General features: G+C 40.0%; 8 protein-coding genes across 11 annotated transcripts; 4 read left to right on the top strand and 4 right to left on the bottom strand.

The window, feature by feature from the left end:
• Window positions 1–27817: 27817 nt before the first annotated feature.
• On the bottom strand, window positions 27818–60962 carry lin28b (lin-28 homolog B (C. elegans)). The gene is made up of 4 exons (XM_042504024.1): window positions 60941–60962; window positions 50876–51066; window positions 33514–33701; window positions 27818–28205 (listed from the first exon to the last, which is right to left on the bottom strand). Exons 1-4 carry the CDS (start codon window positions 60960–60962, stop codon window positions 27893–27895), a joined length of 714 nt encoding a protein of 237 aa, XP_042359958.1. The 3' UTR covers window positions 27818–27892.
• A 6579-nt stretch (window positions 60963–67541) lies between these two features.
• Window positions 67542–78632, bottom strand: LOC121955722 (prolyl endopeptidase). 3 transcript variants are annotated; one of them, XM_042503784.1, is made up of 15 exons: window positions 78400–78631; window positions 77974–78048; window positions 76172–76305; window positions 75323–75453; window positions 74376–74585; window positions 73923–74044; window positions 73717–73822; window positions 73258–73449; window positions 72953–73150; window positions 72425–72528; window positions 70886–71117; window positions 70180–70311; window positions 69887–70043; window positions 68312–68618; window positions 67542–67817 (listed from the first exon to the last, which is right to left on the bottom strand). In XM_042503784.1, exons 1-14 carry the CDS (start codon window positions 78535–78537, stop codon window positions 68324–68326), a joined length of 2226 nt encoding a protein of 741 aa, XP_042359718.1. In that variant the 5' UTR covers window positions 78538–78631; the 3' UTR covers window positions 67542–67817; window positions 68312–68323. The 3 variants fall into 3 exon arrangements, with proteins under 3 accessions (XP_042359718.1, XP_042359717.1, XP_042359720.1); XM_042503783.1 differs by having other exon boundaries at window positions 67542–68618; XM_042503786.1 differs by lacking the exon at window positions 67542–67817 and having other exon boundaries at window positions 68456–68686; window positions 78400–78632.
• Window positions 78633–97368: 18736 nt separating this feature from the next.
• Window positions 97369–109149, top strand: prdm1c (PR domain containing 1c, with ZNF domain). Its single transcript, XM_042504061.1, has 7 exons — window positions 97369–97579; window positions 99134–99391; window positions 101224–101343; window positions 102661–102913; window positions 105512–106521; window positions 106677–106805; window positions 108283–109149. Exons 1-7 carry the CDS (start codon window positions 97553–97555, stop codon window positions 108838–108840), a joined length of 2355 nt encoding a protein of 784 aa, XP_042359995.1. The 5' UTR covers window positions 97369–97552; the 3' UTR covers window positions 108841–109149.
• Window positions 109150–111181: 2032 nt separating this feature from the next.
• Window positions 111182–120213, top strand: xkr5a (XK related 5a). Its single transcript, XM_042502958.1, has 7 exons — window positions 111182–111331; window positions 112309–112492; window positions 112674–112858; window positions 113373–113585; window positions 113899–114068; window positions 114301–114412; window positions 115941–120213. Exons 1-7 carry the CDS (start codon window positions 111199–111201, stop codon window positions 116885–116887), a joined length of 1944 nt encoding a protein of 647 aa, XP_042358892.1. The 5' UTR covers window positions 111182–111198; the 3' UTR covers window positions 116888–120213.
• Window positions 120214–121724: 1511 nt separating this feature from the next.
• tram2 (translocation associated membrane protein 2) lies at window positions 121725–133549 on the top strand. The gene is made up of 11 exons (XM_042503517.1): window positions 121725–121922; window positions 125164–125227; window positions 125478–125587; window positions 127029–127145; window positions 127341–127399; window positions 128425–128509; window positions 128714–128784; window positions 129297–129401; window positions 129698–129841; window positions 130962–131119; window positions 132728–133549. The coding sequence occupies exons 1-11, from the start codon at window positions 121803–121805 to the stop codon at window positions 132802–132804; spliced, it is 1110 nt and encodes a 369-aa protein (XP_042359451.1). The 5' UTR covers window positions 121725–121802; the 3' UTR covers window positions 132805–133549.
• On the bottom strand, window positions 126264–139985 carry efhc1 (EF-hand domain (C-terminal) containing 1). Of its 2 annotated transcripts, XM_042503515.1 has the most exons (11): window positions 139830–139985; window positions 138914–139135; window positions 138523–138810; window positions 138253–138402; window positions 136688–136880; window positions 136214–136440; window positions 135939–136079; window positions 135576–135789; window positions 134845–134997; window positions 134647–134724; window positions 126264–126448 (listed from the first exon to the last, which is right to left on the bottom strand). In XM_042503515.1, the coding sequence occupies exons 1-10, from the start codon at window positions 139893–139895 to the stop codon at window positions 134696–134698; spliced, it is 1683 nt and encodes a 560-aa protein (XP_042359449.1). In that variant the 5' UTR covers window positions 139896–139985; the 3' UTR covers window positions 126264–126448; window positions 134647–134695. The 2 variants fall into 2 exon arrangements, with proteins under 2 accessions (XP_042359449.1, XP_042359448.1); XM_042503514.1 differs by lacking the exon at window positions 126264–126448 and having other exon boundaries at window positions 134376–134724.
• A 1528-nt stretch (window positions 139986–141513) lies between these two features.
• On the bottom strand, window positions 141514–232901 carry LOC121955740 (protein eva-1 homolog C). Its single transcript, XM_042503809.1, has 8 exons — window positions 232595–232901; window positions 207415–207638; window positions 205153–205276; window positions 202403–202555; window positions 190460–190603; window positions 149631–149765; window positions 146793–146969; window positions 141514–143483 (listed from the first exon to the last, which is right to left on the bottom strand). The coding sequence occupies exons 1-8, from the start codon at window positions 232701–232703 to the stop codon at window positions 143104–143106; spliced, it is 1446 nt and encodes a 481-aa protein (XP_042359743.1). The 5' UTR covers window positions 232704–232901; the 3' UTR covers window positions 141514–143103.
• A 1083-nt stretch (window positions 232902–233984) lies between these two features.
• Window positions 233985–237243, top strand: mrpl19 (mitochondrial ribosomal protein L19). Its single transcript, XM_042503810.1, has 6 exons — window positions 233985–234078; window positions 234282–234390; window positions 234505–234623; window positions 235654–235788; window positions 236102–236283; window positions 236736–237243. Exons 1-6 carry the CDS (start codon window positions 234000–234002, stop codon window positions 236955–236957), a joined length of 846 nt encoding a protein of 281 aa, XP_042359744.1. The 5' UTR covers window positions 233985–233999; the 3' UTR covers window positions 236958–237243.
• The last annotated feature ends 24855 nt before the right edge of the window (window positions 237244–262098 follow it).

The raw sequence follows: 262098 nt of genomic DNA, 5'->3' as shown, positions 1-262098 counted from the left end.
CATTGTCATGCAGCCAAGCATACTCAGGTTAAGGTGCTGTAACATGTATTTTATAACATCAAAATACAAAAAAGGTGGAAAGGCTGATGCTTGTGCCAGAATTTTTTTTCCAAGTTTTCCACTGGTGGCAGACTTGTGAACACAAACCCTATATTTCAACCACCTTCTTATGAAGAACCAAATGATATCCAAGTCTTTCATAATGTTTAAAAGTAGATGTGTTTAATCTTCAGACTAGAAATGTTGGCTTTTCTTTTGGGTATGCATCTCTAGCACAGCTAGCACAGCTTGTGCACAGTTTGCGCACAACATATCCATCACAACACACAGAGCTGACCATAACTAGGCAAGAGGTCGTATGTTGCAAACTGCAGTAAAAACCAGTTGAGATGCATATTTTAAAGGCATCATATACATGTCCAAATATTGCTCCTAAAACCAGAATAATACCTGCATATCCCACATGTCTTAACTGGAAAAAGCTACATTCAGACTATCTGAACCATGTAAATTTCAGAGCATTGTCATATTCAGAACAACGTATACACTGTCAACTTTTCGAGCTGACATGGATGACAACTCCTTAAACTTTAACTTCATTAATTATGAAAAAGTAAATATCAACCATTGTCACCGGACAACTCTTATCTGCTGAGGAAGATCATATCATATGATCGAAAGCTCCAGAACAGCTATAAGTGGTGAGATTGTTTTCTTAACTTTGCAGGACTGACTTGTGAACCTCAGTGATGGGCGACCTGTGAATGTATGTAACAGTGCAATTGCAGTAAATGTGATCTGAGAATAATCAGCAGTTTTGAGGCACTTCCTGTATGTTACCAGAGTAAATGTCTCACCTTGGCTCGTTGCTTGACTCATGTTGGCTCAAGGGGGACTTTAGCAACCCAGGGGCGTGTTGTGGATGATAACCTGTGGGCGGGTCAGATCATTTGTCCACTCATTGTCTCCAGTTTAATGTCACCAAGTGACACAATCACATTTGGCCCCACGACACTTCTTGTCTGTTAATTCTGTCCCATGTTGTGAAATGACAAGCATACGTGGTAGGTTAATTCTTCACTGCCCCTGTCTTCTTACACTACTCAGTTAATTAAGGGATTTCAAAGGAAAAAAAAATACACAAGGGCCAATGCTAGTCATGACATCTCTGCTGTACATGAATGGATTTAGTCAATGACTTATTTAAGACAACTACTTATACACAATATGAGAATTGACTGGGAGGACATAATCCTGAAACTCGTTAGCGTTCTACCAGTGTTGCTTGTCATTTTCCACGCAGCTAATTCTAGTGCGAGCTGAAGTGATTGAATACCTGGAAACATGGATTAAAATGACTCCAAAGGCTTTGCTATCCTGTCAAACAAATACAAGCTCATGGAATTTGACACTGATGCAAGGTTTTACAAATAATGTCATTAAAAATGTCATAATTGTAGTCTTGCCTTTTGTCATTTAAACTTTTTCAAGTTCTTTTGGTAACAAATGAACTGCAGACAGGACATGTTTTGGTAACTCATTTTAATGATGCCATCAGGCATAATGATGAGCATTATGACTTGCAATATTCTGAAATGTCAGGCTCTTCTAATTGATGAAAAGAATACATTAGGTAATTGCTAAATTGTTAATCAAATCAAGATTGCAAGCATGTTGAGCAGCTATTCTTTTGCCTGGCTCACTGTACCATCTATCCACCTGGCCATCTGCCACGCTATGTATCACTCTCTGGCCACAGAGTTTTTGAAATACCCCTCTGAGATCCCAGAAATCCAGATGACCGTAAGAATATAGAATTCACAATGATGCACGGGAGACCGCACAGCCTGACAAAAAGGTCCTGAAAATGTTCCACTGTCACATCTATGTCTGCGGGGAAGGCAACGTACCGATAAAACACTGGATTCTCAAAACAATGGGAAGGATGGCGAGGACACAGATGTCCCAGGTTAGGGGGATTTATTCTCTCAAAATCAAAAAGAGCTTCAATTTACAGGAGCGTTCCCTTGTTTGTCTGTAATAGAGAACATAAAACACTAAATACCAGCATTTTACTAACACAAATGAGCTCATAATAAAATAAACAATAATTTCCAAGTCAAAACAAACAATGGATGTCAATCATGACTGGGAAAAAAAAAAAAAACATTGGCGTTAGGAGGGTGCAAGTGAGATGCACATGGAGTAGTGGTGTCTCTCAGAGCTCCATGTGGAAGTTGATATTCATAAATCTGCCATCTAGTCCAGAAGCGATCAAATTTATCAGCAGCGTTTAGTCCATAGTACATATTATAGTAGACTTTTTCTATGAGTAGCTGCCACATATGCTTGGATACCGCCAAACTTTGTAAACAGCAACATGCCTGATAAGCGTCAGACACACGCCAAACAATCCGACAGAGATGTTGTTCATAGGCCCAATGCAGAGGAGGAAGTGCAGAATACGTGGGAAAAGATTTCAGAAAGGATTTTGGAGTCCATCAATAAGCGATTCAACCTTTCAGACTCCAAATTTGAAAGTCTTATGAACACTCGGTTCTGTCTGAAAGAATCATCGCTGCAGAGGAGCAAGAGGTGTACGACCACGAGCGGCGTGTTCAAGCGCCGGAGCTGGTCTGGAAGACCTGAAAAAGTCACATGGAAAGCTCCAAACAAAGATCGATGACTTGGAGGGGTGTTCGAGGCGCCATAATATCAAGGTTGTGGGATTTTGAAGAGAAAGGCAGACCCACATAGTTCATCGCAGGATTAATACCGAAGTTACTTGCAACTTTCCGAAGCTCGTAATGGTGGATCGGGCGCACCGTATACCTGTTCCAAAACCCACGGATCTTAAGAGACCACGGAGCATCATCACCAGAATTCACTTCTTTAAAGAGAAAAGGACTGATTCTTCGGCTGAGTCGTCAACAACAGCGGTCATCGGGTCTACGTTTTTTTCCTGATTATACTGCAGACGGGATGGAAGAAAGATGGGGATTCCACAAGGTTGACCCAAGCGCTCAGAGAGAGAGGTAAAATACACCTTGCGCTCTCCAGCTAAGCTGCATGTTCATCACAACAATCAGATACAAGTTTTTACCTCCCCAGGCGACGTTGAGTCTGACATAGAGTGTGAAAATGTAAATACTCCTGAATGAAGACTTGAATTGTGGATGTTGAGATCATAAGTTTTGTTGTGATCGCCTAATCTGTACCCCCCAGGTCAAAAATGGCAAGACTGCGGACTCCTTTTTTATATTTTTTCCCAATGGGTTTTAACAGATATTCTACTGTTAAAATAATTTTTTTTTCCCCTTAGAGACACTCTGGGCTGCCAGCCATTTGCCTGCGTTTTCCCATTGACCATGGGGTGTTTTCTTTTTCTTGTTTTTTTTTTTTTTTTTGTATGTGGGTGTGGGTATGTCTGAGTGTGCACGAGTTGTTGTTCATGGAGATAGTTTCTTATCTCAGCTCAGAAATGTATTGATTTGCTTACCCAGTTATGACTTTGTTGCATTTCATGTTAAATGTGTTAAATGTTTCCGGACATTGGTTTACCTACTACTTGACCTTTTTGTTTAAATTTACTCCACAGATGTAAATGACAAAATTAAATTCACCTCATGGAATGTTAGGGGTCTTGGAAATAACATAAAATTTGGAAAGGTTTTTTCCCATTTAGATTCACTGAAAGCTGATATATTATTTTTGCAAGAGACTCACTGTTAAAGCTACAGAACACAAACTAAAGCCAACTGGGTTGTACGGGTTTACCACGCACCCTTTACAGCTAGAGCAAGGGGTGTAGCAATTTTGCTTCGTAATACTGTTCCTTTTTACTTAAGTCAAAGAATATTGATCCAAGTGGGAGTTTTATTCTAATTTCTGGCCTTATTAATTTATTTCCGGTCACTTTGCTAAACATATATGGTCCAAATTCCGCTGACTCCACATTTTTCCATAAAACCATTCAATTACTCCCAGAGGATGGATCCGCATTGGTGGTGACCTAAATTGTTACCTTGATCAGCATCTAGATAACCATCGTCTACATCTCCTCCAACAACCAACTCTGTGCAAATATTAAATAATTTGATTAAATCCAGAAACATGGTCAACATATGGAGAATACAACACCCTGATAAAAAAGGAATATTCATTTTATTCACATGTGCACAAGTCATATACCAGAATGGACTATTTCATAGTGGAAGCCAATTTAATTTCCCGTATTAGCAATACGCAATATCATAACATACTAATCTCAGAACACAGTCCTGCGACGTTACAGTTAGAGTGATTCCTTTCCTTTCCCAAGTATAATTGATTAGATTTAACCCTTTACTACTATTGTCCCCTGGTTTCAAGGAATACATGACTAAAAATCTCAGAGAATTTTTAGAGATTAATGTCAATGGAAAAGTATTGGACTCCACTCTCTGGGAAACACTTAAAGTCACCATGAGAGGATTTATTATTTCCTTTGAGGCCTCCAAGAAAAAAGCTAAACTCAATAAAATAAAACAAATATATAAAACATCCCTAATACAATCTGATTATCACAAAATTCTGAAGTTAAAATCTGAATATAATTACATACTTGGAGGGGAGATCAGAAGCCTGTTATTAAAGACAAGAAAAAAAACATTTGGAACTAAATGACAAACCCCAAAAAATACTCTCAACACAGCTTAAAAGGAGAGCAGGAAAAACTGTCATCCATAAAATACACTAACAACAATAACAGGGTAAATATTTACGAACCACCATGACATTTATAATTACTTTAAAGAATTTTACTGTGACCTTAATGCTTCTACATCAACTGCAACAAAGACCGATTATTTTCTGTTTTTCAGCTCTGTTACCCCACCACTTCTCATTGAGAGTAGTAGGAGTTCTTTGGAAAGTGTGTTTACTGTTATCGAATTTGTAGAAGCAATTAAACCATTTCCCTGAGGTAAATTCCTTGGACCAGATGGGTTTGGAGCTGAATTTTATCAAACATTCCATGAAATTTTGGCACCTCTCTTACTGATGATGATAAATGACTCCATTGTGAGCAAAACACTCCCAAATTCTCTTAATGATGCTACTATATGTTTGTTGCTGAAAAAAGGGAAAGATCCCATGCATCCTGCCAATTATAGGCCAATTTCCTTGCTTAATGTTACTAAACTCTGCCCCCCTCTGGCTTCAATTGGAACTTGGTTCTTAAATGAAACCATTTGTTTCACTTTCTTCTTTACTTTTTACAAATGTTGCACCTAAAACCAAAAAGTAAGTCATAGTTTTGTTGTCAGAAATTCACTTAAAATTCTCACTCAAATTAAACACTTCTGCAAAGTCCCCAACATTTCAATATACACACCAGTTTGCCATAATTATGCCTTTACCCCACCATTATCCAGTGGCACTTTTGTCACACAGCACACAAAAGGGTTGACACATATTAAGAATTTCTATTTGGACATAAATTTGCTTTTTTTAATCAACTTAGTGTACAGTACAATTTACCTCACTCTAATTTCTTCCGTTACATGCAGATTAGGGACTTTGTGAGGGAGTATTTCATGTTTTGAGACCACTTGTGAGAATTTTTTTTTTTTGGAATTGCTGTCTCTTACACCAGAGAGCAGGAAATGAATCACAAAATTTGTTAGATTGTTCACTTTGGACTCTGCACCAGCCAGCTGTATCAAGAGAGCTTGGGGAAAATAAACTATTGCTGTGTTGTCTGACAAATTTTGAAGGTGTGCACTTTCCTGCATCCATGGATGTTCAATCAACAGCAGACACAGGTTAATTCAGTTTGAAGTGATTCATAGCTTCCATTATTCCAAGGTTATTTTACATAAATTTCATCCTGCTGTATCCTCACTCTGTGATGAATGTAAATCTGACAATTGTACATTATTGCATTTGTTTTGGGACTGTCCTCAGATTTATCCTTTCTGGTCAAGAATATTTTGAAGTTTTTCAGAAGTTTATCATATGATTCTTATTCTCATTTTGCTCTCTTTGGTTGCCCTGAGGAGTCTTTAGCACTCCTTTTACACATCCAGAGAGCCCTGATGATGGGCCTGGTGATAGCAAAGAAACTCATCCTCCAAGATTGGAAGAGACCAACATCACCATGCTTTAGAAATTAACTACATGAATTTACTAATTTCAGTTATCCACATGGAAAAGCTGCGATTCCATGATTCAAAATGTCAAGACAAATGGGAAAAATCCTGGGGTCCCTTTTTGCAATATTTGGACTCGATCTGATCCCACCTCTATGGATATATGGACCAAGACCTCCCTCTCTGTATTTAATCCTTATGTTAAGACACATAGTTATTGTGAATTGTTGAGTTTTTGGTAACTCTCTCCCTGGATGGGCGCGTATGTTTTGGTCTGTGTGTGAGTGTGTGTAATTTTACTTTTTAGTGTTTCTGTTTTGATTTATGTGTGTAGTTTTTCTTTAATATGTAAATAAAAATAATATTTTGAAATAATTAATAACAATTGGCGTTACATCCCCTTGACTCCTTTCAGCAGAGCAGAGTGGATCTGAGGGACTATGTCAAACCAAACTTAGTTGGGGTTCTTCCCCTTGTTAAAACAATTGACTTTAACATGTGACCTTTGACTGAATGCTGTTCATTATTGTCCATTTTTAACACAATAAAAGTGAGTTTTCACTTGGTTCTTTCCTCTTTAGTACAGATGTGAACCATCAGTATCTCCCACCTGACTCCTCCTTGGCGCAGGTGTGGGCAATCAGTCTCTGAAGTATTTAGCCAAAGTCTGGCACACTGCTTCTTTGGAAGTCAGAGGGTGAGTGTTGAACTGAACAGGGAGATCAAATGTGATGAGAGGGCGGATACTGGGTGTGCACCCCCCATTGTTATTTGTTTGATCCTTTGTTCAGTTTTCAGTGACCATGTGGGCCCTCATGGTCACATCCATGCCTCCTGACTCTGATTTTTCATTGTTTATTGTTATTTCCCTCCCACAAGCTGTGGCCAGCAGGCAGGCAGTCAGACAGCTCTGGGTTTCTGACAAGGTTTTTCTGGGAGTAATGATGAAAACTCTTTCTGCAGCCCAAGCTCTGCCGCCACAACACAAATGGCCACCCTGTCTGCCCTCCAGATTGACAGGGAAGGTCAGAGCATGCGTCAGTGCATTCAGTAGGGACCGTTTAGTCTGTCACACTTATTTCCATCATATTAAGTCCTCTTCCTCCTTTTCCTAAGTGGTCATTGGAAAGGTATCCTTGGATAACATCTTGTTCATTAGGCAATTAATGGCTGAGATTGCGTTGTGGACTGAAAATTGCTTTCTGAATGTGACTTTGGTTTGTCATACAGATATTGTAGGCTAATAGCACCTGCCAAGGGAGGTTTTGTGGAGGAGGAGATGTACTCCTCTGCTCATTCCCCAGCTCTTTTAATAATTCAGGATTCCAGATTAAGAATCATGTAAATCAACTTTTTTCCCTTTAAACAAGTAGCAGTACATGCACTTGTGAGGTCATTACATACAATAGGTGTGGGTGATGTAAAATGATGCAATGTAAAATATGTAAAAATAGTAAAATATGTCGTCCAAAACTCCTCAAAATTATCATAGTATTGTCATCCAAAAATGATCAAAAATGTCAGAGTAGAATTTCATCCAAATACCCATCAAAAAAAGCTCATAGTACAGTATGCTGAGCGAAAATCAACATGAATGTCTAAGTATTGCATGTATAGTCTGTTACCCAAAAATCATGAAAAACTCCAGTGTCGTACATTTCTCAACATGTAATTTTTTGTAGTTTTCAGCAGTTTGTTGGACATGTCATATTTTGATATTTTTTGACATACAATACTATGATGTTTTTCGTTTATTTTTTCAACATGCTATGTTATGTTTTTGGTAGCTTTTCGACATGCTATACTATGATGTGGTCTATATGCTATAACGTGGTTTTCAGCTATTTTTGTGACATCTCATATTTTGAAATTTTTCGACCAATGATGTTTTTGGCTATTTTTTGTACATTCTATACTATGACTTGTCTCGACATCCTATTTTATGAGGTTTTCCGCCTTTTTTTGGGACATGTCATATTTTGTCAGTTTTGCCATACTATAGCCTTGCCTTTGTCATCCTTTTTTCAACATGCATTATTTTGGTATTTATGTCCATTTCAGCAATACTCTACGTTTAGTGTGTCTCATCATGCTATTTCATGTTTATAGGTGTTTTCAGCTGTTTCAGGGACATATCATATGTTAACATTTTTGCCATACTAAAGCTTAATTTTTTCAACTTGCATCATTATGGTGTTTTTGTCCGTTTTTGCAAAATTCTATGCTATGGCGTGTCTCTGCACACTTATTTATCCTGTTTGAGGTGTTTTCAGCTTTTTTTGGGACATATATTATTTGAAATTTTTACCATACTATAACCTTGCCTTTCTTGTCATTTTTTCAACAGACATTATTTTGTTGTTTTTATCAGTTTCTGCAACATTCTATGCTATGGCGTGTCGTGGCACGCTATTTCATGCTTTTGTGAGGTGTTTTAGACTGTATTTGGGACAGGTCATATTTTGACATTTTTGGGATGCTATAGCCTTGCCTTTTTGATAATTTTTTCAGTTCGCATCATTATGGTGTTTAAGTCAGTTTCTGCAACATTCTATGCTATGGCGTGTTTCAGGGTGCTATTTTATGCTGTTTTGAGGTGTTTTAGACTGTTTTTGGGATACATCATGTTTGAATTTTTTGCCATACTATAGCCTTGCCTTTTTCGTCAGTTTTTCAATATGCATTATTTTGGTGTTTTTGTCCATTTTTGCAAAATTGTATGCTATGGCGTTACGAAACATACTATTTTATTCTGTGTTGAGGTGTTTTCAGCTGTTTTTGGGACATGTGATATTGTTACATTGTTGCCTTACTATAGCCTTGCCTTTTTCGTCAATTTTTCAACACGCATTATTTTGGTGTTTTTGTCCGTTACTGCAACATTCTATGCTATAGCGTGTCTCAGCGCGCTACTTTAGGCTGTTTTGAGGTGTTTTAGACTGTTTTTGGGACATGTCATATTTTGACATTTTTGCCTTGCCTTTTTCGTCATTTTTTCAACATGCATTATTTTGGTGTTTTTGTCCGTTTCTGCCACAATTTATGCTATGACTTTTCTCAGCATGCTATTTTATACTGTTTTGAGGTTTTTTAGACTGTTTTTGGGACAGGGCATATTTTGATATTTTTACAACCGACAGATGTTAAGTCTAGGGACATGGGAAGCAACACAGCGCCGTGGTAATAAACAAGGTGGGAAAAGCCTTTATTGTTCAGCACAAGTAGGAATGACTGATCTGGTCCAGTATCAAACGGACAGCACACACACAAACAAACGAACAAAGGGAGGGAGCGGCGGGTCTCGGTAAATCAATAAATCACAAAAAACCCTTTAAGCTTACCAAACCCACCCCGCAGATTTCTACAACTTCGCCTGTTGCCCAACATACAAATAGCACAACCACCCCAAAGGCCTAGTGTGCTAGACAAATAGTTACCTGTGTGTGGTGCGACGACAACATGTGCTCAACATGAAATACAATGAAATCTAATATAGAGCCCAGCTCCCTCGTGCAGAAGTTAACATGAAATACAGAGTTAACAATCACAAGTTCACATCAATCACACCAGCACAATACCGAGGAGAACTGCTCATGGGTAAGAACAGCCGACCCCTGGCAGAGGTACGGTGGACTTAAATGGACAACAGAAAACACATGATTGGAGGAAGCGCTCATCGAAAGGGAGGAAGGCGGGAACACTGGCACCGCCCGAATGATTGGCAGGAAGGCGTGCAGCAGGAAGAGAAGAAATGAGCCACAGGCAGAGGAACACCCCAGGATATGGTGGGAAGGAATCCCTGATGAAGTGGCGAGCCTCCGATGAAGTGATCAGTCACGCTGCCTGAATAATGAGACTGGCACTACCCCCATACACAAAATACCAAAAACTACGCTAGTGCATGGAACAATCTTATTTCTACATTTTTAGCCATACTATACCCTTGCCTTTCGGCTTTTTTTTATATCATGGTGTTTTTTTTGTCCATTTCTGCAACATTCTATGCTATGGCGTGTATCTGCATGCTTTGTTATGCTGTTTTGAGGTGTTTTAGACTGTTTTTGGGACATGTCATATTTTGACATTTTTGAAAATGCCTGAAGACATATTATAACTTGTAGAGGCACGTCATAGTATACAAAGTGGAAAAAAGGACCAAAAATGTCATAATTTAGCATTTTTTTAAAAATCACAAAAAACACACCATAGTATAGTATGCCCAAAAATTTTTTCAAGTCCAAAAAAATGCCTGAAAACAACATATCATAACTTGTAGAGCCACTTCATAGTATACAAGGTGGGGAAAAAGGCCAAAAATCTCAGAATTTAGCATGTCGAAAAATCACCAAAAACGCCAAAAAAAAAAAAAAAAAAAAAAAGTCAAATTTTGATACCAAAATTGGGATGGGACCAGAAAATGACTGAAAACAACATATTATAACATGTAGAGACGTGTAATAGTATACAAAGACGGGGGGGGGAAGGCCAGAAACTTCATTATTTAGCATAATTTAGCATATTGATAAAAATCACAGAAAACACTACAGTATAGTTTGTCAAAGGTCAAATTTTGACAGGTCCAAAAAATGACTAAAAACGACATATTATAACTTGTAGAGGCGTGTCATAGACAGGGAGAAGACGGGGAAAAGGCCAAAAACGTCATAATTTAGCATGTCGGGGAAAAAAAATCACCAAAACCCGCGCCTTACTATAGTATGTTGAAAAATGTTACATTTTAATATGTGGTTTTCAGCTGTTTTTTGGACATGTTATATGTTGACATATTTCGAACATATTCGACCTGCTTATTTAGGGATTTGGCCTTGACAAGGGCAACCCTTTTTGGATTAGGCCTCAGGCAAGGCCTCTATTAGAAATAAATAATGATTATTAATTATAATTAATAATTTAGTTAAATAATGTGGCTTAATTTACATTCAATTGTGGGGGACCATTCTCGAAAAGGGGAATTGATAGCTGACTGATAAAATCAGTCTCAAAATACACTGAATTAACAATTTGGAACTTTGATCAATAATTCAATTTATAATAATTACAAAAATAACCATATTGATAGTAAAGAGTGAAGGATTTTTTTTGGGGGGGGGGGGGGTCAACACAAAAAAAATCATTCAATAGCATAACATCAATACATGGTATGCACTTTATGATGAAAGATAAAGTAAACGGTCTTGCTAAACCTATACTTATGTCCTAATGCTATTCCCAGATGTTACCTGCCAATCCAGGAGTCGGAGCAGAGTTCTTTGGGTTGCTGGCTGAAGAAAGGGGGCACCGGTTAAGTCCTTGTTGCGCAGTTCCAAAGATCCGGGAGCAGGTTGGCCAGTCCTGGTGTCCTTACAGAGACAGCAGTGCAGTGCTGTCGGATCTATCCTCCCTCTTTTTTCGACATTTATGACGTGTATTTTTTTGACATGATATATTATGTGTTTTTTTTAGACATGTCATATTTTGGCATTTTTCGACATACTATACTATGACGTTTTTGGTCATTTTTTCAACATGCTATAATAAGATGTTTTTGGCTGTTTTTTCGACATTCTGTACTATTACATGTCTCGACATGCTATTTTATGTGGTTTTCAGCTGTTTTGTTAGACATGTCATATTTTGCCATTTTTCGCCATACTATACTATGACATTTTTAGTCACTTTTCAACATGCTATATTCTAACATTTTTGACTGTTTTTTCCACATTCTATACTATGACGTGTCTCGACATGCTATTTTATTCAGTTTTCAGCTGTTTTTTGGAAATCTCAAAAATCTTTGACATTTTTCAACATACAATACTTTGACGTTTTTAGTCACTTTTTAACATGCTATATTATGATGCTTTTGGCCATTTTTTCTACATGCTATACTATGACGTGTCTCGACATGATGTTTTATGTGGTTTTCAGCTGGTTTTTTTTTTTTTTGGACAAATCATATTTTGACATTTTTTGACATGGTATACTATGATGTGTCTCCACATGCTATTTTATGTTTTTCAGCTGTTTTTTTGGACATGTCATATTTTGCCATTTATCGACATACTATACTATGATGTTTTCTGGCATTTTTTCAATATACTTTATTATAACATTTTTGACTGTTTTTTCGAAATTCTATACTACGATGTGTCGATGTGGATATGTCATGTTTTGACATTTTTCGACATACTATACTATGGCATTTTTAGTCATTTTCCCAACATGCTATATTATGATGTTTTTGGCCATTTTTTCGACATTCTATACTATGACATGTCTCAACATGGTATTTTTCAGCTGTTTTTTTGGACGTCATATTTTTTACATTTTTTGCCATAATATACCATGCTGTTTTTGTCATTTTTTCAACATGCTATATTATGATGTTTTGGGGCAGTTTTTTGACATTCTGTACTATGACGTGTCTCGACATGCTATTTTATCTGGTTTTCAGCTTTTTTTTCGACATGTCATGTTTTGACATTTTTTAACATTCTATACTATGACATTTTCTGTCATTTTTTTGACATGCTATTATATTATATATTATATTTTGACATGCTAGAATGTCATCCAAAAATAATCAAAAACATGATAGATCTGTATGTCTTCCAAAAATCATCAAAAATGTCATGGTATAATAGGTCATATGAAAATCATCAAAACGTCATACCATAGAATGTGTCCAAAAATCATCAGAAACGTTGTAGTATAGTATGTCGTCGGAAAATCATTAAAAATGTCATAGTATAGTATGACATCCGAAAATCATCAAAAACGTCATAGCATATAATGTCACTGCAAAATTATCAAAAACGTCATACAATGGTATGGCATCCAAAATTCATCAAAAACATGCTACTATAGTATGATGTCCAAAAATCATCAAAAAAAGTCATAGTATATATGTCGAAAATCATCAAAAACATCATAGTGTAGCATGTCGTCAAAAAATCACAGAAATGTCATAGTATAGTATGTCATCTGAAAATCATCAAAAAACGTCATAGTAAAAGTATATTGTCCAAAAAACCTAAAGCAAATCATTGATTCCTGGCATGCTCTGTGTGAATACTTTAATTATTTGCTACCATGTGGCTCATCTCAACCGAGCTAGTAGCAATTTTTAGTGCAATATTCAGCCTGTGGTAGATTGGTCCCCTTCTATAGACATTTCAGCTCTAGAAATGAGCTTTGACTCCTTTCTGTGGAGTTCAGCATGTATAATATAAAATCCTGGGGAAATGCAATAAAGGGGGAGTAGCAGTAACTGGCTGAGCTGGGCAGACGCTGGTTGAAAAGTGATGATTTGGTACGCATTAGGATCTTGCCCAGCAGTGGCATGTGTCTGCCCAGAGATATCATAGGTGGGAGTATTGGAAGAACCATTGGCCCCTCACAAAGAAATCTAATGGTCTTACTGGAACTGAATGCATTATCTGTGTGTGAGCATGTGTGTGAGCGCGTGTGTTAGGATACACAGCCTCCACCATTTGCCACCTGTATGTGGGTTTCTACAGTCACACACTCATGTCCAGGGGGACAAACCCCGACTGCAAATGAATTTCAATTTGAAAAAGTGATCTTTTGTGTCATGAAGCAATTTGTTTGGATGTGGTTTTCTATCTGAATGTTTTTTTTCCCTCCCAGTGGCAGATGTGTTGTGGTGGGTGGCAGCTGCAGAATGGAGGCACACAGCTTGCTAAGTGATTCACCCTGCTCCTGGCGTCTCCGTTACCCCATGAGTCTTTTCACTGACAATGTTTTCATTTCTGTTTGCTTTATGTGTAACTAGGATGGTGAGCTTGGATGCTTTGACAGCTCTGTCAGAAAAATGACAGCGCTGGTTGTCTCTCAGAGCAGAGGTGAGAGAAACTAATGGGACGTTTGCAGGCTATTTCATTTTCATGACCTATTCTGCACTGTCCTGTGAAAAACAAGGTTGTGGCTGAATATGACACCGAATCACATTTCGCGATAGACATCTTGATGGTGCTTAGCCTGATAAAAATCCCCAGACTGATACTGCAAATGAGCTTGCTATCTGATGACATCTGCTGCCGTTTTTTTTTTTTTTTTTTTTATGCACACACCGGAAATAACGGTGTTGAGTGTTGAACCAGTCACTCTCCTGACAGGGGAATCACTGTTTTGTTCACTGCTGTCAAATAGCACTCTCTTTCCTCACCAAAATCCCCCATTAGGTTCTCTCAAACAAATGTTCTCTCTCTCCCCTCTCTCTCTGCCTTTGAGTCATTCATACTGTTGATTCCACCTCTGGAGGAATACATCAGGCATAACGCCCTTTTCTTTCATCAAGGCAGCAGCTTTAAAGTAATTTTCCTTCTCTCATAGGGAGCCAAATGGAGACGAGAAGATGTCGATTCTCTCATCTCTTTGTCTGTCCCCTTTGATCTCTTTCAACATGAATTCCCAATGCACAGAAAGTAAATGGGATTTTTTTTCTCTCTGTCTTTCTCTGGAGCATGGTTGATCATACAAAATTGACCACAAATGACTCCTAATGACCCCTGTGTTTTACTCAAAAAAAAAAAGAAAAAACCCCAAAACACACTCCTGGCTATTATTACTCATAGTGCATTTTAATGAAGAATGAATAATTCAGGGCACACTTGTAGAAGTAATAGCTCAGTGATGCTGATGCTGTGAACATCCTGATGGAGGCATGTGTGTGTGTCTGTGTGAGTTACTGTGTGTGTATTGTCCTTTTGTGAAAAAGGACAAAGGTTTCAATGGTGCCTGCATGCCAGTGTGTGTTTTTGTCAGTCGCATTAACAGACAGCAGTTGTGATTTATCTTGTATTCCCAGTGCAGGGGCCCCCTCTATCTCACTGGAAAGGTTAAAGCATACAGCCTGGAGGCGGTACTACAAAGGTCAACACGCAGTTTAGGAATGAGGAATAGGACGATAGAGAGAAAGACAAGGAAGAAATGTACTCTTCTCTCCTCTCCTCGGCCTGAATCTGACATCCTGAAAACATACACTGCACTGTTTGCAACCAAGGCAATTGTTTATCCTTTAGCTCTCTTTATCCTTCCTCCCCTGTCTTCTCCTTATCACCACTTCCCTGTGATACCTTTAATATCACATGCCATAAAAATAGCTGACCTTGACGGAGTCATCTCCAGAGATTGTATAAGAAAAAGGGAGCTGTACAGGAAAATGATGGTGGGTAACAAAGGGAAACTGTAAACAAAGAGCGGTCATTTAATGGACCCCTTCAAGCCTGGATGTGCTTAGCAGAGAGACTGTGAGAGAGACAGCTGGTTATAAAAAGCAAGGCACTGGGCCATTAAAGAGGAGCAGAATAGAGAGAGGGCTGTGAAGAAACACCAGCTTCTTTGGTGAGTCAGATGTATTGAGGTGATTAATCTGCTTTGGCTGTGTCCTTCACAGGCCTGAGGGGGGAGCAATTATACAGTGGCACTATGTTGCCCCCGGGTGGAGAAGAAGAGGAACTGATGGAGCAAAGAAATCCATTCTTCAATTTGAACTCTGTCATCACTTACTTTGAGTGTCAGTGACAGGCTTGTGTTTTGATCGATGTGTCTTACTGTTTCTGGTGTCAGATGGCGGAACGTCATTAAAGAAGTGACTTTAATCAAGGTCAAGATATACAAAGAGGTTGAGAGCTGAATGAGTTGAACTACCTTTAAAAAAAAAAAGCTCTTCTGGGAAATACAAGCAGTACAACAGCTCTCTTCAGCTCAAGTTTTTTAAGGCTAAATAGAGCTGTTATCGTCTTGGCAACCACTTTAAGCGCTTTGATAACACAAGTACCATTTACACATACATTAATACAATTATGGCCGAGGCTATCATACAAGGTGCCACCTGCTCATCAGATGGACATTTACGGACACACATACACACACAGAGACCACGGCCTAGATAGTAATTTAAGTAAAAGTATGGCATAAAAATGTAATGTAAGCCATACTTTAGTGTTTCTATAAAAAAAAAAAAGAAATCTTTTTACTATTACGCAACTTTAAGATCTGTAATTTGTCTGTTATGTGACAATGTCACAGTGTCTAAACTGTATGAATCTACCGCCAAATGATATTTTACGGCATAAATAAAATAAAATGGAATACCTCAAATGAGATTTGAACCGGCATCCTCTCACACTCCAATCAAGAAAGAAAACCACCAGGCCAAACCCCTTAACTACATGTGTGTCTCCTATACTTTATTTATACAGTGACATCCAAGGAAAACTTGGTTAATAAATTTGTTAGGTCAATAATCCACCTTTTTTTTTTCTCTCTGCAAAATTCAGTATCGGCAGTGACATCTGTCGAAAGTCGACTGATGAATCCTTGATTTCGACAGACGCATCTGCCGATACTGCTTTTACCTGTTTCGGGACCACTTCACCTCATTTATGGGCCAAAACAACATATTACGCAACTTTAAGTGCTGTAATTTGTCTGCAATGTCACAATCAGTGCCTTAACTGTATAATTCTACCACCAAATGATATTTTACGGCATAAATAAAATAATGTACTTCCGAGGAGGCTGGAACCGCAGTCCTCTCATACCCCAACAAAATAAACAAACCATGAAGCTAAACCCCTTGATGAAGCACACATTTCCTACAGTTTATTTGTAGGCAGTAATGTCCAAGGAAAACTTTGCTGATAGATTTGTCAGGCTGATAATCAACCAAAATTTTTCTTGGCAAATTCAATATCAGCAGTGACGTCTGTCAAAAGTCGACTGATATATGAGTCCGGCCGATATTTCGTGATTTCAACAGACGCACCTGCCGATACTGCTTTTACCTGTTTCGGGACCACTTCGCCTCATTTATGGGCCAAAACGACATATTACGCAACTTTAAGTGCTGTAATTTGTCTGCAATGTCACAATCAGTGTCTAAACTGTATAATTCTCCTGCCAAATGATATTTTACGGCATAAATAGAATAAAGTATTTCCAGTGAGGCTCGAACCGGCGTCCTCTCGCACCCTAACCAAATAGGTAGACCACTGGACTAAGTCCATTGATGAAATCAATATTTCCTACAGCTTGTTTGTAGGCAGTGATGTCCGAGGATAGATTTGTCAGGCTGATAATCAACCAAAATTTGGGGGGGTCAAAACAACATATTACGCATCTTTAAGTGCTGTAATTTGTCTGCAATATCACAATCAGTGTCTACATTGTATGAATCTACAGTTAAATTATATTTTATAGCATAAATTTAAAAAAATGTTCCAAACAAGATTTGAACCAGCAATCACATGATCACCAACCACCAACATAACCTACTGAGCCAAACACTCACACACTCTTACCTTATAATCAACATCTAATTTATCTTATCAATGGGAGTGACATCTGTCAAAAATTTGACTGATATATGGGTTACGCCAATAATAAACTACATTCTTGGCAGGGAAAATTCAGTACCCAGAATGTGAAAACTCAGGACACAACCTTGTGTCTTTTTAAATGGTTTGAGTGTTCGTTGCAAGGTACATCATAGATTACTTCGACAAGCAAAGCAGACATATATATCAGCCCATATTTTATTTTATCTTTGCTATAAAAATTGACTATTGCGTGGAACAGCTAAGATTCGATCTCACGTCCACTGACCCACTAACCCAAACCACCAAACATTACTTCATTTGTTGACATTCGCTGTAGAACAGCATCCACAGTGACATTTGTTAAAAATTTCGCTGACATATGAGTCAGGCCAATAATCAACTAAGTTCTTGGCAGGGAAAATTATTAGTATTCAGTATGTGAAGAATTCAGGACACAAGGAGACAATTGTCTGAGACCTCCAAGAATGAGATTCATTTGGCAGAAAAATATGATTCCTTGCATTCAGAGAGGGTCCTCGAACAGGCCCAAGAAATGGCAAACACTTGAGGCAATTACATCATACCTCTGTAGGTTTCTTTGACAATATAACACTGAAGAGAATTATATTAAATCTCACATATTAGTCTTGCTTTTGACATCAGAGGTCAGAGCCATGTGCAGGTAATCAAGGCCCAGGCTCTGAAGTTGTATATTGCAACTTAAATATGGATTAAGGTTCATAAATACTAGAACACTTATAACCTATAATTCAAGTGCAACTCAACGGCTGTGCAAATGTGAATCTGAATTAAATATCTGATAAATATATAGATATATTTATCAGATAAATAATATATATCAATAAACCACTTCAGTGTCTAGTAGGAAATTATACATACTTTAATGCCAATATAATAGGTTTATTTTCCAATCAAGTAAAACATTTAAGACATATTTAAAAATCCAATCCAAGATTCACAGAAATAAAAAAGGCAGTACACGTACATTGGGGCTAAAATAATGAGTGATATGCACATTGAAGAAAATTTTTCCCCACTCAAAAGCAATCAGTGCTTGGCTCTAGGCATACTCCAGAGGAGAGCACGGCAGTCTCCCTCTGGCCACGATGTAAAGAGTAAAAACATAAACAAATATGAGAAATGTGAGGTTATTAGTTATTACAAGGAGGTATCTGCACTTTAAACTGCCTTGGTTGGATTTATAGGTCCTTTCGAGGTCCGATGTTCCAGTATAATTTCATGTACATAAACACAATATGAATCCAACATGATACAGTTCAGTTAAAAAAATAAACATCATAAATGAGCATTCCCTAGAATACATTGTTTGTCCAGTCAAGGCAAAGCACAGAGCAGCTGACAAAAAGGCAGCAGTTGAGGTATGTGAGCTTCAGTCCATCTGCAGTTATCTTCTAAACAACCACATGAGGGAGCAATGAGACTGGCTGCTGAGGTTTCCCTGTGTGGGATCATGGCATAGTACATCCTGTCTGTCTGTCTCCAGAGGCTTTTGAAACATTGTTAAAGATAATTCAGGTTTTTGGTCTTTGTTATATAGGCCTATTGTCCATATAATTTGGGGGTTTTGGAGTAGTCTTTGGACCAGGTTTTAGCCATTTGCAGATACAGCTAACACAATTTTTACTACCTTAAAATATTTGATATTATTCTGATTCAAGTTTAGTTGCTGTCCAATGAAACCTCTAATTTAGGGATTCTGAAATTTTTAAATAAGCTACTGTTTAAATGTTCTTTCAAGGTTTGAGAAAAGGCTACTGAAAGCCTTTAAACGTCATCTGGTTCATCTTGCAAATACAGTGCCATGGAGATTCAAGCTAGATTTTTCTCTATATATTTAACGTAGAGAAGTGAGACTGGTCTCCTGATCTTACTTTCTGTACAAAAGTAGTTAGTATTAATCAGGGGAAAAGGGTGTTTGGGGGAATACCTAAATGAGGACTTCCTATATATTATTTCAATTGCCTGGGAAGTTAAATCGATTTTGTGAACATTTTGTTGTTGTTGTTGTTGTTGCTGTTGTTTGGTGTTTGTTTGTTGTTTTTTTCTTGCTGTATGTGTTGTTGGTTTGTGGTTGTGATGGACTCTGTTATCATTGTTGCTGTTACATTTTATATATTGTGTCATCATTTACGAAAATAAAAATATATATTATTAAAAATGGAGCTGCTCCATAGACAATGAATGGGAGTCTGACTGTGGTCCCACAGAATTATTTGTTTTTTATTGAATTATTTTTTATTATACCCAAATAAGCTTTATTTTATTGTTGTGTTCTCAGCTCTGAAACAGAAAATGTACCCATATACTCAGAACAATCCCCTGGGTGCTCTCAGTGTTATCTAAAACATATTTCAATATTCATTGTCTATGAAGCAGCTTCAGACTTTATACCCTATGACATTACAAGTTTCAGTTTTAGTTCTCTCGTTTTTGGATTTGGGAGAGAGTTGTACATGTTAACTATTTTTTGCACTGTTGTAGACCACAGGAAAAACTTATGAATTCTGAAAACGAGCATAGCTCCCCTTTAACATTTGGAGATACATGGTTTTCACTGGACAGCAACAAAACCAGCCCAATTTAATATACTGTACTTGTATTTCCACAGAGCTAAACCTCACTATCAGTGTCAAGTTTTTCTTTTAGAGAGCCGAAGCAAGACCAAAACTTCCGGGCTCTGTTCCACAAGTAAGAAAACCGCATTCAAGATCCCGATGGCAGTGTAACAGAGCCATTTTCAACACCAGGCTATGTCTTTTATCTCGCTTCATATGTTTAGATAAGGACGGTAGTTTTTGAAACACAATCTAATGTAGTTGTTTATTTAATAAATGTGTAAATGTTTAAGCTGCCTATGACTAACACAAGTTCCCATAAGCCCGTGAGGGTGGCGGACTGAACGTCACAAGGTGGTCGCAGCTATCTCAGATAGATCTATAATACCAGCAGCAGTCTCAAGACTGTAGAGGTTTTCAGCAGCAGAAATTACAACTGAAAGTTTGAAAAATAATTCAAGAAGAGAGTTGGAGACTTTTTAGAAATGGACGAAATCAAGTTGCGATGGCGTTACTACCCATGCTGCCATGAGTGTAGTTTTTCATGGGCGCTGTACGTTTTTTTAGCTCTCAGGGTATTCACAATTTTATTTTCTAAAATCACAAAGATTTCCATATTTATAAGCAGCTGCTAGAGTGGATGCCAATTTGTCTTGGAATTTAGATAACGAAACACCCCAATTATTATTATTTTTTTTTCCGGAGACTGATAAAAGAAACTCCGAGTGAGAGACTGCAGTGAGTTACAGAGGCGAGTGGAACAGAGTTTAGCCCGAATGTGATGTCCTGACTTCGACTCTATCGTGAGAAAAAAGAAACACGTGACCACAAAGCCTGAATTATCCTTTCAACTCGACACAAATCCATCTAATGAAATAAAATATCAAAACAAAGACTTTTTATACAGTTAATGTGATTTATCCCAGTTTCTCAATAAATATCACACTCTTTGTTAACACGGCGTCATGTTGAGTGATATAATCTCTAAAATGCTTTTGAACGCTGCATAACGCCACCTAGCATCTGACATTTCATTTCTTCATTAACCCCACTGCGGGGCACAAATGCACCAGCATTGACGCTCAGGTCGGTGTCAATTCCAAATGAAGCCACAGTGTAGTAATTTGGATTGGGGTCAAAAAAAATTATGACTGCATGGATGAGACTCTTTGCTCCTGCGGTCTCATTTTTGCATGATTTGAAATTTAAAGGAAAACATCAGTATTTTTCAAACTTGAACCCATTTTCCCATGTTCTTGTATCTAAGTGACTAACTGGAACAACAATTTTTAAAATTTGCCCAGTGTTGCAGACCAGCAGAGATCTGAAGCTGTCAGCAGTAAAACGGCAATGCGCTGGCCTGGCAGGCATACTACAGCGTTTTTGGTTGTTTTTGCAGATCCATGTACACGGGTATCGTTTTCACTGTGTTATCATATGAACTCAGTTTTTTTGTTTGTTTGTTTTTTTTAAATGCAAAGGAAATACTTCTCCATTTTTAGAAGGTTCGTCCTCCTCTAAATGTGGACTAAATCTTCAAAGGATTATAACAACAATCAGAGCAAGTCAGTGGCAAAATCAAGCATTTCAGAGGATGTCAACGGACATAGCACTAATGCCCTGAGTGGTTACATACTGTTTAGCCACTGTGGCTGCAGCCCTGTCACCGGACCAAATTAAAAAAGAATTGATCCCGTTTATAACTTACACACAAAAACATGGGGGAAAATTGGGTCCAGGTTGAAAAATACAGATGCTACCCTTTATGACAAGTGGGGAAATATTAATAACATGATTCTACCAATTTGTTATTCTACTTAAAGCCTTGATGAAACCTCTATGATAACCACTTCCTTATTACTACCTTAAGGAGATTATTCTCCTGTATGAGAGGGTTTCTTGGCTGAGTCGAATACTGAACAGGACAATAAAGAAGAGATCAATCAGTAGTTACATTGATTGGAAGAAAATATAAAGCTACTAACAACAATAATATCACTATATTTTAACGCTGTTGTGTATTTTGTTCATAACTGGCAAGCGTTCAGTTCAAAATGCAGGCCCACTGCAATGTAGTGATTCTCTCAGTGAACTGTAATACTGCGGCCATACGCAAAATCAATCTTTGATCTCATGAGTTAGTTTTTAAAAAGTACTTTAACAATATTCATCTTCATAAACATTTTTTTTTAGAATGACGTCTATGCAATGTCACCATTAGTACAAAATCTACTGATTTCATGTTAACTGTTAACAATGCCATTCTAAACTACAAATGTAGTTTGCAACAAGAAGGGGCATCATCTCCAAAACACACAACTTCTGATTATCTGAGGCTGTAAAAATGGCAGACAAAGGCCATTACCATGGAGCCCAAAAAAGAGGAAATATCTATTTGGTAATAGGGCCAGACAAACAAAACATAGAGATAGGCACTCCTTGTGCGAAGTACAATCCTATTCTTCTCCAACGTAAGCCCATCACATGAAGTGGTTACAAAAACGGTTATGATAAAATACTTACAAACTAAAAACAACAGTCCATGTCTTTTCAAAAATGTTTTCACACGGAAATGTTAAATATTTCATATTCAACATGTCTATAGCTAGCCCAATGAACTGAGGTAAACTCACTGGCTGTCTGCAGCTAAGTGATGAGTGTATACTGACGGTATAACACAGAGCTGGCAGAAAAACTTCACCCTGGATGTGTGAGGCAAACACGCCCATTCTGAAAAACGTGTGTGAAACCTTTAAGAAGGGCTTTTGATTGTAAGATATATTTGGAGTCACAAGTGACAAGCCATTTCAGGGCTGATTCGTTGAAAATCCTGCGTGACTCTAGTGCGACAAGTGGCAATTCAATTAACAAACAACTGCATGGAGGAGGTGGAAGGGGGTCTGGGAGGAGGTAAGGAGTTTGTGGAGGAACAGCGCATATGAGGTAGGCTTTTGCTGTAAACAAAAAAAAAGTTTTGCAGTAATAGGAAAAAAAAATAACTCATCAAATCTGGGAAGGAAGACCAGGGAGTCTGTGGCAACACTAGGGAACTTCTCACACAAAACCTCAGTACAATAGAGACCTACAGTTAATCATACAAGCTCATCAAAAAATATACAAAACAAAAAGAAATGCACAACTATGTATAACTCAAGAGGTAGTTGCTAATATCAGTACATGAATCGGTTACATACGTCTCTTCGCCATTGCTTAACAGAGTTTGTTGAGTCAGTCAGTGGATGATTCCCAAAAGAATAAAATACACTTTTTTGGTTAATTCCCTGAGAACAGTTCATCATCCTGAGAGGAATTGTGTGTAAAAATGTACAAATACATCATACAAAAAGATGTTGTTTCCATAAGATTTAAGCATGTGCTCCTTATGTGGTTTGGTCATTCACTTATTTTTTCCTGTCATGCTGCATTGTTGAGATTTGATTTTTTTTTTTTTTTTAACGCACGCACACATTCAAAAAAAAAGCTGTACATTAAAAAAAAAAGAAGAAATAACCGCAGTGTTGCGCTTTCAGCAATAAGTCCCTCTTATTGTGAAAGGACGAGGATAGCAAGCACTTCAGCAAACTTTAAATGCCTTCAAAAAAATAAAGCCAAACTCTTTGGTATAGAAATATACCAAAAGAAAGTTGGTTGTCTACTTAGAGCTTTTTTTTAAAAACACACAAGCTAGTTTGATATCATCATACAAAGTTATTTGATTTGTCAGAACATTAAGATACAACTCCGCAGCGACCCCGACGAGAACTTTGTGAGGAGTCGGCTTCGGATAAGCTCTTTTCACATTCAATATGGTCAGAGAAGAGTTGTTAGGTCACAAATAAGTGCCACTAAAGCCATGCTTGGGATTCAAGTTATACCAAAAGCAGCACTGTTTCTCTTTCTCTCTCTCTCTCTCTCTCTCCCTCTCTATCTCTCTCGCTCTTCAGTGAGTCTGAAGCAGCAGTGACAGCCTCTCATCCTAAAGAGGAGTGAGCATTGCCCGGCTGGTGCTAACTAACAACTGGTAGGCACAGATGGAAGAGGAACAGGTGGTTCGATCTCACTGCAACACAGCTGGGAGAGCAGAACAGCTTGGCGTTCTTTGACATTCGTTCTCCAAAGAGGAAGAATAGGTGAGGTATTAAGTAAGTAGAGCAGCTGTGATGACACTATAATGGTCCGCACCTATAATCAAACAAGGTGAGTCTTTGTGCTGGGTTGGAGGTGATTGCTGACTATAGACCGAATCACGGTGTTTGGTTACAATAACTTCCGGAAAGAAAACTCCTGCCTTACATACATGAAATGAAAAAGCGCTGAGCGAATGCTGCCTAAATTCTTTACACTGTAAAATCTGATATGTTGCTCTTACTTACAAAAAATCTTGGAAATAGACTGCCATGTGAAGTTGCTGCAACTCAAAAGTGACAATTACACTGTGTTAGCAACTTCCGTAAACCAAGTTAGTCTGACTTAACAAAGTCATGACGAAGAGGATTTTGCTAGTGATGGAGTTGGAGGAGATCTGCAACTTCTGATTTCTTAACATGTTTAAGAACAGATGAATATGGGGCGAGTGTGCGCCCAATATGCTGAGGCCTTTGCAGCAGCCCGGGTTTGATCGACTAGTTTGCAACCAGCATCATACAGAAAAACAGCACAGTAAACTTGGTTAACTGACTTGCCTAAATATAGATAGATCAATTTATCTCAGTCTATCATTTTTAAGATTAATAGTTATATTTACTAACATTTTTCAAGGCAATCAGTTTCCTCGTTATTGTTTGTTTGTTTTTTTAGTAAAGTTAACCTGTCAGATTTTACAGTGGCCAGTGGCTAAAACAGTCAGTATCAATTAAGTGTTCGCTATATTTAGAATATTTCACCTCTTCAACATAAAAAGGCTTTGCCATTGCGGACTAAGCCATTATCTCAAAGTCACCAGACTCCACTGACAAGAACAGTTATTTTAAAACTAGGGGGTTGCTGGTCTACTGCTGCCTTGATCAGTCAAGGTGTGTGAGGTAAAGTGAAGAAAATATTCCAAATATAGTGTACACTTAAGCTGATATTGATTTTTTTTTTTTTTTTTTGGTGGCTACATTTTGCTGCAGGCCCTGTCCACAGCAGTACATTGCTTAGGTTCCATACCACTATTGTCTCCGATAGGCAAATTTGCATTTCTAGGATTGCAAAGGCATGACCTGCCCTTCTCTCCCTCTGATTGGCTAGTACTCATTGGTTGGATTGGTAAGATTTAAGCAAGAGAGACTTGTCCTGTTTAATTCCATTCATTGTAACCACAGAGAGGTATAAAATATTTGCTCCCGCTGGCAAAACAAATTTGCATCTTTGCATTTTGAAGAGTTCAACTTTGGTGAACTTTGACCGGCAAAGTCACAGCGTCAACCAATGGCAAAGAAGTATAACAGAGATGGAGGAAACAGAGGCCCTTTTTACACAGAGATCACACTATCAGGCCGCTACAAAGTCCCCTCTGTATGCCGTCTTTGCATTTTTACACCGAACAAAACAACAGCTGCATCATTCTGCTCTAGTGTGTCAGTTTAGATAGCATGCCGGCATCGCGGAATCAAAGGAGCAGTGACGTTTAACACAACAATGTCTGCCTCAAGTGTGACATATAACATACATGTCAGCAGCGCTTAATAAAAAATAACAATAGCACTAACATGGCAATAACATAATTTGCCATCACTATTGTATGGCGGCGGATCTCGTCCTCTACTTGGGAGGGTAAGGAGCTCCCAAATCTCAAAATCTTTCCCAATTTGCAGACATCACTGCTGCTGTTTTTTGGAGTAAGCCACTAACTGCTATTAGCTTCTTTTTAAATCTCCCACTGTGGGTCCCACACATAACACGTCATCAAAAAATGACACCCATCAACTCGGTGCCATTACTTCCTCCATTACTGGCTCAAAGGTGAAACAAATGTCTTCTACAATCTCACCTTTTAGAACAGAACATAGCATAACAGCATCATATTCCCGCTTTGGACAGGCTATGTAAAAAGGCTCTAGTGATTGTTGCCATGTCTAACCAGCTGATATTGTATGATATTGGGCATGAAAATTACAAACTTCCCCACATGAGAGATGCAGAACTGGGAGGCAGGCATGGAACATGAGAAAATGGAAAATGTACCAATAACATCACGGCAGTAATTATTAGCACCTATTTCTCAGTGTCCTTAACATCAGGCACTGCCCACATTCAGCACAAATATTGCCTCAGCAGGTGATGGTCACTCACGTGCATTAATCTTATGTGTGGCGTACCCTTGGGGTACAAATGTCAGGGCAAGCCGATCATTGGCAGAGTAAGAAAAAGTAAAGTGGGTCATGCCTGTGACATTCTAGAAAATGCAAATTCGCATCTGGGATATTTGGTTTATAAAAGATGCTGGCAAAGCAAGAAAGCCGAAAAGTCAGAAAGGTCCAACCACCGTGCTTACAGCCAAGACTGACAAGTTTGAACACGCTTGCAGATTTCACATATTTCAAAAAAACTGGCAGTTGTTAACCCGGAAGTGTTTGCACGAGGTCACAGTGATTCGGTCTATATGAACTAATGAGGAAGAAGGCGTGGAGTAAATTTTTAAAGAAGTCAGTTCGATTTGTCATGAATGAAAACAGTTAAATAGAGAGAGAGCTACAAGTTTTCACACAACATGTCCCATGCAATATACAGGGCTATTCACCTATGTCAGAGCTAATTCCTTATATATGCATTACTTAAAGTTAATAGAATTTTAATTATATCTTGTGACTTTACATATATATTAATGACGTATACTATGATTTATAAACTGTAATGTTATTTTCAACTAATTATGCAACAACCAAAATGGAAGTCTAATGATTGAGTCATTACCTTGAATCTAAAACTAGGATCTAGCTGGATTATATGACATCTTATCTAAGCTGGTCTATCTCTAATAATAGGAAACGTTAATAGTGTTGACTTGCGCCTGGAGAAGAGGCCAGTCTGACAGTTTCTTTCTGAGCATGCCCAACACGCATACAAACACACACGTTCCCTCTCTCAGTCTTGCACGTGCATGCACAGACACACACTCTGTGACAATCAGTTGGTCCAGTCTATTTCAGGTAAAGGAGAGGTTTGTAGCAAGTGTTACGAGGTTATAGAGAATGTGTTTTAGCAGCTCGCCATCTTTTTAAAAATTCCCTCTGGAATCCATAAAGTTTCCCTACAGATCTTTATAAGCTGAGCTAACAATCCTACGGGTCTGGATTATCGCTTAGAGGGTCTCAAGCTTTTAAGAGTCTAATCCTTCTTACAAATGAGCTACCGTGTGTGCCATAAGGATGCAACATGATTTTTCGGAATGATTAGGCCTATCGGATAGACATTTGTGGCTTTTAAATCGACAACATCTGTGAGGAAAAAAACATTTGAAATGGCCAACACTTAGGTCCAAGGAATAAAAAAAAAAAAAAAAAAACACATACCACGTTGTTTCACTCTTGAGCTGCACTGATTGAAACAAGAAAAACAGTCATTCCCTGCAGTCACCATTCCAGCGGTGGTTGCCATAGCTGCACAAGATGACTGCAAGTCAGTCACACACATTCACGCACGTCCGTACCCCGTTGATCGTTGCCATAGCTGCGCTGGTTAGAGAAATAAAAATAAAACAAAAGTAAAGAAATCAAGACCTCCCATTTTTTCACAGGTGTGAGGTAGATGAGGGTGGGGGGGTTTCAGGTATCCTTGATTGAGGGGAGACATGAGGATCAGGGGTTAGCGGTGACACGTTCACCTTTATGGGCTTTCTTCAGGATTTCCTCCACCTCTGGGTCCGGGGGCCGCGGTGTGTGTGGGGCTCCTCGGGGGAGGAGGAGGAGCCCTCCAGGGGAGACGAGCCGGAGCGCTCCTCTTCCTCCGGGAGGCAGAGGTAGGGCCCGGTCCCTGGGCTGAAGGCCGAGGTAGACGCTTGTTGGTCCTGAGAGCCTGTGGCGGGCGCCAGCGCCTTGTGGGGACACTGAGCCACCATGTGCGTGATGCTCTGGCAGTAGTGGCATTTCTTTGGCTGGGGGGGCAGGCCACACTCCTTGGCATGGTGATCCAGACCTCCACAGTTATAACAGCTACAGAGAATAACGAAGTTAAGGAGAAAACACAACACAAACCCTCATAACATTATGACACATATAGCAGTTTTTAGTTTGAGGGGAGACACTATGGGTGTTTTTTTATACACTGGTCCAGAGTCAACACTGGATGGGACACATCTGAATCAGGTGGTTTGGGGTCCCCCCCCTGGGAAAAGTGACAGTAAATCATTAACTTCCTAAATTCTTCTTTTTTTTTGTGCATTTTTTTCTGAATCAATTTATGGAGTACATGTCTTTACTTTCATTAAAATAAAACTTAGAGGAGGGACAAATGCATATGCTCTAAGTATTAATGAGGGACCTGTCCCAAGTGCCCACACTGCCAAAATCTACACATATGCACTGTTCATTTTGGAGCATTTGCTTCAGTCCACAATACACATTAGAAATGTAATGATTCATTTGCGGATTTTAACATAACATTTTAGAATACTTGTAATACATTAAATAATTTTCTTTTTTTTTTTCAATATTCTTAGCCAAAAAAAATGTCATTTCAGTAGCACGTACATATACCAAAATTTTCCTATCTTATTCCGATCTATACTGTAAAGGTTTTTACAAAGGGGTTTGTACATATATCAATCATAGCCTGATTTATAGCACATTTCATTCCTAAAACATGGCAAAAATTGATTGTTTTAATGGTTGTTGACAATTTTTTTTGATTTACGGACAGGAAAAAAAAACATCCGATTTCCCTATGTAAAACCTTTGACATATTTTTGTCCAGGAGAACATTTTATCATATTATGTAACATTTGCATATTTACACATTCAATTTTAACTTGTAATACAAATATAATTGTCTTTCTGTAAGCAGCGTAAGTTTCACGGTGGTATTCATTAGTAAAAAATGTTACCCTATTCAGCTGTAATAGTCCTCTGTCCCTCTGTAAAATATTTGAGTCTTAATATGAAAGCAAAATAAAACAAGAACCTGAACCTGGCTTTATCCAGTGTCCTTTTATGGAAATGTATACAGAAAGAGGATAAATATATTTAGATAATACCCCATTTGCATATTTTAACCTAAATTAAAAAACAAAAAAAACAAATGGAACACAAAAAATAATTGTCTTAATATAAGTATTTAAATGTGGAAGTTTCATGGTGATACTTATTTGTTAAAAACTTTTCAACTGTATTCATCATATTTCCCTTAATGCTGAAAGGAGTTTGTAGCTGACACTGTAATATTTTGTTGCTGTTTTTGTAACTTAATTAATAAATGACTACTCAAAAAAAAAGAAAAAAGAAAAGAAAAAACAAAAATCATATCCTCTTCATACATCAACACTGTGCTATTATAACACCAGCTCCGACCACGACTCAGCACTAGATGGCAGTATGACACCAGCTATAGCTCTCGCTCAAACGTGAGGAGCACTCTGCAGCATACCAAACTACACTGTGTTATTAAATTTGACAAGAAGCAATTGGGTGCTGAAAGAGAAAGAGTAAGAAGAAAAAGAGAGAGCAACGGTGGCCAAGATTTCAGCCCGTCAGGATGCCACCAACTGTTTTGACACCATGTCAAATCGAATGGACAATTTTTGCTCTTTTGTAGACGATAGATGCTCTTATTTCAGGCTTGATGCCTCTTTTCAGGGCTCAGTGTCGTCTTATATTGCTGTGCAAAGCTCAACGCGCCTCAGGCCTCAGAGTCTAGAACAGATGACACCTCCACAGTGTTTTTAAAATGTTCTAGTGTAACACATCACTGTACTTCATGGTGATTTTAACTGAAGGATAAGGCTGAACAACACCTTTAGGTAGAGGCTAAAAGCATTATTAGTAAATAATCATGAAACAATGATTTACCGTCAAGGTTTTAAAATGCATTCAGTTTGAAGGCTGATTAACAAAACAAGCAAGGACACGGAAAACCAGCACGTTTGCAAAATACTGACACTTGATGAGAAAAGAAATCCTGCCAGGTTCTTCTAATGAAGGCTGAAGTCTGTTTAAGTCTTCACTGCTCTAATTCCCGACAGCATTTAACATCCATCCTTGGATCCATGGATAAATGGATATTTTCTTTTTGTTTTGTTTTTTGTAATGCCACTTAATTAAAGTAAAACCTTGGGAACATATCATAAATAAGTCCCCTTTTAAGATGCTCACAACCTGAATTCATAAAACTACAACTAGATTAATATACTACAAAATAGTTTCAAAAGCACAATTTAAATGAACAGCCATAAAATAGTAATACTTTGAATCCAATGATATTAACAATTATGTATTACTTTGTTATTAAGTTTAAAAAAAACTTTAAAAATCTTCCTTTCGCGTGTCAAATTATTCAGTGGCTAATAATAAAACAAACAACTTTTCTCAGCTAAATTGTTTAAAAGGATTTAAAATACATGTGCAGAAAATAAAGTAGTATAACAAATATAGTTACAATTTTCTTAGCAAACAGATGTGTGCAAGCATAAGTCCCTATTAAAGCTTCTTTTTTAAAACCAATAAGATTTAACATTTTATTCTGTAGATTTAACAGGTCTGTTACATCATTGAGAGGTCTGTGATATTTTGTTTAAGAATGCGCAGATCTCCTATTTTTAGACTCATTGTACACATTTTAAGTGACAACAATTACCATACATCGTTGGCAATTTTGCAGCCATTTAACAGATGTATTTATTTCTTATTTACCAGAAAGACTCAGCGTATAACTCCAGTTTTCAGATCACTACATTGGCAACCAGCTTTTTACAGAATCAACTTCAAAATTCTACGTTTCTGTTCAAAAATCGCTAAACATTTTAGATCCAAAATACTCAGATCTCCTGACTCAGTTTGAAACGTACACACCTCTTAGATTGCCTGGTTTTGTATTATTGGTTATTCACAGAGTGAAAACTCAACATATTAAAGCTGCTTTCAGATTCAAAGCTGCACAAATGCAGAACAAATTGCCAGACGAGCTCAGACTTTCAAATAAAGGCCTATCTTTTCACATTTGCTCTTAATGAAATCTCTTTTTTTATTTGTTAGTTTTATAGTTTTTCATTCTATGTGCTTATTTTTGTTTAGTTTTTTTTTTTTGATCGTTTCACTCTGCCTTTGTTTCTACTCCACGTGGTTTTGATCACTTTTTAATTTTGTTCTTATCATTTGTTTCTTGTGCATTTACCTGTGTAATCTGTAAAGCACTTTTAAACATTAAATGTGATTTTAAATAAATTTGCATTGACTTACTATTTTTGTGTAGTTTGTCTTGATTTTGTCAGTATTATTAACTTGTTTATATTATGTGTAGGACCCCTTCAAAAAAGAGGTGTCCCATTTCAACGGGCCTATCCTTGCTGAAAAATGTTCACAGACTTATTGTCTTAAATACTTTGTATTTTTTGTAATCAGAAATCACTTGACCTATTAACTGAAGAAAAAGGAAACAATCTCTGATGCCACTGTAATGAACAAGCTGAAAACGTTTGTGGAATAACACAGGGTGTACCAGAGAACGACATTTCCCTCAGGAGGCAGTGTTTTTGTTTTTGAACTACTTTTACGATTAATGTCTTCAGATATTATTTCCACAAAAAACAAATATTTCAACACAATTTTTACATGCGACACCTCAAGGGAAAAGGTGCAGGATATGGAAGTGGAAAGTGGAAAATGGAAAAACGGGTACTGCGATTGCAATATTAGAAGTGTTTTTGAAGGAAATGATCATTTCATTTTTACTGAAATAAGTATCAAAATGACGATGATAGGATTTTTGCTGGGGTCTGTAGCATACAAGCATGTTCCCTTACATCTGGAATATGATTTTTTTCAGCCGGGGCATCTCTGTAGCATTTGTTTCATTTATAATAGTTTGCACAGACCCTTTGCACGTATTAGCGCTATAGTGTAGTTTTGCACATCCTGCACAAAACTGTATATCTTCACAGCTACATTTAACATTTTTATGTCATAGTACTTTTTAAAAGGATCTTTTTATTGTAAATTTCTCTATTCTATATTGAAGTTCTTGAGTGTTGCAGTACTTTATTTTTATTCCTCTTAATATGATTACTGCATGTTTAATGTAACATAAAAAAAAGCAAATTCCTTGCAAGTGAAAACCTACGATGCAACAAATATTCCTTTAATTCTGACTGTGCTGCGACACATTTTACGTTCCATCAAAAAAAATCACAGCTTCTACAATATATTGCACTTAGCAACACTGTGATTTTGATTAATTGTGCAGCCCTACATCACACACCACAGGAGATCTGATAACTACAGAGCAGCAGTGTGAAGAAAGGACTACACAATAGTTGGTTGCATAACAGAGTGACCAGCAGGGGTCAGAGCAACTGTAACTGCCATGGGAGCCCAGCAGCTCACAAAAGACACAGATGACATCACAGACATCTACCTGCCATCTCTAAATCCAATACCGCCTCGCCGCCACCTCAGGAGAAGGTAGAGACACTTGACCTAACACTGGATCAATTATCCCAAATAAACTGAATTATTCAGCTGTGTAAAACAACCAGGGAGCCTTCTCTCCCAGATACGGTTTCCTCCTTTAATACAACAGCTCTTCTTTTCACACCTTAAAAAACGGACAACACGCGGCTGTTCCACTGAAGCAGCTTTGATGCAGCAACATAAAGAGCGGCAGAGCTGGACTTTCTGATGTAAATGCCTTGTGGTCATGTGATGCCTCCCTACAGCAGAAACATGCTCGGCTCTGCCTGGCGGGGCTTGCTATACGTCGTTCTCCGTCAACACGAGGAAAACAGCCTCCTCTGCTTAAACCGCCAGGCGTTTTTCAAGGAGCTCCATATGGCTCCCTCTGACAGATTTTAGCAAAGCACCCTTCAGGATTTTAGTGAGGACAAAACAATTGATTGAGCTACTGCCGCATTGAGATGCATATAAGCCCAATCCATCCCTGCGCTAATGCCGTCTCTAATGTAAAAGCTGGCAAATTGATTTAAAATAGCGGCAAAGGCAGGCAAAGTGCCCTATTCAATTCCTTATTATGGTGCACAATAACCATAGCAACAGGCATGTACTCGGGCAGATTGAATAGATTTAATCTATAATCTCAGCCCACTCAGAAATGGCTCTCTGCACTGAGATGTACATATAACATATGTCTCCCTCTACTATAGGCAGCCCTGCTGTCTGAATGCCAGATACTCACTTATAGCTTTTGTTAGATGAAGGCTGCTGAGGTGTGCACACATGCATATGAATCATTACATTCCTGCGTTGGCAGAAACCATTAAAAATCATTTTCATTTAATACTTTTATCCCACTCACCGGTCTCCCTTTGGTTTGCGTTTCTGGAGTGGGACCTTCCCTTTGGGTCTCCTCTCGCTGCCTGCGCAGGGTCCCCCACCAGGTCCGGTCACCCGCAGGGACTCCAGGCCCTTAGAGGACTTCTTATAGGTGAACTCCACCTGCTCACCCTCCTTTAAGCTGCGGAAGCCCTCCATCACCAGTTTGCTCTGTTGGGAGAAAGAAAGCCATTAACCATTTAAAAGTGGCAGCCGCTTATAGCTCAATAAATGATTATTTTTATAAAATGGTAACGCCTCAAATACACAAGGCTACAGAAGTCGAAAGGGTTGTTGCATAAAATAGCTACGATTTCAAAATCAAAGCACAAAGTGAAACTAAAGGTGGCTGTGCCTTTGCCATAAGGACCCCTCGGCTTTGGAACGATTTGCCTGAGGTGATGAGGCTCGCAGAATCAGTGACTTCTTTTAAATCACTTCTTCACACCCACTTTTATAGACCTGCATTTCTGTGATGTCATCTTTTTAATTATTTTTTTATTTTACCTATTTTATTCATGTTTTATTTATTTTATTTCCTTTTACTTTTGGTTTCACTGCTTTTATTGCTTTGTTTGTATTATTTTATGTTGACATTTTGCGCCCTGCATCTTGCATTATTTGTTTAATTGTTTCCTAATTTCGTCTCGCTTGTGTTCAACAGGACTGTTTGGCTTTCTACTGTTGTGTCGCCTTCAAAAGTATCCCATTTCAAGCTTTTGCTTTGTTTGTCAAAACACTTTGTAAACTCTGTTTAAAGGTTAAAATATGCAAAATGGGGTTTTAACAAAGTTATTATTATCATTTATAACTTTATAGTCGATAGACCTGTTTCTGTGGGCTTGATTAGCAAATAAGATATGTCATAACAATAATGCTGATGGGGGATTTTTGTGTGACTTTTGTAAGAGCACATTTCAATGCAACACAGCAAGAAAATGTATATCTGACTCACTCAAACCCACATGGCCTTGAATGATGAATCGTTTGGGAGCTCTTTAAAGGCAATTCAGACCTCTCCAATACTACACTTTAAAGGCTTCATCTATACAGTGGTATCAAGATGTGCTTTACCTTGGCTGGTTCTATTAGTGTATTTTAACCTCAAATGATACATTAACTTGACAAAGAGCTTATGCTTTACACATAAATTGTCTTCAATATATAAGTGAGAGGTTATGTGAGCCAAAAAAGGTCATTTTTCAATGAAAAGACACAATTTAATGTCTTGGTTTTCAATCATTAGCATACAGTGGCGCTCAGCATTGATGTTATGCAAGTCCACACATCATCAGAGCTAATGCAGCTCTTTAATATTGTCGCCTGGGAGCATTATCAGCTCCCCAATCAACATTTCTCTTAATAATTGTCACAGAGGACTGTGGAGTTTACTGTGGGGGCTCGTACACGCAGCTGCATGCGGCAGACATTCACACAATGCACACAGAAAGACATCGTTCAAACATGGTGGATTGACTGTATGTGGTTTGCACCAACTGTCTGCGCACAAAGAGAATTATCTCGCACACTGTGTCCTTGCTTCACTCCCTTTATCTACTTTTCACAGAGGCACCACTTCCTATTCCTTCTGCAAGGGGAGAAAAAGAACGTGGCGCCCATGCAATCATTTTCTCTCAGCACATCCACCATCCATCTTATCTACATGATCGGCATTATTGATTTAGTTACTACATAACCAGCGGACAATGATTTATGTGTTGTTGATGACACAGAACGGACGGCTGATAGGCACTGTATCCGTGACCTTCATGAATCGCAACTAGTCCCGCAGATCTCGGCATAGGTAAACACACACCCACATGAGCACACAGTGCGCAGAACAGACCTACTACCTACTATACATCGAGGCCTATAAATAACACACCGCCTATCTGTAAATTCACGAATGTGTAGGAGAAAAGAGGAGGAGAAAAGACCAAACGATCGGAGGGAAGCAAATGTGAAAACTATACAGGAAGGAGAGAAAATGTGCTCGGCAGCATTTTTTTCTATAATGTCTGTGTAAACGACTGCAGTTACAGGAAGCTGAAGGTGCTCTGTTGGTGGATAAATGAATATGCAGGAGAGTGAAAAGGTGGAGATGTAGAAAGCAGTGAGAAGAGATAATAGATGTGTGAATTAATTACAAACTAAGAATAGTGTCTGAGCTCACTGCGCTCTAATGGATATCCATCTGACTGTTCAATGACATAAAGATAAAAGTGAAAGATTGAGATGAAGTGAGAATTGCAAAATCATACGCTTCTAAAAAAAAAAAAAAAAACAGGTTTGTTGGGAGTACACCTAAAAAGAACTGTTAAATTGTTTAAACTATTTGATTAAGCCTTTTTTTAAAAAAGAATTTAGAATAAAAAACAATAGAACTCAGAAAGTAATAAAGTAGAAACTGAATAAAAGAATTATGTTTGCATGAAGAAGCAAAGATTTCCAATTTCAGAATACAGACAGTTTAACTGAATGTGGAAAAGGCCAGACTTAATGCACAAAAAGCTTTTCAGGATCTAAAAATGTTAAATCATGAGTTTATAATAACTTAGTCAGTTATCTTAAAGGAATTTTTCATCCAATTACATTTCAAAAACACAATTTTTGATCATTTAGACCAGTGGTTCACATTTTTCTTCCCATAAAGGACCACTTTTATAACACTGAATTAAGGGACATATTTTATGGATATTTATGGGGTGACACATAGGTTCGTCTTGATTTTAAGGGGTAAAAGAAAACTTAAAACACACACAAACATACACACAGAAATACAGTAGACTTTTATCTCAGCATTGCATTCATATATGTGGAGAAACTAACTGAGTGTCATCATTGAAGTTCAGATAATTATTCATTCAATTATTTATTTGTTAAAAAAACATCTCAAAGGATAAGACCACAGTGAAGACCTAAACACAAGCAATATTCACAAAGCCTTCACTCTGCTAAACAGCCTTGTTGAAATATACACAGTTAAACAACCAAAGCGCAAATAGAGCGACAGCGACAAAGTGTCATGACACAGTTAACACTGAATTGGTGAAAAAAAGAAGCTTATAGAGTACTTATGATTGTTAAAAGGAAACAAAAATAAAAAACATAATTTAGACATAGAATTTTATAAAAAGTTCCTAAAATATAAGGAAAACTTTCTGATGTAGAATTCACAAGGAATAATCTGCTTAAAACACAAACTGCATTCACTTTTGGGGTTTAATTGTACAGATTCAGCCATTCTGTGTACTCATGTATTCACAGAATGACTAAAACTGTACTGTTTGGAAAACTGTAAAAGTTATCCAAACAGTGAATGCATTTCATGTAAAACAGGCGATTTGAAAGAATTTTGAGCAGATTCATGATTTCCCTATGTATTATTATAGTATTCCTGATATTTTTATGAACATTTTGTACAATTCTCTTTTTGTACTATATATATTTTAAACAATCATGCATACTAAAAAAATAGTTTGTTGTTTTGGGTTGGGTTTTTTTTTAAACTGTTGTTTTCTTCTACCTACTCTTGGCAATTTTATTTTTTGTATTAGGTCTTTGGTTGTTTTCTAATGCAGGGTAACGCTTGATTCGGGTTTTCACTTCTCCTGTGAGATTTTGTCATGTTGATATCTTTTATAATAACCTAAACTTAAATAATAGAATTCATTTAGTTTTTGTTATAGAAATGAATAAAATGCTGAGATAAAGGCCAATTTTAAAAGTTTTAGCTTTAGTGGACAATAAGAGGGTCTGGACCGACTGATTTAGACAACTTAAACAAGTTAGTTCATATTTTGCATTAGCTTTTTACCTAACTGTAACTTTATACTGAAATAAATAGGCAACAGGCAAGACAAAATTCCTAAAGTAAAAGAGTTTTAAAAACACTCGATTAAAAAGAAAATAAACACCATTTTCCTCTCATTGCTACTGTGAGATTTTACGACTAAACTCTATACAAAGTGAAATGAAATGTAAAGTATGCACAGATAGAATTTAAAAAATCCTTATGTTATTTCATATGATGTCAAATTTAAAAGGCACTCAACAAATATCACATAGAATCAAGCACAAGGAGTAAATAATGGATCCTAAGAGAAAATTTAAAGCATACATATCAAAAAAAGGGTGTAATCCCCACAAGAATACACACAGATCAACTGTGCCTTGTGCTATGAACTTCTTTTAAGCAATTCTTCTGCCTTATGTACACACTTCTTACATTCCCACAATTTATAAGAAAAGAAAATTGCTGGTGCTCGATACAAATAATAGGTGAAAAATTAATTATTTCTTTCCCTCTCAGATGTCCCTTCACAGGGTTTCAGCCAGGGCCGCACCACTTTTAGTCAATTTCTAATGGAGGGCTCGTCTATTTTAGGGGCATTCAGGTATTGGATTTGCCTTTGAGGAAACGACAAGAATCAGGGAATGGAAATGAGATTTTTCACAACAGATGTAAGAGGTGGAGTAAAACAGAGGGGACGACGAGGGGGGTTACAAGCTGAGCTTATGGCTTTATGCGATAAAGATCAATGTCGAGGTGCTGCAAAAACAATAAATTCGGAGATTTGACATTAATAATGTGTTAATGTATCAGCCAAAACTGCAACGAACACCAAAGCAGCTTTTTTCATAAACAACCTGAAGCAGTCAGAAACGCGTTCATTCGACTTAAAACCCAAATTGATTTTATGATTGCCATCATTAGACCATCCGAATGACTGAGAGGCATTCCTGCAGCAGAAATCAGTAGAAAGTGAATAAATAATTGCACCCATCCCCCACAAAACACAACGGATTGTGAATAATGATGAATAACCATCGACTCGTCTCTGAGACCGTGCCGCACATGAGCCCTTCCTGTTCCTCTCCTGTCTTCAGTCCACAGGCAGCTTGTCTCTCCAGGTCAAAGTTGAGTGGTTTGTCTCAGCACCCTACCCCCTCTTCAACCCCGTCAATGCCCACAATGCACCAGTGAGGAAACCACACAACCCCTTTTGTTCTGTAGAAATGCAGGAAAACACACACACACACACACTCACACACACACACACACACCACACATACACACGTCCTCCATATGAAACGTGGTATCACACTCACGCCTTCATGTCTCAGATGAGTTACATTTCTGAAGCACGGGCTTGCAGCAGCTCCACAATTACGTAATAAAACGCAGCATGTGGATTTACGTGTGTGTGTGTGTGTGTGTGTGTGTGTGAGAGAGAGAGAGAGAGAGAGAGAGAGAGAGAGAGAGAGAGAGCTTGCGTGTTGGTGTGTGTCAATGTGTGTGAAAAAAAAAAAACTTCACAAATCAGAACCTGTAACCCGAGTCTCCTCCTCTCGAGTGACCTGGCGGGTGTCCTGACCCGTTTCAGTTTACGCACAGAGGTCAGGAAAGGGCACGGCCGCGGAGAGGGAACGAGAGAACATGAGAGAGAGAGAGAGAGAAAAAAAGAGAGAGGGGTGAACACAAAATGGAGGAGTGGCCTGGAGCAGGGGGGTGGTGGATGAGGGAGGGAGGTGGAGGAGGAGGAGGAGGAGGAGGAGGGGGGGGGGGGTTCATGGAAATGCCTCCAGCGCATTCTGTTCAGCTCCAATGGAGGAGCAACTCCTGATCAGTGGCTGGACCTGGGGGGAGCCCAGGAACAAAACCCCCATTTGATCAGGAGCCCCACAGGTCAGCAGCAGAAATCCGGGGGTCAGTGGTATAACCATCGCAGCACCACCCCCTGCCCGAGTGGCGGACCACACCAGCTCTCAGCGCTTTAGAGCCGCCGCTGTCATCCGAAAAAGTGAAGAAACTGAGCCAACAAAAATGGATACCGAGTCTGAGATGGCTTGATTATGCTTACGCGCTTCCTTATATGTAATAAATATCTTCCTATGGCTGTTTGTGTGTGTGTGTGTGTGTGTGTGTGTGTGTGTGTGTGTGTAGTGTGTGTGTGTAGGAAGGAGCCAGCGATCAATACGGACTCCAACATCCTGGATAGAAATAGCCCTCCTTTTCATCAGCCAGGCCCTCGTCATCACCAGGCCCAGCAATCAATACAGGAAGCTGTAACGTGAGGGGATGGGGAAGCGGAGAGAGGACACCCACACCATTCTCCAACCAGCCCTCTCTCACCGTGGCGACCACCAGCTATGGAATGGCTAATTATGGGATGCTTTAAATCAGAGGTGGCCCACGCAGAGCCGCACGCTGGATCGTGCTCGCATTGAGAGGAAAAAGGGGGTGTGTAGGGGGTGAGGGAGATGGCGGTCACCATGTGGCGTGGTGCCATTAAGTAGCTTTTTACACACAGGAAATGCTAAGTGGACAAAGCTGGGCCAGATCAGCTCAGATGGACATAACCCAACAGGACGCATATAAACCAAAAGAAGAAAGACGAGAGAGAAAAAGGAGCGAGAAAACTGGATGAAGGAGGAGGAGGATGGGGGAGAAAAAAAAAAACGCACACACAAACACTCCGAGAACCGTCAACAGAGCCGCTCTTATGACGCTGACACCCCGGCTCTCCTCAACACTTTGTCATTAGTGGCCCTGACCCCTGAACCCCCGCCCAACCCCCATCAAACGCTAAAAAGACTTCATGTTTCCCCTGCCTCAAATTAACAACATCCAACACCCCGATTATGACGGGGGCAAATATTTGATCTGAGGGAGGAAGCACTAGATCATCTTGCTACGTTTATCAGCACGAGAGCGGAAATGAACCTCGCCGAGGTGACTGGTGATAAAACACACACAGCCGGCTAATAACTGGAGCCGTTCAAAACACAAGCACACACAAATCTGGTTTTACACAAATGGTTGTGCTCTCTTGAAAATTCAATATTAAGTTTTTGATGAAGTGACAGCTACTCATGGGAAATGATGGGTTTGTGAGCACGTTTTTGTATTTATGGGTTAGAATAAAGAGGAGTAAGACAAGACAAGCTGTTTGCTTCTTCCTACTTACTTTTGGCCGTGAATTGTAAATTTATGTTGCTTGCTTGATAAAAAAAAAATCTGATATATCTGATCAATACAATAGTTTTTTATTTACATATTATTTTATTTTATTTCATATATATATATATATATATATATATATATATATATATATATATACACATTTTATGATACTAAACCTTTACCATAGCATTAACACAGACTGGCATTTCAAATATCAACTGCATTCAGGGGCATAATAGTGGAGGCAAAAGTGGGACTGACTGACCCAGGCAGGCCTTGAAAAGCCTGGAATAAGTTTCAAAAATAAATTCAAATTGGCTAAATAAATCCGTTGAAAAGACTGTGTATAAAAAAGTGGTGGAGGCTCTCTTAGGTCCCCATCACCCCTTAAAGGTGCAAAATGGTTTAGTACCCAACTGCACTCGGACTCGTCTCTAAACAAAGCTGAAGCCGAGTGAGTGGCTGCTTATGCTGCTGGAGCACAAATGAACACTGTCGTGTCTTTCAACTAGAAAAGGGAAATCGGGGTGCCAAAAAAGAAAAAGGAAAAAGTAAGGAAGGAAAGGAAAAGAAAAATAAATGAAAAAATAAAAATAAATCAAAGGTGCTTGAGAAACATAGATCATGAGAGGAATCGCAGGGGGGCCCACAGGAACTGCTTATGCACAGGACCAAGAATCTGTTGCTATGCCCCTGACAGCATAAACCTCAGTTTGGATTTTGTTTGAAATCCTTATTTCTGACTAATTAGTGCCATAACTAAATTAAATAACTATCATGTCTTGCAACAAGAACGGGAGATCAGGGTCCAAGAAAAGAAATGAAAAAGAAATAAAAGAAAGAAAGAAAGAAAGACAGAAAAATGAAAAGAAAAAAAAATCAATGGGTGCTTGACAAACATGGACCATGAGAGGAAGGGCAGGGGGCCCACATATGCTTATGCATAGGACCAAGAGTTTGTTGCTACACCCCCACTACATCCACCTTCATTTTAATTTTGTTTGCAATCTTTTCTCTAAGTAATTGGTGCCTAAATAAATTAAAACTGGCTGAATAAATCAGTTGAAAGACTTTTTTTAAAAAAAAAGTAGCGATGGCTCTCTGAGGCCAATCTCACCCCTTAAAGGCGCTAAATGGTTCAGTCCACCCCTGCACTACGATCTGTCTATAAGCGCAGCTAGAGCAGATTGATTGACTGCTTTCGCTACTGCTGTGTTTCCCTAATAAGAGTGAATATGGTTCCAAATCAGAAAAGAAAGAAAGGGAAGGGAAAGAGAGAAATATGACTTTGTTAAAAAAATAAATAAAACTTCAAAAGGTGCATGAGAGAGACATGGATCATAAGAGGAAGGGCGGGGGGCCCATGGAGACTGCTTTTCCTTCGGCCCAGAATTTGTTGCTACACCTCTGACTGCATTTGCCTTAGTTTAATTAATTATGTTATTTGAAACAGGAGAATGTACATTTATCAATATTCACACAACTGTAAAGACACCGAGGCTGCAACAATGGGAGATTGTCATGTATGATAACTGAAAATATCACAATAGTATCATAGTTATTATCATCATTATTTGCAATGGCCCTTAAAAGTAATGAAAAAATACATTTTGGGGGGTTGAAAAAAACGTTTCATTATGATTTAAATTTTAAAACTTTATTTAGGGCAGACGATGCACAGGTGAAATTTTCCATCATGCTGCATTTTTTTTCAATACCGTGGACAGGCTGATGTACACGGTACCATAGCAGATCATTTTTACAATTCGGTGCACCACTGCAACCCCACAATGCACCAAAGTTAGCTGAAAGGCTTATTTTCATCTGCAGTCCCTTGTTGAAGCTGTATGAGCAGTATTATTATTGCACAGGTTTAAAGTTAAATCATTACCTAATTTATTTTTTTGCAGCTGAAGACAAAAACCAGCAGCTGATCTTTCTTCTGTATACTTTGGGACAGAATTTAACCTACATGCATTAGCACGATGCATGTCAAACATCACTGAAGTGGGATGATGCTTAACAGCTGATTTGCTTGCTTCTGGCATTGATGTTAAGAGATTAGTATGATCAAAGAAGGTCTTCATTACAAAATGTGGCAGATCTCATTTTTGCACATTATCTTCTCATCATCTGAGTCTTACGCTTAGTGACAACCGTGTTTTTAATTTTGGAGTAAGTTACTTTGAAAAGAGTTCATCAGCTATTTTTCCTTAAATAGAATTTGGTTGTGGATGTTCTCAACTTCAAACACACTTTTAAGACAAAAGAAATCTCCAAAAGTAAACTCTACATATTCCTACAAAAACAAAATTCATGATCTTTTAGTGATGCAATGAGTCAATTAATGGACTCACAGAAAACTAAATCTCCTATTTTGATAATTAATTGTTTATAAGCAAAAATGCCAAATATTCTCTAAACACAGCTGCTTGAATTTGACAATTTAATACTTTTGTTTTTCTTGTAAAATAAAAAACAGAGAACTGCATAAAAAGTCCCCCAAAAACATATTGAAAACTCATCTGTTAATGTAATATCAACAGAAAATAATCTCAAAACTCATCCAAATCACCTGTTTTACATAAATTTAGCTCAGTATTTGGGTTAAATGTGCAGTTTCAGTCGTTCTGCACTGTTATGTCTTGAATTTTATATGAATTATCCATAAATTATCAGTCAGTCAGGGTTATCAGTGTGTTCAGTGAAAGAAAATGGTTATATTTCTGTTCTCTTATATTGACTGCAGAATGACAGAAACTGTACAATCAACCCAAGAAGGTAATGCACTTTGTGTAAAACAAGTGATTTGGATACATTTTGAGCAGATTATTTCCTGTATGTGTTGCATCAGAAATTAGTTTTTGATCTTTTTAGTACATTTTATAAAATTCTATACCTGTGTTATGGTTTTTACTATTATTTTTTTAGCAATCATACATAGTTATTAGGTTTCTTTGTTTGACAAATTCAGCATTTGCTTCATCCTGACACGAGGCCATTAATCTATTAGCTCTTTTTTTTAAACTGCGTGCTTTTCTAATGCAGGATGAAGCTGTTAAGCAGAAAGTGAAAGCTCTGGGAATATGCCAATAGCTTGAGTTAAAAAAATGACAAATATTCTCTAGTGCCAGCTAATTAAATGTGATGATTTGATTTATTTTTCATTTAAATTACTAAACTGAATATAAAAAAACAACAATTAGAATAGGTGATTTTAAAGAAGAAAACATATGAGAAAACAATCTGCTGATTAATCAATAACAGAAACAAATTACTGGTTGCAGCTCTATTATTTTTTTATATACATGTAATGTCTGATAATAGTGTTGGATAAATTACGCTCCCACTAAGAAATTAAACTGACAAAAAGTGCAGAAAAAAAAAGCGTCTTTCAAAATCACATTTGCTGTTTGCCTGAGCTTTTTTATTTAGTTTTTTTTCTATTATGAATCCTTCAGGCTGTTCAAACGCTTCAAATCAAATGAAATAAATAAAAGTGCGAGGTGCAAACACAGCCAACGCTCTGCAGACGCTCTCTTTGTATTTCAGGTGAACTGCGACTTGTTTTTAGCCCTGCTCTGCTTTCTCCTCCGCCACCTTTCCAATTACCAATCATCTCCGCTCTATGTGGCCAGCTCCTCAAAAGGAAGTCACATGACTAGTCTTTCTTCTTCTTTTGCGTTTTTTTTGATGTGCAGAAGAGAAGGGTGGGTTGGGGGGGTTGGGGGTGGGGGGTGGGATAGTGTGGCTGCAGGAGAGACAAAGCCTGATACTGGCTATCTGGAGGCAGAGATGGGTGGGGCCTGCATGCCAAACGGTGACACGGACCAGAGGTTAATCTCACTAGGGGCCCACTTTAACCTCGCTACACAAAACACACACACACACACTCTCGCGCACGCGCACGCACGCACACACCCACACACACACTCGAAAAAACCTCAAACATCTTACAACAGTTCGCTTGTAGACATCAACAACCTGGTGGTTAAGAGCAGAAAGTAAGAGCCACACACACACTCACGGGGGCTCCATAAATTGAACACACACTCTGGAGGTTTCAGGAGAATAGCAGCGGCAGCAGCAGCAAACTGTTCAACATTTCAAACTGATTACCGACAAAGGGCAAGCAGCCCCCCACCTCACCGCCACACACCCCCTCACCCCACCCAACCCTCCTGCCTTTTTGTCTTTAAAGAAATTCCTCTTTTTAAAAGAATGCCCGAGGAGAGAGCACCCCCCGTGTCCCAGCAGGAACTCACGCGCGCACACACACATTTACACACGGCAAAAAAACCACTCAGCCCAGGTAGAGACGGGGGTTGACAAACAGAGATAATGAAACAAGCTTTGTGTGAGAAATCACTGGGCAGAGCGGTAAGAAACGGGTAACGAAGCTTAATTACTTTCTCTCACACACACCTTCTAAAAGGAAGTGATCAGATAGGAGCCCTGATGAAGAGGCCTCCCAGGAAGAGAACTCGTGGTCGGGCGGGGACCCTCTCGCTGACTCACACACTCGCCCTCCCTCTCTCTTACCTCCTGCTCTTTCACTCACTCGTCTTTTTCCAACATCTCGCTCATGTTTTCCTCCTCGACTACCACGAGCCCCCCCCCCACCCACCCACCTCCCCCTGCACCACCACCCCTCACCAACACTTATTTTTTCCCACATCCCTCCTCTTTCCCTCTCCTAGGAAAACTCCTCCTCTCTCTCTCCCCCCTCTTTTTCTCCTGTCCTCATGCTCCCTCTTCCCCTCCCCCCATCGCTCTTACCTCAGCCTACACATATAGGGGAAGAGCGCAGGAATAAATCTGCAATCTTTACAACGTTTTCTTTACAGTAAACCTTGTAAATGCAGAAAATATTGCATGACCTTTGTGTCGAGCCAAACGCTCTCTTTCAACAGCTACCTCTATAAAAGTCTGCTCTTTATGCATGTCACAAATATAAAAAAAATTTGTATCCTAACAGAAATATTCCCTGTGCTTATTACCAAATATAAATTCCAGATGCTGCAGCATTTTAATTCAATGTGCTGGAACATTTTTTAAACACTTGGCATCAATATGTCCAAATGTCTTCAGTGTGACAGCAGGGAAAACAGAGAGGGAAGAACAGTCAGAGAGAATGAGTGACTGACTTAATGAGAGTGTATATGCAAATACTTGCAAGGGAAAGGGGTGTTTTGCATTCAATATGACAATGTGCTTATGAATGCATATTGTCTGCTCTTTGTGCTGAATGACAGCTGTATTATTGTAAACACGGAGCTGGAAAACACTGGAGGGAAATGCACTAGTGTAAACATATGATTCATTGTATGATAGCTAATTCGTTGAAAAAAGGAACAATTTGCGCTTTTTTTTTTTTTTACATGTAAAAATGAAAGTAGCTGCTCACAATTATAGAAAATCATTATCCAGAGCAAGAAGTAACAGTCATTGTTTTGCAACCAGACCTTAATTACCTCACTATAGCAGTCAGCATGCATCTGAAAAACATCACCACTGTCACCTAGCAGCCGGCAGCCTGCCCTGTCCTATAGCTTACAAACTGCTGAGACAGACAGCGTTTACTTGACTTCTGCTCAGCTCTTCAGCCTTATTTTTCCCAAACTACACCTTCCTCTTCCTCTCTCTCTCTCTCTCTGGCCTGATTCACTTCTAAAACATCTCTGGCCAGCAGGGAAATTAGGAGCCTAGAATATGTAGATAGATGCAGCGCACTCAGTCGATGAAGCCACAATATGAAAGTATCAATCAGTAAAAATTGATAACGCAGCGCTGCAATATGCACTTTCCTGAGCCTCTCCTTCTTTTCAAATATGCACAGCAGCGCTCGCATATCGAAAAACTGAATCCACACTCAAATAGAGACTGATAAAAAAAAAATGTATATTAAAAAGCGGGTTGTTTGATTTAGGCCAACACATGATAAAGAATTTCATGACTATAGAGTTAGATGGAGCAAAGGTCAACATATTGCCTGCACGTAATTAAGTAACAATTTGATTTCACTGCTATATTACATTATTTTAAAATTGATTTGTATTATCAGCATAGCCTTAGATTTCGGGGGGATGCAGGGGACAATGCCCCCTCAGTATTTTCAAATTCCATACATTTTTCGACAAACAAATAAAAGACACTACTGGTAAATAAGGTAAACAACAAAACTGATGGCTATCACTATAAAGCTTCCCCCACTGATTACTTATTTAAAACAAATATATTTTGCATTACAAGTTCTTGGATATTGTATGTTTAAATATGCAAAGGTGTCATTATTTAACTAAATATGTGCTTTTTGCATACATTCCAAGAACAGTTCAATTTAGGATGTTTTCTTTCCACTACTCTGAACAAAGACATGGAAGCAAAAAGCCCATAATCTGAAGATTGACCAGTGAATAGGCATACATTTTTAGGGGGGAGGGGGATAACGCAGGGTACATGTCCCCATCAATATTTAAAACATGCATTTGTCCACCCCCCAATAAAAACATCAAAGTAGCAGACGGCTCTTATTTTAACAAAAGTGAAGATCCTTTTACTGTAAATCGATGCAGAAAAGGCTATGGTGCAAAAGAATTAAAAATAAAGTTTAAAAAAATCATCAAATGCAGAAAATTTAAGTGTCTGACGATAAACATTTGCAAGTGGAGGAACCCCTAAACCTAATGTGTGCACATCCCCCTCCAAATGTTAAAACAAAACCTACACACTTGATTGTCAGAATAAACTATTTTTGAAAAACTTTATATGGGTTAATGGCGCTTTCCTAAAAAACTGAAAATGCAAGTGACAGGTCAAAAAATTAATAATATGTTATTGACCAAAAGATTGCATAAAAATAACAAAATAAAAGGGAGGTGAATGCAACATGAAGAAAAGTTAAACATAGCAGAATTTACAACCTGTCCCCCCTGGAGTACCTCCAGAAATTGATATGTAAAAGGCTACAGTGCATAAAGGTTTACCAGAATTATTTTTTAAATAAATGTATATAGATTTTTGGCCTATATACAATATAGAGAAAATATAAATGACAGGTTAAGCGTTATGACATGTCATATATATATATATTTATATATATATATATATATATATATATATATATACATACATATATTATTACTACAATTACAGTAAACTGTCCCACTGCTGTACCAACATGAACTGATGCAGAGGCTATGGTGCATAACATTTCTCCAGATTGCACCAAATTAAGTGTTTGATACTTAAAGTTTTGTGGTGGAGGACCCCAAAACCATCTGTTTCAAATTCCCCCTAAAGTGGAAACGAAACCTACGTTCTTGATGTGTGAATAAATTCTTTTTTAAAATTAACTATGTAAATTAAAGGCACATTTATGATACACAGAAAACGCGACAGGTCAAGGACAATAGCATGTCATTGAAAAAAAGATATATATCATATAAACAGATATCGTAAAAATAACAAAATAAAAAGGTAGGTGAATACAACATAGAGAAAAAATGAAATATAGCACCATGGACTGATGCAGAAAAGCATATAGTGCAGAAAAATTCACCAGAATGCACCAAATTAACTATTTGATGCTTAAAACTATCTGGTGAAGGACCCCAAAACTCCCACTTCATATGTATCCCCCTCAATGTTGAAACCTATGCCCCCGACTGTCAGAATAAATTATTATCTTTCAATGATTTTATATAGAATAAGGTAATTTGTAATGAATAAAAGATGCAAATTACAGGTCAAGAACAATAATTTGTCATTGACCAAAAAGCTACTTATTACATAGAAAGAGATATAAAAATAGCAAAATAAAAAGGAGATGGATGTAACATAGCAAAAAGTTAAATAAAGCTGCACTGAAGACCTCATTTCATCACTGCATCACTGTACCACCATAAATTGATGCGGAAAATGCTATGGGACATAAAAATTCAGCAGAATGTACCAAATTAAGTAGCATTTTCTGGCGAAGGACCCCAAACCCTCTGCTACAAATATGTCCCCCACAATGTTGAAATGAAACCAATGCCATTGTTTGTGAGAATAAATTATTTTTAAAAAATAACTTCAAATAGATTAATGGCAAATTCATAATGGACAGAAATGTGTCATTAACCAAAAAGACACAAATTATAAAGATATATTAAAATAGCTAAATATAAAGTAGGTGGTTGCAACATAGAGAAAAGTTAAATATAGCAGCATTTAAGACCTCATTTCATCACTGCAAACTGTCCCACTGGTGTACAGCCGAGGCACAACAAATAGGTTAACTCAATGTTTTGTTTTGTTTTTTCAGAAAACCATGCCAAACTCAAGAGGCACCACTTTCTATTTTTGTCTGACAACTTAAAAAAAATCAGAAAAATTTAAAGTTAAATTAAATTAAATGAATGCCTTTATGAAAGCATAATATACATTTCTGAATCCCTCTAGTTTCATTGATAAAGATCAGTGGACCTCTTTTTATTCACCACTACATCACTGCTGACATCTGACCCCTAACAGGCTCCCTCCCCTCTTCCCACCAGTTCAGCACAACATCCCGTGAGTCCACGATAAAGACACCTCAAGGGGAGGGTGTCAAATGAAATAGTGAAAATGCCTCTCCTCATCCTCTGTCGTTCCTGCCCGAGTATTTTAAAGCCACTTTATAGGACCGTAAAAAGCAGGGGGACGATTAAACGTGGAGGGAAAAGAGGAGCTAAAGGAAGGGAGGCTCTTTGTGTGCTGCAGAATAAGTCGAAAACAAAGCCTCAGAAATGATCTCCATGCTCTATAAATCAACAGTGAGCTATGCAAGCGGTGGAAAACAGGCTGAACGTAAAAAGGTGTTTCACATACATCCACAAAACAGCAGCAAAAGGAGCTTTAAAGATCAGCATGAAAGTGCACACTTTTTCTCTTTAAAAACATGCTTTCCGACATGTTAGCTGCATATGAAGCCAGCTCTGCAGCCCATTAGAGCCAAGTGTGAAACTAACCGTGTCATAGCCACACGACATTTCTTCCCTTCCCTTTACAGAGGGAAGCAAGGGAGGGGAGAGCTTGGACGCATGTGGCTTAAAGAGGAAACTTAAACGTGTTTTTTTTTTTTTTCCTCCCAAGCCCGTGGACAACGTGTGATTACACAGTAACATGTTGGGCAATGCAAAACATCCGGATGATACAATGTAGCTGGTGCTCTGAGGAGAAATAAAAGGGGGCCTGTGGGGGATCAAGATGGGATTTGAAGTGACAGTGAAAATGGTGGAAAAGGAAATAAAACTAATCAATCATCTGACGCTATAGAGAGGAGAAAAAAATCCAGATGATGATCACTTCACCGCAAATGTTTATTCCTCTGTGGTTTGAGTCAGAGGCGCCATATGGGGGGGGGGGGTAGGACAATTCTATAGACCCATGATTGACAGGGGCCCTAAAAATATGAGAACATTATGTTTTTTATTGTTGTTTTTTTCAATAGAAAATCATTAACCTGTCATCATAAACAGAAGATTTTATTTATTTATTCATTAATGTGTAACTAATATTCACTGTTTCTTTTAAACATCCAGACTCATTATAAAGAATGGCTCCTTTTAAAGTGTCATAATTATACAAATATTATTTCTATGAAAATAACTTGAGCTCCTTAGGTTATGACAAAATAACATATGATTCTTTTTGCAGATTAATGCTATAATTTATCAATGTGGAGCCAATTTTAGATATTTTGAAAACTACTGGGTAGATTAGAAGTATAATATTACATCTCATCTTTTTTGGAAGCCCAATTTCTTTTATTTTTTTTGCAGAAAAAACATGGCTGTTCATTTGTGTTTCAGCAGCATAAACACACTTCAGCTGCATTTAAAGACGAGTCCTAGAGAGGGGTGGATTAAACCATTTTGTGTCTTTAGGGGGTGAGAGAGAAATTAAGCGTGCCCACCACTTTTTAATACAGTCTTTCAACTTATTTACTATGGAAATTTTTATTTAGATATGACACTAATTAATTTGAAATAAAAACTTCCTAACCAAACAAAACTTTTGTTAAAGGGCCCCTGGGGTAATCAGTCCCACTTTTCCCTCCAGTATTACGCCCCTGAATCCAGTGCATATATGAAACAACAACTTTTTGTTAATGCTATGTTTAGTATCATAAAATGAAGTGGTCGTTAAAAGTACAATATTGCAAAGATAGAGTCATTTAAAGCTTTGAATGAGCCAGTTGTGTTATGGAGGTGTGGTTACATATTTGCGCATGATTCGCGTGGCATGTGGCAGTGGGGCCCAATGTGATATATCTTTTCACGGGGTCCAAAATCCCTCGCAGCGCCCCTGATTACAGACGTTTTTTTGTTTTGTTTTGTTTTTTTCAACTTACTTGGTGGACGAAAACATCCAGAGGCGGGTCGACGGGGCTCCCTTCGCTGCTGGTCATTGAGATAAATCCAAAGCCCATCCGGACGTTGAACCATTTGCAGAAGCCCGATCCCGACAGGATCTGAGGTCGAGTCCGGTCCTCCTGCTCGGTGGACTTGGCGGGGTCTTCTCCGCCACCTTTACCCGGCCCTCCTGCAACACACAAGCAGCAAACATGTCACGAACTCATACATACACCACAGTATGGCTACTTCTAAAGGTTTATATAAGTTAAATGGGGGTCTTGCGTAAAAAAAACTTCTTCAAGAAGCATGGGGGGATTCCCCTCCACTTGCAAACACGGGATATGTGAAGTTCAGGGGCGGTAGAAATTTCCTACACTACTATTTTTCGATCAGGGGGCGCGTGGCGTGCATCATCGCAAACATTCCTCTAAAAAAAAGTTGTTTGTTAGTCTCTGACAGATGATCGCCTCGGACTCGTGCACAGGCATGCTCGGTCCGTGCAACTTGTGGAGGATTTGTCTCGTGCATCCACAGCACCCGCTGCTAGTTGCATGCTACAGGATCCAAAAAAGGCAGGTGTACACATGGTTCCTCGAGCTTTACTAGTGGGCACGGTATACGCTCTAACAATGCATAGATGTTAATGCAGCGAAACATGGTAAGATATGGTGCTCGGCAGGGGCGGTTCAGTCTCTTTTTTTTTCTTTTCTTTTTTTTTTGAATAAGGTTTGGAACAACAATCACGTTGCACCTTGCCCCCGCCTCCACCTCTCTCCTCGCGCCAGCAGATAGGGGAGGAAAAACTCAAGAAAATAGAAAATAATTGCAGAATAACCTTCGGCCATGTTTCCCCGCGGACCCTCTGCGCCCAAGTTGCAATAGAGAAGCTTCCTCTGCGAAAACGGGCTGCGGTAGTCACCATTAATCCGACATCCTCGATCCCATCGGTCACAAATTGAGCTCGCATGGTACGGCGTGCTTTCTGCCTTTTGATATTTTTGTCATGTCTCTCTTTCTTCCCTTCAATTCCCTTCCTCACTCACACCACCTCTGTCTGCACTGCTCTCCCTCTTCCTCTCTCTGCCTCCCTCCCTCCCTCGCTCTCTCTCTCTCCCTCTCTCTCTCTCAGCTCCTTCGCTCTCATTCGCTCGCGAGCTGGCTGTGCCCGTTCCTACTGAGAACACGTGACTTTGTCAATTACATGCTTTCTTGCTGCTAATTTCTGCCCCTGTGATTCCAGGGAAAGGGGGAATCGGACTCGCAACCACGAGCAAAATGCATCCTAGTTGTTTGATTAGGGTAAAACGTGCATTGCGTTAATAATCGCCTCGTACGTTTAGGACACTGCAGTGTTTATGTTGTGTTTTGATGGTGATAAAAGCTGTATCATATGGGGTTTGTGTGGCTACACGAGGCTATTATACTCTGAGATTAGATTAGATAGGATGCAATTAAATTTGAATGATTCCTTTGGGGGTGATTGTGTGGTCATAGCAGCAGGAGAAAAGAAAACGAGGGGAAAACGTGGAAAAACAGGGCAGGAGATTAGCAAAAACAACAAATAGATTTCCCCATTATTAGGCTTAAACATGCATGTGTATTATCTTTTGTATTTTGTGCTTTATAGAAGTGGAACCAACATGTGGATGGATTTTCTTAAAATGAGTAAGGCCATACTGGCTTGCATGTTAGCTATTTAGCCAGCTCAGTGCCCTTAAACAACACCAAAAATAAGTTTACAGTGGTGAAACATTTGTCAGACAAGAGCATCAACTCTTACATAAAACATCACAAACAAATTACTTCTGCTCCAAGCTTCACGTTTAAAATCTACCACAAATAAAGTTTCACTTCCCTTCATCTCAGACAATTCTTACACCAAAATGAAACTACATGATTTGGAACATAGGTGTCCATTTCAGGGGGACAAGTCGCTCAGTGTTTAGTACATTTGCATTAACACCCCCCCTCCCCCCACCCCCCAACAAAAACATTCAAATAGCCAAAGACTTTTATTTCGACAATAATTCACCAGAATGCACCAAATCAAGTGTTTGGTGTTTAAACTTTTCTAGTGGAGGACCCTCAAACCCACTTTTTCATGTGTCCAGCACAACATGGAAACAAAACCTACACCCCTGATTGTAAGAATTAATTATCAGAAAAATATCCTTAATTTAAGTCATAAACTGATGCTGAAAAGACAAATTTGTGCATTAAAATCAACCAGAATGAAGGATGTTAACTGTTTGATGCTTAAAATGACCTATATGAGAGCAATCTGCAATCCATCTGTTTAACTCTAGTGCCTCTGAAGAATCCTGTTATTTGAAGCCTGATTTATAGCTCGGTGAAATAATTTCACATCTTTGTTACAGAAATAACAACCAGTCACACTGAGAGACATAAGTTCCCTTTACCTGAGAGCAAAATAACTTATAATAAGAATTCAGAATAAAAACTTTAATGCTCATTTTTCCATGCATGGACATGTTGTTTTTGAGCTCATGTTCCTAACATACGACCAGTTACCTCCCAGCATCATAGTGGGCACCAGAGGAGAGCTGAACTCACAGCTTTGGAATGTGACTGGAAAACCCAGAAAAACAAACCTGAAAACTGATGTGCTCGGGCCCGTGATGTTCAGTTGTCAGTGGAAAATCAATGCTTGAGCAACGCTTTTCAGTTACACTTAAAGTGATGATTAAATGGTTTGTGAGAAAAGGCATCAGCCTTGGGCTTGTTTCTCGTCTGCATTGCAACAGAATAAAGAGCAAATGAGAGCTTGTGAAGGCGATGCTTTTGTTCTGAAAACATTCCAGTTTACTTTCAGCAAAAGTCTGACATCAGCAAGTTATTCTGATAAAGCAAAAGGGCTGCCGGTATATGTAAAACCTAAGTATAGTTCCATAAAGTTATTAACTTTATCTTCATTCTTCTACTAACCTTTTATCTTCACTTGTGTCGGTTTGCTACATCTTACATTATCAACGCTTCTTTCTCTAACAAATGCTACAAATTAGAGCTGAAATCAATGAGTTGTTCAATCTTACATTAATTGCCAAAAAATGTGATCATCAATTAATCAGTTGGAGTCATTTTTAAAGGAAAAAAAGTAAAAATATGTTGATTTCAGCCACTTAAATTTGAATATTGTAAATTTGTTTTAACTCCTCAGTGACAGTAAACTGAATATCTTTAGGCTCTGGAAGAAACAAGACATTTGAGGATCTCATCTTGGACTTTTAGAAAGACTGATCCACATTTTTCAAAATTTTCTAGCAATTTATAAACCAAACAATAAATCAGTGAATGAAGTCAAAATTCTCTGATGCCAGCCTCTTAAATGTTTTCCAGTTTCTTTATTCCTTTATGACAGAAAACTTTTTCTAAATAATCTTTAAAAAAAAAGGCATTTGTATCATCTTTGACTTTGGAAAAAAAACACCATTTTCTGACACTTTGTAGACCAAACAACTAATTGATTAATACAGAAAATAATAAACAAATTAACTGACAATGAAAATAATGGTTAGTCACAACCAAATGTGTAAAGTCTATTCCACAAAAGTAAAACTTGGATCATCTCAAGTGCATGCTGCATATTCAAATCAAACTTTATGTCCGCCAACATGGGGACAAACACTCCAGAGAAGTCCATAAGTCCTAAGCTGCGGTTACTCAAGGCCACACAGCAGATCGATAACAACAAGCCTGAAAAATACTACATCCTTTGAGAAACCTCCCCTCTTATCTCACATCTACTCTGGTGGGATGTTTCTCGAGGGGTTATTCCCGGGTACGAGCAAAGAGGAAAAACACGTTGGAGGAATGAAACAACAACAAGCCCATCTCCACCCACCGGGGCTAAAGAGCCCACCCTCCGGAATTCACGAGCTTTCCCCCTACCCCCAACCCATCCATCCCAGCCCCCGCGCAAAGGCCTGTTTTTGAAGATGCTTGTAGAGGAGGCCTCTGCAGTGGCCATAGAATTACTGTTTGGGTCACAGGGTTGGATACCAGTGTCAGATGTTATCCACTCACTCATATCCTGACAGGACCTTTCTGATTAGGACAAGTCAGTGGAAATCCCCACAGTGCAGCTCACCGACATGCGTGCAAGCTAAATGACAAGGAATAATTTAGATATGTGTGGCATGGGTGTGTCTGTTAGTCAAAGGAAGCGACTGAAATACCAAAACAAAGATTAGTGGAGATTTAAAGACACCTTAATTCAAAGTGAACACCTTAACATGGGCGAGAAAAGGGGAAACACCTCACAGTAATGTCAGAGGACAGAGTGTTTTCAGTGAAAACTTCCTCAAAACGTTGTTTGACTGATTATATAAACAAATTTGTAAGCATTAGTGTTTATCTTAAAATGACACCAACTACAAGCCCTCTTTTTAGCCTCTGTGCTACAGGATAAGATTGTTTTCAAACTTGTTTTAATTTCAGATCTTATTTCCTCTTTTTCTAACATAAAAACAGCAATTTTTCTTACAAAGTTTTGCATAAAAAAGGTAGAGATCAAGTTATTAGGTTTACATTGTTTTCCCCCATAATTAACATCAACTTGAAGTCTTACTTTAAATCCCTTTTATTAGTCTTCAGGCTGAAAGATTGTTTTCAAAGTAGTTTTAATTTAATTGTGAAGATGAGCACATAAGAACAGTCACTTTTCTTATGAAGTTTTGTATGAAAAAGGTAGAGATCAAATTCTCTCATTTACATTGCTTTTCCCTATAATTAACACCAACTTGAAGTCTTACTTTATCTTCCTTTTATTTGTCTTTAGGTTGCAGGATAATATTCTTTTCATACTTGTTTTGACATTAGATCTTTTTCCACTGCTTTTTAATTTTATGGAGAAAGGCACAGACTAAAAACAGCTATTTTTCTTTTGAAGTTTGGCATGAATTAGGTGGGGATCGAGTTTTTGATTTACACTGTTGCTTTTCTTAAAATGAACACTGAATAAAAGTCTGACTATGGGCTCCCTTTATTTGTATTGATGCGACAGGTTGACATTATTTTCAAGGTTGTTTTAAATACAGGTCTTTTTTTTTTTTTGGAAAAGACCACATAACTAGAAACAGCATTTCTCATCAATTACTTTAGTTAAGTGTTGTTGTATTTGTTTTTCTTTCAGTCAGTTTGTCCTCCCTTTTAATGCTCTCATGCAGCATCCTTAGAGTGTTTGGTAACTTGTTATATACTCAGACCTTTTTTCCTTTTTTTATGTGTTGAGAACAACACAGACTAAACACAACTTTTCTCATGAAGCCCTGCAAAAAAAAAGTTTCTGATCAACTTCTTTAGTTTAAATTGGGGGTTTTTCTCTCCTTATAATCAACACCAACAAGAGATCATACTTTGGCCTCCCTTTTGTTTGTCTTTACGCTGCAGGATAAGATTTTCAAACTTGTTTTGAACTTCAGTCCTTTTCCTACATTTTCAATTGTTGAGAAAAGCTCAAAAACAGAGTTTTGCATTAGATAAGGATCATCTTCTTGGTTTATATTATTGTTTTTCTTACATAAAAAACACCAACAAAGTCTCAGTTTTGCCTCTCTTTGAATGCTTTTATGCTACATGATAAGATTGTTGTCAACCTTTTAACTTCATATTTTCTTTCCCACTTGTATGTGTGGAGAAAAGCACATGGACTAAAAACATTAACTTTTCTTGTGAGATTTGCATGTGATGACCTTCTTTAGTTTACATAGTTTTTTTCTCTCTCTATCATTAACACCTACCTTTGGCCTTTCTTAATATTTGTCTTTAAGCCAAAGGATAAGATTTTTTATATATATATTTTACTTTAGATGTCTTACATTTGTGAAGAAGAACACACAGACTATAACCTTTTTGAAATTCAGAAAAAAGTTAGTAATCAACTCCTTTCATTTACATTGGTTTTTTTTCTTCTTATAATCAACACCAAGTAGAAGTCATATTTTGCTGCAGGATAACATTGATCAAACTCGTTTTAACTTCACATCAATATTTTTTCCACAATTTTACTTTGTGTATGAAAAAGAACATTGAAAAAATAGCAATCTTTCACAAAGGGTTTTACAAAAAAGCAAACATGGCCATGAATTTCCAGATTAACTGAAAATACTAACATTTCGGGGTTTGTCTCATAATAAACCCCAACCAGAGGTCAAATTTTTGCCACTATCTTATTAACTTTACAGCAGTTGTTTGTTTTATTTTATAATCTCCTCCAACAGCAAGATCTACTTTAGCTGCCTTTTCATTTGTCCTAATGTGACAGATTGTTTTCAAACTTGTTTTTAACTTCTTTTATCACTTACACTTATTTCATAGGGAGTTTTACCAAAAAAAGTTTGGGTACTCATATGAGTAACAAACATAGCCATGATCTGGCCTGTTTTTAGATTAACTGACAATACAAACATTTAAATATTGTTTTATGATCAACATCAACTGGAACTCAAGTTCCTTCCGCCGTCTTATCTTATTTACATCACTAATTTGTTTTCTAATCACCATCAAATAAATTACAAGTTACATTTTTATTTGTTCTTATGCTGCAGAATGAAGTTGTTTTCAAACTTGTTTTAACTTCACATCGATCTTTCTTTCCACAGTTTTAGCTTGTGTGTGGAACAGTGCTTTGAACGAAATAGCAACCTTTCATATAAAGTTTTACAAAAAATTTAGGGAACTCAAATACGTAACATAGCCATGAATTGGCCAACTTTTACATGAACTTACAATCAGCACTAACAAGAAGCCAAACTTTTGCCACAGTTTCATTTATGTTATGTCATCCATCTGTTTTTTTAATCACCACCAAGTACAAGATCTACTTAAACTATCTTTAATTTGCATTTAAGCTGCAGGATATGGTTGTTTTCGAACCTGTTTCAACTTTTCAGCAATCTTTTTCACACTTATCAATTTATGGAGAAATCCGTTTAAAAAAGGGAGATTTTTCGTATTAAGTTCAGGATGAAATTAAATGAAAATACAACTTAATTACCAGTTTATCTTAAACTTTTCTTGTTTGAACTTCAGATCACTTTCATTCTGTTTTTCTTCTATACGCCTACATGAACAAAAATAGTAATAGTTCTGCAAAAAGTTTAGGAATTCATATCTGAAACACAACAATGATTAGACCAGTTTTAAAGATGAAATACAAAAAGCAGCTTATCTCTTTTCATTAGTTCTTTCTCTTATACTCAACACAAACTAGTCACTTTTAGTCACGTTTTTCACTCTCCACGCATGCTGCCTGATAACATTGTTTTTAAACTTGTTCGAACTTCAGATGAATACTTCTTCCATGGGCCTTCATGAATAAAAATAACATCTTTTCATATTAAGACCTGCAAAAAGTTGGGGAATTCATATTTGTAATAAAACTAAAAATTGGCCATTTTAAGATGAAATGAAATGAAAATTAATTACTTTGAATTAATTTTTCAAAAATCTAATTACCAACACCAACTATAGACGAAGTCACTGTTAAGCTTCCTTTTTATTGCCATCATGCTGCATTCAAACTTGTTTTTAACTTCAGATCAATCTTTGTTTCCTTCCTTTTTTAGGCCTACATGAACAACAAGAGCAATTTTTCTTATGAAGTTCTGCAAAAAGTTAGGGAACTCATGTTTCTATAAGTTGGCCTATTTTTAAGATCCAGTGTTGACAATATTATTTTAATTTTAAATAATAGGCCTATTACTTACTTAATAATGGCATATAAAGGTTGTTATGGTAAGGCTATTGGCAAAGTTTGTACCAAGATTTTACTTTCATGCTTAATGTAATTAATAAAAACTGCCTCTATGAGAATATATTATTCACTCATGATTTATGCAATACCATATATAAAGTTGCTTTTTGTAACTTTAAGAAGAACAGACTTGTGCAAGTGTTACCAGCGTAATATATAAATCTCTGTTAGGACTGCATGAGATCTAGATTTAGAATCAAGACAGTGTGTCTTTGGTTTGTTTGAGTCCTAATATTTCAAAATATTTATAAGATGTCACATATTAATAAAATACAGCGTATCAGGCTCTTCAAGCACGTATATATGGTGTTTTCACAGACAGTCACAATAAAACTTGTGTAAGTCAAAAGAAGATAGAGATTCTTTCAACTACAAGCCCTAGAAAAAAACAGAAATTACATTTGTCTCCTTTTTGATAATGTCATTTGCTGCAGTAAAAACAACTGCAGGTCATGAATTAACCTTTTGCCTTTATGTCTACACATATGACATTTAAACCTACTTTTCTAACAAGCTATAATCACTTCTTTAAAAAGCAGAATCTCAAAGTCAAAAAGGAAAATGGCTGCAAACTGAAATCAGTCTGAGATTTAAGCAGTGACTTATTTGACCAAAAACATTTTATTACGTGCATTTAACCCCATGAGCACGAGCAGATTCCTGAGCTGTTTGAATAGAGTTTCTGAGCAGACTTTGGACTCCATCACCCCAGCTAACCCCACCCAACCCCCTCTCCTCACCCTGAAGGCTCCCAGAGGAAATTTGCCTTTACTCTGCTGTCAATGCAGTTCAAAGAGTTCACTGAGTTCGTCTCTCCCTTTTCTCCTTTCTTTTTTAGTGAAGGGGTTATTTTTTTGTCGTTTACTTCATGCATTCCAGCCACCAGTCCCTCACTTTTTTATATCCTCTACAAGGAAGTGTAAACAGTGCTGGCAAAGCAGGTCATCTCCTCTCTGGGTTGTTTTTCACGAACTGGAGAGTGTGAACACGTGAGGTTTAACACGCAAAATGTGATTATTTTCTCAATTATTTTATTCTTCTGAAATTGTAAACACAAGCTAATTTTATTGTACTGGGTTTTAAATCACATGCTTGCAGATTTCTGCCTCTATCTGTATAAAAGACGATAAAACAATAGTTACTGCATTTAAAACGAGTTCTACTTTTGACATAACAATAGATTTCGTTAAGAAATATTTTGAATCAACGAAAAAATACAAGTGAGTTTAAATAGGTATCACAAAAGCGCACGTGTGGCATGTGCTCCATACTTGGCCCCAAAAGTAAACCCAAAATTTGAGGTACATTTGGTGGGTTTGTGTCTCATTTAAGAAAAGCAGCTTTAAATCGTTTGTGTAAAATCAGATTTAATATTCGTTTTGACGCTAGTGATGTTTTTTCAAGCGACTTTTAATCCGACAGATTTTTTGGGAGCCTATGAACTGTTTTTAAACCACCTCCTGAAGACAGAATATGTTTTTTTTTAATCCAGTTTTAGGATGGCAACAGCGAGAAAAAAAGAAAAGTTTTTATCGGTTAAACCACGTGCTTTTAAAGTAGTTTTTCAATCCGAAAAAGTCTCCTCCAACAGGAGTAAACAGGATGAAAATATGTGAATGAAATATCGGTGACGTCAGAGAGAGAGGGGGGAGGTTTGGAGAAGAAGCGGCTCTGCAGCCGGTGCGCCAAAAACTGCGCACAATGGGACAAAAATATCCGTATACGCTTCTTGAATTTAACAATTTATTTATTTCATTTTATTTTGACGCTCGGATCTGGCAGGTCGGTATGATTTTTTAAGATTTTCTTTTGGTTCAATTAACATCTTAGAGTTTTCCATTTGTTGCACATGCAGCCTGTGAATATCCTCCTGACCTGATGATCGGTGCATTTCCTTAACGAAACATCACTATAATAGTCTTTTAATATTCTTACAGTGCGTTAAAGGAGGATGGGCGACGCCTGTTTTGTAGTTTGTTTTAATCTCTTCTTTCTTTTGTTTCCTCATAAGAATTTATATCATGATTTTCTGTGCCATTTGTTCTCTAAATAACGAGTATTTATATGAGTGCGCGCGCGTCTTTAACGTCATAACTTTATTGAAAGCTTTTGATAAAAAAGCCGATCCATCACTGTGCCATATTGCGCAAACACGGTCATTTCAGGTCATTGAAAAGCAGGTTCTGCAGCTCCATGGGGGTGAGCTTCAAGCAAATGCAAGACTCATCGCGTTCTAGGGGAAATTTAAGATGAAGAAAAAGAAAAAAAGTAGCAAAAAGTGACTCACCTGTTGAAGAGGGAGCGGACATCCTCCTTTTTTCCTCCGTGGACGAATTAGATGGCACAGACAGAGCAAACGTTTCTCCCGATGTCCCTTTGATAGAGCAAATGTGGAAGAAAAGTAGAGTTTGAGTCTGCTGGAGTTGAAGTCTGCCGACGCTCTAGTTTGAATTACATGTTTAGGCTGACTTTAACCTGGCGTATGAAGCCAAGTGACTGCCTGGAATCAAAGAGATTTTCCATGGATGAATATTTTATAGTGACACTGTAACATAAGCTGCAGCGGCGCGAGGGGAGGGCAGGCAGATTTGGTTTTTTTTTAATGTGTCACCAACAGATTGCTGGGAGTCTGTGGCACACATCTGGGGACTCATCTCCAACATGATCCATAGATGAGGGACATTTTTCAGCGTCAGCGCCTTTTTTTTCCCATACAAGTCTGCTGCTAAGCTTACAGCTGTGTGTCAAACTAGTTGTCTTGGATATTTCAAAAGTAATAAAAGGAGACTTCCTAGAGATTAATTATCTTTCTTTTTTTTAAGTTTATCCAATAGCAAGGAAAAAGACAAGTTAATGGCAAATTTGAACCCAATCTCCCGCATGCCTTAGAGCCTTATAATGGCTCTTCAAACCATGTGGCATTCTTCTTGGCCTCCCCCACCACGCTCCCAGCCTCCCCCTCCTCTTTCTCTCTTCTTGATAAAGATCCATACTTCACATCCCCCACTCAGCTTGTTTACAAGCAGTATTCAGCTATTCAAAACCATGAAAAAAAACCCACAACAAAGCAATTTCCTTGAAACCATGCCAACAGCTGATCACATATAAAACAGCCACAGTGAAAGATTCATAGCTTAATGTAACACTAAAAATCAACAGTCCCCAAACCCTCTCTACTGATCTGACATCTGCTCCTCACCCACTCAGCCTTGTGTCCTCACTGAGCATTGTTAGGAAACTGGTTTCAGATCAGTGATTGGGAGCCAATATGACCAAAGACTCAGGAGAGAGAGAAATAAATAGCGCCATCCATCGGCTCTCTGCAGACACCTGCACGATCCCTCATCCCACACTGAGGCGACAGACTCCCCAAGACCTTTATGGCGTCTAAGATAGATTGATAAGCTACATTTTATCGCGTAAAGTCAATTTCCTTTTTTTCTTTAACAAAAATGTAACTTACAGACATGTGATTCAAACATAACAAGCCCTAATGGACAAAAGAAGCTTGAAGTGTGTTTATTAAATTAAATACACTTTAGGCCTCATAATAAATTATTTATTTTACAAAAGGAAAAATTCACATGGAAATTAAACCCCGTCAAACTTCCAGGAGCTCAGCTTCTATTTCGGTCTGTCACTTTAACCAAAACTCCTAAACTTTTATTTCTTTAATTGTGACATAAAACATTTCTGGATCTTTCACTAAGCAGAGCCCGCTTAGCTCCTAGTGAGGGATTTTCCGTGCTGCCTTTAGAGAAAGATACAAATTAAAAATAAATAAGTAAATAAGTTTGGTTCTATTGGATTTTTGTTCCTTTTATTTTGTCAGATTACTCCTACGCCTAAAGAAAACTAAAAAAAAAAAGTCAAATTACAGCCATTATAGCTGCAGCATTTATATCTAGTCGAGAGATATTTATTTATTTAACTAAAGTCTTATAGTTCTTCCGCCGAGTAATATAGTTCCTCAGCAGTTGCGGTGGCGGAGTGGGGATTTCCGGTCGGCGCATTAATATTTCAACATGGTCACAGGTGTGCGCTCATTGGGTGCTTTAGACCGTCTTCAAATGTGTAAGCCAATCAGAAATTAGGACCCGTTCCAGCAGTTTTACCATGAGTTTCACCAGACTTTTTAAGTCAGATAGTAATATGACGAGATTTGCATCAAATGTGTTAAAACTTGCATTTCAGAATCCATTAGAGTTTATGAATATGAAGTCTGTGAAAAACAGAATTCAGATGGCTTTTAAACTCTAAATGCACCGCCAGCTTTGGCTCAAAAATGTGAAACCAGGTTTGCTTTTTAAAAGCCTGCAGCCTCTGTGAGGGATGAAGGCCTGCAGGATTTCTCAGGACTGTTAAGCGCCCTCTGCTGGTTCATTACTCTCTCGTGCTCGTGCGCGCACGCGCACACATACATTGCACACATAGATCGCTTATGTTTGGCTGTGGCATGTTTAAAGGGAGACTGGGATTTTTCTGGTGATATTTTTGATTCTTCCTTTTCATAAATATGATCCAACAGTGCTTAAATCATGCATGAAAATTCTGCAAAATTTGGTTTTGTGCTAAAATTTGAATTTTCCCACTTTATGGTGCTGGAATTGTTTTTTTTATTTTGTTTTTTTGTTTGTTTTTTTTAGTGTAGGTCTAAATCAAATCCTATGTGCATTCCTTGTGTTTTTCAAAACATGCAAAAAAGACTTTGAATTGTTTGTTCATTGGCTATGATGTGACAAGATGAACATGTATTTAGTATATTTTTACAATTAGCTTTTATTCATTTACATTGTTTAAAAGCCTACAAACATTGTTTATCTTACTTACCTTTAATTCCACTCCTTTACTTTGAAAGTTGTGCAGTGAGTCCCAAAGAGTAACACTGAGGAACAAGTGGTGTTAATGTCCATAGAGCTGAAAAAATTAAAGAAGACAATTTAGTGTCAAAGTATAAAAGCCAGTGAGTAATTTTTTAAAATAAAAAATGCAAGTAATATAATTTGCATAGAAGAAACATTAGTTTATTTACATGTGCATAAAACAGGTGTTGCTCTGCATTTAGTTGTAAAGTTTAGTTTTCTAGAACATTTTACAAATAGATTGACTTAAATTCAGTGGAACAGAATCTGAATACTTTCATGTCAAAATCTTAATAGTTTCATCTCATAACTTCCATTGAACGTGTCAGTTTGTTTTTGGGGTTTTTTTTCACTGAAATCAGGATGTTTGGAGGGGGTGCAGGGTAACAAGCATTTAAATCTTCCTAATTTCCCCAAAAATGAGAGAAGAAAGAAAAAACATGCATTTAACTTTTGTTACATTGAATTGAGGGTGACTTGGAATTTTATTTGATAAAACTTTTCTCTCTTTTAAAGTTGTGCATTTATTTAACACAATGTCAAAGTTTATATTCATTTTTAAAAAGTTCAGTATTTAATAGTTAATTTTAAGGATGTTTTACTAAGAGTTTTTTGTTGCTTTAGCACATAAATATATTTCTGTCAAGCTGGGACAGATTTATGCTCCTAAATGCTCTTTTCAAGGTTCATGCTGTAGTTGTCCCAGATGTTTAGGCCTAACAGCCTTCTCTCACCAGACATAGGTAATTAAAATGTTATATTTCAAGAAAGGTATTGAAAACGTGACTGAGTGCATTTTAACGGTAAGGTAAATCAATTTGTTGTCTTGTTACTTTAATTTATCAATCATGTCCAGTTACAGCCTTAAACTTTATTTTAATGTTCAATTTCAGCTATAAATAAGACAGAAAGTTAAACATAATAAAATGAAAAATAACTAAATGTAACTTTCTTTTTTTTAAGTTTGAACAGTCTTTTGTTTCTATGTTTTGGTGAATTTAAATCCTACTCTGAAATGAGTTTGGAAAAGTCAGGTTGAAAACATGTAATATATGGAGTCTTTCAAAAGAAGCTGCTCCATAAAATTTCCTCCATCAACATGAAAGTGGGACATCAGAGAAGTTCTTGAACATGTAACATGTATGTTGAGTAATCCACATGGGGCCCTCTGTCAGACCACCCTCATTTTCTGCTCCTGCTGCACGTGTTGCTTATTTTCAGAGTGACTGCCCCCTGGTGGAAGACCTGACACCCACAGCTTCAGGTTTGCTCTCGCTCCCTTATTCCTATCTGTGCAGCGACATCAAAATGCTTAAGAAAAATCCAATAAATTAAATTGAATGGGAAAAAATCCAGTTCTTGAGTGTTTATTTATTTTGGAGCTCAAATTAAACTTTGCTCTGTGGCCAAAGATAATATTGAGATAAATGTGGATACTAATTCTGCTTTTATCAGTATAACCTGTTCTTTTATGGTCAAATTTTTAGATTATACTTGTGTGGATCACTTCTTTATGTGTCAGGAATAAACTTATATGGCAATAATATATTATAAATAAGGGTGCAAATATGTTTGGATCGATAAACACACCACTAACCTGCAGGAGGTGTTAAAGGGACAGTTCACCCTAAAAATAAAAAAATACATATTTTTCCTTTTACCTGTAGAACTATTTCTCACTCTAGATTGCTTTCAGGGTTCGTTAATATTAAGGCATGTTAGGAATGAAATTCAAGAACAGTTTTACAATAACCAGAATTAAAGAAAAAGATCATGTGAATATCAATTGTTTAGGTTTAGGGACAATGTTTCTCTAATATTAGTTGTAACATAAAACATAACTTATTTTAATGATGTTAATGCAAGGGGAATTTGGTACATTAAGAAAAATAATATATATTTTTTTAAAAGTGACCAATTTTTAATTTTTACAATGCAACATCAGAAAAAAAAAAGATTAATAAAATCATTCTTCCCAAGTCTAAGCAAGACTGATTTAATACATCTTTATACCAATTAAGCCCTTATTTTTTGATTATTGAATTAAATGCCTTTTAAGACTTCTTAAGGATCCGTAGGAAACCTGGTTTTCGTGAGTTTGGGAGTGTTGAACATATCGGCCAAAGAGATGTCTGCTTTCTCTCAAATATAACACCAATAGATGGTACTCTGCTTAAAGTGCTTTAAAAAACTCAACAGCAATGTCTCTTTCCAGAAATCACCCGACCCGATTACTCAAGGTAATCCACAGACCTCGTTGTGAGCAATTACTGCAGGAACTATTTTCTCTCTACTGAACTACACCTGCCATCTGTATCACTGCGCAGGGGGAAGCGTAGATCTACTGCCAGGTCACTTAGCAACACTGAGCTAGCTGATATTACAGCTCAGCTGAGGACAACATTAATGTTAATTAATTAAATTAATCACATCTCGCCCTGCCACAAAAATGTGCCTCTCATCAATGAGTAGATGCACGCGTCCTTCTGCGTAGTGATACGGTTGGTGGGTGTAGTTAGCAGAAAGAAAACCTTACATGAAACTGCTCACAAGGTCTGTGGATTATCTTTAGTAACCGGGTCATGGCCATTTCTCACACATTTTCGAGGACAAAATTTCAAAGTTTCCATGACTTTTCAAGGATTTATAACCACAGTTTTTATGACCATTCCCAAGGTATAAGGTGAAAAGATCTGCATAAAACACTTTACCCCAAATGTTGATTATATTAATATAGGCTGTCTGCGGACACAAAGCAGTAGAGCTCCAGGAGTTAACAGAAGTGAAAGCAGACAGTTTGGCTTTTTGATTAATTTGCTTGAAAAAAAAAAACCCTCTGTTTTTTCAAACTACCACTTTCAGGGTAGATAAAAAAAGAATCAAAGTGTATATTGGCAATTGAGTGACAATTGAAAGCCCTGGGCTGCCCATGTCCAACGCTCAATCTCAAAAATGAGGTACGATTCAATCGTGTTAGTGGGGCATTGATATGGACATTTTGGGATTCATGAGCCTACATAAAAAATCACATTGCAACAGCATGATTTTTTTTGTGCCACCTGCCCAAAATGTTACCCAGACCCGTCAAAATCTGCTGAAACATAATTCCAGCTGACAAACATGGAAGGTGAGACCAAAGGCAGGGAGAAACTAAAGAAACAGACGTGATGAGAAAAACACATCATACTCTGATGTAAATCTACCCAAAGCTATATTACCTCATTGCTACAAAAATGGCCTTTATGTTACATTATGTGAGACACTATCCACGGAAGATTACTTTAACATTTTATTGCTTTACTATTCTAAAACTTTTATTGGTTTTTCTAATTCCATTACTTTTCCAAGCCAGGAAAATGAGATTTTGGATTTCTATGACTTTTTTGGGTTTTTCATGGCAGAGGGGAGCTCGACATGTTTTCTGGAGAGATACTTTGCTTTTGAGTCTTTCAGATACATATTTTCTGGCAAACCACATAATCTAGATTCAGGTTTCCCACACATTTTTATGGACAAAAATTTCAAACCTGTTCTGTGACTTTTCAAAGACCCACATTTTTTTCTTGCCTTACTTGACCATTATGTAGTTTCAGCAGCTGGCATACAGGATCGGACTGATAGAAAATAGGGAGAAAATGAAGAAAATGTACATGATGGCAAAAAACTATAAAAAACACTGTCACGCATCAGTGCATATTAGAGCTATGTTGACCACTTCATAAAATACGTTTGCCATAATTTTTGCATAGTATGAAGAGGTATTTATGGAAGATTCCTGTGAAAATGTCATTACAAACAACAAATCCCATGACTTTCCCAAAACTTTCAATGATTTTGACTATTTAAATGACTTTTCCATGCCTGGACAATGTGACTGTGAAATTCCGTGACTCTTCTCGGTTTTTCATGACTGCGGGAACCCTGTAGATCGACAAACAACACGGCAGGTAAGAGGAAAAATATGTATTTTGATTCTGGGGTGAAATGCTCATTTAACTCTGTGACAGAATAAATGGCCGTGATAAATCAGTTTAAAAAGTTGTTTATTGTAGTTGTGGCATTGTGTTCTGTTCCCTTTAAAAGGCAAACAATCAGCACATGTCAAGAGGTAGAAATCATTATCAGTCTGAAAGAAATGAGGGGACTGACATTTAAACACACTCACACTCACACACTTTCACATGCACACACGAGATGCAGTTTTTTGCAAGCTCACCCACAGCAATACTGTCGACTTGCACGGTCATCATTTGCACTACACTCGTACATGCTGGAGTCATTCAACACGCCACAGCCTCCATTCTGTGCACAGACATAAAATAAATAATGAGCATCATGTTGAAGCACCCAGAGGACACAGAAACTATCTTTAAATAAACTTTTGCCACTTTGACCTCATGACTGTAATTGCTGATTGGTTGATTAATATAACCGTAAAGATAGCCCCCTCCTTTAAAACACCCAGTGATAATGTAGTCATTTCTTTAGGACTACAAACATGGCCTACAGCAGAGGGTGCATTAGCTGTAAGTGCTGCACGTTGGCTGATAGTTGTGTGCAGGTGCAGCCGAGAACCTGGTGAGTCTGTATCAAACTAACACAGACTGAGGGAGGGACAAAAGTAGGTAAACAAAGGAAAGACAAAAACAAAAGATGTAGTGATGGCAGAGTAAACGTTACTTAAAAGACCCAATACTGTGTTGGTTTAAAGTTATAAAGAAGGTGTGAACAGCTCGTATGAAGAGTATTCCCAAGATGAGAAAATAAGAAAACAAAACAAAACAAAACACACGCACTTTAACGGGAGGTTATTTGACCCAGGAGATGTTGAGACAGCGGGCGATAAAGGCGTACGTGTCGGCCACCTCCTGGATCACCTTGCTAGTGGGCTTGCCGGCGCCGTGGCCTGACTTTGTGTCCACAAGGATGAACAGAGGGTTTGTCTGCTTGGCGCTGCGGCCTACGATGTACTGCAGGGTGGCGATGTATTTGAGGGAGTGGAGAGGCACCACCCGGTCATCGTGGTCCCCTGTCAGGAGGAGCACCGCAGGGTACTGGACCCCGTTGCCTTCTGGTACGCGGATGTTGTGGAGCGGGGAGTATCTGGCAAAGAGGAGCAGGGGGAGGGTACAGAGTACAGATGGCTTCTTGAGATACTTCCAACCAACAGTCTAAAAGCCCAAAATACTCAAATCAATATCACATGACAAAGAAAAGCAGCCAATGTTTTTTTGTTTGTTTGTTTTCTGTACATACAGTACATGTCTTCATTATTATCATTATTTTTGTTATTACCTATCCTTATCCTTGGACAAGGACCCGCTCCCTATGTTGATATAAACTGGTCATTCTGAGGTGACAAAAACCCAACAACTCTTAGTTTCAGGTAATCATACACTAAAGAAAACAGAATTATGATTATATTCAATTTCTGTAAATAAATCCTACAACCTGGACCTTTTTTTTGTCTTAATTTACTAATCAGTTCAATCAATCTAATTCCTTGATAATTCCAAATAAGCAGCTAATTTCCTCTAAATATAGTAAAATCAAGAAGTGTAGTTTAAAGAGAGCATCTTTTACTCCTGTGTGGTTGACTTTGGTTTCCTGGCTGAAGTCCAACATCAAAGTTAAGTTGCTCTTAATTAGGTCTATTACATATGCAAGTCAGCGTCTTCCTCAGTGTTTTATAGCAGAGGTGGACCACCTCACTTATATCATAAAAAAATCAATACACGTTTATGAAATAAAACATGAACCTTTATGGGAGTAAAGCAAAGGAGCTGTTTCACATAGAAATACATACATTTAATGAGTGTTAAGACCATCACCTAACAACACTGAAAACAAGGCAAGATGGGTCAGGATCCGGGTGCTCTATCCCTGACGGTGATATAACAGGGGAACTGCTGTCATTAATATTTTTTTGTCTGGAGCATGTTGTGATTTGAATCAGTGAGAACCACATCTTGAATGAGCACTGATAACTGACTCGATAATGTTTGCAATCAGCATTCAACTCACAGTTGCATTTCTTTTGTTGCTGCTCAGCACAGAATAGTTGTCACATGCATTTTCATGATGGGCATGTGCAACTGACTGATGAATGTATGTGTTGTTTTTATTGTTTTATTTTACTGTGTATGCATTATAGTTTTGGGTTTCTTTAACCTTTTTAACTTTAACTGCAGTTCTATCTATCTATCTATCTATTTCTACTGGTGTCAATACAGAGATGATGAAAGTTAAGGAATTCCCAGTCACCACAGCTGCAAACAGTTCAACAGGAAATGCGTCAGTAAAGTAGTTGATATGAATTTAGCATCCTGTGTACTTTACCTTGCTAATATATGTATATTGCGAGCACTTACTTGATGAGCCATTCAAACTGCTCTTTGTCTTCAGAACAGCCAAAGTCTGTGGTCCAGGCGTGGCCGATGGTGAACTTGTGGAATTTCAGCATGTCCATGACGCCCACCTGAGCGACAGCACAGCCGAACAGCTCGGGCCTCTGGTTCACACAGGCCGCTGAGAGAGGAAACACACTAGTCAGACACACCAGAGACTGATGATAAATGATGCATAAAAACTGTCTGAGGCTTTATTTGGAAAAGATTTTTGCTCTATAAAGTCTATGTTGTTCTTTAGACAGCAGCACACATACCTACAAGCAGGCCACCGTTGGAGCCTCCGTTTATAGTCAGCTTGGAGGGAGAAGTATATCCTTCCTTGACGAGATATTCGGCTGCACACTGGAAGTCTGTGAAGCAGTTCTGCTTGTTGGCCAACATGCCAGCTAAAAAGGGAAAAAATACAAAGTATGTAAATAAGCAGTTTGTGCTCTTACCCAACTATATGATCGTCAGCATTGAGTGACACACCACGAGAGTGAAGAGTGGAGGAGAAACAGCAGCACATACAGGTCCAGGTGGAGAAAACAACCCAGTCATTTACATATATGTACTATTTATAGATTGAGCGAGTGCGTTTTGCTCTGTGCTTTTGCCACATGATTTTGTTGAGGAGTTGCCGTCCCTACTGGCTGGATAAGAGCAGTAACGAGTCAGCAGTCAGTGATGGTATAAAACAGTCAATAAAACTGTTTTTTCAACAATTGAAAAATCAACCAAAAGAAGATATTGAGCATCCAGTCATAAATATTTACAGATAATACTAGACTGATTGGTCTGTTACTATGCAGGATAAGCTGCAGACAGACAAATACACACACACACACACACACACACACACATACACACACACACACACACACGCGCGCGCGCACACACACACGCGCAAATGCATGATCCCCTCCAGGCTTATGCCTGGCAGAGAAAACATCAAAGATGGATGAGCACAACTCCCCTCACCTTTGTGCCAGGTCTCCCCGTACTCTCCTCCTCCTCGGATGTTGGCAACAGCCAGGACTCCCCCCAGATGTCTGACAAAGATGAGTCGGGAGACGCTGTAGCTTGGCGTGATGGAGATGTTAAAACCACCATAGCCGTATAGAAAACCTGGATGGGATCCGTCCAATTTGATGCCCTTCTTGTGAACGATAAACATAGGGATTTGAGTGCCATCCTTGGAGGGATAGAAGATCTGGCAAGGACATAGAGAAAGACACACCATCAGGAACACAAACAGGACTGGAAACAGGGCCAAGAAATAACAGGGAATCTTAGACACATATGGGAGCAGTGAATAAGGAATTAACAGACAAATTATCTTTCTGTGTTTGTTCTGGTGCTAATAAGGGTTTAGCAGTGAAGCTATTCTTGAATCTTCATCTGTCCTTGTGACTGAGGCAGATGAAAAAAGGGGACAAAGAGACTCTTATATAAAAGAGTGTCCTCTGTGCTTATTTTCACTTTTACAATATTATTTCTGAGGTCACTGTCCTCAGTATGATCATAACGGTTGATCTGACAATAAGACACAGCAACTCCAGAAGCTCACAGCCTTAATTTAAATAACATAATGTCATATTGAAAAATTGTTCGAAGACGATGAGTTCAAAAATACAACTTGCAAATTTTTAATATCCGTCAGTCACAATTTAATACTGAAAAGGGGTTTGAAAAAACATGTTTTGGTTCTCAGATGACCGAAAGATTTTGAAGCATTTAAGTTTGCCAGTTTGTTGCAAAGTCCAGTGAAAGAAGATAAAATAGACTGCTTAATCAGTACTCATTTTAGACATTCTGCAGTAAATGTCTCTGTGAGTGTACAACAATAAGTGCAACAACAGACAGTATGATCACTTTATCAGCACATATTGAATACAAAAATGCAGAAATGTGGTGCTAAAGTGCTGAAAGCTAACTTGCGATATTCTCCAAAATTGAGGAAATTGTTGAGAAAAAAAAGCCTATCACCAATTTGGATCACAGATTTGGATTGTCAATATAAATATTCGACGAGTTAGGGTTTTTTTCTATACAAAGTTTTAACAGGCTCCAAAGTACATTCAGTGGCATTCATATGATAGAGTAAAAAAGCTAATAGCGCTCACAAAATGGTCACGTTCAGTCAGAAATGTGCAACAGCATTTTTTGCCAACACTAGATATCAAACAAAAGCCAGAGAATGTAACGTATTAAGTTGCTGTGAGCTCTAAATTTACCACTTTGTTTTCTCTCCTTTCTCCTGCTCCGTGCTGCTGAATGAGTGTCTGCAGCAGCTTGTACCAAAGAGTAGTGTGAAAGTCAAGAGGGCTCACTCCACAGCAAAGTTGGGGGACCAAAAACCAGGAGTACACGGTAAAGCAAACTAGCAAAAGGACTAGCAAAAGCAAAAACAAAAAAAAACTTTCAAGGGGCAGCCCTAACCAATATATTGTCCAACCCTACTAATAATCATGGACATTATGTCCACAAACAAAATGAAGCACTGAGTGTTGTGGTTACCTGGGTGGTCTGGTAGTCGGAGGGGTTGAAGCCTTTAACAGTGACCTCTCTGAAGATGTGGGGCTGCAGCGGCTCCTTTGTCAGGTCGCAGTGGTAAATGATGGCTGAATGCAGCAGAAGAAAAACTGTCATCTCATTTGTTCTACAATCTTTAAATCACTGAAAGTACTTGCCAAAATTATTTTTCTCCAGCTTATTTCTTTCATCCTCATACAGGGCACAGTTTAGATATGAACATACTAGCTACAACCCTGAAATGACACCAAAAGTACAAGGCAATGGAGCAAGAGTGCATACTTAATTTAGAGTTGTATGTGTCTAATTGTACAATCGTGTTATATTGCAATATTAGCAGTCTGTTTCCTCATACTTTACCCTGTGCATTTTGCAGCATCTAATGGTCTAAACTCTTTAATATCATTTTCTACAGCTACAAATGTCATTAAGTGACAACATCTACGACTAATAAACAATCTGAGCAGTGATATTAATAAATAAGATAACACTATGTATTTAGCGTGCTCATACCAGGGGAGAGGAAGGAGGTGAAATAATAGAAGATCTCGGAGTCCCTTTTCCGTCCTGTGAAACCAACCACTGAGCCCACGTCCAGAGGGAAGGTCCTCAGCTCCTCGCCTGAGCTCAACCGGTACATTTTTAACACATTTTTCACATCGTGGAGGAAACACACAAACAGGTAGCTGGAGTATGTACAGGTGGCAAACACTGCAGAGAGAGACAGGGAAGAGGCGACAGGTGAGATAGGAGAAATTTTAACACCCATTTTCACATATTTCAATAGTACAGGTCACATGAGGGTTGCAGCTGCTCACCAATAACATCCTTATCATGTTGAGGGATGAGCTCTTTCCAGCTGCTCTGAGCTGGAGAGGCAAAGTCAATGTTGATGAGGCGGTAACGCGGGGCGTCCAGGTTGGTCTTGAATGTGAACAATGTGCCCTCGTTGGTCACGTACTCGTACTCGGCGTCAAAGTTGTCAATGAGCTTAACCCATGGCAAAAGTCCTAAACATAAGGAGTATTTTAATTCAATAATGAGACCACTGATTGTGCATCGACAGACAGATAGACAGACACACTACAAAAAACTATTAAGTCACAAAAACAGTGGTAACCTTCTGAGTGGCAGCTAGACAAAAAAGTTTATTTCCAACCCTGGTTACCAGGTAATAAAAAATAGCAAGTTGTAATGCTGATTAGTGGGAAAAAATGCATTAAAGCATTACAGCAGGGACAGAGATGAAGAAAATAAAACAAACAAATCCATCATACCTGTAATACCCTGAGGAGTGGTCTGAAGGTCACAGTACCACAGTCTGTTGACCGGATCACAACCTTCCCTGATAGACAGCAGCACATAGCGCCCATCGTCTGATACCTGCAATTAACATGCAATCACTAAATGCTACCTGAATGTCAGTTAACGTGCATTCTTCTAGAGTCATTTATTTTTAATCTGTAGGAGCAAGAAAAAATACCTCAGCTCCAGCCATCCACTTGGGGTGGTCAGGAAACTCGGCACACAGCACGTCCTCAGACTGCGGGGTCCCCAGAACATGGAAGTACAGCTTCTGGTGCAGGTTGGTGGAGGTCTCAGTGCCTGCAAGACAAAACATTTTAGAATCAGCGTCGCCCCCTTGTGGTGGCAAAAAACAGTTTGTCTGGTGAAAGATGTAAGGAAATGAGAAGGGCGTATGAACTGCAGGAACAACACTGACGCATCAAAGTTGTAAGAGCAGAGGAAGCAACAAATCCATCAGACTAAAAAGAAAAACACATGAAAGGATCTAAATTTATTTTTAGTCTCAAATGCTTGTTTCAAGTATTGAGCTTCACTAATTATCATTTGTTTATTAATCTGAGGGATAGTTGTAGCAGCCAATTCAAAGTTTAGGATTTAAATAAGCAGCTTTACACTGTCTTGACCTCACCGTCACTCTTGCCCTCCTGCTCAGGGTAGGAGTTGTAGAAAAGTCCCTTCCCATCATGAGTCCAAGACATGCAGCTAAACTTGACTCGCTCCAGGCGGTCCTCCAGAGGCTTGGCGCCTTCAACCTGCAGGAAGTGGATCTCCACCCAGTCCGAACCGCTGGCGCTGGTGCCGTACGCCAGGTATTCCCCGTCCTCAGAGAATGCGTAGCCTTTAAATAATCAGAGGAACAGAAACAGAACATTAACAAAGATACAATCAATTAACATTATTTATTTATGTGTCAATCTGGATGCTTTACATAGTGGGCTTTTCCAAAAAAATGTGTACTATAATTACTTAATATGTTATTGCAATTCAAAGAGTTCAATATCAAGAAGTGCAAAAACACTGAAGATGTCCAAAAAGCAAAAAAGACAACAAAAGAACCCATTAAAGGTACATTATGCCAGTTATTGTTTGTAAACCACGCTCACCAGCAAAAGATAAACTGATAGACTATATTTAGCATTTTTTCGTGTTGTGTCACTTGGATGCCTGCTGGCATCTGGTCACTACCTTCTGATAAATCACCAACCTCACCTGAGCACTGTTGGGGTACATGACCATAAACTTCCCAAGCACAGAAAATAAAAAATTACAGGCAGAGGGCAGAGTCTCTGCAGAGAAATACACTGTAACACACCCGTAGATTACCTCTTTATCTGTCGATACAATTTTTAATAAGATCCTGCATAGTATATCTTAAATAAAATAAAAATGAAAAACCTCTACGATGCACGCGTTGTTTTGTTTTGTCCCTTGTCTGTTTTTTTTCTTCTTCCTTCCATATATCTTTACATTTCTGCTTGTATTTGTACTTATATCTTATGTTAATGTCTGATAAATTGAAAGCTCTCAATGAATAAAGTTGTTTTTTTTTGTTTTCACAACAGTCTGTGTTGTTACCTCGCAGGGCAACAGTCCCATCATCAGAAAATGTGTTTGGATCCAAGAAAACGGTAGGCTCAGCATCCAGGTTCTCCTGCACGTACATCACACTCTGGTTTTGGAGGCCTGTGTTGTAGAAGTGAAAGTACCTGAAAACGAGGGGAGACATTGTTAAATTTAAAAGGATCTCCACAGATATTGTTTGTGCTCCACAGATGTGTCACTTAAGTGCTGAAACATGACTGCATCTACCAAGGATAAAAAATGGGATCCAGTTAAAAACCAGCTCAAAATTGTCAAAAGTCCATTGGAATCATATCCCCCTCGAGCTTATCAATCTTTTCTACTGGTGCTGGCGTGTTTTTCAGACAGGTGTGCATTGCAAAACATTGACTACAATGTCATATGACTATGCTGCTGGAAACTTGCAGCAAGAAGCCATATTAAGGTAAGATGCTGATTTACCTTTTAATCCACTGTATTATATGTGTATATATAAAAATTACTTCAGAGTTGCAAATGAAAAAGGACATTTTTGAACTGAGATGGATACCTGTAATTCTGTATCTGACTGAAGAGAAGAATATTTCTTTTTCTCTCCTTCCTTTTCTCTCATGCTATTTTCTTGGAATAGTGTTTTTCTCTTCTTAAGAACTTTGATTGGTAACTGAAAATGCTAAATGAGTGGAAACCCCAGCGATGTGCTGTAACATCCATTTTAGCTGTCAGACTGTTGCTACGCTGTGTTAAGATTCAGAGATAGTAAAATTATTTAATTTAATAAATTAATAAAGACTAGTACTGCAAAGCAAAATTGATAATGGCATTGGAATTAATACGATCATCCCTTATTGTGTTGTAGCTTACCTATTCCCCCTCTTGAAGGGACAGCTATACTTGGGGTAGTCATACAGCTCAGTCATGCGCTCCTTGAACAGGTCTCGCACCTCGCAGCGCTCTAAAAACGGCAAAGTCAGCTGGTTCTGAGCACTCACAAAGGCCTGGTGGAAGATGACACAACACAGAGAGGTTTTACTCCTCAGTATGATAATCTCTGCGGTCGGTTACAAGAAACAGATGCACTGATTTATTCGAATACCTTTACTGAGTAAGACCAGAACAGCTGTTTTTACATCATGTTCCAGACTAAAGTAAGTTTTCACTCAGCAAAGTCATCATGATCACTCAGTCAACAGGCTCGGGACAGGCCCTGAGTGATATCATCAAAATTTAAGGCTCGTGGTTATATCTATGAATGAATTGTTGCATGAACTTCAGTATAATGTAATCCATCAGTTCAAAAACAGTGAAATAATAATAAATATATGTTTATTGGGAGTAGGAGTGTCTTTGGTCTTCATTTAGGATCCTTGTGGCCACGGGTAGAAATGTATCTGGTACCTTCTTCTCAACCTCAACATGGAGAAAAGGCAGTTATCTTGGTGGTTGGGGTCTTAAATGATTCTCCTTGCCTTGTTTTCGCAGCACCTGGTGTACACATCCTTAAGGCAGGGTGGAGGAGTCACTATAGCATGTTAACCTCAATGAACTGCTGATTGCAGGGCCTTGCAGTCCTGCTTTATGCTGTTACCAGGCAGTGATGTTCCCTGTCAGGACTCAATGGTGGAGTAGAAATTCCTCAGTATTTAAAAGGGAAACATTTAATTTCCTCAGGTGTCAAAGGTAAAACAGTCTCTGCCTTGCTGTTTTCAGTAGGTGGACCGCTATCGTTTTTTCAGGACCAATAGTGATTAACGTTTCTCAGTAGTTTATGAGACTGATAACCAATATTTGGAACAGATATGCATTTACAATAAAAATTTCAAAAATTCTGTCAATATTTAGATTTTGGAATATAACAACCTCCAACACAAAACTTTGTTAAAATGCCTTAAGCAAATGTTTAATAAAAACTAAAACTTTCAACATCATATACAGTAAGTTCTCAGCAACTTTGTTTTATAAGGTCAAGTGAAAATTTAAATAAAAAATGAATAAATAAAAATTGCTCCCTGAGGTTTTACCAAGTATAAGTTCCTCCCATGCTGACACTTTCTTTGCACTTTTTAAATTAATTTATTTTATCAGAGATCATTAAAATAAAATGCAGATACAGATGATGGTCAAAATGCCAAATACCGGCTCCAGTAATCATCCAAGCTGACAGTCTGTCAAGATAACAAGCTGTCCACCGTCTCCACCAAGGACTAGGGCTGCAGTGGTATACCGGTTTCAGGGTATACAGTGGTACGAACACTGTTGGTTATCATGATATTGAAAAAAAAAATGCAACTGAATGGAAAACCTTGCCTTTATTTTAGTTATTGTTAATAGGGAGACTACTGAAACATACTTCCATTTAGTTTCTTTGCTTCTTCTTCCCAAAGTCTGCTATTATCAATTGGGCTACAATTAACTTTGACTTGATTAATCTGTGAGGCACTTTAGGTTGCGTTTGGGTATGAAATGTGCTACATAAATAAATTTGCCTTGCAGAATGGCAAGACTAACGTGTGTCACTAAACAAATATAAAACACGAGATAAAAAAATATATTTGCAGAAACAGTTAGATTTAGACACTAAATTTCTTGAGTCTTCACCTGAGAGCCCAGTTAAATGTGGCGACAAACACAAATAAGGATTTAAAGAAATCAGATATAAAGATTACCTGTGTCTTTTCACTGTCCGGGTCCTCCAGCCAGCTGTATGGATCTGGCACTTTGTTGCCATGGTAGTTATCCACCTGAGACAGGTGAAACAGATGTTAAAAGCTGAGCTAGCTAGCTAGGTGTGGCAAAAACATGACAGACTTGAGCTAACGAGATAGCAGGTCCAGGTTAGTTAGCAGCGTTAGCCAAATAGCGAATAATATGTTAGCGACTAATAAGCTACTAATAATTGAAGACGGCAGTTAAGTTAAGGTTGACTGGTAACGGTTGCCCAAACATTTGTCAACAAACTGGTTGTCAGAGCAGGCTAGGCTAACTAGCATGCTAACAAAGCAGACGCTCACTTTAATGAATGAAACAGCATGATGATTAAGCACCCCGGCTTATTAGCACGCTAGGCTAGTTAGCTAGCTACATTTACTTACAACTGCATCGTCGCGGTAAGCCTGTGGATACTGAAAGGCCATTTTGGAGGTCAGTTTTCGGGAAGTGTGTAACAAATATAGATGCCTGGCAGACTGCAGAAGTGGTTTTGAAACGAGCCTCTGGATCCTGTAAAACATAAACTTCAGGCGCTGAGGATTTTTGGCAGAGATGTTCAGCTTACACACAGTCAACAAGCACTTTGAAGAGAACACCGCGGGCTGCTGCAGGATCAGCACAAGTGTGACAGCGCCCCCTATTGACAAAAAACAGAACTCATAGAGGATGAATAATGTGTAGCGTGCACTGGCCACCTGTGAAGCACTGTTATAAAACTCATGAAGCACTCTCCTCTCAACATAAAGTCTTGTAATACTACTACTACAACAACAACTACAACAACAACTACTACAACTACTGTTCTTTTATCTATTATATGTTATTCTATTTGACTTTTACCCTTGTGCTGCTGCAAAACTTGAATTCCCCCCCTGGAGATCACGAGATAACTAGAAAATGCATTTCCTGCAGAACATGAGTGTGGATGCTTAAAGCTGAAATCAGTTTAAAACCAAGGCTGAAAATGGAGAAATACTTAGCTGAAAATGCAGATATATATTTTAACAATTGCTAGAAATATCTGAAAAGTTGGCAGAAATGAAAGCTGAACTGCTTTAAACTGAAAAAGCTACAGGTTGATCTGGAAGACTGTCAAAGGAAGAAGTCAAGGACACAATCTCTGTACATGAGGCGCTGCTCTATTCACTGAAACACCAGGCACCCCAACATTTTGTCATTTAAATGGTTTCTGAAGCTGAAAGAGACAGAGAGAGACAGATGGAGACAGACAGAAATGAGAGAGAAAGAGTGAGAGACAGAAAGAGAGAAACAGAGACAGACAGAGAGTAGTTTTAAAACTTAAACTTCTGGAAGTTTGAATCTGTTAATTATAGGAGGCATCTGTGTATTGAAGAATACACGCACACACCAACATGTCTCTGTGTTTGTGCGTCACGCTACCAGCGACAAAGCAAAAGCTGCGCCAGCTTGGCTCTCAGAAAAGCTGCAGATGACAATCAGTCCAACTTTCCCCCTGAGGTGATGCAAACAATCAAGGAGAACTTTTATGCTGATGATTATCAAGTTTTGCTCAAGTGCTCATTAATGTAGTTACTTCATCATGTGGTGAGTGTGTCTGCTATTGCCACAAATCACCGCGACTGTACTTCATTGAAAATTTATATTTGATTCTAAAAATATCAATGCCTGTGATCAATGTCTAAGCCTCATTTTAAACACCCCGTTGCATCTGTATGCATCGCAATTTACTTAAAGCTAGTGCAACATCAGATAACTCAGCTAAACAACACAGCACCAAAGCTAAAAAGAAACCACATGATTGGACCGCTGAAAAAAGTTGAGGCAAGCTCAACTTTAATTTGTAGCGCTTCACACCCAACAGCAGCGACAAGTGTTGGCCATCAGTTTGTGGCTTACTGTCACTGACTTCCTTTGAAATTTAATTGTGACCTGTTGCTGTGTCACTTGTAGTATGAACACAGCATTAAGTCTCCTGCAGATTGTGAGATTTTTGCAATCTTATAAATTTAGTGCAGCCATCTTAATAAACTTGGGTACAACATCAAGTTTGATGTATGCTGACGTACGATGACATCACTTACTGAATCGCAGGCTATGGCCTACATTCATCGACGTCAATACGCAAGAACAAAACGTCGTTGGCATGCATCATCCATCTTCACTGCTGTAGTGATAAGAGAAAAATGTAAACAAACAAATTGAGCCATGGCTATAGGGGCATTTACGTGTGTTGAAAAAAGTCTGAAAAGGAGGAGGATGAAAAGAGGATAAGCTGGCATGTTTTTTTTTGCAACAAGAGCTTAAAATAAGTGTTTGCATCTACTAGCATTTAGCAGTCGCATTGATCAGTGCATTATTTCATGCTGCATTTCTACTGGTTGGTCAGTAGACGTAGGTCGTAACAGCAGTCACACAGTGCGATGGTCATCCCAAATTTCTGACGCTGAATTTTATCCCATGCTCTCTTTGATCGAAAGACCGTGACAACAGCCATCCTTGAACCTCTCTCACTGTGCGAGTTAGGACCTCTGTTTCAGAGCCACGACCAAAGATATCGCCACATTTCTGTCACGATGGTCATCCTCCGTCTGAGAAAGCTCAAAATTACACAGTGTATACTGGGCTTCAGACATAAAAACCTGGGAAAATAGGGTCCTGGTTGAAAAATACACAAGTTACCCTCAAAGTAGAGAGGCCACCTTGCTGAATGTGTTGTTAATCCTCTGTGACGCCACATTGTGACAAAGTCACTCTACAGCTATGCAGATAAGAGGCCAGAGACAGGTTTAATTACACGGTGGAAAAGGGAACACATTGTTTGGATACCGCTGCTGATCATACAGTCAGATGACTTCCAGGAGATTCCAAAGTGTTGTTACTTTCAGATCCGGCCCGAAGCGTGTCGGAGCTGTCACGCCGCTGAGCAAGAGGTTTTTAACTCTCCTCTCATGGGTGAATGCACAGTGAACGTGGCGAAAGCTGGAGGGAAACTGTTTTTCTGTTTGGAGAAAATGTAGTTGTTGGGATGTGTTTCTTCCTTTGCTCCTCAGAATGAGAGACTTTAGGTGTCGGAAATGTTTGGAAGTGGTTGCTTTGGGTCAAAAGACGCCTCTGCTTCCCCACCCCCCACTATTCTTCTTCCCTTCCTAAGCTGGAGTCAGGAATACCCCTCTATGCAAAGGGGATCTCTTCCTGTTTACCTATGTCAGGCTCAGATATGGGTGAAAGAACTATTGTCCTCCAACGCCTCTCTTTCCCCGAACAAACCAGCAAGAGAAACACACTGACAGTTTGAATGAGCATGTTTGTGTTTGCATTGAAATATGGACTTTTTATTCTCATCGAGTGGGTGGGTTTATGCATGTGTGTGTGTGTTTGACATAGACTTGGGTTGGGCTGGAAGTGGCCATGCATGAATTAGACCTTCTTGTTTCCCTGTTTTCCTCCATTGTTCAGAGTCAACAGTGATCCCTCCCCCAGAGTCGGAAGCACCTGTCTCTGCTGCGGCGGACAAAGGAGGATGACCACATGTTGTGTTTCACGCCACAGGGTTACCACAAGGTTAACTCATTCATAAATCTCTATGGCTTTGCTCTAAGTGCAAATCAGAAAAGTAAACTGTTGATCATGCCAAAAAATGGAGAGACGGAAACATGATATTAAACGTCTAACATCATGAGATTACATATACCAGTTTAAAATACCAAGATGAGCCGATACGCCCTGTTAGTCAATTAATGGCCTGTTTCACGTGCACAAAGAAATCCTTTCTTGTAAGCCGACACATGTTCAACTTGTGCGATCATATTCAGAGGAAAACACTGATAAGTTACCAGCTTATTCTGATATCAATCAGACTTTTGCAACAAGCTTCAAACTACAGTCACTTCTGGTTTCACTCTTTTGTGTCACACAGCTCAACAATAAATAATGGCTGCAAGCAGCACCGTGACTGTTGATTATTTCTTTCCTCCTTAGTAAAGAAATACTTAACTCACAAAGTGATTATTTTTATATCTTTTAGTCATGTCATGTTTGAATTTGTGAAGAAAATTTAGTTGTAACAACAACAAAACTATATCAAAATATTTGTTTACAAACTTTCAGACAACTTGTGCAGCAAATCAAAGTCTCATTTATCCAGTTGTATGCTCAGTACTTTTCTAACCCATTCATTTGCACTAAAACCTTACTATTTATAACTGAAACTGAAGTATATCTTTGTTCTCTTCAAAGACAGACTCCAATAGTATGTTTGGAAGCAAAAATGCATGAGAAAAAACTACTCAAAATCCCCTGCTATATTGATAAACTCAGTATTTTATTACATGCACTCATTGTGGCCTTTCTCCATGGCTTTCTTTCTTTCGCAAAAATAATCCCAGTACCCAAAAAGACACATGCTAAGGACCTGAAGGACTACGGGCCAGTGGTCCTGACATCTGCACTGTGTGTGACCAGCTGTCAAATATGCTGACAGACAAACTAGACCCACTTCAGTTTGCCTATAAGGCAAAACGTGGTGTAGAGGACGCAGGTCTCACGCTTTTAGACACTGTCACCAAACAGCTGGACTCTGCACATCCACAGAGTAGGATTTTATTTATGGACTTCTCCTCTGCTTTCAATACTGTGCACACAGATACCCTGCTGCACTGCCTCTCTGACCTTCAGGTCCACCCCACACTGGTCCTATGGATAAGGAGTTTTTTTACAGGACAGGGACCGGAACAGGTCCTTTTAAATGATTTTAAATCAAATATGCTGGATTTAAACACAGGGCTCCCCTAAAGCTACGTTTTGTCTCCCTTTGTCTCTCTTCTCTGTCTAAACCAATAACATCTCCTGTAACAGCGGAGAAATGACACTTTAAGTATGCAGACGACATGGCTGAGTTGTCTCATCAGACTGACACCCATGCTCTGTCCCAGTACCAGCAGACAGTCAACAAACTGGTCCAAACATTCTGTGAAAACTCACTGGAGCTCAACATGTCAAAAACTAAGGCGCTGTGCTGCGGGGGCAGAGAAGAAACCCTATCACCTCTGTTCAAACCACTCAGGTTTGCAGGTTCAGGCCTTTAAATACCTGGGAATGGAGACAGACACCTGCCTGTCCTTTGCACAACACACTAACTCTGTGTACAAAAAAGCACAGCAGCGCCTCCACCTACTGCGGAAACTTAGGACTTTCCATGTCCACAAGAACATTCTAACTCTGGTTTACATGTCACTTATTGAATCCATTCTCATATTCAGCATTTCTTCGAGGTACAGCTTAATTGGGCCAGCAAAATAATCGGGTCACCCCAAACACCACTATCTAAACTGTACAGCCTCTCGGTGATCAGGAAGGCCACTCTGATCACTGAGGTCCCCTCTCACCCCCTCCTACTCTCCTTCCAGTTACTGCCATTGGACAGACGCTACAGGGTCCCACCAGCCAAGAAGAATATTTATAAGAAATCTTTCATTCCCTCTGCAATAACCACTCTTTTAAGGTGTTTTAACTGAGTTTTTATGCAAACTGTGTGAACTGTGTTAAGCCTGTCACCATCTGGGACAGACAATAAAGTCTATCTATCTATCTATCTATCTATCTATCTTAAAAAAAGGGAATTTGTTGCACATTTTGATACCTTTTTGTTAGTGGGAAATTTTATCTGGAACCTGCTTAGTGCAGGTTAGCCCTTTGAAACCTGGATAGACATCAGTTTTTTTGTGTTGCATTCAGACACCTATCACAAGAATTTAAACCTTTGAACCTTGAGCAATTTGGTTTGCTGTCTTGGGGGAAAAAAAGCTACATGGCAAGAAATGTCCTGCAATTTTTTGTAGATTTAGAAAATCTATATTTGAAAAAAAGCAGGGAAAATATGTCCCATGTTATTATTACATATTACTTTTTTTCAGGTAATTTCCTTGTCTGTTTTTGGTTTTATATGACTTTTTTTCTTTTTTGGTATGTCTTCTTTTTTTTTTTTTTTTACCAAGTTCTTGCTTATTTTTGGGTCATTTCGTCTTAAGTTGTTTATTGCCTTTTCCTAATGTTATAATAATAAGATGATTCTCTCAGCTTTCAAAGGGTTAATGTGACAGTTTCCTACAATAGGTTATACTGCTTTTATTTTTCACTACAAACACCATCATCAGCACGAACGGATGTCCATGCTTCTTTTATGATATCCCACCAGCTAAAATCTACAGGCACAGTTAAGTCACAGTCCTTCAGCTTAATAATAGTACTCCAAAGGGATCCCAACGGGACAAAACAATACACAAGCAATAATAAGGACGCTTTTAAATACAGAGATCACAGAGGACAGCTTCCTGCCTCTTTCTCTCATTCGGCTGTCATTAGCCGGGGCTGGGATAACAGTCTCTGCTCTGTCCTGTGTGTGATGTGGCAGAGGGTCAGTCCAACCTGGCCCCTCAGACGTCCTCAGACAACAGGATGTTATTGAGGATCCAGTCAGGGAAATTACAGCGCGCACGGAAGACGGATGTGATTGGTGCACAAATTATAGGAAATGCTTAATGCGTTTGTCATCATGCATATACTGCACGATTGCTCACCAAGGTAAAGTCGGACCATGCTCGAGGCTTTGCCAGTTTCATTGATGCCAGGTAAAAGGCAAAACACAGTGACTAACATCATGTGTTGATCATTGACAAAACCACTTATTTTTATTTGAACTACGCAAACAAGTTCAATGTTGTTCGATGGTGACTTCATTTCTTTCTGTTTCAGGATGACAGCGATGCCACATCTAATAAGCTTCTGTCAGTATCTATTCAGACATACAGTCATGAGTTCTTTCAGCAGAAAAAACACATGATAAGAGCATCAATAAGACTGAGTCAATCACCCCAAGGAGAGGGGAAGTCTGTCATTGTTTGCACTGATCATGTTGAAAAAGGAAAGAGAGCACTCAGATTACCCAAAGCCAACTTGGTGAAAGAGCCGAGGATAAAAGGGTAGTTTTATAAAAACACAACTCGTGTAGAGAGGTGTAGAGCACATTGCTTGTGCCTGCACCTTACTATATATATTGATGGTAAACCACAGTGCAAGACCTAGCATATTCAGCTCCCCCGGCCCTCTCTTATGTGCCTAATGTCTGTCCAAAAAGTAAATATCCGAGTATTTTTATGGCAAAAACCCCAATCATTTCTCTTTCTGGTTCCAGACCAGTTAAAATGATTTCAAATGTTTGACAACTCATCCTGCACCCAGAGGTGTTTACAAAAGTTAATCTAATCAAATGAGACTTTGGGCAACCAGATAGCCACAATGGTCATATAAAAACACACTTCACTCTTTGCAGGTCACAGTAGCTAAGAGAGATATGGGAGAGACGTGTGTTTGGATATCAGTGGGTAAATAATGTATCTTCCTTTTGCTGTTCCCTATGTTTTGTAAGGAAATAAAGCCAATTTGCTCAGGTTTCAAAGGACTAAAATTGACTTATCTATTTTCGTATGTAAAGGGAGTATAAATCAACCCATAGCTGGCCGCCCATGGAAGGAAGATCTGTCACTGGTAAACCGATTGAAATTCCATAAAAAATAAAAGCGGATCATCGGAGTCATCGTCTGAAAATAAGTCGAAGTGATAAGTATCTGTGTTCGGGCAATGTGTTTTCCTCCTCGTCAAACTTGTCAGGCCACTCTTTCTGACTACACCAGAGTCTGACATGCTTCTAGACGCAGACTCTCACCCTCAGACATCTGAAGAGACTTTCTTGTCTTAATTAGTCAAGCTAGAGCGAAAGAACAAAGCTGACATACAGTGACACTGGTTTGTAATCAGGTAAGGCAAAGTCCACACTGACCAGAGAAATGGGGCTGAAAAACATTTGTTTCCCCCTTGTCATTACACACACACACACACCAGCAGTAACTGTCTATCATCTCTACACATCTCCTTTCTTCATATCCTTTTCTCTGTTGTGTCTTTGAACCTGACCTGCTTTGTTTTCTGGGTTTGTCACAAAAAAATAACAGAAGGAGGGAAAATGAAGGTATCGCTTGCGTGCAGACGGATATTACCCTTTTAAAACCAAAACAAATATGTGTGTGTGCATGCCCTGTAATTTCACTGTTGACATGTGCACTTACAGTGGGGATCTGGGACCCTGATAATGACTGGGCCAGGTAACACTGGAGACAGGTGGAGGACAGTGCTGTCTGACTGGTCCTAAAATAGAGAGAGTATACGTCTGTGCGTGAGTGTGTATGGGCGTCAGGCACAGACTGAGACGTGCAGACAGACACAGTGGCACCTGGTGATGTCATTGATGTTGTCATTGAGCAGTAGTAAAGTTCCCCTTTTATGATGGACACCATTCCTGAGCAGCCAACTCAAACCATTTAAACACCTTATTGTGCTGCTATTGTGCTCAGAGAGGAAATAACATTATCACACCGGGTTCTCAAAAATACACAATCCATGGGGCGCCCAGTGGCTTAGTTGGTAGAGCAGTGGCTAAGTCCTCATTGCAGCGGCTGCAGGTTCGACTCCGGCCCCAGCCCTTTGCTGCATGTCCCCCCCCCCCCCTTCACACTTAAGCTTTCCTGTCTGAATAAAGGCAAAAAAGCCCAAAGAATAATCTATAAAAAAATAAAAATAAATACACAGTCCATTAGTGCAACATGTATATCTTAAAGGAATAGTTCAACATTCTGGGGAACATAAAAATTGGTAAAGTAGGTTGAGAAGACTGATACCAGTCTCCTATTGGTCCATTACAGGACCAGTATGTAGGATTTAGGGGCATCTATTGGCAGAATTGGTATATAATATTCATAACTACATTTTTGGAGTTAACAATGTGGCTTCTACAGTAGCCCCTGGCTCTGTCCAAAGTTTTAAAAAATCAGCTTGTAAAGACATCTAAAGCTCACTGTTATTTTAGTCAGTATCGAAACCACACAAACACAAGATGCCATTCTGTAAATTTTATGTAGTTACATAGCTAAATTTCTGGATTGTTCTCAAAAATGCCTATTTGTGTGCTTCATTTATAATAGAAAGTCAGGATTTCTGATTTCCCATTTTATTTTCCCAATTTTAACTGGAATGTTTCCAAAGTTGGATTTCTGACTCAAACAGTTGGAGAAACCTCATTCACTCAAACTCATAATCCAAAATGACTGCTACACATATCATCCATAGTGAAAGCTGTATTAGTTATATCGTTTATTAGCTCTTTGTTAGCTCTAGATCTTTTATTTATGTCTCATTAAAACTGTCCAACTTCTATCTGTAGACGTGTTGCTATGGAGTTTGTAGGCACAAAATACAGCACAATGCATTGTTATCAACTTGTGTTGCTAACAATGGTTAAATCTAGCTTTGACTAGAATTGCTAGTAATGGCTTGTTGTACTGGAATGTGATCAACCTGGATGTAACGTCATTCAATTCTTTTGAAAAAGTTTATTTAAAGAACATGTGGAAACAGCAATCCAGGCGATTCATTCTGGCAACAATTACTACAGTGTAAGAGATCGGTGACATTCATACAAGATAAAGAGGCACGCAGTAAGGAATGTGCACGCATGAACACGCATAGACGCAAGCATACTGCATCAGCTCATACAGGGGTCACAGTCTGTCCTCCTGTGTCTTTATTTGGGATATCAGGGAGGAAGTTGTGTGTGTGTACATGTAATAGAGAGTGAGAGAGCGAGAGTTAGGGGAAACTTTACCCTGTGCCAGAGTGTGACAGCATGGCTCAGGTTCACCTCTGTTTGTTCAGTGGCCATCCAGAAATATGGCAGGAATCTGAGAACAGCAAGTTGCCCAAGGCTGACTGAGCTGAATCAGCGAGCTGCTCCTGAGGAACAAACGGACAGAGACACAGACAATCAGATATACACAGAAACACGTGTTCTTATATGAAGAAATTATATAGTGTATGTAACCATTTCTTGTAATGTAATCATACTCACTGGTTTTGTCTTCACCTGGGTGAAATGTCTTAATCTCTCAGGAACATATAAGAAAGAGTGTGTATGTTTGTTTGAGTGTGTATGAGTGTGTGCATCCTTCCCGGATGGTGCGTCTCACTGTTGGTCATTATTACAGTCTGCCTTAGTAATCAAGAGGAAGACAAAACAATGCCAGGAGGCTTTTAATATAGTCAGGTGTGGCTCTGGGGGTCTGACGCTTCCTTGTTTCGAAGTCAGTCAATCTGGTGTTCAGTAGGAAAACCTGATTCTTTAACTCAAGACATGGGGGTGACTGTAGTGCTGCAATTTGAGAAAACTGCAGCACTGTGCAAAACCTGTTAAAAAGCACAAAGTTTTAAGACCCATATGAATATAACTTTGTATGGGTAGCTTAAAAGTGTTTTACAGTATTTGTCACTACAAGTTAACATCAGTGTTAGAAATCTGTTGAAAATGGCTAATAAACAGGCTGCAAAAATGAAAGCACGTGTGGGAAAAAAGGAAATGCTTAACTCAAGACCAAATACCTAGAAAGGATGTTGGTTTGTTTTTTTTGTGTGTGTGATGAAGTCAGGTTGTCAGCCACAGTGGGTTGAGTTCTCAGGGCAGGGTGGTGGTTCCAGTTAGCAACTAAACCAATTTCCGTGGGGTTTTTTTGTGCATGTGTTTTAAAGATGAATGTGTTTTTAGTGTATGCTCATAAATCATTTATTGAAAGAAACTTTCTTCACAAATTGCACATAACAAATACAGTATATGTAGCGGTATGAAGATACATTTTATTTTAGTCAAAATTTGGGAGAAAACAGGAATTTATTCATGAAATCAAGTCGTTGTCAAATATGTTTTCAGTCTGCACTAATCTACAGATTGTGTTGTAGTCACAACCACCTAAACCAAGACCAAGTCATGACTAAGTCCAGAGTGTTTAGAGACGGAAACAAGACCAAGACAAGAACAGAACAAGTTCCACTACATGACACACTTATAACAAAATGTAGAACATGCAAACCAAAGGAACTGAATTGATCTGAAAGACCCACATTCACATAAAAACACCCACAGAAAACAAATGAAGATTCCTCTAATTATGCATACTGTATATATGTATGTAAATGTGTGTACAATGATAAATGACATTGCAAAGGTAAAACATTTTGTATGAGAACTTCCTTAACTAAAAGTAAACAAATGCAAACAAACACTGAGGAGCCTAAATCAAGTTAAGCCTCTTTATTCAACACTCCTTTTTTGCACGGGCAGTTTAGTTATTTCCTTGTAGTTATGGTCTATACCGATCTTGAAATAAAATTTCGAGTCCTCAAAACAACACTGAGATCTTCAAAAAGTGGTCGAGATTGGTCGAGATTGGTTGAGACCAATCTCATATTTGGAAAAATGGCATGGCCATTTACCGGGGCCCCTTTACCTCTGACCTCAGGTTTTCTGAATGAGTCTCCCCTTTACAGACATGCCCACTTTATGCTCATATTTGAAGTTTTTTGCTGTCATTTAATCGAGACATCCTGGTAATAATTGCTTTACCTCGTTAATAAGGACTTCAAAACAGTTTTTTAATGTAAAATAATGGAATTGAAGATGTGATCAAAAACTGCAATCATCTATTGAAATTCGGCAATTATCTACGGTTTAAACTATTAATCCTTTGACAGTCCTAGTGAGAATAGGAGGCCACAAATCAAGTTTTACACCTACAAGATCAGAGACAGAAAAATGTTGTCGCAAGGCAAACAGCACACACAGACACAAATATTTTTTTAACATGTCTCACAGGTGGATTTGCATGGCTGTCACATTCATGTCAAGTAGAACTTCTTATGTAACAATAACTAAAACAAACAGCTGCACAAAACCCTCTGAACTAACAACGCATGTGGTTATTATGACATGGAAAACATTAATGTTTTTGTCCCCATTTATGGCCATTATAACAGATTACTAGAGCACAGTTAATAAGCAGCTGCTCGTCCAGTTGATCCAGAGAGAAGTTTGTGAACACGGGACGGACAGAAATGACACATGACAAATGTTCCAGACTGGAACGTGTTTCAATTACACTGCAACTCGTCAACCTGACACCCCGACAGCCCCTGAGTTGTATGTAAAGCATATTCCTTCCCTGCTGCTCTCAGATTCTGTGCACACAACTCATCTCAGTCACCTGAAGCTTATAGTGAACTCTACCAAAACATGGCCTGACACTTGATTTTGGTGTATTTCATTTAAAACCTTAAGAGGTGGTAAAGGTCTTAAATTGAAGCCAAACTATAAAACAAAATAAATTCCAAGGTGACTGACTTTATTAGATTGGCTAGTGTTTGTTTAGCATTATACAGGTTGGCAAAGGTAGGACCAAGTCATTGTGTTGTAAATCAAAATAAGTTTCTCAGATCTTTGTAATCTAGTCCCAAGTTAAGACTAATAAATCCCTAGTCAAGTCATAAATCCTAAATATTGTGTTTCGAGTCCTAAACTAATCACAATGCACTCCACATCAAATGTAACGCCATTAACAGATTAACATCATATTACATTTTCAAAGATCAGGAATGCTTTTTAAAATTTGTTCTTACTCATTAAAACAAGTTTGTTAGAATTTTCAATCCACGTTTTGCATACTGCAATTCATTTTTTGTTGATCAGTGTAGTTTTTATGCGCCAAAGAAATCATTTTTGATATCTGTTCACGGTTCTCTCCTGTAACTTGACTGGATGCTGTAGGATTGGTTCAAAGTGGATAATTTGGGGATCTGACTTGCTTGGAATGAATAGCATTGAAGTTAGGTAGATGGCACACTTTTTAAATAAAAAAAATTTGAACTCAGTAGAAGGTATAAAGTATTTTCAAGTTAAAAGCCTTAAGTTTAAGTGAAGAAACAGGTCATTGTTGTTGAAGTGCAACCCTCCAACTGTCAGTCTAGAAGGTAGAGAATAGTTTTATAACATTAGCTACGATAAGCTCCTGGTCATACCAGACCAAGTAAGGCTGTAGCAAAAGGCCTGACTGTACTTGATTGAGCAAGAGTGCAGTTTCATGCTTATGAATTCAACTTTTAATTTGTAAGAGAATATATATGCAATGTCTTCTTTCATAAAAGAACATCTCAAGAAAAAACACATACAGTATATCTCTATAGCACTGAGGTGATAGGTCTGGCCAAGCGAGACTAAGACATCCCTAGCAGAAAGTAGTAATGTATTTTTTGTATGTTGGCTGAACAACTTTGACAATAACTTATGAGAAAATGGAAATTTGCATTTTATGGTTGGAAGAAGATACAGTTAGTAAACAGTAAATGTGAGTAAAGTAGAATACAGAGAGGTGCTTGTACACAGGCTGCGGGTGCCTCTGGGGCCTCTGTAAATGGAGTTGGTATCTGAAGCCCTGTAATTTCCATGCTTCAGTCTGTACCTGCCTTGGGTCATTTCTCGCAGCAGGACTATAGGCGACCACTCCTTCCCTGTCACCTCCCCCAAGGATGAGGACAATGATGTTTGGCAGAGATGGCTGAGGCTGAGTCCATTTTATAACCCATTACAGCTGAAACGTTTGACACAGCCTCCACCTCTGCCATTCTTTAGGTTTTACGGCTGACTCAAGGAGAAATATTTCGCATTTTATCACAACTATCTTGTTGTCACAGCCCCATATTCTCATCCATGTCACCCTCACTTTTTCTCTGCCATCCTGTGCTGTTATAAGGCTGTCTGCCCTACTGTCAGCATCCCCGTCTATTTCATGTTACTTAAAGTTTTTTTTTTTTTTACCCTGCACTCAGCCTGTGGTGGAGAAATCATTCATACACTTTTTTTTCATGGTCTTTGACAGTTTGACTGAGGTCAGTTGTACTTTTATTAACATGACAGGAGCAATGTGAACGTTAAAGCTGCAAGCAGCTACGAAAGGACCCTTGCAACCCCACATAAGTCGGGGGTACTGTTGGGACTCCAATTGAAGCGGTTGCTCATTTCTGTGAAAGTTGGATTATGCACGCAATGAGTTTGGACCCTGAAGTGAGATATTTCACATTGTATAATACTTGCAGCGGAAACTAGGTGGAACTGGAGGTCACATAAATTCCATGTCATCTTGGTATACATCATTTGTAAACCAAACCAAATAATTTCTTGCAAATCAAAAGACAATTGTCTTGCAAACTTCCTGGCGAACTTCCTGTTGGGTTTGGGGTTGGGACCAAGACGCTTTTTTGTGCATCTGGGTATGATACATAAGTGTCCAGAATTTCGTAATTGTAGGTGAAACTCAGGGGGTGCTGTGAAGCAATTTTGCCATGCCCATTTCCGAAACCACCAAAGTATGAAATTTTTCACCAGGCCAGACACCAAGTTTCACGAGTTTTTGGGCATGTTGCGACCTCCAAGAATACAATTCATTTGGCGGAAAAATAATAATAATTCCTTGCAATCCAAGAGGGTCCTAATAATGAATGTGATCTGAACAGAAAAACAATGATGGAATTTGTCACTCTCCATCTTTTTATCCCTCCTGTTTTTCCACTTCAGGTGTGAATGTGAATAAACGTCAGCACTGCATCAAAGCCACCACCCACCTCGCCTGCCAACCATCTCCCTTCAGCTGGTGGATGATCTCCTGTTGACAGGCCAAGGGTTATTATCGTGGTTTCAGGACTAAGAGGAATGCTACCGCGCTTCAGAACAGATGTCTTTTTAAATCCCAACAAAACCACCCACAGAGATGAGGTGAAAACACTATCACTGTACTCAGCTGACCCACTGTGGAGAGGTCTGTAACCTGTGAATGATAGATTATGTCTAATGCTGGCAACAAAGCAATAACGCATGCATGCCAGCATGCAGACATGGATGTACAGGGGCCCGAGAAAAGATCTAATTTACTAATCAGCAATACCTAATTAGCAAGCTAAATCACTAATCCTGTAGTAACTCATAAGAATTGTTTTCAATGTTACTGAGGATTATGTCTTATTGTTGGCCTACCAACTTCAATTTGGAAAATATAGCTTATCTCTAAAAAGGCTCAAAGGAATTTTGATACAGGAAAATTTCATCCTGGGCTAAATCACATCGTGCATTTTCTAAAATGCAACCTAAAAAACATGTTCATGTATCGCTGTGCCATTTTCAGTCAGTGAGCATGTCCTTCTTGTGCTGCAAAGCAAATGACATTTTCTTACACTTGTTCTCAGTCAGTTATTTTCATGTCTCTGTGTGCTCATCATCCTGTCATCCTAAGAATGTCATTTGAAACATCACATAGTCCAAGCCAACTACCAACTTATCACTATATGCCCACACTCATCCAGCATCCACCCACACAAAACCAAAGTTCTGAGTGCAATCTCAGCTCAGAGGCCTCTCCACCACTCATAAGAAAAGTTCATGCTGTCATTAAGTGAATTACTCAAGCAGTGCGTATGAGTAATAGATGTAGTAAAAAGAAGGTTCAGATAGAGAGGCATTATAGAGGAGGAGGAGGAGGAGGTGGAGGAGAGTTGAATAGAAGGTGATGAATGAGATGACTGAAGGCAAAGAGAAAGAGCGAAACAGCGAGAAAGAAGTGGATTTTAAATTACATGGTGGCTCATGTCAGCAGCCGTAATTAGCAGCTTGGTCAGGTGTGATGAGTGGGACAGGAAGCTTGAAAGGAAGGACAAAACAGCACAAGAGAGTCTATGAGCAAACAGAGTTCACTTGACACATGGCAGTGCAATATGAACTTCCCTGAACTGGAGAAAGTAGATGAGAGCAGTGTGCATGGCGAATTAATGGCAATGAATGAGAGTAGGTTTGCAGACATGTGCATGGCTGTCATCCGCAGTATGTCGCACGTCAAGCGCATGGATGACAAGTCTGAAAATTCAGACAATTCTTAAACTGGCTGGCAGCATGCCAAGTTAAATGTTGCCTTTGGAGAAAAGAACAAGAGGGGGAGCAGAGTGTGGTGAAAGTCTGGCTACAGATAAACGTACAGCATGACACAAGTAACAGCACATTCTGGCTCACGCCCCAACTGAACAGGACAGGAGGACAGCTGGACACAAGTCGCCTAAAAGAGAAAATACAGGAAAAAAACATTCCTGCATGCACCAGAAAACAAACCTTTGACAGTATTCCATTCATTTATTTAGTATTTTGAAGGCACAGTGCACACCCTGTTACCTGTAGTGCTATTTATCAGTTAGATTGTTTTGGTCTGAGTTGCCAAGTGTTAATGATATCGGCAGTAGAGATTTCTGCCCGCCCTTGAATATAACGAAATCAGACTGTGGCACTCAAAACGCCAAAAAGAAAAAAAAAAAAAATTGAAAAATTGAAAAACTCAACAGCAATGTCTCTTCCCAGAAATAATTGTACTCATAATAATCCACAGACCTTGTTGTGAGCAGTTTTATGTAAGAAGTATTTTGCTTCTACCTGACAATAAGATTGGCAGGTGTAGTTTGGTAGAAAATAAAAAGCTCATATAGTTCCTTGCTCACAACAGTGTCTGGATTATCTTGAGTAACTAGGTCATTATTTACATGTTTGATGGGATTCATATTTTCAGGATAAGTGCAATTACACTAAGGACTTTTTGAAATATAAGGATAATGCCAATTTACTTTATTTGGATAAGAGTCAAACACCTCTGTAGGGAAGACAAAATGATGAAAAAGGCAGAGAATCAGGAGAAAATACCAGAAGACAAAGTTCTTTTATCTATGTCCAATAATCTACATGTTTTTTATGCGTCAATACTAGGTACTCTCACAGCACCCCAACCTTTTCCTTATGTGTTTAAGCAAAAGTATATTGTGGTTATTGTCATGATTAGGGCAAAACATTAGATAGTTCCAAGATTGTTAAATGTGATATTTTGCTGCTTTTCTTAGTCTTACACATTGAGTGTTTAAAATAATGGATGTAGCTACTACGATGTCACTCATTGGTTTGTGGGCTGCCATTTTAAAACCTTGATTTCGGCATTTCAGCCATAGCCATCTTGGTTTTTTTTTTGGAGCCTGAAGTAATCATATTTGGACAAGAGGGTGGAGCTTTCAAGGAGCAAGGGGTGGATCTTACTCATAGACTGTAGCAATGCCTCCTAGCCTGTCACTCAAGTGGCCCTTAAATATGCCTAACTCTGGGCCTTAATGAAATACAAATGGGAGAGTTCTAAAAACATTCGCTTCTCTGTACAGTTGTCATGAATGGAGAAATTAGCTGTAGAGAGCAAAAACTATATATATGTATATTTTTAACAGGCTGTTAATATGTTTATATTTGCATATCTGCTGTAAAGTTAAGCAATTTAACATGGAGGTCTATGGGGACTGACTTTGTTTTGGAGACAGCCTCAAGTGGCCATTCAAAGAACTGCAGTTTTTGGCACTTTAGCGTTGGCTTTGTTTTTCAGCCCTGGAGGTTGCTGCTTGGTCTTACATTATAGAAAACTGAATATTTTTAGGTATGAAGCTGATTTGATGACATCACTTTGCATCCTCGGACAGAAGTTGTCAACCTTTTTTCATGTCAAAGACCCCTAAAAATGACACGCATCAGGTCACATTCCCCCATTTGATAGGATTTTGCTTCAGTGACCTCCATCTGAAAAGATTTTGGTTGCTAGATTCAAACAAGACCAGAATTCTATAGTTGTCAACTAGTTGAAAAGATAACTGAGGAGGAAGTGAAACCTTTGATCAGAATAGTCACTCGTATGACTCTTAATCACAATGGGTTCACTTCTAGAGTAAATTAAAATTGAAATTCTCTGGGAGCCCTGATTTTAACCAGAAGTCATTGTCATCTCTATTTGTTTATTTAAAAGAGACTAGATTACCTCATTTCTGTGAGAAATGTTACATTCCCAAATAGCACAGTTATTTTTTACTCTGCCAAAGAGGAAATTTCAAGTTTTGTTAGTTTCACATCATTTTGTTTGAACTTTCTGGTCAGACTCTCTGGAGCTCAACATTATCTATATCAGTGAGAGGAGACTGATACATAGAGTGGAAATATTTCAGTCTGCAGCTGTTGCTGTGATGAAGAGCTGGATATTAAATTTCATCATATTCAACAAGTGTCACTTTACAAACCACATTTTAGTTACTTTAAACTGACCGTCTTATTGAGCTGCACAACATGCAAAATTAGGGAGGAGGCAACATTTATTTGCTTCAAATTTAACTTTTTTTCAAGATTAAGTGTAAGTAAGACTAAGAGTTTGATATTTAAGGAATTGTCTAACTGGTTTATAGTAGAGGTGTGGACGCAAGGCTAATGACTTTGACAAATTCACAAATTTGATGACTTTAAACTGGACTTCACAAACACAAAAATACTTGGCACTGGCAAACACTGGCTCAGACTCTGGACTTCACTTGGACTTCACTTGAAAATACTTGATATCTTCCCCTGCAAGCCCAAAGATTATAAAGTAATGTTAATTATGAAAAAGGGTTCTGCAAATCAATTCATTTCCTGAAACAGCTAACATGAACACTTTTCATTCCCAGCAAATTGACCGTTAATTCCTAAAACCCAATTTATTTTAACCAATCCAACAGCAGCCAGTCACATTTTAGGGGAGAACCATGAAGAGTTAATGTTACACTACTTACTAAATGGGAAAAATTATACCAAAAATCATCCTATAGCAAATAAAAATTATGCAGTGGTCAACAAAAAGTGAATTGCAATATGCAAAACCTGCGGGTTGAAAATTGCAGATGGAGACACAACAGCTTCCAAAAAGCTTGTTTCTTACAAATTTTGAAAAATATCCTATTTTTTATAAATTCAATGTATTATTACTTTGTTTTTAAAATGGTACTGCATTTGGTGAAGAGCGCGCTATGACTTCTAGTACTCAAAACACACATATTAGGATTTGGGACTTGACTTCAGACTCAAGTGCAAAAACTTGAGACTTGTATTATAATGACTTGGTCCCACCCCTGGCTCATGGTGTGCTGCATTTAATCCTGCACACAGGCAAGCTCTCTGTGAAAAATTAAAATCTTACATCGCATTGATTTAAACTGAACTGAATTGACAACTTTCAAGACTTTTCTTTAAACTATACAAGTGTCAAAATAACCTCATCCCCTCTGTGTTGTGTACTCAATTTCCAAACACAATGCAGGTATGCAGGCTTCCCACCCAAAGATGGAGTGGGTGAGTGTCTGTCAGAAAATGAAGATGTATTTGTCTGATCCGGACATAGCTGTGTGACAGCCCCCCCGCACTGGAGAAAGCCTCACGCCCCAGGGCAAGAGAGTGACACACACACAAACACTCTCCAAGGAGGAGTCATAGGGCAAAGGAGAGGAGGGGGGAGGAGAGGAAAGGGAGTGTATTTCTCTCTGTGTCTGTCTCAAACACACACCTTCCCTCTGACTGTGTAAGAAGCAAGAGGAAGAGTCACACGCTCAGTTGCGCGGTCACTTGCACGCAGGTACTCAGGATACTGAGGCTGGGTGAGAGACTATACGAGAGAGAGAGAGAGAGAGAGGGGGGATAAGAGACAGAGGACAGCCACTGGTTGCTCATAGACACTCAAGCTTTCAAGGAGAGCACTGGCAGCCTGCCTTATGTGTGGCTCCTCTCAAGGCTTCACAGTAAGTGTGCATCCTTTTCAAACCATCTTATTGATTTAATAGATCTAATTATTCTAAGTAAGCAAGAACTGGAGATCTTTTTTTTTTTTTTTACTTACTTGATTTATTTTTTGCAAGATGACACTGTCCGGCAGAACATTAATGTCAAAGTAAGGTGAAGAGTGATTTCTAGAGTTGTTACATGTTGCCCTGCGACTCACACAGCTGTGTGCCTTTGACTCATGTCATGCTTTTCAGAATATATTTTCTGCTGTGTCACTGGGTTTGATAGTTTCAGAGTGAGCTGTAACACTTGTGACAGTCATTCTGAGTCAGCTGTGGTGACCACAGTTCAGAGAAAAAATAGAGTGAAACGTCCAAAAATCTCTTCTCTTTGCACTTTTATCTGTATGACTTTTTTTCCTTTTCATCCATAAAGGTTTCATATTTTGGTATTGCAACACATATGCCACTTTTGCATAGTATATAACTCTGGTTTCTGTGTGATTTTGAATTAATTTGTTAAAATTAGTGCAAATTTCAAATTCTGGCACTCTAAAGATTGGTTTAAAGGTAGTTGTGCAGGATTATGGAATAAGAAAAGCTTCCCTGCAGTTGTCATTTAGATTTTTTCCCTGTTAAAGGTTTTTTTGGTGAGAGTTTTTCTTTATCGGCTATGAGGATCCAAGGACAGAGGGATGACGTATACTGCAAAGCCCTCAGAGGCATACTGTGATTTGTGATATTGGGCTTTGTATGTAAAAATTAAATTAAACTGAATTTAACTTAAGGAGGTCACATGAGTTCTTACCAAATATTACCCACCACAGACCCTATCTGTGACTATCTCAGGCACAAACTGAAAAAGCCTCAAAAGGGAAGTTCTGTGAAAGCACATCTTATCATTGTCTTTTAATCACAAGTCTTCTTCTCTTTTACTATTTCAACTTTTCATCCCATCAGTCAGGGAACTCTGTCAGAGCAGACGTGCTTGACAACAATCTTCTGAGAATTGAAGAACAGACAGAAAGAAAGAGAAAGAGACTTCAGACCTGGCCGAGAGCCAAGTCCCAGTCAGTTCAGAGGAAGTCTGGTCGATTCACTGGGAGCGCTGATTTCCTTGTGAAAGTGGTCCTGACGTGCACAGGAACCTCCCTTATAGCCCAGGGGTTGCGATTGGGAGAGTCACAGGATGTATGGGACAGTGGGGGCAATGGGGCAGTGAGCACGAAGGTTCCACTTTGAAGTTTGTTTGTCCGGTAGTAGCTGTTGATGGGAAAGTTAGATTCTCCGCCACTTCTCCTCCTCCTCCTCCTCAACATCCCTGATTTGCCCTTGCCTCCTCTGTGTCACACATCTTGCGCTCTGGAATCTAAATTTAGCTCCATTCAAAACTTGACTTCCCTTGGTACTTCAGCTGTTGTTTGTATTGTCTGTGTTTTTTTTCTCTTTTGTTGTGACATAAAAGGGAAAAGGTCAAAGGAAATCTGTCAAAAATCAGATGTCACTCCCATTGCCAGAATCATCTTGGTTTTTTTTTTTGATGGACACTTTATGTCTGTATCTTCTCTGTAGGCCTCCTCCTCGCCGTGCACCACAGCCATGTTAACCTCAGAAAGCTCTCCACAAAGGACAGGGGTCACTGTAGCGGCGATGCCAGAGACACAAGATACAGACATGACATCATGGTGCGAGGAAGACTTTGAGGAGAAGTGCACTTATATTGTGAAGGACCAACTTCTGGAGGACGAGTCCGAAAACAACGGCAAGACACAAGCTGAGAGATCCTTACCCCGAAACCTGGCCCTGAAACGCTGCCATGATTCTGCAGAGGTACACATTCAAACTAACAATCTGATTTTTTTTTTCAATCCAAACCGGGAAAATTACACAGAAATTTTACAATTCAATATATCTAGGTGGTATGTAAGCATGTACTGCAGTTGTTTATGCTTTGTGTAACTGCTGACTCCTTGCGTCACTCCAACATCCTTCCATCCACTCATCCATCCACAGGGCGGGAAGTACTTGACATGTTGTTGTCTAATTTCAGCCTTTCCTCTCTGCTGTGTATGTGTTGAGGCAAAGACAGAGAAAGGAGAGCCCCTAGGCGCAAAGCCTGAGGTCTCTGTGATTAGCAGCTACCTCAGATTCCCAACCCTTTTGTCCCATTGCACAATTACACCATAAAGCAGAGTTCCAACACCTTATGGATAACATCACAAACATCATTTGCATTAAGTGCGTGGCAGTTACAGTAATTTAAAGGTTCCATATTTTACTATTTTTTGGGTTCATAGTTGTATTTTGGGTGTCTACTAGGACATGTTTACTTGCAACAAATGTTATTGTTCAAAAAACACATTATTTTTCTATTACTGTCTGCTTGAATATACCTGTATTCAGCCTCTGTCTCAAACACTCCGTTATAGCACCTGTCTACTTAAGACCCCCTCCTGAAAAAGTTCAGTCTGCTCTGATTAGTCACTCAATTGCACTGTGGCAGCACTTTTTACCTTTATATGTTGTACTTGTGACATCATAACTTCACAGAAGTCCTGACGCCTTGTTTAAAGGCACAGTTTCTGAATATGGGCTTTGTGAATTTCTTTGGGGATTGAGGGTTTTGACACTTTCTCGTTATTTATATGGCACCTATAACTGCTTTATAATAATAAACATTTTTTAAAAAAGATGTGGAAATCATATTTTTAAAATATGGTTACCTTTACAGTGGAGGACAGTTTATGTGTAACTGGTTGGACTGGGAAATTGCAGATAGTGTGGTAAATGCATGATAGAAGATTAACCAAGTGGGTTATCAATGAAGAGGAAACATTAGGTTTCCTTACACAAAATAAGGGTTGAGCCTCTGTAGATGAAAGATAGTTGTCAGGCCAGATCAGAGGAAGCAGCCGAGGCGTCTGCAGCAAAATACCTGTACCACCACTTTGACCTTCTAATATGGTCTGTCTGGAGTCTGCTCAACACCAAAGAGCAGGTTACATTACAGTAATCTGTGACACCTCAAACGAGCTTTATGACAAAGGAGGTAAAACTAGCTGGATAAACTTTAGATATGGTGAAGCATGTAGTGGTTGATCCAGCTACATGCACCACACCAGTATTGCTCTGAGATGAAAGAGAGACTACATTACCATTGCTTTAGGGGATTTTAGCACGGAGCTCAAAGTGCAGTTGACTGGCCGGGGTGTGCCCATGACACTTTATCCTCCCTTCCTCACCCTGGAGGCTTGAGACGGAGGGGTGAGTTTCACACCTGGAGGTAGCAGAACAAGAGCGGTGGTGAAATTTTAATATGGTAGAGAAACTAAAGATAACGTGGAGCAATTGGCTCATGAAATATTCAGCGTGTGATGGACACCTGGGAAATTTTCTCTAGGGAGGTTTGTCTCGACTGCCAATATATAACAACAACAAATAAATGCTTGTTTTCTTTTTTCTGGAGAATTTTACAGCGAATTGACCTGATCCTTTTTGTTAATCACCAAGAAACCAGCATGAGGTGAAGAGTCAGTTAAGAGACACTGTATTCCCAAGAATCTCATCCCTCTAATTATGTTTCTCAGCTCTGAGTGCATCTGGCTGCTTGCTCAGACCTCCAATCTGTTGTTTGATGATTTCATGTCCTCCTTGTTGAACAGGTGCGTGGGGTGACCAGTAAGGAGCTGATTCCTAAGGGGACACGTTTCGGTCCTCTGGTTGGGGAAAGCTACACCAACGAAACGCTGCCGAAAGACGCAGACAGGAAGTACTTTTGGAGGGTAAGTCAGCTGCATGTGAGTTTTTGGATTTGAGTGCATGTGAAATTCGTCTTGGTGTGTTTTTACAAAGCTGTTCACATCCTGTATCTCCATCTGGCGTGGCACAAGTTAGCAGTTGTGGTCAGCGCCTGACATCCTGTGAAAGTATAACTTGGTCTACTAGTGCTTGGGTACCTTTAAATGCTGCAAAATCAGATGTGTTTGCCAGTTCTCTGCCTGAGGTCACACACACACACAGCTGTTTGGTTTCAGTGACGCAGCGTTTCACCTCTCTCTCCGCTTCTCTCGGCAGGGGTGTTGCTGCCGGTAAATACAGCATACACATGTCCGCGCTCCACCAGACTCATAAACTCTCACACTGACTAAGCAAGGAAGTGGCTTTGAGCCCTGAGAGCTGTTATGTTACAAATCAGCAGCATCAGGATGTCTTCCATTACACATGTGTGCCTGTGTGATTCTGCAGTTTAGAGTCAGCAACCTTGAAATCCTGCAACCCCCGACCAAATCTTGCAGCAGCCATAACACAGACGACGTGTTGACATTAGCGGCATGACTCAACTGACAGCATAACTTCAAATGGCAGATTAGATTAGATCTAAAGACAAGGAGGGGAAAACTGTTTAACCCTTTGATACCTGAGCAAATGGGCTTGATTTCTTTCAAAAACATTCAAAGAGGGCGATGAGCAACTTTCCAAGAAATGCCCCTCCTCAACCACAAAAAGAGCAAAACAATTGTAAAATGTTACAAGAAAATACCTCAAGAAGGGAGAAAATTTATATTTTTTGTCTGCAACATAATTTAAAATGTATAATTATAATAAAAGTATAATATAAGAGAACAATTATTATAGTTTTCTGGACCCCCCCACTAATTTTCAGATTATTTCCTGTCACCTTTTATTTTTATTTTTTTTTTTGCAGTTAGCAGAACATTTCTTGCCAAGTTTCTGAAGTTTCAGGTGTTAAAGTAAACTGATATTGATCTAAGTGTTTAAGGCTTAAGGGAGCTTAATTCTAAGTGCTTTTTGAAAGTTCAGAAATTCTTCACCACAAAGGCGTCAGGTGAGAGTCGTTGTGGGCAAGATGGTATACTCGCTACTACAATCCAGTATACTGTGAAAGTCTTATTCAGCACTGCTTTCATAACCCTGGATGACTTGTGTGCAGCAGACACGGGCAGCACCTATCTCAGCTTAAAGAACATACACTATTTACCATAAAGGCATCAGGAAACCTGTGACATCATGGTTTCAGATTCACAGCGTGTCATCATCAACTGAATTATCTCCTGTCCTGTAATCTCTCAAACTGTAAGGTCTTCTCGGAGGGGCGTCTCCACCACATCCTGGATGGTTTGAACGAGGAGAGGAGCAACTGGATGCGTTACGTCAACCCAGCCTGCACTACAGATGAGCAGAACCTGGTTGCGTGCCAGAGCGGTCTAGACATCTTCTTCTACACCGTCAAACCACTTCAGCCTGGCCAAGAGCTCCTGGTGTGGTACTGCCCTGAATTTGCCCAGCGTTGTAACTACCCTCCACTGTGCCAACTCGCTATTGACAGTATTGGTAAGTGTATGAGATACCAAAGTATCTAAACCTAAAGTATCCATTTAGGATGGTGCAGCTTTTTTGAACACCCTAAAGGGACAGTCCACCTCCAAATTGAAAAAGTAAAATTGTTCTCTTACCTGTAGAGTTATTTATGTATCTAGACTGTTTTGATTGGTAGTGTTGGTAATGAGATGTTTGCCTTCTCTCCAATACAATGGACCTAAATGGCACTCGGCTTATGATGGTCAAAGCCCCAAAAAAACAAACAAAAAAAAAAAAAAACACTTTGAAAAACTTAAGAGCAGAAACTTTGATTATGTTGAGTAACTGGGTCATGATTTCTGCAAGGAGACATTGCTGTTGAGTTTTTCAAATATATATTTTTTGCACTTTGTGCACCACAAGCTGAAGGCCATATAGTTCCAATATATTCGAGCGAAGGCAGACATCTCTACTGCTGATATCTCCAACACTCAGCAACTCACACCAAAACAATCTAGATTGATAAATATGTCCGATTGTCAAGTGGAAAAATAAGCTATTTTTGGATAAACTGTTCCTTTAAGTTAACAGAAACCATTTCTGTGCCCACACTTTGAGACACATCTGTTATTGCGGAGTAAAGCTCCCAATCAAAGCGCCAGCTGACTGACACGCTCTTTGTGTGCATGTTTAAACGTTTTTCAGTCACACCCACAGCCCTTTTGTTAAAACAGGACACAAAGGAGGAGAGTAGAGTCCTGAAAGCAGAGAGGGTCTGTCTCCAGGTATAGCCACAGTACCTGTGTAAAATGAGACCAATTTCAGGACTTTAGGCAATGTTTCAGTTTCCCTTTTTTAACTCCACGTAGAAACACAGCTGGCAGCTCTGTGACACACAAAGCATTTGGCTTTCATTCACAAACACAAAGAGTGTGCATGCTCGTAGAGAGGCCGCATGCACTCACCAAAATACTCATTTACACGCACGGTCACATACAAGAGGCGACCTGAGGTGCTGACAGCATTCTGGCACGACTCCTCTTATTTATTTGGCTCTTAAGGTGGAGGAGGGGTAGGAGCCACTCCAGTGACGACTTGAACTTCCTGACAAGGCGACCCGCTGACAGATTGATATCTCACTGAGTGTCGGCTGTTTGTTTGCTGAGAGCCGCTTCTCAGGAGAGGGGGAAGGGTAACACGGGGGAGCACACAGTAGATAAGGGTTGCTCTGTGTTTGTGTGGGTTGATGTTGACTGTGTCCAGGAGTAGGTGAAATGTGCACGCATACTTCTGTATTTTGTCTTCCTCTGTTTGTCAGCTTGTATCCTTTGTCTACTCTGAGGCGAATCAGTTAAGCAGACTCTCACCGCATGACTTCATGGGTAAAAAGTTGAAGAATTTGCTCAGTTGTTTCAGATTTAGATTTCATAAAGTTGACCTGTGTGTAGAGTTTATCAGAAATAACTATTATTCATAGGTCAGTTGTGTTGTGACTGGTATATTTTCCTCTCAGACAAGCATCTTTTCTGGGTGAAATCTGTGATTCATCAGTCACTGTCCATGAAAAGTAGTTCCTTACCCTGTGTACCACTCTACACTGCTGACTTTATTTTTATTTATTCAGATACTGTTCCGCACTTTACACATGTATATATGTACAGTCTCTTAGTTTTTTTTTAGTTTTTTTTTAAGCATATTCCTTTATATTCTATTAATAATGTGTGCTCTTTATTCTCTGTTCTTACTGCATGGCACTGCTACATCCCAATTTCTCAGTTTTGAGATCAATCAAGTATATCTATCTATCTATCTATCCATCTATCTATCTATCTATGTGCTGCTTGTGGCAGAAAATACAAGCCGGCACTTTAATGCAAATAACACACTGTGCCCACTAACTCCATGCTATCTGTGTCCTTATCAGACACCTATTGTTTCACATGTGGTGTCCACTTTCGTAGAGAGCCAGGGCAAGTTGGGGAGATGGTGCACAGACAGGCTCGCAGCTTGTAAAATCACTACAGCTGCAAGAACTAATCAATTTGTTGTCAACTATTAAATTAATCACCATCTAAGTTGATAATCGATTAATTGGTTTGTGCATAGATGGATTACTGAATGGGCCTGCCAGGTACAAGCCCAGTGTCAGAAACCCTGACCACCACCCCAACAACAACCACCACCACAACACTTTGCTTGCAGATTGCCTCTCAAATTAATGTCTAACTAAAAGAAGGCTCAAAATGACCACAAAGAGACATAAAACACCACAAAGAGATGCAAAGGAATTGCAAGGTGACACAAAATGAACCAAAAAAAATGCATCAAAGAGAGGCAAAACCACAACAAGGAGATGCAAAACAACAATTTTGTATTATGTACTTGACCAACTAACAAATCCATTTATCAAGGAATAAATCAAGAGATAAACTGAAAATGAAAATAATCAGTAGTTGCAGTATCTGGAGCACATGACACACTCTGAAAGTAAAGGTACAGGGTGATTTCAACAACTCGTGCATGATAATGTTAATGTCATGAGTGTATGCGTCACTCAGCTGAATGATGATGCTGTCACTGAATGTCTAAAAAGGATAACAATTTATTCTGATGTCATTTTTTGTCCCACAGAGCAGAGTCAAGAGGAGGAGAAGACAACAGCTAAACGAGGACACAGTGTCTCTGAAATCCTCCGAAATGAGCCCTCCAAATCCCAGACTGCCTGCAGCAGACATCTGGACAGTCCCTTGTCTCAGACCAACCTCCCTGCAGTTTTTCCCTTGTGTCCCCGCGTGGTCTACCCAGTCCAGCCCCGCTCAGAATCAATTCATGGTCATAAATATGCAACTCTACCATCTCTGCCATCCTGTAGCCCTCCAGCTGCCAAAAGGCTGGCTCTAAGTGTCCCCTCCAGTTTGCACTTCACCTTTCAGCACAGTCAAAGCCCCGTTATAGTTAAACCTTACCAAGAGCCCTCTGCGCTAGGTCGTGTTCATCCTGCTCTGCAGCATGCTCCCTATCTGCTGCCTCACTACTCACTTGGCCTTAACGGTATTCTACCTCATTCATACCCATTCCATAGTGACCGACTGAAACCTCACTTAACATCTCATTTGCTACCTTTTGACGGCTATGCGCACTTCCTCCACCCTCTGGCAAACACACATAAAGACTTGACACTTGCACTATCCAACGCCAAACAAGACCTCATTCTTTCACCTGAGCACAGAGACAACAAGGACCGTGCATCCAAAAGGACAAACTACCTCAAGATCCCCTCAGATGACCTCAGAGATTTCAAACACTCGCCTCCAAGCAATGTCCATGCAGACCTCACAGTACCTGCCACATCCAGTGCCTCATCCATGGTCACCTCACTCCGCAGAGCACTGCCGTCTCTAGCACCTGGAGGATGCTCACCACCGGTGGGCATGGCCGCTTTCTCAGACTGCCTTCCCTCCAAACCCACCTCTGCAAATCAGAGCAATAATGAGGATGCAGTGGATCTCAGGAAGACCAAACGAGGGGGACAGATTATTGGCTACAAGACCCTGTCTTACCCCCTTACCAGGCAGAACGGAAAGATCCGGTATGAGTGCAACATCTGTGGGAAGGTCTTTGGGCAGCTTTCCAACCTAAAGGTTAGTTCCTTCTCATCATATCAGTGAAGCAGGGATGAGAAAAATGCCTGAACACATTGGCTTTAAATTGACTTGAACAACACTGATAGTATTTTAGGGAATATTGTTTAACATAAACAATATATATGTAAATATTAATCTCTGACTGTCCTCAGGTCCATCTGCGAGTGCACAGCGGAGAACGTCCATTCAGGTGTCAGACCTGCAATAAGAACTTCACTCAACTGGCCCACCTGCAGAAACACTACCTGGTTCACACTGGAGAGAAGCCTCATGAATGCAAGGTATGGCTGTACTTTAAGTTAGAGAAATAGTTTGACTTTTAGGAAAGACTTACCAATCTCAAGTCTGTACAGTAAATGTAGTTGGAGGCAGTTTCTAGTCAGTTAGCCTTAACCTGACTGGAATAAGGCTAAACAGTTAGCCTAAAAATCTTCCTAAGAGCACCTGTTAAAGCTCAATAATTAACATGTTATATCTTGTTAATTCAACCCTTAAAAATTAAAGGAACAGTGTAAAGAATTTTGTGGTCCATGTGCACAGTGTCAATTTTCGGCTGGGATTCCTTCACTGTTCATTATCAAGTAAGTTTTTACAAGGAGCCAAATTATCTGCAGAGGTCTCCTCCTGTCCAGAACAAATGGACCAGTTTATTAAAAACAATAAAACCACTGAATAAAGCAGTTTCATGTGACAAAATCTGCAGGTTTACAATACTGCTCGTCGTGTAGGGGCTGCTAATGACTGTAGTCAATACAAAAACCCTAAAATGCAAAAGGTCCTATCTAGAGCCCATATTTGGTTTGTCCATTCTGGACCATAGATGTAGAAATAATAACTAGATACTGGATGCCAAGATGGTGTCGGTTCATTTAAATGGCGTTTCTTGCTTGGCGCATACACCAAAAAAGTGTCCAACTACCAGGTTTACTTAAGCAGTATGTGGCCTGCTGAGTATGCGCAGTAGTGCTCCTCTCACTGGGCCTAGCTGTGTGTTTCCGCTCAGCTCATTAACTTTAGAATGTGATGACGTTACTGATTTTTTTAATTGCTTTTTTCAGCTCGAGGAAAGTTTAAACAAAAATAAAACCTCCATGGATGAGAAATTCACAATACAAAGAGTCATAATTTACCCTTTTTTGCAGTTTGAGGTGTCCTGTCAACAGTTTTACAGACATCTCTTTAATAAATGTGGTCTATGGGGAAAACGCTCCTTGGGCCACAGGGAATTTTTGCTGCACTTCCGTGAGTGGCCACTGGAAAAATTGGAAGCAAGGCTAAGAGGCTTTCCTGGGGGCCAGTCAAAGACCAGCTCCCTATGTAGATAAAAATGGGTTGTTCTCATAATGAAAATATGACAATTCTTATTTTCAGGTGATTATCAACTAAAAAATATATTCTTATTATACCCAATCCTACACACACTGGACCTTTAACTGTAAAAACAGCAATTCATCATTTTACATTGGGTTATATGTTTATTTCTCCGCTGCAGAGAGTGACTTCCTCAACTTTGAGGCACTGCTGATTGCCTGGCAACTGCTCATGGCCAAAAAGTGGTCCAGGACATAACACCCCCACCCTAATTAAAACCAGACAATTTTACATTTACAACAAAGGATGTATAATGAATGTCCATAAATCATCCTCAAATATCATAATTGCATTACTGTTACAAAAATACAAGCTGTAACTGTAACTGTGACCAAAAAAAAACCCCAACAGATTTTAAAACATAATCTTGGCTTTTCTTTCACACAGGTGTGCCATAAGCGATTCAGCAGCACTAGTAACTTAAAGACTCACCAGCGGCTACACTCAGGGGAGAGGCCTTACCAGTGCAAGCTCTGTCCAGCCCGCTTCACTCAGTTTGTCCACCTGAAGCTCCACAAACGCCTCCACAGTGGAGAACGACCTCACAGATGTCCTTGCTGCCCCTGTGCCTATCTCCACTACTGCAGCCTCCAGGTGCACCTCCAAGGTTTCTGCCCCCTCTCCCCCTCGGCCTCCCACAGACACTCACCGGAGGAGCTACACCGAGTCAACGCAGAGATCGAGAGGTTTGACATGAGCGAGGCAGCAGAGCAGCTCGAGGCCATGGCTGCAGAGGCCGAGATGGACCAAGGGAATGTTATTGACCTCATAAAGAAAATGGAGACTCATAGCTCTGCCCACCACGATGGTGCAGAAGGGGAGACTGACCTGAGCATCTACAAATCAGCAAACAAGTTTTCTGCAGTTCAGCTGCGTCATAGCAGCTCTCTACCTCTGCATTCAACCGGCATCAAACTGGAGTCAGGCTGCATATCAGAGGCCTAAGACTGCCTTGCTAATCCAGCCATATAATCCTTACAGGTCAACTCAGCAGCTGTCTGTTACTACCCTATTTGAAGTAAAGCCTTATCTCTATCATGGATTGCCTACTCTGCACAGGCTGTAGCGTGTGAAGAATCAAAGACTTTACCAGCATGGCCTGGAACCAGTGACTCGTTTGATTTAATGTATACATTTTTTGTTAATTTATTCTGTTACTAACATTAATCTAAAATGTATGAAAACAGAGATTTGTGACATTTTCTGCTCTTATATCTCTGAAGCATCTTCTTGAAACAACAACTAAACATGTGATTTTGCATAAACAAAGTTTGTGGTGAGTGTTTCTGTTTATATGTGTTCACTGTCTCCCTCTTAAAGTGACAGTTACTGTAGAGGCATGACTATGCAGAGTAAGTGAGCTGTAAGTGATGAAGTGATTACCACAGACGAAACCTCCCTTCTTTGCATGTAGCATATATACTTGCCTTTCTGTAATGTGCTGGTGCAGTGACGTACATATAACATCCTGTTATGAGTCTTGGGACACTTAGCACCAGTAAGTGCCAACCCTTTAACCTGGAAAAAGAGAACACAACACAAGACAAAATTATCTTCAATGACATTATGAGGCCGCTGCTAATTTTGTAGGCTACATCCGTATTTTAGTTTCGGTATTAATCAGATGACAGTCAATAAACTCACAACAGATGACTGTACAGTTTATTCTGAGATGCTCAGATGTTAGATTATTTGTGAGTAGCCATTTTACAGCTAACCACCCACCTTCTAATTCACCATAAAAATACATAAATCCACACTCAATGTTTAATCCATTGAATACACATAAGGTGCCAGATTGCAAAAGCGCATCATCATTGACCTTTTTTTGGGGGGGGTGTATCAAAGAAAAGTGGCAGTAGATGATCCCGTCAGACCCACTGGCAGGGGTCCAGCTTATGTTTATATTAATTATTAATATTTGTTTTGTTATGGCCTTCTGTCATGTTGCAAAAGTTGCTCCCAGGAAAAGTAAGCTGAGTATCACTGTCTTAAACATTTTTTGTGAATGCTGCATAGACACTTAAAAATATGACACACTGTGGTAAAAGATCCGGGATCCTCACATTACAGCTTAAAAAGGGTGTCAGGTGTCGTAATGTTCAAAGTGGCCATCTAATAATTAGACAAATGACATCTTACAGAGCATGCTTCTTCAATGCTGAGGACACACTCCTGATCAGGTCACAGCATGCCTGCCAGCTGCTCTGGAGCTCTTTTGCCTTGCCCTGAAAAAAAATCCAAACAACAAGAAGAAGGCCTTAACAAGAACCCATAAAATAATATTATTTATCTCTGACATGCCTATATGGATTACTGAATGGGCCTTCCGGGTACAGACACAGGGTCCCAAAGTGTTAGAGCCCCCACCTGGCCCTCACCTGCAAAGTGTCAACCAAATTAAGAGGTACCATCTAGGAAGACACTCAAAAGGAAACAAAACAGACACAAAATAACTACAAAAACAAGCAAAACAGCCACAGTGACACAAATTGAGTCTTACTAGTCTTCTTGTTTTCTGAGGAAAATATTTTTTTAATGTATTGTTTGGGTTCAGTTTCAAATGTAAAAAATAAGGGTTTAGAGTTATTGTACTTTGCTTTGTGAACATTATATTTGTCAAAATAATTATTAGGTTACTAATATAATATAAATTCATTTTACTGCCCCTACATTTATTGAAACCAAACAAAACATTCTCTGGGCATAGAGTGAAATCAGAGTCAGTATTATCAATAGCAAATTTACTCAAGTCTTGTCATAGCCTTTTCGTGTGGGTACAATGCCAAAATAGGTGAAGAAGTATTTATACACAATGAGCAATTTACACTGATATAATGTTTCAACATGACATGATAATAATAAGATGGGTAATATCTGTGAATAATTTTGAAGGACACTTCCCTTATTTTATTAGTCAACAAATAGCTAACGTTCCAGATATTTTCAAAATAAGGTCCTTATGTAAAGCTGTTCCAATAAGTAACCACACAATTTATTCTGAAATAAATTACGCGTTCTTCTGTTAGGCCTATATGTACTGGGGGAGGAAAATGAAGCTCTAATGAAACATGAAAGCAATTATGTGTTACAGTGAAAGAGTCAGGGTGGAGGAAGGTGAGCTCCGTACATTAACAGTAACAGTAACTGTCGGTAAACCGATGCCCCTTTAAAACCGCGCGGTGACGTCACATATTTTTGACGGGGGGCAGGCAGCGGGAGAAGAAGGGAGCGGATGTACCCAGGGTGAAGGATGCCCGGGATAATGTCACCGGTTTGTTCACTGTCCCACCTATCCGTATCATGATAAACGCTGCTGGGGCGGTCGCCCGCAGGATGCCGTCCGTGGCCCGGCGGAGCGGATGCTGGATAGCGTGGTGCCAGGCGGTCCTGCTCGCCGCGTCGGCGCTGGTTATCGTGGCCGAACGGACCGCTCGTAAGTGGACATAGATCTCCCCGCGCTAACGGGGCTGCTTGTTTGGGATATGAATACATGGCAGGGGGGTGGGGGGATGCTAATTTTGTGGAAAGAACTTTCGTTGGCTTGAATGAATGAAAAATGCTGCTGCTAAGCCACGGTGCTTCGTGCTGGAGCTTTCCAGCAGCAGCCGTAGTTCAGGTTGGAAACACAATCCAAATGGTGACGCTGTAGCACAGCCGTTACTACTGAATTGGCAAACCTAGCTTGACTTTTTTAAAAGCACAGCTATGTAACAGTGGCGTTGGTTAGCCAAGCTGTGGGCCAGGGACCTCTGGGGGTCATTCAGCACGGTCACAAAGCTGAAAAGGATAACCTCTGCAGTTTTCTGCAAGATTTCTCCTCCAGACATCCTCCAAAAACATGTTAAATAGCCAATTATTGAAGTTATTATTAATGTTTTAATGCTAAAGTATTTCATTTATTGCACATCTGGACTGTATGTTGAGAACAGTGTGCAGCACTCATAGGTGTGATGATTCCCTGACTAAGCAGATCAATGGGGCAAGGGCAGGACACCAGAGAGACAAGGTGACTGGATGTGTACAAAGTGTGACTTTCAGCAGGTATACCATTCCCACAAGATAAAAATACTTGTTCTGCTGGGATCCGTCTCAACCGAGAAAAATGAGGCGTTAAGTTAAAATGATCAATAAATTATTATTTTTGCGGTGCAAGAAGTCTTGCATAATTAAGGATGGATTGTAGACTGTTGCAGCCAGAGGTGTCTTTGTGGAGAAGCTTATATTTTAAATTAAAGGACAATCCACTCAAGCAAAGTGTTTCTCGAGGACTCAAGGTTTCTGTAGCTCTCAACAAATCCTCACACATGTGATTATATGTGACAAGTCAGTCTTAGCGATATGAATTCTTCATTGAAAACAAACATTTCACTTGACATAGAAACATAGTGTATCACCTTGCATCTGTGTTAGTGTTTTACTGTATAGGGTTCTACCTTTGGAATGAGGAGACGCAGTGGGCGGGCCTCACTCTCGGCCTCTTTCTACCGGGGACAGCAGTCCAGCTGCTGAGCATGAAATGGTACTACGATGATGGGGATGACAGGCGATGCTACCTCTCTGTCATACACATACTGCACTTGGGAATATTCAAAAGGTAAGATCTTTGCAACTCCAGATATGTTACAAAGTACAGCATCTTTTGTATATGAAGATTTACTATTGTGTGCCATTGTAGAAAACAAATATTTTGAAAATATTCTGTCATTGAAATCTTCACTAGGAGGTTACTGTGCATCACTTCTTTGGAATCTGTCTCTGTCTCCCTCTTCTGACAGATTATGGGATTGCATGAGATCGGTGCTGCGTATGCAGGGCTCGGTGGCTGAGCTCGGAGCTGCTGTCATGCAGCAGGCAGATGTTGCTGCCCTTTGGCTGCTGGAGGCCCTCGTCCTCACGCTGCCTCAGAGCCTGCTCCAGGCATATGTGGTGGTGTCCACTGATGTGGGCATCATGTCCCCAGGTAAACCGATCTTAGCATGGCTCTGCATCTTTTTTGGCATAATTATTTATCTACACAAGTGACAACAATTTGTGCCCCACTGGCCAAATCTGCTCCCCTCAACCATTTTCTAATTCACAATAAAAACAAACTGATTCACAATAGGAATTGTTTTTGTACTTTTAGTATGCATAAGGTGCCAGAGTGCATAGAACAGCATCAAGGTACAGATTATTTGTTTAAAAAAAAAAGTGGAGGTGCCAGTTGAGGATCCCCCTCATCCCATGACAGAGGTTCTAGCTAAGCCCCTAGTGTCCTGAAATCCTAGAAATATCCCAAAATCCTAGAAACATCCTTAATTTCTAAAAATGTCCTAAGATCTTAGAAACAAGTATGGGGCTATAGCATCTGGCCCCTGGCCTCCTGTCATTCTGTAAAAGTGACCCTCAAGCAAAGCAAGTTGAGTATCCCTGCTCTGAACTGTGTAAGAGATAATGTCTGTTTTATCTTTACTTCCCTCTGTTCTTACCTTCAGTGGCCTACTGCTGTGGTCTGTGTGTGCTGTCGATTTCCTGGGCGCTGGTGCTGTACAGCAGAGCCTGCTGTCTGATACGACCGGGCCACTTGGCCATGCCTCCGGCAGCCCTGCTGTGCCAGCTGGTGTGGCGGGCAGGCATGCTGAGTGCCAGGGTGACTTGCCTCATGTTCTTTGCCAGAGTCTTTAACTGGTGGGTCTGTGGAGTAGCAGGTGAGGAGAGACCTCCATGGGGGCATTTGTGTAGCTGTCTCTGAAGTCTGGCACCTTTGAAAAGAAAGAGAAAGGGTTTAATGAAATGATAATAAAAAATAAAACACTAAACAAATGTAAATAGATCTCAATAACTAACCTAGGTAGATTCTTATTAATTCATAACTAAATAAGTGATGTAATTTTCCTCAGTGTGATGCTGCATGTCCTCTTTCTCCAGTTTTCACTTGCTTCTCTGCATCAATTTGATACACTTCATATGGATTCCCTATTGTGCCTGTATCTCCTAGTCTATTTTTACGTTGACCTCCAGGTTTCCACTGGCTAACGGCCTCATTCTGGCTGGTATCACAGCAACCAGACGTCTGCACCGGCCCCTGGTGTTGGCGCGCCTTTAATGGCATTATGGGGCTTGTCCATATCTTCCTCTTCCTCAACGTCAAAGACGGACCCTCGCGCTTCCGCATGGCCAGTTTTTATGCAGTAAGACGTGACTTGTTATTTCTGCTCATTTTCAATGCATTCAGACACAGTTTTGTATTCTATGTACAGCACTGCCTCATTGACGTACACACAGCAGGGCAGCTGCACACACACAGATAAACACACGCAGGCACATAGTTTGCATTGTCATCCTCACCTCTGCGAGCTTCGCTTATGGTTACGTAAAGCTGTCTACAGATGACTGATGGTGTGACCTTCTCTCTCCTTTTAGTTTATGTTTGTGGAGAATGCCACCCTGCTGCTGGCCGCCTCCGACTTCCTTAGCGAAGCATCATGGGACAGCATGACCCTTCCCACCACTGTGCTGTGTAGCTTTCTCCTTGGTGAGTCACTCTCTCTATCTGCGCTCCCTTTGTTTTGGAACAAAATTGTCTCATATGTTTTGACGTTCATTGCTTATAATTAGACATGTGTTAAAATGTCTAATAGTTTCTGTGGTATCTGCGTAATACAACCTCAGTGCTGATTCAAAAGGGTAAAACTAATTCAAAGTTGGAAAATACAGCTATGGCATTGGATATTGTTATTGCCCTTTAAGTGCCATTGTTAAAGGTCCAGTGTGTAGGATTCATGGCATCTGAGGTTGCAGCAACCAAAACCTGTCTTGTGTGTCAAGCATATAAGAGAACTATGTGTGTCCCTTTTTGTCATTTTGCGTCCCCTTTCTGAATTCAGAGGATTTGCGGGTCCATGAATGCAGTTCAGGCAAAGCAGCAGTTAGACTCACATGTTGGATAACTGATGTCGATCCACTCAAAGCTGATCAAATAGATGGATGAGATGACCAGCTGCTGCGAGTAAATGCAAACTTTTAGACCCAGCAGAATTAACGGTTAAGATTCACTTTCAATGCGCTGGACGTTCTACTGATCCATCTGAGCCCAGAGTACGCTAGGCGCTCTGAGAGTGTGATGCAATCACTAACCGAACAGTATATATATTTAAACAGCTCTCCTAATGAACAGTCCAGCTCCAAAAATAGAAAATCTACATGTGGTGGGCTGCCACAAATTAATGAATGTATGGGAAACTCTGATATTTTATTTGCAGAAATAATCTGCTTTTAAGTCATTTTTGATATTGTTGAATATGACAGTAAACTCAAGACCATCCTGTGATGAAATCACTCCAGCTGCAATACAGCAATGTAAGACGTGACAGCGGCATTCTTGCAATATGGTAAATAAGCTAACGGCACTAATAACAGATGAGCAGTGTGCAACAACATTTTCTGCAGACACTAAGTATCAAACAAAGAAATATATCCTTTTAAGTTGCTGTGAGCTGTAAATTTACCACCTCTCAGCAGTAAGAGAGAAGATAATTTTATTAATTTATTAATTAAATTTTTAATTAATTTTTTTGAAGCCTTACAGTGCAGAGTTTCTTCCTCAATGCCACTGCTTTGTGGACGCAGCAGCCTCTATTAAAGAGTAGCATGACAGTTAAGAGTACTCACTGAAAAGGAAGAAAAATCTCATGCAAAATCTGGGGACCAAAACGTCCCCAGAGGCACACTGCACAGCACACAGACTAAGAAAAAAAAAAGCCACTGCTTGACTTTAGGCAATTTCAGTCCACCGAGGGGACTCCGAATGATGATTCAACTATCAGATTTTCAGGGGGCAGCTCTACTCAAAATGCCTCTTGTAGCTCTAACTACAATAGAGAACCCTAGGAATGAGTCCTAAAACCTAGAAATGACTCAGCACCTTCGGTTTTCTCATTTGTTTACCATAGAGCTTATTTTCTGCAATGATCTGTATGTTAACTGTAAAATACCACGTACAAATATTCTCAAAACATACTGACTGTATTTAAGTCAACTGTTTGCTGTTCCCTGCTTCCCAGGTGCTACCTCACTTGTCCTATACTACCGGTTCCTCCACCCCAAGTCAACAGAGATCTCCCAGGGTACGCTCCACAACCACATGGGCAGCACCTGTATAGAACGAGGGGAGTCCTCCTTTTCTCTTGGGGACAAAAGCCTGCCTGCTGCCTCCATTCAAAACCATGGCAGCTTCTCCCTATCAGGTGTGGCTGGTTCTCTGCTGGAGCACCCAGGAACCTGTGGGGGCCGAGCTAACAGCTCCTGCCCGTGCTACCACCACCACTGGCTCCTGATCCGGCTGGCTCTGAAAACAGGAGATCTGGGGAAGATCAACAGAGCTTACGGGGCAGGCGGAGCAGCAGCTATACTTGATATGGAGGAGTACAACCAAGAGTTTAAGAGTAATGAGGGCATGACGATCACAGCAGGAGGAAGCTGCGAGGGGGTCTCCACGTCTGAGTCTCAGGGGAAAGGCCTGGCACCTCTCTCGGACTGCAAAGACGAGTTCCAGAGTGTGAGCGAGCCAACATCAACCGAACAACCTGAGGACGAGGACGACAGTCTGGAGATGGAGAGCCCAATGGAGTCTCCCACATCAGATTTCAAACGTAGCTCACCAGAGGGAAAGTCTGTGTTTGGAGACAGTCCGGAGCCGTACTTCTGCCCCACAGAGTCAAGTTCAACCCTATATTTCAGCGCTGATCCTCAGTCTCCCAGCAGTGCCAGTAACCCCCGTCTGGACCGGGACACTGGGGGCCTGGAACAGGGGGTGCGCCTCAACTCAATCCCCAGCGATCCAGCCCTTCACAGAGATGTCCGTGGGCTCATTGGCCGGGTCGGACCACGCTGTACTTCCACTCCTAAACTGGACTCTGGAGTGTCGGACTCCCCTTCTAGTGTCCCTCACCTCACAGGTCCGAGGAGGCAGCTTATAATGTCACGAAGAGATGAAGACGATAACTTCTAGCTTTCTTTAGACAGAATCAGGGAAAGAGCAACAGCAACTTATCCAACATTAAAGGAGTACACCAGCTTTTTGGAAGGGCACTTTTCCATCCGTTCGTTGCTGTTGGATGACCTCACCTCTTTACGCTGTATAGTTAGTGCACTGTGGGGTAGTGATGCGCGGGTCCTACATTTTAATCTGCGGTTTGGCTGGTTCAGGTGAGCTTGCTAGAAATATCGCGTGTCTCAGGCAGGGCAGGTCATTAAATTACAGAGTAGCATTCTGACAAAGCTGTTATAATTTACAGAAACTTAGTGCAATAATCCAGTTAACACCTTCTCTTCCTGTCTCCTCTCTGTCTCTTTCACACAACGAGCAGCTCTCTCATCAGTCTCATCAGCACTGCTGTGCTCAGGCTTTTAGCTTTTGATTAGGAAAATCTGGTAAGGTCCGACATATTCCTATATCCCTCGGGTCATAATGTCTGGTAAAAATATTTCCCTCTGCAAATATGTAGGCCTAACACTGTGTTCTTACAGCAAGCAAGAGTCTCTCTGTCCACACTGACTCCATTAAATATGCACCTCTGTAACGTCATGTAAACAAACCATCATACCGATCAGCTGTGCGCTCATGTAAACAAACCATGCAGGTTTTTCAGCTGTGCGCTTGAGATCATATGCTAAAGATGTCGTCACTTAAAAGCTTTCTTTCTGTCATTTATACTTTTTAAAACAGAAAACATGTTTTAAATTGTGATATTTACTGGAAATTACTTACAATATAGCCAAAAGCAAGTAGGTCATTACCAGAAACGTTCTGCTCCCATTCACTGGGTGTTTGGTTCGAGTTATTTACTGATGTACATGTGTATGGATCAGGCTGACTGGGTTGGCTCTCATAGCGGGCCAGGTTGGGTTGGGTTTCAAAAAAACCCTGACCTGCGCATCACTACTGTGGGAAATAATTTATGAAACAAATTTGGGATAAAGCTAAGCTAGCGGATATTCTCCTCTCCTGAACTAATATTTAGAAGATCACTTTGAAGGTGAAACCTTCAGCAGTGTTTTCTGTCAGACATGAAGAAGACAAAGATTGGCTACAAAGATGGTGTATTGAAGCTCAGAAAGACCTGTCTGACTAAACATTTCTTCGGTTGTTTTGACAGCAATTAACTTTAGCCTCAAGTGCTATACTGTGCAATAAAGTGAGCACTAGGTGTGCCACTGAAGTTATATCAATAAACGTCATTAGAAATATGCAGCTGTTTCATGATCTCGAACAACTGACGGTCTTTATAATACATACCAAAACTGCTGTTATTCATGATAATTTTGCCAGCAGTTATGAGAATAGAGAAACTATTCTTAGATCTTAAGGAGACGGGAGTATCTGACCTCTGAATATTCACCATCTCAGTATAAGCCAGAGCACTGTTGGCTTCTTAAAGCACAAATATCTTCTGTATCATATGTCTATTGCTGTGTTTTTTTGTTATTCCCATATGAAAAAAAATTCCTGGTCCTGTCAAAAAAAAAAAAAATCTGTATTTTTTGTATAATCATGTCAACTGGTGTTGCTTTGAGCAAGGCTAGTTTGTCAACCTGGCAAAAACTGTGTTTGATGTTTTATCTTTACTTACATGTTGACCATGTAATTGCTAAAATGTTTTTTGACTTTACATTACGTTGGGGGGAAAGTAATGTCTCAGGCACTGACTTTAAAGGGAAAAATAGTTAGTTTTTATCCTGGGCCATTTTTTTCCATGTTTTTGTTTATACGTGACTAATGGAGACAGCATTTTGAAATTGGTTCAGTATTGAGTGAAACAGTCGGCAGTGTAATTCGTACTGTCAGTTCACGACAGGCTCAGATAGTTATTGCAGGAGTGTGACAGTTTAATGGAAAATACCAGGAGATTGGTTTCTTTATCATATAAATTACTGATATTTCAAATACAAATTAGACGTTTGAGCGCCAACTAGATTTGATAAAATCAAGTGGTTGTGGCTTTACATCAATAAATACAAATAGATGTTGACAAAATCTGACATAATTTGCAGTTAAAAAAATGTAACAAATCACAATAAATCATAACATATGTTACTGCAATACTTAGCTTATCGTAGAATATTAAATATAGCAATAATTGTATCGTGACTTAAGTAAGGTGATAATATCTTATCATGGGGCCTCTGGTGATTTCCAACCCTTTGAAAATACCCTATAGAAAAATGAAATGTTTTTCTCTACATTTCGCTGACCCGGTCGGTTTCTTATTGTGAGTAATCAAGTCTTGCTCAATGAGAAGTCTCATTGTGAAATCTAGCAGACTTTTCCACATTGGCGAAATCACAATAACAACACAACAAACTCTTCCCAACACTCTTCTTTCAAGCTCTCACTAACATTTAAACTGTTGTCTCACAAGATTTTAGAAGGAGACTTGATCCAGACTTGGTTACAATAACAAACAGACCAGCAAAGGTAAAGAAAGACATTTAATCTCTCTGTAGGGTCCTTTCTGTATAGTTGTCAGACACTTACACTAACACTCTGGACCTGTCAGTGGTAAAAACAAGCACCCAGAATTGTTGTAAATTAATGGTGCAAAATTGGCCGCAGTGATTACATTGCAGCCTTTTTTGTCACTGCAACTGGAGCAGTCCGTCTCAATACTGAACCAGTTTCAAAAATTGTTTTCTCCAAATTCATGGTAAAGTAGGGTCCAGGTTTAAAAAACACCAGAGCTCCCCTTTAAAAAACTTCCAACTGTCTATTGCGTAATAAAATTAAAGGATGCTAATAGGGTACTCGTAGTGACATTTGTATGTGCTCTCGATTGCTGTCTCTAGGGCACAAATGCATTTTTGCTCATTGCCGTTCAGTAAAAGGGATGAAATCCACCAACAAAGCAGTGAAATGATGCTGGGGTTTTTCTTGCACCCAGGTGACTGCCTATTTGACATTTTGAACTGTGAAGTGCAAGGCCACTGGTGGCTTCAAATAAGCAATAAATAGCCTACATATTGGGGTGACTGGAAAACGAGTGTTTGTAGTTACTGAACTTTGAACTATGGTTTTATATTTATGGTATGAAGTACAGTACTCTGCAAAAGTCTTAGGCCACCAAAAAACTCAGAACAAAATAACTTCAGAGTCAGATTTAAGCTAAAATTTAGTGTGACCTCCCTTTACATATAGCACCTCTTGACCTTTCTTGGGCAGACTATCTTCAAGTTTTCTTAAATAATCTTCTGGTATATCGTATCAAGCCTGCTTCAGCACTTCTCAGAGCTCATCTTAAGACCTGGGCTTTCTTTTATTCGTGTCTCTGTCCTGGTGATCCCACACAGACTCTCCGATGTTCAGATCTGGACTCGGTTAGGGGCCTCGCAATCTCTGTCAGTGTTTTATCAGCTTTTTTTTCTCCAAATATGATTTCACTACATTAGCAGAGTGCTTGGGATCATTATGTGCTGAAAAGTAGGTTTACCCATTTCCAGTAGTTTTCCAGAGGGAACGGCGTGTTAAAATGGTGTTTGGTGTTAAAATGGTGTTTTAAATTTTGTCTGCACTTTTCAGCATTCATAATCACAACAAAACCATATAACCATAACACGGGCAGTTCAGACAATCATTGTTGAACTTTGGACATGCCTTGAATGCAACCTGGTTTAAATACCAGGGTTCCCACAGTCATGGAAAACCTGGAAAAGTCATGGAATTTCACACTCACATTTCCCAGGCCTGGAAAAGTCATGGAATTACAAAAAAAAGCTTTGGAAAAGTTACTGAATTTTGTTGTGTGTCATTAAAATTGTTTTAATAATTTTCCATGGACAGCCTTCTATGTCATGTAACATAACTGAACATTTATATCCTGTAGCTGATGACATAATGTAGCTCTAATATGGGTGACATTTTATTATAACATAAATTTCTAACTGAAATTATTACAATTATATTATTATAATTTTAACTGAAATTATGTTTGAATAGAGTTTGAATCTGATTTGTAAAAAAAAAACACTGGGAAGGTGGGGCTAGGGAAGAAAAAAGTATTATGGGCCCTTGAAAAGTCATGGAAAGGTTTTGAAATTTTGTCCATGACAATGTGAGGGAACCTTGAAATATACCAGAAGATTGGTATTGTAAATCTTATTTTGTCTGCCCCAAGAAAGTTCAAGATGTGCCAGAAAATTAAGGTCATAATCAGGTCCCCCTGGATCCTTAAAAGGTCTTAAAAGCCATTGAATTCATGAATCTAAAAACAAATCCTTAATTGGTATTAAAACGTCTTAAATTAATCTCTCAAAAGTCTTGAAAATACAAAGACTTGCTTTTTCCCCATGCTGCACTGTATATTTTTGAAATAAATTGACTGAATTCTTCTTCCTAGACTCCTGTGATGGGTAATAAAGCAGTGGAATAATCCCAATTTAATTTAATTTACTCCCGATTATATTAAAATTAAGACTTTTTTTTATCCTGGTCACACTAAAGACGTGCAACTTTAGCCTGCTGAAGTTGCTTCAATCTGAAATATTTGTGTTTTTATTTCTGCAAACATATTTCCTGTATCTTCTGGTTGTGTTCTAGTACAGAGAATACTGATAAGTAATATGATTATTATAACCTTGCTAAAATAACAAAGTTTCAGGTGGCCTGAGACTTTTACACAGTGCTGTAAGTCTTTTTTCACATTGTTTTGGGGCATTTATAACGCGCACTGCGCTATGATCACTCAGGTTGAACTGGTCTTTTGTCAGGACAGACTGAGATTTTTGCGTAAATGGCCTCCAAGAAGGTATTTATGGCACTCGCCCTTTAAGAAGTCGCGCATGCGCACATCAGTGAGAAAGTTAACTCCTGAACTTCGTAGTCAGAAAAATTCTGATTTATAAAATAGCAGGGAAAACACCACAGAGTTGACATGGCATTTCGCCGAAGAAACAAGAGTTACCCTTTCTTCAGCCAGGAGTTCTTAATTCAAAACCACGCCGACATCGTGTTCAGTTTGGTGATTTTCATTTTGATTGGATTGATGTTTGAGGTGAGATGAACTCAGATTCTCTTTTCTTTCCTCGTCTCAACTCAGCTGTTTTAAGATGGCAAGCCTGTTGCATATTCAAAGATGTAACTTGAGGTGGAAACCTATTCGATAAAAATGATCGTTTCGCTTTGAAGATGCGTTTTTGCTTGTTTGACTGCATCTGAGCTTTTTTTATTTGTGGAATAAGTTCCGCGGATATGGTGGCTGCTTTCTGCAGTTTCTTACAAGTTTTGTGAACAATGAATGTTGCTCTGTTCGCAGTTAAAGCAGCAACGTATCGTTTTAAACTGAGTCGAAAAGTTACAGCTGACAGCAACTGGGTATAAACTCCAACTTTACACTTTAATTGCTATGTTAGCTTATTACGTCGTGTTTGAAAAATTCAAAAGTAGTTTCATTAACCGGGATACAGTTGAAAACTTATCTGCTGGCAAAGCCAAGCGTTAAGTGGCTACTCAAAAACAACACAGTTTCACTTATTTGTTTCCTAAAATTAACGTTTTACCCTTTTGGTAAAGTCTTGTTCCAGTTTCCAGCAAACACAGACCGCTGCAACATTTTGACTCCAACATTTGTCAGTTACCGCCAAACAGGCCTGTTAATATAGGAAGTTGAAGCATTTGTAGCCATCAAAATAAAAGCATCGCCGTTGCATAGATTGGGATTTAACATGGGGATTCAAGCGGACTTTCGGCAGCCAGGAGTTTTATTTTGAAAAGTGTAGACGGAAGCTGTACACTTTTCATTGCTAGCTTTATAACGGTAGTTAACTGCCACGTCTCAATCTCTGAACCGCTGCTCTGCCTCTCCGCTGCCTCAGCTGTCCTAAAAGTCTGCTTTGTGCCGCGGGGATTTTACTTTGACATGCAGCGACTGTTTTAATGAGGTGTCTCATCAGCTAATATCTTCTGCTACGTGCCCACAAACAGACTCTCCAGGCCGCCGCTAAACGGTTTAACAAAGTTTCAGTCCGGAACCCTGATTGTATCACAGCTGGCCGAGTGAAAAATAAGCAGGGGATTTCCTTCTTTTTTTCTCGTTTCGGTAAAATGAGACCAACAGAGCTACAGCTGGTTTTGAATTTGACATTTTGACAGGTCACCTGGGGCCTCGGTGCGCAAGGAGTGACTGGTGACTTGTTGCAGTGCGGTACCCAAACTGGGGCCAGGGGACCTATAATTCAGGATTCACTTCAGTATGACTCTTAAAATACTCACCAAGTCATATTTACCAAAATGTTAACATATCCAATCATGCTCCAAACATGATGACACCTCCCCAAGGATGTGAAGATGAGTGTGAGGACTCAAAAGCTGCAGGAAAGACATCTGAGACACAAAGTGACATCTGACTGATTGATTGTCATACAATTGACTGTAAAACTGACAGGTTTATTTTACATAAAATAATCTTGGAAACCAATTGCCTTTTAAAAAAAAAAGAAGATGTAAATATAACTATTAATCTTACTTCATGTTTATATTGAATCGTTAATTTTACATACAATTTAGCTGCATTTACTTTAAGTTGTTGCGACTTAAAAATGACAATGAAGTATGCAACCAGCAGAACACAGATATATAGTATAGTAAACTTGGTTTACTGAAGTTGCTAAAGCATAGAAATATTTATTTAATTATTTTTTAAATTTTTAATTGCAACAACTTTACAAAATTATGTAAATATGATGAAATTTTAAGTAAACTTAATTAGATATAAGGTAAACATAAATTAAGAATGATAGTTATATTTACTTACACTTTTCAAGGCAATCAATATCCTAGTTTTTTTTTTTTTAAGTAAAATCAGCTTGTCAGATTTTACAGGGTATGATCTTTATAGTGTTAAAACCATTACTTACTGACAAAAACAGACAAGTTTAATTCCTTAAATAATTGAAGAAAAAATGCCCATAATTTTTAGGGTAACAGCCCCTCAAATTGCTGCTTTTCTATTTTTGTATGTTGTTCTATATTGAATATGTTTGGTTTGTACTATTGGTCTGGCAAAACAATAAAGCAACTGTACAACATCCCATCGGGCCTGGGGAAATTATGAAGGGTATTTTTCTCTATTCTCTGATATAAGACAGAATTGATACTCAACTTGTGGCCGGAGGGCCAAATCTGTCTCCTGATAAGGTGCCAAGTGGCACCCTATACAAAATACATTGATTTACACTGGAGATTATTTCTACTTTTGATGCAGATTAAGTGCCTAAAAATGCATCAAAATAAATAAAGCTTTTTTTTTTGTTAGTTAAAGGGGAGGATTCTTCCAGAACCACTGATGTAGTGGTACCTGAAAAAGCGGGGTGCACCACTAGGTAGATGGGTAGGTCACAGAGGAGGAAGCGGGTATACTCTCCTACATATTCCAGTGGCTTTCTGGCTGTGTGATTGTTATGCTACAAAGAGTCAGAAAAAGAGTTGGGTATACCCCGTAGACCTGCATGTACCCTCCACTAAACCCAGAATGCCCTCAAATCCTCGAGGTGCCGCTGCATACATCCGGCCTGCAAACATTAAAAGGTTGAAAACAGGCAATTCATTTATTATATACTGATTAATATTAGCAATATTTGTTTATGAACTGGCCCCTGGCTTCCTGTCATATTGCAAATGTGGCCCCAAGGCAAAACAAGTTGAGTATAACACTAAATAATTAACCAGTGCATTGCAAAAAGTATTGACAGATTAATCAATATGCGGCTGCAGCTCTGAATCTTTTGTCTTGTGAGACACTGAAACAAATAAAACAATCTGATATCAAAAAAATACACCATTTAACCAAACTATTCACAGTTCATAGACGACCTGTGAAGAGGGCCTGCAGCTTCACTCAAATTGGTCACAAGCCAAAAAGGTTGGGAAACACTGTTCTATTTCACGTCTTTGTGGGGATGCTTGTCACAGAATAATTTGGGAAACTCTGTTACAGCTCTCAAAGTCAGTGCCAGACTTGTCGTGCCAGACAGATTTTTTTGCAGCGCTACTTAAAGAATTCAGCTCCCAGTAGGGTATTATGATGCCATGGGGGAGGATTGACTGACAGTGTTAAAAACAACATTATATATTCTGAAAAATGAGGATTCTCACTCGCTGTCTATCTCTTCACACGCTAACAGGCACACACAGACACCTGCCATAAACCCACATGCATACTTTGATGATACTTTGATGAATGGCCTCATAAAGTTCACTGAAATATGTTGCTAATGACCATCTCATCTAATTTCCAGGCGACAGCCAAGACGGCCATACTGTTCATTCAGCCTCAGTACAATGTCACCACACAGTCACCAGGTATGCAGTGTAGCTGAGGATTTCTTGTTTAATATTCATTTTAATTCACAGTCTGTGACTTATCTCCGCATTTTGAACTCGCACATTTCAATTTCATTTCTGCTGCAGCTGTTCTGCATATTGCATCAATATATTACTGCCATTGAATTGTAATTGCAAGATAGGTTTATATTGCTTCAGGATGTTTCAACACACCTTTCACTGCAAACTTGTACCGCCTGTGTGTTTCACCGCTCCTATGTGTGCTTAGAGGGCGAGGTGACGTTGTACCATTACGGATGGAAGGACTCCGCCACCATCCTCTTCTATTTCTTTATTGCCATCATCCTCCATGCAGTAGTGCAGGAGTATCTTCTGGATGTAAGTAACCAGGCAGTCTCTGCAACACAACACATCAGTCAGTCACAAAAGGAGGCACACTGTAGTACTATACTGTCAACGTGACGGAAAAAAGGGCTCCACAAAAGAGGCAGCACAGCTATGAATGAATAATAAAATGAAGGTAATGCTTTATTTTATCACACCATAATTTCCAAGCAAGTTTACTGTAAAAATAAATGAAAAGAGAACATAAATATCCATTTTTAATTATAATGGGAAACTTTATTTTCCTTTTTGAATTGTATTTGCACTTAGTGAAATATGCAGCAATCAATTTTACAAATAAATTATTGCTTGTGTACACATTCAATATTGTCTCATTGTTCCCCATAACTAGTACCAAATTCCAAGAAACTTTTTGGAAATTGTTAGGACATAATTTGAAAACTATAGACACATCAAATTAAATCTTACCAAAATGAGTTATTAGCAATATTTTTAATATTTTAAGTTATGTCGACATGCATTAGGGATATTCCGTCAATAGTCGTGAAAAGTCAGGCTTCCTACAGATTGTAAAACGTCTTGAGTTCATTGATGTATTAAGAAGGCCTTTATCTCTTTTAAAATTACTTAAATATTTCAGAAGTCTTAAATGCTAAAACATGGGAAGTAGGATTTTATGAATTGCCTCCTGAACTAATGTCTTCAAAAAGTCTTATACTAAAATGCATATTTGGGTAAAAATGAACCCTAACACTGATTTAATGACACTGGTTTGTAAAATTGGTCTTAAATTTCAAACATATTTATATTGGCCATGAAAAGTCTTAAATCCCACTTACCTTAAGCTGTAGGAACCTTGAGATGTAATGTTTCCCCGTATTTGCAGTCATGAATCTGAAAAAAAAAATCTCTATAATATCGTACTCTCTTTACTGTTTCATCAGTAACAAGTATGTTAGTTGTGAATATATTCCAAGTTTTTAAAGATATATACAGCATTTGCATGAAGTTGCACATAAAGGGACATTTTGAACAGAACAGTTAATGTACCACATTAAAACACATAAGATCAGCATGCTGAGTTTTTCAGTCTAAATGAGACCGGCTGCCATAGCTGCAGTTGTCCTGGGGAAAGAGTTGTGGAGAAAGGAAGAGAGAGAGAGAGAGAAAGAGAGAGAAGCATTGAATCCATCTGAAGGTGCGAGTCCTTGTGTCATTGTTCAGAAATAGGCCAGTGAGGAGGAACTGGGTTTTATTTTAGCACCACAGTTTCCAAAGTGTCTTGAAAGGAATACTTTTTCAGAGGAGGGTTTTCAGCAGCAGCCATAAATAGTATCCGCTGTCTTTTCTTGTCCTAGTTATTTGTATAACTGAGACACTTCCTTGTGCATGACATTTTCAGCAGTCAACAGCCACTCCTTTACGCCTGGATCCAGCTGCATTCACATGATGTTTTGTATTGTTTATGTTGCAGAAAGTGAACCGGCGTCTCCACCTCTCCAAGAGCAAGAACACAAAGTTTAATGAGTCGGGTCAGCTGTGTGTGTTTCACTTGGTGTCGAGTGTGTGGAGTTTTTACATCCTCATAACAGTGAGTGAGATTTTCATCATATTGTGTTCAGTGACAACTTCCTATTCAAGGAAATGTCACACATTTTCCTATCAAGCATCACTCATCTCTCTCTCTCTCTCTGTCACACACATACACACACACACACACACACATAGACACACACACACTAATAAACAACAGTATAACATTATTTTCTTTACTTTCTTAACACAGGAAGGGTATCTCCTGCATCCCAGCAGCCTTTGGGAGAACTATCCCCATGTACACCTCAGGTTTGACTTTTGTGTAACTTGCTGTCAGTAATATTTTTACATAAAAAATGTTTTTAAAAAAGTTTACGAGTTGGTCATTTAACAATGGGCTACACTTAATGAAAAAGACATATTTATTTTAGAAGTATCCACATGGATTCATTTATTCACAAAACTACATGCCAGGGCTGTTATAAAAGTGTATTTTCATTTTTCCAAAAGACCCTCAAAATTTCCCAAAGCTTAAGTCAACATCTGGATGTTGTTTTTTTTTTTTTGGTAGAAGTAGTAAAAAGTATTTATTTTAATATCATAGAAGACAAGGAAAATCAGTAAATATACACACGAGAAGCTGAAAGCAGTGATTTTTTTGGTTCTTTGTTTTTCAAAAAATGATTTTTGAAACACATCTGTTATTTAGAAAGGTGTTTATAGATATGCAAGTCACTTCAGAACACAGTTAGGTGTCAGTTACTTTGAAAAAGTCACATAAAAAAGTGCTTATTACCTTTTTTTATGACTGACAAATACTAATATATATATATTTCTATATTTCAGAGTAAGTTTTAAAAATCCAAGTACTATAAAATAATTGTCACACAGTGAATCTAGGGGCTTTGGGGCCTCCTGTCCACTGCTTTGGTCTGTGGGTAATCCAGTTTTGGTGTACCGCTTGTAGTTTGCAGCTTATCAGCATTTCCTCATGCTGCACTGTGCTCTAAAAAGTCTGCTGCATGCACCTCACACACAGAACCAACACCTTAACACAGAACCAACACCTTAACATGCACACGTATTATGCACTGATTATGCATTAAGGTTTATAGTTTCATTATTTTCCAATTTGGGCAGAAACATAGTTTTAAAAGGGGATTAAAAATAACTTGATTAACGGTTAAACACAGGGACATTTCTGATGGATTAAAGTCATGGTAAACACATCAAACCAGGAATCTAACATTGGCAGTTATGTGCATTTTTCTGACTCGCTCTCATTTTTGCACTTTCTCCTACTTTATCTCCTGCCTGTCTATTTTTTGCTGCAGGTTTCAGGTGAAGTTTTTCTACCTCACTCAGCTGGCCTACTGGCTCCACGCCTTGCCGGAGCTCTACTTCCAGAAAGTACGCAAGGTCAGTAAGGAGGCCCTGGGAACTGGAGGAGCTCTGGAGTGTGACTAGATAAGCCGTGTGTGTGTGAGTGTGTGTGTCTGTGTGCGCGTGCATTTGTGTATGCTCTGCATTCATGTGTATCAGACAGACTTACTATGAACAAAAAAACTCTAGGATTAAAAAAAAAACGTCTCTGTTTGCAAATAAAAGCTGTTTGTTTTTCAGGAGGAGATTCCTCGGCAGCTTCAGTACATCTGCCTGTATCTGCTGCACATCGCTGCAGCCTATTTGTTAAAGTAAGCATCCAGAAAAAGGACAATTTTTTGGGAAAGACTACATATTCAAAGGCTTGTCAAGTACCAAAAAAAATTCAAGCAGAACACCAGCACTCACAGAAAATTATTTTTTTTTCAGAATTATTATATAATTTGCCATTTCTACCGAAGATGGCTTTTCAGCTTACATGTGTCTGTTTCTGATCATGTTTGCCCATATTAAAAAAAATGAAATTTTCTGCAAGTGCCAGTGTTTTGCTTTTTGGGGGGATCTTGCCACAACTGTGCACCTCTATACATCGTTTAACAAACATCTGTTTTTCATCAGATTTGACAAGTAACGATGCATGGATACTGAGAAATGCATTAACAGGAAAAAAGTAAACGTCAGATTTCACTGCTCAGCTTAGCAACTCTGCTCTACTGCCACTGATAATATAGTTAAAACACTGGATGGTTTTATTGTAAACTTATAAGGTTGTTTTCCTTTGTCACTTAATCTTTCACCTGCTTCTGTCTTTCTTCTCGTGTAGTTTGAGTCGTGTGGGTTTGGTACTGCTCTTCCTCCAGTATGTGTCAGAGCTGGGCTTTCACATTGCCAGACTATTTTACTTCACTGATGAGAACCATCAGAAAATGTAAGTTACCTCATGAGATTTGAGTTGTTTTGCCTTTTGCTGTTTTTGACCATTTTACTTCACTATTTTCATGCACTTTGGAAGCACTTTGTAATTTTGTCTAGATAAGTGCTATACCAAAAAAAGTTATTATTATTATCTAAGTAATCAAGCTGAAAACTTAAATCCCTATTTCCCCTATGTTCTCCCCTCCTCCCTGAGCTACTGTATCTACTGCTCTCCCCTTTATAATACCTTGTAGTTTACAGATTATTACCTTTTTATTGCTGACATCATCACTATGTGCTGTGCTTCAGGTTTGACCTGTGGGCGATCAGCTTCGTGTTTACACGGATGGTTACTTTGACCCTGATGTTCCTCGCTGTTGGCTTTGGTTTGGCCCGCGCTGAGAACCAGGGGCTGGACTGGGAGATGGGCAACTTTAACACTGTACTGATAAGGTAATGATTCAAGTTCAACATCTGTGGATTCATTTTGTGGCACTGTGCTTACTTCCTTACAACTACTGTGACAATTTTTTACTGCTTTTATTGTTTTATGACATAAATTCACAGTGCAGTGGATGCAGCCAGGAATTTTGACACTGATTGACAGAGGCTGACTTATTAATGTCTAAGTAGAAACACGTCTCTACATATATGGAGTGAATCAGAATCCTCTATAGCTGTAGCTATGATTATATAAAGTAAAGACATCTAACTAACCAAATAGAGGCGGCAATAGACCAACAACTCGTCCTATGAGGTAAAATTGGAGTTTCTGTCACCGGAGTGTGGTGGCAGTGGATGGAGGCAGTAGCGGAAAAAATAAGTTTAATTGTACACTAGATGTAAATTATTCTACTGCCTTACCTTGTTTTCAGACAGCCCTTTTCATGGGAGAACTGAAGCCATATATGTCCCTCTTCAAAGCCACCAGACTCCAATGACAGAAACAGTTAATTTTACCTCAGAGCAAACAAGAGTTGCTAGTTTATTGCTGTTTAGTTTGTTTGTGTTATTGTGTGATTTTTAGAACCAAACTAATTAGGCTACCACAGCAGTACAGGGGTCTATATATATATATATATATATATATATATATATATATATATATATATATATATATATATATTATATATATATATCAGTATCAGTGACGTTGAGCAGAAACCTACATTTGGCCACATGGGAGAACGTTTTTAAAACACCTTTCAAATTTGTATTCAAATTTTCTAATTTGAATACATAAGGAGCACTAATGTAAAAGTAGAGAATGATTTAAAAAATGGACTCACCCTATGGTATACAGTAATTTTACCAGCAAATATATTTTGACTTTTGTTCCTTATTTTGACTTATTTACTTTTAATTTTAGTGGTATTATTTTTACTGAAGTGTGATAGCAGCACTCTAAAGCAACAGATAAAGCAGATTACCTGAGTGCAGAAACACACACACACATACGCACTCACACACACACTAGGGCCAGGAAGTAATTGTATAAATTTGGCAAGCAATGTCAGGTCCATTTTCCAAAACACACAATTGCACTAATCTTCTTGCCTCGGGGCCCCTTCAGGATGACTGTTCTACTGCTGGTATGTTTGACCCAATCTTGGCTACTCTGGAAGTTTATCCGCTTCCAGCTGAGGCGCTGGAGGGAGTTCAGACACGAACAGGCTGTTCGCAAGAAGGCTGCTGCAAAACAACCCCTACGGCCACTGAAGAGAGACTCACGTGAGTATAAACAACTGTGAAAACATGATTCACTATACACTGCTGTTACCTGTTGCAGTTACAGAGGAATAGGGGAAAAACTGTTTCATAATAGTACAACTTTTAGGAATTTGACTTGGTTCTTTCTTTAAAGCGATAGTTTGGATATTTTGAAGTGGGTTTGTATGAGGTACTTACCTCATTGCATACAGTAGCTGTTTGTTGGTACACCCCCAGATTGGAGAAGCAGACTGGACACTAACGAGGAGGAAAAGCAATTTACTACTCAGGAGGGGGCAGCAACAAAATGTACTGAAGCCACCCAAAAAACTCAATATCAGTTTCAGTGTACACTATATTTAGATTATTTTCACTGCTTACCTTGTCATCAGACAGCCATTTCTAAAGGGAAACTGAAGCTGTTTTATCGCTCTCCAGGGCCAGACTTCACTGAGAAAAACAGTGACTTAACATCGCTGAACACAGAGCTGCTGATCTACCACTGCCTCCCTCAGTTTGTCTGTGTTACTGTGTGACTTTGGTGTTGTAAAGTATAGTGGCCGTTTCTACATACCACCGTTCCTTGGCCACTTAAGTCTGCGAGGTGCATGGGTTCTGACTCCTACTTCGAGTGAATCCAAGTACTCACATGAGGAAGGAAAAACGTTTAACTTTGTTTATTTGTAAAAGCAAAAAATACAAAAGGCACAGCAGGCTAAATCTGTCCAAATCACATCCAGAACGGTCCACTACCGACTTAATGATCTAAAGGCACTTTCCACACTGTAAAGCATGATAATCCACTGTGATAAGGCACACTCAAAAACTTATTCCGTATGGCCTCCACAGACTTCTAGCTCTTTCCAGGCGTGACGTTATCCTATACACCTTTGACATGCGCACTACACCATAAATGTGATACACAGTGTAGCCTGCACTATAACAAAATATTATATGTAATATAAATATAAGCACATCACCACTAAAAACACACAGAAACTGTTATGTAAACTTGAATAAATGGTAACCTATATTATATGTAATATACCAAAACCAACGTTTATACCAAGACTTAATGTGCAATTAAGTGGCTCTTACATAAAGGTTTAGTTTGGATTCACCAAAGTCACACAATAAGACAAACTAACTGATCAATGCAGCCATAGGCCAGCAGCTCTCATGTTCAGTGATGTTAAATCAAAGTTTTTCTCAATGGAGTCTGGTGGCTTTGCCGAGAGCGCAGATGGGGAGATGAAGTTAACAGTTTCCTTGTTTGAAGGTTCAGTCTGACGGAAGAATAAAGTGGTGAAGCAACTCTAAATATACTGTACATTTAAACTGTCATTGTTTGTTTTAAGTGGGACTTTATTCAGGTGGCTGAAATAGGTTTTGTTGCTGCCGCCGCCCACAGTAGTACATTGCTTCGCCTCCGTGTCAGCATTCCTGCCACTTCTCCAAACTGAGGGTGTGCAGACTGACATCTACTGTGTGTAATATACTGCCTATGGATAAGTACCCCATACAAGCCAACTTCAAAATCCAAACTATCCATTTAAAATGTCTTTTTATCCCAATCATTCCCTGCTTTCACACTGAGTGTCTCTGTCTCTGTTCTGTCTCTCCTGTTAGTTGGTCACCATGAAAATGGAGTTCTTAAAGCTGAGAATGGAGCCTCTCCTCGGACCAAAAAACTCAAATCCCCCTAAGATAACACACTCACTGGCCTGAACAGTGGCCTTTGCCCTGGCTAAGGTTTCTCATCAGCACAACAGCAGAGCTGGCGGCCACTGGCCACCACGCCTCTCTTTGAGTATGTCCTGAGATGTTACAGGGTCTCAGTCACTACAGACTTAGGCTTGAATGCTGGAAAATGAAATCCAAGGAAATCCCTCGAGCCCAACAGACATTTACTCCTCATCATATCAGTATTTTTTTTATACATCCACGCAGCCTGCTATCCCACCCTAAGGAGCACCATTGTACGCAGAATGACTAAAATGTAAAGTGAACACAGTATGCAGCACACGTTACTGTGTGTGTCAGTTTCGAATGTGCTGATGCATATCCTCATACATAAGTACTGTACTGGTTGTAGTGTTGTCGCAGCTGTTTTCAGCTCTTGCCATTGAGCCAGCTTTGCTTGTTTTCTTGTCTGGTCCATTGGAGCAGAAAAATGTTACTGATGTTATGGTATGATATGAGCTTACTGTATGCTGGCCTAAACATGATCTCTTTACCTTGTCAGGGAGGGGGTTTTGGCCAACCAAATAGAGTGGTCCCCTGGGCTCCTCCCAATGATTTATATCTGTTTAAAATCCTACATTTGTCACTGGTCACTTAACAGATAAGCATCAAGTATGTATGTTGGATATTACCGCATGCCATTCCATTTTTATTTTCTTTTAATTGTTTTGTTAATTTCTTTATTAAATAATGCAATTTTCTGAAAAATTGTGGCTGATGTCATGTTCTTGCATTTTTTTGTGTTTTCATTTTGTACACTTTATGCATTTGACAATTAAGGGAACATTTTCTAATGTTGATCTTGGTTTGGAAATGAAAAATGCTTGCATTGCCAGTTGGTAAATAGTGACAAATTCATTAAAATTACAGATTTTTTCTACATTTTCAGTATTCTTTCATAGTACAGTGAACTAAGGCAGTCATTGTAATATATCAGTCCCTCCAGGATGTCAGGATGTTGCAATTGCAACAGTTAACTCAATTCAGCCAATTCCTGCGATCCTGCCGGACCTTGCAACTTCGTCAGATCACCTAAACTTTACCACAATTTGACTAGCATCACAACCTTTTTTTGCAATTTCCATTTGTTCCTGCAATTCCATGGCCAAAAAACAGGATTCCCACAGTCATGGAAAACCTTTAAAAGTCATGGAATGTCACAATCTTATTTTCCAGGCCTGAAAAAGTAACTGAATTGGTAAAAAGCATTGAAAGTTTTGGAAAATTCGTGGACATTTTTGTTGTGTCAAAATGAAATTGTTACAGTGATTGTCTATGGATAACCTTCCACATAATCTACCATAATGGCAAATTTATTTTCTGTAACTGTCGACGTTACGTTTTGATTACATCACGTACGTTTCTTTTGCCGTTTAAGTATTCCAGCTACCTGAAATTATGTTTAAATAGAGTTTGAATCTGATATTTGAAAAAATGCTTGGCAAGTGGGTCAATAAGATTTTTTTGTTTTTATTAAGGGTCCTTGAAAAGTCATGGAAAAGTTTTCAGATTTTGTCCATGAAAATGTGTGGGAACATGAAAAATGAAAGCCTAAAAATCATCAAAATTATTTGGAAATCCACCATGAAATCAGAAATTTCAGGCTGCATTAATCACAAAAGGATAAAATGTACCTGCTTGATTGCCTGACTAATATAAGTTTGTATTTTTGATCAGATTTCAGGGAAAGCCTTGACAACCACTTGGTATATGTTTAAAATAAGAGTGGTGTTTTGAGGTCAACCTCACCAACATCAAACAGCTGTATTTTTAAGTTACCAGAAGCTGTCAGATTCACACATCACCTTTTCTGGAGTTGATCCAGTGGTTATTTATTATATCCCTCCCCTGACATCATGAAGATGGCTCTGTGACATCACCACCTGAAACAGAATGAAAAAAACACATCAGGTGTTGCACAAATCTAAATTTAGAACAAAAGTGACACCTACTGGAAGAAAATTATAACTGACTGAAAATTCTAGAGGTGTGTTTTGTTTTACCATGTTGGTCAGCCGGCTGAGTATTTGCAGTCCCCGCACCCAGCTTCTGCTGTAAAGACTGCAGTGTCTGACATGGGATCTGGCTTGCATTGGACTCCAGGTATGCCAGCACGTATCGGTCAGCGCCGGTTAACACAAAGCGGTGGCTGAAAACTGCAGAAAAAGATGAGAGGAGAATGATGCCTTAAACTGAGATTTTTGGTTATCTATTGATCCCCTTTTGGAAAATTGAATTTAACTCAAAGGTGAAGTCTGTTGTTCTGCAGAAAGATTGTTGATGTTTGAACTAAACAGCCCAAACAAATACACCTCTCCTGTCAGTGGTCCTGCAGAAGCTCTGGTAATATATCTGGTGTTATTTACATTTCATTACTATCATGGTGTAGCTTGTACCTCATGGGTGAGGACAAGGAGGCGACATTGTTTCCTATTTACTAGGGCTGTATGAACACCAGATTTTTTTAAGCACACACAGAACGGAGAATTAGCAGGAGGAGATATTTAATGAATTTGACAAAAAGTGTATTGAATTAGAAATGCAGACTTTAAATGATTATAATTCTGGATAAAGCTTAATGTATCTCAAAAGACATATTCAGGTAACAACATAAATTATTCCTGCAAAGTCCTTGGAGAAAATATGCCCTAGTTTCTAAGTAAAAATATTCCTTTTGAAAAACAAGACATGACAATAAGAAAGTTAATGTAGGCTATTAAAGTGTGAATGTTACCCTCCACAGTGGCTCCAATAGCAAAGTCTGCAGGTGAGTAGAACTCGGGATTGTCCACTGTCGAGCCAGGTTTGGGGATGCGCGTCTTTTCCAGGAACTTGCCACCGATGATGCCAGAATTGCGAGTGGGCTTTTCAAAAATACTGATCATGTCATTGGACAGGAAGTAGGACAGTATGAAACGTCTGTCCTCATCTGCAGGATTCTGGGAGTCCTGGAATGTCAGTAACAGGAAATACATTTTCAGTTTTGTTGTCGATGGCTTTTGGTGTTTTGGTAAATGCAGTTGTTTTACTTATGACTACACAGAAATCAGTCACTAGTCATTTATAGGGTTTAGTCAACGCAAACATGTTGACTCACCAGCCTGGCACTGTAGCGCAACACTTTGTGGTCGTTTTCCAGCATCTTTAGCACATTCTTCTTGGGAGGCTCAGGAACTAAAGACAAGCAATTCTGGAGAGAGTCTTCAAGGGAACCAAAACCATTATAGGGAGGAAACTCCTGTAAACACAGACAGGAGAGGGTTATGAATAAGAAAATAAATATTATGTATAACAACATTAAGCCACATGCCCTCAGGCATTACAAATGATAGAGTTTTGAGATGGAAAACAAAATACATTTCAGGTTCTCACCCTTTTCCTCTCCTGAAGCGGGTCAGTCTGTTTTGGTATTTCGGAGGGTTTCATCTCCACATCAGGGTGGTTCTTTTGGTAATACTCTTTGGTGAAGCCATCGCAGTCGTACAGCAGGAAGCGACGGCCCAGCAGCGTCATAGTTTGACCCACCTGGAAATCTTTGGGGGAGTAGTACTCATCTACTTCCTCTGTTGAAACCTCCAGCACACAGCTGGGAAATGTCTCTGGAAAGAAATACAAAAACTATTGTTAGCTGTGTTCATTTGTTTTTTAAAAAATAACTTTTTTTTTTCCTGTGGTGCATAAAACTGCTGCAGAAGTTACAGAGTTTAGATGTAAAATAGACACCTTCTAAAAGGCATTCACTTTAACTGTACATGGCTGGATGCAGAGAGACACCTGACCAGAGCACAGATCTAATGCCATTATATACACAGCCTAAAGTCACATCGACACAGCATTGCATCTCACCACACTCTGGTTTGATTTTCTTGGGCAGCTTCTGTCTGCGCATCACGACAGAGAAGAGATACCGGCCGCTGTTGGGTTCGTGGACCTCTCGGATCTCCACCGTGTCATCTACCAGGAAATACTGGATGGTAACAGGCCTGGTGTCCCCGAAGAGAGCGTCAGAATCGTCCCACAGGGCGAAGAAACGCAGCACCTAGCCAAGAAGAGGTTGAGAGTCTGAAACTAGAATTTGTCTGCTAAATGCAAAATTGCAGGGCACAGACATCTGCTTGTTGATGCAAATATTTATTGGAACCAGAAGATCACAAATTTTAAACATCTCAGAAGTCTATCATTAGATTGACTTTTTATACGTTTATAGGGGTTCAATTAACTTGTGAAACTGGTCCTAACCCTAACTGTCAATTTAGGTTCAGTTTTAAATTTAAGAAACATGAACTTCAGAAAAAATGAAATAAGGCCAATTTAGTTAAAGTGTCAGTTACATCCAAAATCCAAAATACACATTTTTCCTCTTACCTGTATCGTTATTTATCTGTCTAGATTTTTTTGTGTGAGTTGTTGAGTGTTGGAGATACTGGTCTTAGAAATGTAGTGATACCATTGGTGGTGTAGTTCAGTAGAAAGAAAAAGTGTTTGTTTGGTGCTTTGAGCACCATAAGCTGAATGCCATATAGTTTTATTATACTGGAGAGAAGGCAGACATATCTACGGCTGATATCTCCAATACTCTGCAACTCACACCAAAACCATTCAGGATGATAAATAGCACTGCAGGTAAGAGGAAAATATGTATATTTGATTTTTGAGTAAACTGTCCCTTTAAGTTCAAGAAACATGAATTTCACCACAAATGACATTAGAAAATTTAAGTTAATCTTGGTAAGCTGGTAGTAGTGGCGTCTCTTAATCCATATTCACACTAAAAGTTATTTCACTCTTCTTGGTGCTGTCTACTAAGAAGGGAGAGCAATATTTGCTGAAACAGATACTGTATAACATCATAGACACTTCACAAAGAAATTATTTTTGTTTTGTAATTAGCTTGAATAAGAGAGAGGTTCTTGTACTTGTGCTCCTTTAGAACCTGAGCAAATTGGTTTTCTTTTTAAGACATAAGAAGGCAATAAGCATTTTTAACAGGTCATGGCCCAAATATTAGCAAGAAATTAGTAAAAAATAAATAAATAAAAGAAATACAAGAGAATTCCCTGAAAATATGAAGAAAGGAAATGGGGAAAAAAACAACCATAAAACAAATAAGATAAATTTTAAATAAATAATTCTAATAAATAAAGTTTTGTGGCCTTTTCTGTGCCCTTTAAAAAAACTTATTTTCAAGTTATTTTCTTGTCACCTTTAACTAATTTCTTAAAATTTGTGGGACAGTTCTTGCCAAGTTGCTAATTGCCTTTTCCTCCATGTTTTCAAAAGAGATCACACTAATTTGCTCATCTGAATGCAGCACAAAAAAAACAAAACTGATGAAGGGTTAATAGCTGCCCAGATTCGGTTTTGTAATAATCACATGGTGTGTTTGGATTGGAGGTAATATATTATTTTACCTTACGGTCCATGGTGAGAAACTGATGCATGCGGTCAAATTTAGAGGCTGTTGTGTAGGAAAGCGGAGGCTTTTCACGACGTTTGCTGTAAGGATCCTCAGGCATCGCCTCAGGGTCGTTCAGAACAATACCCTCACTCTCCATGAATTCCTATATATGACGAATGAGAAACACAGATAATACTCATCAGACATCTATGTTTTTGTGTCAGAAACACAGCTGCAGATGCATAACACACTATGAGAGCTTTCATACAAGTGAGTGCTGTACCTTTGTAAAATCATCGCACTGTGTGATGTGGTACTTGACCCCGTACACCTCCAGATCCATGCCAATATTAAGGTCTTTCCAATGATAATGCTCTCCAAAGTCATTCTTGGGCAGATGCTGGCGCTTGATGCGTTTCCCCTGCGGTATCCCAGAATTCTCCACTGTGGGCTCAATAATGCACATACTGTCATCTTCAAGGTAGTAGTAAATGACCACAGGGCGCACGCGGCACTCCTCCTCAGGGGAAAACAGGATGTTTTCCTGAAAGTATGCATAGAAGCGCAGCACCTACAAGACAGGAAGGTGGGGGAGAAGAGAACAAAAAAAAGCAATTAATTTGAGTAACAATTCATCATTACTGGTCTTCCGGGCCTTCCAGGCTTTATTGTACCTTCTTGTCCAGGGACACATGAGCTGGGATGAAGTCTTGGGCTATGCTCTGGTTATGGGGGCCACAAGTAATATCTGGTCTTCCAAAGGTCAACTCATCGATCTCCTGCTGGATCATCTGCGCTGATAAAAGCGGATCCTGTCCAATGCCCACAGTGGGGCGGCGGGGCAGAGCGAAGCCATTCTTATAGTCAAGTGTTTGGGGACGATGGAAGGCTGGCTTCTGTAGAGAAACACCATTGAGATGGGACTACATCAGCTCTGGTTAACCACAACAGAAATACAAATTAAAGCACATTAAATATTTGAAACATTATTGCAAGTGTACACTCACAAAACAATTATTTGAGTCTACTACCCAACAGACCTTTTTCACGCAAACATTTTGACCCGTCAAAGTAGGAAAAGCACAGCTGTGTTTAATGACATTAATGATGGCTGCATTCCACTTAGTCGAGGCCCTGATATTGTGCATGCTGGATCACTGGGAAAGCTCACAGGGACACTAATTGGAACTGTTGTCATTGTTATCAATTTTACCTGCGCTTTTCATACAAGTCAACAAGAAAGTCAAAATGACTAATGTTGGTTGAGAGGGGGACAGAATAATAAGACACCTGTACATGCAATACAGTCCAACCCTAGAATAAACACTTCATTTTAACGCACAAATAGCACATTAGCTAATAGCATCCTTCATTAACTAAAAACTAGCATTATGTTATTAAACATTAGGACTGTAGGAATTCAGGAATATGACATTTACATTACAGAAAGAAAAGCATTATTTTTTTTGTGAAAAACCTACAGCTAATGTCAGTCAAACCTTAAAGCATGGCGTTATGTACGTTAACTTCTGAACATTTTAAATCGGCCTAATTAGCTAACTTAACGTTAAGTTTAACGGCTATACTTACCGTTACATCCCGAAAAGTGTATCCCGGTAAAAATGGTAGTCCGTGGCTGTTCCAGTTCCACGACATTGCTTGTGTGTAGGTATTTTTTTTCTTCACAAGATGTCAAACACTACAAGTTTATAAATTTAAGCTAACTAGGTTAGCTTCGTGAAGTTGTGTTACCGTGTAAAGCTACAGGACAGATCCGCAGTGGTGAGTTTGTGGTATCCATGGAAACAGCACGACAGCAACACTTTCAAGAAAAAAACATAAAATAAAATAATTCTGAAAAACGCAACTAAATAAATTCATAGTAAAAACACACAAAAAGGGTCCAGAATTATAATAAATTGATTTTGAAAACGTTTTTTTTTTTAAAATAATAATGATAATAAATTAAAAAAAAAAAAAAGCATATCCTCTCTATATTTTTTGATTTAGTAATTTTCTGTGGTCAGTAGTTTACATGCTATAATCAATTCACACATTTCTATCATAAAAGTGTTTGCTGTAGCTAACAAAGAAGACTCCCATAAATGAGTGACTTTAATTCATACACACTTTTACACAATTAGAAGAGCTCCTATTTTAACACTAGAGGGCGCTAAACACCAATAAATCTCTGATGGCATTACAGGTCAGCAGGTTATCCATAATAAGCGCACATCTTGTGAGTTCATGATGTATTTTAAAGTGTTTACTCTCTATATTTATAGGTTGGCATTATTATTATATAAGCAGAAGTTCCTTTTTATGAGTGCCACTGTACAGACTAAGCTTTGTGCACACCTGAAATGACATTTATACTAGATTTACCACCTAGCAGTGGTATGCCTCTGAATCCAGTTGAAAATATGGATGCTTCACACACATCTTACCTCCTCTGAAGCATATAAGATCTAAACAATCAGCTCAGTTTTAAGGTGGACACCAAAGATTAGTGTCACCAATTTAGTATCTCATCACGTCTGCCCTTCTGTTCACAAGTTATGACGTAATGGCCAGAAAAGTGTTTTTGCTTAACATTATGATGTCAAAGTGAAACTGACTTTTGACCTTTTTGGATATTAGAAGCCATCACTTCATCTCCGTCTCCTATTAGATATCCATGTGAAATTCTGTCATAATTAGCAAATTTGAACATGTTTTGTGAAGTCACAGTGACCGTAACCTTTGACAACCAAATTATAATCAAGTTCATCCTCGAGTCCAAGTAGATGTTTGTGCCAAATGTGAGGATACTCCCTGAACGTGTTCTTGACATAAAACGTTCAAGACAATGAGACTGACGCAAGTTCACAGTGACCTTTGGCCACCAAAATGTAATACGTTCATCAATGAGTCAAAGTGAAAGTTTATGCCTCTTTTAAATATTCCCTTGAGTTGCTCTTGAGATATCGAGTTCACCAGAATGAGACAGACAAGGTTACAGTGCCCTGGACCACTCACCTATAAATACCAAATTCTCATCAGCTCATAGTAGAGTACAGGTAGACATTTGTGCAAAATTTGGATTACTTCCCGTGAGGCATTCTTGAGATATCGCATTCACCAAATAGGCTGGACGGACGGACAACTCTTAAACATCATCCCTATCGCCAGCATGGAGGCATAAAAATGCAAAAAATAAAAAATAAGAAAAAATCAGAAGAAAATGTGCAAGATTCAACAAAACAGTTGGCAAGTTTTTTTCAACACAGTTTATTCCAAGCACAGGAGTCATATTTTGGTCTCACTTTACCAGCTATTGGCACGTTTTAATCCCATTCAAATTTAAACACAATATAACTGTCTTTATAAAAACTATATAGAGTGGCAGTCTTTATGTGGATGACCCGAATATGTCCTGTGTACTCTCAATTAAACTCTCAGTCAGGAAAATAGCAAGCTTTTTTCATTAAAACTATTATTATTATTATCATTTCTACTCTTGAATCCAGGGCAGCGCAAACAGAACTGGATTGACAATAGCTTATTTTATTCAACTGGCAACGTGATTTTAGAGACGCAGGTTCACTGTGAACCTTTTTTCAGCGCTGGTTCCTTCTCCAGACGATGAACAGCGATTGCCACAAACATCTGGTGTAGCACTGGTGTTTTTGAAATAAACACTTGATAAAAGACCTGAAATTTGCTCAGTTTTTAGCAAATTCACTGATAAAGAATTGGCATATATTGACAAGTGCAACGTGGCTGACAGATTTAACACATGCTCCACTTCAGTAAAGCAACATTAATGATAAAAGGGAATGCATTTATGACAAGATAAATTTGGCATATCCAATCAATACATCATTTGACCAGTTATTGGGTTATACAACAGCTGCACATGACAACAGTGACTTAATAGCTAGAAAAGGCACTGCACTGTGAATTAAACATACTGTATCAAAAAAATAAGGTTCAATCACTAAACCTCTTTGAGGCTCTTTAAAGGATATTTCTAAATCTTTTCTTTAAATGCTGACATTAGCTGTCTACATGGGCCAACCCCCCCCCCCTTTTTTAGGAAGCAAATACATCAACCAAACACAGAAACACTAGGATTGCATCCCTGAGGTGCCAGACAACCTTCGCCAAGTATAAAAATATCTCATAATAAACCATACTTGAGAACAAAAATACACAACATCAATAAACTATTAAATATTATAAAATAGATTTCATAAGGGTTTGAGATGAATTCCCCCCCAAAATATCTTTTGGTTTTATAAAGTTCAAAAGGCAGCATGGTTATTCACTGTGGAAAGATTGTCTCACGTTGTGTCCCATATTACACTTCTTCCTGCTCTATGTTGCCCCTCTGTCAAGTTCACGCATGAATACTGGAGGGTGCTGAGCATAAAGCTCCAAGTCTCGCTGATTTTTTTTTTTTTTTTTTGTGCAGCTGCCTCATGTCTGTGTAAAACAGAGCCATCTGAGGCCTTGGTCCTTCAGTCACCATGTCGTCTCTACAGGCCTGTGTGTGTCTAAGGCAGCTAACCCATAAATCCCCACTTCAAAAAGGCGTGCTGAGGTCACGGGCGAGGCGGTGTAGCCTTTCACCCCTCGCTTCCGGTAGAAAGAGGTGAGCTTACCATGCAGAGAGGGAGCATATTCTCTTTCTGAATGGGGTATAGCTTATGATACCCAGAGGAGTACGCAAACCAGTCTGCAAGTCCAAGTCTGCACACCTTCCACTGGTCTAATCAGTTTGCATGCTTGCTTCATAGTCTATGTCTCTTACCCCTTTCAACTCAAGTGCGTTCTAAATTTTGTTCAAGTAAGCATTCTCTAAAAAGCCCCGAAGCAATCCTCAGTAATATCGATTGAGGCTCCGCGTCCCGGGGATGTCAGGCTGCCCGTTCATCCAGATCTCCCTAATGATTCGCTCCCTCTCCTCCAGCCTCTGCGCCCTCTCCAGCTCCTCCGCTGACGTGAACACGTTCATGTTAAGCGTGCGTTCGAATCGCCGGTGCCGCCGCGCCGACAGATCCGAGGTGGTGTCCCAGTCTGAGTCCGAGTCGCTGGAATCGGAGGACGAGTCTGCGGGACGTGCTCGTTTCTTGGCCGGAGGCCGCTGGCGGGGCTGGCAGTCGGTGCGGCAGGAGATCTGGACCACCAGGGCGAAGAGCGTGAGGAAGAGGCCCAAACAGACGCCGCAGACGAAGAAGAGCGCTGCCCTCTCTGGGTGGTCTGTAATTGGGGAGAAAGAGAGAACAAGAAGTGCTACGTTGAGTCGATTTGTCACAGAACACGTCAAACGTTTCATTGAATCTTTGTGACTGATGCTTTTATTTTCCTCTGACCTGTTCTGCCTGCTCTGTTACAAAATACTTCACTTGATGGCTCACTCACTGTAATGAACATTGGCTGCAGACCTGCAGCTCATATTACTCACTTCTCAGGCTTGGTGCCTTGTTTTGGCACCAATGTCTCACAGAATTCTGCTACCCTGCTTTGTACTGCACCTCTCCTTCCTTTGTCTTCAAAAATGTATTTTCACATGCTGTTAATGTTGATTAATGTCTCCCACCGCCTCGAGCTTTGGGCGGACTTTTTTATGCTCTCTGGCATGTTCTGTATACTAAAAGTACAAAAACAATCCCCAGTATGAATCATTTCTTTCTATTGTGAATAAGAGAATAGCTGGGGGCCCCCTGGCACTGTGTCGGGGGCTAGATTTGGCCCATGGGCAGTAAGTTGAGTATCACTGTAACTACTCCATCCTGCACATTTTCTCTCTGCAGCATTACTCAGATCTTTCTCATGAATGAATCTACGCAGCTTCCGCTTTAAAGTCATGCTGTTTTCAGGCTTGATTACTGTAACTGCTGTTAGCTGGCTTCCATGCAAGTATCCAGATTGTGGTAGTCTTGCGTGCCTTTTACGTACATTGGCACTTTTGGCCGTGCTGATTTCCTTTGCCAGTTTTAAAATGCCGAGCCAAACCTCAACGACCACCCTTCCTTCATACACAAATGTATACGTTGCGGGACTCCCCTCACCTCTGTCTGTGCAGAACAGAGAGAAAGGCTTTATGTGTTCAGCTCTCAGAATATTTGTAGCTTCTAACTGAATCTCTGTGGTTTGGGGTTTTGTTTCTCGCCTTTGTTACTGGTTGAAATTTAGATAACTACTTTATTTTACCGTGCCATGTTTTCTTTCAGCCGTGCAGGAGTCTGTTAAGTTACTGCTGATGAAAAGCCCACATCTAAAGTTCTCCTGTGTTGCAGTCCTTGCTGAAGTAGCCTCCATGCCTTCACACTATTACCCAGCTATACACTTAAAAAAGTCCAAATCTGTCTTTGTCAGTCTCATGTCTGTAGTAGCTGACACGCCCCCATGGTGTACCACGAATGTAAGCAACAGAAAGAACAGGAGGAGCAGTTCAGTAAAGCTGTGAGTTCGTACAGTTCAATAACTGCTACTAAACTGCCAAACTGGAGAAGCACAGGAAGAATGAGAAGATATCACATCGTGGCAAACTTAATAAGGATGCCACGGATCGTTATTTGGCTAAATCGTCGACAATCATCGACCCAGATCTGTACGACCTCACAGCACGACTGGAGCTCCAATGCCTCACTGCTGCCTCCAACTTCATTGCTGGATATAACCGACTACCTTGTTTATGGTATCACTTATACATTTGAACAGTTCAAAGACTATAAACCTCCCGAAGCCTGCTGATATTTCAATATTTGGCTGTGTTTTCTGAGGTTTTCAGATCGTTACGCCTCCAGATAAGTGTGAAGTTTCAAATGAAAAGGAGAATAAATCTCAAATATAAGCAAAACAATAAAATTTCATTTTCACTTAAAGGTCACACATGGAGGTAATACAATATTTCTGATTGAAGATAAATTCCTCAGTAAAATGCATTCAATAAATGTAGATTATAAAACTTTATGGCAGCTTGTAAATGTGAGAAAACTTTTAAAGTAGTTAGAAGTTGAGCTGAACTTACACAGGTTTAGCTTCATTTACGCATATAGTGTATATTTATTTGATTGCAGGAGTCACACATTTCATTATGCAGTTTATTTGGGGGTAATAAAACAGGAAATACCCAAACACCCACACTATTGCAGCATCTGTTTTAGCAGCTGGCTGAAGCAGGTAACTGACAGATGTGTGTATATAGCCATTATCTCTGCCTCACATCTGCATTCCTCTGATCTTTCAGTCCCAGGAAAAGGGAAACAGGCGAATTTTACGCAAAAGATAGCTTGCCACACACATGTACCACACATGAAACCAAGCCCTCAGATCCCAGTGTCACCAATATCACTGTCCAAGAACTAGTCTTGAGCTGATATGGCCTTAATCATATTTCAAAAAGTCAGGGCCAATGTGAAGTTGTGATGTCACAAGTATACTATGGGTGCCTTCGGAAATTCTCTCTCTGAGTACCGAATTGCACTCTGGTACAAACTGGACCATTCAAAAACTCGGAGCACTGTCGGAATGTACCGTTCTTTTTATCCAGAGCACCGCACTGTCAGAGTGTCAGAGAGAAGAGCGAGTAAACGTGCGATCAACAACACCGTTTGTTAACCCTCTGAAACCTGAGCAAATTGGTTTGATTCCTTTAAAAAAATGACAAGGGGTCAATGAACAACTTAACAAGACATGGCCCAAAAATTTGCAAAAAAGTAAAAACATCTCAAGAAAATTACCTGAAAATAGGAAAGAAAAAAACCAAACACAGAAAGTATGAAAAAAGTACAAACAGCAAAAAAATGCTGAAAATTAAAAAACCTATTAAAAATCTATGTATGCATTGTTTTCTTTAACATAATTTTAAATAGAATATTATGATAATTAAAAATAAAGTTTTCTGGAAAATTTTCTCTCTATTTTTTTTTTTTAAACTAATTTTCAGCTCATTTTCTTGTCACCTTTTACTAATTTCTTGCAATTTGTGGGACAGTTCTTGCCAAGTTGGTCATTGGCTTTTCCCCAGTGTTTTTTACCCCAAAGAAATCAAGCAAATTTGCTCAGGTTTTAAAGGTTTAATAATATGTAAAAGCCATCTGAACGATAACTGATGTCAATCCAGGCTTAAAAGGGATTCACGTGGAGTTACAACACATTCACTCATTTTAGCGTCAGGTTAGATTTCCCAATGCACCCTATAGTGCAGTCAGAGTGACAGGAAAGGGGGAGAGAGAACAGGTATGACATGCAGCAAAGGGCCGCAAGCCAGAATCGAACCCGGGCCGCTGCTAAGGGCTCAGTCTACATGGGGCGCACACTCTACTCACCGGGCCTTTGGCTGCCCTGAAAATGTTCTAGCGGAAATCCAAAATATGACTACGAACTTGAAAATGAGCATAATATGGGACTCTAAGATCCAACCTTATTCTCAACTAATGATGATAATGTCACACCGGGTCCACGTGGTGCAATTCCTTCTTTTCTTGATGTCAGACGAAGACCTCTAACTTCCCTGAATCCTGTGGTGTGATATCACACAGGATTATATGAATGTTGCTCTACCTGATATGTAGTTGTAGGCTGCCAGTGCGTTGCTGATGAGAGCCATGTTGGCACCAGAAGTGGAGTTGATGATGGGGTTCATGCCTGGGGGCCGCAGTGGACTCTCTCCTCCGCCTCCTCCTCCGGCTTCTGAAAACTTCTCCTCGTTGGGGTTTGTCTCCCTAATCTTCTTCCTATCTGCAAAAGCAAAACCAGATCAGTTTATCTAAACAAAACAGACTATATTCTAAGATAATAGTTCAAGTAATAGTTGAATTCAACTGAAATATAACATGAGTACACCGCCTAAAAAATTTCTGGGTCCACATTTCATGACACACAAGTGTGTTTCCAACATTTCATTACCACATGTCGGTTTTGACATCACTGCTTGTCTCATTTACAGTAAAGCAAGAGCGTATTGTCTCTGAGGTATTGTGACTACAGCATTCAGACAACTGAGTCATCTGCAGTCTGGTGCTGGTTTTCGATTTTAGGAGATATGCCTCCATAAAAAGATGCATCATGCATGGCAATGCACACGTCTGCAGAGAGTTGTGTGATTCAGAGGATAACACAACATCCGCTCCTGTCAAAGTCATTCTGACTCAGGTCGTTAAGAGAACCACATGGGAAAAGTCTGTGCATTGGCAACATTTCAGAGCTTCCCCAAATCTCAGAAAATGATCTATTTATAGATGAGAACAACTGTTTTCCCTCTGGATTTCATCGCAGTACGACGTCTCTCTGTGTTTACATGCTGGCTGGTGTTGTTTATGCGCGAGTCGAGGAGTTGAGATGAGAGAACAATGAGGCACAAAGTGATTTGATTACTCAGATTTATACTAACTTTCTGAGTAAAGTCACATCTAGTTAACCTGAAGAAGTGTTTAGTTGGGATTTGTAACTACTGTAACTCCATGAATAAGCAATGCCTCAACAAGACAGCCAAAATAAACCTAAGCCCTAACTCTGTGTGCACAGCCATATTTACATGCTTAATTTTTTTGTCAGTGCAGGTGAGCATGCTTTAGTGACCTGTCACACAAACCAGTGACCTCTAATTGCAGTCTCTTAAGGTGCGTCAGGCTCCCTTTATCTGATAAATGCAGTTTAGACTGGAATTGCTCACTGTGGAGGTAAATGTTTCCACCTGGACCCTCTGCTGTGGTGCACACATCAGCTAACAGTCACCCAGCAGACCACAGTCTCTCTTTCTAACACTCATAAAAATAGGCAGATGGATCATCAATAGAAAACACTATACGGCGCTAGAAAATACAGAATGCATGTTGATGGAAATGCTGTAGTTGCTCTTTTGATTGATTACTTGTAACTTAACAAATACAGCTGAAATCATAATTAATGACCGTATCATTAATATCAGATCATTTCAATGTCATTTCAATAAATCCTGCTTTGCTTCTCTGCCTCATACTGAGTGATATACACTATTTTATGTTTTCGGCAATAGAGGTTTGTCAACAATACACATAAAGAATCAAGGCAGATATGATGGAGACATTGGTATCACGGCTGGAAGAACCAAAAAACACAACTTCATTGAAAGAAACACACTGTAGTGTCCAAATGATTCCTGGGGATTGCAGTGCAGAAAAAGCACACAAGCAATAAGGACCAAAGATGGACACAACAGAAAGGAATAATTTTGTGGTTTACACCTTTAACTTCTAAAGCCTTCTTAATGTGTGGGTCAATTTTTACAAAATTATTTAGTTCTGACAAGTTTTATATGAAACTTTAGATGAAATCTGAAAGTTTTCAAAGACACAGAAACATCAGGCTGAAAAGTGGCGGTAAGAAGAACATTCCCATTAGATATATTGATGCTGCTATGAAGGCCATAACATCTTGGGCTTGAATAAGTCACTTATTTTAAAAACCAGATTGTTTTATTGAATTGTAAATTGAATTCAAGGTACAGATATGACAGTGGTATCACTTTTTCTCGTCTAACTCCCTGAAAGAGAAAGTATTTTCCAAAATGTGGATCAGTCCTTGAACAAATACAGCATGTTGTCAAAACAGGATCCAGCTGTTTAGTGAACTAATTTGTTGGTCAAGAAGATAGATCAAATCTGTTTCTTTTTGCCCGTCCCTCAAAGCAGTGGAAAATAAACAAAGAGATATGAAACTGCCAACTGCGAAGATCAGGATACCTATATTTACAGTAAAATGTTTCTTGTTCCGCCTTCATAACTTTCATCCCCTATCGAAACATCAGAGATGGAAACAGGTTTTTCAGGATGAGCTTCAAGTGAAGCGTTTGAACCTGGTGCAAGGAAGCGACGCCATTCATGCGTCAGGAGCTGTCAGCCCCGCGGCACGCATCTCCTGTCCGCTCCCGCTCTTAACTCCTCATTCGTTCGTCTATCCTCCTAATCAGAACAGTGCCGGTCGCTGAGCAGAGTAATTAGTGTGCTGGACGCCGGCCACCATCCCTCATGAATAAAGCTTTGTTTAACTTTCTAACTAACCTTCCTTGCTGGCGTCTCCTCTTTTTTTCACTCTTTCATTTCATTGTTCTTCGTCTGTCTTCTCCCTCTATCTCTGAATATGTGTTTGACTGTGGTCACATCATTGGCGCTCAGTATATTTTTAAGACCAATGATCATAAATGGTCCAAACCGAAGGATACATATGGAAACAGTTGGACCCGTGTGACTTTACATATACATACATATATGCCCTGACTTGACTGACCCGAGTTACTGTTTCTCTTGATGCCTGGGAGGCCTTGGGACTGTTTAGTGTTAACTGCTCTCCATGGGAGGCTGTGAGCGTGTTAGTGTGTGTGTGAGAGAGTGAGAAAGTGTATGTGTTTGTCATTTTGCTCACCTGGAACAGAGTCGGGGCTTTTGACTGAGCTCCCTTCCGGAGGGCTGTCTCCCACTATGTTGGGGTCATGGGCGCTGGGTGGAGGGGAGTACACTGGCGGTCTGGGTCCCTGCTCCTGGAGCAACTTCTTTGGGACTACAAAGAGAAGGAGAAGTGGAGCAAAGGAGGGGAGTGTGGGAATAGGGGAATCAAAGAAAGGTACAGGGAGGAAAATTAGAGGACTTTGAAAAAGAGAGGTATCACAGTCATTTCTGTTTCACTTCTGCAAAGAGCCTGACCAATATCAAAGAGGCAATAATGTCTAGTTATATTTGTTTATCGCAGATATACAACAGCATAAAAAGTAAATATTCAGCCAGCTGTATGCCGCCGCAACACATTCAAGTTGCAGTTACATTCTACATCGGCCTAACAAACTCACATGGAGCCATGACAGCTGACAGTGCTTCAAATATGGATGTTTCTGCAAAGAAGCTACATATTTTAACACATGGATGCTTCACACAGCAACCCTGCAGCACAAAGACCTACACGACCATAAAACATCACCACTTTCTAATGTTATTTTATTAGACATTTGTGTCAAATGTTGTTTTAACTAGCATATTGATTCTTAAGTTATGGCTATAAACATGTTTTGTGAGGTCACAGTGATTTTGACCTTTGACCAGCAACCTCAGATTCTCAAAGTGTACGTTTGTGCCAAATTTGAGGAAATTCCCTCAAGGCCTTGAAAAATTGCGTTCATGAAAATGAGATAGACATGAGGTCACAGCGACCTTGACCTTTGACCACTGAAGCCTAATCAGATCATGGTTGTGTCCAGGTGGATGTTTGTGCCGAATTTGAGGGAATTCCCTCAAGGCCTCTTCAAAATATTGCATTCATGAAAATTAGACAGACGCATTGACCTTGACCTTTGAGCACCAAAATCTAATCAGCTAATGATTAAGTACATGTGGATGTATGTGACAATTTAAAGAATTTCCCTCAAGGTATTATAAAGATACTGATTTCATGAGAATAGGATAAATGCAAGGACACATTCATGAGGACGGAACGGACAAACAACGCAAAAACATAATGCCTCCAGCCACAGCTGTTGCCATCATGGATGCATAAAAACAAATGACACTACATAAATATTTTATAGGCTGCACCCTTAGTTTTTTTCAGTTTTATATATGAAAAACCATTCAAAAATCTGCAGATTTTAAACAGATTTGCCACATGGGAAGTTCTGAGTTGTGAGTTATTTCATAGGACATTCTGAGTTGTGTTAATCTCTCACGTTTTATGTGAGCTAAAAATGAGAGTGAAAGCTCACTGTGATGAAGGAGTGAGGAGCTACAAATGAAACAGCAAGATGGTCTGTGATTCACACACTCCTAACCCTGATCTTGCACTCTGATTCCCGAAAGTTATGCCTGCCCCCTCCTCCTCCTCACCCCCTCACATCCCCCAACCTCACAGTGTCCTGTGAGTCAGGGAGTCGGCACTCTTTCCTCACAGACACAAACCCACAATGCAGTGGGCTATACATTCCTGCCCGCTCACATGTGGTTTCGGAGGCCGGGCCACGCTCCGGTCACCGTGTTTGTCTGCACCGTCAGATCAGCCACGATTTACAGCTCGACAGATGACTTTCTGTCCAGCTGGCTGTCCATCTGCCAGTCTTGCATTTTCATTACTCCGGTCGCACAAACAAACAGGCAGTGAAGAATAACTGTCTGCCTGGTTTTGCTGACATCAGTAGCACTAATAGTGGAACTGCGACATGTGATTTGGGGTAAAAATGGACCATTTGTTTAAAAGCTGATGAATAAACACACTGATCAAATTTCCAGAAACGGGTGTTGGCAGCGGTCCAAGAGTCAATCAAAGCTCAGGAAGGAGCGGAGCAGACCTCACAAAGCTCCCCTCCACTGGATACTACTTACACCCTGGACAAGTTACGAGAGTTTTCCAATTGTAGGCAGTGATGAAAAGACTGAGCAGGAACATTTAACTACTGACATTTACTGTGTAGATTATTGTACAATATACAGTGTTTGCCTTTATTAGATTATCAACAGTAGAGAATGGTGAGGGGTACTTGCACTTACATGACAAGGCAAACACACATAACAAAAGAAATCCTTGAAAAGTGTGTATGGAAAGATGGGGACAAGATTAATGTTGTGTGGAAAACCTGCACATGAACTCTTAAAATATAATCTATGTAATGTAATTCATGAAAAACAATGACAGAAGTTGATGCAGCTCTACAAGTTGACTTGATCATCATAGTACCTAAGCTCCATTGCATCTGGCATACTCTTATTTTATTGTGATATTAAAAAGATGAACTTGCAGCAGTTGTGGTTCGTGCCATGAAAAGCACTTTATTTTTGCAGTGAGCTGTTTACTTCTCAGTGAGCAGAAAGTCAATAGCTTTGTTTTTACTTTAAATGATGTAAAGCAAATGTAGGTGCATTGTTAAATCAGACTATATGGATTTATGAGTCCTTCACTCACACACAATCACAGCTGTGTCTATATAGTGCAACTACTGTAGCTCTACATGCTCTAATTGCTCAACTGGGTTCAAAGTTGAGTAATGTGTTCCATACAACACTGACTTACTAAACTCTAAAATATTTCTTCAGCAGTGCAGCCAATGAAAACGCAGTAATTGATTAACTTCTTTGAGAAAAAGTCTTTGCAGTCACACCCTAATTCATTTTGCCATACATACCATATTATCTTCTGTCAGCTGCACAGAAAGAGCTGCATGAAGCAATGCACATGTGAGAGGGGGGAGGTTTTGATGCTATCTCACTGCAGAAAATCTGAGAGTCTATCAACAAAGCTGGTTTACTAAAACTCACAGACTTCAAAAAACTCTGCAGAATCTGGTTCCTGCCTTTGCTTTTCTACTTGCCACAAGCAAAAGGGGCAGAAGGGGCTTCACGGTGCTGCATCAGGAGAATTCATATGGTGTTAGGTGAGTTGCCAGCTGTAGAAAAGGTACACTACACTGAAATAACTCTCTGTAATTGCATCATTTCATGTGGCACACCGCACCAATCTGTCGCCTAAATATGTTAAAAAGACAAGAATTTGAACCCCCATTTTATCCGGGTCTGGTTGACACAAACTAAATAAACAAAGTCCCTCAAATGTTGAGGTGAAAAATGCAGAGAAATGAAGAAACGAGATTCGGCCTGGCAACTCCCCCTGTCCTTCCTCATCAGTCTGACACACTAATCATGGGTCTTAAAACTCCCCCACTGCCACGCTGCCACCATCCCCACGCCACACCCTGATTACAGCCCTCTGATTGGCCCTAATTGGCTGCACATGTGGCCCCGGGTCACAGCTGAGAGATGCCATGATGTGACGCACACACACGTTCCCTAACACACAATTTTCACACAATTAAGGGACATATAATTGACATACACCGACAAACGCACACTCACAGCCGCACCAGATGCAGGGACACACATATATAGCACACATATGGATGCATTATCTGTCCAACACACTTGTTTAACATGAGAATATCTGTCTTTCCAAACAGCCGTTTCCCATGTTTTTCTATGGGCTTATTTTGTTGGCAGACGCTGGTATATTATAGTAAATTGACTGCTGCTTGTCTAAAAATAATTGTCAAAAAGCTAAAACCTCGCAAAGCAAATGGCCGCAAACCACACATGAGGAGCCAAGCAGTAAAAACTGATCCAGTAAAAAAAAAGGGAAAGAGGAGTGCAAGGGAGAGAAACCAAAGACATAAATCACACTCTACAGCCTGCATTATAATGACATGGTCACATAAACGCATGGCAAATGAGTCTTAATATAACTTTGCAAAATAGGCTGTGCCAGTGCTGTACCTCTCCGATCCCTGGACCGCCACGGGAAAGCGAAGATACGAGGCGGGAAAGAGTGCCCATAACAATGGGCTGTGTTTACACTGGCAGAGTCTGGCTTTGTTTTCACTGGGCTCTGCAGGCCAGTGTGTGTGTGCATGTCTGTGTGTGTGTTTGCGGGCCATGTGCTGACCGGTGCAGAACACAGTTGGGACAAAGCCCTGTAAGCCAGAGGGGATATAATGAAATATTAAACCATGCTAAATCTGAGATGAGATCAGACCTGGGCCAATGTTTTAGAGCATTCTTTAATGCTTGGTCTGCTTTAGCTCTCTGAGATTTTGGCCGCAATAAAGACATCTTAATCTACACTGTGACTTCTCTGTGATGCACACTGAGCTTTAGTCTTAATGTGGTGACACTAGTTTAAGTGATACTCTGTCCTGGATGAAGCGAGAACTGTGTGCAACTTGACCAAACTCTGATTTACTGTATATCCATAAAGCTGCATGAAAGACAGGGAGAGTGTGTGCAGAGTCTAAAATACAGTTTGTTTGACACAAATTTTAAGAGGAGATAGAATTGATTTGCAGATAAATAAAGATATGGAGAATTTGGATCCAAATCAGATTTCAAAAATAGCACAGTTATGTATTTGATAGCATAAAAGAGCTGAATTATCTCCTGAGATCTCTTCCTCTCCAAAACAAATGGAAATGATGATTGAATAAAGCAGTTTCACCCCCCAAAAAATCTGTGTTTTTCGGATGTTGCTCGTTGCGGAGGGGCTGCTAACTACGGTGGTGTGAAAATGCGAATAGTCCTGTCTATAACCAGTGTTTCTTTTGTCCTTTCTGGGCTCCTGTAGAAACATTGCAGTGATATATGGCAGACACCACGGATGAAGATTTCGAAATTTTTATTCTTAGGCGATAAAGACAACATACTAATGTGATATTCCATTTCTTCAAATATATCCCACTTAATCCTACACACTGGACTTTAAGTGCTTAGAGGATAAAATGTATAACACTTTGGGTAACAATTTTCCCTTAACGGGATATATAGTATTTGGTGTTTAAAAATAAAGGGTGTATTGAAACAATGTGCTGGCATATGTGAGTATAGTGAGCAAAAGCGTCTGGTTTCAATCAGCACACAGTCAGTGCCTACTTAATCTACAACATTAAAGTGCTGTCTGAGACCCAACATTCACTTGATACACACACACACACACACACACACACACACACAAAGGCAATGCTTCAAAAAAAACTTAAATCAATGTTTATAGACACACTTAGACTCACAAAATGTATTCTGTTTTAGCTCTTTCTCCTGCTTTTCACTCAGATACCACACAGACAGGCATGCAGACATCTGCACGCTCACATCTACCGCCACACACACACACACACACACACACACACACACACACACACACAACCATTTTTCACTGAGCTAATGGCATTCCTGCAGAACAACATGCAAGGTGAATAGGGCAGGAGCTGAAGGTGTTGGGATTGCATTCCTCCTCTCTCTCCCTTCTCCTTTTTTTTAACCAACCCCCAGCATAACACTCTAACAGTATCCAGCTGACAGCACCTGATTGGACTCCAGTGAGAGTGTGTGTGTGTGTGTGTGTGTGTGTGCGCGCACTGTTAACAGCCTTACATGCAAAAGACGGGATGTATATTAAATATACAGATAAAACTGTGTTGTGGTGGTACAGTGTAAGGATGTGAGTGTGTGTGTGTGTGTGTGTGTGTGTGTGTGTGTGTGTGTGTGTGTGTGTTTGAGTTCCTGTGCTGAGGCGTTACCAACATGTTTATCTTCCCACAAATGAATGCACTACCCTGACCTCACACTGTGAAAATGAATGGCTGCATGAGTGTTTCTAAATGGATGTGTTCTTGCATGACTGAGAGCGTGTGTGTCATAGGACATGATTAACACACTCGTTCTCGTCTTGTGTATACAAAGTGGACCTGGTAACATGACCTCTATCAGGGGGACTGGTGGTGTGAGCTTTGGGCTGTTCCTGGTTCTGCTCCAATTTTATGTTAGTGCAGGCAATCCAATATCCTCTGCATCTTTATTAGGTTTTATTCTAAGTGTGTGTGTGTGTGTGTGTGTTTGTAGTAGTAGAGTTACAATATACACTGTGACTGTGGTAACCTTAAAGGAGGCTCTATGGAGCATACTTGGGGTTTTGAAAGTTTTAGTCCAATAACCGTTAACTCCATCTAATTTACATGTTGGTCAACTATTTCCCAAAGCATGCCATAAGTTTTACATTTAATTCCCACCTTCAAAGCAGCAGCCATTGATTTACATTCATTTTACCAAACGATGCACAAGAAATCTACATAATTTTCTCTTGTGGAAGAGTGCAGCCACAAAAACACAAAGGCTGGAATGTGCATGTTTCAGTCAGTGTGAGCATGTTAAGGTTCAGATACATCAAACCTACATTAAAGACTACTGGCTGACTGTCGCCTGTGTCTCGGCCAAAATGTTGCACTTGAACACACCGCAAAGACCGCAGCCAATGGTCAACTAGCAAGGATGTTTGCGCCTGGCTGACTGGAAATAACTCTCCATAGCAGCAAGTGGCTTTGCTGAAACAAAAAATCCATGGTGGCCATTTAAGGTTAAAATCGAAATGATGAAATAAGGAAGACACTCTTTAAAGTCGAAAGATGAACAATGAATATGAGTGAGGAAAATTACCAGCAGGCAAACTGCCATTCATGTGTCCTTTAGCATGGCACTTAATTCACCCCAAAAGCACTTCTTGAGCTCATCTAAGGCCACTGGTGGAAAACTGGCAAAGCTAGGAAGTTCACTACAGTGATTGTTTGTAACTGTATGAATGAGAATCAGGCACAGCTCAGAAAACATTTACAAAAACTTATGAGAACCAAGCTTTAAATCCTGGAGATCCAGGAAAAGTTCAGCTTTGTCTTTTGGCTCAGATGCATGAATGCTTAATCAAATCAGCGGTCTCAAGTTATCCAGTCAGCGCCGATTGTGTAGGCTAGAAAAGCCCTGAGTTGGCAGGAGCGTCTTGTGACGAGATCTGTCTGCTAAAGAGGCTTACGTTCAGTGTTCTTTAATATGATACAGGTAGTTTCTACTGCAAGACATATAGCTGAATCGTGACACGGTCTAAAATCATCGGGGTAGTAAAGAGTACATTCCTGGATGGAAAGAGTGGAACAGCTCAACCCCCCATCCTGCCTCGCTGAGCCCCCTGCCCTACATTCAGAATTTTTCCCCATTTACTTTAATGGGTAACACACATCCCACTGCTGTAAGACACCCACGAATGCAAATGTATGCACACACACACACACACATACATACACACACACAAATGCCACAGCACGAGCTCTGAACATATCACTCTCACTTCACCACAACCATCAGTTAGACTCCAAAATCCCAGCTGTTTTGGCTATTTACACACCGCACATGTGCACGCGCACACAGTTGGTGTCATTAACGTGGATGCAGAGACAGGAATAGATGCTCTGTTGACAGCGCGGGGGTCATAACAATCAGAGAGAAAATCACTCAGTTGTGGAGCTCCCTGCTGCCTCGGGCCCCACACAGACAAGAATCCCACTGATGTCTTCAACACTGATAATATCCACAAGCCTCAGTCACAGTTTGAGATATGCACAAAGAGGAGGTGCTGAGTGTGATGATCACTTTATACAAACACACATCCTCATCTCCCCGAGAGCTTTATCATCAGTGAATCAGATCTTAACGTCAGACACTTGTTTGCCTGAACTGATCACATCAGTTTGTATGGATCTGTCTGATTCTAACAGACTGAATGCACTGGAAAACAGTTTTTCTAAATTTATAACTTTTCCAAGGATTCAGCAACCGTGGGAACGCTGTCAGTAACTGCAGCTACAGTAGCTTTTTAAGACTTATCTTACAGAAATAATATTTAAAAAAAACACAGAAAAACAGTGTCGAACTGAATAAAAAATACATTAAAACACATTAACATAAAAACTTTGTAAAACTGGATAAAAAGTTTACATTCAAAATATGTTTTAATAGAACATTCAAAAACATAAAACTATAGAAAAAAATTACATAAAAAACTATGATAATGTAAAATGGGATAAAAACGTATGAAAAACTGTGTACAACTGGATTAAAAAAAATACATAAAAAAAGAGTAATTTACCAAAAGACATTTAAAACACATTTTACACCACAACTTCTGCAGTTAGCAACTTAACTTACATTGAAGAATTCAGCAGCATAATCAGCATTTCATTTGGATTTTTTCCTCATTTTTTCCTTAATTTTCTATTACTGGAAAGATTTCTATGCTGCATTCCTACTAAGAGGACCTTGTACACTGGGGACTTACAATTATTGTTTTACCGATGTGCTCCCTTTAAGAGAAATCTGAGTTTTATTCTGTAAAAATCTGTAGTCTTTGTTTTAGATTCAGTTAAACTCACAACTATATTCTTACTGGACATGACCTATGACCCCGCCTGACTGGAGCTGCCTGACTGAACGCTGTCCTCACACAGCTTTCATGTTTGTATTTCCATGTCTTTATCGGCTGGACGTGGGAGAGGCGGGCACACTGTCGAAGTCAGCACTGCCTCATCATTATCTGATGTTTCACTGGGTCAACAAGGATGTGACCAACGCTGAATCATCAAACCACACCGCCCGCCTAAACTCACTCCTTCATATCAGAGTTGTGAGGTAATGGGCTTTGATTGGGTCTGAGAGCTGCTGAGGTCGTCAAATGACAGAGATTGTCATTTGACGTCGCTGACATGGAACAGAAAGAGGACAGATAGTGGCGGGACCTGTCTAGACACAATCAGGACCGAAATGAAGGCAGCAACATTCAACAAGCATGTCCAAACATATGTCACAGCTGATCTAAACAATGGTGCTATCTTTAGCAGACAGCAACAACTGGTCCTACGTGGCAGTTAATAAAATCAACACTTTGAGTCTACTGGGAACTGAGGAATGAATGGCGCTTCTGAGAAAGATCAACTATGATTCGATAAAAGGAGACCAGTTTTTTCTTGATTATTAGTCTAAATATAGCAATGTGACACTATTTAATTTCTTTTTCTTTTTTTTAGGCAGTATACAGCCATCTTTGTTCATGTGAGACACTTGCAGGAGTTGAGATGAATGTTGTCTGTCGACATTCTCAATCTGCATAGCACGGCTGAAAACATCAAAAGGCTTGTGATTAGGCTTTCAAACATGAGTGACTGATTAAGTGGTATAAAGTGACAATAAGATGGAGCGAGGTTCATTCTGGTCTTTGGTGTGTGAAGTGCTGCTCTGATTAAATTAAAATGTTTTCCTTCTGGCTGTTTCTCAATATAGCATAAGAAAACACGTCATCGAGACTTCCAGCATCTGACTTTAGATCACGTGTTGTATGATAACTTGTCACCAGACGGTCATGCAGAGTAAAACAGCAACAGCTTCAAAAAACTCCCAATATCAAACTGGTGTCATGGGAACAGAACAGTGATCTGATAACTAGACCTGTTTAGTGTAAACTTAGCTTCAGCAGGTAGAGTTTTACTATTGATTAACGGTAATCGAAAACCTCATAAAAGATAAAAGTAGCAAGAATTTATGAATGAAACTTTGAAAGTCGGGGTTTACTTAAACCCATCACAAGTTAACAACTCATAACATTACCACATGACCAAAGTCTTATACATTGGCATAACAACTCACTAAAGATGACTGAGTATGGTGCATAGATGTATAATAATAACTGCATACCAGCTGCCAAGATGTGCAGTATTGTTTCTCCGGCTGCGAGTTCCAGCTCCGCTCACAGACTCTACATTGTGATGACGTCATGGATTTTTAAATGAATTTTCTCAACTCAAGGAAAGTTTGATAGATGTAAAACCACCATGGATCAAAATTTCACAATAGAAAAAGTCATAATTGCCCTTGTCGGCAGTTCGAGGTGTTCTGTCAACAGTTTCACAGACGTGTCTTTTAAAACGGTGGCCTTTGGGGAAAATGTTTTTCGGGATAAATGGGAATTTTTCACTGCATTAAAAATGAAACTATTTTAAAATGGATGGAAGCCTCAAAATGTTATCAGGGATGTCCGCAGAGCAAGAATTTGATGTGACGGAGTCGGTTAAGAAGAAAAGATTTGCTTCACTCCCTCTAACAGCAATAGAGTTCACTGAGGTCAGCACCTAACTTGCTGAATAGGGCTCTTTGATAAAGCTAACTCCATTAGGGTTCACTGGGAGGCGTGGGGGCAATAATAGGATGGTTAAAGCATTGTAACATTACATTCCTGGTGTATCTGATACAGGTTTTCTCCATGTAGATATTCTGAGATAACTTTTTTACCACTAACGTGATATTTTGTTGATGGCTAGTAAGACTTGTTCTTTCTCCCCTCCAAAATCAGTGCAAAGACAGTGACCCTGTTGCTGGTAAAGGTCACTGAGGTCAACACACTGTACATTTTGCCATTTAAAAAGGAATTAGTAGCTCACCTGGTAGCATGGGCGCACCATAAGGCCACAGGTTCTATTTCATCCTCTCTCTCTCCCCCTTTCATGCTTAAGCTGTCCTGTCAAATAAAGGCAAAAACCTCCAAAAAAATCTAATAACAATCTTAAAAAAAGGAATTCCACCTATATGAATGAAAATGAAAAATGCGCACACTTGTGAGTTGAGGCAGTAAGTGTGACCACAGAGTGTAAGTCGAGATACTGAGGATTATGTCCTCAGGGTCACATGTTTAAGACCCTCTCTGTGACACAATGTCTTTCCAGAAAACACCAGAATTGACTAGATCAGATTAGAAGCCATTGTGCTAAATGGCAGAGGATAAACCCACAATGAAATAACACAGCAGTTTGTTTAAGCATCCGTGGGTCGTTATATGCTCTCTGATTTGATGCACACTCGATCGCTCCCTCTTTATCATTTCGTAAAACACTACCACCTGCTCCTTGCAGCGCTCGTCTATCATATGTGCTCCCGTGCCCTGTCATTGTCACGTAATTAGACGAGCTCTCAGTGAGAGTGAATCACGACCGGTAATATACGGCTTTAGTTATACCATACCTCTTCCACGGAGACAGAACTGATGAAAAGCAAAGTAGTGTGTGGGAGTTGGCGCGTTCGCATGTGTATAAGAAAGGGAGGCATGTTTTTCCATCATGTGTTGACAGCGTGCTGGGCCATATTAGCGGTCAGACCCGGACAGAGATAATTACGGTGAGGTCTGGGTCAGCCTGAGTCTGTCATCGGTCTTATCACCACAAATGCACACTGTAGAGAAATGCATGTTATCCTCTACCTTTTGTTTAGTCTGCGACTTTAATGCTTGACTAGCTGGATATTGTTTTATCATATTCTAATTCCTATTACTTACTTAATCTATTTTAGTTTGTCTTTTAATTTATTCTTTTATTCTGTCTCCATCGTGTTTAATTCTATTATAATATATGCTATTATTTCTGCAAATTTACTGCTGATATTCTTTGACTTGTATTTGCTCTTATTGGTATGGGTTGTTGTTATTATTTTTGTTTTGTCATTGTTTCTCTCTTGTTTATTTCTACTTTAAATTTGGCTGTTATGATGCCTGTGCAAGAAACCCTTCTTGTTTCTGATTTGCCTTTTAGTCAAAGCACTTTGTCAACTCTGTTTTTGAAGGTGCTATATAAATAAAGTTAGCATTATTATTATTACTATTATTATCTTATCTTATTTATTGATAATACCAATGCCACACTCGACCGAACCTGTCCCATCTAAACAAACTTTTGACGTTACTACTATGGGCTATTATGAGAACCAACTCTGAAAAGCAGGCGGGTGCGATCACTGAGCAGCTGTTTGTGATTGAGAGAGAAGAGAGGAGGAAGACAACTGAAGAAGAGAGGAGAAGAACACCCATCAACATTTCCTTTCCTTCCTCCCCACTGCAGAGACCTTCTGGGTGCAGCTTGTTATCTGTTTGTCCTGCTGTCTATGTTTCCTGTTAAAATCTGGATCCCTGTCCTCTTCTTCTGCCCCTGTCAACTTAGCTATGGTCTTTAAACAGCTTGAGCCACAACAGATGCAGATGTATGTCCCTAAGGGTTACGAGCGGAGAGAGAAGGAGCACGGGAGAGGGGAATGACAGAAGCAGAAGCTGCCAGAAACACTTTTACACCAGCCTTTAAAACAAACACCTGCTGCCGTAGCCGCAGTGCCGGAGGGACATCAGACATCCTGCAGTCTGTGAGCACACGGCTGTGATTAGATAATGAAACTGAGCTAAAAGAGTTACAGCATTACAAATTATCTCAAGTCCTTGAGTGTCAATTGGATATTCACACAACCACATGCACGCACGCATGCACGAACGCAAGCACGCACACACACACGTATTCAGTTTCTTCTAGATATCTTTTTTGCCTCTTGTCCTGCATACCCATCAAACTGAATGCTTGTTTTATCCCCTTTTAAATTTTCTTAGTTTTCATTTAATTGTTTTCTTAATGTTCTGCTCTGTCTGTACTTCTATTTTATGTCTTCGTGTCACTCTTTATAATTTCTTTTGTCTGTTTGTATGTCCCTGCACTTGCCCTCACTTGTTCTGTTATCACCACATTTCACAATAAAGTTAAAAAAAAGTACAATTCGTTGTCCAAAATGGCATAAAAAGTCATACTAGAAAAAAAAGGGGATATTTTGTATGAGCACAAGGAAACAAACACGTCACACATGCAGCCAGAGCCGTGGTGGAGGGTAAACGCACATAAAACACTGTTTGCTCACCACTCAAATTAAGCACCCATGGAGTTTTCCACAAACTTTACACCTCTTAGTGCCTCCAAACCTTGTTAGCTTTCTTAATTTCTTTTGCAAATTCTAGCACTGTTTAGTTTGTGACCATGGAGAACTTTGTATCATGTGTGTTTTCTACAACTAGCAGCTAGAAACGGCTGATTTTATTTTACCACATTCCAGAAGACAAAGCACACCTGACCACCGGAGAAGATTAGCTCAAACTTACATAGTGCGGCTTGTAGTTGGGTCAGACTAAGGTTGGATCACATTCCCACTACAACAAACCCCTCAAGAATTTGTGACCTTCCTCTAAATGGTCTCGGTTTGGTTAATTTCAACACAGGTTTAATTAAACCCTAAATAAGTCCATGAAAAAAATGACGGGCAACATCACTAATGTTATTGGAATAACGTCCTTATCCAGCATCAACCCTGACATACACTGATGCTGTACGGGGCGTCACTGCATCCATCCAACTCCCATAGATAGATTAGCTTTTATGAGATGCACTAAATTCAGGTGAAGAAGAACCTTATTTCAAGTCTCATGTTGATGCAAAGATTTGTTAATCAGCAAGAACGAAAGAAAGTGAAAGCAGTGCTGTTTATTTAAATGTAACAGTCCAGCAAAAATTATTTGTCCCTAGAACCAATGCAAGGAATAACTGTGATCATTCATATCATTTTGCCCATAATGGTGCAGCCCTTACATGGGTGTGAAAAATGCTCCATTCAACAACTTTTTTCCCACTTACCATCAGTCATCATATCAAACCCTCCCCATGTACAAAATAACTTCTTGCACCTTGTTGTAAAGCCTCGATGATTGTTGTTCCTGTTTTTGAGATCAAAGCAACATGCACTCATTTTCCTATTCTACTTAATGAAGACTCAGGTTGGTAAAGGTTCACTAAATAGTTGCCAACACCATCTATTGGTAATGAAACATCAATGCTTCTTCAGTTATAAATATCCCTGGTTATTCTGAAAACAAAAATGTGCAATACGTCTTTAAAAAAGCTAATAACAGATTTTGAGAGGTAAAATGATAAGAAACTTATATTAAATCAATTCTTAAAATTAACCTTTTTGATATAAAATGTCATTACTTCATCATGTTATTTTATTAGACATATGTGAAATTCTGTAATAATTAGTGTATAAATTATTGAGTTACGGCCAAAAATATGTTTCATGAGGACACAGTGACCTTTGACCACTAAATTTATGAAGTTTATTTTTTAATCCAAGTGGCTTTTTGTACCAAATTTAATTCCCCTAAGGCCTTTTTGAGAAAGTGTGCTCACAAGAATAAGACAGATGAAAGATCACAGTGGCCTTGACCATTGACCATCAAATACTAATCACTTTACAATCACATTATTTAGTCAAAGTGGACATTTATGCTAAATTTGAATAAATTACCTCAAAGCATTATTAAGATATAGCATTTAAGAAAAACGGAACAGACAGACAACCCCAAAACCTACTTCCTCTGACCACAACTATCGCTGGTGTGGAGGCATAAAAACACAGTTGGGCTCAAGGACAGATGGATGGAGAAGTTTTACCCGCCTTTCTTTGTCACTACAAGCCTAAACACAGTAACAAATAACTCTCCACCCAACAGGAATCAACCCCTTGTCGCAGCTGAGATCTGTCTTCTCAATCGAGATCCCAGCTTGCAGAGTTCTCATTCCAGCTGTGCTGTAAATCTTTCTGGTATCAAACGGCTGCAGAAACCCCCCAAAAGCGGGCCAACTGTAGCTCACAGAGTTAGAAAATGCAATTTGATCTGCAATAGTTGTGTCTTTTTTCACATCACGTTGCTACGGGGGTTCGGTACAGATTTGACATAAGGCAGACTCAAACAAGCATACTGCCACACGGGTCAACACTTGACACTTTAACTCAAACACACATTATGCAGAACACCTTTCCAGCACATTTATTAAACCCCGAGACAGAAGAAGACAGGAAGTTAGAGTGGGAGGGATGGAAAGAGAAAGGCAGGGAGAAAAATTATGGCTTTCCCTGAAGGTTAGGGAGATAGATCAGTTTTTAACCAAACAACCTGAAATATTTGTATCAATCATTTCGATGTAACATTAGTAAGTATGAGGAATACAAAAGACACTTTGAGAGGAGAGATGAGAAACATGTAGCCAGAAATTCAAAAGTTCAAAGACTTCCTAAAACAGCGTATTAATGCGTTGGTTTTTGAATGGATTAAACAAATGACATATAACACATTCATTATTGAGCATTAGAGTTGCTGTATGATTTTTTTGTTCAACAGAACCATTTCAGTTGTTTTGCCTTGTGTCAAGTCCTTACGTTAAGCTAAGCTAATCGTCTCCGGGGTGGAGACGGAGAGTGGTATCAATCTTCTCATCTAATGCTTGGATATTCCCCCAAATCTTGAACTATTATTTAAATATCTGCTCATGAATTCTTTAGAATGTATGCCAATGAATAACAGTGCTTTAATTATGGTCACAGTCATTTCACTATAGCAGTAATACTCAATTCATAAAATCTGGCCCCTGATAGGCTGCCAGGTGGCCCCCCAGTCATTTTCTAACCCCAAATAACAATAATGTGATTCACACAGGGAATTGTTTTTATACTTGTAGTATACATTAGGTACCAGAGAGCGTAAAACAGCATCAAAATAGAGCCTGTTCATCAAAAAAGTGCCAGTGGAGGATCCCCCGCATCTCCAACAGAGGTCCTAGCTAAACCCCTAATGCCTTAATCCTAGAAATGTCCTAACATCCTATAAATGTCTTAAATTCCAAGAAAGGTGCAAAAACTGAAACATGTATGGGGCTGCCATGACTGGACCCTGGCCTCCTGTCATTTTGCAAATGTGGCCCCGAAGTAAAGTAAGTTGAGTATTGCTGCACTATGGCATTTTATGCATGCAGGGTCAGGGATCTGCCAACATAGTGAAGAGCCAGAGTTTAGACTAAAAGAGTTCTTAGTAGCTGTAGGACCACCCATGAATTCATCAGCACTGACCTTTATAGGGCAACTGTCATATTAACACTGACAGGCATTTTATGAGCCAAATGAAAGAGGAGAAATCTTGTGTTCACAACATAGAGCATGTGGTTGTCTGTAACATTTCTAATGTTGGGGGTCTGTGGGCACTGTGGGTACACTGTAGTTTTATCATGCAAGAAATCGCATGGAGTTTTTGCAGCCTTTGTTCCAACATCACTACTGTTTTTCTGTGGATTATTTTGTCATTTTGTTATACTAATGTTACAGTTATTCATCCATAATCAACACATCTTAGAGAGCAGTTCTGTGTGGTTTCCAAGCTGCCTTCCTCATTGAATCCAAAAATTAAATTCAGTTCTTGATAAACTGAAGTCACGGGTGTCTGTGTTAAACAACAGCAAAACTATATCAAAACATTATCAAAATGTCTCACAAACCCTCACACAACTTGTGCAGTTGTGTGAGGGTTTGTGAGATGTTTTGATAAAATTTTACTGTTGCTAAATGCAGACCCTTACAACTTCAACTGATCAAGAATTTTCTGTTTTTGGATTCTTCGTTCACTGTGGAGGCATGAGAGCAAAACAAGGGTTTCTTCACAAATTCAGGTTAACACAGGGTTAGTAATCGTTTTACAAAATACTAATTGGGGGGTGAAGCATTCCTTTAAAGTACAATGTTTAAAAACAATAGCAACTCAATCTACTGAAAATCAACTTCCTCAGAATTCTGGGTTGGTTTTTAAATGGAGCCTACTCTAACCTCCAGTCAATCTGGCACTGACAACAGCAGAGCCTGTACGTGTGTTTGCTTGCATCAGCAAGCGACCAAAATTTTGGATTGCATAAAAGTAGCATCTCAAAATGTGTCTGGTTTGGCTACGGAGGCCTGGACCCACAGTGGCCTTGCTAAAATAACACAACTTGGAGGTCTGGCTTCGCTTTAGCTGACGGACGTCATTATGAACGTCGATTAAAAACAAACACACTGGCAAAGAGAGACGTCCAGCTTTTTCGGTGTGGGCCTAGGGGTGGAAAATCCCCATCTGACAAGGTTACGCAGGGGAAAAGAGTGAAAGACACAGACTGAGATCTTTTGGCTGGTGAACAGGTTAGTCCAAATTTTTCTCGTTTGTTGATTAAGCCGTACAATGCCAAGATGCTGAATTAGGACTTTGACAGTAACTGGATTGACAGTAAAGCTGAGTGCTCAATAAACTTTCATTTTCCCTCCTTCATTTCTATACAGAGCAAGTACAACAAGTGAAAGAAGAGAGTGGGGATTATCTAAGTTCATCCAACCAGCTCTATTACTGTTATTAGTGGAGAAAAGCCAAGATCCAAACAGAGACTGTCCCCTTCAAGCACACACAAGACTTAATACTGGTCAGACAAAACAGACACAAATACTAAACTATGCAGCTGATCAGAGTATTATTTCACACTAGAGCTGGACCAGTGCAAAAAGTTTCTAACCAGTTTGATATTAAGCCAAACACCAGACTGAACTGGTTTAGCATTGAAAAAGCCTAAAAAATATATCTTAAAAAAAAAAAGATGAGTGAGTAGCCTACTTTCAATCTTCCTACATTTGTAATGTTACTTTTTAAATCAGAAAACACTAGTTTTATGTTTTGATATTTACTAGAAATCGGATACAAGATAGCAAGCAGCAAGACGTCAGCAGGTATTGGTAGCTTAGCTTGTTTTTAGCATGTACCTTAGCTGAATCTTTCAGCTCCCCGGCAATCTCCCTCCAGCTACCTGACACTTTGTTCAGATATTTTGTCGTGAAAAAAGTAGGCTTTGTGTAAATAATTCCTCATTTCAACTTCATGAATCAGCTGGTCCTCGTCCACTGCGGTGCTTTCAAAGCGAGCTTCAGGTATAAAGAGAAACAGACGGTGAAAGTTTAGCTCTCAACAGTACCGACGTCTCTTTTGTTGGCTTAGAATCCAAAATGTTGTCATATTGGTGCAGTTTAAGTCTTTTAAAGGGAATACGTCTGCCATGTCTTCTGTTATCATCCCAAAAAGTAAATGAACACACAGCGTACTCCGCTCTCCCCCTTCTGCTGAAATTTGATCTCTGTCATGGTGCAACACCGAATACATAAAATTGTATTATCATGCTGTCTTATTACTCATTACTAATACAATTTGACCGGATTTGGCACTGTGACTTAGGCTACATTTAAAATTGCCAGAATGTGTCATAAAGACGAATATCAGTTCAGCTGATTTAAACAAATCCAACCAGTTTTATTTACACTGGACCGGACTAGCAAAACCAGAAATTGACCCAACCCTATTTAATACTGATCTTTACATACAACTTTGAAAGAGACTGCATGACTCTCAATGACAGAGACAGAAAATAATGCATTACAGGATCACATAAGTCACTGAGGACACTCAATATAAATTAGTGATACACAAGTCAGCGTTTCCCACACACTTTAGGTGCAGCATATACCACACTTGAATCACATGAGAGCACATGAGCCACTTTATACCAACATAAATGACTTGCTCTATTAGGATAGCAGCTAATCATACAGCCCACAATAGCACACACACACACACCTCAAGAGTAGCCGAACCCAATCGGGCGCTGGTGTCATGTTGCAGACAGGAAACAGATGGCCTACTGGCTAAAAAAAAAAAAAAAAAAGAAGAAGAAAAAAAAGCATGCCAAAGAAGGCCAGAGAGAATGCTTCCCTCCCTTTTTTTCTCCCTCCATCTCTTCCTCCATCATCCCTTCATCCTCGGTTGGAAGGAAAAGGAAGAGTGAGGCCGCAGTGGTGTTTGGAGGCTAGATCAGTGGGCTCTGGCTCGAGATCAGAGTGATGAAGTTCTCTGGGAGATTTTTAAATAACAGCCCAGCATGGCTCTACTGTACTGGGCTTGGCTAGAGAGAGCCTGCAGGCTATTTAGGACACATCCCAATGGGTGAGAATATATTTTAAAACTTCGGGGAATAATACTGCTATCGAATGCTGTTAAAATTAATACTACAAATGTAAGTGCTAAATTTACAGTGGGTGTAAGAGAGGATAGGTGACATATGTCAAGATAAGAAGTTTAAGTTTATGGTGAAGGAATACACATTTTGGGATATACACTCACTGCTTTCTTGCAGAGAGTCATATGAGAAGTTTGATATTACTTTAAATTCTGTATACTAAGTGCCAGGAGGTAATCAGCTTAGCTTAGCATAAAGACTGGAAACAGAGGAAAACAGATAGCCTGACTCTGTCTTGTTTGCAACCACCTGCTTATTATGAAGCATGAAATTCAGATGGAGGCAGGAAGTGATAAATCCATATGCTGCATAAATTGGAAAAAGAGAAAGGTGACTACAGAAAAGGGTTGGATGAACCTGAACGCATGCAGGTATCATCAGAAAACTGAAAGCCATGTTGGATGTGATCTATACAAAATCCAGAAAAGTGATATTTTTTTCTAACAAATTGATCGATTTGCCCTGTGTTACAACAATTGTTGTCACAAATTACCTCAACCTACAGACCTCCCAACATTTCTAACACTACATGGCGAGCTGATGAAAGCATACACGAGACTACAAGTAATTGGTGTGTGAATGGGTCTATGCCTGAATTGACCGCCATCTTGTTTTTGGCTGGGAAAGTAAATGCAGGGTTTCCCACATATTCACTTCTTTGTGGCAGCCTGCCAAGATTAAATCATCTGCAGTCACATTTGATTTTAGTTAGTTAGTTGTGGAGCTTGACGGTTCATTAGGATTCATTCAAGTATGTATAGAGTTCAGTTATTGATTGGACCCACTCTCAGAGCACAGAGCATACTCTGGGCACAGACGGAGCCAATAATAAGCAACCAGACGATAAGACACTTCTTTGAGATAATATAAACCACTTCATTTGCAAGCAAACCTGCCATGCATGACATAATCTGTTAATGCAGAGGAAAGCTTGTGTGCATATTGGTGGATATTTGGTTTGGCTCAAATGTTTGGCAGCTTTTCTCACCTCAGACTAACTTTGGTTAACCTGAGGGTTTGACTGTCTGACTACTTGTGTTTCTTGCACCATCTGACTCTTTTTTTTTCAGTAGTTTTGTTGCTGTTTCCCCAAAACTTTATAACTAAAATACTATTAAAAAAAATATATATAAAGGTCATTTATTAAAAGAGCTCAAAGTAATGCTCTAGTATTTTCTTTTAATTTCCTGTTTTTACACCAATAATGTACAGGCAGAGAAAAGTTGCACAGATGAGTCAGTGATACCTGAACACCATCAGACACATTTAACAGATGACCTGTGAAGTTTACTTCCTCCAGAACAACCCCCTGACCTTTGCTACAGGACTGCTGATAACCTTTGACCCTGAAAACAGTAATCAGAAATCAATATTGTCTTGAGTAAGGCCATCCTCCACAGAGGACACATTGATAAGTGGACTGACCCTGGCCATTTGAGGTCGCGATACATCACATGTTTACTTGAGATCTGTGTCCTCTGTTTTTCCAGATCTCCAATCTCAGATTTTTATCATTGTGTAGTTTCTTAAGCCATGACCATGTCAGATCATGTGATGTCTACAAAGGCTTATAGAGTCTTCATACACGGACTTACAAGATTTGAGGTGCAACTGATTATTTTGGTTAATGTCAAGCTCTTTTTCTTGATGTTTGAGCTTATCATGCATCTAAATTAACATTTAATCTCAGGCCTACTGTTCTAAAAAGCGCAGAAATGCAATATTAAAATCCAAACTTTTCATTTTTAATAGAAATTTACTGACATAAACATAAAATATTATTAAACCAGTACTCAGTTATTTGTAACAGTGGCTTTCATCTACAGCAATTATACTGCAAAGTATAAAACAAACCATTATCCTGCCTCAGTAAAGCTCCTGGAAACTCTGTTCTCTATTCCAACATCAGTAGCTATTTGCTGTATATAAATATCATCTAAACATCTTAAAGTTTAGACAGCACTGGGATTAAATTCAGCCCTAAAAATGTAGTGCTTTATTAGATATTGCTTACACAAATGTACTTCACAGCAGATGTTCTTCCCTCAACCGACAGACATCTGAAAACCTGCCTAACATCTGCAGCTAGTCATTTAATGCTTCATTCAAAAACCCCGGGCAGTAAAAATCTACAGACATCATTAAGCATGTCTGCTAATTTCTAAAACCTGAAATACAGCAGCGATAAAATTACTAAGGCGATGCAACCCAAAACACATGTTTACTGTATATTGAAAGCTCCTAAATGTGGGCCGACTTAAAACACATGTTTAGATAGAAACCTCCTTTCAGAGTTTCTTTGCCGAGACTTTCAGTCTTCATTAAATTGGCACCCTGTAATCCTGCTGCATAACATTTCAACCTTTATTGGAAGTCTTGGTGGATTGTTGAGGAGTGTTTGGGCTTTTTGAAAGTCTCCAGACTTCTAATAAAGAGTCCACCAAGCTAAAACATAAAAACGTTGTTGATATGAAAGGAGTGCTCTGTCTCTGCTTTTACTGTCTGTCTTTGTCTCTCTCTCTCAATTAGGTCATTAAAAATACTTTAAGTTGTTGGCAAAAGCATGCCCAAAACAGCTCATACAATCAAACTATACGCCGATGATTAACTACTTAAAATGTCCATTATAAATGTCTCAACCTCTCTCCTACCCATTTATACCTCCCTCTCTGAGCCAGCAGTCCTTTCTTTTTCCCACCATGCCACTAAATCCTCCCCTAAATCAAGTTTTCTCTGCCTGCTTCAGCCCGTGCAGCACATGTTTCTGGACTCATAGCAATCCTTGCCTCTCAGAACAAATTGAGTTTAATGGGGGTGAGGCAGGGTGAGCCGAGGGGAAGGCGAAAAGAGAGCTGTAAAAACACACCACATGCTACTCCATGCCAGTCCCCTACGAGGAGAACAGCAGCATTACTTCTTCCAAACAAATCCAACAGTAATGTGTGCTGGCAGGGCACACACGGACACACATATCCACACAGGAAATCAGTGAATGGCAAAAAATACATCTTAACATTTAATGAGGGTCAGTCATAAAATGTTATTTCACATTAGTCTCATTTATATTAAGAAATACAAGACAACTCTGAGCAGTCCTGTTTGTATTCATGTGTACACAAACTATTTTACTGCATTAGGGCAGCTGTCAGAGAAAGGTTTAGCCCCCTCACTGACTTTCAAACTATCTCAATTCATAGCATGCATTGCAGAGTCAAACACCATCCATCTTTCTGACCCACGTCTGGTACACACAAACCTGGCCAGACAGGCAAGCGAGCAAACAAACACACCTCTGGCAAAACACTGACATGAACACACATAGTTGGTATGCACCTCAACACTGGTCTTTTTCTGCTCTACTCATGGTGCAATGCTCTGGTTTAATTAACTGGACTACTGTGAAGGTTCTTCTAAGGCCAGAACATCCAGGAAAAAAAAAACACACACACACACACACACACACACACACACACACACACACACACACACACACACACACACACAGAGGGGCAGCGTCCTTCACCCTGACCAGGGTGCCTTGCAGAGAAAATTAATTTTCCTGGGTGAGCATGGCTTACTAAAGGGCAACTAAAAAGGCAGAAAGCCGCCTGAATAAAACCATTCAAGAGGATTCTTGGCATTCTGTCCACATCTTCCTGACTTGAGCATGAACTGGACACACACATGCAAAATGAATAGCTGCAGCTACCAGTTTACTGTATATCTTTGTTGTCAATGCAAAGCTATTCTTACCATTGCAACATCACACAAGACTAACAGTCAGACAAACACAATAAATGTAACACAAAAGTGACTGTGCAAGTGTGTTTTGGATTGTTAGGGGTCCATTTCTGTGTGTAATCCAAATGCTTTGACGCTTCAATCTTTGCCATGGTATTTGACATCTAAATCATATTTCAAATGATTTGTTTTCTTTTGTTTTTTCACCATTAAACTGGTGAAGGAAACTGAAAGGCAGTGGCCAATGTCATCAGCACAGTTATCAACCCCCATTTCAAGCAATTCAATTTGCAGTCCGACGAGGAGAAGGAACAGGTGAGGTGAATTGCTGACAGTTATCCTCACTGTTGTTAAGTGCTTGCTTTGTATTTCGTGATGAGGCCTGACTTTGCAGTTTGAGTTATCAATAACTTACAGAAACACTGTGTGCAGTAGTCCACCTTCCACCACCTCCTATGCTGTATCCAGGTCTCTTAATACATCAATGGATTTTCCTCTCTCTCACCTCACAGACCCTCTAAATCTAGCAGGATCCAGGGGACTTACCCCCACAATCTCACTGAGAGATTAATGAGTCCCCACAGCTAAGAGGATACCCAAATCCTTCCATCCAGGACCAGTGAAGGCAATAACACAGGCATCAGAGTGGTGATAAAACACTGAGGAGACATTTTTCAATGCACAAAGAATTGGCTCAAGACAAAAGAAGAAAAAAATGGTCTTGTAGATGAACTATAAAGAAAAGGGCTCTACTTTTTGGAAGGTCAGTAAAGTCAGCTTGTTAAGAGAGAATTGTGGTGTATCATAACTCAGACTGGGGGATCCTGGCAGCTATGATTGGGGAGTAGAGACACTGGAGATATACAGTAGAAGAAAAGGAGGAGCTGGGGCCATACAGATTATGATATGAGGATGTATAGGTGGTTGGGGAACTATATGGTGAGATATGGAGACAGGAGGACCCCAGCATGCCCTGCAAGCAGCTGCATGTTGGTGCCAAAGAATGCCAGGAAGTTTTTCTTTTGGGGGGGGTGCACATCTGCTTTGGCTATCAGGGGACCCCCTCGACCCCCACTTCAAAATGACTTATTTTTTAGAGTCTTGTTCTGGAAGGAAGGAAGAAAAAATGGAAGGAAGAGAAATAGGAAGGAAGGAAAAAAGAAAACACCCCTCTAGGAGAGTTGAAGCCGATAGGAATGCATGCTGAGTTTCAAAAGCGGAGAACAGAGAAGAAAAGGATAAAAATCAAATCAAGGGTAGAGAAAAAAGATGGGGGTTGGAAAGAAAAGAGCTTTTCTGAGAGAATCAGGCCAAAGCTTAATACAGCGCCAGGTTCCATTCAGACTAGACAAAGTAAATAAAACCACTTGATGAAAATGAGCACAAGGAAGCCAATGGATGGCAGAAAGAGTGCTCCGAGCAGGGGGGTATGAAGTTATGCCGTGTTATAAAGATGAGGAGAGAAAGAACTCTGACTTTCTGTTTTCACAACTGAGCAGTCAGCCTTATCTGACGGCCGGACACAGATTTAAACAGATTATCACAGCGCTGTCAAACATGATGTCACATCTCCATGTGTGGGGGAAAGAAAAGGGTAAAAAGAAAAACAGACGCTCATTCATCTTCCCCATTAATCACTTCTACCATCATCTCAATCTCTACCTCCATCTCCAGAGCACATCCACACTGCTGATGTGGAATAATAAACAAAAAGCGACCCAGCTAATCAAAATGAACGCAGGAGCAGGCCGGACTCATTCCTGTTCCTGTTCCGTCAGCCTCTGGCCCGCCCTCTCTTCTCGTAACCCAAACCACACACTAATTCATGAATTACAAACAAAGAGTCCCTTGTGGTTTGGGAGGGACCGGGCCGGCACTGCAAACTGACGCTACAGGGGAACAGCTACGTGTCAATTAGAGGGAGACCTGGCTGACAGGGAGAGGTAGGTGTGGATGCATGCAAACACTAACAGGCGCACACACTTACAGTCTGACAGGCAGGAGCACAGACCTACTGTATACACAAGTTCACACACACACACACACACACACACACACACACACACACACACACACACACACACACACACACACACACACACACACACACACACACCATTTGGAAGCCATTTAAGCAATTTTGTCATTTCGGAGCCCAGGAACTGACTGCGCCATTGTCTGGTGTGAGTGCCTAGCTTGGTTTCTCAGCTCTGTTTACGAGGGGTGACGTGCGTTAAGGTGGCGGGCATGCACCGCTGGGTATTAAGCCTGAAGTTGTTTTGGGCTTAAGACAAGCTCCTGTGGAAAAACACGTGTTGAATTTAAAGAGACGTTGCTTCGTGCATGTAGTTTAAACTCTGAACATGAGTTTAGCATCAGAAGAAAGGAAGCCAGCTGCTTTACAGTGAGATGATGAGGCAGATTCAGCTCATCTTAGAGGTACTTGTGTGAAAATAAACTGTATTTACTGACTTCGTGAATCTCTTGTGAATGTTTTATGACCCAAATGTTTTCATTAATTTTCAGTTGTGCAGTTTATAGTCTGAATGCCACATATGCAGTAATCAGGCTGTTCTTGTGCCTAGTTTGTACGTTTTTTTTCTGGAAGTAAGTGACAAAAATTCGTACATATCCTATCTAATCATGAAACAGGAATTTGTGTATAACCCATGTATTGAAGACCTCAATCATGTGACCAGTACACTGATGGGGGTAAATATGGAAGCTGTCCCTGTAAGGAGGCAGATTTGGGTGGTGGATGGGTCACAAAACACAGGACTTTCCCCCAGGAGACTGGTGTTCTGAAATGTGTTGATGGACCCACAAAAACCTCAGAATTTAGAGAGGTGACACAGAATCACACAAGGGGACACATATGTACACACACACACACACAAAAAGTTTAACCCACATAACGTTAGTCGTACGGCGCTAATTCGTTAAATATCATCTGAACTGGTGATATGTTGCAATACTCAATCCAGACAAACATATGACAAAGTAAGCCATTGTGACACAGGAAATGTCATCAGTACTGATGTATTAATACTTAAGATAAATGCGACACTTAATTGTGATACAGATTTCATCGCATCACCCTGACCTATCAAATAATCTTAGACCAGAAATGCAGCAAGCTGCAAATGCTTAATCACTTTATTGATTTGTCAATCAGCAAAAAATGAATGGGCACCTAATCTGAAGCACAAAGCTAATCAAATGCTCGAAGTGGGGTTTTTTTTTTAAAGTCTTATATCATTGTAAACTGAATATTTTGGGCCCTGCAAATTGCCAATCTTTCATTGTTTTTTGACATTTCATAAACCAAACGATTCATTGATTAATCAAGAAAATAATCAACAGATTAGCCAATATCGACAGGAGTGATATCCTCTAAGTGAGCTCAACCCTGCTGCCTCCTCTGAGTCAGCACCAGTATTTGCACTGTGTGAACGACTCGCTGCCCCTGTTTATTTTACTGTATTATGCACCCGGTGGTTAATTACAGTGGAGTCAAACTCCAGCAGAGCCTGTTCTCTACCAGCAGCACATTAGGAAAAAACACACTGACCATCTATGGAAACACACACACAGACACAGACATAGACATAGACACACACACACACACACACACACACACACACACACACACACACACACACACACACAGGAGGATAGTTTCAGTGTTAAAGCTACACTGAGTGGGGTGTTGTCAGGTATCACTTCTGTCCTGTGTGTGTTATCTGTAGCTAAGCCATCTCACACTGTTGTTACCTCATCTGTCCACACGTGAAACCAGCAGTTCCCTGTCAGAGTCTAATCCAGTCAATCAACCTGGGAAACCTCCCTCTCAGCTACTGAGCACTTGTGCCCGAAAGTCACCATCTTCCAAATAATTAATAACACACACACCAATTTATCTGCTCAAACATTCTTACATCCTCGACAGCGAGAGGAGAAACAGTGATGACATTCCTGAGGGCAACACAAGGCGAAGGCAAAAAACCCCAAAAAACAGTCTTCAGACGGATCAAATAGGCAGAAAAACTTCTTTTAAACATTAGAAAGTTTAAAGATTTTAAAACAGAAAACGAGGGATGGTCCAAGTTCTCAAATAACACAGAAGTCTCACAACTTGAGCGCTGAAAAAAACAGTCAGACTACAGCTGGGAGATTTAAAAGCGTGTTCAGACAGAAGACGTGCTGACACTTACACACACATTGCTGAATGGAAAATCTTCCGAAGTCCAGGTAGGAACTTTCTCTCTGAGCGTGTGTTTGTGTCTGTCTTGTCAAACAGTGCCCCCTCCTCCTCCTCCTCCTCCTCCTCCTCCTCTCTGTCCCACCAGGAGAGCTGGGACTAGCTTTGCCGTAAAAACAAGCGTTCACGTGAATAGTCCACCACTGATGGTCTGACAAGAATGAGAGAGCACGGCCCAAAAAAGGAAAAGAAAAGAAGGGAGGGAGTAAAAAAAAAGAAAAAGATAGCCTCTTTAAGAAGGTATGCTCCTTTATGGTGACTCCCCTCTTTTTTAAGCCAAATAGAGTATAAAAAGAGCTTCCTCTTCTTTTCTTCTTCTCATCCAGAGAGTATAAGGCTTTTCTAATGCTTCTCCTCTGTGCGTTTCCCTTTCCCTCCTGCTCTCACGGAGAGAGAAAGTTAAACCCGGCTTTAGACAACTGGAATGTGACAGCAGGAGAGAGCGAGGGGGAGAGACTGAGGTGGTGAGGGAGGGAGCGCGAGAGAGAGCGAGACAGAAGCAGGGACATGTAGTGTCCACCTACACAGCCCAGTGCTGTGTGAATGAGCAGTCACAGAGAGGTAGAGAGGGGAGGGAAGGAGCAGCCAAAGAGGAGGAGGGGGCTATGAGTGTGTGCATGCATGAGAGCAAGAGAGAGAAAGAGAGAGGGGTGAAAAAAAGTCAGCATGCAGCTTCAGGAAATGACCTGAGAATTTCATTCAGCTCCGATTGGAGAGCTGCGACTGTGGAGTGTCGGAGCTGGAACATGTCGCTCCTGCACGGCTGCATGTGAGGGAATGTGCCTGGAAAATTTGGACACAACAACATAAATCTGTCAAAGGTTTTCCCCACACTGTTTATGACATTTTTGTCCCTTTAATATCTGTTTGAATGAAGACATTGTGGGCTTAAGCAGGACTGCTTTATTGCAATATTAGGTTTTTTGAGAAGTGCATTGATTTGCTGGGAAATAAATAGATCCTTGATTTATATGGTTAAAATCCATGATAGAGATTTTAATAAATATTGCCCCCTCCTTGTTCAGCGCTGTTGTTTGGAGTTGTTGGTGTTATCAGGAATGTAAATTATACAATTTTATTGATATTAATTATAAGTTCTGCTTATTGGTTTTATTCTTCACTGACTCCCTTATTGAATCCTGATCAATTTTCTATGTGGAAAAAGTGTAGGTCTACACAGGTTTTCAGCATCAACGCAATCGTTTTAGTGTCTCTGTGTCTGAAGCCCTGTAACAGAGCAGAAACATGTATGCATGAGACTCAGGTCATCATCTATGACTGCTCAAATACGAGGATATTTGTTCACCATTTGTTTTCATTTAGATTTGAAAATTTGGAACCAGTTCTCAATTGGAGGGTGTACTGATTTGGTTATAACTTAAATTTTGTTTTCCTGACATGAAGTTGGATCAACCAATCAGCTTTTTCAACACTCTGAGTTGCACAATGCATTGTTGGGATTTGTGGGGCATTGTTATTGATGTAGAATTAGAATCAGGATCCCTTTATTGTCACTGTCTAGACAAATAAATGCAGTGGCACTATGCGAGTGGATTTCAATAAAATAAGAGACTGAGATTAACAGAAAAAAAAGGAAAAAGCAAGTTATAAACTCAAACACACACACTCACACACCATTTCAAAAATACATATTTAGTACCTACATATGCAAAGACATGAAACGTTATCAACAAAAGAAGAAAATATTGCACATAAAAGAGTCTAAGGCGCTTTTGCAGCAGTATTCTGTGCTGCAGTGGATTTAGTGGATCTTTACATGATAACATGGTCTCTCACTTTAAGTAGGGTCAGAGAATGCACTTTTTGTTCCCTACAAGTTTAATAAAAAGTAGTGGAAATGTTATAGATTCAATTAGGTTTTCCTTGGGTTTTTCTTGTAAACAGGTATATTAACATGCAATGTTTCTCAGCAACACACTCTGTGCATCCCTGAGGCCTAACAAATGTGCTGAGTACATGTATTTTCTCATAAAACATTTGTAAGGTGATTTGTGAAACATTTTAAATCTTGCGCTGCTTAGATCTGATCGCTGGCTTACGGTCATTTTCCACCCTGCCTTTCCTGGTGTATTGTAAGTTTTCTTACTGTCGACTGGTAAATGTGGTGAAACTGTCTTCATGTATTGTGTTGCCACGTGTGTGTGCATCCTTGTGTGTTAGCATGTGATACAAAAAAGGGACCCACATTGCTCAGAAGTGCTGGTCAAAAGAACTACAGTGGGTGACTTAAATTAGATAACTGTATTGAGGAAATACCATACTGACAAGTCAAAATATACACATGTATTTTATTATATGACTTACTACGGTACGTTGACTATTAAAACAACAAGAAAGCTGTTAAAATTAGTAAAGAATGTACTCTTTATTATGTTTTTGTGCAAAGACTTCCCCCCCTGGCGTCATTGTAAATAAAGCTGGAACACAAAGATTTGGGAGGCGTGCGCATCGACACGCCTCTGAGACCTATAGTTACCCAGAACATTCTCTGCATGGATCCGCGGAGACATTTAAATGTATCCTGCAGAACTATAATTCTAGCTTAAGATGCCCTGGGAATTTCTCCCCTTGGTTCCCACCCCCTAGACTGCCCCTCAACACACACACACACACACACACACACACGCACGCACACACACACACACACACACACACACACACACACACACTAATTCTCTCCCTTCCTCTCCCTCTATCCTCGTCCACCGCAGAGGGGAAAACTGAAACCAGCCACAGACTGGAAAGCATTAGTCTGCCCCCCCCCCCCCCAATTCAACACACTCTACATACAAGCGAAAACAGGAACGATGGATCTCAAAAAGAGCGGAGGGTAGTTTTTCATCGTGAGCACAAAGTGACACGAAAACAGTAGTGTACACAGTTTACGATTATGCGAAGCTGACAAAGTTGGCAGCGAATTCTCGTCCAGAGCTTTGCTTATTTTGCAGTTTCCAGACCAACAAAGAAGCAGTTGCTCATTTGGGGAAACAGGCTAAGAAAAAAAAACACAGGACGGGGGGAGATGTTTGCGTGTTTGTGCATTAAGCTTGTGCATGTACTGTATAATCTACTTGTGCTCATTTTAATGTGTGTATGTATGTTTGTACATGTGTATACATGTGTTTGTATGCAAACATGTGACTGTATGGATGTTAACTTGACTGCATGCTCCTATTATCCTGCATTTGTAAAGCAGACAAACAGCCTAAAGCCAAACGCAGAACATTCCTCCGCTCTGGAAAACGCTTCCTATGTTGGAGGCTGGAACGGTTACAAGGACATAAGTGGCTTTGACTAGCGGCAGCAGAGCGACAGACCCCAAAATGATCATCAGAGAGGCCCTCTTTCTCCTGTTCCCACACAGATCGGTGCTAATGAGACCTTGGCCTCACCACAGAGGCCAGGTAGGACTGAGAGCTCAGTAATGAGCCTGTAGGGCAGACAGAAAGGAAGACAGACATTGATTATCTGCAGTGTCATGAGACTGTCTCCACAATGAAGATAAAGGGAGGAAGGCAAAGCAGGAAGGAATCTTACATGTAGCCATATCTGCTAATCAGAATACAATGCAGTACTTAAACAGAATATTCAATAGTTAGCTCAAAAGTACAAATCAATACCTAATGCTACTGATATCACACACTAAGCAAAGACTATAATAAATACATCAAACATAGAAAAAGAACAGTTTCTAACCATTAAATAGCCGAAATGTAAGAATCTACCTCTGGATCCTAAACTATGCTAACCAGCTTTGTATCATAACAATGTAGGAAGTAACTGAACCGTGGTAAACTTCCCTCCCTCTTGCCAGATCTCCCTGCTAATCTTAGTTCATAACCACTGGATGCCGCGAAAGGCGTCATTCAGCAGAGTTTTTGCTGGCTCTAGGGCTGTTGCTTGAACTACAGATGTACTTCCGTATTTTTCATATACCAGCCACCATGGACACAAAGAGTATAGAAGCGGATTAAGAGAGGGACCCGCCCCCCTTTCTCTCTCTCTCTTTCAAACGTAAATCAAACTACGATCAAAAAGTAAAACTAGGTAGCACTGATCAAATACAAAATTAGATTGTGTCCCTGTATTGCCCATTTATCATCTAAAACGTCTTCAGAAGCATATTTTTGTTTGTTTGGCTGTACTATGAGAGTTTGTGAACAGCAAGCAGGCGCCATATTGTTTCCTGTATTGTAAAATGGCTAAAAATACTGAGACCATATGGTAAAACTAAGCAGTGCTCATAAAATCAAAATTTTGTTACTGTGTTGCCTATTTCTTGTCCAAAATGTTTTCAGGAACATATTTTAGTGTACTGTTTAACTATAACTTCAAATAATTTGTTACCAGCCAGCCATGGCCAACTGCCATTTTTTTTCCTGCGAAAAAATGCACAAGCTTGCAACTCACCCACAAACCAGAGTATCATCAGTACTGACTGTATAGATTAATGTTTAAGTGGAATGTTACTTTCATAGTTGGTCCAGGTGGAGCTGATTTGGATAATTTTTAATACCTATGTTTTAACATGCATCATATATTATCAAGTAATCATCTGTTTTGTGTGCGTTTTTGTACAATAACCATAACTGTTAAATCAATATGGAATAAAAAGTACATTTCTGCCTGAACTGCAGAGAAAGGCAAGTATACTATAGCATGAAATAGCACTCAAGTAAAGTACAAGTATCTCAAATTAGTACTTGAGAAAAATAATTGCAGTTTTATTGCGCCGCTCATCCTCATTGACTGAACCATTCAAACAAAGTTGATTATCACTGCACAAGTTTATCTTGTCTTACAGGTGATTCTGCACATTTTGCCAACAGAGCTGATGAGTCTATTGAACGCCTCAAAGGTTAGAATTGAGTTAATCATACTCGGTGAGTACTAATTTGGCTTTGAATGTACAGTATAACACCGCAGTCACCTGTGTTATCTGTCTGTATCAGTGCAGTTCTGTTGGCACTTCCCCTTGTTTACTAAGCAGTGTGCAGATAGAGGAATCAAAGCGTCTGGCTGCCACACGGTCTAGTTTCCACCTCCAGTCTTTCTCTTTCTATTGTCATTAAAGGGACTTTTTAAAGTTTCAGTACCATGACACAATCCAGTGTGAATAGTTATGGATAAAAAAAACTGCACCATTGGCTGGGGGGAAAGGAAAATGAGTTCTGAGAATTCTCTCAGCTCACATTAGTCATAGATACTGTGGCGAGATACAAGGCTTTGTTGACGTTTTGAACACTGACAGGCAAAATAACTCAGAGACAAAAGTCCAAGTAAGGAGTTACAACTACTGACTTTACTCTGATTTAGCAAGTGACAACCAGCCATTTAGTTTTGCGTAAAGAAGTATTTCATCAATATAAAGAGATTCCTCACATAAAACTAGGCCATCTATGCAGCATAAAGACACTTTAGAAATCGGTGCTATATCACAATAGAGAAAAGAAAGAGAACTGACTGTGGCATTGGCTTTGCTCAAAAGGTAGAAAAACTACAACTACCAGAATGCATCAGACCAATAAACGCTCCTGCTGGTGAGCACATATTGCGATGTCGTCTGTTCCAAACAATAGCAGCTGGTATTACAGTTAAACAATAAGCTAAAACATATTTCTGAAAACATTTGGAGCGAGAAATGCAACTCAGTAACAGAATTTTGTATTATATTTAGTCAGTGCTGCTTAGTTTGATCTACGTTTTTTCAGCCTCCATTTTCACTGCAGAAAGCAGTGGCACCCGCTTCCTTTTTACAAACTCTCACCATTACGGCAAAATAGGGCATTAAAATTTGTTTCGGTTAAATATTTTAGGCGAGAAGTAGGCAGTGCAGTAACAAAATCTTGATGTATATTCGATCAGCACTAGTTTTACTAGAGTCTGAGAAACAGACAGGTCCGTCTCTTGATCAGCCCTTTGCGTCTGTGGTGGCGGCAGTATGGTTGGCGATCCAAACAAAAATGCAGAAGTACAGCTTTAAGTATGTGCAATAGCCTCAAGAACCATCTTGCACTGGCGAAACTGTAGTCTCCTACTTTAAATAATTAAGAGAGTAACAGACTTTGTACAGATTTTGATTGTTGCATTTTTTTTCAAATAAAGTAAGAACACTTTATATGATGGGATTCTAAGCAACGCACAGCCTATAGGATTAGTTGTAGATTAGATTGTGCAACATACAGTTAAATGAGCAAGCTGCTCCCTTAAAACAACTTTGAGCAGCAGTATCTGCAGAACATATTTACTCCCCATGACCAAAAGTATATTTTCCTCAGATAGTCACGGACATAAACCAGTCAACTTCCAGCTCTAACCTCGAGGCTATCGCCGTCTGCACGGTCGGAAATAGTGGACAGAACAGAGACAGAAGGAAAACAAGGAAGACAGATGAGATGAAAGGCGGAGGGTTTACAGGTTGTAAGGGTGACATCGATGAGGAAATGGAGACATCTGAAGGGAACAGAGTAAGAAAAAGTCAGCAGGCACAAACCAAACAGAGTGAAAAAGCTGATATGTCAAACATGTGAGTGCAAGAAGAGAAAGCAAAACGGTAAAGTCTGAGAAGCTGTGACAACTTTACATGGGAAAGGGGAATTCAACACTTTGTACGTTTAGCTGAAGATGTGTTTTAATCTGGTTAAACTTCTTACAGTCTTCCACTCAGGGCCAGTGACCACATTGGTTTGGTCTTAAACCAGATTTAAATATCTATAGGAGTTTGTGTGTGTGGGTGTGTGTGTATGTGTGTGGTGCTACATGCTGCTCGTGTGCACCAAACAGCCAGCAGATACCAGATGATGCAAGTCAATGAGACACGATGCGGCACCAGACATCAGCTGACTGAACATGCTGGCAAAGCACAGTCCCACAACCCGTCGCGTCAGCAAAACACCATGGCAACAGTGTGTTCCCGCCAAAAAAACTCCCCCCATGATTCTCGACCACACCCTGGGTGGCTTCAATAACTTTCAGCCAGTTACTTTAGAGATGATGTTATACTGTACACATCAAACTTGATGCCTTTTATGGACATTGGCTGAATCCACCATTACCACTATTAATGCAACACGCACGGGTCAGCTGAGGTCACGTGCTGTGTGTTTTCTCGCAGCAGTGTTCCTGAGAGTGCCAGCACTGGCTGTTATTCCAGGGTTTCTGCAGAGTCAGGTTTGTGTTATGAGGCTGGGGAGCGTTCAGAGGGGCCACTTCATTCCTCACTGCTTGCCTCAAATCAGACGGATCACACTTGGGTCAAAGACTGTTTTTAAAAAACACCTTTTTCTGGTTCTTGGTTTGTTTTACCCCAATAAAACACCCAATGGGTGGAGTGGGTCATATGCTGTATGATGATGCAATGAGAGCCAGAATCCTCTGACGTTACCACCTAAGTATTTGAGGGTTAAGTTAGGCCATTTTACGGTGACTGGCATTCCACTTGGTGCGAGTGGATTTGGCTGTTGGTAGTAAACCACACCCTATCTGGCCGTGCACTCAGGTGAAAACATACTCAAAGAATTCATTGTTTCTTTTCAGATAACAAGGTGCAGCTTCAACACGCTACAGTAAAAAAACATTGTTGACGTTAAGACAACACAAAAATAGTGTGCTCATTGAATGACGTAAATGAGTCACGCCAGTCCCCAACATATACAGTATGATTGTTCCCTGGAAGCTTCTTCAGCCAAATTGACAGTGAAGTCAGAAGTTGATAATAATTGGACAAACACGATTAAATCAAGCAACACTGACATCCCTGAAATGAAGCTTTCCAAGAAATACGGAAATTAGTCCAAAAGAGAATTCTCGGCAAGTGGTAGACATAAAAAAAACTGCGTCCTCTAAATCAAAAGTAAAAAAAAATATTTTTTTTTTCTAGAAATCACACTTAATGAACACCATTAGTAGATATTAAAAATATAAATTGTACAATTACAAAATACTTACTGGCAACACTTTAATCATCACATTCAGATTCACCATACTTATCAATAAATGACAGTAAACCATCAAATCTTCTTTTGCCTTTTCCTTATTGTAAGATACTTCTTTGTGAGCATCATATATCTATGACTAACAGATCCAGTGAGGAGGGTTTAGGAACCATCTATTGGCAGAAACGGTATGTAATATTCATATCTCTGTTTTCATTAGTTTATAATCACCTGAAAATAAGAATCCGTTACCTTTTGAACGATCTGTTTACATCCACTAAAGGAGGATCCTCTTCCACAGAGTCTGCCATGTTCTTTCTACAGTAGCCCAGAATGGACAAATCATAGACTGACTCTAGACAAGCCCATTCACATCATTGCATCAGCAACCTTACAAGCTTGGCACACAAGAGAAGCTTCACATCTGTACCCTCACTACCAGAGGCCACTACATCCTGCACACTGGACCTATAAGAAACTATAGGAGCTTAATATGTGAATCTATAACACTTTTTTAGATACTGGTCATGAAGAAGTGGTTCAGGGCCCATTGAGTGCAAACTGCCCTAAATTTGAGATGGGCAGTGTGCTTGAGATGTATCTAAAAAATCATACGACAACTATGCGTGCAAACGTGTCCGATTACACTCTGGGAAAAGTGTTTATTTGCTTCACTGTCCATGTTTCTGCCTCTGGTCCTGCAGCTATAGGATGAGCTATAAAAAAAGAACGACGGGGCCCAACTACTGCCTGCCTGCCTGCCTGCCTGCCTGGACTGCAGTTCCACACAACCGGGCCAAAATAAACATCTTCCCCACAGTCTCCTCTGCTGTAATGACATGAATGTGTGCGGGGGAGTCGGAGGAGTGTGTGGCTCGCAGTGGTTGCATGTGCACCTCAAGTATCGCCGTGCATGCACATTTGTGTGTATGCATCCGTGTGTATGTCTGCATAACCCATTGGGATAATCCAAATCCTCGAGCTTCTGAATTACATCTTTATCTTTCTCTGTGTTCCCCTGTTACATCTAAATCAGCCCCCCTGAGCCATATGTCGGCCGCCAGAGCCTCCACTGCTCGGATCGTCTCCATTAAAAACACCAGTAGCGCAATCCAGTGACCACACCTCTGTCAGTCTCTGCAGTTTAGTCTCTACAGTGTTAGCAGCCCCTGCAGCATTCTCTCCAACAAAATAGGGCTAAAAGTATTGTACTTGTATATACTGTGTGGTGATAGCCATGAATACTTTGACCCAATTTTATTTCCATAGAGGAAATAAAGAAAAATGTATCAATTGGTGAAAATATAACAGGGAAATTTAATTTTAGGACCAGCTTGAACAATAAAGGAAAAATCCATCCTCTTGTTATTTTAGTAAAGTACATGAAGTGACTTTAAACAGCCACGGGTTAGTGGTGTGCCTGAACTTGTTCACTTCCAAGAAAGTGAGCTTCTTGGCACATAAATATAGCGATTTCTGTAATCATAACTGCTTTTTCTTTGACTAAGAGGGACGAGTGCATACTTTAAAAACTTCTGTTTCTTTTCTATCAAACTCTAACTGTGCCCACAAAACAGGCCTATAAGGGGCGGCGCAGTCATTGTGTTTATAAAAGTGCTGAGATTTATTTTTTCCTTCGCTCTTTTCGACTCTCCTCAACTGACTATGAAAATATTGTAGGTTATCATAATTTTAAATATGTTGAATTTTTGAGATTTACAAAGATACTAAACATGCCTGTACTTGGGTAACAGAATTTGAAAGAAGCGTCCATGAAATCAACCAATAGATAACAACAATAGACATAGACATCATAAATCTGGTTCGTTTTTTTTGTTGTTGTTTTTTTTTTTTTTGTCCTGTTTGTTGACTTCTTTTTCTGATTTCAAAAACTTTGAAACTTTAAGCCACCATGGACAAAAAAGCTCTTAACACAACATTTCACATTTCATTTCATAACTTATCCCTTGTTACGTTAAATTTGGCAAGAAAAGTTTGATCAAGTCTCATTTAAGCAGTCATATGTTCAGTACTTTCCAAACAAATGCATTTTTGCTAAACCTTACTTTTAAAAACGTCTGCATAAACAGTGCAGGTACACCTGAAAATGCACATGTTTGGGAAGCAATGAGCATATAATTGGATAAATGAAACTTGGATTAAACTGCACAAGTTGTGTGAGTGTTTTCAAACAGATGTTTGGATACAGTTTTGCAGCTGTTCAACACCTGTAACTCCAATTCAGCAAGACTTTTCTTTTTTTTTTGGATTCTTTGTTCAAACGTGGAGTAATGTGAGAAAAAAGTTTTCTTCATGACCTCAACATAACACGGAGCGTGTAAGTGATATATAGATGATCATTTGGAGGGTGAAGTATTGCTTTAAAATGCTCCGATTTTAAAAAAGAAATGTACAAATAACAACTGAGCAAAACCCACATGCTAATAAAGATTGTGTGGTATGATCAAAACCTACAGAAGGCTACTTCATAGATGTTGAGGTAAGACGGCTTTGTTTAAACAAACACTATATGTTATAAACAGTGATGGTTCCTTTAGTTAGTGGAAAATAAGCTGAGCTGCATAGCTTTGTTTTTGTGTCTGTCCAAAAGCCAGCACAGCAGTGTTCCTTTATTTGAAAACACTTACAGTATATTAATGGACTCATTATACTTTCATTAGGATTTTTTAGAGATCCTATTTCCATTTTGAGGTTTCACCCACGAGGTTGTAAATGCCTGAGTTGCCTGTTCCACTGAGCACCCCCCCGTCTCCAAAGCCAGACCCCATGTTAACCAGCTAAGTGCCGCAATTAATCCATTTCCTCCTCAGAATTAGACCTGTTCATTAGGCTTTCCATAACCCTTTATCCCCCCGAAAGACTTCTCTGCATGGTTCAAAAGAGGCTGTGTGGCTTATTCAGGGTGATCCATTACACCGCAGCGAACACTCTTGAGGGGAAGCCTTGGAGGGAAGTTTAGGAGCGAGGCCTTGACATAAAGTCTGAAGCTTTAGTACTTCTCCGGGTGAGGAAGAGAAGTGCGCTGTGGGTTGGGAGGACTGACACAGGAAGGAGGAGGGGAAGGAGAGAAAGCTTCTTCTGGATATGATTTGATCAGCAAGGATGTCCATAAATCAGAATTTGTTAAATGAAGTTTAAAGTTATGGCTGCAGGATGCCCTCAGACTGCAACTCTTCACTCACATGACAGAGGAAGGATAATGCCGTGGAGCTGCAGGACCGGCCTCAGAGGTCTAGTTGAGCAAGCTGAATAAATAGGACCCTTCCTACACATGACCAAAAAGACATCTGTATCGAACAGACAGATGGATACATTTTCATTTCTGCAGCTTCAAAAGGCATAGGTCAAACCCTGACAAAGTTCCCAACACACTACAAGAAAGAAACTTCAAAGGGGCCAAACTGGAGCCTTGCTTTTGAAGAAAATGCCCCGAGCAGGCTCATTCATCAATCTCCAAAAGTCACACTGAGGGTAAATATTTCCAAGTTGAGGCGATAAATAATTCCAGAGAAAGAAATCATTGCTGCATTTTATAAGTCAGCTCATCAAAGATGTCAAATAATCAGAGCTGCAATCGGACTCCTGGTTGAAGTCCTTTTTTTTGACAAACAAACAAACCATAGGTACTTCCTCCAGTGGGAGTGGATGTAAATGGAGCCTGACAGTGCGGAGTGTGTGTGATCTGCCGGGAGACTGATGGCGAGTTCCGGGCCATTTGCTGCTGTGTTATTGCTCAGAAGCAAGTCTACCCCTGGGGCTGTGTGAGGAAGAGGCTGGAGCTCTGAGGGTTGATGGCTTTATAAATCACGGACAAGCCGAGGACGATAGTGAGTCCTTAATGCGAATCAAACGCGTGCTCATGTCTGCTGCATGTGTGTGTGTGTGCGCGCAGTACTGTACACCCAAACACCAACCCAGCAACACATTCATGCACATGTACACACTCATAAAATGCTGTTTCCCAACTTATTTTATTCTTGGCAGGCTGCAAAAGCCCCTAAAATAGCACTTAGACAGGGACAGTAAAGGTGTTAAGTGGGTTTACCTTCAGGAAGCATGGCTCATGCTCACACACATAAACACATTTGCACACTCAAAGTTGACTTCATTGATTTTTGAAAAAAAATTAAATCATATTTTTGTACAAATTCATACACTAAAATACCTCTAAAAGATAAATAAGTCCATAAATCTTGTGCTGATGTTGCACCAACGAATCACTCCAGACTCAGGATAAACATATTTCAAAGACTACAAGATTTATTCTAAAAGAATAAATAAAAAAAACAACAACACATAAACAAGAAAAAACAAAACAACTCAGTTTCTTTTCTTGTTTCAATGGCTAACTAAAGAGCGCAACCACAACCTCGTTTATATAGGCTGACTCACAGGTGGAGAAATGTTTTAAAGGAAGGCATCTATAAACATTAAAATATGAACATACATATAAAATAACATCAAAAATAAAGTGGGTAAATAGAGAAATATCCTCTGTGCCACACTATCAATCCCTTTGTGTAAGTTCCACTGGAACAAAACATTGCACAGACCAACACACACACACACACACACACACACACACACACTTGAACACACAAATGCAACCAATCATGTGCAGACAGACAAACTCTGTCCCCTACTCCGACTCAAATGGGGTCAATCCTACACACACTCGACCACCAATGAAAGAGGATCCCCCGAAATTACCACTTTGCTGGAGCCTGGAGCAACCAGTGACTTCATGTCTGCAGCAGCTAGACTGATTTACTCACGTTCAACCCTCTGCGCTCCCGCCGCAGCCCACAAAACACATCTCTTCCCCCCTCGCAGCACGCTGTTGAACATTCACACCATCCCACACCCCCTGCATACCTCACACATTTACTGACCCAGAGCTGTTAGGAGCGCACGTTGTGTTATCAGTGGCAGATAAGGGAGGTCAGTCAGAGCCAAACGACTCCATAAACACAGCTGAACGTCTGTGTGTTCTTGTCTGCGCTGACCGGTTGTTGATGAGATGGAGGATGGATGGATTCTTGGATAACAATCTGACAAATGCAGGGTGGTGAAAACCAGACAATTAACAAGCTATATAGCGTGATCAGAACTTCAGAATTATAATTGAGTCCATGTGCAAACTTAAGCACTGAAAAGAGCTGTCGAAGGATAGTGGAAAAAGCCATCTACACACAGATTTTGATTCATTTACAGTCCTAACTAGGCACAGTCATTTTCAGGCCCAGGAGGGACAGACGCACATCTCATAAATCTATGCGAGCCTTCAAATCAGTACTCAAAAATCACTGTGAAATACTGGGCGTAACAGTCGTCCTAACCTGAATCTATGTGTCAGTGATTTCAGTGGGTATGAAAGGCTCCAGGCCATGTTGCTGATTGATCAATTCCTGGGGCTGGAGGCGTCTGGATATCGTGTGTGTGTGTGTGTGTGTGTGTGTGCGTGTGTGTGTGTCTCCAAGCATGCCGTTAATGAATTACAGCCTTGACAGGTCAGGATAAGCCCAGAGGTGGGGAACAGATAAAAAGGAAGACCATTATTCTCCCTCATCCGCACAGACAAAAAGTCAAAACACAAGACACAGCGCCAAAGTGCTGAAGTCTGGAGGTGTGACGTGAATGTGGAAAATAAGTTTAGAAGTTTTGGACTTCATGTTTGAGCTGCATCAAACTGAAGAAACAACTTCACTAGTCAAAAAACATCTAGAAAGCGATTATAACATTCTGTCTCTTACGAAAAATCCATGAATTTCATTTCAAAGTCCATAAAAAAGTGTGTCAAATTAATAATGATAGCAGCCAGAGCACAGTATTTCCACTGACGGTACCACTCAGGTAGCGGCACCTAACCAATATGCCCTTTATCTCCCATTGGTACAGAGATCCATATAAGCTCCCAATAGCATCATCATCATCATCATACCTTAAAAATTCATATTATTCCTTACCCAGTGTAACACAGCCCATTTTAGAGCAAGTAATTCTGAAACACAGAGTTAAAACACCATTGGCAAGAGTTGCATATAGCTGATCAGTGAGTGAACATCACCCCCTGCTGGTAGGAAAATGAAGCCCTCAGTTGAGGCCTACAGGAACTCACCACAGGTGTAGATGACGCTGAGGTACTTCCTGGTGCCGGAGTAACACGGATCTCCAAAGTCTCTGGTGGAGGCTCGGACCAGACAGCTTTTCTTTCCCTGGCAGCGGGCGGTCAGAACCTGCAGAGCCACAGATGACTGGCAGTCTGATGGAAAGAGAGAAAGAAAGGCATAAAAATACTGAATCAAAATGAGATTTATTAACAAATATGTGAAGACTGCAGAGATAACAGTCTAAAATGTAATGCACGTGGTACACATATGATTATTATTAGACATCCAAACTGATGTAAAGTAATACAGTATAATACAGTATAATTATACAGCAAATAATACATTATAAGATGGGTGACTGTTATTGCTTCTTTCCTCCTCTGGTAACACTTTATTTTATGGACCGTAAGACTATCAACACCTAGAAAGGAGCTCATTTCTTTGAAAGGTGTCTTAAAAAAGACTGTGTAATTCATAACTAATGTAAGGGGAAAAATGTCCATATTGCATGAGTGTCTTACTACTTCACTGTGGACTGTTTGATGGACAAGTAACACTTCAGGCACAAAAGGACTACATGAGTCTCTGTCAGCTACAACAGTGATGGTCCCACACACACACACACACAGAGAACCTCTCACACACTCCTTCCTATGAAGGCCTCCTCCGCTCCCATGGTGGAGCCTCATCACATCCACATACAAAAAACCTTACTGGGGCCTCACATTGTCTAAAGGATACCTGATCCAGTGTGTGTGTGTCTTTGTGTTTGTGTGTGTGTGTGTGTGTGTGCGTGTGTGTGTGTGTGTGTGTGTGGGTGTGTGAACACCAGCCAGTGTAATGGACGAAGTCCTGATACATCATCGCTAAGCACCCGTCAGCTCCTCCAGACCCTCTGTTCTGTTCTGCAGCTCTCCGCAGACGGACAGATGAGGCTCTTCCCTTTGCTTTTTCCGCTCTCACTTCCTTCTTTTCTCACATCAGTAACAAGACTACAGGGGATGATATGCTGGACCACTGTGCTTTTTACAGCTCATAAAGCCAGTTTTACACACCCCTGCTTTTCAGTAGAGCTGTAACAAACCATTATGTTCATTATCAGTCTGCAAATTATTCTCTTGATTAATCAATTAATTGTTTGGTCTAGAAAGTAGAAGAAAATCGTAAAAAAGAGATTAGTGTCCAACCTACACGGCCAAACCCAAAGATATTGGCTTCCCCGTCACATTAAACAAAGGAAAGCAGCACATTTTAACACTTAAGAAGCTGGTTCTTTTGCACAAAAAAGATGATTCAAATGACTGAGCAAGTGAAATTAGCAATCAATGAATTGATTATTTGTCACAACGCTGTTTTAGAGTCAGCAAGAGACAGACATTGGTGTGCGTTGCTATAGGGGTGGGAATCATAATACGATAGAATCACGATACTTAAATCACGATACAATATTATTGTGATGTTTTAAAACGTGCTGAGTATTGCGAGAACACACACTGTGACATCTTTTAATTTAATAAGATAAAGTTTTCAATTTGTTCATCTCACTTCAATCATTTTAATTGCAGAAAATGTATCTAGAAGATTGAAAAAGGCATTTGATTTTATTACTTTAGTAGGCTACCAAAGATTTAATTTGAATTTGCAATATCAATAATTTAATTTAAAAAAAAAACATACTTGGCATCTGTGTATTAATACAATATTGTCACACAAATCATCACAATTCTATGATGCATTGATTTTTCCTCCCATAAGTTGCAAGGTCAAAATTATCTGTTCTCAGACCGACTGAAAATATTTTGAGGCTGTATGATTATAGCAATCACAATGACTTAGCGAGAAAATAAAATGCTTTATTATGTTTTCAACTTCAAAACCTGCAGCTACAAACTTTTTGAAAAAATTTCTTGGGGCGTTTTATGGCCTTTAAAGCTGATGACAAGCGACAGGATAAAGGGCAGTGAGAGAGGCATTGACATGCAAAGGGTCATGGGTCGGACTCGAACCTGGACCGCTGCCAAGGACTCAGTCGACATGGAGCGCACACTCTACCCAGCGAGCTAGAGGCAGTCCCAAAACCTCTTTTTTTTTACATTGTGAATTCTGTTAACCCATCTTGAACAAGGGCAGCATCATTATTTTATGTTCCACATCGTGTATCTTCAGTGACACCCCAAACTGAGTTATGAGGAGCACTACTTAAGTCGAGAGAACCTGCCAGCCGAGTCTCGTGGGAATGTGGATGGGCCGTGGTTCCACACGGATGCCTCTCACAGGCCCCCATGGTCCATCTAACCCCAAAAGACAACACAAGGAGACGAGCCTTTGAAAGTGGACACTGGGCTCTTGCACTGTCTGTCCCGGCGGGCCCCAAAAACCAAGAGAAAAAGACCAGAAATGCTTGTTAAGGCTTCGCTCACACGTTAACAGGCCACAATGAATTATGGCACAGGTCAAAGGACAAATGTCCCAGTCAGGAAGTGAAAGAGGTCATGCACGCTGTCAACATTCATCGGATGGTCCGTAACTGTATACAGTCCTGTATCATTGGATTACAGCAATCATAATTAAAAAACACACTTTATTTCCTGGTAATGATTGTGTTTGCAGTGAAGCAAGATCAAAGAGTCAGTGTGGAAAGCTTCTAAAGAATGTGAATGAACGTCTGTCCACTTGGACGCGGTTCGAAGGGGCAACCGGACACTCCCCAGCTGGAGCCGATACACTGGAATTCTCATCCAGGATGTAGAGAGGTGGGAAGCCTGTGGGAACCAGTGAGTGTAACTGGATAACCAGTCAGACACGTCAAAGGTTAGCGTGTTCCCACTGTCTCTTAAAACACGACAGGGTTTACCGAACGTGACTGATGAGGAAAATCCTGTACGTCTTGAGTAATTTCACGAAACAATATTCGAGATGCTGCTGCTGTTATATTGGTGCACCTCTCCCAGTGCACGCACACCTCTTTTCTTACTTTTTTAGAGCAGCAGAAATATGTCTTAAACGTACCTGCAACAGTTCCAACCATGAAGGAATATGATATAAAATGTGGTTCACAGAAACGCAAAATAACTGAGCGGCTTTGCATCACATGCTGAACTGCATCGCGAGGACAGGACTGAAGTCGCAGCATTGTACAGCTTGAACTAAAGAAGCCCTGGATGTCTCTCAGCTGATCATCCTCTGCTCATGTCACATAAACCGTGCAAACAGATGACATTTCAGAGTCGATGTTGTAAAAAGTGTGAAACGAGATCATGGCTGCAACCAATGATTATCATTTTCTTAATTAACTGGATACTAATTTTGTCTATTAAATGTCAGAAAATAAACCTAAGCAGGTGTATTGAAACTGCTCGTTTTATTCAACCAACAGGCCCAAAACCCAAAAGACGTTCAGTTTACAATCATATATGACAAACAACTACAAATCAGTGTCTACGTGCCGATGCTGCAGCACAATAGCCTCCTGATCTGTGTGATGTGCTTTCATTTGCTCTCCCTCTCTCTTTTCTTCCCAGAGGGCTTGCTTGAGCCGGCGCGCCACGCTGAAAACTTTCCTCTCTGACAAGCGAGTCCACTGACAGACAGACCCCCATTAGCTGCAGCTTTGATTCCCTGACTGGGTGATTAGTTGAGCAGGGGGCCCATGAAGGAACGGGTGGGGGTTAAAGGGGGTTTCAGAAACAGATAGAGACTTCTAGAAACCAGAGGATGGAGACATTTATTCTTTGTCTACAGCAGGAACAGGATTTTAGGACATTTACAGGCTTTAAGAACATTTCTAGGATTTTTGGACGCTTCTAGGATTTTAGAACATTTCTGATATTTTTAAGGATTTTCTGATATAAGGATTTTAGGATGTTACTTGGATTTTAGGACATTTAGGCTCTATTTTGATGCTGTTTATGTACTCTGGTACCTTATGTAGCCTATACGGAAAGTACAAAAACATTTCCTAATGTGAATCAATGAATTTTTAAAAATGAATTAGAAAATGATTGGGGGGTCAGATTTGGCCCGCGGGGCATAAGTTCAGTATCACTGAACTACTGGCACTCCGTACTTCTATGTCCACACACAGAGACATTTCTACACAGTTTAAAAGAGCATTCCTCAGGGTCTGACCTCCTCTGGCTCTCATTAGTGGCTTTAATACAGACAAACAAGCATACAACAGTCTTCTCTCTCTCTCTCTCACACACACACACACACGCACACACACACACACATATACACATAGAGGCATGAATAACCCCTGATACCTCTAACCTTTACCCTCAACCGTCTCCGAGCCTGTGCACCCACCCTCCAGCCTCCACACGCCCAACAAGGACAGGCCTTTGGTTCAGAAGAGCAGAGACTGAGGGAAAAGGAGGAGTTTCCTGGACAAACACACACTTACTCTAACTCATGACTGATCACAACGCACAGAGAGCCACGAACAAAAAAGGCAAACTTTTCTTTAAATGACCCATAGTAGATAACCCACAGCTTCTTAAAGTTACTGACACCTGCTAAAGCAAAGCACTTCTATATTGAGAAACTTTCTGCAAACATCTTCTTCTCTGTCTCACATGAAACTATGAACTATGTGATTATATTCTGCCCTGTACCAGCAGCATGTCTTTGCTGCTCAGCTCTGTTTGTCACGTCAGTCATCTGTCAAAAATCGAACTTTCTGCGTGCTTGAAAACCGCATCAGGGTTGGATTGTGTTTTCCCTCTTCCACAGAATTATTTTAACTCGATGGTGTCATTTTAAAAAGCAACAGTGTGACAATAATATCAGATAGTAACGGTTGTGTGTTGTGATGGCTGCTGTTAAGTTTTTCTTTTACAAAGCACTATTACCGTCTCCCCTCTGACTTTTTTCAGTAGCAGTGCTCAAATTAGTTTTATTTTGCGCCGTCAGAAGATATTTAGTCCGTCTGTAGGGGCCTTAGACACACATTTGTACACAGATGCAGATGTCAAACTATGATAAAAAAACTGCCCCCATAATCCACATGCTGTTACAATCGCCTCCATGGCTTTGATATTTCTCGTAAAAACAACTGACAACCGTTAAGAAGTAGAACAAAGCTGAAGATGCCAACATAAAAACTGTATCAAAATAGTTTGATCACCAATTGCCCCCAGGCTCCCCTGATCAGCCCGGGATTTTACGACAAAGGACAAAGATAAAACTACTCAAATCCAACAAGCTGGGGTACGTAAAAATGCTGTGTCAGTCGTATTGGCACAATACGAACCAAAGCTAAAAGTAAACTCTGCCAGAAAACAGCAGAGTGTTTCGTAGCGTTTTCAAAAGGACAGGCAGGTGAGCTGGACTTCATATTAGCAGTAAACCATAAATGTAGCAGTAAGTGTACGGTGTGAACGTCAATTTGTCAGAACTGCCAGACTGGCGAAGGTATTTTAGCACTGCCTTCAAACTACTTGGAAAGAATATCAGCCATTAACAATAGGTGGGCAATCGATCAGAGCACCCTTTTTTGGGGTTAGGGATGCACAATAATATCGGCACATCATCGGTATCAGCCAATATTGGCTTTAAAATGTAATGTCGGAGTCAGCCAACATGCTGCCGACATGACAAAGTGAACATGTACAAAACATGAGGCAAATGATACAACCCGGATTCACAAAACATATCTTAAAGATACAAGTATGTGTAAAGAATATAAATGACAAAAATTAAATGGACAGATAAACATGATAAAATTAATAAAATAAAGCAGGGTACAGGCATACAGGTAAAGAGGTATATTCAGTCAGAGGATTCAGGAAACAAGCTACCCAATTTTCAAAAAAGTGGATATATTGATATCGGATATCTGCAAAAAATCTATTACCGTACATCCCTATCTAGGAGTGTCCTATTTAAAATCCTCGCTCGCCCCTGAGTCTGGCTGCTCAAAGTAGAGATAGCAAGTTTATGGAGAGATTTTTATAGCAGCAGCGCTAATCAGTGACATTTAGAAATGCATTTAAGGGAAACACTGGCTTCTATTGAGACTAATGTAGGGTGAGTGTAGGCTTATGCTGACAGAATGAATGAGGGCCAAACTAATGTATAAGACCAAACACACCCCTGAGCATGTACAATTCCCGACACACAAACCCACCCACACATGCACAAACAAAGTCACGTACAACAAACTTTCCCAGAAAATTCTCACCGCAACGCTAACAATCCTCCAGGTTTTTCCACCCACCCACGCACAACTTCCCTGGAATTTCCAGGACAATGGGCGGACAAAAAAGTACTCATCTCCTCTTCTACTCTGACTCACCTGTATCATTTGATAGGGAGGCTTAAGTCATTGTTGTGGGATTAAACGGCTTTGTATGATAGCAAAGTGACTTTCAGATGCTGTGATATCGACACACGCTAAGTGCTTCCTGTGAAAGCCATTAATGAATATGAGACTGCTCTCACACACACACACATGAAAAAGTTAGGCAAGATTTATTTTAAACAGTGAATTCAAGTGTCTTAAAATGTCTTCACTCAAACACCCTTGCATGCATGCACACGTGCAGAGACTTCTCTTCAGCTGTGTTTGTAAGTTGATAGCAGGTTATTTTTCAAGTCAGAGGCACTTGGCAGGAAAACAGTCGACCCTACACACATGTTATCACTGACAACATGTTACTTCATATATTAAAACACCACATCTGAATTCCCTGACGCTTTACCCTAAACCCTGCATGACCCCGTTATCCTGGAAAACATGCAGACTAAAGCTTTAAGTAGCCCCAATATCAACTTTAAGGATGTTATTTTAGAAAGGTTTTGGAAAAATACCAAGAATATAATGACTGAAATGGACTATAGGACATATTTAACCCTCTGAAACCGGGATTCAGTTTCCTTGTGCTGCGCTCAGACGCCTTTCACAACTTATTTAAACCTTTGAAACCTGAGCACATTCTCTCTAAAACATTGGTAAAAAAAAAAAAAAAAGGTCAATCGCCAACTTGGCAAGAAATGTCCCACAAATTGCAAGAAATTAGTAAAGAGTGACATGAAAATGACCTAAAAAACAGTTTTTAAAAAGAGGGGAGGATCATCACAAAATTCTCCAAAAAATATCAGGCAATATGTCCTGAAAAATATATTTGTAATTCTAATTATTTTATACTTAAAATTATGTTACAGAAAAAACATATACAGTACATATATTCAGCACTTAATTCTCTTATAACTTTTTAATAAGTTCTTGCTAATTTTTGGGCCACACAGTGAAGTTACTTATCGCTTTCTCGCTATGTTTTTTGAAGAAAATCAACCTGATTTGCTCAGGTTACAAAGGGGTAAACACACAGAACTCTATTCTATCTAATCTTGTCCAAAATAAGACTGGATTCCTGCCGCTTATCTGCTCTGTATGCATCAAAGTCAGAGTGATATGCAGATAGAGTTACAGTGCAGCAGCTCGCACCCTAACAACTGGAACAGGCGTCCAACAGCCAAGTGTTAAATCTGACCTGCAGCTGTGCGTGCTCAGCTTTTTAAAGGCTTTTAAAAGCTTGTGATCATACGAGACACCAGCCGGCCCATGCTTACAGTCTGAAACATCTTGCTGTGGGCCTTGTCTGAAGCACATACACAAAAGTGAAAGCGTAGTGGCCTTCAAAAAAAAAAAAAAAAGTAGTCTGAGACCCTGCATGCCAAGCATGGGGGGCTATTTAGATGTCAAGAGGTGTGTGTGATGGTAATGGGGCAGATGAGAGAGGAGGGCTGAAACAGGCCCCTTTGCTTTGAGGATTCTCCATCCCCGCCAAGACCTGTCCAACTCTACCACTCCCACCCCACCCCAAAACCAAGGAGCAGACGAGATCAAAGAGGTCTTACTTTTGTGTGCACATGCCTGTGTATGCACTTGTTTTTGTCTTTTCCATGAGGCTGGATTCAAGAAGCAACCAGATAGCTGTCTTTATGGTGGTGCATAGGCTGCAGATTTCACAGATTAAATATTCTTTGTAGACTTTAAAAGCATTTTAGGAAGATGGTTGGTTTTCAGACAGTACCAACACAAGTCACAAGGAGAGATCTACCTCTATTTCGGAGGTTGCTGGTGCTGAATTGCAATCTCAGTCTAAGAGCAAAATAGAAATAGAAGATGTAAGGACAGTGTTTGCAGGGAAACTTAAAGAATAAAGAGTGCAGAAAAGTTTTCTGATATCGATACCAGTATCTGAAAAGCCTCTGATACTGCCTCAAATGCTTCATTGGGTATCTGTGAACATGCGAGTCTATGCACCGAATCTGTGTTCACCTGGGCAGGTGCTGCCAGCTGTGAGTTCAGCTGTGAGGTTGCCAGGACGACGCGGTTTAGGGAGACGACTATAACTTAACTTGTTGGCACATTCAAACACACATTTAAAGAGACATGAAATCAAAATAGGCACAAAACAAACTTACACATAATGCGACTCAAACCCGAAATTATTCAGACATGCAGAGCCACAAACACACACACACACACGTGAGGCACCACAACGCAGGAGGGCAAAAAGAGAGGAGCAACTCGTTTTAAAATAATCAACGGTGTGTGTCTGAGCTGTCACTCAGGACACCCTCACTTCCTGCTCCTGGTGACACGGGAGCCACATCAAAGACGGGGCTGACAGGGGAAATCCCACCAGGGCACCGCAAGACTGTCTGAAACAGCCTGAGGAGGTGTCTGTGGGTGGTTGGAGTGTGGATACATATGTGTGTGTGTGTGTGTGTGTGTGTGCGTGTGCGTGCGTGCATGTTTCTGTGAGACAGAGAAATAGAAAAACATGCTGTATAACGGGTGAACAGGAACAAGCGTTTGTATCTAAGTGTACAGTGACAGAAAACGGGCCATTTTTAACGGTGGTCCATTTCGGTCTGGAAACTAACGCATATTTAGAAAAATATATTGATAGAATATTAGCAATATCACGCTGGTATTGTTAATTCCATTACATCTTTTCCATCACAACAAGCAAAGTGAGTAAGTATGTAACCTTGTCATTATGGACTTAATAACTGTTTTAAAATGCAAAATAATGGAATCAAAAACATGAAAAAAAACACACAAAAAAAAAAGATTAACTGCAATTTTTAAAAATGATCGCTTGACAGCCTGAGTATTTATGTGTCATTTGTGTTTGAAATTAATATTAGAATAATATTAAATTCAAAATTAAGCAGGGTTAAATGTCCAAAATCTAACCAGGCCACTTCTTATGTAATACAAATAATTAATTACTGATCTGGCATTTAATTTTGCTCCTTTCAAGTATGATATTTGCTTTTGTTTTTCTTATTTCTGACAGGGACACAAAAAGCACGCTAGTTGAGGAATCACCCAAACACAACTTCTCCTCTGCTCTAATCTGGCCTTTGTACAACTGTAACAGTAGAGTCCATTTTCCATGAATGCTGGGAGAACTCGGCTACTGTATTTAATCCAGAGTCTGAAACCAGATATGAGACCAGCCCTGTCTCACCTACCTGTCGCACATTCCTGGTCCACCTGCATGCGGAGGACTGGCTGCTTCAAAGCAGCTCTCAGTGCTCATATAGTATACAATAGCACGCACACAGACGCATACACACTCACACAATGCCATTCTTTATATCTGTCTCTGATTACCTGGTGACTGACGCCTGTGTCAGCCTTTCGACCCCATCCTGTCACCTCTGTCACAAAGGCAACACACACAAACACACTTCAGGGCATGTCTGTGGCGCACTGTTTGAATTATAGATCAAGACGAATGATATCTAGCCTTATTTCACAACTTTTCTAGCACACACACACACACACCAGTTAACTCCCACCTGCTCGGGCTACTTATTCACAAGACATCAGTGCACATTTCCCTCTAAACATTAACCAAACAAAGGCAGCGCAGACTGAAGCGGAATAAATGAGCTGCCCAGCAAAGAGGCCACCACAGTAGCTATAGTTATACTAATACTTGTCATGGATCCAAGCTTAGAGTCATTAACATTCCCCTAAACAAGGCCGAGGGTACATCTGGATATCCCATGCGCTCACACACACACATACATACTTGGAGGGAACTCAATACTGTCCCTTTTCTACAGGCCAAACTCTTTGGATGACGGAGACACCTGATCTACATTCCAGCCCAATTCCCCTGGCAATGTGTGAGTGCATGTTTGTGTGCGTCTACCTGAGCTTGAGCAGTGGTTTTATATTAATATCAGCATGCTTTTGTAATAATGAAAAAAATGATAAATGCTGATATGTGTCTGCAAGTTATTAATTGCAGTGGGACAGTGTAAACAGTTGACATCAAAGACGGGTGTGGCAGCGTTTGTTTTAGAGCCTCTGAGGCAAAGATGCTGTAGAGGAAATGATAAAATCAGCCCAACCACAACAGCATCTCCAGGCAATATCGCCCAAGTCAAAGAAAATTCATGAGGAAGAGATTCAACAGTTATGAGCCTGGCAGTGTTTGTAGTTCTCTTTGTGGTTCAGAGGTGCTCCAGTCATGACATGTGAAACTCATCAATAAAAGCGTTTCATTTTCCACATCTGCAGGATGCATCACGGTATGTTTTGCTCAGATAAATTATGGCAAAAAGTATCAAATTGAAGCTTCAGAGTGACCTGAAGTTCCACTCTGTCAAATCATTAATATGCATAAGAACATTAGCAGGACAAAAAGGAGACTCATTTTAACATCATGCAAATGCCTGCAGACTCACATTTGCATTCCCAGCTTGTGTCTTCATGTAAGAAATCTCATTTCTCTCCTGAACTCAGACTAACCCGAGACTGATGCTATGAATAGAGCGAATGATAATGTCAAACTGTATTGATGCTAATATGATTTTCATCCCCTGCCCGCCCTGTCAAGACAGAGTCAGTACAAAACAGCACCCTGGGACCTGCTAGGGACACGGTGTCTTACAGATCCATAACCAAGTTCTGTTTGAAGTGCTCGCTAAGTTCTTAGTGAGTAGTTAGTTAGTTACTACGGATACATTCACACTATTTCATTTTTGTTTAAAATGCCTACCTCTTGCTACATGTACGCTTAGCATCCGCACTCTGGATTAGACCTTTGAAAACGCTGCCGACCCTGTTTTAGTTTAAAAACTCCGGGGTTGTGTTTTCCCGATTGGGTGTTATCAACATGGATTTATAAGAAGAACTGGATACAGCATTTAAGGCAGGACCCAACTCATTCATGTGAAAGTTACTCAGTGGCACATGAAGCCAAAAACATTCAACTGTGGTATATAAAAATACCCACATGATCAGCACTGCTTCCGCATCATCGAGCCCATAGAGCAAGCCCACTAGAGCCTGATACTTCCAGTTTAGCACTGCGCTCACTTAAAATATAAACTTTTGCATAGTTTTTAAAGCAAATGGATCAAGTCATTTCGCAGGGGTTGTGATGCTCAAAAAATGTATTCACTGATTGTCAGATGTCTCTTTCTCAATGTTATTGTATGGAAAAAGTCTTTCTGGGCCCAACGGCATCACATGACAGAAGTCTAATGTGCCTGCTCTATTGGTTCACCGGTGCAAAAGATCTGGGTAATTTTACACCCAGGAGGTCAAACTTTTTTTGGCTTTGTGCACCACTGAGAAACTTTTATAGGAACTTTCATTTGAGGGGCCCGCCTCCAAGAATGTATCCAGTTACTTTTGACTGTCATAGGTGGCTGACATGACAGACAGGCTTCACAACATCTAAGCTGACACATGTTCACTTCACTGGCCTGTGAAAAATCTGAGTGCGTCACTAAAGAGTCATCTAACTTAATGCACTTACATTTCTAAACAGTGACAGTAGTAACGATAAGTTAAGCAGTAACATGATCAGTTTTGTTGTGCAGTTTGTTGTTCAACCCATTTTCATTTAGTGATGCATAAATCTGCACTCATGTTACCTCCAAAGTGTGAGAGAGATCAGGGGCCTCACCTACTGACGGGGCCCTCCTGTGGTACAGGGGACACTCCAGGGTTCCCTGTTGAGTTCGGCCAAACATGGCGGAGTAAACGGCAATCTGCATGCCCCGTTTGCAGCTCAGCCTCATCCTCTCCTCCTCACAGACCACCTTACTCTTATACTCGTCTGGAGATAGAGGGATAGAAAGGATACAGATGTGTTACAAATAACAAAAAAAAAAAAAAAAAGACCAGTTTCTTTCACAAGTTCACACCTTTGCACCATGAGCAAATTGGTGGGATTTCTGTCCAAAACATTGGCGAAAAGGCAATAAGTGACTTGGTAAGAAATGACCCGAAAATTGCAAGAAATTAGAAGATTTAGAAAATGATCTAAGAGCTGGGGAAAATGTCTAAAGGAAAGAAAAAAGCAAGAGAAAAATAAATATATAATGATCATTACATAAAATTATGTTACGCAATTATTGGGTTTTTTTTTTGCATTTTTTTTTGCTAATTTTTGTGTCATTTCTTTGTCATTGCTCATTGTTTTTTTTCCCCATGTTTTTGAAGGGGCAAGGTCTAAATGTATATATATTGCATTTATGTGTAAGATATTAGCCTTCTGTGTGATTTGATCCTCAACTCACTAATAATAAACAATTTTTTCATCATTTCTAGAGCAGCTTTAAATAATCAGAGAAAACAGGATTGACAAAGAGGTTCATCCTGTGCAACAAGCAGAAACTGAGGTAGAGTTTCTCAGTGGACATGTAGAGCCATGCAGAGGCATTCCTCACACACATCCAGCCACAGTGACCTGTGACAGCCAGAGCAGCTCCACTGGCCAGCAAATAAAAACACAACAGCAGTCGTTTCTGCGTCCATGTGGGGAGTGGAACAGGAATGCAGAACGAGGAGAGCAGATAAAAGGGGCAGGACCTGCTTCGTTATATCTCCCGGTGACGGATTCACTCTCATTCGCTCTCCCTCCCTCCCTTTCTCCTTCACTTCCTCTATCCTCCATCCACCTCTCCTTTCAGAGGCAGTGACACCTGCCCGTCGCACCTCACTAACACCACATGCGGCCTTTCTCTCTTCCCCCGAGAAGTCATTGGTTAAGTGACAGTGAACAAAGAGCTGTTGATTGGCCCCGGGGTCCGGTGGAGAAAGAAAAAGTGGGGAGGGCAGGGGGATCAGTGGATTAATGCCCACTTCTGGTCACTCTAGTGTGAACTGCTGCACAGCTCAGTGCGGCTCGGCTCAGCACAGCACTGAGCCGTGAATGGAGACGAGAATCTGGGTGGGATTATTGCGCTGTTGTGGCTCCCCTCTGGAGTGATACTCTTAGCTTCCTGGCTCACAGAGAGAGGGAAGGAGGGGGATGAAGGGAGAGGCACGCAAAGAGTTTTTTTTTTTCCTTGTAAATCAAACAGGGAAGATGGCAGCAGCAGAAAATAACTCATAGATACTATGATGCTTAACCAGGAGCAACATCACTTTTCTTGTGCTGCATTTAAATGCCTCTCACAAATACTACTTTGAATCCTGAGCAAATCGGTTTGATTTCTTTCGAAAGTATGGATTAAAAAGGGAAATGAGCAACTTGACAGGAAATGACAAACAAATTACAAGAAATTATATGATTTAGAAAATGATTTTTTCAAAAGCCAGGGAAAAATATTTATAATTGTAACTATTTGTGACATTATTTTACAGAAGTCTTATATTTTGAGCACTTTTGTCAGGTCATTGCTTTGATTTTTTTTTTAACTTTCCTTTACTTTTTAAAAACTTTTTAATTTGCTTTCGTTAGTTAATTTTCGGGAAATTTAAAATAAATCAAGCTAATTTTCCCAGGTTTCAAAGAGTTAATTCAGTGTAGAATGTACAGTAAAAGTAGATGATTGGAGTAATTGGTCAAATGAGAAAAAAACTGAGATAGTGTGGCTAATTTTTAAGGATATGTCTAAAGTATTTTTCTTAGTATCAACAAACCCAAAGAAAATACCAAAGTCAATGACTGAAGTATTGCCTGTGCCGTAAAAACCTGATATAACTCATTCGTCCATTCTTTCAAAGTGACACTCTGAATGCTGTATAGATCATCTTTAGAGATTGACTACTTCAGTAGGATGTGTATGTAAAATTGCAAAAGGCATAAAAATAGCTATTATATAGAGGCATTTTAAGTCACCATTAGAACCACACAAATCAAACCTGACATGTATCAAAGCTGTTTTGTGCTGCTATGTGACATTTCCATGTCTTACATCGCTGCTTTATACTGAGGACACATTATTGCCTCACACTTTTAGATTTTTCTCTTAAACATGCATGAGTTAAACATTTACAAAAACTCTGTCAAAAGCTTTGTTTCAGTTAAAATTGAAAATAGTTGAAAGTTGAAAATATGCCTGCACCTGCAGTACATAGATGTCTACGGCAACAAACAATTTTAGAGGAAATTAACCATTCATGTGATGGTGACTGGTTGAAAGGAGGATGTACGCTAAATCAACACTTCTCCTAGCTATAAGAATAAACTGAACCAGGGTTGATCAGTTAAAGAACGCTCTTTCAAATGTACAATATTTAACCAAAATGTGGACATGAATGTCCTTTGACTGTGGAAGTTGTTGTTCAGTTTGTCTGAAGTGCAAATGAAGTGACCCATCCCCAGGTGACTAAACATGGACGTGTGTGAGAGGAAAAAACTGCCCCAGCACAGGGAGGGACAGAAATGTGTGTCACTGTCAAGATACGAGGCGATGAGGGACTTACTAGGTCTGCATTTGTACCAGACAATGAGGTATTTACTGCTGCCAGGACACTGGTCTGTCCCAAACACGCGGCTGTTGACAAGGACTTGACAGCTCCTTCTGTCCTGGCACTCGTCCAGCATTTTCTAAAGAAGGAAAGAGTGACAGAGAGCGGGAGAAGACCAAAGAGAGGTTTAGAGGGAGAACAATAAGCCAACGATGGTGAGACCAGCAGCAGGCAAACCTAAAACCACTTCAAACACGCTGCTTATGGCCATGGGAATACGGAGGAGAGGAGCAGGTAAAGAGAAAGCTTCACTCTGCTCATTTCCTGGCATCCTTTTGCTTCTCTGGTTTCATCATCTTTAGTCGGCTCAAACCCAGGTGAGCACATTCCAGCACAATACCTTCTCCCGAACTGAAATCCCACTCGCTGGAGGAATGACTCAATGGATTCTGTTCAGAGCCTTCCCCGAAGGAGGCAGCAGGAACATTACTTGTTTTCACAGACCGTCCGTCTTGTGTATTTCTTTCAGAATATAGTTACGGTTTCCATAAATATGATACAAAGTTATTAAACAAATTAGCTGATTATTAGAAAATCTATACCAGCAATCACTTTTATCACCGATTAACTATCAAATAAAAATGCCAAATGTTCGTCATCTTTGAAACATGAGCAATTGGCTTGATTTCTTTCAAAAACATGGAAAGAAAGCACCATGCAAGGAAGAAGAAATGACCCAAAAATTTGCAAGAAATTACCAAAGAGAACAAGAAAATTACCTTAAATTAGTGAGAACAAAACAAAACAAAACAACAAAAAATGAAAAAGAAAGTTTTTTTTTAAAAAAAGGCAAACAAGACTTGGAGAAAAGTGCTCAAAAAAATTATAATAATTCTGTAAAATATGTGATTTTGATAATTTTATTTTTTTCCCCTAACTTTTTGAAAATAATTTTCTAAATCTATTAATTTCTTACAATTTGTGTAAAATTTCTTACCAAGTTGGTCATTGCCTTTTTTCCAGTGTTTTTGAAAGATTTGCTCAGGGTTTAAATGTTTTAACACTTGTGTTTGATAGAAACATTTTTTCCAGTTTTAAATCATTAATCAAATACCTTTTTAAAAACTGTTAGTCACGCACACACAAAAAAAATATTCTGAAGATGTCAGCTTTACATCTTGTTTTCTGGGAACTGGTAATGGTAACTTTTATTTATTAATTTATTTATTTATGGACATGGACAAAAAAAAGTTATCATTAGATTTATTATAAATAGATTGTTTCCCTATAAGCTTCACTTTCACTATGCAGCTCTCTCTGTCACCCGGTACGACCTCCCAGGAAAAATTTATGGCACAAAGGAAGTACATCAACCATCGACAAAAAAGTGGAATTCTACCCAGCAAAAGAAAAAGAGTCCCGTTACTAGACTCTGAGGAAAGTGGAAAGTAATCCGGTTGTCTTTGAAACAGCTGCGACAACAATAATACCACTTCTAAATGCTACCAGGTTAAAAGTAGAAAAGTTGCCGGGTTCTACTTTAGAGAGTGATGGAAATAACCATTAGATTGGGATGCCCTTGAAGTAAGCATTTTTATATGGAGACATTCATGTAATGCCAACAAACCAGGGGTCATGAACAGGTGGTACAATGGGATTCTTCAGGGTTGTACTAATGTGGGTGGCGCAGCAGTCAGTCATTCTCTCACTTCAGCACAATGCACTCTCTGTGTCTGTGCATTCATGGCTGTCCTGTCTATTATAGAAACGGATGGTGTTCGACGCTAGAAGGCAGGGGGACTAAGAATAAACCAAACAACCGAATGAATGCTGAACAGGATGTGTTTGTTTGTGTGTGTTTGTATTGGTGCTGCAAAGCAGGGGTTCCAGTCCAGCCGCATCCCAATTTAGGAGAGGATGCTAAGGCAAAGACCCCATGAAATCGCTTTGTGTCATGGGAACAAGCATGCTTCCTCTTTAGAGAGTGTAATTTGCCGGAAAACGTCCTCACAAAGCATTACATAATCTGTGGTCCTCCAAAATATAACCCTTGGCCAATTTGACCATTTTACAGGACAATTTCTCCCAGAAGGACCCGCAGCCCACCAGTGAGGGTATGTAGAATGGACTAATGGAGGGCAGAAAGCCAAAAAAAGAGGTACGATCCAGGTCTAGGGTGCATGAAAGACACTGGGGACAAATTTAGAGACGTACTGAATGAATTTGGACTACACTCTCAGAAAACAATCTCAGGAATATGTGAGCTTTGTTATTTACCTGTAGTGCAGTGGACACAGAACAATATCGGTCATCCTCCCGAGTGTTATGAGAACTGAGGAGGGCCTGGTAGGTTTGAGGACATTGTTGAGGGTCAGAGGCGCCTCTCCTTCCGTAGAAAGCTGATTGGACAGTGATAGTGGTTCGGGGCGGGCAACGAACTGACAGGAAGTCTCCGTCACAGGCCTGCTCGGTGTAGTTCCTCAACACTTTGGACAGGTAGCCTATGAGAGAAAAGAAAACACCAAATCAGCTGTAGCCTTAGACACTTTGACCATCACTGCATGCACTGCATGGATTTCTGGCAGCCTAACTGCATAATTTAGAATAAGCTGCAGAATAAACACTTCTCGCTTTCATGTTGCTTTCCAGTACAGGCAGCTGCAAACCCAGAGGCAGCTGCCTGGAGGAAGAAAGCTTTTCCCTGTCAAGCTTTGAGATAACGTCATCTTCTGCCATCTGCTTAGAAGTGGTATTTAAACCTCACAGCAGCTTAATACTAAACAGTCTTAGGCTTTTGTTTTATATCTAGTGTTGGTAAAAAAAATATTGGTCTACATTAGCAATCCATTGTAAGCGTAGTTAGCATACATTAGCTCTAAGGGCTAACTTGGCTTGTTTACTACATTAAATGAACGTGTAGCTGTCGCCCTGACGGTTCACGCTAATAAAGTTTTGCTTTAAGTCTGTATTTCCGAAAGTATATTGAGAAAGCCAACAAGAGTTAAACTTAAGTAAATGTCTCTCAAAAATGTTTTTTTTTTTTTTTTTGAAAACACGATCGATAATGTGTTGCAACAAATATGTGAGGAGGTTGGCCTTCCAGGTGTGTAACCAATTTTGTGAAATACTTTAGTTAAAGACAAACAATTCACTATGCATTCATTCTGTGTTTTACACAGCTAGCATGCTACAAATGTAAGCTAGCGAAACATGCCATCAAACTTTTTACTTAAACAGCCAAATTAGCTGTATCATCAATCTGTTAGCTAATTCAATGTTATGCTCACTTCCTGTGACAGTGCACAATCTGCCACAAAGGTTTAGGTTTGTTTTTGTTTTGTTCTTAATGTAATCGCAACTGCACCCAAAAAGAAAAAAGTTCCTAAGTCGGCTACAGCCCTAGTTGGCAGCATGCTACAGTTTCTTGTGATCTCTTGTTCAATAATGGAGTGAATCCATGGACATTTGATTGTGCTGCATATCAGCAAGCCCTAACAGATCACCGCTTTCATCCAAAATATGCCCCAAGGCCTAAAATACCGCAATAACATAGAGAGGGTAAAGCTATAGCATATTTAGCTGTTAGCTTCGGCCCTCAAGTCATGGCTGTAGAACACTCTCTTATCTGTTTGATATTAAAAATACCTGCCGAGGATGATTTTCAAAGCCTGACATTATTACATTTTTTTCTACCAGAGGACAGTGCATACATGCCTACTTACAGGACTTTTCCCACAGATTTGAACCAGAGTTACGAGAACATGTGAGGCATTGCTAACTCTGAAAAATGCTACATGTTATTTCATTGCAGGTAACAATGCTTACGTGCACCACACAACCAGCTGGTATCAAGACTGTAAACAGAGACATTACATAAACCACTGAATGGAACAAGAACCACGTGAACTTTTCTTTAACCTTGGAGGCTGCTTCAAATCAAATAAAAGCTCTCATTCTTTCAAAACACTGACGTCTCTCTGCTTTCCCATTAAGAGTCTTTGAGAGCTGCCAGTCAGCCTGTCAGTCACACAGGAGAGCTGAAGCCATCACAAAGCCACCATTAACATTCCAGTCTGTGGGAAGGAGAGCACAGATAAAGGAGAGAGCTGATCCCTCGGCCACTGTCATGTCTTTCTGGACTTATCTGGAACATTTATGTGCCGGCCACTGCAGAGGAGGAACAAACAACCTGCTTTAAGTCTCAAATTTCTCTATTTAGTTATCACATCAAAATTAAACTCAAACTGAGACAAATTAGTTACATTATTTGGGAGAAAATTGAATCAATCTCACTTGTTTACCAACTGAAAACAACTTCCAAAGTGAGCTCAAGCTTTCTTCTAAGTGCTCTGCAAACACATTTACTGATTAGTCAACACACACACACACACACTCACTACGTGGACACACTGTGATTCAATTACCTATATTTGGTTAGTGTTTGGTAGGGATGAGGAAATAACAGCGTTCTCTAACACACACACACACACACACACGTCAGCACACATCCACGTACACACTTGGATAAACACAAAACACACACATTGTCCCCTTATCACCATGGCCACAGTTAAAAGAAGGAAGGGAAACGAGAGACATTCTCAGGCTTTGAAAGGTCAGCCTCTCTAAATAGAGATGGTTATTAAACCACCATTGCTCACAGTAACAGGTCTCCACCTGTGGCTGGGTTGCAAAATGGAGAACAGGTGCACATGCAATCCTATTTTTAAGTTTTTTTTTGAGGTTATCTGCATGCCTCATACCAATTTTTTGGGATGTGAACTGGAAACAGCAGCTGTTTTTAAATTACAACTAAAATTCATATACAGAAATGTCCAAAACTTTTGATTCAGCAGCTACAAAAGCTTGGTTTGGTACAGACAGATGGCTAAGGTGACTATTCTTTATTATAAATGCTCTTTCATTCTTGGCAAATAAAGCTATTGTCCATGGAGAATAAAACGCTGCATAGTGGTTGAACCAAAAAGACAACTGAAAGGACAGAGAGGGACAAAGATACCTCTGAGCAACAACTTAGTAAGGAGAGAAGAAATCAGCAGTCAGGGGTTAAAGAAATTGGAAGCTTAGCAACAAATGTATACAGATTCATACTGGAATAAACTCCCATTTGAATGATAAGTGCACAAACTTAGGTGGTGTGCGTTATTCTAAACTATCACTATCTAAACTATTGCTTTTGTCATCTAGATATTTATTCATCCAAGTAAGGAAATATGCATTTAACTGCAGCAAAGGTCATAGAAATCTCTGAACCCTGACTTAAGTTACATAAACATGTAGGTGGTTGTATTGACTGATGAAATATTTTTGTGTTTGTGACCCACTTGCACTTTTGGAGTCACTATTGAAATTTTGATTCTTTCTCTTTTTGTGGGCTTTAACACGTTTCTCCTCCTCCTACGGTGATCTCCCGCTTACACCCAGGTCTGCCTCGCCTGCCACATTCCACACAGGGTGAGAGGGAACTTGGCATTCCCCCTGGCAGCGAGACCACACACACACACAGAGAGAGAGAAAACGTCAACACAAACAACGTGATAGAAACAAGCCTCTCTTCTTGGCTCTTGAGGCCAGGGTGTGTGTGGTGTGCTGGTGTAACAGTATCACATTATTAAGGCCGATTCTTGGCAAAGCGCCAGTGCCATGAGAGACCACGAGTTTGTGCGGCCCTCAAGCTAACCATGCCCCGGGTACAGCGGCGTAACCATGGAAACGACCGAGGTTATGAAGAGGGTGAAACGGAGAGGGCTGAAGATGGATGATTGAATTTGCGCAGGCCACTTGGAGGAGGAGTTTCTCTGCAGGGGGATCACTGAGCGCCATAAATACACCAATACGCCGTCCTCCACCCTACAGAGTGGGACTCTGGGTAAAAGCAAACAGATTATATCACACAAACCCTCAGGTGCTTTCGAAAGAATCCATTTCTCTTTTTCACCATCCCACCCTCCTCCCTCTCTCTCTCTCTCTCTCTCTCTCTCTCTCTCTCTCTCTTCCTTCTTCGGGAGCGTCACTATTGTTCCCTTCACGCTACCTGTTGACTGAAGCCTCCTTTCAAACCCAACAAATCAGGCGGGGTTAAGGCACCTGTGTAAACCGCCCAGCCAATGACAGGTGTCCCTCAGAGGCAGAAGGCCGAACAATGCCGAAGGAACACCCAGGCGTCTCTCCTCCTCGGTTTCTTTTCATGTGGGTCCAGACTCTTTCCTTAACTAGCTCTCTGCCCTTTCCCTTGACAAAAGCGCCGCACTATTATGTCTGCTGGTTTGTTTATTCGGTCATTAAAAGACAGGAGGTTGCGGTTGCGATGCTGGTCTTGCACAAACAGGTCGCTCTTGTCATGAACTGGATTGAAAGGTGTGCAAGGTCCATTTAATCTCTCCACAAGCAGCATAGGGATTTGTTATAAACATAGACAACAGCACCTGTCTTTTGTATCTATCGCCTGAACACAGATGGGATTTTGTCATATGATGCGACTTAATCAGTAGGTGAGAATGTCCACGTTTCAGCCAATTTTAAAGCCAGAAATCAGAGTCCCTTGTGATTGTTAACTCATTTGTGGTCATGTGATGACCCTAAAGTATGACCCTGTGATGGAGGAGGTCAGGTATGATGGAGATTAGTGACGGGCCACTGTGTTGTGTCAACATGACACAGAAAGAGGCCTGTTGGAGAAGGCTTTCCTCCCTTGGAATCACTGATTAGTCAAAACCGGGTGCAGGTCACATACCAATGCTAATTTACAGCCGAGCGAGGGTAAATATGCTTCTTCATTTCTTTTCTCTAAAGCAGGCACGTCACCATAGCAGAATTTTAATAAGATAAGAGTACTCGTGAAATTCCATGATTCTTAATTCCCAGTTTAATACCATGGTTAAAAACACAAACAAAACAATAAATCCCATGTACTGAAACAAAAACTCCTTTATTTAAAACTTTAAAAACAAATTGAATTTAAATTTTACTGCTAATCACTGATGACTTGCCTCTAATACAAAGTCTGAGGGTTCATGATATTTTATTGACGACTAACATATAGCCTACAGAATATTTATATATTTCTCCTCCATGGTTGTTGTTCAGCACCTGTACATGTAACATGTGATAGCTGGTCTTTGTGGACGGCTATTTGTCCCGCCCCTCCTCCACTGTGATGTGACGGCTGGGTAAAAAGTAGAGGTGTAGCGATGCATCGGTTAGGATGGATAAATGAATTTAATGATCAATGATCCAATGCATTTGATGCAAAGAGAAAACAACAATACATATCGTCATCTTTAAGATATGCCTTTATTTTGAAATTCCTATGGCACATCTGCTTCACCTGCACCTCCTTCCTAAACATTCAAACAGTGCTAGCCGCCTAGCACCAAGCAGATAATGGTAGGCAGATATTTACTGATATCATCTCATTTCAATCAAAGGCCCCTGAATAGAATCAAAATGAATTTGGGACATCAGCATCGTATTGTCCAAAGAATCGATATAACACTGTATCGTGATGGAACTTTTGATATACACCTTCAGTAAAAAATGACACTGACAAGCAAAGGGTGAGCCTCATCCCACTGTGTTTGTAGCACAGTGTTAATAAGTGGTGCTGTAATATCATAAAAATTTAAAAAATTCACCTGGCTCAGGAAAAAAATGTTTTTTTACCAAACAAGTTGAGACACAGTTGTCTCTGCCGCTGCACTTGTCATAATTTGACACTGTCAGACGTACATGCTGCCCAGTCAGGCCCTGAAGAACACAGACCAAGGGTAGTAGAAAAAAAATGAATACCATCACTTTTTCAGAATTTTGGCATCAACTTGGTACCGAAGTAAAGGTTCTCGTGACTCTGACATATTTATTCTCTAAAATGAAGTGCTCTCTCCCAGCTGGAGCTTCCACTATAAAACCTAACACTCAGGGTTTTCCCCTGCTTTTGAAAGATACCGCCTTCTCCTATTGGCCGAGCCTGGAGAATGAACAATGCACTGCAGCATGAAGTATTACTGACGTGTTGTAATAGTGCAGGCTTAATACTTCTTACTACTCACTCACTTCAATGTTGCTTGTGAAGTAATGTTTGTAAAGCCTCTTGTGTTGGGCAAGAAAGTATAATATTGCAGAATATTAGAAGATTACAGCTTAACTTAATGGCTCAAAAGTGCCTGTTTAGTTTAGAGCCTGTACGATAAACAGGAGCCGCTTTAAATAGATTGTGTATGTAAAATAAAAATATATCTGTAACAACACCTCAAGACACATTCCATTGAAAGTAAGAAACCAAGACGTTCATGAAAGCGACAAAATCAAAGGCTGTATTGCGTTTCATCTTGGTACATTAGGTATTTAGGCATTTACAGCTTCAAGACTTTATTGGTGTTATTTTAAGCAAATTATAGCCATCAAACCATCAAATGTTCAAAGATGCAGAGCTGCAGGCCTGCTGCTGGAAGACGAAATTCCCTTTAAGTGGTGATTACTGGGAAGAGCAGAGGTTTCCCTCAAAAGAGCTGGCCGCGCTCTGGCAACACTCTAGAGGAGGTTGGTGGAGATGAAGAGGGGAAGGAGAGGGCGTCGAAAAGTAGAGAACACGAAGAGTGATGGAGACAACAAGTGGTAAAGACATCCTGAATCCAAACAGACACAGGAGGTCGAGAGAGTGATGGTTTTAACTGGACAAGAGAAGGAAAAGACAGCAGTAACAGCAACACCAGTCATGAGAAAAAAATAGCTAAGAGAACTTTTAAAAACAAAGTTGCTGCTTACAGGATGTGGCAGCATAGGTCGAAAGGCCAGAGCTGGTGGCTTTAGGCCTTATAGTAATTACTTTTCTCCACAGACCACAGAGGCGGCACAAGGAACAGAGCACGGCATGCTGTTTAGATAAAACACCAACCGGCTCTAAATCATATGTGGTCAAAACTCTGCATTCACCTTTTCAGACGTCAACTTTAGCCGAGTACATGATATCTGAAAGGGACAGGTTAACGAGGTGTGCCGACGTGAAATGAAATATCAAACATGAGAAGGAGCTAAAGTTCACATGGCACAAAGGATGCACCGCTGCACAATGGACATGATGTCAAAGGAAAGCTAGCAACTGCTGCTGTAAAGATGCCAGTCCTCTCTGCTAAGCCATTCAGATTTGGGTTTAAAAAAATGCATTCCTAAAATACATTGCATTCCTCTGCTTATAATACATTAGTCTTGGTACTATAGTCACGTTTTGGATTAACCTACTTTCTGTTAATCACACTATGGGGCAGGAAAAGACCACAGAAATATTTTGATCAAACCTAGCAGTTAAATTTGAGTCGGAGCAGGATCACCTTTTGAGAGTATTGTAAATGGGTAGCTCATTCAAAGTGTTGCAGTGAGTGTTGAGTAAAACCATTTCTGCAGCGCATTAATTCAAACACATGCACCAGCTTGCCATTTTGGTTTGCCGTTTGCATATATTTGATGGATTGTTATGATCTGAAGGTTTGAGGGTCTGTCATTCTGTCACATCAGCAAATATATGAAGCTTCTACACATGATGCAGTGTTTTTGCCTGTGCTGTTCTCACTATGCTGGGCTCAGGTGGAAAAAGGTGATTTTATTTATATGCAACACTTGAATCAAAATACAGTGATAGCTGGTGGTTTGTAGGGTCACTGCTGATCAAAAAGGAGGTTGATGATAGCAGTGAGAGTGGATCAAATCAATTAAGTTATGGCAGATATGGACCGCACAATCAAAACAATGAGCTGAAAGATGATAATACGCTTTGTAGAGCAGCCCAGTTGCCAGAATAAAATGTTGGTTTGTACATTTTTTGCAAACCACAGATGTTACATTTATATGTTTTATATGTACGAGGAGGAAAAGGGGATGGTAGATGGCGCGACAATGAGGCAAAATGACTACCAAGCATTAGACCAGTGTTTGAGACCAACGAAAGCAGCTATTTTTAATGATCAGGACATTTCATCAGGGCATTTCTTAAAGAGAGTTTGGGACATTTCCTGCTACATTTCTAGCAATGGAAGCAGGTATTTTTAATAAGAGTCAAAAAGTTTTCAGCAACATCTGTAGTGACAAATGGGGGAAAGGGGATGTTTTTAATGACAATTAGGGACATTTCCAGCTGCATGTCAAGTAAGAAAAGAAGGAAATTTTAATGAGAGTTCTGCACATTTCCAGTCATGTTGAGGGACACTTCCAGCCGGGTGTGCAGCAACAAAAGTGGTTATTTTTAAAGAGAGTCCAGGACATTTCTAGCCTGGTTTGTAGAAACCAAAGTGGGTATTTTAAACCAAACATGTTTTTCTAATGCTGACCAAATAGTTTTGGTGCTTAAACCCAACCACAGTATTGCTGCAACACAAAATTGTATTACATCAGTGGTTCGCAGAAACCTACATTTCCATCATTTATTTTGGCAATTGCATTGAGAAGAGCTGAAGGAAACTGTACAGTTAGGTAATAATCCCTTGCAGCTTTGTCAGTATGAGTGCCTCCTGTTAAATCTGCACACAGTCATTTGATCCACATGATTATTAACCCTAGCCACTTTAAGGTTTGAAACCAAATCAGGGGATTTAAACCTTCTACTGAAAACTGTGAAAACCATCACACAGTTCAAAAAAGATTCATGATAAACCTTATAAGGAACAAAATTTTAAAAGGCCACATTTATGTTTATAAAGTAGCTGATTGGTTACTTTATGCTCTTTTTTGGGGGTCAGAGGCAGCATGCTGGTCTGCAGTACAAGTGGAAAAGAGTGTGCAAGAAGTCGCGGCTGTATTGTAGTGACAGCATTAATGGGTGGCACGTGATGGCTGTTAAACTGAGAGAGGTGCAGGATTCCTAGAATAGTTACTGAACATGTTAACATACACAGACACACTGTACACACACTTACAGAGTGGGTGGGGGGCTGTCAGCTGAGGGGGCTTACTCACATGAGGTTGGTCCCCTGGTTTTAACCCGAGCATTGGTTTTGTGCTTTGACTTCACACTAAACAACACTGCTCCAGGATGTCCTCCTCCCTCTCCGCGGGATATAAACCCAGCATGTGTTTCACACTCTGCTATCAGACTTCACTTAAGACTGATCAAACAACAGATAATGAAATTGGGAAGAGAGGAAAGTAAAACCTAACAGAGAGGAACGACACGATGGAGGATGTGTAAACTGAGGAAAACAGAAAATATGACAGTTCTCCTACAGTAACATTTATTTGCTTTGGACATTCCTCTGTGTTTCTTTCAACCAATAAACTGACAGTGGCAAACCATGTGCATACACATGGGCCATCCGGGTGCATGCAACATTAACCCTTTTAAAACCTGAACACGTTGGCTTGACTCAAAAATTCGTGAAGAAGGCAATAAGCAACAAAGGAAAAACTGACCCAAAAATGAGAAAGAGATAAGTAAAAAAATTACCTGATTTCTTTTTAATTTAGAAAAAGAAAGGTAAAAAATACAAACCTGGAAATAACCAGAAAAAAAATATAATTCTGTACCATAATTTTTTTTTTTTATAATTTTTTTTATAATTTTTTTTTTTTTTTCCTAGCTTTTTTAAAAATCATTTTCCAAATTAAGTAATGCAATTTGTGGAATATTTCCTACCATGTCGCTCCTTGCCTTTTTTCTCTCATGTTTTTGAAAGTAATCGCACCAATATGAAAGGCATCTGAAAGCAGCACAAGGAAAGTGACGTCACTCCAGGTTTCAAAGGGTTAAGATTCTACAATCATTCTCACCTTTTTCAGTCTGTCATCAGCAGGGTCAGCCAAGAAAAACAAAACTTTTGTATGTTTAGATTTGGTTCACTAAAATTATGTGGTTTGGCAGGCAAGAATGAGGGTCTGCATGTTTATGCCTTTTTGTTTTTTTAAAACACCGCGGATTCGCCGCATGGTATTTATCAATACTCACACGACAATTTCCTTCATTTGAGCAGCAGAGTTGCTAACACCCCGCCACCCGCCTCCCCCAACAGACAGAGCACAGAGCCCGAGCAGCTGAAGTCATTAAAACCAGAGACACAAACACTCTGCCAGCCCGGTCCTCTCCTCCTCTCCTGCTTGTCTTTCTAACACCTACACACACAAACACACATTATGCATATACACATAAACCCAAAGAGGCATGCAGGGGCACACAAACGTCAACCTGCTGGATAAAATCAACAAAGTTACACACCCACCCCTGGCTCTGGCCTTACTGAACACGGCTTATTTATTTATTTGCTTACACCATGAAGTATGAATCCAACAGCAGCGGCCTCCAAGGCTCATAATGGGCTGTGTGTTATAGCCAATGAACCTTAAAAGGATGAAACTGTAAAAACTGTTTTAATTACACCAAACGCAAAGCACATCTTAAGACTGAAAAGAGAGATAAAGACCAGACAGAGGATGCAACAAGTATTTCACACTGAAGCATTTTATATGAATGTAATGAATAGTAGAAATTCTTGGGAGAACCAACATATAGTGTTTTAGTTAAGTGTTGGTCCATTCAGGATGGCTCCACTGCTCTTTGGCATAGATTTACTTGCAGGATCAGCGACATTGTTCCATATTATTTTCCCTTATTTGGTGTTTGACGATGGTGGTGGAGAGCGCTGTCCCACATATTGGTCCAAAACTGTTCAACAGGCCATAGCAGATGATTCACGTTACTTTCAGCAAAACATGTAGTTGCCGCTCGTTTGTGATGCTAATTCACTTCGTTAAAGTTGTGTTTTTTTTGTTTTTTTACAGTAAATTCTTACCCATCTGCATATAGAATTTAAACCAGTTGGATAGAGGTAAAAAGCTACATCCCTTTGAGACTGATGCAGGGACACAGAATGAACTATAGCTGCGTAATGGCAAAAGTCTGGTGACACCGTATGTATCATGATACAGGGGTTTTTAAATCAAGCATTTTTTTTCATCTCTGTTTTCATTATGGTCTCCACTTTTACATGGTCTTTGCCAATATTTTATTGTATAGGTTGTACTGGATTACTGTATTGTTATACTGTAAGTTATTTTAAAGATAGCATGAGGTTTGCTTCAGCTTTTTTCCAGCAGCATGTTGGAGTTTTATCTGCTAGGCAAAATGACAAGAGAAGGGGATTAAATATAGAAGACAGGAGGGATGTCACATGCTAAGTCAGACACACATCAGGCGGGATGAGGAGAACATGAACACAACACGCTCCTCTTGCTTGTTCACAGCCACACACGAGCAAACAGATCCACACTGAACGGTCTGGCTTAAATGAAACTACAAGAGAAGCTCAGGCTGACAGCCAAAGGCTGATAAAGCTGTGTTAATAAGCAGGCCACGGTTGATATTTCAGGGTAGTGACCTTTGCTAACTCCTACAGACAATGCGGGACGTCCACCTGTGGGCCTGTTGTCTAAGCTCCTCCTGAGGGAGTGCTGTGTATTAAACATCTGCCGGGCTCAGTGATGGCCTCACCGTTGGAAATTGGCCGCTAAGTCCACCCTAGGGAGTCCCCAAAAACCAAACACTGGTCCCACCCAAGCCCTCCCATGACCTCTGTTAGCACGTGCCTTTCCTTACGACCTCTGGGGGTCAAAGGGCACCAGGCAAGAGGACGCATGTGTGTCTCTTATCATTAATGGGATGGGATGTGGGGGCGAGGGCTGAAAGAGTGAGGGGCACAGAGGTTCTGAGAACACCCCTCCCCCCCCGATGTTTAGAAGCATGTCCAGACGCCCACAGAGACGCATAGAGAAAGACAGAGTGAGAGACACAGAGATGGAGAGAAAGAGTCAGAGGAAGAGACATTCATCATTTTAATGGTCATTTTTATGACCTGGGAGAACTGGGTGGCAGCCAGACTGCCCCATCACTGACCAGAGACCAGCAGACATCAGACAGATGCATCAGTGTGTGAGCTTTATTGTCTTTATTAAGCGAACGCCAGATGTATCTGTCCTCACCACAGCCAATTGGATTGATTGTTGGGAGGGGCACAGGTGGCCTAAGGCTTAGAGAAGTGAGCTTGTGACAGAATGGCCAAATTATCTCCTTTCCCTGCACCTCAGTCAAAGACACGTCAAAGAACCGACCAAAATGTTGATACAGTTAGAAAACTCTGATCTTTGAGGCAGCTGATTCTGCTGGAAAACATATTGCCTCTTTAGAAACACATAGATGAATGTTGACTTCCCCATGAAATGAAAAATCCATTTTTTCAGTTTCAATCCTGCGCCCCTGTGGTAATTAATAATTTATCTCTCCAAATATATGTCAGAAATTCAGCGTCAGAGTATTTCTACATCAAAATCTCAGTCCTCTCTCTTTCCTTAAAACCAGGCAAATGGTTTCGAATGTTTGGCAACTCAAGGGCATTAACAAAATGTACCCAATCAAATCAGACTTTAGGCGACTACTAGTTAACCACCGTTTGTGGGTTGTAGTAGCTATCAGAGTAATACGGAGAGCAACAGAAAATGATGTGTTAAGATATCAGTAAGCAAAGCCTTTGTTTTAATTTCCAAAACATTGTGACTGAGGTGTACTTTATTCCTCTTTCCATCCTCCGCTTGATCTAATGGCTTTAAGAAGTCATCGTAAACATTTCTCATTATTTTCTGACACTTTAGAGACCTACCTATGATATCTATGATAAAAATGGTTGTTAGCTGCAGCCCTAGGTTGGCTTCATGGAAGTCTCCCAATTGCTCCATCACTTTCTGCCCTTCTCTATTTTTGTTCAAAGCCTGCAAAAAATCTTAAATGGTTTCTGAGTTTTAATGCAATAACAGTAAGACAGCATACCATCAAGGTTCAGGCATGTGCTGTGAAGAAAGGAGAGGTATTTCCTTTAAAAAAAAAAAAAAAAGGTAGAGGTGGGTGGGCACTGAGAGGCTGGGCTTTTGGGGGAATTAACAAGCTTATCAGGGGGCTGTTCTGTGAAAACAAGCAATAGAGCAACTCCTGAGGAGCTGAGGGAGTGAAAAGCCATCTGCAGCATGTCCAATGGGACTTAGCAGAATGAGCAGTCTAAATGTGAGAGCTTACCTTGCTCTATTCATTCTGGGTTTCACGGAGAGTTTGTTTTTGTGGCTACCAAGTAACTGGGGACTTCTTAGATAAAACTCCTAGCCTGATGAATGTACCGGCTCCGTTTGTACAAAGTCAACTGCGACGTATGAACCTTTTGCTGTGGGTATACTTTTACGACATCTAAAGATTAATTTTTTTATGGATTACTCTGTTTTGTTTTGTTTTAGTTCTAAAACATGAAAAAACAAAGGAACAAAAATATAAACTTCCCTCATGGACCCTGGTGTGTGATGTAATTGCTTCTCTGGATTAAAAAAATGCAATTGAATCTTCAGATCCATCTAAAATCTCCCCTTTCTGTCAAAAATACTGTAACATGCTGTCGCCTCTCAACTCAAAGCCCACCTCACCTCCAATAACCTGTTTGAACCATTTCAGTCCAGCTCAGAAACAGCCCTCATCATCCATCCCAAATCTCTCGCCAAAACTGCACACGAATTCTGCCTCACTATCGATAACTCCAGTTTGCAGTGGTCTGCAAACCCTGGCGTAATCTTCAACAGCAACCTCTCCTTTGAATAACATGTCAACCACATTACCAGAATGGCCTTCCTCCACCTTAAAAACATAGCTTGTCTCTGCCCATCACTGACTACTGCAACAGCAAGTTCGGCACATCCAGAACTCTGCTGGGTATTATAGCAGTCATGTTAACTTTTATTCATGTAACCTTGTTATACTGAAGTTAAAGGGACAGAGATAATAGAATTGAGCCAAACAATTATTACATTTATGAAGATAACTCTTGATAATTTATTCTATCATATGTACATTAAAGGTTGTTTTTGTCCAGCTCTAACAAGATTTAGCAATTACACCATTCTACAAATGGCACAAATGCAGTCTCAGTTTGTCTAGTAGAAACGATTTTGGATAAAACATGGAAAAAATAAGACAAAATCTCTCTCCCCTTTCTCTTGGTTTCCTCCCCCTTACCTGAGCTAACCAGAGGGGCCAGTATGCAACAGATTAGTAGTGCTTTGGGGAGCGGGCTGCTGTAGCGTGCTGTAATGCAGACTGTCAGTCCGACACAGTTGGGGGGCTACACAATGCCTCCTTGTTCCGACTGGCCCTTCTGTGCCCCACCTCTCTACCTCTCCATCTCCCTCTGTCTCTCTTTTTCTCTCGTAGCCTCGAGGGGTTTAATCAAACCATAAAAACTAATGGTCTTTAAAATGTACTTTTCCTTTTCCTTCACTGAAGAAAGCATGAAGTGAAGAGGGAAGACAGCACTGAAGGATGGTGGTAATGAAGAACAAAAAGAAAGCCAGATCAAGGCGGACATGCTGACTCCTAAGCCTAACATAAATCAGCTCGGAGGAAACGGAGAGAAAGACAAAAAAAGAGACAGATGGGAGGAGGAGGGGCATCAAAGCATGGTTGACATTCTCTAAGATGCAGGAGCAGAAAAGGTGTGTGTGCTGGTTTTGCAAGTGTGTGTCACAGCGCTGAGCATAATTCAACTTTCAGCACATACTGTAAGTGAGGTGGACAGAAGGAGATAATTGCCGGTGCAAACACCCACCAGTCTCTTTCTCAGCACTTGTCTCTGTTTATCTACAGCTCAGTTTCATCCTTTAACTGGTTTGGTGCAACTCTCCCTGCTTGCAGCAGCAGGTACTACGACTTATCTGATTCCACACTTACTCTGCACTCACTGGAAAATACAGCCTGCCTTCCAAATATGACAAATGAGACTGAATTCTTAATTAACGACACAATCGTTGCCTAAACAGAGATGGCAAAGATGAGAGGAGAGCTCGCTGAACTGCAGCTGGTTGCAACAGCGCTGTGGTGTCACTCAAGAATCTCCTTCACACGTTTCACGATGTTTTCTTTGGGGCTTCTTACACCTCCCCCACGCAAGAGAGGGCAAGTGCAAACACACACCTGCAATGTCTTCATATACATCTTTACAGCTAAATGCTTTAGGAATTAACCCCCCTCCTCTCTCTCCCCGATAACAGTTATTACTATAAATTTGGGTGGTTTCAGGGATTGAGAGAAATCTATGCTAAATAATGATTATCATATTAAGGGCTGACTGGTTTCTGCTGATTATAAGCCTCCATGTAGACATCCAGCCTTGCTCAGCTGGCGGTTAGATCTCCTCCACAGCCTACGTAGGTCATTTTAGATGCAGTCTGGGTTTAATTTGGGAGTTTCACCCCAAAATCAGAAATGAGACAGACACTGTTTGAAAAAGTGACACCTACTCTCACTCAGATTATAGTGATTTTTACAGCCTACGTAAGGCCTCAGTCAACATACTGATAACATCCTTTTACCGTATAGTACACTGCGGCACATGGGTGTAGATTTTGAGGGGGACACAAGGGACACGATATTTAGGTCGTGCATTTGTCCCCGTCAATAAAATGATGACAATAGAAGAAGACTTTTACTTAAACAAACTTAAAGGCATTTACACCAAAAATTGGTGCAGACAAGGCACAAATTGTTGCTTAAGAAGTCACCAGAATGCAGGACATCAAGAGTTTTCACCCAAAATTTCTGGCAAAGGCCCACCACAGCAATCCAGTTTGTATTCACACTGGATCAGAATGTGTTCAGGCGCTGTAGACAAAAAGTTATATAGTTGGCGACTGTCATCCTGTTCCATCAGCATGACACGAACCCACATGGTGAAATCAAAGAGCTCCCAAAGATGTAACCGACTCTGAGCAATATTGGGTCCCATTCAATTGTTCTAACTATTCATAACTCTGAATCCCCAACAGTCCGAAAAATGCCCCCTTTTACCAGCAGCCTGGTTTCCAAACAACAACACGCTTTGCTCCAAAAGGCAGTTTCACCAAAAAAAAAAAAAAAAAAAAAAAACCTACACACTCTCCCAAACAGAAGCACATGGCTAATTATTATACAGAGTGACTTCATTGGACCTTCCTACTATGGGGAATGTTTGCCCCCCCCTAAAAAAAATAGGAAAAGGGGCCCCCAATGGCACATTTTGGAATGACAACTATAAACCCCCTTTTACTGTCCATAAAGGCACTATACAATGCACCGCCACTGCTCCAACGACTCCCTAAGTGGGGAGCCTTCTAGCTCCTGTATGACAGCTAAATGCTGACAGTCAGCTGGCTTCCTGTAACTGTGAAAGATACAACATTAGGTCTAACAGTCAGCCCAACCATCGGGGCCTCAATGGCCTTCTTTGTCCATGCGCCCCCAGAGTCTAAGATTGCCGCAGCCACCAACATGTGACATGTTAGGTAGAACTACAAACAGGTAGAACCAAGTGTCACTCACTACAAGGAGTACTACACAAGCACAACACACCTCTGTTTTAACACCTTTTACTTTGAGACCCATGTTTTCAAGCAGTTTTGTTTGGTCCACAGCAGCCCACACGAAACAGGTAGTGAGCCACTCGTCCATATCATTTGTTTTGCACAGACAAAATCATTTTCTGCAATGAACTTTCTCCCGCCTGATCTGTGCTATACTGAAAAACTACACTTTCATTGTGAAGCCAAAACCAGAGTCAGACTTAAAAAAAGAAATAAAGACAACATCGTCCCAATGAAATGGGATGGGACAGCACATAATTACATTTAATGTATATGTGACACACTGGAAATGCTCAAAGACAAACCTTTTACTAACTGCAAATAAATTTGCCTGACAAGTGTGTTTCTTTTTGTGGGATCAGGACATTACTGACATACCGGGACTTAATTTAGTGTAATATTGCTCCAACAGCAGCCAAATCATTTATCAAGCATTACCTCAGTCAGGATGTGCTCTCCTACAACACATATCTTGGCAACAAGACAAAAACATATTTTGACTGGTGCATGTTAATATGGTTTATATGCTGGGACTTGACTCAGTTGACAGAAAGCTTGCCTCTAAGGCTACGTCTACTTTGAACACACACTTGCATTAATCTTGTCACACCTTTGTATTTAAAGCTTTGTCTTTCTATTTGGGAATTCCCTTCAGTGCAGTGCTGTTGTAGTGAAAAAGATAAGGTACTTAAAAAAAAAAGAAAAAAGCTCAGGTTGTGCAATAAACTTCAACAATTCACTTTTTAACAAGTGACTTTAAAGCTCTTTGTTTATTGCAGTGTGGGTTGGGATCATTTAATTTCCGCATGCTGAAGGGGAGCGGAAAGGAAGACTTGTTTCCTGTTGTAAACACCCGTCTCTCATCACCAACAGCACATCGTTGCTTTATGTGTGTCTGTTTGTTTATGTACTTATTGTATCCAGGGGAGGAACTTACACAGTAGGTCACGTCTTTCATCGCTATGACGTTGTGCCAGACTTTAAATTACATAAACACACACCCACTATATGCACACAAGAGCACACACATCCAGAAGCTATCTATATTACATCTCAGAGGTGTCTGCAACAAACAGCTTTTCAGCTTCACATTTCGACTGTGGTTGCAAGAGAAGTCTTGTTAGTGCCCAACTTTAAAGATGGGATTTACACTGTTATTTATAACCAGCTTTGCTCAGCTATTGATGCTTCTCACCCAACAACATGCACAGATTAATGGCTGGATATGATGTTTCAAATGTCCGAAGCATTCACTTTTCTGTAAGGTGAAGAAGGACAAACCTTTGACTCAATTACTTCTAATTTTAAATAGCCTTCTGCAAGTTCTTAAAGCTGGCTCTCTTTTAGATACAGCTCTCTGTTCAGGATGTTCTCATGCATTGCTCATACAAATACCTGCAGAAAGTAATGCATCAACTTTTCTATAAAACCCATAAGCCAGTAGTTCATATACATCACATGTGAACAGGAAGGCTACAATCATATGACCAATGCGCTGATGGAAGTAAAGAAGGAATTCGTATAAAGAGTAAAGGTCCAAGCGAGTAGGCAGGTTGTAGAGGTAGAAGAGACAAATAAACACAGGACTTTCCCTCAGGAGACCAGTGTTAGTGTTGCATGTGACACCAAGAGAACATGAAGTATTTAAGGTACGTCATCAGCATGTTTCTTTACCTAAACCTAACCAAGGTATCTTTACATGCCTAAACCTAACCTACGTTAGTTTACAATAAGTGCATAACGTGATGACGCCATTTGCGGGACGCTAATTTGTGAGAAATCATACGTTCTGTTGTATGTGCATTTTCATAAGATATACAAGCAATTGTATGAGGATACGTTCCTCACATAGTAAAATTAACACATTTTTATTGAACAGCATATAGAGTGTCCCACGGATGACATGTTTTTGCAGGATGACGCGGAAGTTACCTTCGCTCTACTTCCATTGTTAAAAAGCCTACGGGATTTTGCTACTGGATTTTGTATTATAAAAATAAGATCTGTGGTGAGCAAACATTTCTGATACTTACACATTTTGGTCGGCAAGATAATCTCCAGAAATGAACGCCACTTTTAGGATTTTTGAAGTCTAAATGCAATCGCCAGAAGTGAAAAGCTAATGTTACGATGTAAACAATCTACACTAAAGTTGTTTCGCCACTGTTACGAGGCTGTAAAGCCGTGTTCGGCGTGGCTCGGTGTAATAACGTTCTGTAGCCTCATTTAGCCACTTATTAGCAAACATCTTTTTAAAAGCACAAAAAAAGCTTCAAAGTTCACCGTTGGGCTATTACAGACATAGTTTATGTCCTGGAACATGGCATTAAAGTCTCTTAAGCTTTTGTTAACCACAGACCTTATTTTAGCTTTTAACTACAAACCCATTCAAAAAGCCCATGGATTTTGAGATGAGAGAACAGGTGGGGTTGAAATGCTAGCTAATTTCCAGGTTTTAGGACTAATTACTGGGGTTCTCTATATCTTTTTATGTCTTTTTTGTATTTAAATCTCTGAGTTTTACATCTCAACTGTTTAGTTATCTATAACTTCCGTCACTTAAATTCTATGAAAGCATCACCTAAATGGATTAAAGGGATCTGAGAGGATTTAGATTTGATAAGAGGATTCATAAGAAGATTCCAGTTTGATATAAAATTATCAAACCGCAACCAAATGCTTCCGTAACCTATCTCCTGTGAGCCTTTTGGTGGATTTAACAAAGGAAATCAATACTGTAGTTCAAACTTGACATCACTTGTGTGGTCCCGCGAACATTCATTATATTCAGTATGTAGCAAAACAATCCATGATATAAAAGAATTCCCTCCCCCATTGACACCCAAGCACTCTGTGTTTTGATACCATCATGGGATGAATCGAAATTTCTTGACACTTCCCTCCTTTGGGAACCCCGTTCACAGAGACTACTCTTTGAATAGAAACCCCCCCCCACTATTCAGCTGGAGAGAAAAGCAGCCTTATGCCAGGCCCTCGCTGTCCGCCGAGCCGCCTGCCTCCACCGCAGTAGACAAAACAAGCGGGAGGCAGGATTTGTTTAGACAGAGCTCACCTGGCGCACACAGACACAGAAACAGTGATCAGGCAAGCCCTAGGGAGGAGTCGAGGCAGCAAAGAGGAGGAGGTGGTGGTGGAAGGAGAGGGCAGGGGAGCTGAGGAGTGTGTGAGAAGGGGGGAAGGGGCTGAGAGAGGAGAGCATGGGGCTCAGTGTGCTACCCTTATCCACTCGAAAATCAGGGCGGATTAAGATTTGAGGGGCCTCGAGTAGCGCTCAGTAATAGTTGGAGGGGTGTTGTTTGTGTGTATGTGCGGGCAGTTAGGGGTAGCCTAATCCAGGTCTTGCCCATCGGGTAATAGCGTAGGTGGATTTGTGTGTGTTGGCTGCAGTGTCAGGCAGCTTAGAGGTGTTTGCCCATAGTGAAGCTGTCAGCTGATCTGTCACCAAGGAAGAATCGTGCTCCCCAGTCTTTTTACAACACTAAAATCAAACAGCTGCTAATCATTTTATTTTGGGATTTTTTTCCCCATTGACTGTTTGGTCTCTGAATGGTCAGAAATAAATTTAAAAATAAATTCAAAATGTCTTGTTTTGTCCAACCAACAATCTAAAAACACATACAAAAAAATACATAATACATTTTCTTTGGATTGTTAAGTTTTTCAAAATATGCTAACAAAAAAGTGGAAATATATAAATACTCTATTAAATTTATCCATTTACTGCACTTCTGGCTGTTTTAACCACCCTCTATGATCTATGAACTATCCTATAAATTAAATTGTTTTTAATTGTAAAATCTTTAAAAAATAAATAAATAAATAAATATTGAGGAAAAGGAGGAGAGCTAAATGCAAAACATCATATCGAACTGATCAAATCAAATTTCACAGCCTGACTTTGTGGTTATCCGAACATCTTCATCCTCTTCTAAACTACATGTATATTCATGACCTAAAAAAAGTTTTTCTCTGTTGACTTTCTTCCTACCTTTCCCCACAGTGGTCAACACGTGTGATGAGGTTTCGACAGATTGGAACAAAGAGCAAGATGGATGATAACTCCCCCCAACAACACACTCACAGTCACTATGGGTTGACCTCAGTTGACCCCTTGGCCCCTAAACTGCCTCACATCCCATTGACTGGGGTTAAATAGGGTTTTGCCTGCAGGGTTTTATGGCAGAGAAAGAGAAGAGAAGTTGCTTCACTGTAACCCTTTGGCACTGTCATATAGTTTGTCTGGTAACAACAGATTCTAAAATGTTCCATGGTTAAAAAAAACATACAATACATCTGTGTTATAGCTCTCAGTCAACGGCCTAGTTGTAGCAAATGCTAGATTCCTGCTATTGTTTAGGCCTTTTTACAAACAGTCCGGCATTCATCGCTTTCCTTTTCCTTCACAACTATGTGTTGACAAAAATGACAAACTGTTTTCTGTGTATGTAAGCTGATAACCCCATCCAGTAACAGACGGAAAAAGCAGAAATACTAGCTGGTGCTTATAGTAGCACTGCCTCAGGTACCAGACACCCCTGCCTACAGGCAACAAGGCAAATTTAATTTATAATCAAAGCTATGAGTTAAGTGTAGGGCTGCAACTATCTGGAGACTAATTTATGTCTGTAATATAGAGAAAATACCATCACAATTTCCTGAGAAATAATTAGGCATTTTAAATTTGCTGTAATTGTCCAACCTATACTCCTATTTACTATCACATTTAATACAAGAAAAGGCAGCACATCCTTACCACTGAGAAGCTGGCACTTTCCTAATAAAATGAAGTTAATGATTTATCGATTATCAAAAAAATTAGAGTCATTTTTTGCCGATCTACTTCAAAATTAATTGACTGATTATTTTAGCTCTGTTCTGTTGTTAAAATTTCTGAAATACCATCCACTGTTTGCGCTGCAGTGAGGTCTGTTTGCCAGAGGTGGGACAAAGTTGATGTTTTGTAAGTCTCAAAACTTGTACTCAAGTCCCAAGTCAAGCCCTAAGTTAAGACTGACAAGTTCCAAGTCGAGTCCCAAGTCCTAAACTTTGAGTTTGGAGTCCTAAACAAGTCATACTTTGCCCTTCCGAGTCAAAAGGCTCAAATCCAAGTGAAGCCATGAGTCATTGGTGTGTTAAAGTCCAAGTTAATTTGATTTTTTTTTTTTAAGTCGGGTCTAAGTTATCCAAATTTGTTACTTGAGTCAGACTCAAGTCAAAGTCATGTGACTGGACTCTGACACCTCTGGCATTTGCCCAAAACAAGTGAAGATGCATGACGTTCATTTCTGGTAATGGATGGTTTGCTGCGAGCTGTCTGAACCTGAGCAAATACTTTGACACAACAAGGTTGTGTACAAGGTTTTTTAAATCTCGGTTTCTAAGTTCAACTAAAAGATTGGCAAAATATTGATAACTAGTAAAACACTGAGCTTGCATTAGCTGGTTTGCTACCTCTGCTAGCCTGCGGGCCCTTAAGTGTTGCTCAGCTCGCTCCACACCTCTAATTAGCCTTTCAAGCAGCTGTATAAAAGAAGATGATAACAGGGGGAAGACAGAATCAAATCACTCACCAACATAGTTTGTTTCCATGTGAAACATGAAACTGCCATTACCGATGTTGTCAACAAATCATGCAAACGCAAGACACAGAGAAGCATTAACTAACTACAGGGGCACGCGGAGACCTGTGCCAAGGCCAAACACCCATCTTGTAATGAAATACGTCATCCCCAAATGTCCATATGTACACCATTCACTCAGCCTGCCTTGTGCTGAAACATGAAATGTTTTTTCTTATATGCCCTTCAGGGATCAAAAAAATTTAAAACTGAGAAAATTCTTCATTAACAAACAGTAATTTTACCTCGCTGAACACGGTAGCTGCTGTTCTACCACTGTCTCGATCAGTTAGTTTGTTTGTGTAGTTGTGTGACTTTGCTGAAAGCGAAACGACCCTTTAAAAACACCAAAGTTTTACAATAACACAATCTAGTTAACTGATTGATGCAGCAGTAAACCAGCAGCTTGTTCAGGGATGTAAAATTACGTTTTTTGTCAACAGAGTGTGGCTTTTAGGAGAGCAGAGATAGGTTACACTGTTAGTTCAGTTCGTCAGAAAAGAAAGGCTGTCTGTTTGAGAAGTGTTGGGCCTACAACTGTGAGAGCTGGATCATGCTGCACAGATTGTGTGACCATTTATGAACAGGTTTTTGATATAGTTTTGCCGTTGTTAACCGTTGACTCCATGGCTTCAATTCAATAAGAATTTTCTCAATTTTTGGATTTTTCGTTCACTGGAGGCATGCAAGAAAAATAAAATTTCTTCACACATTCAACGTAATCAATATGCAAATAGTCATTTTGGGTGCGAAGTAATGAACTTGTAATGAATAATGAATGCAATGAATTTCAACTTTAATGAAAGTGAAATATAATTAATGTATCCACCCTGTGATTCGGCTCTGCTCCAAAATCAAATGGGTTGTTCCTTGGTACATGTTACACCTTTGATTCAAGTTTCATGATTATCAGGCCAGTCATTTTCCGTGAAACTGACAAATGGACAAACCGGCCAAAAACATAACCCCTATGGCACAGCGTTGGAAATAAGCACCAGGCACCAGCCAAATGCTGGTAAAATATGTTAATGGCTCAGATTTGCTTTACTTACCAGCCACAAAAACAATGGTAATCCATTATGTGACTGGTAGATTAAGGAATCCACGAGCCACAGTGGCAGAAGGACAAGAAAGTTCATTTCCAACCCTGCATTGTGAAGCTAAAAATAGCATATGATTAAAGCATAAGCAGTCCTCTGAAAATCAACAGTTGGCTCCATTGTGTGAATTCAACTCAGGCTCACTGATGTGACCAGATTGTCCACCGTCACTGATCATATGACTGACAAGAGGTCTGAGTGACAGATGTTAGATCCGCCACCTCTGTTACCCTGCACCGTGGCAGCACCTGTCAGTCAAAGCACTCCTTTCAGTCTCCAGGGAGACTCCAGCTGGTCAGGAATGTGAGGACTAAAGGATGTCTTTGTCCCTGAGGTATTCTGAGTCTCTTTTTTCATTTATTTCACTTTGGGATGCTTGGTCAGCATTTCTGTAAAGGCACGTTGCACAGAATCCCAGATGGGCAAAATACTGTATCTGGGGACTCAACACCAGCATCCCTTCAAAACCAATCCAGCAAATAATCCCAAAAATGACAACAGTGTCTCCTTCCAATCCCCCTGAGGTGCAACGTTATCAATGAGCAGGGGTCGACCAATATCAGATTTTCAGGGCCGATACCAATATTGATTATTAGCAGTTAATGAGACCAATAATTTGGAACCAATATTAATATAAATCAATATAATCAATAAAAATGAAAATATTTGTCAATATTCAGAATTTGGACTATAACAAACTCCAACAAAAAACTTTGTTTACATTCCTTTAGCATATGCTTTAATCAAAACTGAAACATGCATCATATAATGCAAATTCCCAGCAATTCTTTATTTTATGAAGTCAAGTGAAATTTTAAATAGAAAATAAATAAATAAAAATAGCTTCCTGTGGTTTTATAAAGTAAAGGTTCCTACCATGCTGATGCTTTTTTTGCATTAACATATTTTATCGTGATCATTAAAATAAAATGCTGATACAGATAATCTGCAAAATGCCAAATATCTGCCCCAATAATCGGCCACGCTGATAATCTGTCTGCCCCATCAACGAGCCACTGAAAAGTCCAGAAGTAAACTTCAAGAACAAAGAAATGTTGCACCAAAGCTGCGATTTCAACAAATTAACTCCTGCCTATGACAAAGCATTTGCATAATCGTGCCTAAGCCGGGGCATTGGTAAACCTGATCCAAGCAGCGAAAATCTGGAATCAGCCGGTCTAATAGCTTCCCCCTTCCTGCTTAATTAACTGCCATTTGATCCCCTCAATCATACAATTTATGACAAAACCAACAACCTCTGACACATGCATGGCAATTACAGAAACGCAGCCTTGTTAACAGCCTCATGATCTTTAGCAGCTCATTAGGCCCCAACATGGACACATGCACACACAAGCATACACAGAGGGCATGTTCCATACATCTGTTCTTCAGCACCTTTTCCCCACAGTGTTGGCCTGCTCGTTTCCAACCATTAGACCCATTAGAGGCCAATTAACACCGACACAAAGCTCCCTTCCTGTTTTATGGCACTGTAAACAAAACCTGCAGGCTTGCCTTGAGCTCAGCAAAGCTCAATGGCTTTTAATGCAACACTCATTAGTTTAGTAATATGCTGCCTTTTCAAAGCAGAAAGAAAAGCCTGCAGAATCCGTCACACTGGATTGCACATAAAGCTGAAGTAACTGGCAGGTCCAAGGCACTGACATGACTTGCATTGACTGTATGTAAGCCATATGAAGCATTCACACTGCTGTTTGCGTTCTTATCTGAGCTTTAAATCTGCAGCAAAGGACAGAACCTGGTCTAGACAATAGATCCCATTTTGTAACACATTAACCACATTTATCTCAATTGCATCAATGGGATATGTGTTGCAGATCCATGCTGGACTAATAACCCAACCCTTAATCCCTGCAGCCGGATAGCTTCAGTGAAGGAGAACATGTTGTTTGAAGTGCCTTATGTGGGCCAAAAATAAGTCTTTTTCCGCGTGTTTAAGTTGTGTTGTGCTCGGTTTGAGAAACAAACATCTGAGTGTGCATGCTGCAGCATGCCACAGGCACGGTGCTCCTGAGAGGAGCTCATGCGACACAAAATCTCTGCGAAAAGTTGTTTTGAGGGTCGTGTTTAACGGTTTAAAGCACGCGCACTGACTTATGTGAGCTATACTTCATTCATGTCGTAGTTTGCCTCTCAAACGTAACCTGGGTGGAAGCTTGAAAGTGCAGACAACACACGCAGGTTAAAATGACTGCTGGTCATCTGAAAACGCTAAAGCTTGGAAATTAAGTTTCACACTACTTTTTGTATCAACAAAACATAAGAATCCCCAACCTGAGAAGTCTGAAGAGCCCTTGGTGAGATCGCAGAGGACGCTCAGACACGTTATTCCCAACAGGAGCGCATAACTGACGGCTGACAGAGTCCCATCTGAGAAGAACATCCTTGAAGCCTCGAAGTTTTTGAGTTTCTCCGTAGCATTAGAAAGTCCAGCAGCAGAAACATTTGTGGGGGGGTTTCAGGTTCTGCGTCGCGTGCGGGAGATGTGAGGTCCCATCATGTCTAACTAGTCCTCCCTCATCCTCCCACCACACTGCCGAGACACCGTGTGGATATCGAGGTTCCTGTGGGCTGCAGCGGCGCTCTGCTCTCTCACTGCATTTGTAACTGCGTGTTGTGTTGTGGAGGGAGGCAGCCCACCTGGAGGACCGCCGCTCCCCTGCATGGTCTCAAAGACCCGGAGTTCCCTGACACGGACACATGCCACAATCCACGGGCGCGTGTTTCTTTTCAACATCAGAGGGGGGCACATGCGTAAGGGGGGATTCTAGGAAATATTAAGCATCAAACACATACTTTTCTGCATTCTGGTACACCTTTGGGCATGCGTTTGGGTCTTTTCTGCACTAATGTATGGTGTAGATATCATGATTTTTTTCCTCAAAATAAAAGTCTGTCTTTATGCCACCATCTAATAACATAACACTCTGAAAGGGGCCGTTTTAATTCATTATTCATTTTTGTTAATACGGTATGTTTGCACTTCTAAGTAAAATTACAGACTTTTACATGCCATAAAGTATCTATTAAGTATCATAAAGCATTTATAATGTGGAATTACTGCTCATTCAGAAATGGATCTCAATACTTTATCCACCACTACTGAATTGCAGAAAAACATAACTTAGACTTTCCTGTGATGATGATTAGATGTAGGTTACAGTATAAATACAATCATGATGAATGCAAAACATCTACAAAGACAATAATTGTTTATAATACTGTTTTGTAAAATCCATTTTGTTGTATTCTGTCCTATTTTTGTCTATTTGTTAGTTGTTTTTTCGAGCTAGACACAAAAGAATTTCACCTTGTTCTCTGTCCTTTTTTTCTTCTTCTGTAAAGTGGCCTGGGGTACCTTGAAAGGCACTATATAAATCCAAGTTGTTATTATTGTTATTATGATTTCGTCTGTGACAAACAAACGTGGGTTAAGAAGTCGGCGTATTTCAGTTAAATTAAATTATTTTTCCTTTTTGGGGGGGTGATGCTACTTCCGTAATTAAGGTCACAATATTGCACCTTCAAGACGACCAAATTATACGATGTTTCATCGAAGAAACAGTGGCGCCATCCTGCGGACGACAGACTTCACTGCAATGTCTGCAAATCGCGTTTCAATTACATTTGCCCTACGCGGCTTCCATACAAGCTCACACGCGACAACAGAAGGTCAGACATGGCAGCCTGTGCGAAAGGGCTCGACAAATGTATGTTTACAGCGAGGTTACTGCGGAACCTCCGGCTCCAAAATGAACGTAAGTCAACCGAACAACTTCACTTTTCTCTGTAATGCCTAATAATTTGCTATCAAGGTTTGGCTAAATGCAGTATTTGTAATGTACAACCACGAACCGAGAGCTAACGGAGCTAACGGTTGACTGTTAGCTAGCACTTTTTCAACCTTACCGTCACTTTAACTGAAATAATCTTTCATCGTCTTTGTTTTTGTTACATTCAGGGTTTTTATCCACATCTGGGTGTCGAAGCGGCGAGGAGCCACCAAAGTTCATCCCTCCGTCTAAACCTGTCATCATAGATAAAACACAGACTGTAGCATCCCTGCGGAAGTATGACCTGTCTTCAGTCTATCTGACACACACACACACACACACACACACTAACGCTGAATACTGTTTAAAGTAATGTTTTTAAGTGTTGTCCCCGTTGTGTCTCCCTCTCAGGTTTTTGAGTCCAGAGTTCATCCCTCCCAGACAGAGGACAAACCCTTTAAAATTTACCGTAGAGAGGAAAGACATGATCCGCAGGAGGAAAGTTTTAGACATCCCTGAATTCTATGTTGGTAAGAAACCAGTTGAAATACTAAACAGACAAATTCCTCTTTGTGAGGTGACGGGTGTGAGATCACTGTAGCAACTTTGTTTATCTCATTCACACTGTTCACTTCATATGAGTGAAATTACTGCAACTCGGATCTAATAAACAGGCGAGATAACTCCAATCCTTACGCTATTTACTGGTTTAATCAGTTTAAGAACAGCTTTCTTTAAGGTTTGCATCATGTGATTTTGTTAATCCAAGCTACAACCATATATCCTCCGAAGGGTTTTTTTTTTTTTAAGGCAGGTTACATATCTCATCTCGTCAATAAAGCTGTGCACTAATTGTCTTGGCTCCTCAGTTGAAAAGCTTCAAGATCTCAGGCGTGCAAAGCAGTGTCCAGTTTTAAATCCCTCCTCAAAACCCATTTGTATCAAGGCATTCTCTTATTTATAACAATTACTGTCAATTATCACCACAGAAAACCAATGCTGTCTTTGTTTTACTTAACATTTATCAAGATCTTTGCAAATACAGATTGTGATTGTAAAAAATATTGGTAATTAAAGTCAGTTACTGCATTATGATTAGAGTTGGGCTTCCAAGTGGTATTATTGTTAGTGATGCTGTTGCAAAGACAACTCGCTCACTCGCAGCTACCACAGTTACTTCAGTTGTTCCCATTTGCCATTTCCTCCACACGGAAAAGTAACTGCAAAGATCTTACATTTATTCTCTGTGATAACAGGAAATAGTTACTAATAGCTATTGGGGGAAATGACAGCGTTATCCTCTTTCTGTTTTTATTGCAAAATAGTGGAAGCACTGCTTTTTAGCTGTTAATTGAGCCTTCGTTTTCCCGGGAGATCGTACGTGGTGGCAGACAGAATTGCTTATGGAAAGCAAAACTTATAGGGAGCCCATCTAAATGCAGAAGGTGTCATTATTCTGTAGCCATTAAATTGTGCAATGAACACTGATTTCTAAAACAACAGGTTAAAGCCAAAGTCGTCTATTTCCATTTTAAGTGGTGCTAATTATTTTGTTTTAAGGGAGCATCCTGGCTGTGACCATGGCCGACCCTCATGCCAGCGGAAAAGTAAACCGCTTTGTTGGCATCTGTATCCAGAGGGGTGGAAGTGGGCTGGGAGCCACATTTATCTTGAGGAACATTATTGATGGCCAAGGTGAGGTTTTATTTATTATTATATATTTGTTTTTTATACACTGATGAAGCAAACGTCCACTTTCGTGGTATTAAAGAATGTTTAGTTTTAAGTCAGCCAAAATGTTTTTATGTATCGTTAATCTTAGTTATATTGCTTTCAGTATTAAGTCTGCCTGTCCCTTGCCTTCCATTTTTATCCACATCTCTACTTTTCTGTTGGCCATTGATAAGAATTAAAATCAAACGCTTGCTTATCCATTTTCACAAGAACAATGTAGCCTTTAGGCGTAACACCTGTTTGAGTCGTGTGTGTCTACCTGTGTGTGGCTCAGGCGTGGAGATCTGCTACGAGCTGTACAGCCCTCGGATCCAGCAGATTGAAGTTCTGAAGCTGGAGAAGAGGCTAGATGACAACCTGATGTATCTGAGAGACGCTCTGAGTGAGTACAGCACCGTGGACCTGGACATGAAGCCTGAGCCCTCCTCCCCCACCGGAGAGGTGCCTGTCAACAAGGTGAGAGAGAGCGTCAAGATGAATCCTAATTTATATCAAATAGGTTTGATATAGGGCTGGCACAATATCAGATTTTCACTACACAATTATTGTGGCCAAAAATATCATTAAATCTACAGAAAATCAGAAAAAAACATGTTAGCAGTCAAATATATGTTTAACTTTGATTATGCTTGTTGTCCTTTTTTGTAAATGAATAACAGTAAAAATACGATTGTTTGGAGTTGGAGAGAAACTCTGTAACTGTACAAAATCGGTCAAAAAGAAAAAAGTCAACCAGCACTGGGGGAGGGACACAAAGCGCGAATGAAAGGAAACACAAATGATTTCAGAGGCTCTGGATTAAAATATCACGGTCAATACTGGTTTATCATGACACCCTTAATTTAAAGAAGTGATCACTACAGTAAATTAGCATTTCAAATAATTGAGCATTTCTGTCTATCCACCAGCTCAAGGTAAGGATGCGCCCAAAGCCGTGGTCCAAACGCTGGGAACGCCCAAAGTTCAACATCCAGGGCATCCGCTTTGACCTGGCCCTGACCCCAAGGAAGATGGAGCACGCCCAGAAGTGGGCACAGCCGTGGCACGAGTACGACATGCTGAAGGAGTACGACACATCAAAAATGGAGGAGCAGCTCCTCGATGAGGTCGAGAAGGAGATGAGTAAGTGAGGAAGACCCTCCAAAAATGCAAATGTTCATCAGTTTCACCATCAACAGACTTTTTGTGGAATATGAAAAGACTGGAATATGACGGTTGCACAGATGCAGAACACTGCTGGATCGGGTTCATCCAGATGTTCACACAGAGGAGCCAGTGCTGGAGCTGCTGTTGTAGTCTGAGGAGTCATGTCTTCTTTTTGTCTCGTCAGTCTGCCAGACAGTCCAAGTTTTCAATGTCACAGACTAGTTACAAGATCCATGAAGTGGTTTCTATAATAAAAGCTCTTAAACCCTCCAAACTTTTAATGACATTTTGTTCTACAAAGAAACATTAGTGTTTCTGTGTTGTCTGATCAGGCAGTAGTGGAATGTAACTATGCACATTTACTCAAGTACAGTGCTAAAGCTTGAATTTGAGGTACTTTATTGAATCTGTTTTTTTCATGCCACTCTCTACTTGTACTAACTTTACTACAATTATCTGAAAGCTTTGGTCATTAGTTAATTTGCAAATCAAGATTTTTGCATAAAAGAGCAAATCTGAATTTTTATTACACATGAAACTACCCAACAGTTATTACAAGTACAACAGAAACAATGAGTCGATTAATCAATTAGCTAATTGACAGAAAACTAATTAGAGTTTTGGGGTGGGGTTTTTTCTGCATTGAGTACTTTCACTTTAAATACAGGTTCCTGATTATACTTACTTACTTTTGATTAAGTAACACTTTAAGTGCAGGACTTTTTCTTGTAGCAAAGTATTTTCACAGTGCGATATTAGTGCTTTTACCTTGGTAAAGGATCTGAATACTGCAGCTAGTTCATGCTGTGGAGTATTGGAGTCTTGTCACTAGATGGTGCTATTTCTCTATTTATGTCACATCCATGGCAGTTGCATAATCGAGCCTTTGTTGTGTTTCAGTGTTTTGAGGGAAACACTGCCATGCTAAATAAACACACAGTCTATTATTTCAGTGAAATGATGAGGTGCTTGTTCCTAAAACTGGAGCTTTGCTTAGTTATTTGGTGAAAAACCTAAAAAAAAAATTTAAAAAAGCATTCTTAAATTCACATTTCTCAGATTCAATAGGGTTTTTCATGTGTAAAAAAAATCCCAAAAAATCAGTAAACCTGCTTCCTGGACCAAACCCCAGTTCACTGCACTTAAAAAAACAAAAACACCCTGGTATTCAGGGACCATACACCAAGGACACCCGGTAGTGTTTTACTGTTGTGGATGGAAAATTGTGGTGTTGAGATGGTATGTTAGAGCGTCAGTTGGGTAGTATAAAAACACTTGGACTCCTCATGTTATGTCTGCTCTCCGTGAATGTGTGTGTGTGTGTATAAACACGTCAAATGAGTCCCTGCACTCTAATTTCTCCATATTACAGGATGAGACACTGAGAAAATGGTCTTTAATACAGGAGTAGCAGATGTTTACTGAGCTCATTACGGACCACACAGATTTCCTGTGTGGAGATACCGAGGAATAAAGAGCGCGATTATTTCTGCTACGTTTAAGCTAATGGAATGGAAGACATGTAGTTGAGAGCGTTAAGCATCAATATACAGCAACTGACAAGATTTAATGTTTCACTGATTATTTTAGCCAAATCTGCACCTGTTGAGCAACAATATGTCTCAACCTCATTTCATGTGACGTACAGTGTGTTTAGTCCCATTGTTGACTCTCCACCTTATTTACTCTCTGCCCAATCAGACCTGACCTGCAGCAAAGAAAACCAACTCAATCTGCTTGTGTGTACAGTAGACTGAGAGCACATTATCATTATGCTGCCCACCGAGCCAACCAGCCCTTCACCTTTTTGTTTTTTGTTTTTACTCTCACAGGGTTCTCACAGATCCTGAAACAGTCCCAAGAGGCATTTAATTTGTTAATCTAAAAGTAAGGCCTCAATTTGTATTAAAGTGTCGTAATGTCCTCCTGATTCCTGTACACCTTTTGTCCTCTGGCGTCATTCTGACCCCGCCCTGTTTTGACTGTTATTTAAAGCACATTGTGTAAATTGTCAATCGATTCTGTGTTACACCTTTAGTCTTACTTCAGTCCAACCCATTACCACACATTTAGGAGTTTAGGGCCGATAGACCTCGTTTAAAATAAGTATAAAAACATTTTGATGACAAAAGATTTAATTTGGGGTCAGATTGACTCTCATTCTTACATCTCAAAAACACTTGAGGGAATTACTTCAAATTTGGCACAATTATCTGCTTGGAATCAAACCTAAACTGATTCGATTTCAGTGGTCAAAGGTCAAAGTCACTTTGACCTTCCATCCTTTTCATGCTCGTAAACCCACCTTCTCAAGAAAGCCTTGAGGGAATTCATTCAAATTTTGCACAAATGTCCACGTGGACTCAAAAGTATACTGATTAGAATGTGGTGGTCAAAGATCACTGACCTCAAAAAACTTGTTTTTGGCCACAACTCCAGAATTCATTCACTAGTTATGATAAAAAAAACATCACACAAATGTCTAATAAATAGGATAAAATGCTAAAGTGATGACAGTTTACATCCAAAATGTCAACTTCACTGTGGCATCACAGTGTTCTGCACTTCTCAACATCATAACTCAGGAACAGAAGGAGACATCTGGTCTGACACTGAAATGGTGATGGACACTAACTTTGGGTGCCCACCTTGAAACTGTGGTGATTGTATCGATCTTCTGTGCTGCCGGGGGAAAGACGTGCATGAAGCATCCATATTTTCACAGACTTAACATAAACTGCAGTTCTACTTGACAGGTAACGGGAGATGGTAACTCTTTTTTTTTCCCTTTAATTTGAGTTATTGTGAATTTGGTTTCAAATTTCATTACAAGCATCGTCAAGAAAAGTCCTGAAGTCCTAAATCTAACTTGCCTGTAGCTGCAGGAACTCTGTCTCAGTATTTCTGTCTGGGACTAGTTGATGCTGACAAGTGGAGGCGGTAACAGAAATGTTTATCCTACGGCACGCCGCCGAGTCTTTAGAAGCATTCCACGGTGACACCACTGGACTGGTAAACCAGTTTAAACCACAAAGTTACTCAGTCTGAGTTACTGCTTAAAGGAACTTCCTGCCTCTGTGTGTGTGTGTGTGTGTGTGTGTGTGTGTACTTCAGGGTTGTGATCTCAACTGTATGTGCCTCCCATGCCCTCAGGTTGACTTCTCTGCACCTGGAGTGAAGTTAAAGCCCCTTGGCTGGGAGAGGAGATCAAACACCAGCTCTCACTCACACACACACAAACACACACACACACACACACACACACACATACACACACAACCACGCATATATACACACAGCAACTTGCAGACAGGCTATCATATCAGCCTTCACAGACAGACACCTCAAACAGTACCAACTGTAAACGTCTGGGACCGTCTGTCTGTCAATCCTCGTGCGAAACAAGATATGCTCCATCGCCGTGGAATCGGGGTGGGGCATGCAGGTTCGAGGAGCCCATAATCCCACCCCTCAAAACAACCGACCGTAAAGCATGGTGGGCCGACGATAGCTACAGTGCCACACACTACTATGAAGGTCAGTGCAGGAATGTAGGGAGGGACGCACTCCTCTAATCTGTCTTCTTCCCCTTCGCTGGTGCTCCCATGACCTTCGTCTCTTTCTCTCTCGGAGGGAGGACACCGCCAGCTTTGAAAAGGAGCCAGGTTGATGAATTGGAGAGGATGTGCTACACTGTGTGCAGCAACTCCCACAGGTTGAGATTTTGGGGGTAATGTCTTCCACTGGGCCAATACACTAAACACAGCCTCTGAACCTTTCAGTGTGTTGATCTCTAACATCTCTGTCATTGTGTGATTTCTTACTCTCCTGTCTGCAGGCATGGGGAAATTAGTTTCACTCTCTCTGTCTCCGCCAGGGAGTGTGAACCGAGTTTGAGCCGTCTGTGTGTATGACAAGTGCAATGGGATACCGGGCCACCCATAGGCCCCAGGTAAATTACACCCTGTCACTGTGTGTGTGTTTGCGTACATGTGTGCATGTGTGTACGTGTTACTCGGGGCCACCCGTAGTCCTAGGTAAATTACACACTTGAGTTTCACCATATGTTTCCAGTGAAACGACATGACCGTCTGCTCCTCTCCGACTGTCCCGTGGGCCTGACGCGGGCTCCTGCTGCCATCACTCTCTCTTTGTTACACACTCGCAAAGACAACCCGACAGTGCGACAGCTGTTAGGAAACATTACATTGCAAAGCAGCTGATGTCTGAAGTTGAACAGGCACATATCACAGTCATTTTAATGATGTGATTCAGTGTGGAGTGGGTTTGGCAGCACTGCCAGGGTCATGGGATCATTTCCAGTTGGGGCAAAGCATCCTAAAAATGTCCGGATAAAAGTGTCCATCAAAATGGCACATGTTCAACAATGTCAATAGCTCAAGGATGAGTGTACAAGAGAGGACTGGGTTGCTTTAAAGGGTACTCCAGCAATTTGACCTTGTACTTCCACAAAGAGACAGAAAGGAAAGGCAAAGAAAGGAAAGAGAGCCTATATATTCTGACTTTTATTAACTTTTCACGTCAAGCTTCAAAATACTGGATCCTACACCTTCAGTGGGTTTTTGTCACACCCTCACAGCTTTGTAAGTGCCCTTGTACGAGGCCCTAAAAGGACATAGCAGAAAAAAAACATTTGATAGTGGGAAAAAAATGGACAGTGGAAAAAAATGATAGAAGGAAAAAAACGTTGACGGTAGGAAAAAAATTGATGGTGGAAACAAACTTTTGATGTTGAAAAAAGTTTAAAAAAAATGTTCCCACCATCATTTTTTTTCACTACATTTTTTTTTATCTGCAATCAAATATTTTTCACCATCTAAATTTTTTTCCCCAACTTTTTTTCTCCCCCATATCCCTTTTACAGGTTCCGTATTTTTCCACCGTCAATTTTTTTTCATCATCTGATTTTTTTTCACCTTTTATTTTCATCTGATTTTTCTCTCCACCATGTCCCTTGAGGGGCTCTGTACCCCTGGCTACCTCATACGTGTGAATAAACATTGAGTCGTTTTAAAAGAAAAAGGTTGCTGATATTCTATAGTTTTCTTCACGTCAATTAATCTCATGATCAGGTTTTGGAATTGAGAACCAGTTCTTGCTGAGAACCGGTTCCAAATTGTCCGAGCCATCAGAATCGTATGCCTCCAAGTTTATCTAGACCTTTGGCCTGAGGTGGGGTGCTTAAGCCAATCCCAGCTGACACTGGGCGAGAAGCAAGGACAGCCTAGACCGATCTCCAGATTATCACAGGGCTGATACACAGAGACAATATTCACATTTACATTCACACCCTTCAGTCACCAATTAACCTAACTTACATGTCATGCAAACTCTACACAGAAGGAGTTCGAACCCTGAACCCTTGTTGTAAGATGACAATGCTAACCGCTGCACCACCATGCCGCCTTCAACAAACCAGCATGCACCAATAATAGCGTAATTTTACACATGAACCATGACGATAAAGACACAGAAACATAGAGATGCACGACAAATGTGGCATATTGTCAATATCGAAGAAACCTCCAAAACTGAGTCAGTCATGTTTCCAAGGGAGGTTATGCAAGCCCCAAAATAACAGCACCTGGCTTTAAAGCCAATTTCACATAGTGATTGTAGTTTTAACCAATTTTGAGTCAATTCCACATCCACATTCTACTGGAAATACTCAGAGTGTATTAACCCCTTGAAGCCTGAGCAAATTGGTTTGATTTCTTGCAAAAACACAGGAAGAAGGCAATGAGCAACATCAAAAGAAAAGGCTAAAAAAATGAGCTAGAAATGAGTAAAAAATCATCTGAAAATAAGCCAAAAAAAGGCAATATCAAATGAATCAAACATTGGTATGACCCCCAAAAAGGCACTAAAAATGCAAAGAAATATATTTACAATGAGCTTTTTTGTAACATAACTTTAAATTTATAATTATAATAACTATGAATACAGTTTTTGGGACATCTTTCATATTTTTATAATTTCCTAGTTTTTCCTAGTGTCTGAATGCAGCACAATAAAACTGATGTCAATCCAGGTTGCAAAGGGTTAATTTGCCAGTGCAAATAGTCCCCAATAAATGGACTATTGAGTTCTGTATGAGAAAAGTTTGCTGAAAGCTGCAAGTGTTCAGCTGTCCTGAGAAAGTATTGAGAGATGAATTAAGACATTAATGGATTTGTCTTTTCATGTGTTGAAAATAACAAAAAGTACGACATCATCGTTCGCCTTTAACACTGTTGGTGTCTTTCGCAGGGCGGCAGTATGAATGATGGGCTGAATGGATTGTAATCTGTTTAAAGTCACAGTTACTTGCACCATCATTGCTGTGTATTACCCAATACAGTAAAAACTGGATAAGTTTAACAGCTTGGGCCTTGATGAATAGCCGGCCCTCGGTCATATGATCAGAGGACCACTGTGACCAGAGCTGAGGTGAAAATAAATCTTTTGTTCGAAGGTAATCCAGTCAGATGTCAGATAATCATGGAGGCTATTCAGATTTTGCTTCTACGTGTCCCGCGCTGTTCAGCAGGTAAACTAAAGTAATAACGAAGTATAGTAAAAGTAATACTGCCTGAAAACATGCACTTGATTGATTATATGCCCAAAGGCTATAAGTCGAAAGAAACTTCTTATGTTGTAACACGGTGCCACATATTATTTCTTCCCAGCCCTAACAGCATTCCTTCACGGATTCAGGTCACAGCTGTCTGAATGTGTCCTTTATGTTTATGTGTTCTCTTTAATCGTATTTTGTGTATTTTGGTCTTTTAGGATGTCCCTGTCCACATGCGCTCTAAGATAAGAGCACCCAAGGCTGTTTGATGCATTCTTCACATTTCCTTGGTATCATTGTGTGTTCCTGCCGCAGCCAGTATGTGTGTGTGCGTGTGCGTGTGTGTGTGTTCAGGCTCAGGACAGGCGAGCCAGGTCATAACACAGCACATTATTCGTTATGATGGGTTGTTATTGCTGTTTGGTCATGATGACCCTGCCTGGCACTTGACGGAAAGCAGCCATGTGGTCTGAAAGCCTCTGCTTTGATGTGAAGAAGAAATATTGTGGTTGAAATAGGAGCAGTTTATTTCCTCGCCTCTGAGGGGCGCCCTCATCTTTGTCTCCCTACTGCCGATTCCCCTGCACAGCTGGTCTTCTTCTCTCCTGAGCTGTAATTGCAGCTCTGTCCTGGGAAATAGAGGGAGGAAATCCCAGAGCTTTCGCCCTGCAACAATGACAATAAAAAGAGGTGAGGAAAAGAGGAAGAAAGCGTTTCAGCTGAGATGAAAGAAGGAGGGAGGCTTAGGGAGGAGAGGGGAGGTGGAGGAGCGCTGGCTCAGGAGCGCAGTGGAGGTAGAGAGGCAGAGATGAAGGGAGAAAGCAGGGGAGGAGGGACGGTGTTGGTGATGGTAGTAAACGCTTGAGTTTATTAACCTCATTTAGTTGAGAGGCTGAGAGTGAGGGGAAGGGGAGGAGTGGTGTGTTCATACTGTGAACGCAGGGCTGGAGTTTACTAATGAGGGCTGCAAATGCACACACACAAAGCTCTCACACACACACGCTTTCCTTAGCTCATTCCCTCGCTCATACCAGATTCACCTTGATCTGATGCCAAGTATGCAGGCAGAACACACATTCACAGGACCGGGTACTGCCAGCTTCATCTTACTGCCTCCTCTCATTTTTTTCCTCTCGTATCAAACAGCAGCTGAGAAGCAAATCTACCCAAATTGCTATTGATATACACGGAGGGAGCGGAGTCTGGGCTCACAATCGTTTGATTCACAGCCAAACCACATCGCTGACAATCTGAAGTGTATATTTTGTCATGTGCTACGAACAGAGATTTAAAGATACTCAGATTTATGGGGAATTCAGCGTCCGCCTTAATGTTTGTCAGTGCTCGACTGTGGGAGTGGAGCAGTCAGAGGAAACTCAGACAAACTCTGCTCTGCAGGCCTGGGGTCAAGAAGGTCAACAAACAACTAAGTGAATCATATAAAGTCTTGTGAGGTAACATGGCTAACCCTATTTGCAAAGGTTAAGGTCAACAGGAAATGTTTGAAGACACGTGAAAATACTCTAATAACTGAATATAAAATGTCAACAAACTTGTCACGTGTTTACCATGATTGGCTCCGAACTAACTGTGATGTCACAAATCATGCTTGTATACAAATAAGTCTTAAACTCAAGATTTAAGGTGAGCACAGAGAAATGTGAAAACATCTGTCTGGTGTCACACACATCATTCTGCACAGCAAAGGTCGAAAATCTAAATGATTTAAAGGGGCATTTCATGCCAGAATTAAAAAAATACATATTTTATCTCTTGTAGCGCAATTTATTGATCTAGATCTTTTTGGTGTGAGTTGCCAAGTGCTGGAGATATCAGCCGTAGAGATGTCTGCCTTCTCGGCAATATAATCACTGAACTACGCTCACTAACAACATCACCGCACAGAAGAACGCGAGCATCCACCGTTAGCTCCTCTGGCATCGCTGAGCCAGCTAACGTTACAGCTCGGCTGAGGAGGATGCCATTAATGTTTTCATCCTGCGCTGTGATGAGCCTCTCATCCAGGAGTAATGCATGGTTTCTTCTGCTTGGTGATATTGGTTGGCAGGTGTTGTGTGGTAGAAAATAGTTCCTACATGCAACTGCTCACAACAAGGTCTGTTGATTATCTTCAGTAACCATCATGATTTCTACAAAAAGACATTGCTGTTGGGTTTTTACAAATGTATTTCTTTGAACATCACAAGCTGAGTGCCATCTAGTTCCATTATTTTGGAGAGAGGGCAGACATCTCTGACACTCTGCAACTCACACCAAAATAATCTAGATTTTTAAACAGCACTACAGGTAAAAGAAAATGTATGCATTTTTGATTTTGGGGTGAACTGTCCCTTTACAAATTAAGAAAAACAACATTTAAATGGAGCGGGACTTTAAATATTTCTTAGAATGAGCAGTTTCCAAACGGTAAAATACTTAGCTCTCTTTAGACTAGAACTGGACCATAATGACAGTGTCACATGTCTCAGAGTCCTTCTTATGCATAACAGTACACTACAACTGAAAATATTACACTGCACTATATCGTTTCTCATGTTTTACTCTCTTTCTGTGATGTTATCGCGAGTTCTTTGCATGCAAATTACCAGGTGAAAAAGCAGCTTTAACACAATCGTGTCACGTCGTCCCATCAGTTTCAGACAAAAAGAGAAAAACCCTTCACATTACCCTGATAGCCACCCACACCATTCATCCATTATACACGCTGACCACTAATGACCTGAGATGGACACGAAGAATGCACACTTAAGACGCTCGCCGAAGACGAATGAGTGAAGATGCACTCTGAACTATTGACAAATGGCGTGAAGCACACACACTGCAGACACACACTTAGAATGCAAAGCGAAGATGGATGACACAGTGAAGATGCTCCCTGAACTGAACTGTAGGAGACAAATGATCAGCCACCTCAGTGGGTGTACTGACCCCCTTCATGGCCGACCAAAGATGGGTTATTTTGTGATTTGACAAAGGTTAAGTGACCATTTCTTCACCTTCTTTCTCCTGTTGATTGGTAGACCCACAAATAAACCATGCACTCTGTCTTCATCTGTGTTTTTATTTTTTTTAGGTGAAAAAGTGCTGTCAATTTTAGTTATTTTGCACAAAATCCCCGATCCCCAAAGCAACACTGTCTATCTATTGACTCTGTTGTAAGGGCTATTACACCTACACTCACAACTGATATGAAGGTAAATAAAATGATCAAATCACCCTTAATGAATATAATAAAGTAAATGACCACTATTTGGAAATTCTTTGCAAAGAATAGGTAGTAGATGATTTCAAATAAAGGGTAACTTTGGTCTCTTTCAACCTGGACCCTATGTCGCCAAGTAACTAATTAGAACAGCAATTTTTGAAACTGGTCCAGTATTAAGCGAGAGGGCTACAGCCAACAATAGCAAAACAGACTGTAATATAAATTCAATGGGCAATTATGCACCATCAATTTACGACCTCTGAAAGTGCTTGTTTTTGCCACACACAGGCTCAGATTGTTATTATAAGTGTCTGACAACATTATGGAGAAGATCCCTACAGATACAGACTTCTTGTTAAAGAGTAAGACCAGAAACATCTCCCAAAATTTCTATTGTCAATCGCACCAGACGTCATTTAAATAAACAATATTTCTGACACCGCAAAACACATTTCATTCAAAGTCAACAGAAACAATTAACTTTCACAAAAACTCCCTTGGTTTATCCTGCCACTGTTCCAACAATCATCAGCTTTTGTTTAACTGAAATATAGGATTAATTCACCCAGTTGGATGTGAAAATATGCTGGCTCTATACACTCTAGAGATTTTGGGGCCATTTCTGGTTTAAAAAAAAACTTACTCTTTAACAACAAAAAAACTCTGTAGGGATCATTTTACATAATGTTTTCAGACACTTACAATAACAATCTAAACTTGCAAATTGATGGTGCACAAATGCCCAGAGTGGTTACATTGCACTCTCTCAATAATTTCAAAAGCTGTTGTTTCCATTTGTCACCTAAAGACAATAACACAGGAAAATATAGTCCAGGTTAAAAAATACCAAATGCTAACCTTTAACAAGACTTTGATACACATTTGTTTACTATGAATATTTATCATAAAGAGTCATGTTAAACTAAAACATGGTTAAACTTTGCAATAGAAATAAAAAAATAATAAACATATGGGCTTCCTCATCATTCCTGCTCTTACCAAAACATAGATTGTTTCTAGTTCATTTTTAATTTGACTATTTCAGGAACCAGATGGAGTGGGGTTTTCTTTGTGGGTCAACACAATGAACACAGAAAAATGTAATGTCAACTGACTACTCTGTGATTCTGATACAGTAAAACCTTCCCCATCTGGAACTTCAAGCAAAAAAAGTAAAACTAATTTGCAAACATTTGACCCGAGCCTGATATAAAAATAAACCCTCCAGCAGCCAGCAGACTCCATGTTGGCCTGCTTGGCACTCTTTCAATCCGATGGATGATTCAGAATCCGACCTATCAGCCAGACCTCAAATCTAAAGAGCTGTGACCGGCCATTGGAGGCAGCTTTGAGCCGTTCGTCTACATGCCAATACACGGCCCTGTTGCCATCCTTCACACACACACTGTCATTAAACTTTTGACCCTGCTGCGTCTGTCACCCTCTGACAAAACACTGCCCTTTGAGTTCTGTGACTACTGTCGATGTAGTGGTCAGCTCTGTCACACTGAGTTTACTTGTCTTGTCTTTATTGTTTGGTCGCCATTATCACTCCCCAGCCCTCACACCTCATGATAGAAGTCAGCTGTTGTGAGTGTACGATAAATCCTTTGGCATACGGTAAAGCCTTGTACGCTGTCTATCTAAACTGCCATCGCAAAATTACACCCCATTACCGAGCAATAGCCCTTACTACCAAATTGCAAAGATCTGTTTCACAGCTCATTACCAGCCAATAATATAAGACAGTTTAATTCCTCTGTTGGTGACATTGCTCGACCGCCGATGAATCGGGTGTATAAACGTGGTTACTGAAATATCAGACATCCTGACATAATCTCAGTTGGCTGCTCCATATCATGTTGTTATAGCTTGTGGGTGTGGAGTAGCTGGTTTACTACAGCTTAGCCAGCTGATACACTGTAAAATCTGACAAGTTGATCTTACTTTAAGAAACTGGAAACCGATTGCCTTGAAAAAGTAAAGTAAACCATTAATATTAGGTTCAATGTCTTTAAAAACAAGAAAAAAAAACAATAAAATGGGGAAAACATTACTTAAAATTAGGGAAATTACCTGCCAACAGAACAGGAAAATTTCTCTTATCAAGATTTTTTTGTAACAGGCAAAAATATCTCAACTCAAAGAACCACAGATCGCTGAAAACTAGTGCAGCCAGACTGAAAACAAGCACATCTGTCTAGAAACAAGATTTAAGAGTTATTTTCTCAACATGATGAAAAATGTAGCAAATGCTAGTGCCATTGTCTTAGAATAAGGCTATGTGTTTGGAAACTGTATCTTAAAACCGGCACAGCTGCACTGCACAAAAATGCTGCAAAAGGACAAAAAGTTTAAAACAAGTCATAAAACTGGCCCCAAAAACAAACATATTTTTGCCTTGATCAAAGAAATTTTGCAAGCTTATATCACTACCACTTCTAGTGCTTTTAAAAAATTGTCTTTAAATTGCACGTCTTGTTCTTTGTTTGTCTTATTCTTTTTTGTTTGTTTGTTTGTTTTTATTTCCCCCTTCTTTTTCTTTCTCCTGCTGATGTGTTGCCAGTGATGAAGTTCGGAGAAATGCAAGTTCTGTTTTGTTAACATGTTATATACCATACCACACCATTATATAGCACAGTAAACTTGGTTTACTGAAGTGGCTACAACGTAGAAAGATTGATTTACTTGAACTTGTCATTTTTAAGTTGCAACAACTTCACAATATTAAGTAAATATAACTACATTTAAAGTAAACGTAACAATTAAATATAAAGTAAAAATACATTAAGATTTATATTCACAGTTAATTACATGTTTCAAGGCAATTGGTTTCCTAGATTCTTTTTAAGTAAAATCTAATTGTCAGATTTTACAGTGCAGCCCTGATAACAACGCAGTATCCATTACTCGCTGCTTCATCCAGCCACCATTACGAATTACCTGGAGGTCACGACCTCAGCTTCCTCGCCACTCTCCCCGGCCAACCACTGGCCAGTACCACTCAATACCCCAGGTCCAGTTTCCCTGTCGGTATCAATCCCCAAACCACCACAGTCCCCATAGTAGCGTCTGGATGGGGGGGTGTTGGCGCCTAAACAGCAGCAGATGTGGCTCCGCAGAGAACACCGGCCCTAATTAACTTCAATGGATTTCCTAATGCGACAGCTACCATATTTCATTTACCGTGCACCCAGACCCCAGCGGACCTGACGGGGGCCAACTGATACGTCCACTTTTTCAGTGTTGTGGAGAGCGTCGGTGGAGGGATTTGGGTGAGGAGGAGACGGCGAGTGTGAGGCGAGGGAAGAGGTGGGGAGTAAAGGATGTCAGAAACCAGAGCGGAGACATGACCCCTTTTGCTGAGAGGAAATCAATTAATTCAAGCTTTTTTTATGGCGTCTGCGATGGCAGCCGAGTCAGCAATCTGAATCCGAGCTAATAGCAAAGGCTGCTATCATTACATCATATATATTAAAAAAAAAAGGTTGGGGGGGGTTGACGGAAAAAGATAGAGATAAAACGAGAGAAACATGGACGCTAAGGGAGATGGATGCGGAGTGAGAGGGCGAGTGAGGGAATTTATGGTCCCGGGTCTTATTGTTCCTGTACACGTGAGAGTGCACAGCTGGGGGAAAACAGGGAAATGGGGTACAGATGTACTGTATCAAACACAGAGGCCTGAACTTCAATAGATACATTACGATGCGCTCCCCTGCTGCACTCCCTCTCCAAACATCAAAACCACCTTCTACCTTTCTCACCCTTATAGCTACTGCCCCCCCCCCCCACACACACACACACTTCCAACACACACACATTCACCTGATAGCCCCGCGCTCTCACTAATATCCGCAGTGTTTTTTCTTGCTCTGTGGCAGTAGGCTGCATTCATTTCATTTTACTCACCTCATTCTCTTTCCTTTACGGGCGCAGCAGGTACCATACTTTGCCAGCAAGCTGTGGCCTCCTTTGAACTGTGACTAGCCTGCTTTAAAAACATACATACACACACACACACACACACACACACACACACACACACACACACTCTGCATACACATGTTAGCAATGTCCAGCCCTAATGACATGGGTATATTATCATGCCCCAGACGACAATACATCACAGCTGTTCACACTTGCCCCCTCCTCTCCTTCCACATCCCTTTAAAAAACACACACACACACACACACACACACACACACACACACACACACACACACACACGTACACACACAGAGAGGATGTGTAGTTCGGGGGAAAAGGTGGAAGCAGGGGAGGGTGGGAGAGGACTGTGCCCCCTGAATCTCCAGGATTTGCCCCGTTTCATGGCTGCAAAAGGGTATCAGTGGAGGCACTGGAAGTGGAACTGGCCGTGACCCTCTCCTCCTCCTCCTCCTCCTCCTCCTCCTCCTCCTTGCTAACTAAATGAGAGAGAGAAAAGAGAGAGAGAGAGAGATTCCCCAAGGAGCAGAGAGCTGAGACGTTGGATAATTCCCGGTGCTTTCCCGGTGCCTATAGAGGAAGGGGCCCCTCTGGATTTGTCAGTTGTGGCTGCAGCTGTCTCCGGGCAAAATGGACCACAGTGGACCTGACACTTGATCTCTCCTCTCTTTCTCTGCCTCTCCTTTTATCTCTCTCTGTGCTAACTCTCTCTGTGTGTCTTGCTCCATCATTCCTTTCACTGTCTCACACTTTTCTGTCTGTCTGTCTCTTTTTTCTGCCATGGTCTTTAAGAATATGTCCACACTGACATGACTAAATTTGAATTTCAGTTGAAATTTCAGTTTGTGTCATTGGGGACACTAAGCATCTCTTTTTTTCTCATCTCATCTCAAATTTAGCTTAATGAAAATGGTATCCAAAAAGAAAAAAATTGAAAATACCAGACTAATATTTCAGTGTGGACGGGACAAAGTAGCCTCGAACCTCTTTTGCCAGCCTGTTCTCATTCTGAACACCAACTGTGCAGTGCTTCCAGCGTAAGATCACGATACCAAACGCCACCTTTTACATCCACATGATACGCCACTGGAAGTCGTCAGCTGAAAATATGGCGGGTAAGAACCGTTCTCTGTGTTATTATATGCCACAGGATCAGCACCAGCTGAAAAGCTGCCAGTAAGGATGTAAAATAAGGAGCATCCTGGAACATCAACAGCAGATGCAGAAGGATGCTATACAGTATGTAGACATGGAAGTTCACTGCAAAGTGACAATATATGAAAACCTGGAATGAGAACGTGCCACTCTCGCCCACCATGCAATTGCTCAATTTTAATATGAATAGCTGATTACAAATCACATTTGTTATCATCAACCTATATTAGTGTATATTTTGCTCGCTGAAAACTATGAATGAGACAAACTAAAATGCCAGTTCAGATCAGGAGAACAGCAATGGTAGGAAAAGAGGTTTAACCAACAAAAGCCCCTTTTACTTAGACTGATCAACACGGGAATGTTGGAACGTTATTTTTCCTCGCCATCATGTGTAATAAGTATGAACACATAATGGGGGACAGAGTTATTCCCCCTTTAAGAAAGCAGTTCAGGTAACAGCTCTGAATCAAGTTCTGTGTAAAAAGTGTAACTTAGCAGGACTGAACAGGTGTGATGTTTCAACAAAGTCATGTGTGTGAACCTCTGCATGGAGATTTAAAAAGCTGCTAGCAGCAGTTAGCAGCAGACTCAAAGACGAAGAACAGTAACCTTAAGTCTCCACTTATTGGGGAACTACATAGTAATGTACAAAGGTTACATATTTATGGTTTGCAGAAATGTACAATGCCAACATTTAAATGGCAACTGGGTTGGCAGAAGCTACCCCTGGTCACCTTACATTTAATGATAAGCAACATCCCTGACACACTGCACGAGAAAGCAGCACCTGACAGCAGCGTTGTCTTTGCAACGGTGCTGCAGAGCTGCCTGCTGCTATGAGCACTGTATTTCCACAATTATGAGAACATAATCCACTCATTTATGAAGCGAGGTACTACACTGTCAACAACACAGTCCTGCAAATATTTCAAAATAAAATGCCTTGTGCCAACGACTAAAGGGATTCTGTCAACAGAAACAATGTGAGAGCGCTTTTATTATGAAATGGAACAGATATATTTGTATTTCCTTATGTCTGCGACAGATAGAGAAATTGAAACAGCAGTAAAAGGTGATATGATGTCAATATAATGATCAAAACACCATTTTTACAGTCTATTTCGACTGACGAACACGATTCACACGTGAAAAAATCAACGAGACTCCAGTTCTCTAGCTCAGTAGCAGCTGAGACGTGTCTGACTGCTAACTAGTTAACATGAGTGCCGAAAAAAAGAAACAGACAAACCAACAGGCTACACAATGCTCATGCAGGCAGTGTGTCCCAGCCGTAAAGATGCCAGAAACAATCACAGCCTCCAGTGTCTCCATAGTATTGTATGGTAACTTTATACTTTGGAAAAAACATTACAGATTAAATACAATCCATGAAGCAACTAAAATCACAACTAATAAATATTTTGTAGGAGATAAGCTTTCAATTTTTCACATTAGGTCTCTCCTTTGCCTTGAGTGAATTATAATTGACACATCAGTGCCTGTACCTGAGAAAAGCAGCTCTTTCCATTTCAAGTAATTGGCCTACTCCGTCCATATAACACATCTGGCTCCCAGAGCCACAGAGTTAGGCCCACAGTCTCTATAAAGTGAAACACCATCCATAAAATCTCCATTAGAGCAGGGCTGCCTGGAGGTCGCCGTGAGGAGAATCAGGGGGTCACTGCTCCACTGTAATGCCTTCACACATGAGGTCAGAGGTGAGCGCTGTTGACATTCCTCCCATGACTGTCTGATATTAGCATGATTGATCTGCTGGAGTGAGGCTCTGGGAGGTACACTCCCCACTTAGCTCCTGAACTTAAACATTTATGTTTGGTCCTGCATCTTTCAATCTATCCGTCTTTCTCTCTTCTTCCCCATCTGTCTGTGCATCTCCTTCTCTCTCTCTCTCTCTCTGTCTCACCTAAATGTCTGCTGCATCTCCAGGCCGGCTTTAGTGTCACACAGGGATTGACCTTGGAGAAACGGCACCAGAGAGTGTTTATCTGGCTTTCCTCTTAGCTAAACCAGATAAAAGAAGAGAGTCGTGATTGATCGCCCACTCTTCACCCGAGCCTTCATAGGTTTTCTGTTAGCAGTACCATGTGAGCTACAGTAGAGGGCTGTGAGTTATTGCCTTGTCAAATTCCACACCTTTCTGAGTGCCGTTGGCCTTGGACGGGAGGTAAAGACTTCGACTCCTGCACAGGTATATGAGTGGTACATTTCTTTTCCCGTTAATACATTCTAAAGTTTTACTGCCCCTTTGGACACAATGTCCAAAGTGATGGGAAAAAATTGAAGGGATGAGATGGCAAAAAAACCACACAGCAGACCCACAACACAAAGAGCGTAGCATCAATTTACGTCTACCTGAACACATGGCAACAGCAGGGTTCCCACACAATTTTATGGATGAAATTTCAAAACTTTTCCGTGACTTTTTTGAAGGACACAATTTCTATAACCATTCACAACGTATAATTAAAAAAAGAACTGAACAGTATGGAAAGTGATAGCCGAAACATTATTTTTCTTGGCCATCTGCCCACCGTTATTCAAATTCCATTTAAACATAATTCCATCTTGCTGGCATGCATGAAGGCAGAACACTGGGAGAAAACCGAGAGTAATACGTGATGGTAAACCAAATGTCACGTAATGACACATTTTAGGGCTCATTTATATACAGAAATAGTTATATCCACTTCAAACGCTGTAAACGTCACTGCCCACATACTTCCATGCGTCCTTTATGATAACGCAGTTACATCCAATGCATACATCCAGCGTTACACACACAACACAACATGTGGACAGAGAATTGTTGTCACCACTATCACTATTAGCGATTTGTTCTGTTATGCCATTTTTTAAAAGCCATCATTCTCGGCACCACTCTGTTTCATCACTGTCCATAAGCTTTCAGAAATCGTGCACAAATTTGGACAAAATGAACGCAGAGCATGGCCAGAAGGCTCCAACCGTTTCTGTATATGTATCTAACGTAACGCATAAATGAACCCTAACGGCTACAGAAAAGGCGAAGTTATGCTACATTATATGGAATGTAAAGCTGTCAGTGTTAATGTGTTAAACACTATGTGACTAAGGTCTGTAAATAACAGCTTTTAAAAAATAAATTACGGTGTCAGTCGCCAGCAGACTTTCCTAGATTCCTGGACGCTAGAGTGATATGAACCTAAAAACCCTGAGGAAACCAGTGGTACCAGCATGTCATGCTAGCTTCTTAGTAAGGGGGCTGAATGATACCCCAAATTATGCTTAATTTGGCAATGTAAACAAGGCATTGGTGTTTGACAGGGGTCCCTTGACCTCTGACCTCAAGACATCTGAATGAAAATGGGTTTGATGGGTACCCATGAGTCTCACCTTTACACACATGCCCACTTTATGCTGGTCCAATGCAGTTTTTTTTGTTGTCATTTGATTCCCAATCAAGGCAATCTAGTAAGAATTGCTTTACTTTGTCAATATAGACTTCAAATCAGCTTTGAAATACAAAACAATGGAATTGAAACATGTTAATTGCAATTAACTATTGAAATGCTGTGAATGATCGTGATTAGAAAAATGAAACATTTAAAAGCCCTTATTGAATGTCATTCGCAGAAGATTATTGTAACAATTACATCAATGAATATTCCATGACTTTGACAGGCTTGGGGTTCCCATGAAACCTCTTTAGGATAAAACAACAACTCTGAGTGAGAGTCTTTTAAAACAGCACTCTTGGTAAATACCTGGGAGTTGTTTGGGAAGACACTTTGTGTTCCTGACAAGTCCTTACTGTGCCACACCTCACCCAATACGCAGCTGGACCGCCACTCTCTGCTGGATCTGTTTGTAAAAAATGAGAGGGAAAAAATGTTCCTTTAGTCTTCATGCAGGCTTTGTAAAATGAGGATACAATTATGATTTACATTAAGCACACAATTGAACAAAGCACACCCAGCGTTCCCGTAGGCCGCTCGGTCATTAGAGCCACTCACAGTCCAGCTTATCTCTCCCAATCAAATACTCCAGCCCCATAATACCCCAGGATGGACTAAATCACATGTAATTGGAGGTTCTTTATTTTTTCCAACTCCTTTCAGCCTATGCTCTGTGAAGATAACCCTCCCCGCTGCCGCAGTCTCTGGTGTCTTTGAGTAAACAAACAAACAAACAAAGTTGGAAACAGACGGTCAGTGGCTGGGCGGGCTGGTCAGGGTTCAGTCGCCGGGGCAACGGGATCCTGGGCTGTTTGTTTTCCCCCTGGGAGGTGAGGCGGGTGAGATCAGGCGGGGGGTGACTTGTTGTTTATTACTATAATTTGTTTGAGTGGCTCTGGAGAGATTTCAGGGCTCTTTGAAGCGGAGCTGGATGAAGCCTGGAGCGTGGCATGCTGTGCCGGGCTTTGGGCCCAATTTCCAATTCGCCTACACCCCCCGCCTCCGCCCAATCTACCCCCTTTCTGTAATCTGCGTTCCAATCCTTTATCCTGAGCCGCGTCATCCCGGATCCTCCAGGATCTTAAGGGCCACACAAATGGAGTTTGCTCAGAAGTCAATCCTTCATCTATGTTTTCATAGGTTCTTACTCTGTCAAATTACATTCCCCCGCACAAGTAACAGAACTGGAAACGCAGACTGATTAAGTATCCTTTAAGGTCAAATCAAAACCTAGGGTTTGTTTTGTGCACTGTATTTGATCAAAATCATTGAAAAGAAAATTTAGTGCCCTCCAGTAGCAGTAAATTTTGATTCCTGACTGACAGCGCTGGTAATGAATACCAGCAGTAACATGATCACTGCAATATCTGGGCACTAAAAATTTGTTTGTATTGTCACTTCAATTCCAACAGTAACAATGATAGTTGGGATGTGATGTTGCTATTCGTTGCATTGTCCCATCTGTGATATAAACACTCCCTATATTACTCCGCTCATTAGCTGCTCTGTGTTGATCCAAATCACGGGCAGGGCAACTCCTGCGCTGTGCTGACGTCACAGAACAACTCGTTGCTGTGAATTTTGACAGTTTGGTTGTTTGCCATCACGACAACTGGACCCATTAAAGAGAGACAGCTTAAGCTAGCTGGACCTCTTCCTTTCTGTGATGTGGGACCAACACAACACTGAGCGTGCAGGAGCTGCCAGTGATTCAGCAGTTGTTTAAATTACATGAATAAAAAAAAAAAAAAAAAAAAACATCTAGTGGGAATCGATGTTAATGCTGCATCTGTGCAATGTCAGCAAGATGGAAAGGACAGGAAACACACCCCTTATTCTGACTTTGGAGCATTCATCTTAGAATGAATCGATCAATAGAAAAGTGCACTCAGTAGAGTGTAGATCTCCGCCAGGTGGCCGTGTTTGGCTGCCAAAGCTGCTCGCAGACACTTTAGACACTTCCTGTGACTCCAGCAGATGCGACGCAGCGTATTTCAGAGGACGTCGTGTAATTATGAGGATGAATGTATCTTCAATAAGTAAAACACAGCTACAAGTCTTTGATCATCATTTCTAACTTGGGTTTTAATTGTATTAAGACAGTTAATACCAGGCTACAACAAAGTAGGAAATAACAACAATAAACATGATTAAAAAAAACATCTCGGCTCCCTTACTGTCAAGATGACGAGGATAACAAAACTGAACTTAAGTGGATCATAAAATATCAGGCATGGAATTAATCTGAAGATGCCCCAGTTTGAAATGAGACCAAACGTTTTCATGGATGCCAGTTTTTGAGCCACGACGAAGGCCATTATGTGGCCTGGAATAGGCTTGTTGTTTTCAGCTTAGCCAGTTTCCAGAAAACTTGCGGCCCCTAACAGCCAATTAAAAAGAAGGCAGGAGTCAGCAGTCACTTATGTTATAAATAGACAATAAAACAGTCGTGAGTCACCACAACCATGAGAGGTCCTTGGGCATTCATAATTTATGCGCACACAAAATATCAGGCTGATTGGTCCAATAGTTTGCAAGATTAGCTGCAGAGAGACAGCAGTTGCAACCAGGTGAAACCACATACACACAATATGTCTCCTATGAAATTAGTTGCATTAATTGTATGAGTATTGATTTTATTTTAACTACCAGTTGTGGTACATTTGCACAGTTTCTTGACATGTCTATAGTTCTTTTAGTCAAGTGGGAAATATTGTTGTCTTATTATTTTTGTCATGTTTTTTCCATTCAGCCACTTGTAGTTACAGTCTAAACAATGTGATGTAAATGTGGCATAACGTTCCACTTGGAAAGTGGTAGCTATAGGTGGCTTAGCCTGCCAGCTACCACTTTCTTAGCGGTATACAAACTTAACAGCTAGACAAGTATCAAATATGTCCAAAACTGTTTTTATTGTCTTTTGAAAAATGAGAAAATACGCCATCGCTGTGTCATTACAGTTTGTTCAGTGTTATTTACTTACACAAAAAGTGAGGTGGATTCAAATTTCAGTGCAAAAGGAGACTTATTTATGTGTAGCCTGTGTATGTTTGTGTGTGTGTGGCTGTCTGCATATAACAGTGTGTCAGTGTTTATATTGTATCCCTACATAGGAAGTCCTCTTTACCAGCCCTCAGCCATCATGTGCATGGCAGTCTGTCCACTGTGTCCTGGAGGGGTTTGGGGGGCAGTCAGTCCCGGAGCAGGTTTAATTGGTGTCAAGCGAGCTTCGGTGAAAAGCCATCAGAGACTGGGGACGCTCAGCGAGACAGGAAACCTTTTATTAGGGGACTTCCTCAAACTGCATGACTCTCTGTGTCCCTGTCTGTCCTATTGTCTCTCTCCATATCCCTCCCTCTTAAAATCTCTCATCACCGCTCAGTTTCCATCTGCTCTCTTCCTCTCCCACTCACTCTCAGCTGGCTTCAAACATTTACTATTTATCACTCGTCCTCCCACCCTCGATGATCGCTCCCTCTCCTTCCCTCTCTCAGTGGTATTGTTTTTTATGTCTGATGCCTGTCCTTGAATGAGCGAGGGAGTTTGTCTCTGGGGGAATCCGGCGACCACAGAGGCACACCAAGCCAGCCGGCCTAATGATGAGAGCACTTCCTGACAGCCAGCAGACACACACACACACACACCCACACGTCATACTCATAACCAAACATACCATGAGACAGATGCACATCCACACGGGCAATTCTTGCAAATGATCAGTTGTAACCTTTACAATGATTATTCTGATTGTATATCAGACCTCTTAGGTAATAATACTTTTCATATAATGATCAAATACTTGAATTTCCATCCTGTTTTAAAGGGGACCTATTATGCTTTCCCATTTTTTTGGTCTTTTATTCTACAGTATATAGTGTTACAATGAAAGGTGTTCAAATCAAACTTGGACAAAAGTTTTAAATAATGAGGCAAACATGTAGAATTAGTCCCTGTAATAGAAACATCAAGTTTCCTACTGTTTTGAACACTCTGTTCTGATTAGTTATTCTGGCTACAATGTCACAATTTGCTGGATGTCTTTAGGACTTTTCATGGGGATGGTGATGCTCAGAAAAATGTATCTGATTTATTTTGAGTTCTCTTTCACAGTGTCAGTCTATGGTAAAAAAGTCTTTTTACGACTAATGGCATCACGTGATGGAACTGAATGCTGTAATTCCACTGTTTGGCCGCTATAAAAATTGGCCTCAAAGGCTGGTGCACTTCCTGGGGGGCCTGGCAGAGATACGGAAAACCTGGAAACTCTAACCAGTCACACAAGACTGGGCTTTTTGGAAAGGGAACCGAAAGACACACGTGCTAATAGGAAGTGCCTTAGACAGAGGGTGACTATAAGTGATCCAGCTAAGACAGTATGAGAAAAAAATAAGTGTTTTATGTCCAATTCAAGCATGTAAAATTGTTCTAGTAGAAACCAAAAGTATGGACCTGAAAATGAACATAAAGGTCATCTTTCATGCCCATTTTCAGTATGGAAAAAATAGTGAAAAATATGGTTTGGTTAAAGTATGCACGTCATGCTGCCACTCATCATTTAATGCCTCCACTCCCCAGCGAGCCAAAAAAATTAAGGAGTTAGGGCTGGATGATTGATGTTATCTTCACGTAATGTCCTGAAAATATTTGCATAAAATCTGCTCTGACTCATACTTTATTTTGCTGAAATTTCAGAAATAAGCCTCTATCACAGAGGACATTTTGACTTGCCATAGTAGGAAAAGCACAGATGTTACTGATAACATTCATGATGACTCTGCTCTGTTCAACTGTCCCAGTAAAGAATGACAGTGTAATACCAGGATGTTTCATTTTATTGTTTATTCATGTGTCAAAATGTCTTCTGTGATAAAGCTTGATTAAGACCAAAGGAATGTTCCGGTTTATCCATTTAGCAAATTAATAATGACTTCTTTTAAGAACACACACACACACACACACACACACACACACACACACACACACACAGAAATTTGCATAAATATACACAAACAAACCCACCCACATACATAAAGATAAAGGAGCAGCTGCATTTGTGCAAGTGCTGCCTGCAGTGTTTTGTCAGCAAGTTTAACTGTAACCGTAACTGTGACCATAATTACTGTTGCACAAGAGCAGCCAGACAAAGAAATCACACACATGATGTGTGCAGTGTAGACGGCTTCTCTTCCTACACATGCACTTATCCTCACTGGCAGTCAGTCAAGAAAACGTAAGTACACACAGGGGCACACCTGTCTTTCAGGTAACTGAAGATATCACATAATGCAATCACTTGTGTACGTCCTGTCTGTGTAGGAAGTTTCGAGGATTTTTTTCCCTTCAGTGCTTCTCTACCTTTAGAATGTTGAGCGCTGTGATGTCGCCTCAGGGAAAACACACCTTTCAAGGTTTGCCTTGGAACATGGAGCAGTGCCAAACTAGCACGTTTTTAGGCATAACTGAACGTGACCCAAAAGTGAACAAACCACAAACGGAGAACACACCATTCTGTGCCGGTTTGGGTACGTCACGGCGTACTCCTGAGGTAGAAAACCATCTTTGTAACAGGAACCAGGAAACTAGGACAAGCAGAGACTCATCCTGACAGCTAAGCTTCAACGGTGGACGCCTAACTGCCATTGTTACGAAAGCCTGCACAAAGTTCGTTTGTTTCATGACAAGACAAGCTCGCACACCAGCGAAACTATCTGGACGATCTCTGTGTACCTGCAGGACGGGAGGTGTCTTTTAAAAACAATCCAGCAGGTTCTTGGCCTTGTTTCCATAACAACTGCTGTAAATGCCAGTGGAGAACGAAAGAAAAAAAGAAAGCATCCCACCGTTTATCTTACGAGACATTCTGCAATCAGCCCTCCTGCCAATCTCTCTCTTCCCCTCTTTTTTCTGTCTTTGTTCCTTTTTTGCAAAACTCCTCTTTTCTTTTCTTTCAACCTCTTCTCCTCCTCTCCACCTCTCTTTCACTCTCTCCTAACCCCCCTCCACCTCCCTCCCCCTTTTCTCTTTCTCTCTTTCATTTGATTTATTCCTGAATGCCACCCTTTTCTCTAAGTCCCCCTTTTTTCTCTTTCTGCCCTCCCCTCCCTTCACTTCTTCTCCACCCCTCTCTTGTTCGATCCCTGACTCAACTTTCACATTCCTGAAGCATTCCTATAGGATTAGCCTTTAGCATTCTCAGGCTATGCAGAGGCCACAGCCCCCCCACTGTGATGGTGGCAGGCACTAACGGACGACATAGAAAAGTGTGTGCGTATGTGAGTGTGTGTGTGTGTTATCCGCTCATTCTCTTTCATCACCACCCTCCTCCTCCTCCTCCTCCTCCTCCCTGCCTGCAGCCCCAGCTCCATCGTGCTCAGCTTCCATCACAGTCAGCAACCCTCAAATCTCGCCTCCCTGGCACTGAGAGTAACTGTGAGCATCCCAGCAGATGCACACAGAGATACAGATGTAAGCACTTACTTGACAAATTATCAAGCATGTAATCATTATTACATTTATGTATTTATTTATTTTTTTACAAATACATGCTGCGCAACTGTCACACCTGAAATGACAAAGAAACGGTCTCTTTAGTGGATGCCAGCTTACTTAAGAAATGGAACTTGGACTTAATTCACCCATCTTCAATTATAATTCCATAATTTATTCATTATGTCTTAAATGTGCAATAGGTTTTTCAGAGTGCAATAACCTAACACCATAATAATTGGTGCAATAACTCAACTATTGCAATCCTCTGTGCAATTAT

Source organism: Plectropomus leopardus, chromosome 16 (assembly GCF_008729295.1).
Source record: "Plectropomus leopardus isolate mb chromosome 16, YSFRI_Pleo_2.0, whole genome shotgun sequence".
Lineage (NCBI taxonomy): Eukaryota > Metazoa > Chordata > Actinopteri > Perciformes > Serranidae > Plectropomus > Plectropomus leopardus.
This window is presented reverse-complemented; position numbering and strand designations above follow the sequence as displayed.

Coding starts and splice junctions, on each gene's coding strand:
- LOC121955740 (XM_042503809.1), bottom strand. CDS start 232,703: ATGTTCTTCTCAGATGGGACTCTGTCAGCCGTCAGTTATGCGCTCCTG. Junction 202,556..205,152: donor CTGGTACAAATGCAGACCTA/GTAAGTCCCTCA, acceptor CTCTATCTCCAG/ACGAGTATAAGAGTAAGGTG. Junction 190,604..202,402: donor CAGGAGGGCCCCGTCAGTAG/GTGAGGCCCCTG, acceptor TCTTTCCATCAG/ACTGCCAGTCATCTGTGGCT.
- mrpl19 (XM_042503810.1), top strand. CDS start 234,000: ATGGCAGCCTGTGCGAAAGGGCTCGACAAATGTATGTTTACAGCGAGG. Junction 234,079..234,281: donor CCTCCGGCTCCAAAATGAAC/GTAAGTCAACCG, acceptor TGTTACATTCAG/GGTTTTTATCCACATCTGGG. Junction 235,789..236,101: donor GAACATTATTGATGGCCAAG/GTGAGGTTTTAT, acceptor TGTGTGGCTCAG/GCGTGGAGATCTGCTACGAG.
- tram2 (XM_042503517.1), top strand. CDS start 121,803: ATGGCATTTCGCCGAAGAAACAAGAGTTACCCTTTCTTCAGCCAGGAG. Junction 127,400..128,424: donor TATCCCCATGTACACCTCAG/GTTTGACTTTTG, acceptor TTTTTGCTGCAG/GTTTCAGGTGAAGTTTTTCT. Junction 128,785..129,296: donor GCTGCAGCCTATTTGTTAAA/GTAAGCATCCAG, acceptor CTTCTCGTGTAG/TTTGAGTCGTGTGGGTTTGG.
- lin28b (XM_042504024.1), bottom strand. CDS start 60,962: ATGTCCGCTCCCTCTTCAACAG. Junction 51,067..60,940: donor GTCCGCTCCCTCTTCAACAG/GTGAGTCACTTT, acceptor TGTGTGTTGCAG/GAGGGCCGGGTAAAGGTGGC. Junction 28,206..33,513: donor CGCAAACCAAAGGGAGACCG/GTGAGTGGGATA, acceptor TATTCTCTGTAG/CTGTTATAACTGTGGAGGTC.
- xkr5a (XM_042502958.1), top strand. CDS start 111,199: ATGATAAACGCTGCTGGGGCGGTCGCCCGCAGGATGCCGTCCGTGGCC. Junction 111,332..112,308: donor CGTGGCCGAACGGACCGCTC/GTAAGTGGACAT, acceptor CATCTGTGTTAG/TGTTTTACTGTATAGGGTTC. Junction 114,413..115,940: donor GCTGTGTAGCTTTCTCCTTG/GTGAGTCACTCT, acceptor CCTGCTTCCCAG/GTGCTACCTCACTTGTCCTA.
- prdm1c (XM_042504061.1), top strand. CDS start 97,553: ATGTGTGGCTCCTCTCAAGGCTTCACA. Junction 97,580..99,133: donor GCTCCTCTCAAGGCTTCACA/GTAAGTGTGCAT, acceptor TCTTCTCTGTAG/GCCTCCTCCTCGCCGTGCAC. Junction 101,344..102,660: donor ACAGGAAGTACTTTTGGAGG/GTAAGTCAGCTG, acceptor TCAAACTGTAAG/GTCTTCTCGGAGGGGCGTCT.
- LOC121955722 (XM_042503783.1), bottom strand. CDS start 78,537: ATGTTTTACAGGATCCAGAGGCTCGTTTCAAAACCACTTCTGCAGTCT. Junction 75,454..76,171: donor CCCTTCAAGAGGGGGAATAG/GTAAGCTACAAC, acceptor CCTCGTTTTCAG/GTACTTTCACTTCTACAACA. Junction 73,151..73,257: donor ACATGATAAGGATGTTATTG/GTGAGCAGCTGC, acceptor CTCTCTCTGCAG/TGTTTGCCACCTGTACATAC.
- efhc1 (XM_042503515.1), bottom strand. CDS start 139,895: ATGTCGTGGAACTGGAACAGCCACGGACTACCATTTTTACCGGGATAC. Junction 138,811..138,913: donor ATGTGTCCCTGGACAAGAAG/GTACAATAAAGC, acceptor CCTGTCTTGTAG/GTGCTGCGCTTCTATGCATA. Junction 136,441..136,687: donor GAAAATCAAACCAGAGTGTG/GTGAGATGCAAT, acceptor ATTTCTTTCCAG/AGACATTTCCCAGCTGTGTG.